Source organism: Macaca nemestrina, chromosome X, assembly GCF_043159975.1.
Source record: "Macaca nemestrina isolate mMacNem1 chromosome X, mMacNem.hap1, whole genome shotgun sequence".
Taxonomy (NCBI): domain Eukaryota; kingdom Metazoa; phylum Chordata; class Mammalia; order Primates; family Cercopithecidae; genus Macaca; species Macaca nemestrina.
The window spans coordinates 143,615,892-143,890,633 of record NC_092145.1 but is presented as its reverse complement, the minus strand read 5'-3'; the positions used below and the strand labels follow the sequence as shown (position 1 = coordinate 143,890,633).

General features: G+C 40.7%; 1 protein-coding gene, 1 non-coding gene and 2 pseudogenes across 10 annotated transcripts; 1 reads left to right on the top strand and 3 right to left on the bottom strand.

The window, feature by feature from the left end:
* Positions 1-19,124: 19,124 nt before the first annotated feature.
* Positions 19,125-21,434, bottom strand: LOC105478281 (solute carrier family 35 member C2 pseudogene; annotated as a pseudogene).
* A 47,936-nt stretch (positions 21,435-69,370) lies between these two features.
* On the top strand, positions 69,371-264,898 carry LOC105478175 (RALBP1 associated Eps domain containing 2). Of its 9 annotated transcripts, none has more exons than XM_011735231.3 (19): positions 69,371-69,685; positions 126,327-126,450; positions 141,446-141,594; positions 144,681-144,804; positions 148,882-148,979; positions 167,392-167,527; positions 172,367-172,430; positions 174,788-174,930; positions 181,475-181,569; positions 187,531-187,600; positions 189,072-189,125; positions 193,255-193,300; positions 196,410-196,546; positions 201,696-201,782; positions 223,450-223,511; positions 251,664-251,747; positions 252,785-252,930; positions 256,538-256,643; positions 264,691-264,898. In XM_011735231.3, the coding sequence occupies exons 1-19, from the start codon at positions 69,437-69,439 to the stop codon at positions 264,757-264,759; spliced, it is 2,043 nt and encodes a 680-aa protein (XP_011733533.2). In that variant the 5' UTR covers positions 69,371-69,436; the 3' UTR covers positions 264,760-264,898. The 9 variants fall into 9 exon arrangements, with proteins under 9 accessions (XP_011733533.2, XP_011733532.2, XP_011733538.2 ...); XM_011735230.3 differs by having other exon boundaries at positions 144,678-144,804; XM_011735240.3 differs by lacking the exon at positions 69,371-69,685 and adding an exon at positions 97,288-97,442 and having other exon boundaries at positions 144,678-144,804.
* LOC112426010 (small nucleolar RNA SNORA16B/SNORA16A family) lies at positions 164,237-164,368 on the bottom strand. Its single transcript, XR_003017256.2, has one exon. It is a non-coding gene; the product is annotated as a small nucleolar RNA SNORA16B/SNORA16A family (small nucleolar RNA).
* Positions 219,900-220,450, bottom strand: LOC105478174 (chromobox protein homolog 1 pseudogene; annotated as a pseudogene).
* Positions 264,899-274,742: the final 9,844 nt, after the last annotated feature.

The following is a 274,742-nucleotide window of genomic DNA, read 5'->3' as shown; positions in this document are numbered from 1 at the left end:
GGAATGATCTCACTGCAAACTCCGCCTCCCGGGTTCAAGTGATTCTCCTGTCTCAGCCTCCCGAGTAGCTGGGACTACAGGCGCGTGCCACCACACCCTGCTATTTTTTTTGTATGTTTAGTAGAGACGGGGATTCACCGTGTTAGCCAGGATGGTATTGATCTCCTGACCTCGTGATCCGCCCGCCTCAGCCTCCCAAAGTGCTGGGATTACAGGCGTAAGCCACCACGCCCGGCCTAATTTTTGTATTTTTGGTAGATACAGGATTTCACCATGTTGGCCAGGCTGGTCTCGAACTCCTGACCTCAAGTGATCCACCCGCTTCAGCCTCCCAAAGTGCTGGGATTACAGGCGTGAGCCATTACACCAGTCTGCATGTTATCATTTAATTCCTAAGGAGTCAGGGTAATTTGAGTTGATGGACCTTAAGTTTATATTAAATAGTATTTTGTTGTTCTGGGGGTAACTTAAATTTACATTAAATAGGTGTTGTTTTTCTGGGGGTAACTGTTAACACTAAGTATTTTTGCTTATGTTATATTAATTATTCTTTTCTAGTCAAGAAAGAAGAGACTTGTCCCATCCGCTACTTTACTAATATTATAGAAAGGAATGTTATATATATTTAGATTGCTTACAGCAGTGGCTTTTACATTTTTCTTGGCTGTAACCTATAGTTACGCATATATTTTTCATCTATCTGTCTATCTCATCTGTCTATCTGATACTGAAACAATTTTTTCAAAAAATAGTACTTATTTTTGTTATGTATAATATACTCTGATATGATCTGTTTTGTTCTATTTCATTTTAAAAAGTGCTGCTCGTGACCCTCTAATTTGATTCCATGAATGGGCCAAGACCAGCAGCTCGAAAAATGTGGCTTGGAGAGCTCCAGATAAAATGTGCAGTGAATAGACCAAATTATCACATGTAATGATCAAAATGCACTAAAAGAAGGTTTTTTACCACTTCACTTCTGAATAAATGTAAAAATTTAAAACTAACATACCATACACTATTTCTGGGGAGTAGGATTGAGAGATAAATCCTTTTAATTTTAGCTTCAAAATTGTTTGAAAAAATAATTTTCATGTAGAACTTTTATAGTAAAAAAAAAACTAACATGATATAGTTATTTACCCCAACGAGCTGATGTTGTACTTTCTAAAAGTAATGTTTTATAAAAAATAGTAAAAAATTGGGCGTAACAGGAACGTGGAATTATAGGGTATTAGTTGCATAAATTGTAGATTATTCATGGGATGTACTATGGAATCATCATAAATGATTATGTAAGGTCTAGCTCAGTGGTTCTCAACCAGGGGTAATTTTGCCTCCCAGGGGCCATTTGCCAATGTCTGGAGACATTTTTGGTTGTCATAACTGGGAGGGGGAATACTCCTGGAGTCTAGTGGGTAGAGGCCAGGAATGCTGCTAAACATCTTCCAATGTACAAGACAGTCCCCCCACGACAAAGAATAATCCCCAGATATCAATAATGCTGAGACCAAGAAACCCTAGTCTAGCTAAAAGCCTGTATCTATATTTACCTCATTTTGTAAAGCTGTAAAGTAATCTTTTTTTGTACATGTATCCCACCCAGAAAAAAAAGAAGCTTTCTACCTAGGAAACCAGACCACCTGGTTTCTTGTAATTATTTAATAAATATTTGTTGAATTATTACATAAGAAAGAAGATGAACTCTGTAATTACTGAAATGGAAAGATGTCCACAATATATTTAACTGAAAAGCAAGCAGGTTATAAACAGTATAAGTGATCTACAGATTTAACGCAATCCCTAACTCAGTTAAATTCTGTGCAGAAATTGATAAGCTGATCCTCAAATTCATATGAAAAGTCAGGGGATCTGGAAAAGCCAAAACAATCTCGAACAAAGTTGGAGGACTCACACTTCCCTAGTTCAAGACTTACTACAAGCTACAGTAATCAAGACAGTGTGGTACTGGTGTAAGGATACACATATATATTAATGGGATTCCATCAACTGGCAAATGGGTAAATAAAATGCATTATGTCTATACAATGAAATACTACTTGGCAATAAAAAGAAATGAAGTCCTGATACATGCTACAACATGGATAAACCTTGAAAACATCATACTAAGTGAAAGAAGCCAGACACAAAAAACACATATTCTATGGTTCCTTTATTTATTTATTTGTTTATTTATTTATGAGACGGAGTCTGGCTCTGTTGCCCAGGCTGGAGTGCAGTGGTACGATCTCGGCTCACTGCAACCTCTGCCTCCCAGGTTTAAGCAATTCCCCTGCCTCGGCCTCCCGTGCAGCTGGTTTTACAGGCGTGTGCCACCACACCCGGCTATTTTTTTTTTGTATTTTTAGTACAGTTTCACCATGTTGGTCAGGATGGTCTTGAACTCCTGGCCTCAAGTGATCTGCCCACCTCGGCCTCCCAAAGTACTGGGATAACAGGCGTGAGCCACCTCGCCCAACCATATGGTTCCATTTATATGAAATGGCCATAAAGACACAAAATAGATTAGTGATTACCTAACGTTGGAAGGTTTGGGGGAAAATGAGGAGTGATTGCTAATTTGTCTGCTTTCTTTTAGGAGGTATGGAAATGTTCTGTAATTAGTTTGTGAATGTACTAAAAACTAGTCACTTGTATGCTTTAATTGGGTGAATTGTATAGTATGTGATTTCATCTCAATAAAGCTAATTTTTTAAAAAAGAAGAGCCAACACGATGTGTCTCTGTGCCCCAGAATGTAGCGGGCTCAGATAAATGTGGAACATTAGCGGGTCAGTGTGTACCTGGTTTCCAAAAACATTCTTTGTGAAACTCTTGATTGATGAGTTGCAGCTGCACGAGAAGGGATGTGACTTGGCACTTGCTCCCAAACAGGGACAATGCACCGAACACAGTGTACACACGTAGGTGCCCATTTGAAGGGGTAGCTGTTCTGAGTTGAAGAACTGCACCGGGTTTAACCCAATTCTTGTACTGTGCATGTCCTGCGTGGGGGAGGGACCTGGAAACTGTGCCAGACCTCAGGAGGCAGCTGCTGTTTGGCCACGTGCATTGCTCACTGAATATCTCTTAAAAATAAGTAAACCAGTGTAGGGAGAAATGCCATTATGTGTAGTATAACCGTATATTTAGCTGTATTAGTGATTTTATCTGGGTGACAGGATTTTGAGTGATCTTTATTTTCTTTGTATTTCTCTGTGTTTACTATTTTGTGTGTGTGTGGAAATATTAATATACTAATGTCTTCAGAAAAAAATCTGTACAAAGACGTTTAGCTCTCCGCCCGCCCCGCCCCTCCCCAGCACCAGGGGTGTCACTGGTGAGGCTGAAATCCCAGGCAGAAGTCAGCGGCCGCCCAGGTCCCTCATGTTTTTTGCATCCTGTGGCGAGGGTGCTTGGGGACCCGCAGAACTCAGGCGGGGACTGCTTCACGGGAAGCCCCACCCCGCCGCCACGGTTTTTCATTTCTAATGCGCAAGCGTGAGAACAGCCTTGCATGGGTGGTAGGTCGGGCATAAACTCTTGGGCTCAGGCTCCAGGCAGGCTAAGCTCTGGTGCCAGCTGTGTGGGGGAGTGCCCGGAAGGGCCAGGTGCCCGGCACCCAGAAACAGGAGTCCCCTTCATCCAGTGGGAAGTGGAGTCTCAGTCTAGTCCTCCCAGTCCCCACAGGGGGAGCCACAGGTTCCAGCTTGTTTGTTGCCAGGTGCCACTGAGAGAGCGCCTGGGATCATTCATCGAATAATCCTGCCTGTCTCTCCTCACTTTTAAACAACCATATAGTACCATTCTTTGTTTAAACAGAGAATGTCTTTATCCCACAAGGGTAGGTAGTCCAGGAAATACTGAGATACAGGAATAATAGGATTACGTGATCAAACCTTCTCAAACATATTTTTCTTAGTAGTCTCTAGAGCATTCAAAATACATATTCTATTTTATGTCGCTTTTCTTTCTAGTGGTCAGATTAATGAAGATTTCTAAGCTATCCCTTTTATAAATGTGCCGCTTCATCTGCTAAACACATACTAGTTTCCACCTCTAGCCACGGGAGGGCGCACGAATCAAGTGACGTTTGGTATAACATGTTTTGGGACCTCCTTGCTTGGGTTGAGGAAAAAAACAGGGGCATCGTGGTCCTCTCATGAATGTAGAGCAGCGCTATCCAATGGAACTTTCTGCAATGATGGAAATGTCCAATATCTGTGTTGTCCAGCACGGCAGCCACTAGCCACAAGTGGATATGTAGCTAAAATGACTGAAGAAATGAAAATTTAATTTTAGTTCGTTTAACTATACATTTATTTTTATTTTTACTTTATTTTATTTTATTTTATTTTATTTTGTTTTTTTGAGACCGGGTCTTGCTCCGTCATCCAGGCTGGAGTGCAGTGGCGAAAACACGGCTCACTGCAACCTCAACCTCCTCGGCTCAAGTAATTCTCCCACCTCAGCCTCCCAAGTAACTGGGACTACAGGCCTGAGCCACTGTGCATGGACAATTTTAAATATTTTTATAGAGACAGAGTCTCCCTTGTGTTTCTCAGGCTGATCTCGCACTCCCACCTCGGCCTCCCAAAGCACTGGGATTACAAGCGTGAGCCAACACACCTGGCTAATTAAACATTTAAATAGTCACACTTGGCTACTGGCTACCACTATATTGGAGAAGAGTATTAGACTGTATAGGAATATTGATTTTTCTGAATGACTTTACAAAGTTGGCATTTAAACGATTTTGAATCTAACAACAATACCTTAAGGGTGAAGAAAACTAACATTGGTGTTCCCACCATTGACCAGCTTCTGTGTCAGGCAGACTTACATTTCCATCTCATTTAACCTTTGCTATGCCCCTCAGTGAAGGATATTAGTATGCCCATTTGATGAAGATGCAGCAGACCCAGAGAGATGAAGTAACTGGTTCAAAGTCATCAAGAAAGTCACTGAGCTAGATAAATGCATCTAACATTCATTGAGAACTTACAATATGCCAATAAATATTTCAGCAAGACACTGTTACAGACACTGGAAATTTATAATAGAAACCAATGTTAGGCTGGGCACAGTGGCTCACGCCTGTAATCCCAGCACTCTGGGAGGCCGAGGTGGGCGGATCACCTGAGGTCAGGAGTTCAAGACCAGCCTGGCCAACATAATGAAATCCTGTCTCTACTAAAAAAAAACCAAAAAACAAACAAACAAAAAAAAACAGAAATTAGCCGGGCATGGTGGCGGGTGCCTGTAATCCCAGCTTCTAGGGAGGCTGAGGCAGGAGAATCACTTGAACTCGGGAGGCAGAGGTTGCAGTGAGCAGAGATCACACCACTGCACTCCAGCCTGGTAGGCAGAGTGAGACTCCGTCTCAAAAAAAAAAAACAAAACAAAAACAACAAAAAAAAAAAACCAGAAATAAAGAAACCAATGCTAGATATGGGGACCTTTTTAGCAGATGCTGTCATTTTGTCCTATACAGCATTTTCTGATTTATCAGAGGACAATCCATACATTTTAGCACATTGTATTCTCAGAGGTAAAAGGTACTTCCACACTAGCCCCTTATCGCTGTCTCTGATGTATGAAATTCTCTAATCACTGTGAGCTCTGATCAAGGCAGGGAGATAATTGCATTTCATTTCCAACTCTGTCACTAACTAGGCCTATCCCCTTAAGTAGATGGTTTGCTCTTCCGGATCTACAATTTCCTCGTTTCTCAAACAATATTTTTAGCCCAGGAGAGATCCAAAGGTTATTTCATATTTCACTGATTATGAGACTCATTCTCTTTTTCTCCCACATTTTAACATCTCTGAATTCACATTTCATCTGAAACATGTCATAGTATAGTTGGCAACATTTTTTTCTTAGTTTTATATATAAAATAATAGTGTGTCTTATAATCATGACACCTTAAACTAGATGAAATATGATCTGTATAATTTAATAACGTCATTGAAAATATGTATCTTCATATTTATTTTAATGTATCTTCAAAGTCCCCCAGAAACAAAGACAATGACCTTTTATTGTGATTCTAAATCCAATTTAGAATATTAAATTACATATGCTATAATCAGAGCTTCCCCAAGTAATCATGCAACACACAAACTCAAAAATCTCCACTGCAGGCCGGGTGTGGTGGCTCACATTTGTAATCCCAGCACTGTGGGAGGCCAAGGTGGGCAGACCATTTGAGGCCAGGAGTTCCAGACCAGGCGGGCCCACATGGAGAAACCCATATCTACTAAAAATACAGAAATTTGCTAGGCGTGGTAGCGTGCACCTGTGATCCCAGCTATTCGGGAGGCTGAGACAGGAGAATCACCCAAACCTGGGAAGCAGAGGTTATAGTGAGCCAAGATTGCACCACTGCTCTCCAGCCTGGGCGACAGAGGAAGACTCTGTCTCAAAACAACAACAACAACAACAACAAAAAACTTCACTGCAGTGTGCTCCCATGTAGAATGGAAGATCAGCAGGATTCATCTTAGGCAAAGTTGGGGGATGGGTACAATTTTGTTTCTCTTGAGTTTCCCATCCTTTTCCTTTATTTTTCTCCTTCAGGTACTCAAAGCTTTTAAGCAACTTCTCTGTGATGCCTTCTACCTTTTCTTCCCTCCCTAACCCCCATCTCTATCAGCTACACTTGAGAGTAAATTCATTCCAGGGATATTTTCTCATGAAGATTTATGACCAAGGGAATCACCTGGTATTATACCAGTGATGTGTTGTTATATGTTTAACAACTGGCTCTCTGGTGGCGGGGGAAGGCCTGATTTGCAGCACTTGCCAATTTCTGTGGTATAAATACTCCTGCAGTGGCTGATTTCAAGCTACCGACCTGACGTTAGTCACCTCGTAAAATTCCTGAAAACTTCACAATGAGCTCTCATGAGCCAATATGATCCTTCTCCAACACATCACTGCTTGGTACAGATCTGATTATTCCATTCTTCTGCCAGAATCCTGTGATGGTTGCTGATTGGCTCCAGAGTGGATTCCAGTTTCTCCAGCTTGATATTTAAGAGGAGAAGATGATCTCATGGGTGCTGAAGCTTATGCAGTTTGGGGGCCCTCTTTAAGAGCAGTAATACAAACTTCATAGTATAACATTAGATACAAAAGTGAATAATTATTTGGAATGAGAAATCACGACACATTACAAATGTTAAAGAGCTGACAAATACCAGAAACATCACAAAATCTGGAAAAATCACATAATATGCTTGGAAGAACTTTCCCCAGACTTGCTTCTGGCTTTGTGTGTTTGAAGCCTTATTATTATTATTATTATTTTTTTGAGACAGAGTCTTGCTCTGCCGCTCAGACTGGAGTGCAGAGGCACGATCTCAGCTCACTGCAACCTCCGCCTCCCAGGTTCAAGTGGTTCCTCTGCCTCAGCCTCTTGAATAGCTGGGATTACGGAAGCACGCCACCAAGCCTGGCTAATTTTTGTAGTTTTAGTAAAGACGGGGTTTCACCATGTTGGCTAGGCTGGTTTCAAACTCCTGACCTCAGGTGATCTGCCCGCCTCAGCCTTCCAAAGTGCTGGGATTACAGGCATGAGCCACTGCACCTGACCATAAGCCTTGTTTTTTGTCCACTACCCACATCTGGTGCCAGGTGCCCTCGGACATGATCATATTGTGATATGTCCTCTGGCAGTGGGGTGTAGGAGCATTCCTGAGAGCTATTCCTTATTTGGATGGCTAATGCATGACTTAACCATTCATGGAAATGACCGTCAAACATGTATGTTTCTCTAAACCCTAGCCAAATATATCTCCAACTCAACTTCCCCTAGCTAGATCCCCAAAATGCCTGTAGCCACTCTAATGTCACTGAGCATAGTGGGAAGTGTATCAGTCAGGGGTCGATCTGACAAGCAGAACTGCCAGAGATCTAAAATAAGGGATTCATTATAGGGATTCGATCCTATGCCACTGTGGGGTCCAGGGGAAGAATATGTGTAAGCTGTCACCTCCGTGTTTATTGTTGAGCCTGAAGTTGCTGTAGATCAGCCAGGCCGGCATTTAGGAAGGAGAACTGCATGTGGATAACAATTGGAATGCTTGGGGACAAACTGGAACACGTGTCCAACCTCTCACCACCTCTTGTCATGGTGTCGTGTGTGGCCTGCACGATAAGCTGGTACTCTTTGCCATGGAACTACACATGCATTTGACCCAGGCTTTGAAGTCGCTGAAGGAGCTGCCCAGTGTTGCCTAAGTGAGGGATCAGATCAGTGACACTGCCTGCAAGCTGCCACAGTGCCACACCCCCAGACTAACCTTCAGAGCTTCAAAAATATGGCCGCTGGTGTACATCTACCCTCTGCATCGCCTACAGAATGTCTCTAGTGGCCAGTGCTAACCTGGAATCACGTAGAGCTGAGAACTCTGGGAAAAAGCTCCAGCTTAGCACCATGCTCTGTGCATATATTGAGATGGAGGGGAAGTTGGAATGGAGACAGTGTTTCTAACTGATTGCAGCTTAAGCATTTTACTTTTACAAATTTATTTTATTTTATTTTTGAGACAGGGTCTCACTCTGTCTCCCAGGCTGGAATGCAGCGGTGCAAGCTCGCCTTACTGCAGCCTCAATCTCCTGAGCTCAAGCAATGCTCCCGCTTCAGCCTCCCAAGTAGGTGGGACTACAGGTGCGTGCCACCATGCCCAGCTAATTTTTGTATTATTTATAGTGATGGAGTTTCACTATGTTGCTCAGGCTGGTTTCGAACACCTAGGCTCAAGTGAGCCTCCAGCCTTGGCCTCCCATAGTGCTGGGATTACAGGCATGAGCTACCGAACCCAGCCTACTTTTGCAAATTTAAACACATGGCCATGTGTATGTGCACATTGCTAGGACCTTTCCTTAAGCTTCATTATCTTCATGGTAAATCCATTGTGTTAGACAACCAATAAAATCTAGTTCCAACCTACCTCTCAACCTTATCTGATCTCCCTTTCCTTCGTTTTCTCTCTCTATCTCTCTCTGTCTCAGTCTGTCTCTCTCTCTCACACACACACACACTCACACACACACACACAAAGACACACACATTTACTGAGCTCTTATGCACCAGGCATGTTCTAGGCGCTGGGAATCCAGAAGTGAGCAAGACACAAAACTTCCTCGCCTCGTGGAGTTTGCATTCTAGTGGGATGTCAAAGACGAAGCAAAGAACCCCATTTGTCTGTTGGCTGATTATAAGTGCCCTGGAGAAAAGTAAAGCAAAGAAGGGAGGTAGGGAGGTAGCAGGGAGGATTTTGTGGGGGTTGGTCAGAGAAGGTCTTGCTGAGAAGGTTGAGCAGAAATCTGAAGGAGGAGAGGGAGGGAGCCACGTAGCTATCTGGGGACACAATGTCCCAGGCCCAGGGAGATAGCGCAAAGTCCCCGAGGCAGGGGAGGCGAGGCGAGGTGGGTGGGCTTGTTCTATTCTTGCAGGACTGGAGCAGAGCAGGTCTGCACTGCAAGGTCATTGAGCTATGGCAATCAGTGGGCGAAGAGGTCCCCAACGTGGGTGTGGGTGGCTCAGGCAGGACCCTGTGAGCCATTAGCCTTTCTTTCCAAGTACAACTTCGAATTTTAAAGGATCACTTGGCTTTCTATGCTGAGAGAGACTGTAGGGAGACAAGGACGGACTTAGGGGCCCCAGTTACGAGGCCTTCACAGTCATCCCAACCACTACTCTCTGCTCCGAGTTTGCCCAGCAGATCCTGCCCTGTCCTGCTTGCTTTGCTTTTGTTATTTGATCCCCACCCACCTGGATTGCTCTTCCTGCTTTCTCTTTTCTTCTCATTTATGCCAAATTTGATGTCTTGATTTGATTTAAATTTCCTGTTAAAATTTTGATAGTATAATTTTATTTTTGCAAGATTTCCTCCTAAACCTGATAAGAGACGGTAGGTGAACTGATTATGTGACAAGGTGTCTTTAAAAAGGGAGACTAGGATCTCCCCATCAGGTCCTGGAGTACTGCTTACATCCCTAAGCCTCACTCACCTCAGCCTAGTCTGGACCCTGCAGGTAGATCCCCACAGATGACATCACAAAGGGAAATTAGTAACCTTATCATGATCACCTGACAGACACTAGACAGCGTCTTAGCCAAGTGATCAAAGCAAACATCACCAGCAATGGGGCAAGTTGACGTCATGAACCTTCTGATGTGGTTCCCCGAGAAGAACACATCATCTCTTATGTGGTATCCCCATCCAAAAATGTATAACTCGGCCGGGCGCAGTGGCTCATGCCTGTAATCCCAGCACTTTGGGAGGCCGAGGTGGGCAGATCACTTGAGGTCAGGAGTTCCAGACCAGACTGACCAACATGATGAAACCCTGTCTCTTCTAAAAATACAAAAAATTAGCCAGGTGTGGGTGTGGGTGCCTGTAATCCCAGCTACTGGAGAGGCTGAGGCACGAGAATTGCTTGAGCCCGGGAGCAGAGGTTGTATTCAGCCGTTATTGTGCCATTGCACTCCAGCCTGGGTGACAGAGGGAGGCGAGACTCTGCTTAAAAAAAAAAATGTGCCAGCCTGGCCAACATGGCGAAAACCTGTCTCTACTAAAAGTATAAACATTAGCTGGGCGTGGTGGCGGGTGCCTGTAATCCCAGCTACTCAGGAGGCTGAGGCAGGATAATCGCTTGAACCTGGGAGGCGGCGTTTGCAGTGAGCCAAAATCGTGCCACTGCACTCCAGCCTAAGTGACAGAGCGAGACTCTGTCTAAAAAAAAAAAAAAAAAAAAAAAAAAAAAAAAGAAGAAGGGGTAGGTCAATCTACTCTTGAGAAAACATCACACAAACCCAGGCTGAAGGATTTTCTGCAATATATTAACAGAACCTTTTCAGATGAAAGGAGATCAAAGAGCCATGACATGATATATGCCATGTGTATTTGTGGATTAGGTCCCGGACTGGGAGAAAGTGCTAGAAAGGACATTATGGATATAATTAAAAATTTTGAATATGAGCTGTAGATTGGATAATAGTGTTATCGCACCATTAAATTTCCAAATTCTTGTGATTGAACTGTGATTATGTCAGAGAATGTTCTTGTTTTTGGGACGTACACTCTGAAGTATTTAGGGGGTAAAGGGACGTGATAAACTTACTCTCTTATAAATCAAAACTGTAGCTATCTACATTCGTCTATCATCTGTCTATCTAGAGAATGGTAAAATGTTAACAATTGATAAGTTTGGGTGAAGGGGGTTTATGGAAATTCTTTGTACTATTCTTGCAACTTTTCTGCAAGTTTGAAATTATTTCACAATAAAAACTTTTTCCAAAAAGGGACTACAATTTTAAAATTCTAGATGAAGGGACTGGAGATTAGAATCTTTCTTTATAACAGGCATCTCCTATGGTTCTGAAATAACCATGAGTGTTATCAAATAATCATCTTTCTGCAACAACAGAAAGGTTCAATCATTAATTTTTTGATAGCTTTGAACTTGCAGTTTTCATTTGCATCTTAAGTCCATTAGTTCTGTTGAAGTGGGTAATTAATAAGGTTCAAAAAAATTTAAATGTCTAACCAACCTGTTCATCTTTAATTGTTTGAGAAGACTAAAATGCTCAAGGAAAAATTACTTTATGTAAAAATAGCATGTTATTAATAAGTGAAGTAACTCCGTATACAGGCGCACATTTTTTTTCTTTTAAAAAATATGTATTTATTTATTTATTTAAGCTATCTCCTACCAAAAGGAATATTTACTTTTAAAACTAGAGATGGCAGTCTCACTATGTTGCCCAGGTTGCTCTCAAACTCCTGGGCTCAAGTGATCTTCCCGCCTCGGCCTCCCAAAGTGCTGGGATTACAGTGGTGAACCACCACACCCAGCTGAGGCACACATTGCATGCTTTATTTATTTATTTTAACACCACTAGAATTTAGAATAGGACTTTGAATACAATAATAGTCTGTCAATTCTCAACCTTGGCTACCCATTGGAATTACCTGAGGAATTTTAAAAAATGCTGATGCTTGAGTCTTCCCCCCAAATTTTGACATAATTAGTCTGCTGTGCAGTGTGAGATGTTTAAAAGCACCCCGGATGAGCACACTGCAGTGGAGATCTATCTATCTTTCTTTCTTTCTTTCTTTCTTTCTTTCTTTCTTTCTTTCTTTCTTTCTTTCTTTCTTTCTTTCTTTCAGACAGAGTCTCAATCTGTCACCTAGGCTGGAGTGCAGTGGTGAGGTCTCGGCTCACTGCAACCTCTGCCTCCCAGACTCAAGTGATCCTCCTGCATCAGCCTCTTGAGTAGCTGGGACTACAGGTGCGTGTCACCACACCCGGCTAATTTTTGTATCTTTAGTAGAGACGGGGTTTCACTCTGTTGGCCAGGCTCGTCTCGAACTCCTGACCTCAAGCGATCTGCCCACCTTGGCCTCCCAAAGTGCTGGGATTACAGGTGTGAGCCACTGTGCCCAGCGTAGTACATGACTTTTGCACATGCTCTTCTCTTGTCTCTTTGCCTGAATAGCTATTTATGTGTCCTTCAAATACCTGTCCAAGTGTCACTTCTTCGGGGAAGTCTTCTCTGACCTTTGACCTTCCTGACCATGTCACATACCCTATTAAAAACTCTCATGGATTACCTGGGTGTGGTGGCATGTGCCTGTACTCCTAGCTGCTTGGGAGGCTTAGGTGAGAGGATCACTTGAGCCTGGGAGCTGGAGGCTGCAGTGGAGCCATGATCACATCACTGCACTCTAGCCTGGATGACAGAGCAAGACGCTGTCTAAAAACATTTTATATATATATATATATATATATATATATATATATATATATATATATATATATATATATAAAAATTGCCGAGCCTGGTGGCTCATGCCTGTAATCCCAGCACTTTGGGAGGCCAAGGCGGGCGGATCACCTGAGGTCAGGAGTTCAAGACTAGCCTGGCTGACATGGCGAAACCCCGTTTCTACTAAAAATACAAAAATTAGCCGGGCATGGTGGCACGTGTCTGTAATCCCAGCTCCTCGGGAGGTTGAGGCAGGAGAAGCGCTTGAACCCGGGAGGCAGAGGTTGCAGTGAGCCGAGATCGTGCCACTGCACTCCAGCCTGGGTGACAAAGGGAGACTCTACCTCAAAAAATATATATATAAAATAAATAAATAAATAAATAGCTCTCACAGAGCATGTGTTTTTGTGACTGTTCAAGAAATATCTGGCTTCCCTGAAGCTCCGTGAAGGACAGGACTTTAATTTAGGTCATAATTCTCTCCCCTGTTCCTGACTGTGTCTTGCATAATAATATGTTAAATTTCATTAATTTAACATATTAAATTAGGCCTGCTTCACCAGGATGATCCATGTCATGAGCCTCAACTGTTTTGCTGCTGAGTTTACTAAAATTGCATTTAGGATTTAGCGTTTGTATATAAGTGACACTGGCTGGGAATTTTCATTTTTTAGGCCTATATCTGCCATGGGTCAGTCAGGAAACAGAAACCACATCAGTCACTTAAACAAAAATTAATATAAAGGATCTTGATCTAGGAAAGACTCAAAACAGAACTCTAGGGTAGCAAAGGAAGGCTGAGTGAGCAAAGGAAGAGGCTGGAATTATTAAAACTTAGAAACATCGAGGACGGGACTGGGACCCAGACCTCAGGGGGAGAGCGCGCCATCCCCTGCTGCAAGGAACTGCTGCAGTCAAGATGTAGGAAGCAGATGGGGAGGAGCAAGTCTATTTTCCCTTCTCCCGACTTACAGTCTCTATCTAGCTCCCCCTACTGGCAGAGCCTAGCAGAGAGCAGCTGGCAAAGCAGAAATGTTATGCAGAGTCCCAGCCCTGGCAAGGACCAGTTTGGAACTGGGAGACTAACGTACTATCTGGCACAAGGTCTTAGAAAAATAATCTTTTCCTACATGTACCATAGATTGTTACAATTTATATAATCCCAGTTTCTCCCCTTATTAGGTGTGTATTTTTTGGATGAGTTTTTAAAATTTCTACTCTCTGTTTACTCATCTACAATAAAAGAGCAATAATCCTGTACCTATCTCATAGTGTTATTATTTGCAAGTTTCAAATAAATTCTCTGAGAAACACAGCAGTTTTGGGTGCTTTCACTTTTGGAAGGTCTTTTACAGATTGTTCTCCACTGTCATTAGTGCTTAATTTGTTGTTGCATCAACTTAAGTCACATTTATTATTTTTATAAAGAACCATCATGTGTTTACCTTATCCAGAGTCAAGAAGACTAAGCCCACCTCAAACTTAACATGTCTAGAGTTGAATTCTTAATCCCTGTGCACAACCTTTACCTTATTTCCCTGCACAGTTGTCCTTATCTCAGTAAAGGGCAATGTCAACCAACTCATTATTCAACCAGAAACCTTGGAGTCATGCTTGATTTTTTTAAAAAAGTTTATTTATGTATGTATTTATTTATTTTAATTTTTTTTTTTTTGAGATGAAGTCTCTTGCTTTTGTCACCCAAGCTGGAGTGCAATGGTGCAATCTCCGCTCACAGCAACCTCCATCTCCAGAGTTCAAGCGATTCTCCTGCCTCAGCCTCCTGAGTAGCTGGGATTACAGGTGTCCGCCACCACACCTGGATAATTTCTGTGTTTTTTTTTTTTTTTTTTTTTTTGAGATGGAGTCTCGCTCTGTAGCCCAGGCTGGAGTGCAGTGGCCGGATCTCAGCTCACTGCAAGCTCCACCTCCCGGGTTCACGCCATTCTCCTGCCTCAGCCTCCCGAGTAGCTGGGACTACAGGCGCTTGCCACCTCGCCTGGCTAGTTTTTTGTATTTTTTTTTTTTAGTAGAGACAGGGTTTCACTGTGTTAGCCAGGATGGTCTCGATCTCCTGACCTCGTGATCTACCCGTCTCGGCCTCCCAAAGTGCTGGGATTACAGGCTTGAGCCACCGCGCCCGGCCAATTTCTGTGTTTTTTTAGTAGAGACAAGGTTTCACCATGTTGGCCTGGCTGGTCTCGAACTCCTGACCTCAGGCCATCCACCCACCTCAGCCTCCCAAAGTGCTGGAATTACAGGTGTGAGCCACCAAGCCCGGCCAAAAAGTTTATTTTTTAATGATTATGCATGTTGTGAGTCATCAGCCATCCAATTATAAGTGCCTGTTTCATCGAAGTCCTTCAGAATGATTTCTTAAAATTTAAATCACAAATGGCAGTATAACTTTTCTTTCTTTTTCTTTTTTTTTTGAGAAAGAATCTTGCACTGTCGCCTGGGCTAGAATTCAGTGTCACCATCTCAGCTCACTGCAACCTCCACCTCCCAGGTTCAAGCGATTCTGCTTGCCTCAGCCTCCCAAGTAGGTGGGATTACAGGCACACACCACCATGCCCGGCTAATTTTTTTGTATTTTCAGTAGAGACAGGATTTCACTATTTTGGCCAGGCTGGTCTCGAACTCCTGACCTTGTGATCTGCCCACCTCAGTCTCCCAAAGTGCTAGGATTACAGGCATGAGTCACTGCGCCTGACCAATATTTCTTTCTAGAATAGTCTTTACATTTCTTTCTTTTTCTTTTTTTGCCATTTTGATCTAGAGGTGTTTAGTGATTTTTTAACTGTTAAAGACACAAACAAATCTATTAGTATTTGGTGAATGTGGGTTTTCCTTTTTAGCAATTTCTTTTGATTCTACCTCTAAAATGTATCTTGAGAGCCCTCCAATTCCTTCCATCTTCATGGCCACCAGCCCAGTCCCAGCCACCATTAACTTTCACCTGATCAGAGCCACAGGCTCCTACCTGGTCTTCCCACCACCACTCATGAATATTCCAATCAATTTCTCATAAAACATCAAGGGATAGTTGATTAATATTCTTCTCTTCATTAACTCTTCTTATGCCTTTCCATTGTACCTTGAATGAAGTCCAAACTCCTTATCATAGTCTCTAAGGCCTTACGTGATTGGACTCCTGCTTACATCTCAGGGACGTTTCATATCAAACTTCCCTTTGCTCACTGTGCACCAAGAACATTCTGATCTTTCAGATCACTGAGCTTGCCCATTTTTATTCCACCTCAGGGTCTTTGAACTTACTGTTCTCTTTCAGCCTCTCCACAACCCCAACCCCATCCCTCCTTCTCTTCCTTTGAGTCTCAGTTTAAATGTCATTTTCCCGGGGAGACCTTTGTCAACCACCCTATCTAAGTCAGTTGATGGCCTTCCCTATTACTTTCTAGGCTAATTTCATACTCCACTTTCTTCGTAGTACTTATCACACTGCATAAATTTTCTTTGTTTATTTACTTTTGTCAGTATTCCTTGCTAGAAAGTAAGTGCCAAAATTCTAGAATCTTTTGTGTCTTGTTCATGGTCTTTTTTTTTTTTTTTTTTTTTGAGACGGAGTCTCGCTCTGCCGTTCAGGCTGGAATGCAGTGGCCGGATCTCAGCTCACTGCAAGCTCCGCCTCCCGGGTTGACGCCATTCTCCTGCCTCAGCCTCCCGAGTAGCTGGGACTACAGGCGCCCGCCACCACGCCCGGCTAGTTTTTTGTATTTTTTAGTAGAGATGGGGTTTCACCGTGTTAGTCAGGATGGTCTCAATCTCCTGACCTCGTGATCCGCCCGTCTCGGCCTCCCAAAGTGCTGGGATTACAGGCTTGAGCCACCGCGCCCGGCCTTGTTCATGGTCTTGAACCTATTATCTGGCATGGTGTTTGTCCCATAGCAGGTACTCAACACCCCCCTCCATCTGGCAGGCTGGAAATTGAGCAGGGAGAATGAGGGAAGACTGTTTCAGGTGGCCGAGATGATGGTCTGGCTGCTCTTCCTACCCAGGCATGGGCAAAGCCCAAGTCCTACAGGTGGGGAATGCGTCAGCTTGGGCTCATGTACTTACGGTTCTTTTTTTCCACTGGGGGCGGGGAGGAACTACAAGATGTCAGAGGAAGCTGACCAGAGTCACCAGAGTGACCAGAGTCACCTATACAAGTTCCCTTTGCTGCCAAATGAATAAAAGGAAAAAGAAGATTGCAGCCGGGCACGGTGGTTTATGTCTGTAATCCCAGCACTTTGGGAGGCTGAGGTGGGTGGGTCACCTGAAGTCAGGAATTCGGGACCAGCCTGGCCAACACGGTGAAACCCTGTCTCTACCAAAAATACAAAAAAAAAAAAAAAAAAAAAAAAAAAAAAAAAGAGCCAGGCATGGTGGTACAAGCCTGTAGTCCTAGCTACTCAGAAGGCTGAGGCAGAAGAATTGATTGGGCCCAGGAGGCAGAGGTTGCAGTGAGCCGAGATTGCGCCAATGCACTCCAACCTAGGCCAGAGTGAGACTCCGTCTCAAAAAAAAAAAAAAAAAAAAAAAAAGATTACTAACATCTTTAGGAGACATGTAGAACGTAAGCTGTAGAGGATTATGGATGGACTTGGAAACTAGTTTGCAGACTACTGTGGTAATCCAGCGAGGATGTGCTTTGGGTGGGGTAGCAGCAGCAGAGATATAAGAAGTGGTTGAATTTGAGATGTACCAGAAAGATCTTGTAACGATGTTATGTCATTCTTAGTTTGATTTTTGTTCTGTGAACTGAGGACCCCCATCCACTCTGCCCTGATTGTCTATTTACATTCTCTGAGGTTTATATATCTATGGGACTCTTGAGTAAGTTTCTGTTTTCTTTTTTTTTTTCTTCCTTCTTCTTCTTCTTTTTTTTTTTTTTTTTTTTTTTGAGACAGGATCTCATTCTGTTGCCCAGGCTGGAGTGCATTGGTGTGATCATGGCTCACTGCAGCCTTGACCTCCTAGGCTCAGGGGATGGACCTGCCTCAGCCTCCCTAGTTAGTAGCTGGGACTACAGGTGCATGCACCACACCTGGCTAATTTTTGTATTTTTTTGTAGAGACAGAGTTTCGCCATGTTGCCCAGGTTGGTCTTGAACTCTTGGGCTCAAGTGATCCTCCCGCCTCTGCCTCCCAAAGTGCTGAGATTAAAATCGTTAGGCACCACGCCCAGCCGGGCAAGTTTCTTAAAACCTCCAAGGCTTAGGGTACTCATCTGTAAATTGCAGCAATATTGTGGTGTGGATTTCCTGGCAATACCAATGGGTAGCTTGGGAGTTTAGGTCTCCCCCGAATAATCTTCGCTGGATGTGCTTATTCTTAAATATAGACAACTGACATCTTCTCAATATTTTGAAATTGCTGTGCAAACACAAATTCAAACAGATAGCTATTTCTAGACACGACATGGAAATTTAGAAGCAGCTATTGTGTGGATATGAAGAAAGTTATTTTAACACAACTTAAATCAACTAGCCTAGTGCTCTGATAGGCACTGGAAAATGTGACTTTCTAACACTTTCACCTTATTAATTATTGAAGAAATAATTAAAATGAAAACCAGAATTAATTTCTCACCCAAATTAAAAAAGATAGAAAACAAAACAAAATGAACAACTACAGAAACCCATGGGACCTTTGAGGCTTTGGTGAAATGACCACTCAGACAATGTTGATGGGTGTGTAAACTGGTAGGAAAGCCTTTGTGTGGGTTGGTAATGTGTATTGGTCCTCAATTATATTCACACCTTTTGATCCAATTGCTCTGCTTCATGAGAATGTTATATGGAATAATCCTAAAGTTGGAGAGACCTTTATGCTTATGAAGGATTTTTTGTTCATTTTCTCTGGACTGTGAACCATTTATTTCCAAAGTATAAATAAATTTGCTATCTGAGAAAAGATGCTGCCCAGGTGATGAGGGCCCCAGCCTCTCCAGGTCCCCTTCCCAATTGCTCTGCAGTCCAAACCCAGTCCCCTTAGAAAGCTGCTAAGCCTCAGAAATGAGTCTTGGCTGTCAGAGTCTGGGAAATAGTTGAGAAGAACCAGCCCACTCCCGTCTGCTGCTGCGATTCTAGCACAGCTTGGGCCCAGTTCTGGCCAGGTCCCAAGCTGGCCTGGTGCTCACCCTCTCTGTTTGACCATGTTCCAAAGGGAGGGGCAGAAGCTACAAGTCCCTGACCTGGCCACACCACATGGCCATGCCCGGGTGACTCCCGGTCCACTGCTCCCAGCTGCCATGAAGAGCCAGCCACCCAGGTCCCCTGAGCTACTGCCAAGTGTTAGTTGAGAGTGGCCTGCTTTCAAGCTGCTCCCCTTGGCTGGTCACTGCTGCCTCTGGGCCAAAAAGTACTCCTCCTCGGCATTGTCATCTTACTCCTGCTGGCTGCTTCAGAGCAGTGGCTCCAGGTGGGAACTGGAGCCTAGCCTCTTCAAGGGTTCAGAGCTGTCATCACCTCTGGAGTGCAGGGCTTTGAGGATATTCCTGAGAGGCAGAGCAGGAATTCCAGCCAGTTCAGGTGGCTGATCTGATCACCCAGCAAAGTGCCGACTTCCTTCCAAATGCCAGCAATGGAGGCAGTGAGGCTGGAGGGTCTGGAGATCAGGAGGAACTCAGAGAAGTCCAAACTGAAGGTGAGAAGCCCACCAAGGAAGAGGCTCCCAAGTGCCCCAGGAGCAGCCCTGTGTCCTGGAAATGAAAGATTTCCCCCAACGTGGACAAATGGTGACTTTCACATACAGCAAAGAGAGGGAAGAGCCCCAGAAACATGAGTGGTTGCAGGTGGAACATGCTGTCGATGGAGTCCTGGAAGCCAAGATCAGCCTTCTGCTGGAATGTCTGGGTGAGGGTTCAGCGAATGCCACCAATGAACAAGGTCCCCAGCACCAAGGTGAAGCCCTCCACATTGGGCTGTGTGGACTTGAAGGTGAACATGAAGAGACCCCCGGCGATGAGGAGGATCACAAGGACCAGTGCCATTGCAACTCCTCCAGCTTGAAGATCAGAGAGAAGATTGAAGATGAAGAGGACAGCTAAAGATTTGGTTATTGTGAAGCTCCAGTTGGACAACCCCATGTCAAGTGCTGTTGCCAGTGCTGTGGGAGCCACTCTTCTGAGGTAGTAGGTCCATCTCAACACCACAAGGGTCTTGTGGCTGGATCATTCAACCAGCGCCCTTCATTGTGGAAGGCGATGCCTGCCAGTGCAGAAGCATAGTCAACACTGCCTTCCACACAAAGGTCACAAGAGGGCCCATCTCCCTATCCATGGAAGCTGCTACGCCCTAGCTCCTGGATCAGTGTGAGCAGGCACCTCTCTTAAAGACAGTTTGTAGGAAGAGCCGATTGAGGTAGCCTATGATTTTCAACAAGAACGTCACCTAGCTAGAGAAGTCTTCTTCACCTCCATGATTCAGAACCATCAGCAGAGCCCCAGGCAGAGTTCTCACCAAAGGGGCTGGTAGCCTGAGCCAACCCCTTCAGCAGTTAACTGGGTGCAGGGCGCACAGGTCCCCAGGTCTGCTCTGACTGGGATGCCTACTTTTAAAGGTTGATTACATCATATACCTAATTTTTCAACAACAGCAAAGGAATTATAGTTCATTTGCCAGATTAAATGGACTATTACCCAGCCATTAAACATGGTAACATATACGAAAATACACGTTTTTTTTTTTTTTTTTTTTTTTTTAAAAAGAGACAGAGTCTTGATCTGTCGTCCAGGCTAGAGTACAGTGGCACGATCTTGGCTCACTGCAACTTCCTGCTCCTGGATTCAAGCAATTCTCCTGCCTCAGCCTCCCGAGTAGCTGAGATTACAGGCACATGCCACAACACTTGGCTAGTTTTTGTATTTTTAGGAGACGGGGTTTCGCTATGTTGACCAGGCTGGTCTTGAACTCTTGACCTCAAGTGACCCGCCTGCCTCGGCCTCCCAAAATGCTGGGATTATAGGTGTGAGCCACTGTGCCTGGCCGAAAATATACTTGTTTAATACAAATTAAAAAGCGGGCTGCAAAACTGTCCATATGTATTAATTATAACCATATAGAGAAATCTGGGCAGATAAAAAGATTGGGAATAGACCAGGCACCGTGGCTTACACTTGTAATCCCAGCACTTTGGGAGGCTGAGGCGGGCAGATCACTTGAGGTCAGGAGTTCGAGACCAGCCTGGCCAACGTGGTGAAACCCTGTCTCTACTAAAAATACAAAAAATTAGCCGGGTATGGTGGTGGGCGCCTGTAATCCTGGCTAGTTGGGAGGCTGAGGTAGGAGAATCGCTTGAACCCAGGAGGCGGAGGTTGCAGTGAGCTGAGATTACACCATTGCATTCCAGGCTGAGCAACAAGAGTGAAACTTCGTCTCAAAAAACTTAAAAAAAAAATTGGAAATAAAAATACTAAAAAAGCTTATAGTAGTTATATTTAGGTAGTATAATTATGGGTGACATGTCTTCTTCTTTCTAACATTCTGAGTTTCCCTAATGATTTTGCATTAATAGAAATGATTGGTGTAGTATGCATCACTCACATATCCGGAGTGAGTGCTGGCTGTTGGCTAGAGTGATGAAGGTGACTGAGTTACATGTCTCTGGAAGGGCATCCTGGCCTTGTCCACAAGGTGATGACTGCATGGGTCCCAGGAAAGTGCAAGCACTTTCTTTTTTTTAAATTATAGTTTTTAGCCAGGTGCAGTGGCTCACGCTTGTAATCCCAGCACTTTGGGAGGCTGAGGCGGCCGGATCACTTGAGGTCAGGAGTTTGAGACCAGACTGGCCAACATGGCAAAACTCTGTCTCTACTAAAAATAAAAAAATTAGCCAGGCGTGGTGGCACACGCCTATAATCTCAGCTACTGGGGAGACTGAAGCAGGAGAATCGCTAGAACCCGGGAAGCGGAGGTTGCAGTAAACTAGGATTGCATCACTGCACTCCAGTGTGGGCGACAGTGAGACTTTGTCTCAAATAAATAAATAAATAAATAAATAAATAATAAATTATAATTTTAGTGCTTAAATCATTATTTATATATGTGTAATATATATATACACTTTTTTTTTTTTTTGAGACGCAGTTTTGCTCTTGTTGCCCAGGCTGGAATGCAATGGTGCGATCTTGGCTCACAGCAACCTCCGCCTTCCAGGTTCAAGCGATTCTCCTGCCTCAAGCCTCCCGAGTAGCTGGAATTGCAGACATGCGCCACCATGCCCGGCTAATTTTGTGTTTTTAGTAGACACAAGGTTTCTCCATGTTGGTCAGGCTGGTCTCAAACTTCTGACCTCAGGTGATCCACCTGCCTCGGCCTCCCAAAGTGTTGGGATTACAGGCGTGAGCCGCTGTGCCGGGCCTATATGTATAATAAATTATATCTTACTCAGAAAAATGCATAAAATGTTTTGTTTTACATTTAAATAAACATCATATAAAGTTCTTTAGACTGGAGGCTCACAGTAATGAACAGACATTGGGCATTTCATAGTTTCCCTGTGGTGCTCTACCCTGACTTAATTTGCCTTCTGTCATCAGAGGTGACCACTATCTATCATTCTGTGAATACTTTTTATGGCTTTACTATCCACTATTTATCACCAAGCAGTGTTTCACTTAATGTTGCCTCTTTTGCACTTTCCATGAAAGGAAGTAAATGGATTGGCATCTCTTTGTTTCTTTCCCCCTAGTATATTTCACACCCGCTGGTGTCTGAGTCTTGGACAACCCAATTTGCTCATCCATTCCATTTATTATAGTCTTTGGCTTCCTTTGATTTTATGTTCTTCTCTTATGAAAAATGTTGCTCGAATCATACTCAAGTTTGCAAGTGCCTATACATAACAATTTTTCTACATTAGAGAAAATTTGTTGGGTTGTAGGTTCTGGGAAACTTCAAGATTACCAGAAATTTCTAATACAGTGTATGAGTTGACCCTTCCACCATTCTTGCACATGTGTCTATTTATTCCATATAATTGGCAACATTGGAATGATCTAATGTTTTAATGAATTATTTTTGTCTATCTCATGTTTGTGAAATGGGATCATCTTGTGTTTTTATTTTGGTTTTTACTAATTAACTGTGAGGTTAATAAATTTTCATGTATAGTCTTTGAACTTCTGTGAAACAGTTTCCAGTCAACGTCTTACGTTTAGTTCATTTGTTTGTTAGTTTCTCCCAATTTCGTTATATACTCTTATTATTTCTGTGAAGGTTTGCTGTGGACCTGTTTTCAACTCATTAAATAAAAAGGAGTCCTATTGCTGGATCATAGTGTATAGTGTCTTTATTACTGTAGTGCAAGCACTTTCCAAGTGTCATGTTTGTTATTTCCCCATTGTCCAAAGCAAGTCACTTGGACAAGCTCAAGAATCAGAGTGAAGAGAACCCCCCAAGGCAGGGATATAGGGAGGGGAATGATGGCACCCATTTTGAAAACAATCTATTGCAGTTATCATAGACCATAGTAGCTGCTCAGAATCAGGATGATTTAGGCTAGGAAATAAATAAAAACGGCCAGCCCATGGCTTCTGCGTCCCTCTAAGAAAAAGTTCAAAGTCCTTAGCTCTAATACATGACTACCTGCTACGTGTTATCTCACTATATGCCTTCTCCCCACTTCAAAACTATACAGAATGGGCACACTGAGCTTTTTTTTTTACGGGGAATGCACCTTGCTATTTCACACCCTGTATCATTGCTCCTGCTGCTTCAACTGGAATATAATCCTCCACTCTGAGTCTCACAGACTAACCCACCATTGATCTTTGAAAATCTTTAGAGACACAACAGGATTTACCTCCTCAAAGAAGCCTACTCTCTGCTTTGGATAGAATTAAACATTCATTTCTTTGGAAGTTATAGAGCCACATGAAGTTATTTTTGTTTTAGTTTTTTGAGACAGAGTCTTGCTCTGTCACCCAGGCTGGAGTGCAGCGGCGTGATTGCAGCTCACTGCAGTCTCCACCTCTTAGGCTCAAGCGATCCTCCCTCCACAACCTCCCGAGTAGCTGGGACCACAGGCACGCGCCACCATGCCTGGCTAAATTTTTATTTTTAACATCTTGCTATGTTGCCCAGGCTGGTCTCGAACTCCTGGGCTCAAGTAATCCTCCCGCCTCGACCTCCCAAGGTTCTAGGCTTGCAGGTGTGAGCCTTAGTGCTGGCCCAGATTTTTGATTTTGCACCTAAATAACTTTAGTGCTCATTTGTTAACATGCCCATCTCCCTTTTGGTAGACTTTAAGATCCTCAAAGATAGGCACTATATCTTTCTTATATTCATATTTTCCTTCCTTCCTTTTCTCCTTCCTTCCTTCCTGCCTGCTTGCCTACCTGCCTGCCTGCCTGCCTTCCTAGATGGAATCTCGCTCTGTCATCCGGGCTAGAGTGCAGTAGCATGATCTTGGCTCACTGCAACCTCTGCCTCCCGGGTTCAAGCAATTCTCCTGCCTCAGCCTCCTGAGTAGCTGGGATTATAGGCGCCCACTACCACGCCTGGCTAATTTTTGTATTTTTCGTAGAGACGGGGTTTCACCATATTGGTCAGGTTGGTCTTGAACTTCTGACCTTAGGTGATCTGCCCACCTCAGCCTCCCAAAGTGCTGGGATTACAAGCGTGAGCCATTGTGCCCTGGCTTTCTCTTCTCTTTCTCTTTCTCTTTCTTTCTCTCTTCCTTCCTTCCTTCCTCTCTTTCTCCCTCCTTCCTTCCTTCCTTCCTTCCTTCCTTCCTTCCTTCCTTCCTTCCTTCCTTCCTTCCTTCCTTTCTTTCTTTCTTTCTTTCTTTCTTTCTTTCTTTCTTTCTTTCTTTCTTTCTTTCTTTCTTTCTTTCTTTCTTTCTTTCCTTTCTTCTTTCCTTCTTTCTCTTTCTTCTTTCCCTCTTTCTTTCTTTTCTTTCTTTCTTCTCTCTCTCTCTCTCTCTTTCTTTCGACAGTCTTGCTCTGTCACCCAGGCTACAGTGTGGTGGTACAATCTCGGTTCATTGCAGCCACGACTGCCCAGGCTCAAGCGATCCTCCTGCCTCAGCCTCCCGAGTAGCTGGAACTACAGGCATGCACCACCATACCTGGCTAATATTTTGTATTTTTAGTAGGGTTGGGGTTTCACCATGTTGCCCAAGTAGTCTGGAATACCTGGGCTCAAGTGATCCTCTCACCTCAGCCTTCTAAAGTGCTGGGATTACAGGCATGACCCACTGGGTGCAGACTTATGTTCATATTTCTAGAGTCTGGTAGCTGGCAATTGTTGGATGAATGTTGTGATAAATTGTTTAAATATACATATTTTAAGATATGGGGTCTTACCAAGTTGCCCAGACTGGTGACAAACTCTTGGGCTCAAGCGATTCTCCTGCCTTAGCCTCCTGAGTAGCTAGGATTACAGACACAAGCCAACACTCCTGAGTTTAACACACATTTTTCAGTCACTAGAAAAACCAAGCATTTTCATCTGTACATTTACTATTTAAACATTTTTCTCATGGGATAATTTAATCACTAGTGAAATTACGCATGTTTCCATATACATATTCATATTTGTATTTGTCTCATGGGATAAAAATTTACTTTTATTTCCATAAGTTATACATAATTGTAGGATCGTGTGTATGAAGAGAACAAAACATATCTTCAAATTGCATATACGTTTATTTACTTTGCTATAACCAGGTACTATGAACTCTCACCTGGTTTCCTTAGCTCTCGTGGAGGTCTTGTCTTTTCTTTTCCTTCCTTCCTTCCTTCCTTCCTTCCTTCCTTCCTTCCTTCCTTCCTTTCCTTCCTTTCTTTCTCTTTCCCCTTCCTTCCTTCCTTCCTTCCTTCCTTCCTTCCTTCCTTCCTTCCTTCCTTCCTTCTTTCCTTTCTCTCTCTCTCTCTCTCTCTCTCTCTCTCTCTCTCTCTCTCTCTCTCTCTTTTTGACAGGATCTTGCTCTCATCCAGGCTGGAGTGCAGTGGTGCGAGCTCTGCTCACTGCGATCTCCGCCTCCTGGGTTCAAATGATTCTCCTGCCTCAGCCTCCCAAGTAGCTGGGATTACAGGCACTTACCACCATGGCAGAGCTAATTTTTGTATTTTTAATAGAGACAGGGCTTCGCCATATTGGCCAGGCTGGTCTCGAACTCTGGACCTCAGGTGATCCACCGACCTCGACCTCCCAAAGTGCTGGGATTACAGGTGTGAGCCACTGCACCCGGCCCATATTTTCACTCGTGGATAGTTGTTCAAATTGATGTTTTGGCAGAGGTGGTGGTGGGGCAGTCATTGGAGAGTCCTATTCCACCATCTTGCTCCAACTTCCCCCATTTTATTTGCTTTGTGAAACAACAAGCTTGAAATACTGAAAATTTTATAGCAAACTTTGTGAGAAAGAAACCTACTACTACTTAACACTGAAAATAGAAATATATAGCTTTGGGTCAGGCGCAGTGGCTCACTCCTGTAATCCTAGCAATTTGGGAGGCTGAGGCGGGTGGATCAGCTGAGGTCAGGAGTTCAAGACCAGGCTGGCCAACATGGTGAAGCCCTGTCTCTACTAAAAATACAAAAATTAGCCAGGCATGGTGGCAGGTGCCTGTAATCCCAGCTACTCGGGAGGCTGAGTCAGGAAAATCGCTTGAGCCTGGGAGGCGGAGGTTGCAGTGAGCCAAGATCATGCCTCTGCACTCTAGCCTGGGCAACAGAGTGAGACTCTGTCTCAAAAAAAAAAAAAATATATATGTATATATGTGTGTGTGTATATATATATATATATATATATATATATATAGCTTTGCAGCCCTAACAGAAACAAAACTCAGCTTGACATATTAAATGTAGAAATCACTATGTAGGTAGAAAATTTTAAACTTTGTCAAGTTTCTTTAGAATGGGCACCCATTAAGAGTTATAACAACATTTAAATTCAGAAAATCAATCATCTCAAAAAATTTTAACAGTTCAAGTATTTTTCATAATTATGTTTGTGAAAGAAATGAAAATGTAAAGCCCAGGAAGCAGGGTGATACTATTGCTAGTTATAATTTCTATTTTTAACACCCTAAATTTCTTAGTTCTCATTTCTTCTTGCATTTCAGCTTGTGGTTGGCTTTGCAAAGCTAACATTTTCTTTGGTGACAGTTTTTAAAACATAAGCCAGAAGACTGGTCAGGAGCTTCTCCATTCCATAAAACATCTGAGAACTTTAAAAAAAAAAAAAGGTATTTCAATTGGACTAAGAAGATAAAGTAATGTGATATTTTGATAGGTGCTTATTTTTGTTTTGTTTGTTTTTAACTTCTAGACCTATCCCAATGTTTTCCAGGATCCTCAGAACATACGGGTGGCCTTTTCTTTTAAAAATATATATAAACCTGGTCGAGTGTGGTGGCCTATGCCTGTAATCAGACTGAGATGGGAGAATTGCTTGAGCCCAGGAATTTGAGACCATTCTGGGCAGCATAGTGGGACCCTGTCTCTACAAAAAATAAAAAATTAGCCCAACATGGTGGCACATGCCTGTGGTCCCAGCTACTTGAGAGGCTGTGGCAGGAGGATCACTTGAGCCTGGGAGTTTGAGACTGCAGTGAGCTATGATCACGCTACTGCACTCCAGCCTGGGTGACAGAGCAAGATACTGTCTCTAAGAAAAAAAAAAGTTGGGGGAGGGCAGTGTTTCTTTTATTACAGTCTCTTTCAGCAGGAAAACAAAAGCTTTCCCAGAAGCGTCCTAGGAGATTTCCTCCCTTCATCTTCTTGGCCAGTGTTGGGTAACGTGGCCATTATTAGATGCAGGGGGTCTGGGAAAGTGGATAAGAGGAGTAGAATAGCTAATGTCAGAGTGTTTCCCAAATAAAATGGGAGTTGTATCAATAAACAGAAGGTTTGTGGAGGAGGTGGGGATGAGATGGCAGTTAGGCAGGCAAAGTACATCACCTGCCATGATGCAATATTCGTGTAGCTAAAAACTTGTAATGCAGTTAGATAGAATGAATATGTTCTAGTGTTCCATAGCACAGCAGGGTGACTGTAGTTAATGATATAGTGTGGATATTTGTTCCCACACAAATCTCATGTGGAATTGTAATCCCCAATGCTGGAAGTGGGGCCAGTGGGAGGTGATTGGATCATGGGGGCAGAGTCCTCATGAATGGCTTAGGCCATCCCCTTCATGATCTGGTTGTTTTAAAGCATGTGACTGACCGGGTGCAGTGGCTCATGCCTGTAATCCCAGCACTTTGGGAGGCTGAGACAGGTGGATTGCCTGAGCTCAGGAGTTCAAGACCAGCCTGGGTAACATGGTGAAACCCCATCTCTATTAAAATCCAAAAAAATTAGCCAGGTGTACTGGTATGTGCCTGTATCTCAGCTACTCGGGAGGCTGAGGCAGGAGAATTGTTTGAACCTGGAAGATGGAGGTTGCAGTGAGGCAAGATCGTACCACTGCACTCCAGCCTGGGCGACAGAGTGAGACTCCTTCTCCAAGAAAATAAAAAAGCATGTGGCAACTCTCTCCCGATTCTCTCTTGCTTGCTCCTGCTTTTGCTATGTGACATGCTTGTTTCCCCTTCACCATCTGCCATGATTGAAAGCTCCCTGAGGCTTCACTGGAAGCCAAGTAGATGCCAGCACCATGCTTCCTGCAGAACTGTGAGCCAATAAAACCTTTTTCCTAGTCTCAGGTATTTCTTTATAGCAATGCAAGAACAGCCTAATGCAGTTAACAGTAATTTATTTTATACTTCAAAATAGCTAGAAGAGATTTGAAGTGTTCCCAATACAAAGAAATGATAAATATTTGAGGTGATTCACATCCTGATTTGATCATTACACGTTGTATGCATGTATCAAAATATCATGGACCTATCCCATAAATAAGTGCAATTATTGTGTATCAATAAAAATGTTTTGCTTGGGCTTGGTGGCTTATGCCTGTAATTTCAGCACTTTGGGAGGCTGGGGCTGGTGATTCACTTGAGTGCAGGAATTTGGGACCAGCTTGAGTAACATGGTGTAAAAGTCCCCACAAAAATTACAAAAATTAGCTGAGTGTGATAGCATGCACCCAGGTACTCAGGAGGCTGAGGTGGGAGGATCACTTGAGCCCAGGAGGTGGAGGATGCAGTGAGCAAAAATCTCACCACCGCACTCCAGCCTGGGTGACAGAGCAAGACCCTGTCTCAAAAAAGTTTTAATGGTAAATTACATTTGAATATCAGTCAAAATGGTGACAGCAATTTTTCTATAGTCCCTTACTACTAAAGTGGGATCCCTGGTGAGCAGAATGGGTGTACCCTGAAAGCATTAGAAATGCAGAATCAGGGTCCACCCTCAACCTACTGAATTAGAATTTGCAGTTTAACAAGAAGTCCAGGTGATTCCTATGCATATTAAGGTTTGAGATGCTCTAGCTGAGGTGACTCAGTACAATATGCCTAAAATACTCTAGATCAAGCAATTTGCTATTGTGAAATAGGAACAAATTGGCATCAGTACTCACAAACACAGAAAATAAAAGTCCAAATATAAGAACAGTGGACAAAAATCAGAAAACTTTGAAATGCTGTAAATGTGAGCATAATGCAATAGATGCAGGAGAAGAAAAGATATTTTTTTTCGGTCAAGTGGAATGAGACTTACCTGATGGCCATTGTATCACACCCTAATGTCATATTTATGATTACATTCAGTAATATTAAGTTTCTTACAGCATATAAAAGTGCCATTTAATAAGTCTTCACCAGCAAAGATGGAATAAGCAAGCATTCAAACTGATTAATCCTTAAGTACAAAGATGAAGCTGGTGTCACCAGTGATAGACAACATGAAAGTTAGATGAACTGCTGTAAACCTACCTCATAAGACCATGACTTCCTCTCTGTAAGATTTTAATTCTTTATTGAAACACTTTGTAGTGGATGAAAGTGAAGTTTTCTCATTTATCTCTTAATGAGCTCTTACAGTACAGTATATTTTATGCCAATCATTCTAAAGTCTTTTAAGACTCATTGATTATTAATTATTAATTATTGATTATGCTTGTTGCCTCAGCCTCATTTTGTGAGACTAGAAATACTAATGATTTTCAATGTTGCCCCAGGCTGGAGTTCATTTAAAAGCAAATACATTGTTTTTTTTTTTAAACATTATTTATTAATAGACCATAGTCTCTAGTGGTCATGCTTGTGGTGAAACTGCTTATAGTACATACATACCCCAAAGTTGGAAGTAAAAAGCTAGAGTCAACATTTTACTTTGGGAAGCTTGTACCAATTTATGTGAGCAAGCATATTTGCTTTTTAACAGTGAAATTGGACCAGCATAGAAAGCTATTTTGGCTAAATGTATTGCTTGAATTGATCTGTTTCATCACAGAACTCTTCCAGGCAGCAAACTTGGAGAAGTGCTTCTTTAAGGGAAATTAATTCAGGTCGTAAAAAAAAAAAAGGGCAGAGAGAAGGCATTAAAAACAGACACTTCATGAAAGAAGACACAGGAATGTCCAAGAAGTACATGTAACAGTGCTCATCACTGTTAGTCATTGAGGAAATGGAATTAAAACCCAGTTGAGATACCACTATGTGGCTAAAATTTTGAAAAGCTGACAATGCCAAGTAATGGCAAGAATGTGGAGCAACTGGAATTTTCTTGAACTGCTGGTAGGAGCTTAAAATGGTACAACATGGATCACCTGAGGTCAGGAGTTTGAGACTAGCCTGGTCAACATGGCAAAACCCCGTCTCCACTAAAAATACAAAAATTAGCCATGCGTGGTGGTGGGCACCTGTAATCCCAGCTACTTGGGAGGCTGAGGCAGGAGAATCACTTGAACCCAGGAGGTAGAGGTTGCAGTGAGCTGAGTTCTATGGTGCCACTGCACTCCAGCCTGGGTAACAGAGCAAGACTCTGTCTCAAAAAAAAAAAAAAAAAAAAAGTACAACAATTTTTTGTCAGTTTCTTATAAAGTTATACATACATCTACCCTAGGACCCATGAATTCCATGCCTAGGTATTTTCTCATGAGTCATGAAACCATTTGTTTAAAAAAACAAAAACAAAAACAAAAAAACAGAAAACAAACAAACAAACAACCCTGCACAAAAATGTTCAGTAGCAACTTTCTTCCTAAGAGCCCCAAACTGAAAACAACTCAAATATCCATCAGCAGGAGGATTAATAATCAAATAGCAGTATATTGATACAATGGAATACTACTGAGTAATGAAAAGCAAATCAATAGGACACATGCAGCAACATGAATGAGTCTCAGAAACATCATGTTGAATGAAAAAAGCCATTCTGTCAGAGTCCACGTAAGTGAAATTCTAGAACAAGCAAAACTAACCTATAGTGATAAAATCCAGAAAGTAATTGGAGGGATTTGCAGGGGTGGGGAAGGTAGGTACGTGGGGATTGACTGGAAAGAGGCAAAAGGGACCTCTAAGATGGAAGAAATAGTCTATGTCGGCCTGGCCCAGCGGTTCACGCCTGTAATCCCAGCACTTTGGGAGGCCAAGGCAGGTGGAACACTTGAGCCCAGGAGTTTGAGACCAGTCTGGGCAACATGGTGAAACTCGTTTCTACAAAAAATACAAAAAATTAGCCAGGCATGGTAGTATGCACATAGTCCCAGCTACTCTGGAGGCTGAGGTGGGAGGATCACTTAAGCCCAGGAGGCAGAGGTTGCAGTGAGCTATGGTGGTGCTGCTGCACTCCAGCTTGGGTGACAGAGCAAGACCCCGTCTCAGAAAACGAAAAATGAAATATTCTGCCTTGATTTTGGTATCGGTTACACAAGTACATAATTGCCAAGACCCATAGAACTGTATACTTAAGATCTATGTAGGCCAGGTGCAGTGGCTCATGCCTGTAATGCTAGCACTTTAGGAGGCTGAGGTGGGCGGATCACTTGAGGTCAAGAGTTTCAGACGAGCCTGGGCAACATGGGGAAACCCTGTCTCTACAAAAAATACAAAAATTATCTGGGTATGGTGGCATGCACCTGTGGTCCCACCTACTCAGGAGGCTGAGGTGGGAGGATCAATTGAGCTTGGGAGGTCAAGGCTGCATGAGCCGTGTTCACACCACTGCACTGAAGCCTGGGTGACAGAGTGAAACTCTGTTTCCAAACCAACCAACCAACCAACCAAAACAAAAACTATATGTTTTATATCAATTATATTTTAATTTTAAAAGTAAGATCCCCTCTTTTCTCCCCACCCTACTGAAGAGGATGTCTGCCCAGACAACCTAACTAGTGCAAAAAATTCTGTTTCAGGCTAAGTCCCTCTAGGTAAGACATAAGCTCTGCTGGACTTGAACTCCAGGTGGGAATTAACCAACATGCACTATGGCTCTATCCTATCTGAACCTGATGATCCTGTGGTTTAACTAACTTACTCTGGTGTTTTAGTAAAAGCTGCCTTTCCTACCTCAATTTTTATTATCCTTTTCTGTCTTAGCGTTTCTGGTCTTTTGACTACAAACATTTGTTGATAAGGCATGATATATATGAAAATTTGTTGTCTTTTTTGAGACTTATTCCATCTATTTTTTAAAAAATAAACCACAATGGTGTGTTTGACTTTTCTTTTCTTTTCTTCCTTCCTTCCTTCCTTCCTTCCTTCCTTCCTTCCTTCCTTCCTTCCTTCCTTCCTTCCTTCCTTCCTTCTTTCTTTCTTTCTTTCTTTCTTTCTTTCTTTCTTTCTCTTTCTTTCTTTCCTTCCTTCTTTCTTTCTTTCTTTTGAGACGGAGTTTCACACTTGTTGCTCAGGCTGGAGTGCAATGGCATGATCTTGGCTCACGACAACCTACACCTCCTGGGTTCAAGCGATTCTTCTGCCTCAGCCTCCCGAGTAGCTGGGATCGCAGACATGCGCCACCACATCCAGCTAATTTTGTATTTTTAGTAGAGACTGGGTTTCTCCACATTGGTCAGGCTGGTCTTGAACTCCCGACCTCAGGTGATCCGCCCGCCTTGGCCTCCCAAAGTGCTAGGATTACAGGCGTGAGCCACCGTGCCCAGCCCTTTTCTTTCTTTTTTTTTTAGAGACTGTGTCTCACTCTGTTGCCCTGGCTGGAGTGCATTGGTGCCATCATAGCTCACTGCAGCCTCAACCTCCCAGGGCTCAAGTGATCCTCCCACCTCAGCCTCCTGAGTAGCTGGGGAGGGGACCACAGGCATGCGCCACCACACCCAGTTAACTTTTTTTGTTTGTTTTAGTAGAGATGAGTTCTCTCTATGTTGCCCAGACTGGTCTCAAACTGCTAGGCTCAAGTGATCCTCCCTCCTTGGCCTCCCAAAATGCTGGGATTACAGGCATGAGCCATCGTGTTTGGCCATGTTTTACTTTTCTAACTGCCAAATTTGATTCAGTGCAGTTACTTAATTAGATTAGATTACTATTTATATTAAACTCAAATAACGATTAAATTGAAAAATTTCATGACAAGAGCTCACAAATGAAATCAGCCGAAGTCAACTAGTGCTTGCCTTAACCTATCCTTGGCTGTGTATGCTGCCTCATCATCAATGGGCATACCAGGCTGAGCTGACAGATGAATGACCCCTGTTAATGGAGTACAGATAGTTCACAGAAGCCAAATGTGATCAGCAGCACTTGCAAATGTCTCTTTTTCAATGCTGCCGCATGGCAAGAACACAGGTGGTGTCCTCGAGAGGTCTCCCTCTATGGTGTTTGACCACAGCACACTCTTCATCTGCAGCTTCAGAATCCAAGGTCTATCCAGATGACAGGATATTTTTAAAAAAAAAACTTTAAAAATAGAGATATAACATACATACAGTTGTGGCAGCTAGTCAGCAAAGATGGCTCCAATCTTCATGTTGTGGCAGTCCCCTCCCGCATTGAGTCAGGCTTGCCCATGACTTGAGTTAAACAAGAGAATGTGGCAGAAGTGACCCTGGGCCAGTTCTGGGCCGGGCTTTTAGAAGCATTGGTAGGTTCCACTTCCTTTCTCTTGCAACACTTGTTTTTGGGAGCCCTGTCAGTTTGGATCCTCCAAGAAACAAACACCAAGACTGAATTATATGTGCAAGAGATTTATTAGGGGAAATGCTACTGAAGGATAAAGGGCCCCCCAGCCAAATGCACCAATCATTAGGTTGGTGCAAAATTAATTGAGGTTTTTGCCATTACTTTCAATGGCAAGAGCCACAATTACTTTTGCATCAACCGAATACATACAGCTCAATGAATGGTTACATATACAAATCCATATATAACGATCACTCAGGGCTGAACGTGGTGGCTCACACCTGTAATCCTGGCACTTTGGGAGGCCAATGCAGGTGGATCACCTTAAGTCAGGAGTTCAAGACCAGCCTGGCCAACATGGTGAAACCCCGTCTCTATCAAAAATACAAAAATTAGCCAGGTGTGGTGGTGCATGCCTGTGGTCCCAGCTACTCAGGAGGCTGAGGCATGAGAATTGCTTGAATCTGGGAGACGGAGGTTGCAGTGAGCTGAGATCGTGCCACTGCACTCCAGTCGGGGGGACAGAGTGAGACTCCATTAAAAAAAAAATCAATCAGATCAAGATGTAGAATATTTACAACAACCTAGAATGCTCCCTCATGGCTCCCTCCCCAGTCAATGCCACTCCCTGACATAGAGGTAGCCACTCTCCTGAGTTCTATTGCCATACATTAGTTTTACACATTCTTGAACTTCACTTAAATGGAATGATACAGTACATACTTTTTAGTGTCTGTCTTCTTTCACTTATTGTTATGTCTGTGACTCATCCACATGGTTGGGTGCAACAGGAATTTGTTCTTTTTTTTTTTTTTTTTTAACAAATAGGCACCACATACACTGTACTACATGAAGAAGATAGGTGGGTCGGAGTGCAGTGGTGTTTACAACGACGTGATCACAATCAGTTATGGATGTCTTTGCGCCACCACGCCCAGCTAATTTTTGTATTTGTAGTAGAGACGGAGTTTCACCATGTTGGTCAGGATGGTCTCTATCTCTTAACCTCGTGATCTGCCTGCCTCAGCCTCCAAAAGTGCTGGGATTACAGGTGTGAGCCACCTGTTGTGGGATGGCATATGTTTAGCTTCGTCAAACTGATTGAGTATTTTGTAAACAGATTTCTATTTAGTTTAATAAATGATAACGACAACTCAGGGGCATTTAAGTAAGAGCCCCCCTGCTTACTTGTGCTTCTCACCCACTTGACTTAATACTCCATGGTGGCATGAATCACATCTATCTTCTTTTAAAAACTTTTTATTTTTATTTGTTTATTTTTAATTTTTTTTCAGCTAGTCAAAATGAAGCAGTGGGAGTGGAGAAAGAACAAAGACATCCATAGCTGATCTTCTTCATGTAGTGCAGGGTATGTGGTGCCTATTTGTTGGAAAAACAAAGAGTATAGGCCAGGTATGGTGGCTCATGACTGTAATTCCAGCACTTTGAGAGGAAAAAGTGGGAGGATTGCTTGAGCCTAGGAGTTTGAGACAAGCCTGGGCAGCAAAGTGAGATCTTGTCTCTACAAAAATATTTTAAAATAAGCAGGATGGTGGTGTGTGCTCTTAGTCCCATCCACCAGGGAGGCTGAGGTAGGAGACTTGCTCAAGCCTGGGAGGTCGAGGTTGCAGTGAACGTGATTGTGCCACTGACCTCCAGCCTAAGCGACAGAGTGAGACCATGTCTCAAAAAAAAAAAAAAAAAAAAAAAAGTATAAATAAGGTGTCATTGTTTAACACTGAGAAATATATACTTCTGACTGGATTTTAGGTACTATGGTGAGCAAATGGAGGAAAAGACTGATTTTTTTTTTCCTGGACCTTCCAAAGGTATTATTTATAATCATTTTTTTCCCAGAAGTGACAGTATTTATAACCATTTGACTATACGTGTATGAATAGGGATTTTATAAACTTTCTACTGGATTTCCTTATTGTGGAGACACGTCCAGAGTAAAATGATTAAGTCCTTAGAGTAGGGCTGTTTAATAATTAAGTCCTTAGAGTAGGGCTGTTTAATAGTTAAGTCTTTAGAGTAGGGCTGTTTAATCTGAAGTTTGTGGATGGATTTTGTGAGGGCCTGAAATTGCATGCAAGATTTTATGTGCAAATAGATATGTCACTCAGGATCCTTGACTGCAAGTGGCAGAAGCTCAGCTAGGATTCACTTATGTAACAAAGGGGTTTCATGGCAGGGTCTTGGTTTGGCTCATGTAGTTCAAGGAAGACAGGCACAGCCACGCCTAGGCCACAAACTTGGGGTTAAGCCCAGAACTTGGACTAAAAACAGAAACCAAAAAACAAAGACGAAGACAAAAACAAAACAAAATGAAATCTGGGGGTGCCTCATGCCCTGCTGGCTTGGGGACATCTGGTTGGCAGAATCCAAAGCACATCTGAAACCCAAGTTTCAGGAGAACCTAGAAAATGTAGTTTTTAGCTTTCCAATTTCTGCAGGACAGGAAGCACCCTAAAATAATGTAATAGATCATAGGATTCTTTCTTTCTCTCTCTCTCTCCTTCCTTCCTTCCTTCCTTCCTTCCTTCCTTCCTTCCTTCCTTCCTTCCTTCCTTCCTTCCTTCCTTCCTTCTTTCCTTCCTTCCTTCCTCTCTCTCTCTCTCTCTCCTTTTTGACAGAGTTTCACTCTTGTTGCCCAGGCTGGAATGCAATGGCACGATCTTGGCTCACTGCAACTTCTGCCTCCCGGGTTCAAGCAATTCTCCTGCCTCAACCTCTCGAGGAGCTGGGATTATAGGCACGCACCACCATGCCCTATTAATTTTTTGTATTTTTAGTAAAGATAGGGTTTCACCAAGTTGGCCAGGCTGGTCTCGAACTCCTGACCTCAGATAATTTGCCCGCCTCGGCCTCTCAAAGTGCTGGGATTACAGGTGTGAGCCACTGCACCCGGCCATGGGATTCTTTCTTTAAGACCCCAAAAAGGTCCTCAAAAATCCTTCTCAACCTAACACCGTACCACCAATGGTGCAAAGTTGGATCTATCAGTGAAATCTATATGTCATCCCTGTGCCATTTCATGTTGCTCCCAGATCTCTTACTTTTTTTAAAGAAAAATATATGCAAAACTTAGAAATAGGCAAAATGCTTGCCACATCTCCTTTCAATGTCATATTAGAACACCGTTTATAGCATACTTTTCTATAATGGATAACATAACGGTCTGTCCTAGAAAGGCAGGCCATAAACTTACAACAAAAATTGCTTCAGCCCAAATTGTTTTAGTACCAACCCATCCAACTCATGTGTTCCAAGATTCAGCAACTTGTGTGGTTTACAAAATCTGACATATGTTCATTCTCTACCCAGCCCAGCCTTAGAACCATCTGAGCCCAGTCATCTAACTTCCTTCTTTTGAGTTGCTACTGAGATGTTGTAAACTCAGGGCTCTCCCTTACTCAGCAAGTTGAATAAATTTAGCTTTGTGTCATCAAAGGGTGGCTCTGGTGGTCTTTGTGAGGTGCTTTGTAAAAGTCAATGGGTGCATTGCTATATAGAAAATGAAGAGTGAGGTAGGGCGTTGGTGGCTCATGTCTGTAATCCCAACACTTTGGGTGGCCAAGGCAGGAGGACTGCTGGAGTCGAGGAGTTGGAGACCAGCCTGAGCAATATAGTGAGACCTCGTCTCTACAGAAAGTTAAAAAATTAGCTGAGTGTGGTGATGTGTACCTGTAGTCCTAGCTACTTGGGAGACTGAGGTGGGAGGATTGCTTGAACCCAGGAGACAGAGGCTGCAGTGAGCTGAGATTGCATCGTTTCTATCTAACCACAGCCTGGGCAATAGAGCAAGGCCCTGTTAAAAAAAAAAAAAAAAAAAAAGAAGAAGAAGAAGAAGAAGAAAGAAAGAAAGAAAAGTGAAGAGTGGGCAAAAAAGACAAAACAGGAACAACCCTAAATACAACTTGAAGCAAGGTTTTATTGGGTATAAACTTCTTGGAATTAGCAATCAACCAATCAACCAATAAAATTAGCCATCATCCTTGATTTGAGGAGAGCAGGCCTCTGCATTTGCAGACAGTGACAAACCATGGTTGAATGGTGAAAAACTACTGTAGAAGAACATTAGGGAAGTGTTGAATACCAAGTGGCTACATTCTCTTTTCAGACAAATGACCCCCTACCTGCCAAAAACTATGGGATGATTTTTAGTCCTTACCTCTCTACAATATTTGATGATGTTTATCACTTCTTTCTCAAAATTCTTCTGTAGACTTTCATGACACTGTGCTTTTCAGATTATCTTTCATCCTCTCTAATAATTCCTTCTCTTTTTTTTTTTTTTTTTTTTTTTTTTTTGAGACGGAGTCTCGCTCTGTCGCCCAGGCTGGAGTGCAGTGGCCAGATCTCAGCTCACTGCAAGCTCCGCCTCCCGGGTTCCCGCCATTCTCCTGCCTCAGCCTCCCAAGTAGCTGGGACCACAGGCGCCACCACCTCGCCTGGCTAATTTTTTGTGTTTTTTTTTTTTAGTAGAGACGGGGTTTCGCTGTGTTAGCCAGGATGGTCTCGATCTCCTGACCTTGTGATCCGCCCGTCTCGGCCTCCCAAAGTGCTGGGATTACAGGCTTGAGCCACCGCGCCCGGCCATAATTCCTTCTCAATTCTAAATGGGCAGAGAGAGATCAAACAGGATAAAAAATAAGAAGTGACCATTGAGTTAATGGTTATGATGCCATCCATGCTGTTAGCAAAGGTCATAGAGCAGAGTAGACAGTAGACAGATTGTAAGGGATAGAAGGAAGGGTAGCAACAGCGCCTGTGGGCCTCTGTTTCTAAAATTTGGAGATTGTTGTTGCTTTTGTTTACTTTGGGTTTTTCTTTCTTTGATTTTTGCTCTTCCCTGTCTGCTTTATTGGTGCTAGTTTTCAAGCAGTTAGTGTGTATCTGCCATGCACAGGAGCTCTTCCTGGGGCTGCTGGGATGCAGAGATGGCAAGGCTCCTTCCCGTCCTCCAGGAACAGATATCTGAGGATGAAGAAAAAGAGAAGTCAAGCGCAATGGGCATCACTGAAGATGATGAATGCCCCATGAGCCCTGCTGTAGACTGAATATATGTATCCCTCCCAAATTCCTAACTTGAAATCCTAACTCTCAAGGTGATGGTATTAGGAGGTGGGGCCTTTGGGAGGTGATGAGATCATAGAGGTGGAACCCTCATGAACAGGATTAGTGTCTTTATCAAAGGGACCCCAGAGAGCTCACTTGCCCCTTCCATTATGTGAGGACACAGTGAGAAGGCATCATCTATGAATCAGGAAGGAGGCCCTCACCAGACACAAAATCTGCCTGTCTTGATCTTGGACTTCCAGCCTCCAGAACTGTAAGAAATAAATGTTGTTTGCAAGCCACCCGGTCTATACTGTTTTGTAATAGTCACTGGAATGGACTGAGACAAGCCCCCAGGTTACCTGGAGAGACTTGTTTTTAAAAATTGAAGAGACTTGACCATATTTAGGTAGGAAGATAAAATCTAGAGGATTGTTAATGTGAATTCATGTTGGTACTTTCTAAAAGTGAACTTTACCACATTAAGCCAGAGGCATTCACTGTCTTGAAGATTTTAAAGACTATTACAGCAGGAATGCAAAAACAAAGTAAATATCTAACTTTTAATCACCAAAATAGGCTCTGAAACCCATTTCAGGGGCTGTGGTTGAGAGTGAAAACTATTTCCACACAGCTTACTGCTTGTATCAACATGCCTTTACTATCCCAATTCACGATTAGAAAGAGCCTAAATCAATCCCTCATTGTGGTGGGAATTGTACGATTTGAAACTCAGGAGCTCTCTCAGTAGCCAAGTTCCCTGCGACAAAGAGGGCTTATTAGTTGTGATTGTGTTCAGCTGCAAGCTAAAAAAAACGCTAAGTAAGAACGGCTTTTCAAAGAGATGTTTATTTCTCTTATCAAGAAAAAATAATGTGAAACCTATAACAAGGCGAAAGGGTGACTGAAAGTCTTCCAAGTGTCATATGACAGCACTATCCAACAGGCCTGCCCAAGGTTTATTTAATTCTCTAGGAGAATGTATCTTTGTTTGACACTTTTAATTAGGGTTCATACTCTGTAAACTTACAAGTAAACGTGTAGATTTTTGACCAAGAGTAGTAGAAAGGATAACTCCAAAGGTTATGGCTTTATTGCCCTGTAGGGTATTAAGGGTTTTGATGCTAACATGCTTATATCAGCACGTTTTTCTTGTTTGAATATATAAATTTCAGTTTCTCAGATGATCTTTGAAACAGCTTTACTATGCTGCAGGTTTCTTCATTAATAAGTCAAGTAAATTTTTTACACGCATTCACCTGTGTTTAGGACTATGTAGTGGTGGGACGAAGATTTGAGGTCTAGCTGTTCTTTTAAAGAATTTCCACCACTTCTGTTTTTGGCTCCACCCTGCAACCCACCTTCAGCAGGCTCTCTCCTTTTAATTCCTAAGCTTTTCTGGGGTTCTGTGACACGAATCACCTTGCTTCTTCTTGGCTTCCCACCTTGCAGGCACTTAGCTTTTTTCTGCTTTATTGTGTTATTTGCCACTTGGCCATCTACTTTCCAGCTTTCAAAATTTTGTTGTCATATCTCATCTGCTGTCATTTTGATGGGTTTTTTTTTGCTTCCTTGTGAGTTTATGCCTTAAAAAATTTCCTTTCAGTCTTTCTAGTGGGGTTTGAAGAGGTGCCTAAGATGTATACATATATGAGATCAATCTGCCTTGCTTAACTAGAACCGAACGTGATTTCAAAATGTAGCCCCAAAATACAGCAGTGATTTCTTTCTCCACAAATGAAGAAATTCATCAAAGGTTGAAAGAGGGCCAAACTCCTTGTGATTGAGCTGTTTGGATCTTGGTCTGATTTCTTTAAAAATATTTTTAGAAATATTTATGTCCAATATTGTATGCTGAACATTATAAACCACAGTATATTGGCTCTCAAGTGATAAATTCAGACTATTCAATGTGTTAAACACAAGACCACTATTGGGTATTTTTCCAAAGGAAAAGAAATCAGGCTGGGTGCAGTAATTCACACCTGTAATCCCAGCACTTTGGGAGGCCGAGGCAGGAGGATCGCTTGAGGACAGGAGTTCAAGACCAATCTGGGCAACATACTGAAGTCCTGTCTCTACAAAAATATTTAAAAATTGGCCAAGTGTGGTGGCATGTGCCTGTAGTCCCAGCTATTCAGGAGGCTGATGTGGGAAGACTGCTTGAGGCCAGGAGTTGGAGACTGCAACTGCTATGATTTTGCCTCTGCACTCTAGCCTGGGCAACAGAGTGAAACCCTTTCTCTAAAATAAATAAATAAGAAAATAAATAAAATAAGAAATCAATATATCAAAGGGATACCTGCACCCCCATGTTTATTGAAGCACTATTCACAATAGCCAAGATATGAAATCAACCTAATTGTTCATCAACAGATGAATGGATGAAAAAATGTGATATATATAAAAATGGGATACTATTCAGTTATGAAAAAGAATGAAATCCTGTCATTTGCAGCAACATGCATGGAACTGGAGGTCCTTATGTTGAGTGAAATAGGCACAGAAAGATAAATATCGCATGTTGTCACTCATATGTGGGAGCTGAAAAAGTTGATCTCATGGAGATAGAGAGTTGAATGATAGAAACCAGAGAGTAGGAAGGGTGTATGGGATGGGGGCTGATGAAGAAAGATTAGTTAATAGGTACAACTATACAGTTAGATAGAAGGAATAACTTCTAATGCTGGATAGCAGAGTAGGGTGACTGTGGTTAACAGCAATGTATTGGATAGCTCAAGATAACTTGAAGAGAAGACTTGAAATGTACCCAACACACAGAAATAATAAATACTCAGGTGATGGATACCCTAAATGTCCTGACTTGATCAGTATACATTCTATGGATGTAACAAAATATCACATGTGCCTCAGAAATATGTACATATATAGTGTATCAAATACATTAATAAATGCACCACTGAATTGCACTTTGGAAAGTAGCAAGCACTGCGACATGCGGAAATGGTCCTTGCTGGCATTATCAGTGTCACGCTTGTACGCAGTGTCAGCATCTTTTTCTTGATAGTTAATGCACTCTGGTGTGGAAAAGCCATCTTATGCATGCTCCTATGACTTTTCACAGTATGTTGAAGAAACATACTCTGAGTAGTGGCAATTTAGTCAGATTACTTCCATACTGATTCAAGAAGCATATTGCTAACATCCAGCTGTCCTAAGTGAATAAAGGAATGTGAAAAAACTGTCATTTTACTAAGACACTATAGTTGACATCTATTATTGGCCCTTCTCCATCATCCATTCAATTTTTTCTTGGTATAATTCTTTGATCTTCCTTTGGGATACCAGCCCTCCCTGCATGTCAGACTCTGTTTTGGGGAGAGTTGAATTCAACCTCTTCTCCTGGGGTGGATGATGACTCAGGTGTGACCAGTCAAAGCATTGCCTTTCCTTGGCCATAGAAACTGATTCATGGATGGGCATGTGACCCAATTGGACTTAGCCAATAAATTCTCATAAACTTTAGTTGGGGCTATTGGAAATGTGGCACTTTGGACTTCAACATGAGAGCATATGTGACTGGAACAGCTGGAAGACACTCTGCAGAGCCTGAAATTGAAGCTAACATGGCAGAAGGTAGAGAGGAAAGGTGGAGACAAAACCAATGTGATGATATTGCTTGAGTATCTGAATTCAATTGTGTGAGCGAATAAACACTCGATGGCTTAAGGCAGTTGCAATTATTTTTCTATCACTTCCCATCAATCTGACTCACCTAGCAAAGCTTGGCATTGCTGCTTGCGTAGCGGGTGCTACCCCAGTACTGGCTCCCAGAATAATTTTTACCTAAATAAAAAATCACTTTTGTAACCTGGGTATTCAGAGATCAACAGAAGAAAACACTGAGCACATCTCACTCATGTATGCTCATTACATATGCCAAAAGCAAACATATTTTAGCTGTAATGTAAAATATCTGCTCACATAAACACCATAATAAGTACTTGTTTTTGCAGAATGCCATTGATATTAGATGATGTACAACACCATCATTTGGTAGGAGAGTTTTGCCAACAGACCATTCAATTTTCCTTCTTGCACAACATTTCTATTAACTTTGTGAGTGGTTTTACAAAGTTCTTGGCAGCAGTACAACTTGAACCTTTAGCATCCTGGAAAGCACAATTTTTAGCTTATTCTGGAAAATCTCAGTGGGTTCACCAGAGAGGTCATTGTGCATTGTTTTTGAAAAGTATAAAAAGGCTGTGGTGGCTTCCTGCCATTATTTGACAGTTTCATAATAAGTGAAGCACAGGCATCTATAGATAGCATCTGATTCTCATATAATTATTGTATTTCTCATTCCTATTCCTTTTTTCTCTGCTATCACTATTACATATTCTTTTGTCCCAGTAAGAGAGTCATACTCTATATTCACACTGACTTCTTATGTATTATTTATATTTATGAATTATCCCACACTGCAGTATTTAGATAACTTTTTCTTAACCGCTTTTATACTACAATGAACTGTTGATCCATTTTTAAAAACTGGGAATATAATGGGGCACTATGGTTACAACAAAAAATCCAAATTGGGCGAATGTAAGTAATAGTATGTAAACGATAAAAATATATTAGCTGACATCAAATGTACTCTAGAAACTGAATATTAGCAAAAGGAACTGACTAATAGAGTCTTTATAGTGAATGCATAAACTTTAGGATTGTGATGATAATTGAAAACATAATGAAGTTTCTGTGAAAATCATAATTTAGGCCAGATGTGTTGCCTTACGCCTGTAATCCCAGCACTCTAAGAGGCTATGGTAGGCAGATCACTTGACATCAGGAGTTCGAGACCGGCCTGGCCAACATAGTGAAACCCCATCTCTAGTAAAAATATGAAAATTAGTCAGGTGTGGTGGCATGTGCTTGGGGACCCAGCTATTCAAGAGGTGGAGGCAGGAGAATCATTTGAACCCAGCAGGCGGAGGTTGCAGTGAAATGAGATCATGCAACTGCACCCCAGCCTGGACAACAGAGCAAGACTCTGTCTCAAAAAGACAAAAAACAAACAACAAACAAACAAAAAACACATTAAGGCATCCCATGCTCATGGATTGGAAGAATTAATATTGTTAAAATGCCCATACTACCTTAAGCAATCTATAGATTCAATGTAATCTCTATCAAAATACCAATGACATTCTTCACAGAAATAGAAAAAAATAGCTCTAAAATTTGTATAGAATCACAAAAGACCCCAAATAGCCAAAACAATTCTGAGCAAAAAGAACAAAACTGGAGTCATCACACTACCTGACTTCAAAATATTCTACAAAGTTATAGTAATCGAAACAGTTTGGTAGGGGCACACAAACAGACACATAGACCAAAGGAATCGAATAAAAAAGTCCAGAAATAAATCTACACATTTACATCAAGGCATCAAGAACATACAGTGGGGAAAGGACAGTCTCTTGAATAAATGGTGCTGGGAAAATTGAATATCCAAATGCAGAAGAAAAAAACTAAACCCACTCCCATCATATGCAAAAATCAACTCAAAATGGATTAATCATCTGGAAAATGCAAATCAAAACCACAATGAGATATTGTCTTACCCAGGTTAAAATGGCTATTATCAAAAAGACAAAAAGTAACAAACACTAACAAGAGTGTGGAAAAAAGAAAACTCTCATACTGTTGGTGGGAATGTAAATTAGTATAGCCATTATGGAAAACAGTGTGGTGGTTCCTCAAAAAACTACAAATAGAAATATACAATACAACAATCCCACTGCTGGATATATACTTACAAGAAAGGAAATCAGTATGTCACAGAGATATCTGCACTCCCATATTTATTGCAGCAGTATTCACAATAGCCAAGATACAAAATCAACGTTACTGTCCATCAATGGATAAATGGATAAAGAAAATATGGTACATATAATACAATGCTATTCAGCCTTAAAAAAGAGTGAAATCCTGTCATTGCAGCAACATGGATGAGCCTGGAGGTCATTATGTTAGGTGAAATAATCCAGACACAGAAAGATAAACATCGCATGTTCTCACTCATATGTGGGAGCTAAAAAAAAAGATGGTTGCATGGAGGTAGAGAGTAGAATGGTGGTTACCAGAGGCTGGGAAGGGAAGAGGGTAGTAGGGGATGAAGAGACATCAGTTAATGGGTACACAACATACAGTTACATAGAAGGAATAAGTTCTAGTGCTTGATGGCACAGTAGGATGACTATAGTTAACAATAATATGTTGTATATTTCAAAATAGCCAGAAGAGAAGAATTGCAATATTCCTAACAAAGAAATGATAAGTGTTTGAGGTGATGGATATCCTAAATACCCTGATTTGATCATTACACATTGTATACAGCTGTCAAAATATTATGTGTCCCATAAATGTGTACAACTATTATGTATCAATTTTAAAAAGTGATTGGGGACAGGAAAGCCTTGACAATAGGAGGAAGAACCATTGCCATCAACATTATGATTTGCCAAAATCATAATCCCACAAGTTGGGTAGGAAGTATGTTTTTGAAAAGATTTTATTAAGTAAGAATTGGTGTGTTTCGAGACATTTATTTTTTAATTAAAAATGTTTTAATTGTGGTAAAATATACATAACATAAAATTTACTATCTTAACTATTTTTAAGTGTAGTTCAGTAGTGTTAAGTATATTTACTAAAAAAAGTTCTCGGCCGGGCGCGGTGGCTCAAGCCTGTAATCCCAGCACTTTGGGAGGCCGAGACGGGTGGATCACGAGGTCAGGAGATCGAGACCATCCTGGCTAACACGGTGAAACCCCGTCTCTACTAAAAAATACAAAAAACTAGCCGGGCGAGGTGGCGGGCGCCTGTACTCCCAGCTACTCGGGAGGCTGAGGCAGGAGAATGGCGTGAACCCGGGAGGCGGAGCTTGCAGTGAGCTGAGATCCGGCCACTGCACTCCAGCCTGGGCAACAGAGCGAGACTCCGTCTCAAAAAAAAAAAAAAAAAAAAAAAAAAAGTTCTCCAGAACTTTTTCATTTTGCAAAATTAAAACTCTGTACCCATTAAACAGTAACTTCCCATTTCCTCCCAGCCCCTGGCAACCGTCATTCTACTTTCTGTGTCTATGAATTTGACTACTCTAGGTACTTCATAAGTGGAATCATACAGTGTTTGTCTTTTTGTGATGGGCTTTTTTCACTTAGCAGAATGTCCTCAAGGCTCATCCATGTTGCAGCATGTGTCAGAATTTTCTCTTTTTTCTAGGCTGAATATTCTTCCACTGTACATGTATATCACATTTATTTACCCATTTCTGTTGATGGTATTTGTGCAACACAATTATTATTTTTTTAAATGTAGTTATTATTTTACATGTATATATACCCTGCTTAATTCTTATATAAGCTGATATGAGACAGAAGTTTCATTTAGTTAAAAAATATAAATAAATAAATAAATAAATAAAACCTACCTAGACTTAGCCGTACTAAGATTTGGATGTGTGGTTTTGAAACTTGCTAAAAAGAAAGCTTTACGTTAATTTCACTGTTTAAGATCTGAACCTAACTATTTTCTGGGCTCAGGAAGCTTTTCTCTAATGAATTATATATATATAAAATATATATACACACATATATTTATATAATATATAATATATAAATATATTATACATATTAATATATTATACAGTTATATAAATATATATTAATATAATACAGTTATATAAATATATATTTATATATTTATATATAATATATATTATACAGTTATATAAATATATATTTATATATTTATATATAATATATATTATACAGTTATATAAATATATATTATACATAGACACACACACTTATATATGTATCTGTAATATAGAATGTCTCCTGTTCTTTAAGTAAACTAGATATACGACCCAACAAAGAAATAGAAGTGATTAGTCATTTGCTAAAATGATTCATAATAAGATTTATTTTAAATCTTGTCCTGAATTTGTTTAAATTTCACTTATTTTTATAAAAATCAGGTTTATACAGAAAATTTTAGAGATGTATCTGAAACATATCCCACCATAGGGGTTATCAAGTGAAACACAACTCCCAACACAGGGTGGGAAAGAGAAATGGCTGTCAGGAAGGCTGGGAAAAGGCTGGAGAACTGCCCTCCCCAACTGGATATTCAGATGAAGATGCCTCATATGGGTCTACTCTCTGGAGACAAGGAATTCTTTTGGGGGCCCTGATCCAGGCTAAGAGAGAGGCAGAGAAAGACAAGATTTAGAAAGGGCACCATTTGAGAAGGTTTACTCCTACTGCTCTCACTGCAGAGTCTTCATGTTTGCTTTTAATTGACAAAGTCCAATACGATCATGGCATTTTCACAATGCAATGAAGTGACGAAAGGATGGCAACACCTCGTGTGAAGTGTCACCTCTTTGGATCAGTGTAGATTGATATGTCTGGAGAGTTAAATTCCAAGCATGACTTCGGCAAAAGAGAGAAACTAGATTGTTCTCTTACCCACTACACAGTGCTCTTCATTTGCTTATACAAGGAAATAAATAGGGATGTGGTAGTGGCATGCTTTGTATTTAAAAACACTTTTAAAAAAATTGAGGCGTAATTCACATCCCATACAATTCACCATTGTAAAGTGTAAAATTCAGTAGTTTTTAGTATATTTACAAAGTTGTGCAGCCATCACTAATAATTCTAGAACACTTTCATCACCTCAAAAAGAAGCCCCCATTTTTCCTCAACCTACCCCCACCCAGCCCCAGGCAATCATTCTGTCTCTCTAGATTGGCCTATTCTGGACAGTTCATAAACAAGTCTATTTATATTAATATGGATTCATGCAATATGTGTCCTTTGTGTCTGGCTTCTTTTGCTTGGTATGTTTTCAACGCTTATCTGTGTTGTAGCATGTGTGAGAACTTCACTGAATAATATTCCATTATGTGCCTATATCGCATTTTGTTTATCTACTCATCAGTTGTTGAACATCTGGGTTTTTCTACTTTATGGTTATTATGAGTCATGCTGCTATGAACATCTGTGGACAAGTTTTATGTGGATGCATGTTTTCATTTCTCTTGGGTATATACCTAGAAGTGGAACTGCGGGGTGATACAGTAACTCTACGTTTAAATTTTTGAGGAACTGCCAGACTGTTTTTCAAAGTGGTTGCACCATTTTATATTCCCACCAGCAGTGTATGAGAGTTCCAGTTTCCCTGCATCATCACCAACACTTGTTATTGTCCCTCTTTTTGATTATAACTGTCTCAGTAAATCATGCTATATATTTGATGAACTCTTATATACTTGGCTAAATATGCAGTTTAAGCCAATTCTTTAAAACAATCCTTGGAGACATAACATGCTTGTAAAATATTTCTAATAGTGATTTCCTAAAGGATCAGAAGTCTGTTGAGGTATTGCTATGTGGGATCTGGCTCCAGAAACCATAGTTGTTTTTTTTAAAAAAACTCTGTTGGCTTAAATGAAACAGCTGGTTTCAGTCAAAATTTAGGATGAGTTTTATGAACTACAAAATATTTCCAAGTTTTCTGTTGCACAGGCCTTGGATTAAAGCCTCATTGTGCATTTAAGCCTTTTTCTGTCAATGCAAGTACAGTACTCTAGTTCTAAAATGGAAATAATTACAGAGGTGATCAACTTTTTAGTGTTTTAATCCAGTGTTACTATTTTCATAGTTACCTGACTGGCATGTGTAATAATACAGAAACTGTTTACAAACACATATTCTTCCAAGAGGTTCTGAAGCTTAAAAAAAATCCAGTTTATTTGCAGTTCTCTTGTTCGTAACTCCCATTTTAGTTAAAGGGTGGAGTCTCACGAAGATAATACATCACATGTGAAATAAACATCCTCTTCAAAATGAACATACACTTTTATTTCTTCCCGTGCGAAAGGAAAGCAGCCATTGTCATCCAGATGTGCTGAACTTTCTCATGAAGCTTCATTCTAAAATAACAAAAAAATTGGACTAGTTGCCAGGTATTTCACTATTTTTAAAGAGAAAGGCATGCCTTAATATTATTCTTTTGTTTTAAATTTCTGTTTAATGTTAACATTCAAAAGCACTTAGATACCAGAGTTGCATTGAGGGCTTACATATTGGAATGAACAAATGGGGATGCAAAGGGATTGCTGATAAAAGTTTATATATTTCATACTTTAAGTTCTGGGATACATGTGCAGAACGTGCAGGTGCATGTGCATAGCTATACACGTGCCATGGTGGTTTGCTGCACCCAACAACCCGTCATCTACATTAGGTATTTCTCCTAATGCTATCCCTCCCCTAGCCCCCCATCCCCCAAAAGGCCCTGGTGTGTGATGTTCCCCTCCCTGTGTCCATGTGTTCTCATTGTTCAACTCCCACTTATGAGTGAGAACATGCAGTGTTTGATCTTCTGTTCTTGTGTCCTGAGAATGATGGTTTCCAGCATCATCCATGTCCCTGAAAAGGACATGAACTCATCGTTTTTTATGGCTGCATAGTATTCCATGGTGTATATGTGCCACATTTTCTTTATCCAGTCTGTCATTGATGGGCATTTGGGTTGGTTCCACGTCTTTGCTATTGTGAAGAAGGGGTTGATATATTTTTAAAATATTTTGTTACAAAAAATTTCAAACAGAAAAAAATTGAGAGATTGATATAATACTCCTCCTTGTACCTATCACTCAGCTAAAACAGTGGTCAGTACTCTCAAAATTGTCTTTCAAACTATCCCCTTTCTGCTTTTTTCTTTTGTGCTTGAGTATTTTAATGCAAATTCAAGATATCATGTCATTTCACCCATAAATAATACAGAATGCATTGGCAAATGGTAAGGGTTTCTTTTTCTTTTTTTGAGACAGAGCCTTGCTCTGTCACCCAGGCTGGAGTGCAGTGGCACGATCTTGGCTCACTGCAGCCTCTGTCTCCCAGGTTCAAGCAATTCTCCTGCCTCAGCTTCCCAAGTAGCTGGGACTACAGGCGTGCCGCCACCACGCCTGGCTAATTTTTTTGTATTTTTAGTAGAGACGGGGTGTCACCATGTTGGCCAGGATGGTCTTGATCTCCTGACCTCGTGATCAGCCCGCCTCAGCCTCCCACAGTGCTGGGATTACAGGCGTGAGCCAAGAGGCCCGGCCAAGGGTTTCTTTTTCATAAACACTATGACATTATTACACTTTAAAAATAAACAATGTTCTTTAACATAATTGAATACTCAGTTCATATTCAAGTGTCCCTCATGGTTAACAGATTTTATTTTTAATTTTTTTACTATTGGAAATTTTAGATATATACAGAAATGAAGAGAATAGTAGAATGAACCCCCAGGTACCTATCACCCACCTTCAACAATTATCAGCTCAAACTCAATGTTTCGTCCATAACCCACATGTTCTTCTCCCCTGCCCCTTATAGTTTTTATCTTTCAATCATATCATTTAAACAATTTTCTATTGTGGTGACATTCACCTAACGTAAAATTAACCATTTTCAACATTTCACCAGTGTACATTAAGTGACATTTAGTAATTCACAATCTTGTGCAACCATCACCACTATCTAATTCTAGAATATTTTCATTACTCTGAAAGGAAACTACATACCTACTGAGAAGTCACTCCCCATTCCCCACTCCTCCTAGACCTGGTAACAATCTGCTTTCAGGCCCAGCATGCTGGCTTGCACCTGTAATCCCAGTACTTTGGGAGGCCAAGGCAGGAGGAGCACTTGAGACCCACCTGGGCAACATAGCAAGACCCTGTCTCTAAAAAAAAATTTTTTTTTACAAAAATTAAACAGGCATGCTGGTGCACGCCTATAGTCCCACCTACTTGGAAAGCTGAGGTGGGAGGATCACTTGAACCCAGGAGTTCGAGGCTGCAGTAAGCCATGATCTTACCAGTGCACTCCAGCCCAGGCATTAGAGTGAGATCCTGTCTTCAAACAAAGAAACACATCCAATCTGCTTTCTTTCCCTATGGATATGCCTCTTCTGGATATTTAATAGAAATGGAAAGCTCCTAATAATTTTGAAATGAATCTGAAACACTGTATAATTTCATCCATAATACTTCAGAACATATCTTTAAAAGATAAGAACTCATTTTTAAAAACCACAAGGCTATGATCACACCTGAATAATTAAATAATAATTACTTACTATCACAAAATATCCAGTCAGTGTTCACATTTCCATTTGTGTTATAAACGCCATACATTTGTTTAAGTTAGTTTGTTTGAATCCGGGTCCAAACAAGATCCACAGATCATGATTGGATTATATCCATCTTAAATCTCTTCTCACGTAGAATTTCCCCATCCATTTCCTTTTCCCCACTTGTGATTTATTTGTTAAATAAATAAAATTTTCTTGTAGAGAATCCCACAGTTTGCTTTGGCTGTTTACTTCTCTGTGGTGGTGTCTAACATGTTTCTCTGCCTTCTGTATTTCCTGCACTTTGATGGTTTTGTCTAGAGTTGCACTGTCTTATGCAGTGGCCACTGGCGCCATGTGTTTATTGAACACTTGAAATGTGACCAGTCCAAATTGAGATGACTGTAAGTGTAAAATACACATCAGGTTTCAACGGAATGTAAACTATCTAATTACTGATTAATTCATGTTGATTTCATGTTGATATGATGATATTTTGAGTTAGATAATTATCAAAGTTAATTTCACATATTTCTTTTTAGTTGCCTTAAATGGTTGCCACTAGAAGATTTAAAATTACATATGTGGCTTGCATCATATTTCTATTGGACAGTGCTGATTTAGAGAGACTCGTTAAAATTCAGATTTGCTTTTTTGGCAGTTGTACTTCATAAGTAGTTTTGGGTGTGTCTGGCCAGAAGCACATGTCTGACTCCTTTTGAGATGTTAGCAGCCATTGATGATCAATGTTTGGATCTATTTATTCATTAGGAATTGCAAAATGGTGATATTTTAATTCTGTCATTCCTTTGGTACTTAGTTGCTAAAACACATAAAGACAAACCCGCCTGTAATCGCAGTGCTTTGGGAGACCAATGTGGAAGAATTGCTTGAGGCCAGGAATTCGAGACCAATCTGGGCAACCTACGGAGCTTCTGTATCTATAAAAAAATTTAAATTAAAATAAAATTTAAAATTAAAATTAAAATTAGGGGCCAGGTGGCATCCACCCGGAGTCCCAGCTACATGGGCTAAGGCTGGAGGATGCTTGAGTCCAGGATTTTGGTTACAGGGAGCTATGATCGTGACTCTGCACTCCAGCCTGGGCAACAGAGCAAAACCTTGTCTCTAAAAAAAAAATAAAAAAAAAGAGAAACCCCACTCACCTACCTCATTTACATTTGGTTCTCCAGTGGTAAAGATTGATATGGAAGGCAAGGTCAGTGTTTGATTATTTCCTTTTATTTACTAATTCTCAAAATTATCAGTTCACAAGCCATTGATAGACGAAAATTATTTAGGCTGGGCGCAGTGGCACATGCCTGTAATCCCAGGACTTTGGGAGGCTGAGGTGGGAGGATCACTTGAGCTCAGCAGCCTGGGCAAGATGGTGAAACCCCATCTCTACCAAAAATAAAAAAATTAGCCAAGTGTGGTGGCACATGCCTGTAGTCCCAGCTACTAGGGAGGCTGAGGTGGGAGGATCACCTGAACCCGGGAGGTGGAGGTTGCAGTGAGCCAACGTTGTGCCACTGCACTCCAGCCTGGGTGATACAGTGAAATCCTGTCTCAAAAAACAATTCTTTTTTTTGAGACGGAGTCTCGCTCTGTCGCCCAGGCTGGAGTGCAGTGGCGCCATCTCTGCTCACTGCAAGCTCTGCCTCCCGGGTTGATGCCATTTTCCTGCCTCAGCCTCCGGAGTAGCTGGGACTGTATGTAGGCGCCCGGCTACCTCGCCTGGCTAATTTTTTGTATTTTTTTTTTTTTTGGTATAGACGGAGTTTCACTGTGTTAGCCAGGATGGTGTTGATCTCCTGACCTCGTGATCCACTCACCTCAGCCTCCCCAAGTGCTGGGATTATAGGTGTGAGCCGCTGCACCCAGCCAAAAGCAATTTTTAAAAAATATTTAGGACTGCTTATTTTTATGAGTCTCAGGAAGATTTACAAAGCTTACAGAGGAATGAAGATGCAGGTTTGTAAGCAAATTGAATACCATCTGCTCCCAAACTGTGATAAACTCTACATAATAAATGACTTGTAGACATCAAGAATGTCAAGGTCATGAAAGACAAAGAAAGACTGATGAACCGCTTCAGATTAAAGGAGGCATGACCATTAAGTGCAGTGTATCCTGGACTGGATCCTGATTGAGGAAAAAAAAGTTTTGTTTTTTTTTTCCCCCTTTTACTTGAAAGTACATTAGTGGGACAATTGGTAAAAATTGAATAAAATTTGTAGATTAGATGATAGTGACTTCTTTTATTTTGATAATCGTATTGTCATTATACAAGAGAATATCCTTGTGTTTAGGAAATGTACACTGAAGTACTCGGGGGTAAAAGGGTATTATGTCTGCAACTTATTCTCAAATGACTCAGAAAAAGAAAATAGATGGAAAGTGGAAAGGAAAATTTAAAAAATCTCAGGATCCTCCTTGTGCAACAGGAAAGGTCATTGCAACACCCTCTCCCAAATGAATAGCTGTTATTAACATTAATGCAGCAGTCAGATCCCCATGGAGAGATAAAAGGCCTCACGTATCTGTGAAGGATGGCCTCCACAGATTATTCATAAGTAAATTCTTTGCTGACTTCCCAGAAAGAAGGACATGCCAATGATAACTTTAGGTCTACCTCATAAAACTAGTCTGGTCCATTCTGCACTGATAATGTCATCACACGCTTATCTTCCCAGGTGCAGAACAAAGACAAGGCTCATTCCTCCGCCTACCCAGAGACGTCTGCATAATTGACTCTTCCTTTACTCCCTTTCTCTTTTCAGATATTCACTTCATCTTATATGAAATATAGTATTTGCCTAACTGCTTACCTGCCCCTGTTCCTACACACCTGTCCTCCCTTTAAGGAAATGTAAAAACACAAAACCTGAAAACTTCAGAAAAACAGCAGCCAATGTGTCTGTGGCTGGTGTTTTTCCCGGAAGCCCTCTAAAGTGGCTTAATATACCTAGATGATTGAGACTCATGCTTCAGTCACTCACTTCAATTGTCGAGAGAGAGTGAGAGAGAGAGAGAAAGAGAGAGAGAGAAATAATAAACGTTTGTTGATAAAACAAATGTGGTAACATTTGGAAATTCTGGGTTAGAGGTACACAGGGGTAATTTGTATTATTTTTGCAATTTTCTGTGAATCTCAAATTACTGCAAAAAGTTAATAAAATAAAAAATGCTCATGAATTTGTAAAAATCCTGTCTGTTCTAAGTTTATGAATAGATTGACATTAATTTGACCCCAAAATAATATTAAAAAGCACTTTGCAAATATGAGAGAAACTCTGTGAAGAGAGAAGTTAGGAATCAGTGTTATGGTTTAAAACGTACCCATAAAATTTCTTCGTGTGTCACTTCTGAGACTAGGTCGTAAAAGGCAATATGGTTGCAGAAGTATTTTCTCTTAGATCACTAGCTCTGGGTTTGGAAGCCAGCTGCCATGTCATGAGGCCACTCAGGCATCCTGTGGAGAGGCCCACATAAGAAGGAACTGAGGTCTCCTGCCAATAGCCATGTGAGTTAACTGTCTTGGAAATAGCTCCTTCAGCCTCAATCAGTACTTCAGATAACTACATCCCTGGTCAACAGCTTGATTGCAGACTCCTGAGAGACCCTGAGCCAAAGCTGTCAGAGGCATTTGAGCCAGAGAGACTCCATCTTGAATAGGGGCTGGGTAAAATAAGGTTGAGACCTGTTGGGCTGCATTCACAGGAGATTAGGCATTCTTAGTCACAGGATGAAATAGGAGGTTGGCACAAGATACAGGTCACAAAGACCCTGCTGATAAAACAGGATGCAGTAAAGAAGCCGTCAAAACCTGCCAAAACTAAGATGGTGATGAAAGTGACCTCTGGTCATCCTCACTGCTCATTATATGTTAATTATAATACATTAACATGCTAAAAGACACTCCCACCAGTTCCATGACAGTTCATAAATGCCATGGCAACATGTGGAAGCTACCCTATATGGTCTAAAAGGGGGAGGAACCCTTAGTTGCAGTGGTGGGGGAGGGGAGCAGGAGTGGGAACTCCCCACTCCTTTCTTGGAAAACTTATGAATAATCTACCCTTTATTTAGCATATATCAAGAAATAACCATAAGTATACTCAGTCAAGCGGCGCATGCCACTGCTCTGCGTATGAAGTAGCCATTCTTTTGTCTCTTTACTTCTCTAACAAACTTGCTTTCACTTTACTCTATAGATGTGCCCCAAATGCTTTTTTGCACAAGATCCAAGAACCCTCTCTTGGGGTCTGGTAGGGACCCCTTTCCAGTAACAGAGCCACCCAGCTAAGTCACTCCTGAATTTCTGACCCTCAGAAACAGATAATCAATGTTTGTTGTTCAAGCTGCTGTTATGCAGCAAGAGACAACTAATACAATTCCACATCTTGGGCACCTTGAACTCACACTGCTTGGACAGCTGCCTGAATATGAAATTAATCTTTTCCACCAGATTCTGCTATAATATGTAAATTAGAGTAGACGAAGAGGGACTTTTCCAAGACACAACCAAATCTACATTGTCACTTTGGAAACTGTTATTCATGAGATTATAGTATTTGCTCAGAAGTCACCAGGAAGCAGCTAAACTAAAATTTAAGTTTTCAGTGACTGGAACTCCTAGAGAAGAGAATTAAATAAATGAGAGTAAAAATGTGAAATAAGACATGAAATTGGGGCCGGGCTCGGTGGCTCAAGCCTGTAATCCCAGCACTTTGGGAGGCCGAGACGGGCGGATCACGAGGTCAGGAGATCGAGACCATCCTGGCTAACATGGTGAAACCCCGTCTCTACTAAAAAATACAAAAAACTAGCCGGGCGAGGTGGCGGGCGCCTGTACTCCCAGCTACTCGGGAGGCTGAGGCAGGAGAATGGTCTAAACCTGGGAGGCGGAGCTTGCAGTGAGCTGAGATCCGGCCACTGCACCCCAGCCTGGGCGACAGAGCAAGACTCTGTCTCAAAAAAAAAAAAAAAAAAAAAAAGACATGAAATTGGGAATGAAATTATGTCATGAAAGTAGGTTTAAACTAGGAGGGGATTTAGTTGCAAAGGAATACATAAACCTTTTATGAGGGGAAATCTCGGAAGGATACTTTACCACCGTGTTTTTAGTACTTTCCAGGTAATTCTGATTCCTCGTTTGATTTAAATCGACATCATTTAAAAAAATTTAAGTTTCTATTTTAATTTCAGGGGGTACATGTGCAGGTTTGTTGCAAGGGTATGTTGCATGAAGCTGAGGTTTGGGCTTCTATTGATCCTATCGCCCAGATAGTGAACATAGTACCCAATAGATAGTTTTTCAACCTCTGGTTTCCCCTCCTTTTGGAGTCCCTAGTGTCTATTGTTCCCATCTTTATGTTCACGTGTACCAAGATTTAGCTCCCACTTATAAGTGAGAACATGTGATATCTGATTTTCTGTTTCCGTGTTAATTCACTCAGGATGATGGCCTCCAGTTTCATCCATGTTGCTGCAAAGGACATGATTTCATCCTTTTTAATGGCTGCATAGTATTTCTTTCTTTTTTTTTTTTTTTGAGACGGAGTCTAGCTCTGTTGCCCAGGCTGGAGTGCAATGGCCGGATCTCAGCTCACTGCAAGCCCCACCTCCCGGGTTCACGCCATTCTCCTGCCTCAGCCTCCCGAGTAGCTGGGAGTACAGGCGCCCGCTACCTCGCCCGGCTAATTTTTTTTTTGTATTTTAGTAGAGACGGGGTTTCACCGTGTTAGCCAGGATGGTCTCGATCTCCTGAACTCGTGATCCGCCCGTCTCGGCCTCCCAAAGTGCTGGGATTACAGGCTTGAGCCACCGCGCCCGGCCTGGCTGCATAGTATTTCATGGTATATATGTACCACTTTTTCTTTTTCTTTTTTTTTTTTTTTTGAGACGGAGTCTTGCTGTGTCTCCCAGGCTGGAGTGCAGTGGCGTGATCTCGGCTCACTGCAAGCTCCACCTCTCGGGTTCACGCCATTCTCCTGCCTCAGCCTCCCAAGTAGCTGAGACTACACGTGCCCGCCACCACGCCCGGCTAGTTTTTTGTATTTTTAGTAGAGACGGGGTTTCACCATGTTAGCCAGGATAGTCTCGATCTCCTGACCTCGTGATCCACCCGCCTCGGCCTCCCAAAGTGCTGGGATTACAGGCTTGAGCCACCGCGCCCGGTCGTACCACTTTTTCTTTACCCAATCCACCATTGATGGGCACTGAGGTTGATTCCATGTCTTTGCTACTGTGAGTAGTGCTGCGATGAACATGTGAGTGCATACATCTTTTTGGTAGAAAGTAAATCAACAATTATTTATTACGTATCAGATGAGTAAGACATGCTCTTTGTCTTCAAAATGCTACTTGGAAATATTCTTAACCGTGAAAAAGGGTGTACTGGCCTCATCGTCCTCATTTAGTTCCTTTGTTTGTTTCTATGGCTCTGTATTAAGAAGCAGTTTTCTTTTTCTTTTTTCTTTACACCAGTGTCACTTGCCAAGGCAGTTTTCTTATTTAAAATTTATCTCCAGAGAGAACTTATGTAGCAAGAAGAGGAATGCTATGTATACAAGAGTTATAGTTCACAGAGCAGGCATCACTGTCGATGTAAATCAGTTAACTGGAATTGTGATTTATGTACCTGCACTGTTCTGTGGGTTGTGTCACCCCCAAGGAAGTGATAAATGCATTTGTGGCCTTGCAAGGCAGAGAATCGAATCCCAGATGACTCAGTAGCCACATCAACTTGGTCAAAGTAGAATAGGGTAGGAAAGAAAAATGAAGAATGAGACCACAATCTATATTCACCGTAAAAGGATCCTGTTTGCAGTGCTGGGGTAGCAGTCTTTGTTTATTAAGCATAATGTTATATAGACTGTACTGAAAGCACTTAAGTATTTACAGGTTGGCTTGTGCTGCACATGTTTTTTTTGTGAGATATGGATCATATTACTTTCTGATATAAAATCCTGGCTCAGGTTGGATTATTTGGGAACAGAAACTGAGATGGGGATTTTTTGTGTTGGTGCTTTGATGGGGAAGTGCTCTCAGAAGAAGAGGTGTGAGGGAAGCAGGACAGGGCTGGAGAGGGAGCTACGCAAGGAAGTGGTCTCTGCTGGAGACTTCCCTTAGCCTGAACCCACGGGCCACTCTGGAGCATGATCAGAACCAGAGTCGGTCCCACTTTGAGTCAAGGAGCTGGCCTTGTATGGGAGTCAGTCAGTCCTTGCCTGCGGGCTGTTTCATGGGAGGTGATGGAGGTGTAACCTCCCTGAAGTGACTAGTTTGGCTGAGGATAGTGTCCAAAGAAGGGAGCAGCTGTGAACCATTAGCAGACAGCACTCACTGGTATGTCCATCATCTGGTGAAGGGAATCTTGGCAGTAAAACAACAGTGCCTACCCTAGGTCTGAAATTTTCTCATGGTCATTATGGCAGAGTCTGGCCAGATATTCCCTAAACTTCTTACTTCTTCTTGGGTACACAGCTTGATGATATTTCCTAGCCTTATTTGCCATATGACTGGTTTCCAACCAATGGAAAGCAGAGAGGTGATTTGTGCCACCTCTGAGCCTGACCCCCCCATAAACCCTCATCTTTCCAGCTCGTCCGAGTTCCCACTTGCTTTCTTTTTCTAACCACTAGATGCAGAAGATCTAGCGGAGGACTTTGAGAACCTAGGGGATGGAGGAGCCAGCAGACGGTGTCGCTGAATGAAAATGACTAAAACTACCCTTTCTACAGGGGTGACATGAGCAGGAAATAAACCGGAATTATGTTAACCCACTGACATTTGGGGATTGTTACAGCAGTTAGCCTACCCTGACTCATTTGCTGGACATTCCATTTTTCAGAAACATAACCAGCTTTGGAAAATTTGATTTTCAGAATTCTATCAATTTCATCAATTATAATCCTTGCTTTCAACTCTATGATGACTAAAATGCTGAATAACTGAAAAATTCTTTCTTAGTCTTTTAAAAAATAAAAAAAGCTCTAAAAATAAAGCTCTAATGATACATTTGAGTATTATGGACAATTTTTTAAAGCACTATAAAAAGATGTGGTCGCGATAATAATTATCCAAAACCGTGTTCTGCGAAACAAAGCAGGAAGCTGCTTTCCCAAGGTTAACAAGTAGTGAGAACTCTTGGTTCCAGTTTGTCTCACTTAACTATTGGGCTTTACCAGTGCACAGAAAGTTTTTAACATTTCTGCTCAGCCATTCCCAGGGATACCAAAGCCTTAATTCCACGGAGAGGAGTGAACTGTCTGATACTTTACATAAGAGGGCAGCAGGGCTGCTGGGAACAATTCTTTGTTACTTGAGAGCAGCCACTTTCTCAGTTTGTTGGACTTCAGAGGATACAGTTGGTATAGGAAGAAAGAGGGCACATAATCACACATCTGCATGGGTGCACATGCACATACACACGCACACACACACATGCACACAAGGGTGGGTGTAAGATATAACTTTACCAAAATTCCAAACTAGTTTTATGGTAGGCAGTCATTTGTTTGTTTGTTTGTTTTAGACAGGGTCTTGCTCTGTCACCCAGGCTGGAGTGCAGTGGTGCCATCTCAGCTCACTGTAGCCTTGACCTCCCAGGCTCAAGTGATCTTCCCACCTCAGCCTCCCAAGTAGTTGGGACTACAGGAGCACACCACCATGCCTGGCTAATTTTTGTAGTTTTTGTAAAGATGAGAACTCGCTATGTTTCCCAGGCTGGTCTCGAACTCCTGGGCTCAAGCAATCCACCAACCTTGGCCTCCCAAATTGCTGGGATTACAGGCCACCATGCCTGGCTGAGACAGTAATTTGTAAGATTTAATTGTCGGCTGGGTGCGGTGGCTCACACCTGTAATCCCAGCACTTTGGGAGGCCGAGGCAGGTGGATCATGAGGTCAGGAGTTCAAGACCAGCCTGACGGGTCCGTTCTGAGAAATGCGTTGTTGGGTGTCTTCGTTGTTGTGTGAACATCACAGAGTGTACTTACACAAATCTAGATGGTACAGCCTACTACACACCTAGGCTACGTGAAAGTTGTCAGAATCAAAATGGAGTCACTTGCGTTAAAAAAAAAAATCTGATACATAGAGCTGAGGAAGGCTATGAAGAGAGGGTTCTCACACTTTTATGCCTGACAACAAAATTACAACAAAAGACTGCAAAAACTGCAAACTTGCACGAATATCATCACAACCTTCTGTAAAGGCATCTGCCCAGCAACTGCCTGTCTAACCTTGAACTGGTGCCACCCTTGTTATTGATCCTTGTCGCCAAAAATAACCATTTCAAAAAAATTATGTAACCTTCATTTTTCCTTGAAAAATGTTTGTCTTCCTTTACCTCCATGAATATGCACAAGTTTACTGTGGCATACATATTCCCATTGCAATGCCCTATTCCCAAATGAACAACATTTTCTTTTCTTTCTTTTTTCTTTTTTTTCTTTTTCTTTTTTTTTTTTTTTTTGAGACAGTCTCCCTCTGTTGCTCAGCCTGAGTGCAGTGGCACAACCACAGCTTACTGCAGCCTCAGCATCCTGGGCTCAAGCGATCCTCCCACCTCAGGTTCCCAAGTAGCTAGGACTACAGGTGCATGACACAATGCCCCACACCCAGCTAATTTTTCTATTTTTTTTTGTAGAGACAGGGTTTTGCCATGCTGCCCAGGCTGGTCTTCAACTCCTGGGCTCAAATGATCCACCCACCTTGGCCTCCCAAAGCACTAGCATTACAGGCATGAGCCACCGTGCCTGGCCATAAACATCATTTTCTTTTAGAGAGCCTCTCTTTGATATTTAAGTTGACAGCTATATGGTATAGCCTATTGATCCTAGACTACAAACCTGCAAGCACAGCATGATTGTATTAGTCCATTCTCACACTGCTATAAAGAAATGCCTGAGACTGGGTAATTTATAAAGAAAAGAGGTTTAATAGGCTCATGGTTTTGCAGGCTGTACAGGCAGCATCTGCTTCTGGGAAAGCCTCATGGAGCTTTTACTCATGGTGGAAGACAAAGTGGAGCAGCCATCTTATATGGCAGAAGCAGGACTGAGAGGTGTTGTGGGGAGGTGCCACACACTTTTAAACCACCAGATCTCATGAGAACTCACTCACCATCATGAGAACAGCAACGAGTGGAAGGGGCTAAACCATTCATGAAGGATCTATCCCCATGATTCAATCATCTCCCACCAGGCCCCACTTCCAACACTGAGGATTATAATTAAGCATGAGATTTGGATGGGGGCACACAGTCAAACCACATCATTTCGCCCCTAGCACCTCCCAAATCTGATGTCCTTCTCACCTTGCAAAATCCCATCATGCCTTCCCAATAGTCCCTGAAAAATCTTAATTCATTCCAGTATTAACTCAAAAGTCCAATGTTCAAAGTCTCATTTGAAGCAAGGCTAGTCCCTTCTACCTAAGAGCCTATAAAATAAAAAACAAGTTAGTTACTTCTGAGATACAAAGGAGAGATAGGTATTGGGAAAATACACCGATTCAAAAAAAGAGAAATTGGACAAAAGAAAGGGGCTACAGGCCCCCTGCAAGTCTGAAACCTAGCAGGGCAGTCATTAAATCTTAAAGCTCCAAACTAATCTCCTTTGACACCATGTCTTGTATCCAGGACACACTGGTGCAAGAGGTGGGCTCCTAAGGCTTTGGGCAGCTCCACCCCTGTGGCTTTGCAGGGTTCAGCCTCCATGGCTGCTTTCATGGGCTGGCATTGAGTGCTTGTGCTTCTTCCAGGTGCAGGGTATAAGCTGTTGGTGGATCTACCATTCTGGGGTCTGGAGGATGGTGACCCTCTTCTTATAGCTCCACTAAGCAGTGCCCCAGTGGGGATTCTGTGTGGGGGCTTCACCTCCACATTTCCCACTCTGCACTCCCCTAGTAGAGGTTCTCCATGAGGGCTCTGCCCCTGCAGCAGTCTTGTGCCTGGAGTCTAGGCTTTTCCATACGTCCTCTGAAATCTAGGTGGAGGCTCCCAAGCCTCAACTCTTGCACTCTGCACACCTGTAGGCTTAACACCACGTGGAAGCAGCCAAGGCTTGTGGCTTGCACCCTCTGAAGCAGCAGTCTGAGCTGTACCTGGACCCCTTTGAGCCAGGGCTGGAGCAAGAGCAGCTTGGATGCAGGGAGCAATGGCCCAAGGCTGCACAGGGTGGCAGGGCCTTGGGCCTGGCCCAGGAAACCTTTCTTCCCTCCTAGGCCTCTGGGTCTGTGATGGGAGAGGCTGTGATGAGGGTCTCTGAAATGCTTTTGAGGCCTTCTCCCCATTGTCTTAGGTATTAGCACTTGGCTCCTTTTTACTAATGCAAATTTCTGCAGTCTGCTTTAATTCCTCCCCTTAAAATAGGCTTTTCTTTTCTACCACATGGCCAGGCTGCAGATTTTTCAAACTTTTACACTCTGCTTCCCTTTTAAATGTAAGTTCCAGTTTCAGGTCATTTCTTTGCTCACATATATGAACATAGGCTGTTAGAAGCAGTCAGGCCATATCTTGAACCCTTCGTTGCTTAGAAATGCCTTCTGCCAGATACCCTAAATCATCTCTCTTAAGTTCAAAGTTCCACAGATCCCTAGGGCAGGGGCACAATCCAACCAAGCTCTTTGCTGAAATGTAACAAGAGTAGTTCCCAATAAGTTCCTTATTTCCATCTGAGACCTCATCAGCCTGGCCTTCACTGTCCATATCACTATCAGCATTTTAGTCATAACCATTCAATCAGTCTCCAGGAAGTTCCAAACTTTCCCACAGCTTCCTGTCTTCTTCTGAGCCTTTCACACTTTTCCAGTGTCTGCCCATTACTCAGTTCCAAGGTCACTTCCACATTTTCAGGTATCTTTATAGCAATGCTCCACTCCTCAGTACCAATTTTCGGGGGGGGGGGAACATAACGTAAAGAATAGCTCTGCAATGGGAGTAATTGGATTCCATGAGAAAGAATAAAAAAGGATATCTCTTGATATCTCTTGACTATTTCTGAAAATATGATCCCTCTGGCTTTTCCGGCCAACATGGAGCCAAAACAAGTGTGTAAGCTTTGAACCACAAAAAAGTATAAAGATATTCCCTTCTAAAAAGTTCTTGTTTACTGTCAACCTTAAGGGACATGAGTGCTTCTAGTTTCTAAATTCTTATCTGTGTTTATTTTGAAGTTTGATAACTATTTCTTCTACTGAAAAAACTTGTAGAAATAAAGAACAGTACTTGGCATTCCTTAGATATTAACACATTTTTACAAATGCCATTTTTTTTTCTTCCTGTGCCCTGGGTATTACTGCTGTTGGGTCCCGTTTGGCTGTGCCCCACATCTTTTGTTGAGCAGCTTCTCTCTTACATACTGGAGACTTTCAGAGCTGCCCTTTCTTCTGACCCAGCCTGCCATCCCTCACTCATTATTTCCTGGTTGCCAAGTCTCTGGGGCTCCTCCCTTTCTGTCATGTCCTTTTACCTCCCCAGTTCCACCCAGTCTCAGTCAACAGCCATCTCAGCCCCCCTCATCAAGCCTTCCTCGCTGAGCTCTGGCTCATGAATTTTCTCTCTTCTCTCAACTCCCACAGCGGTTAACCCAGAACACACTGTTTAGCACTTAATTATATATTGTCTTTCATTTGTTTTTATTTGTTGTGTTAGTTTTGTCTCTTCCAGTGAGGCTTCAAACTCCTTGAAAGAAACACATCTTGTATTAAAGAAAAATTCCTCTTAGTACTCTGGTAGGGTTACAGTAAATACTCTCTGTTCTATCAATAAATGTTGATTGTCTCGCTGATAGATTGATAGGCACAGATGTGAGACTTTCTACCTGTCTCTGTCATATCTGGTGCTTAATAAATATGTCAAATTTATTATACTTAGTTGAGTCATAAAGATCAGTTCTGAATCTGGTATTCAGTGAGACAAATCACGCCGTCTCTGCATCCATTTTCTCATCTGCAAAATGGAGATTAAAAATGTCTTCCCAACCTACCTCAGAAAGTTACTATGAGGCTTAAATGAGACAATAGGTATAAAAGTGCTTTAAAAAGCTTTGCAGCTTTTTTTCTCCACTGCATGAATATTAGGGATTATTATAGCTCACATTTCCTTTGACAGTAGTCACAGGGTAAAGGAGGGTTTCGTGTTTATCACACAGAGTTATGTCCCCTTCTAGCCTTTATTAGAATGGTGGGCCATTCTCAGGGAAACCGGAGTACAACCACAAAGGTAGGAAGAGAATAAACATCGGGCTTCCAGTTTTCCTGAGAAGGTATCACAGCTATGGAAACTACAAAGGTGGTGAAATTTCTTTTCTTCTTCTTCCTTCTTCTTCCTTCTTCTTCCTTCTTCCTCTTCCTCCTCCTCCTCCTCCTCTTCTTCTTCTCCTCCTCATCCTCCTCCTCCTCTTCCTCCTTCTTTTCAAGACAGTTTTGCTCTGTCATCCAGGCAGGAGTGCAGTGGCACAAACTCAGTTCACTGCAACTTCCGCCTCCCAGGTCCAAGAGATTCTTGTGCCTCAGCCTCCCGAGTAGCTGGGATTACAGGCGTGAGCCATCACACCCAGCTAATTTTTGTATTTTTAGTAGAGACAGGGTTTTGCCATGTTGGCCAGGCTGGTCTTGAACTCTTGGCCTCAAGTGATCTGCCCGTCTTGGCCTCCCAAAGTTCTGGGATTATAGGCATGTGCCACCGTGCCTGATCTTCTTTCCTTTTTTAAATTCTTTTTTTCTTTTTAAATTTTAAATAGAAGCAGGGTCTCATTAGGTTGCTCAGGCTGGTCTGGAATTCCTGGGCTCAAGTGATCCTCCTGCCTCAGCCTCCTAAAGTGCTAGGATTGCATGCATGAGCTACCACGCCCAGCCAGGTGGTGAGATTTTGAAATGGAAATTCCCAAGTGAAGTTAGTCTTTATTGCTCCTAATTTACCTATCCTTTCTGCACTCTCGTTCCCGTTCTGAAGCTTTCTGTTGTTTTAGTTCCCTCCTGGCAGGTTGGATGCAAGACGTAGTATAAAGAAAGCTTAATGAAGAGGTGAGAACTTCTTCCTTCTGGAGAAGATCCTCTTCTCTGTTCCATTTTTCTAGATTCCAAAAGGTAAATATTACTCTGGCTATCACTGAGGTTGACATCATTTTTCATTTTTCTTCTTCTTATGTATCTCTCTTCACTGTCTTCCCCTTTCCTTTCCTTCTTTTTGTATTTACAATTTCATGATTTTTTCCCCTTCGCTTCTCTTCCTGACCTTAGTTCTTTAGTTGACCATAATACCAAAGTATATTTGTTATCATCAGTGGTATTTCTTGAGATTTTTTTGTCTTCTGTTTTTAGTAAAAATAAAACTATTTGGGGTGAAAGTTTTATATATCTCTTTATTAAAGCAAATTCTAAAATGTATGAACATTTTTTATTGATACATATTAATTGTACATATTTATGGGATATATGTGATATTTTGATACATGTGTAATGATCAAACCAGAATAACTGGCATATCCATCATCTCAAACATTTATCATTTCTTTGTGTTGGGAACATTTCAAATCTTCTAGGTATTTTGAAATGTACAATAGGCTGGGCATGGTGGCTCATGCCTGTAATTCTAGCACTTTAGGAGGCTGAGGCAGGTGGATCACTTGAGCCCTAAGAGTGGGCTAGCCTGGGCAACATAGCGAGACCTTGTCTCTATAAAAAGTACAAAAATTAGCTGGGCATGGTGATGCACGCCTACAGTCCTAGTTACTCAGGAGACTGAGGTAGGAGAATTGCTAGAGCCCAGGAGGTCGAGGCTGCAGTGAGCCGTGATTGTACCACTGCACTCCAGCCTGGGTGACAGATTGAGACCCTGTCTCAGGAAAAAAGAAATATACAATAAATTGTTAATTATACTCACCCTACTATGCTATCAAACACTAGATTTTACTCCTTCTAACTGTATTTTTGTAACCATTAGCTAACCTCCCTTCATCCTCCAGCCCACCCTTCACAGGCTCTGATAGCTATCACTCTACTTCCATGAGATCAACTTTTTCAGCTCTCACATATGAGTAAGAACATGTGATGTTTGTCTTTCTGTGTCTGGCTTATTTCACTTAACACAATGACCTTCAGTTCCATCCATGTTGCTGCAAGTGACAGGATTTCATTCTTTTTTATGGCTGAATAGTATTCCATTGTGTATATATAACACATTTCCTTTATCCACGCACTGTTGATGGACACTTAGGTTGATCCATATCTTGGCTATTGTGAATAGTGCTGCAATAAACATGGGGGTGCAGGTATCTCTTTAATTACTGATTTCCTTTCCTTTGAATAAATGCCCAGTAGTGGGATTGCTGGATCATATAGTAGTTCTGTTTTTAGTTTTTTGAGAAACGTCCACACTGTTTTCTATAAGGGCAGTACTAATCTGTATTCTTAACAGTGTATAAGACTTTCCTTTTCTCTTATATATGGACTGAGATGATATCTCACTGTGGTTTTAATTTGCATTTTCCTGATGATAAATGATGTTGAGCATGTTTTCATATACCTGTTGGCTATCTGTATTATTTTGAGAAATGTTTATGCAGATCCTTTGCCCACTTTTTAATGGGATTATTATTATTTTTTGCTGTTGAGTTGAGTTCCTTCTATATTCTGGATATCAGTCTCTTGTTGGATGAATAGTTTGCAAATATTTTCTCCCATTCTGCAGGTTGTCTTTTCATTCTGTTGATATTTCCTTTGGTGTGCAGAAGCCTTTCAGTTTAATACATTCCCATTTGCTTATTTTTGTTTTTTTGGCCTGTGCTTTCAAGGTCTTAGCCATAAAATCCTTGTCCAGACCAATGTCCTGAAGCATTTCCCCAGTGTTTTCTTCCAGTAGTTTTACAGTTTTAGGTCTTATAATTAAGTTTTTAATACATCTTCAGTTGATTTTTGTATATGCTGAGAGAGAGAGAAAGGTCTTGTTTTATTCTTCTGCTTATGGATAGCTGGTTTTCCCAGCACCATTTATTGTAAAGACTGTCCTTTCCCAATGTATTTTCTTGGTGGTTTGTTGGAAGTCAGTTGGCTGTAAATGTGTGGGTTTATTTCTGGGTTCTCCAGTCTGTTCTATTGGTTTATGTATCTCTTTTTATGTCAGTACCATGCTGTTTTGGTTACCATAGCTTTGTAGTATATTTTGAAGTCAGGTAGTGTGATGCCTCCAGCTTTGTTCTTTTTGCTCAGGATTGCTTTGGCTATTCAGGTTGTTTTGTGGTTTTATACAATTTTTAGGATTTTTTTTTTCTATTTTTGTGAAGAATGTCATTGGTATTTTGATAGTGATCACAGTGAATATGTAGATTTCTTTGGGTAGTATGGTTATTTTAATAATATTAATTATTCCAATCCATGAGCATGGGATGCCTTTCCATGTTTTTATGTCCTCTTCAATTTTTTAAATCAATGTTTTGTAGCTTTCTTTGTAGTAAAATATATTTTTTATTAGTGCTTAACCCTAGACTGATGTTTTCTTTTGGGTTAGTGTTTCCCAGTGAGGCTTCATGCATATATTTCTGCAGGTCTTCCCAGGAAAAATGACATTTAAAAAGATAATTTTTGGAAAAGAGATGCAGATATGTGGACCTGATGCTGGAACTTCCAGTGCAATGGTGGGGCAGACTTTTTTTTTTTTTCCAGTGGCTTCTTTTCTGGTCTCTCTCTCTCTCTCTCTTTGAGACGGAGTCTCGCTCTGTTGCCCAGGCTGGAGTGCAGTGGTGTGATCTTGGCTCACTGCAACCTCCATCTCTCAGGTTCAAGTGATTCTCCTGCCTCAGCCTCCCAAGTAGCTGGGACTGCAGGCACTCACCACCATGGCCCAGCTAGTTTTTGTATTTTTAGTAGAGGTGAGATTCCACCATGTTGGCCAGGCTGATCTCGAACTCCTGGACTCAGGTGATCTGCCTGCCTTGGCCTTCCAAAGTGCTGGGATTACGGGCATGAGCCACCGCACCCGGCCTGGACTTTCTTTTAAAAGTGGCTAGAGGGCTCAAGTGGCTCAAGCCTGTAATCCCAGCACTTTGGGAGGCCGAGGTGGGGGGGGTGTGGATCACCTGAGGTCAGGAGTTCGAGACCAGCCTAACAAACATGGTGAAACCCCGTCTCTACTAAAAATACAAAAACTAGCCAGTCATGGTGGCAGGCACCTGTAATTCCAGCTACTCGGGAGGCTGAGACAGGATAATTGCTTGAACCCGGGAGGTGGAGGTTGCAGTGAGCCAAGACTGTGCCATTGAACTATAGCCTGGGCAACAAGACTGAAACTCCATCTCAAAAAAAAAAAAAAAAAAAAAAGGGGCTAGAGTACTAGCCAGGGGGAAGCAAGCACATTTGAAAAATACAGTGTGTATGCTTTAGGATAGGGAGGAATGGAGAGAGAGGAGGACATGGACAGGGATGGAAAGATGTGGGTTCTCGCATTGATTTTTGGCATGAGCTTGAAAAAGTTTTGTACTTAAAAAAAAATTCCTGTTTTACTACCAAAATAAGTGCTTCCTGTGGAGAGTGAGGATCCTCTGTTACTGAGGTTTGTATTTTCAGGCCCTAGCATATAAATCTGCTACATACGAGATATTCAACTAGTTTTGAAGGAATGAAGGTGAACATGGCAGTTTCCTCATATGTAAAAGCAGGATTTGGACAAAATGATCTGCAAAATGGGTCTTTTACTCCTCTAGTATTTACGAGTAACCGATGTTATTCCTTATGAAGTCTCAACTCCTGGTTTGAGCCATGTCTGAAGAGGTGGCCTAACTCCAATACCCACTGAACAGTTTGGCGTCAGTGGGACCCTGTTTGTACAGACGTCTGTGTCTTCCAGCTGTTTAGGACATAAGCACCACTGCTATGGAAGAAAGGAAACCTAATTTCCCATGCCTTGTCCGTTTTCTGGAAAGGGCATGGCGTGGTGTGGGCACCACACTTGCCCCAGCCTTCTGGCGAAAAAACACCACGACCTTCCCCGCTCCCCGAAAAGAGCTTTTCTCCATTTGGGTCTAGATGCGCCCTTCCCAACCAGGGCGGATGGCCAAAGACTCCGCTCCCTTGCAGGGTAGGCTTGGAAAGGCACGGGGCTCGCCTTCCTGGGCAGCGGAGCAGGTGACGCGCGGAGGGCAGGCAGCGCGCTGGGTTAGTTACCTGGCGCTGGGCGGGGCAGGCGGGAGGCGGGGGCGGGGCCGCGGTGAGATCTCAGGCTGTGATTGGGCAGCTCCGCGCCTGTCTCCATGTGCCGCGCAGCTGAGGCACAACATTCAAGCCCGGGGGCGGGGCCCGCGCGCGCCGGGAGGAAGCGGCCGCGCGGCAGCTGCGGGGCGTGGGGGTGGCGGCGGCGTCGGCTGAGGCCGAGGAGCCGGTGGCTGTGGCGGACGCAGCGGCACCCCAGCTAGGGACAGGGCTCCGCCGCGCCCCCTTGCTGGTCCCATGGAGGCGGCAGCGGCGGCGGCGGCGGGTGGGGGCTGTGGCTCCGGGCCGCCACCGCTGCTGCTGAGCGAGGGCGAGCAGCAGTGCTACTCCGAGCTCTTCGCGCGCTGTGCCGGCGCCGCGGGCGGGGGCCCCGGGTCTGGGCCTCCCGAGGCCGCCAGAGTCGCCCCTGGCACGGCCACTGCAGCCGCCGGCCCAGTGGCTGACCTGTTTCGGGCGTCGCAGCTGCCAGCCGAGACGCTGCACCAGGTGGGTCCCTCCGCCTCTTGTCCCTGCGGGTCTGTGGGGCAGTGTCTGCGGGGGCGGAGGTTGCGAGTGGGGCGACAGGGCTGCCCCCAGGGACCCGGAGGCCTCGGCCAGTTGTCAGAGAACTCTGCAGCCGGGGATGGCGGCGACGCCCTTGTACCCGGGGGACACCAGCCTCCTCCGCAGCTCAGCTCCTCGCCCAGTCAGTGCTGGGTGCGCGCTCCCCATCTTCCTTCCCTGAGACTGTCTGACATTCCCTCCCCTCCCCCGGCCATTTCTGGGGTTCTGCAGCCGCCCAGACCCAAAGTTTGCCCTGTTCTGGAAGTGGTGTTTGTTTTGGCTGCTGCCTGGTTTAACCTCTGCTCGCTGCTCGCTGCTCCTGCCCCTCCCTCTCCTGAGTGGGCTGTCAGGGTGCCTTGCTGGGATTTGAACCTGAGGGGTGTGTGTGTCTGTAGGGTTGGAGGCCCAGGGCTGAATGTTGTCCTCTGTATGTAGTTGTGATATATACGTATCTACAATATGTAATTGCCCATAACATATTTCTAAATATTAATATTAAATCAAAAACCTTAATGACAAGTTGCAGAACAGGGACACGGGACTGCAAGAGGACGTTTGTCAAGTCAAAACCAAATTTCCCATTTGAGGCTAGAGGTGGACTTCAGAAGTCCACCATGGGAAACAGCTGTAGTTTCCCATCTATCATTACTTGGACTTGAAATAGAATTGAAAGGTAAGGGGTGTCATAGCTACCACCTTTTGACTGTTCTATACTTGGAAAAGGACTAGGGGATGATACATACCAGACGCTGTGTTTGTTTTGTGCTTTCCTTGGAGCTTGGAGAAAGACTAATTGATAAGCCTTTGTCTGTCATTTCATGTCACCAGCACTTCATGGTGATAAGATTGTTAATATCAGGTTCAAAACGTCAAATGAAGCTTTCCCTAAAAGCAATAGTATGAATGTTATTAACACCAATGGAATATTTAGAGTGGTGAGTGGTATTTTAAAATCTAGTTTCAAAGGAGAACTGAGGGTTTTATGGTTCACTTGCAATGTCATTGTGTTCATACGTATTTTTAAAGAAATTACTTAAGACTGCGTTTTATATTGCTAGAGTGTTTGTACTGCTCTGTGTTTGTGAGCGTAACTTTAAACACTTTGTAATCTTTCACCCTTTTGAATTTGGGATTTCTGAAAATATAATTAGTATTCACAGAACTTAGCATGGCTGTTTGTCCCTAAAAAAGTCCTTGATATACGGACAGTTCTGCCATTGCTGACGAGTAGTTGAGCTGGATCAGGTAAAGAGAAAATCAGTGTCTTAAAACACAAACCATGACTATTACTTGAGGCCCTCAGAATACTCCCGAGCATAACACGTTTATTCAATGCTGTAACTGCTTCCCAGCTGAAAGAGGAATAATTGACTGAGGCTATGCAGCAAGTAAGTGACAGCTGGGTACCTATTAAGGCTTATTTTGTTGTCAGTAATGCATCGGATAAGAGGAGGTGGGCATAGTAAATCTGAATATGTTGGTCGATGCCTCCTTAGGAATTGGGAAGAAGGATTTCCTGATGTTAGAACCCATGCTTTCTTGAGGTACATATGGTTTTAAAAGGACCCAAGGCACAGTGCCTGTGCGTGAATGAGATTATATTTTTGATGTCCAGTTGAAATCTGCTTCAGATACTGGCCAAAGGGGACATCCCTACAGTATTGCTTGGAGTAAATCTCTCAGAGCTTGAAGCTCCCTTATTCAGCCTAGCAAAGCAAAACACATCATCCCCCTTCAATCCAACAAAATTACCATAACTCATTATTCTTGGTACAGGTGAAAATGAACACTGAAGGCATCCCGGACATGTAATCCTAAGAGAGTCAAACAAAGTCAGCAACCAGCAGACCCCTAATTTTCACCCATCACTTTGGTGGTGGTGGTGGTGTGTGTATGCTCCATCCACTTTAATTTGTATTACCCCATCGGTGTATTAGCCATTCTTTAAAACAAACATAGATGTTTTTATCCTTTCCCTGTTAAACAGGAACCTGTAAGTTGAGATTTAAGTGCCCCGACAGGTATAACTGCTCAAATCTTGGAGGCACTAACCAGCCCTGGTATTTTCTATGGTAACAACCAGGTTTTCCTCTTAATAAGCGTACAATTAAGATTACCATAATAATGTTCCAGGAAGAATGAGAATCTTGCAGTCTTACCACAAGTAAATGGTCTATAAAAATATTTATTATTTATTTATTTATTTTTTGAGATGGAGTCTCATTCTTTTGCCCAGGCTGGAGTGCGGTGATGTGATCTCAGCTCACTGCAACCTCCGCCTCCCCGGTTCAAGCGATTCTTCTGCCTCAGCCTCCCGAGTAGCTGGGACTACAGGCGCATGCCACCACGCCTGGCTAATTTTTACATTTTTGGTAGAGACAGCCGTTTGCCGTGTTGGCCAGGCTAGTTTCGAACTCCTGACTTCAGGTGATCCATCCACCTTGACCTCCCAAAGTATTGTGATTACAGGCGTGAGCCATTGTGTCCGGCCTTAACATATTTTTTAATAGGCTATTTTTTTTTTTCAGAGCAGTTTTAGGTTCACAGCAAAATTTAGCAGAGTACCCATATATCCCCTGCCCTGACACACCAGTAGCTTTCCCCACTCTCAACATCCGGCACCAGAATAATAGAGTTTTTACAATCAGTGAACCTACATTGACACATCATTATTCCCCAAAGTCTATATATTAGGGCTCACTCTTGGTGTTGTACATTCTGTGGGTTTGGACAAATGTATAATGACATGGATCTACCATTGTAGTATCATACAGAATAGTTTCACTGCTCTAAAAATCTGTGCTCTATCGATTCATCCCTCCCTCTCCACTAACATGTGGCAATCACTGATTTTTTTTTAACTGTCTCCATAGTTTTGCCTTTTTTTTTTTTTTTTTTTTTTTTTTTTTGAGACAGAGTCTCAGACTCTGTCGCCCAGGCTGGAGTGCAGTGGCGGATCTCAGCTCACTGCAAGCTCCGCCTCCTGGGTTCACGCCATTCTCCTGCCTCAGCCTCCCGAGTAGCTGGGACTACAGGCGCCCGCCACCTCACCCGGCTAGTTTTTTGTATTTTTTTTTAGTAGAGACGGGGTTTCACCGTGTTAGCCAGGATGGTCTTGATCTTGTGACCTCGTGATCCGCCCGTCTCGGCCTCCCAAAGTGCTGGGATTACAGGCTTGAGCCACCGCGCCCGGCCAGTTTTGCTTTTTTAAGAATGTCATATAGTTGGAGTCATACAGTATGTAGACTTTTCACATTGGCTTCTTTCATGTAGTAATATGCACTTAAGATTCCTCCATGTCTTTTTATGGTTTGGTGGCTCATTTCTTTATAGTGCTGAATAATATTCCATTGTCTGGATGTACTACAGTTTCACCTACTGAAGGATATCTTGGTTGCTTCCAAGTCTGGGCAATTATGGATAGACCTGTTATAAACATCTGTATGTAGGCTTTTTTGTTACATGCAAGATATAAGCTTTTGACTCATTTGGGTAAATAGCAAGGGGGCTTGATTGCTAGATTGTGTGGTAAGAGTATATTTAGTTTTATAAGAAACTGCCAGACTGCCTTCCAAAGTGGTTGTACCATTTTGCATTCCCATCAGCAATGAATTGGTCTCTTTACAGAGTATTTATTTTCCTTTGCTGACTTATTTTAACAGCAGGATTCCAGCATTAGGTGGAAAACATATGAGTTTCTGATGTGTGTCAGGTACTATCCTAGGTGCTGAGGTTATAATAGTGAATCCAACATAATCTCTGTCTTCATGGAGCTTATGTTCCCATGCAAATGCTTTTACACTTCAGAGTTTTTATTTGGTTGAGAAAAGACTTGAAATATAATATCCAAAAATAAAATGTCAGCCTGGTGCTGTGGCACACGCCTGTAGTCCCAGTGCTTTGGGAGGCCAAGGATGGGAGGATTGCTTGAGGCCAGGACTTTGAGATCAGCCTGGGTAACATAGTGAGACCCTGTCTCTACACAAAATAAAATAGCCGGGCATGGTAGCATGCGCTGGTAGTCCTAGCTACTCTGGAGGCTGAGGCAGGAGAATTGCTTGAGCCTGGGAGTTCAAGGTTATAGGGAGCTATGATCGCACCATTGCTCTCCAGCCTAGGCAACAGAGCAAAACCCTGTATCAAAATAAAGTAAAATAAGCCTGTCAAACCCAAACCAAATACGTTGTCAAACCGCGACCTGATTCTCACCACGCACTATGCCTTCTAGTGAAATGCTGGCCTTTGAATACCAACAAAATACTTCATAACCTGGGAAACCAACTACTCTAACATTTGTTGCTCTGTCTTGAAATACTAAACAAAACCATTACCTGTTCATAGACATATTTTCTTTTTCTAATTTAAAAGTGTTCCATTCTGCCATTTTCCACCTAGTGCTAGAATACTGCTCTTAAAACAAGTCAGCACAGGGAAATAAATACTCTATAAAGAGACCAAAAGACCTTTTAAAATAGGCTATGGCCAGGTCCAGTGGCTCACACCTGTAAATCTCAGCACTTTGGGAGTCTGAGGCTGGAGGATTGCTTTAGTCCAGGAGTTCAGTACTAGCCTGGGCAAGATGGCAAAACCCCGTCTACACACACACACCCCCTCTACCTACCTCTCTCTGGGGCATGCCTGTAGTCCCAGCTATTCTGGAGGCTGAGGTGGGAGGATCCCTTGAGCCCAGGAGTCTGAGGCTGCAATGAGCCATTATGACACTACAGCACCCCAGCCTGGGTGAGAGAGTCAGACCCTGTCTCATTAAATAAATAAATAAATAAAATATCTACCTTAAAGCAGCAAGTTTTGTATTTGATGTAATGAATTAACAGACCACTTTATAATATCTATCTTTTAGGATAGTGTCAGTCTCTTGGAATGCTGTGTATATTCGAAGTCATCATTAAAATTGGTTTTCGTTTAAAATATTTTTAACATATACACATCTTATTGGAGTTTTCTTTTAAAATTCAAAAATGAGAACATTATTTTTTCAAAGCCAAGTAACAGAAGAATATATAAAAAAGTCAATTTTGTGCATATCTTTTTACATTTTTTTGTATGCTCATGTAAAACATACATGACTTATGTAATTATACACATATGCTCCAGATCTCATCTGTATTAATTTTTTTATTATACTTTAGTTCTGGGATACACTTGGAGAATGTGCAGTTTTGTTACATAGGTACACATGTGCCTTAGTGATTGCTTCACCCATCAACGCATCATCTACATTAGGTATTTCTCCTAATGCTATCCCTCCCCTAGCCCTGCACCCCCCAATAGGCCCTGGCGTGTGATGTTCCCCTCCCTGTGTCCATGTGTTCTCATTGTTCAACTCCCACTTATGAGTGAGAACATGCGGTGTTTGGTTTTCTGTTCCTGTGTTATTTTGCTGAGAATGATGGTTTCCAGCTTCATCCATGTTGGTTTTCATTTTTATGGTAGTTAATTCTTGGACATTAAGGGGAATAATTATAAAACACTATTGCTTCCATATCAAGGGAAATCAGTGAATGGTTAAAAAAAAAAACCTGATAAGTGTTGTCTGATTGTTTAAGCAGCTTTGATTGAGGTAAATAAGTAAAACAAAGCTGTGGGAAGTAGGAAATATTTTAAAAATCTGTGCGCATGCCCTCACCTTTGGGAGAAGTCTTTTCTGAAGGCTGTCTTCTGATTTTTTGAAGCAACTGTTTAATCATTAAAGAAAATTATAGGTAAAAGACAAATTCTTGTGAACTTTCGCTCATTGCTAGATTATTAGCTAGAACTATTTTTAAAAAATGTAAATGAAACAACTTTATATTTTTACATCTTTAGATCGTATAATTTTATAACTATACTTTAGGGAAATAGAGGCCAGCATATTAAAACAGTAACTAGGGGCTGGGCACGGTGGCTCATGCCTGTAATTCTAGCACTTTGGGAGGCCGAGGTAGGCAGATCAACTGAGGTCAGGAGTTTGAAACCAGCCTGGCCAACATAGCGAAACCCCATCTCTACTAAAAATACAAAAATTAGTTGGGTGTGGTGGCGCATGCCTGTAATACCAGCTACTCAGGAGGCTGAGGCAGGAGAATTTTTTGAACCAGAGAGGCGAAGGTTGCAGTGAGCCGAGATCACGCCATTGCACTCCAGCCTGGGGGACAAGAGTGAAACTCCATCTCAAAAACAAACAAACAGACCAAAACAAACACACACACACATAACTAGGATTAACTATATGCTGTTTTAGATTGACAGTGTTACTTTTTTCTAAAAGAGAATGAATGCCAGCAGATGTAGGAAGTACCAGAGCTAAACCATTGCCAGGTTAAAAGGAGTACCTCTGCATAATAGTTACTTGTTGACTCTTTTGTAATAAAATATTTCAGGCATGTAAAACTAGAGAGTTACCCAAGAAATAACTGTATATCCACCACTCCGTATAAGTAAAACAGCCCAGCTAGAGTGAAAGCTTCCTATGTCCCCTTCTCTGGTCCCATTCCCTTCCCTCCCTACCCTGGAGGTTACCAGAGTCCTGAACTTGGTGTGAATGACTTGAAGATTTCTTTCTACTTTTATTGTATGTATATGTGGATATATATATTTGTGTATATATAAATCACTAAAAAATATATTATTTTGGATGTCTTTTTAACTTAAGGAATATTGTATTCTGTGTAACCTTCTGCAACTTGCTTTTCCTCCCATTGTTATGTTTTTGGAATTCATCTTGTTGACACATGTAACTTCAGTTCATTTATGTTTCCTTTTAAAAAATCTTTACTACTTACGTTTATAATGACTCATTGTTACAGTGCAGTAGAGACCCTTATGCCAAAGGGAAGTAGGTGGCATGTTTCCTTATTTATATAGAATGTCACATGACTGGGGGACTGTTCGAAACGTGTATGAAAATTTGGAACACCTTCATAGATAGCAGAATGCACACTTACATTCTTGAGTGTGCTAGGGGATGTTTGAGCTAATTAATTAACTTTCATGGGCTTTCTTTTTTCTTCTTCTTTTTTTTTTCTTTTTCTTTTTTTTTGAGACAGGGTCTTGCTCTATCACCCAGACTGGAATGCAGCAATCTGATCATGACTCACTGTAGCCTCAACCTCCTGGGCTCAAGCAATCTTCCTGCCTCAGGTCCCGAGTAGCTGGGAATACAGGTGTGCAGCACCAAGCCTGGCTAATTTTCTTTTTAAAAATTTGTTGTGGAGATGGTGTCTCATTATATTGCCCAGCCTGGTATCAAACTCTTGGGCTCAAGTGATCTCCCGCCTCAGCCTCCCAGAGTGTTGAGATTACAGGTGTGAGCCACCACACCCTGCCATTTTTCATCTTTTTAAAAATGGAACATCTTAAATAAGCAAGTAGATAGAATAATGCATTAAACCCTGCTGCACTTGCCACTCAGGCTCAACAGCTGTCAATGTGTGGTTAATTCTATTCCATCTACATTTCTATCTTTGTTCCCTCTCCCCTTTGTCATCCTGAAGCAAGTCTCAAACATCATATGGTTCATAGGACTTATCTTTAAGGAAGGAACCAGGGTGGGAAGAAGGGAATGGAAACATGCAGGGGTTTAGGTTGGCCAGAAAAGGTACCTGTGGCCTATGGTCAAATGGCAAGACTGATAATGGTTCAATACTGTCAAGCCTTTGGCTGTCCTGGAGATAGACATGCTTGAGAACTGATTTAGAATAGTTGGGAAACCTGTAGGGAGATTGAAAAAGTAACCAACTGAAGACCAGGAATACAAGATGGATTTGAACATTGTTCTGGTTTCACACCCCTAAGTAGGGGCTGTCTATTTTAAGGGTGTAGATAATTGGTTTTGAGGAAATCTTGGGTTGTTTTGCTAATTATTTATAACTTTTTTTTTTTTTTTGAGACAGAGTCTTACTCTGTCACCCAGGCTGGAGTACAGTGGCACAAGCTCGGCTCACTGCAACCTCTGTCTCCCAGATTCAAGCAATTCTCCCTGCCTCAGCCTCCCGAGTAGCTGGGACTACAGGCGCCCGCCACCATGCCTGGCTAATTTTTATATTTTTTAGTAGAGACGGGGTTTTGCTATGTTGGCTAGGCTGGTCTTGAACTCCTGACCTCAGCTGATCTGCCCACCGTGGCCTCCCAAAGTGCTGGGATTACAGGTGTGAGCCACCGCGCCTGGCCTATTTATAACTTTAAAAAGAGGGTTTGGTTCCTTTCCAGGGTTTTTCAAACTTTCTATTTGTTTCGTATAGGCAAGTTTCTCATGTTTTGTATTTATGGCATTCTATTATTCATACTTATCTATTGGTGGGCAACTAACCAACCTGGGGTGCTCAGGACTGAAGGATTTCCTGGGGCATGGAACTTCAGTCTTCAGACAGTCCTAGGCAAACTGGGATGGTCACCCCCTCTCTTGGTTGCTGCATTCATTATCTATTGCTCTTTAATGAATTACCACAAACTTAGCAGCTTAAAGCAGCACACAGTTATTATCTCCCAGTTTCTGTGGCTCGGGAGTCTGGACATGGCTCAGCTGGGTCCTCAGCTCAGAGTTTCATAAAGCCACAGTCAAGGTGTTTGGAGCTTGGAGACCTCTGTGGAGGTCCAACTCTTGGTTGCAGAATTCAGTTCCTTGTGATTTTAGAACTGAGGCTCTCAACTTTGAGGCCTCCTGCAGTTCCCTCCACATGGCTTTCTCCATAGTCAATTCACAACATGGCTGTTGGCTTCTTCAAGGCCAGCAGGAGAGTGTCTCTCTCCAGTCAGCTCAGACAAGTGGCATCCCATCACCTTTGTCATAGTCCATTAGTTAGAAGCAAGTCACAAGTTCTGTCTCCTCTCAAGGGGAGAGGATTATACAAAAGAACAGATACCAGGAGGTGAGAATTTTGCGGGGGACACCTTGGGATCTTTTCACCACACTTGCTTTCCAGGATTTGTCTGAAGTAGAAAATTATTCTGTTGAGCCTTTTTGTGGCCAGAATATACATATGTTTTGCTCAGCCACTAATTTAGAATTCCTTTATCTTTTTAAGAAACATTTTCATGCATAATTCATCCTAAGTAGAACTGGCAAATATGTAACTTCTTAGGTATTTTCAATTTTAGTCTTTAGGCAATTGTTTTTCCTCTTAACTAGTAGGAGGCAGGGGAAAAAAAAGTGGAAAAGCAGATGTGAATGCCCTGCCTGGCTACTCCTGCACGCAGTGCTCTAAAGCAGGCCTTCTCAGCCTGGGTCAGTTCAGGGGTCTGTGAATTTAGATGTGGAAAAGAACTACATCTTTTTTTTTTTTTTTTTTACTAACTGCCCTTCCCCCAACTGAGATTGAGCACTTCCTTCTATTATGCATGTAAGCAAAAAACCACAGCAGTTTTTTTTTTTTTTTTTTTTTTTTTTTTGAGACAGGGTCTTGCTCTGTCACCCAGGCTGTAGTGCAATTTCACAATCTTGGTTCACTGCAGCCTCTGCCTCCTGGGCCCAAATGATCCTCCCATCTCAGCCTCCCAAGTAGCTGGGACTACAGGTGCATGCCACCACACCCAGCTAATTTTTGTATTTTTTATAGAAATGGGGTTTTGCCATGTTGCCTAGGCAACAGGGTTCACTGTTTTCGGTCAAATGACAGCAGTGCTGCTGGCAAGTCCATGGTCAGGAGTGAGAGTCCCTCAGGCTGCTGTAGTCCCTCCTCCTCCAGTCTGTCCTGCAGGAAGCTCAGAGTGAATGGATGCTCAGCTGTTTCCTCTGAGACCTCACCAGGGACAGTTCCTATAGTCCCCGCTCTGAGCTCTGCTCCTGACCATTTTATCTGGCCCTCTCAGCTGTGCTTCACTGCAAAGGAGGAAGGACAAGCCCCTCTGGGGCCAGTGCCAGCTGCTTGTTTGGCCTGTTTTATTTACTACTGCTATCTCTACTTCAGAGACTTGGACTAGAACATAGACCTGAAGAAAAAAGTCATTTTAACAGACTTGAGAAACTCAGCCATCCTCATAATATCATTCAGAACCAGGAAAGGACATTATTAACACTAGGCTAGTAGGAAATGTTCACTTTGACTGAATTCATTTGTAACACTTTGCCACTGGTTTACAAGAAAAATACTTTGATTCCGTCTCCTGGAGGTAGGTAATTATATGTTTCACCTGTGTTAATTTTCCAGCTAATTAAAGTGAATCCCATAAATGCCAGCAATTAAGAATTGTTGTTTTTGGCCAAGTGCATGTCTCATGCCTGTAATTACAGCACTTTGGGAGGCTGAGGTAGGCCAATCACTTGAGGCCATGAGTTTGAGGCCAACCTGGGTAAAATAGGGAGACCTTGTCTCTGCAACAAATACAAAAATTAGCCGGGCTTGGTGGCATGTGCTTGTAGTCCCAGCTACTTGGTAGGCTGAGGCAGGAGAATTGCTTGAATCTGGGAGGTAGAAGTTGCAGTGAGCCAAGATTGTGCCACTGTACCCCAGTCTAGGCGACAGAGGCGAGAGTCTGTCTCAAAAAAAAAAAAAAAAAAAAAAGGTTGTTTCTTAAGTGCAGACCTTCTGAGATGTGTAATGCTTGCCCCATGCCTTCAAAAGAACATATTTAATACGGTAATCTCTTTGTCTCTCCCTTACTTCAGAGTCAGCCTTGTAAAAAACAGATGATGATACAGCAACAGTTTTTTGCCCTTGGAGGTGTTTGGTGTGCTCTGCTTTTTGAGTTTTTTTTTTTTTTTGGCTTTCTTTAAAATTATTTTAAAATGTTTTAACTCCTCTCCTTTGCGTACTCTCTGGTACCCTTATAGTCCCAATACTGAGTAAAGCATGTAAAATTTAGCATGCGGATGTTTGAGTCTCTTTTATTCTTTGTTCTGGATCAAGATGTTTTAGTCTCAGCATGACTGACACTTTGGGGCTGTATCATTCTTTGTTGTGGAGGACTGTCCTGTGCATTGTAGGTTGTCAAGTAACATCCCTGGTCTCTACCCACAAGATGCCAGTAGCTATTGTTGTGATTGTGACAACAAAAAATGTTTCCAGACATTGTCAGATGTCTCCTGGGGGCACAATTTAGTTCTACATATATGATGATAACAACCATGGTAGCAACCGACATTTATTCACTGAATACCATGTATTTGGTTTTATCATATACTTTGTAAAATGTTTGTAATTTAATTCTCACAACTAAACCATAAGATAGTTATTGTATCATCCCCATTTTGAAGAAAGCAAAAGCTGAGGCACTGAGGTTCACTTACTTGCGCAGGGTCACATAGATAAAAGTGACTTCTTGAAATACTTTTCATAATATATATGGGTTGAATCTCAGTCTTAATTGAGGAGACAGACTGAAAAAGGATGTAAAAACAGGAGTTTCCTGATGATATCTCAATTGAGAGGCTATTGCTTTCATAGCGATTCTGTGTAAATGCTGGAATTCTTGCTTAAACGAGGTGATTCCATGGGCATGTGTCTGAGTAAAGGACTTGGATCATTTCTAAGAAGCTTCTGTGGCATGGTGAAGCAGAACATAGACAGTCTAGGGCCAAGGATAACTGATAAAACTTTGAAACCAAGGAAGCCATCGGAAATTGGGGTAAGGCTGTGTATCACTCAGGGGCCCACAGGAAATGGCATACTCAAAGGGTTTTGGTGAAAACAGGAATGTTGAGGCATGAAGGAACTAGCAGCAGGAAGCTATTGCCATCCCTAGACCTAGAGGGGCAAAGGGAGGGAATGTCGTTGCTGGAGCTGTGAAAAGTACTCCCTCTACAGGAACAATAGTCATGAAAGAATACAGCCTTTGCTAGAACTATGGTCAGAGAGGGGCTAATGGGATGAGGGGATGGGGGAGAAGTAACCAATTTCTGTTTCCTGCCCTCTGATTTGCTGCAGTGCCTTTCATTGTTCTAGCCCAACTAGAAGCCAGAGGCAACAGAGCCTGGGTGTTGAAGCTTATCGAGATTAGCCTCTTGGGCTGAGTGGATGAAAAGGACTGAGAGTGGTTCTAGGGGGAAAATAGAGCAACAACCAGCACAGGCTATGAGCAGGAGTGGGAAACACTACCCTGGATCCTAGGGAGGATGGGCCATGGCCAGTGATAGGAGCAATGAAAGTCTTTTTGTGCCAGAAAGAGCCTGGGAATACAGACCTCCATGCAGAGAGGGTTGAATAGGAGTGACTGGTTAATCTGAGATTCTTCCTATTTCTCCAAGGAAGCCTTGAGGAATGTGGGGTTGTCTGTTTGCATTTGGATATGGAAGTATATGTGTGTGTGTATACTTTTATTTATTTTGAGACGGGATCTTGTTCTGTCACCCAGGCTGGAGCACAGTGGCACCATCACAGCTCACTGCAGCCTCTACCTCCTGGGCTTAAGTGGTCCTCCCACCCAGGCCCCCCCAGGTAGCTGGGACCACAGGCATGTACCACCATGCTCGGCTGATTTTTAAGTTTTTTGTAGAGACAGGGTCTCACTATATTCCCCTGGTTGGCCTCACTCCTAGGCTCAAGTGATCCTCCCACTTTGGCCTCCAGAAGTGCTAGGAATAGAGATGTGAGCCACTACACCCAGCCTGTATGTATGCTTTTTGGTCAGAGTGAGGCTTTCCACGAGTTGGAGTGTTTGTCCTTATTCATGACACTGGAAAACATACAACAATGGAGTGACCCTCTTACAGATTCTGCTAGGAGTAGCTACATATGGTGGGAAAGGTTGCTCTGGGAATGGAGATAAATTCAAGGCAGTAGAGAGTGTTTTATAATGTTTGGGGGTATGGCTAAGCATTAGTTTTGCTTTTTCCTTCCCAATAGGATACGATTTCTGTAGCAATTCTTCCTTACCCAAAAATAGCTATATGTGCTCCTGAAAAGTAAAAGCCTGGGACCAGATGGCTTCATGGCTGAATTCTACCAAACATTCAAAGAAGAGATAATACTAATCTTTCTTAAACTCTTCGAAAAAACAGAATTAGAGAGAATACTTCCAAACTCATTTTTTTGAGGCCAGCATCACCCTGATTTCAAAGCCAGACAAAAGATACCAAGATACCATAAGAGGAGAAAACCACAGGTCAGTATGTCTGATGAACATATATGCAAAAATCCTAAATAAAATACTAGCAGACCAAATTTAACAACACCTCACAAAGATTATACACCATGACCAAAGTGACACTTATCCCTGAGATGCAAGATTGGTTTAACATATATAAAACAATCACTGTGGCCGGGCGCGGTGGCTCAAGCCTGTAATCCCAGCACTTTGGGAGGCCGAGACGGGCGGATCACGAGGTCAGGAGATCGAGACCATCCTGGCTAACACGGTGAAACCCCGTCTCTACTAAAAAATACAAAAAACTAGCCGGGCGAGGTGGCGGGCGCCTGTAGTCCCAGCTACTCGGGAGGCTGAGGCAGGAGAATGGTCTAAACCCGGGAGGCGGAGCTTGCAGTGAGCTGAGATCCGGCCACTGCACCCCAGCCTGGGCGACAGAGCAAGACTCTGTCTCAAAAACAAACAAACAAACAAACAAAAAAAAACAATCACTGTAATACGCCACATTACCAAAATAAGAGATAAAAAACAAGCCAGGTGTGGTGGCTCACACCTATAATCCCAACACTTTGAGAAGCTGAGGTGGGAGGATTGCTTGAGGCCAGGAGTTTAAGACCAGCCTGGGCAACATAGTGAGACACTGTCTCTACAAAAAATTTAAAAAAATGAGGTGGGTATAGTGGCATGTACCTGTAGTCTCTACTACTTGGGAGGCTGAGGCAGGAGGATCACTGGAGCCAAGGAGTTTGAGGCTGCAGTGAGCACTGATTGTGCCACTGCACTCCAGCCTTGTCAGCACAGCGAGACCCTGTCTCTAAAGAAAAAAGAAAAAAAAAAAGAGAACAACCCATGATCATTTCAATACATGTAGAAATAGCATTTGACAAAGTTCAACAGCCTTTTGTGATAAACATTTTCGACAACATAGGTTTAAAAGGGAATTTCCTCAACACATTAAAGACCATTTATGTAGAGTCCACAGCTAATATCATAATCAGTGGGGGAAAACTGAAAACTTTTTTTGTACGATCCGGTGCAAAGCAAGGATGCCCACTCTTGCCACTTTTATTCAACACAGCACTGGAAGTACTAACATGAGCTACCAGACAATAAAAAGAGATAAAAGGCATCTAAATTGGAAAAGAAGTAGTAAAATTATCCCTTTGTAAATGTTATGATCCTATATGTAGAAAACCCTGGACTCCACAAAAGTCCTCTTAAAACTAAAAAATGAGTTCGGTAAACTTGCAGGATACAAAATCAGCATACAAAAATCAGTTACATTTCTTTGCACCAGTAATAGTCTATCTGAAAAAGAAATCAAGAAAGCTGTCCCATTTATGATAGCATAAAAATAATAAAATATTTAGGAATACATGTAATGAAGGAAGTGAAAGATCTGTACATTCAACATTATAAAATATTGATGAAAGAAATTGAAGACACAAAAAATTGGAAAGATATCTCATGTTTATGCATTGGAAAAATTAATAGTGTTAAATTGTCCACACTACCCAAAACAATATACAGGTTTAATGCAATCCCTCTCAAAATACCAATGGCATTTTTCATAGAAATAGAAAAAACAGTTCTAAAATTCATATGGTATGACAAAAGACCTGGAATAGCTAAAACAATCTTTTTTTTTTTTTTTTTTGTGATGGAGTCTCACTCTGTCGCCCAGGCTGGAGTGCAGTGGTGCAATCTTGGCTTACTGCAAGCTCTGCCTCCTGGGTTGATGCCATTCTCCTGCCTCAGCCTCCTGAGTAGCTGGGACTACAGGTGACCGCCACCATGCCCGGCTAATTTTTTGTATTTTTAGTAGAGACAGGGTTTCACCATGTTAGCCAGGATGGTCTCGATCTCCTGACCTCGTGATGCACCTGCCTCGGCCTCCCAAAGTGCTGGGATTACAGGCGTGAGCCACTGCGCCCGGCCAGCCAAAACAATCTTGAGAAAGAAAAACAAGTTTGGAGGCATCACACTTCCTTATTTCAGATTATAATACATTATAAAGCAGTAGAAATCAAGATAGTATATCCTGGCATAAAAACAGACATATAGATGAATAGAATAGAACAGAGATCCGAGAAATAAACCCAAGTATATACAGTCAACTAATTTTTGACAAGGCCACCAAGGAGACACAGTGGGGAAAGGATAGTCTCTTCAATAAATGATATCGGAAAAACTGGATATTCACAGGCAAAAGAATGAAGCTGGATGCTTATATACAAAAATCAACTCAAAATATGTTTTTAAAATATACAACAAAATCTCACAATGGAAAAGAAGACCTAAATGTTAATAACTCAAACCATTGAACTCCTAGAAGAAAACATAGGGGAAAAGCTCCTTGATATTGGCCTTGGCAGTGATTTTTTGGATATCACACCAAAAGCACAGGCAACAAAAGCAAAAATAAACAAGTGGTACTACATCAAACTAAAAGACTTCTGCATGACAAAGGGAACAATCCGCAAATAAAAGGACAGCCTATGGATTAGGAGAAAATATTTGTGACACACAGATATATATATCTATATATCTATATATATGTTAATATCAAAGGATATTAACATATATAAGGAGTTAATGTCAAAAATATATAAGGAACTCCCAGAACTCAATGGTAAGAAAACGAATAACCCGATTAAAAAATAGGCAAAGGACTTGATTATTCATTTTCCCAAAGAAGCCATACAGGTTATGAAAAGATACTCAATATCGCTAATCATCAGGGAAATGGAAATCAGAACCACTATGAGATATCAGCTCACACCTTTTAGAATGGCTATTAGAAAGACAACAGATAACAAATGTTAGGGTGTGAAGAAAAGAGAACCCTTTTATACTTTCGTAGATTGGTACAGCCATTATGGAAAACGGTATAGAAGTTCCTGAAAAAATTAAAGGTAGAACTACCATATGATCCAGCAGTTCCTCTGCTGGGTATGTACCTAAAGGAAATGAAGTCAGTGTGTCAAAGAGATGTCTACACTCCTGTGTTCATTGCAGCATTATTCACAATAGCCAAGATATGGAAACAACTTAAGTGACTGTTGATGGATGAGTGGCTAAAAATATCATGGCATACACACGCACATGCACAGATGACAGAATATTATTTAACCTTAAAAAAGGATATCCTGCTATTTGTGACAACATGGATGAACTTATGCTAAGTAAAATAAGTGAGACACAGAAGGAAAAATACTGCATAATCTTTTTTATCTAGAACCTGAAAGAAAGAGTCAAATATATAGAAACAGAATAGAACCGTGGTTATCAAGGGTGGGAATGGGGAGGAAATGGGGCGATGTAGGTCAAAGTGAACAAACTTGCAGTGATGTAGGCCCAGTAAGTGTAGAGATGTAATGTACAGCAGGAGGACTGTAGTTAATAATATTGTATTGTATATGGAAAATGTGCTAGGAGTAGATTTTAGGTGCTCTTACCTCTTCTCCCCACAAAGGTAACTATGGAAGATGATGAGTATGTCAGATTGCTTGCTGGTAGTAATCATTTCACTATGGATATGTATATCAAAGCATCATGTCATACACGTTAAAGTTATGCCATAAAAATAGCTATATGTGGGCCAGGCCAGACATGGTGGTTCATGCCTGTAATCCCAGCATTTTGGGAGACTGAGGTAGGAGGGTTGCTTGAGGACAGGAGTTTAAGACCAGCTTGGGCAACATAGTGAGAAACCCGCCTCTCCAAAAATGTGTTTGAAAATTAGCGGTGTGTGGTGGTGCATGACTGTGATTCCAGCTACTCGGGAGGCTGAGGCAAGAGATTTGCTTGAGCCTGGGAGGTCGAGGCTGCAGTGAGCTGCAGTTGCACCACTGCACTCCAGCCTGGGTGACAGAGTGAGACCCTATCTCTTAAATAAAAAAAGATTAAAAAATAGCTGTATGTGTATAGGTATACATTCAGGATTTGTTCCATTTGTTTTCTTTTTCTTTTTTTCTTTTTTCATAGGCAGTGGTCAATGGCATAAGGTTTTTTTTTTTTTTTTTTTTTTTTTTGAGACAGAGTCTCGCTCTGTCGCCCAGGCTGGAGTGCAGTGGCGCCATCTCGGCTCACTGCAAACTCCGCCTCCCGGGTTTACACCATTCTCCTGCCTCAGCCTCCCGAGTAGCTGGGACTATAGGCACCCGCCACCTCACCTGGCTAGTTTTTCATATTTTTTAGTAGAGATGGGGTTTCACCGTGTTAGCCAGGATGGTCTGGATCTCCTGACCTCGTGATCCACCCGTCTTGGCCTCCCAAAGTGCTGGGATTACAGGCTTGAGCCACCGTGCCCGGCCTGGGATTTCTTTATACATTGCTCAAATCCACTAAGGCTCTATTGAGCAAACCATGCCTTAAAAATCTTACAATCCTCTTCATATATTTTAAAGGCAAATGCAAAGAAATAGCTTTGTTCTGTTTTGCATTCTTCATGGGTTAACATATCTTCTGGAAAACTTGTTGCTATGGCAATGGGATATTATCTACCTCGGTAATGTACTACATAAAAATAGCTCTTTGTGTTTGAGAATGATGTTAGTGACAGGTGGTTGGGTGAATGTATAGTAGGCTGCCTTGTCAAGAATAGTTTCCCAACATTCCTTTGTTTAAAGTTGTGAAATCAAAATGAGTATTAATTTTTTTCTCTCTCAAAATGTAATTTTATCTGGAAAAGGCAGGCAGTGGTGTTCTGTTTAATTATGAATTACAAGCCTTCCTTTGCAGGTCAGGTCAATATGATGATTGAAGCCACCTCTCACTGTAATAAGTAAACGACTTCTCTACTCTTTGTGTCAGGGTGTGCAGCACAAGGTTGTGCTGGGGGGCTGGTAGGGATAATTTTCCCATTCTTGAACACATGGTTCTTCCTAAGCACCTCTTACTTATAAACCAAGAAGTAGAAAGCGGTCAGGTGGAAGAGATGAGCTCTGAGCTGTTAATCAAATCTGAATTTCTTGTAGGTTCTTAGGTGGAACAGTTCCTTGGGAAAGGTCAGATTTCCATGTTGCTTTTAGTATTGACTTCACACATGTAGCCAAGGATAGAATCTGACGCAAATCTTAATTTTTCCTTTGAAAAATCCTTTGGGCAATTTCTTAGAGCAGTAACTCTCAAACATTTTGTCATCATCGTCTCACCTTTCTTCTACTTATCAAAATGAGTATTGATTTAATTGTAATGAGTAAATAACAGCTTCCTGCTACTGAAATGAAATTTATTCTAGCTTTGAGAATTTGAGAGACCCTCTTAAGAAAATACCACAGCTGGAAATTTGAGACCTAAAAGTAATACAGTTTCAGTATCCCATATCTGAAATGCTTGGTATCAGAAGTGTTTTGGATTTTGGATTTTTTCAGACTTTGGAATATTTGCATTTACATAATGAGATATCTTGGGGATGGGACCCAAGTCTAAACACGAAATTCATTAGTGTTTTATATATACCTTATACACATAGCCTAAAGGTAATTTTATACAATATTTTAAATAAGTTTGTGCATGAAACAAAGTTTCGACTGTGTTTTGACTATGACCTGTCACATGAGGTCAGGTATGGATTTTTTCTTTTGTGACCTCATGTCAGCACTCAAAAACTTTCACATTTTGGAGCATTTTGGATTTCAGATTAGGGATGCTTAATCTGCAGCTCTAATTCTGATATGCATGGTACTACTGCAGAAATGGAACCATTGCCTTTGTCTTTTCTGTTGGAGTCAGTATGGATATCTTGCTACTAATAATATCAGAATAAAGTGTTGAGTGGTTTGCTGGGTGTCCAATACTACTTTTAGAACATTTTATGTATTAACTCATTTATTCCTATAAACATTCTTGACAGTTTTTGTGACTATTTCCCAGATGAGGCGTACTTGTTAGCATGCCTTTCTGTTTCTGGTGAGTAAATATTCTTCTGTATTGGAAGACTTGCTTAGTGGTATGTTGAAGTGTTCTTCATATTGAAAGCATTCTTCTATCAGGAGTTGACACAATTCAGCCTGTGGGCCAAATTCATCCTGCCACCCATTTTTTGTATGTTTTATAATCTAAGAATGGTTTCTGCAGTTTTAAATGGTTGGGAAAAAATAAAAAGAATAATTTGTGATGTGAAAATTACATGAAATTTAAATTTCGGTTTCCATAAACAGTTTTATTGGAACACAGCCACATTCATTTGTTTACATATTGGTATGGCTGCTTTTGAACTACAGTGGCGGAGTTGAGTCGTTGTAGTAGAGACCATATAGCCCCCAGACCCTAAGAAAAAGTTTGCCAATCCGTTCTCTATATTCTTCTATATCTAGAATGGCAGATGGTCGTCAATAGTAATAGCAGATTGGTCAGGTGTCGTAGCTTATGCCTGTAATCCCAGCATTTTGAGAGGCCAAGGTGGGATGATCAGTTGAGCCGGAGTTCAAGATCAGCTTGGGCAACACAGTGAGACCTAGCTCTACAAAGATTAGCCAGGTGTGATGGTGCACACTGGTGTCTCAGCTACTTGGGAGGCTAAAGTGGGAGGATTGCTTGAGCCTGGGAGGTAAAGACTGGAGGGAGATGTGATCACACCATTGTGCTCCAGCCTGGGTGACAGAGTGAGACCCTGTCTCAAAAAATATATAAACAGATTGGATTTATGTGCAGGTTCATATGTATATGAATTTTCTTTTGGTATGCAATATATTTTTCTTTTTTCCACTAAACGTTTGTCTTGTCATAAGCTTGGTTTCATGTACTATGTCATGTCGCAAATATACTTGATTTCAGCTCTTCCCATACCCATATTGGTTTTCATAATAATCATAACCCTTTCCAAATGAGGGAGAGTAATGAATTTTATCATTTTGTTAGTTAGTGTGCTTCCTTTGCTAGATCAGGAATTATATTTCCTAGTAATTATAACCCTCTTTATTTTTAACTATATTACTTTCTACTTTTGGACTTTCAGCCAACATATAAATATTGACAGTTTAATAATCTGAACTAAGCCACCTGGACTGATTGTAATATTTTAATTTAATAAATCTTGCATATGGTTAAGATTACATCTTCTACATTCATCAGGTTGGATTTAATACACTCACCATAATCAAATCTAGAACATTCTTGCGATTATTATTATTTTTAAAAAGGTTTTCTCCTTTGTCTCTTGTTTTCCCACTTTTTTTTTTTCTGGGACAGAATCTCCCTCTGTCCCCCAGGCTGGAGTGCAGTGGCGTGATCTAGTCTCACCGCAACCTCTGCCCCCTGGGTTCAAGCGATTCTCCTGTCTCAGCCTCCTGAGTAGCTGGAACTACAGGCATGTGCCACCACGCCCAGCTAATTTTTTGTATTTTTAGTAGAGATGGGGTTTCACCATGTTGGCCAGGCTGGTCTCAAACTCCTGACCTCAGGTGATCCACCTGCCTCGGCCTCCCAAAATGCTGGGATTACAGGCATGAGCCACCGTGCCTGGCCTGTTTTCTCACTTTTTAAAGTAACGGTCTTACTGAGATGTAATTCACATACCATATAGTCACCTATTTAAAGTGTACAATTCAATGGGTTTGGTATATTCACAGAATTGTGCAACCATCACCACTATTTCCAGAATATTTTTGTCACCTGAAAAGGAAACCCCATATTCACTAGCAATCACCTCCAGTTCCACCATTCCTAGGCAGCCATGGATCTACTTTTTGTCTATGGATTTGTCTATTCCAGACATTTCATAGAAATGAAATCATATAGTGTGTGGTCATTTGTGATTGTCTTCTTTCACTTAGCATGTTTTAAATGTAGCATGTATCAGCACTTCTTATTGCCAGTTCTATTGTATGGCTATACTACATTTTATTTATCAATTCATCAGTTGACAGACATTTGGGTAATTTCCACTTTTTGCCTATTATGTATAATGCTACTCTGAACATTTGTATATAGGTTTTTGTGTGGACATATGTTTTTATTTCTGTTGAATATGTACCTAGAGGTGGAATTGTTGTGTCATATGGTAACTCTATGTTTAACCTTTTGAGGAACTGCCAAGCTCTTTTGCAAAGCTGCTGTACTATTTGACATTCTCATGAGCAATATATGAGGGTTCCAATTTCTCCACGTCCTTACCAACATTTGTTATTGTCTGTCTTTTTGATTATGACTATCCTAGTGGGTGTGTAATGGTATCTCATTGTTGTTTTAAGTGGAATTGCCCTGACGACTAATAATGTTGCATGTCTTTTCATATGCTTATTGGCCATTTGTATATGTTCTTTAGAGAAATGTGTATTTAGATCCTTTGTCCATTTTAAATTGGGTTATTTATCTTTATAAAATATTGAATTGTAAGAGTTCTTTATATGTTCTCGATTCAATACATATGATACAATACATATAATACATATTTTAGTCCTCTGTCAGATAAATGATTTGCAAAAATTTTCTTCCATTTTGTGGGTTGTCTTTTTTTTCTTTTTTTTGAGATGGAGTCTCACTCTGTCGCCCAGGCTGGAGTGCAGTGGCCGGATCTCAGCTCACTGCAAGCTCCGCCTCCCGGGTTTACGCCATTCTCCTGCCTCAGCCTCCCGCCACCTCGCTCGGCTAGTTTTTTGTATTTTTTAGTAGAGATGGGGTTTCACCGGGTTAGCCAGGATGGTCTCGATTTCCTGACCTCGTGATCCACCCATCTCGGCCTCCCAAAGTGCTGGGATTACAGGCTTGAGCCACCGCGCCCGGCCGTGGGTTGTCTTTTTACTTTCTTGATGGTGTCCTTTGAAAGATGAAAGCTTTTAATTTTGATGAAGTTCAGTTTATTTATTGTTTTCTATTGTCACTTGTGTTTTTGGTGTCATATTTAAGGAACCGTTGCCTAATCCAAGATCAGAGATTTCACTTGTGTTTTCTTCTAAGAGTTTTATAGTTTTAGCTCCTATATGTCAGTCTTTGATTCATTTTGAGTTAATTTTTGTATGTGGTGTGAAGTAGGAGTTCAACTTCATACTTTTGTCTGTGGATATCCACTTTTCTTAGCATCATTTTTTGAACAAACTATTCTTTTCCTAATGACTTGTTTTGGAACCCTTGTGCAAAATCAATTGACCTTATGTATTTAAATGTAAGGAATGTAAGGGTTTATGTCTAGACTGTGTCAGTACCACACTGTCTTGATTTGTTTAATCTATTTTTGAGGCAGACTTTTGCTCCCTGATCTAAGATTAAAATGTTTCACAATTGATTATGTCTTATATGCATCAAAACTTGCAGACTGGGTATAAGTGGCTTGAGAAAATATATTGGAGACTAAAGTGGGGCTGTTGGAGACTCATAGGAACCAAATAGTTAGAAGGTGGGGAAGTGAGAGAGGCAGTAAGTTGGATGTTTCCCAAGTGTTTAGCAGCCATCCCAAAGTGGCAGTCAAAAATAGGCTAGCTTTACATAATTTCAAAGTTGAGTACTGATGGTTCCAGTTTCTTTTTATGGATTCTTTTAAGAAGTGCTGTATCACCAAATGCTGTTGATGGCATAGAAGACAACACTGTGGAAAAATATGGACATTGACCAGTCTGAGTAAAAAAGATGGACAAATACTCAATTCTAAATGTGAGGAATTTTTAGGAAAACCTTGAGCAGTTAATTTTTCTTGTTTCCCTTTCTATGTGTATATGAATGATAAATGAAAAGTCTAAAAGAACTCCTTTAATAAGCCTAAGATAAATGCTAAGTGGTAGACTACTGTGTCATATCTTATTTGGCATTTTTTTTAGTGCCACGTAAAGTACTGGTGTTTTAGCTTTGAAATGCTCTTATCCTCCTGCTTCCAGCTCTGTCTACACCTCAGAAGGAGCTGGGTCCTTTCCCAGAGTCTGTTGTATAAATTAACCTTCTTCCTGTAGTCACTCTATGTCCATCCGTTTTCCCAGCCACTTTAATTTTGTTCTCTTTTTCCTTTCCCTTGTGCTTGTAGGTTTAAGTCTTAAAAACAAGCCAGGTATTATTGTTTATAGTGGAATTTTCAGTAGGAGTGGAGGTTAACCTGTACATCAATCTAGTAGGAATATTCATTCAGTCACTCAAGGGATGAGCTTATGGAAAAGTTACAAAAGTAGTAGCATTCCCTTATATTCCTCACCCTGCTCCCTTTATGTTAGCATTTTATATAAGGGATCAAGAATAGGAAATTAATCTTGGTACAGTATTATTAACTAAACTACAGAGCTTATTTGAACTCCATCAGTTTTTCCACTGGTGGTCTATTTCTGTCCTAGGATCCTCTCCAGGATCCCATATTGCATTTAGTTATTATTTCTCCTTAGTCTCATCCAGTTTGTAATAGTTTCTTAATCTTTAATGATACCTTTGAAGAGTACAGATCAATATTTTGTAGAATGTTCCTCAATTTGTATTTGTCTGATGTTTTCTTATGGATAAGGTTGTGCATTTTTGGCAATAATATAATGATGCATATTTTTCAGTGCATCATATCAAGGAGTTAATGATGTTTATGTGTCTTGTTACTGGTGGCATTTACCTTGATTCCTTGTTTAAGTTGCTGTCTGCAGGGTTTTTCTACTGTAAAATTATTACTTTTTCTCTTTGAGGTTAAAATATCTTGGGGGATATGCTTTGAGACTACGCAGATATCCTGTTTATCCTCAGATTTTTGTCTATTGATTTTTTTCATTCTTTGGTGGAACACTATATCATAGAGTATTTGTGACAAATATTTGATTAACAGAAATAAAGCTATGGCCTACAAGAAGCAAATATCAATTACACTGAAATCCTATTGTATTGGTTAATACAACGCTAGTAGCTGTGTTCCTCAACTTTCAGGAGCTTAGCACAGCAGATGCTTTTCTTCCCAATATGGGCATTTCTGGTTGTGTAGGCAGTTTTCTGTCATGTTAATTCAAGGATCCAGACTAAACTTTTTATACTGAAGTAACTTTAAACTGACAGAAAATAGGGATGCAAGAATAGTACCAGGAAATCCTGTATACCCTTTACTAGATTTACTTAACATTTGCTACATGTGCCCTATTTTCTTTCTGTCTATTCATATATGTATATGTATTTTATATATCTGTATTTATATATTGATTGCCACATACTAAATCACTTGAGATTAGATCACATACATCATGTTCTTCTATGCCTTAATAGTTTAAACTTAATATATTTATTTGTTTAAATCTGGTATACACATAGTTTCAGAATTGCTAACCCATATCTGTTTGAGAAACACTTTCACTAACTAGATTACAGCATTTATATGTTCTTTTATTCTTTAGTTTTGCAATATCCAGTCAAGGTATGATTTTCCAGTTTCCCACTGAAGTATTAAGTTTGAAAACTGTGCATAAGCACACTGTTATTCAAATTTAGGAAATTTAATATCAGTACTTTAGTATGCAGTCCGTATTCCAGTTTCATTAATTATCCCCAATATGTTCTTCAGTGGAATATTTTTTTTCTCCTGATACAGTATCAAGTCCAGGATCACGTATTGAATTTATTTGTCATGACTTTTTAGTTTCCTTTGATCTGGAACAGATCTTAAAAGCTTTTCGTTGTCTGGAATACTGCATAAGTGACATGTCCTTCTCAGGTAATGCATCAGGAGGCACATGATGTCTCAACCCCTCATTGGTGATTGTAATTTTGATAATTTGGTTAAATTACTGTTTTCTTAAGTGTAAACTATTTTTAGATATGACGTATCAGAGTGATCAATACTGTGAAGCCTTTTACAACAGTGTTTAGATTGAAAAATTATGAGTGAAAAGGCTTTCACAGTCATTCGGATTGAATATGCCTAACATGAAATCCAAACTGTTTTAACCTTTCTTTCAACTTATTTTCCACCATGGAAATAGTAATGCATGATTTAGCCATTCATGAGTTTTATTTTCTCATGCAGGCATTTATTTCTTTAAAAAAATTTAAAGTTTACTGTAAAACTTAAGTTTTAACCATTTTAAGTGTACTCTTCAGTGGCATTAAGTACATTCGCAATGTTGTGCAACCATCACTACCGTCCATCTCCAGGACTTCTTCATCATCCCAAACATAAACCATATCTACTAAACAATAACTCCCCAATTCCTTCTCCACCCCCTGGTAACCTCATTTTATATGCCATCACAATATTTTAGAATAAACACCAACTTCCTGGGGTAAGATCATTTGACTTTTGCTCCCAGATCAGAACTATGATAAAAAAATATTATTTGCTATATACTAACAGGGCAATTTCTGGATTTTGGCATGAATTACTATATTACAACTCTAAATCCTGGTAAGGGAAGCATTTTTGTTCTGAAAGTAAACAAAAATAACCATTAGTTGGATAATCTTTACCTCTGGGGGTGGGGTATTTTGGAGGGGGTGAGTACAAAGAGAGGTGAAATTATTCCTCTAGGGTGGCAGACCAGAGTTTAAATTGTTTCTTATGTTTTTCACTTTGGTTGTCTACCAATTGGATATAGTCGCTCAGATCATCCATGTTTTCATACCTGGCTTGATAGGTATAAATACCTATAAATTGGAATAAATTCCAGCAGTTAGAGGCCCATGTTCCTTGGTCTGTAAAGTGAACATAACAAAACTGACTTCTCTCCAAAGGGTGCTTTGAGACAAAACTGTAAAACACTTTGCAGAGTAGAAGGGGGGTCCCTGTTTTTAGTAACATTCCTCAGTGTTCTTCAAGAATTCACCTACTGCCAATCATTCCTCTGAGTTAGGAATATATATTAGAACTAGTTTTAATAGCACTGTAAACTGTAGATAGCGTGCCTGGAGCTGAATAAATAACTACAGGTTCAAAAATACTCAAATAATAAAATTGCCTAGGTGGTAACCCACCTAGTTTATTGCTGTGTGGTGTTGGGTATCTCTTTTTTTTCCCTGATGAATTTGAAAAGGCCTTGAAACTGTGGGCAGATTCCTTGGTTCAGATGGGCTGTAATAGGAGACACCAGGATGAGCCTGAGTCTCTTGCTCTTGAAAGATTAGCATATGGATAGATTGCATACCCATTATCAGTTAGGTATCTGCCAGACCATTTGCGGGGTTTCTCTGTAGTTCATACAGTTGGGAAGAATTCCTAGAGGCAAGAGGTCTTTTACCTGAAGATTCAGCAGTTACTATAGGGGCCTTCTTTTGGCTTCTTGCTCTTGGGACACCTTTACTTGAATGAGGTAGTCTCTTGCCATTAGTGCCTGTAGGGCCTTAATGATTCCTATTGGGATGAGTTAGCCAGAAGTGAGGCTCTTCACTTCATGTTGAAACTAACTTTTGCCTGAGTATTAAGGATGGGTGATTCTGAGGTCCTGAGCCAGCTGGAAGGACCTTCATTCACTTTCTATTCTTGTCTGAAGAATGCTTAGGCTCCCTTACTGTTACTTCTCTGGTGGTATCAAAGGCCATGTAATGACAAGGCTGGATGCGGTTACTCACACCTATAATCCCAGCACTTTGGGAGGCCAAGGCAGGAGGATCACTTGAGTCCAGGAGTTCAAGACCAGCCTGGGTGACAATGGAAGACCCCTACCTCTAAAAAAATTTTAAAAATCTAGATGGGCATGTTGGTGCACTCCTGTAGTCCCAGCTACTCGGCAGGCTGAGGTGGGAGGATTGCTTGAGCCTAGGAGATTGAGGCTGCAGTGAGCCGTGATCACACTACTGCACTCCAGCCTGGGCAACAGAGCAAGACCCTGTCCCCCTCCCAAAAATAAAAAGATGTGATGATTGCCCCTTTTGGTTATATCCTGCTGCCTAAGAGCCCACCCCAGAACTTAGTGGCTTAGGATAACCGTTTTCATAGTTTTGTCAGTGAGGGATTAGGGAAGATGTCAGCTGAGCTCTTCATTTCTGCCCCAGGTGACATTGGTTGGGCACTGGGACTGGAGGTTCTACTTCTAAGATAGCTTCTTCACTCTTGTGAATAGTTCCTCAGTGTCTGTGGCCAGTCTCTCTCCATGTGGTATCTCATCCACCCTGGCCTTTCCACATGCCTTAGCTTCCCACATCATGGTGGTCCCTGGGTAGTTACTCTTCTTACAGAGTAGGGATGAACTGAAAGCCTCTATTCTAAGTTCAGTTAAATATTGCTACAAATATTTAGTACTGGGATTGTGGGGTCATTTTCTTACATCATAATTATAACCCAATCAGGGTAGAAAACTGAAAGAAAGAAGGACACTTCATTTTCTTTGCTCTTTGTGTGGATGATGGGTTGTACAAATAGCAGGAGGTTCAACTTTTGGCTTGTTTTGGATTACTGAGCACCATCCTTCAGAAATGATTTCCTAATACTTTCCCGGCCATCTGGCATGAGCACAGAAGACCTTTTACTCAATAAAAGTAAGCTAATAATAATAAGTTGAAACATCTTGATAATAAATATATTTGTACAGCTTTTCAAATCCCAGGTTATTGAAATTCTGTCAGTCTTGGCTGGTTTCCATGCTCCTTCTGTGCCCTTGTGTTTTCTTTTCTTCTTCTTCTTCTTCTTTTTTTTTTTGTTGAGCCACTCCTGCTGACTTCAAAAGGATGCTCTGAGCTCTAAAAGGAGGAGCAGTTTTGCTGGGATGCAGAAGTGGTGAACGTAAGGCTTGGATTCAATTACAGTAATCCTCAGAAGTTCTTGGTAGAAGAGGGGCACAGAATCCCAGCCTCCATTTTGCAGGTAAGGAAGAAGTATAAAAAGATAAAACGGCTTTTCTTAATGTCAGCATCTGATTCTTTACCCTCTTTCATCCTAGCAACGATTGTTAACATAAAACAGATGTTCCTTGCACAAGAGAAGAATAATAGAGCTGGATCTTTTCATGATCCTGCATTTATTATTTGTAGCACTGGATCTCTAAACTAGGAAAAGCGATGTTGATTCTAACTAGAAATTATGGGGCATTTAATAACACATGAGGCAAAATTATGAGGAAAGGTGAGAAACCAAGTGGCTCCTAGCTTCTAACACCTTATTTTCTGTGGTGTAAGTTAATGAATGATCCATTTTTAATTCAGTAAAAAAGGAAATTTCTGATAGGCTTTACCTTAACTTCACATTGCTGTTTATATTACAAACAAAATGCTAAAGTTAACAAGTGTTGTAAAATGCCCTAGGTCAGAGTTTTGAGTGCCCATAAGCAATTCTCTAGAATTATTTTGAGAGCTCAGATTATAGATTTGCCCCCATACCATACACTATATTACCTATCACTGCAAGATTCTTTATAGGGTGTCAAGTATGTAGGAGGATTTAAACTAATTGTCTTAAATGCTTCGTGGGATAGGAGATGATCCAATGGGAACTGAATGTTTTCAATTAGGATGTTTCCATGGATACTATTAAGTGTGCCAAGATTCATAGCCACAGGAGATTTTTACTTCAATATTGATTAAGAAATCTGAGAACAATCTCAAGAAGTGTAGGGTGTAGGTAGAGGATAAATTTTGAGGATAGTATAAAATTTGCTTTCTCTTCCATAGTTAAGGCCTAGTCCAGAAAAATTCTAGGCAGTCAGCCAAGTCTAACAGCAGGATTTATGTCAAGAGAATGTCCAGAATAAAAGTGAACATGGGTTGTTTCATTTACCCCAGGTATATTTATTTATTAACATTTAATGTTACTTATTATTTGTTTATTAACATTAGCTTTCTTATGTACTTGGTACAAAGCGTTAGAATTACAACCCTTTGTATTTTTGTTGTTTATGAGGAAAACATCCTAAATAATGTCTACAGACATCTTAAAATTCACATTCCTCTGAGAAAGGTTTATCCCTTAGGTTATTACTTTTTTTTTTTTTGGTACATGGATTTTTTACCTGGGTTCTCAGATCTCCAAGAAATCGGTGGATAGAATTCAAGGTGACTTCTTGGATGGAGAAAAAGTACATCTTTATTTTGACTAACCATGGATATTTAGCATTTTCATCAATTAATGAATGCAGGTGACAAATCATAGTACTATTGGCCCCACCTTTGAGTTTGTCCTCAATAACTCACAGATATTTTCATATTGTATCACAGCTGTTGCAGATATCTTGAAATATTGTTTATTCTAAACACTGCTTCAAAATTTGGGCAGTTATTGGCATTCCCACCAGTTTTTTTTTTTTTTGGAGACAGCCTTTCTCTGGCACCCCGAGGCTGGAGTGCAGTGGTGAGATCTTGGCTCACTGCGACCTCTGCCTCCCAGGTTCAAGCGATTCTCCTGCCTCAGCTTCCTAAGTAGCTGGGATTACAGGCGCACGCCACCATGGCCTGGCTAAATTTTTTTTTTTTTTTTTTTTTTTTAAGATGGAGTCTCACTCTGTCGCCAGGCTGGAATGCAGTGGTGTGATATTGGCTCACTGCAACCTCCACCTCCCAGGTTCAAGCGATTCTCCTGCCTTACCCTCCTGAGTAGCTGGGACTACAGGAGCATGCCACCACGCCCAGCTAATTTTTCTATTTTTAGTAGAGACGGGGTTTTACCATGTTGGCCAGGATGGTCTCGATCTCTTGATCTTGTGATCCACCCACCTCGGCCTCCCAAAATGCTGGGATTACAGGCGTGAGCCACCGTGCCTGGCCACATTACCACCAGTTCTTGATACTTAATGCCGTAACAAAAGGCACATGTATCACTATATCACGAATTAGCATTTTATAATATTTTAATAACTATTTCAGTATAAGTGGCTTCACTTGTAATCATATGTTTTATTTTTGCACTTAAAAATATAATTCCTGAAAGGGATCCATAAGGCTTCACCAGACTGCCAAAGCGTCCATGGCACAGGACATTAAGAACCCTGTGCCAAATGGAATGAAGATTAGAAGCACTATCATATGTTCATTTTCTGATCACAATTTAAGAAAGAGTTTCCTACTTAAGTGCTTTTCACAGAAAATCTAAACTTAAAGGTTAAAAGGGAATTCTTTTGTGCTGGCTCACGTGTGGGCCCTACAAAATACTTTGCAGTCATGTCCAACTTTCGTTTGAGAGTTTGTCTTCAGAAATGGAGGAACAAAAGGCATTCAGGTATATGATGGGTTGCATTCTGTAGAACATTGTTAAATCTATGGGAGCGGAGAAAAGTTCCATTCAGTGTCTTGTGGATTGTGGTAGGAGTCAGTCGTATTCTTGCAGAAATTTCCCTAGACAGTGCCTCTTGCTTCCTCCTTTCTTGTCCCACAGTACTCCATGGGGCAGATGTGGGAACTTGGATGCCCCATGGGAATTGTAACCCCATGCTTTGCCTTATCCTAGTGGGGACTGATCTGAGGTTTATCCATGAAACTGTGTCAATTCATGGCTGGGAGTAGGAATGCAGAAAACACAAGCAAAATGACTGCAGGAAGGTTTAAATAAAATCTCATATGTGGCTTTTCCTTAACACATTATTTTGCAAAAAGTGGCAGAGTGAATTTGCTGTGATATGAGAGCATCATTCTGGACTTTTACTTGATTAAGGGCAGCCACTTTATCTTTAAAGCAGTTTTCGTCACCTTTTAGTGTTCTCTAGCAGAATGCTGAAGGAGCACACTTAAGGAGTGGGGAGTTGGTATTTGGTTCTGTGACAGGTGCTATCTTATAACAGAAAAATACATATTTTTGTGAAACTTCAAATGCATTTTTATTCACCAGCAAGTCTGTGACTCTGGATCCACCACCTTGTTCCAAGTGTGATCAAGCACTGTACCTGACAGCATCGATTATCCTTACCTGTAGGCAAAAATTGTATTACATTTATTTTACAGTGATCTGGAAAAAAAAGCATGACAACAAAAAACAGACACACTTTATTTCTATTCTGGTAACATTTTTTGGTAATAATTTATTACCGTACAAGTCATACACCATATAAGTCACACATTTAAAGTGTCAAATTAAATGGTTTTTAGTATATTCATGGGATTGTGCCATCATCACAGTCAAATTTAGAACACTTGTTACCCCCAACAAGAAACCTCATACGCTTTAGCAGTCACCCCACTATGGCCCCCAGTTTTCTAACCCCAGGCCCTAACAACCACTAACCTACTTTCTGTCTCTATGAATTTGCCTCTTTTGGCCATTTCATGTAAATGGAATTATACAGTATGTTACCTTTTGTGACTGGCTTCTTTCACTTAGCATAATGTTTTAAGGTCTACCTATATAAGAGTATGTATCAGTACTTTATTCCTTTTTATGGCCAAATATTCCATTTTCTGGATATGTCAGATTTTATCTATTCATCTGTTGATGAACATTTGAGTTGTTTCCACTTTGTGCTATTATTATGAATAATGCTGCTATGAACATTCATGTATACATCATGTATACATTTTAATGTGGACATATGTTTTTAGTTATCTTGAGTATATACCTAGGAGTGGAATCATATATATATATATATTTTTTAAACCAAAATCAAATTTTAATGTTGCAGAATCCCTGAAGCACTTTTAGAAACTGTTCACTTCCATAGAACAGTTTGCAAATCAGTGTTAAAGTGGAGAGAGTGTTGATTTTTTTGTGCACGTATTTGGTAGACATCGTTTGAATCTTGATTTTATAGGCTGTGTGAATTTTGTCGAGTTACCTGTGAACATCTTTTTTTGAGTATCGAATGTTAGTACCTCTGGATGTTTTAGGAGTTGATAGACTGTATTATTGCTTAAAAAATTTACTGTCCATTTCTTACCATCAACTTTGGCCACGGATTTGCTTTGGCCAGTGGCCTGTGAGGGGAAGTGATGTGTGCCTTCTTCCAGGCAGAAGCTGGTGGTTTGCCTCATCTCTTTTCCTTTCTGCCATGATGACCATTGATGTTCCAGTTGGACACAGGCTTCATCAGCTTGTGTATCAGAATGAAAATGATGTGGGGCAGAGCCCTGATAGATTTTGTTGCATGGGTATGGAAAAAGCATCATTTTAAGCCATCGAGATTTGGTGACTATTTGATACTTTAGCACAGTGGTCCTCAAGCAATGGCAGTTTTGCAATTCTCACCCTGAGATATCTGGCAATGTCTGGAGACATTTTTTGGTTATCACATGTGGGGAAGTGCTCTTGGCATTTAGTGGGCAGATGCTGCTAAGCATCCAACACTGCACAGGACAGCTCCCACAACAAAGACTTATCCGATCCAAAATGTCAATAGTGCTGAAGTTTAGAAACCCTGCTTTAGTATAACCTAGTTTATCCTGATTACGGTAGGATGTTGAGAAGATTAAATGGAAAAAAATATATAAAATACAGCAAACAGGGTGATCTTTTTTTGGTAATTATGTGACAGAGCTTGGCAATGGCTCTGAGGTCTTCCCTTGCATTTGTGGGTCTTTTCCAACTTCCCTAGGGTTCAGTATTCAGTTTAACTGTAGTTGTGTTTGTAAATCAAGGCTCATTTTTAGCAGAATCATGTACCCTTTAAAAAAGGGAGAGAACTAACATTAAATGCTTGTTTGGCACCAGGCTCTTTGTGTTTTGAATTTTTACAAATACTCTCTGAAACGGATATTCCTTACCTCCATTTTGTTTTGTTTTGTTTTATTTTGCTTTGAGACAGGATCTCGCTGTGTTGCCCAGACTGGAGTGCAGTGGTGCGATCTTGTCTCACTGCAACCTCCACCTCCTGAATTCAAGCAATTCTCCTGCCTCAGCCTCCTGAGTAGCTGGGATTACAGGCGTGTGCTACCATGCCCAGCTAATGTTTTGTATTTTCAGTAGAGACGGGATTTTGCTATGTTGGCCAGGCTGGTCTCTTAACTCTTGGCCTCCTGTGATCCCCCAGCCTTGGCCTCCCAAAGTGCTGGGGTTACAGGCATGAGCCACCATGCCTGGCCCTACATTTTGTTTTTGATGAAGACATTGAAGCACTGAAGTTAAGTAATTTGACCAAGATCCCATGGCTTATAAGTGGTGGGCCTAGAATTCGAAGCACATCTGTTTGCCTCCAGAACCCTGTTCTTTCCGCACTGCTATACTACCTCTTTAGCAGTGGCTTTAACTTAGAGAAATGAAGGTAATCCTGATTTCTAACACTTATGTGTTGTATTAGTTATCTATTGCTGTATAACAGGTTACCTCAAAACTTAGCACTTTAACACAACACACAGTTATTGTCTGACATAGTTTTGAGAGTCAGTAATTTAGGAGAAGCTAAGCTGGGTGGTTCTGGCTCAGGATCTCTGTGGAGATTGCAAACAAGTTGTCTTCCAGGGCTGCAGCCATCTGAAGGCCTGATTGGAGCAGGAAGATCCACTTCCATGGTGGTGCACTCACTGGGCTGTTGGCGGGAGGCCTCAGTTCCTCACTATGTGGGTCTCTCTTTAGGGTTGCTTGATTGTCATACATGGCAGCTGGCCTCCTTCAGAGTGAGGGATCTGAGAGAGACAGCAAGGCAGAAGCCACATCTTTTGTGACCTAGCCTTAGAAGTCACAGATGATCACTTCTGCTCTTTTCTATTGGTCGCATACACAACCCTGATATAATGTGGGAGAGGATGATATAAGGGCATCAAGAATACTAAGAGATGGAAATCATTGGAGGCCATTGTGGAGGCTGGTTACTACATGTTAATGATCCTCATTTGCCATAGTTACAAAATTATGAATTATATTTCCTTTTCATATTCTAATATTCCAAACACCTGTTTTGTACTTTAAGATACTCAAATCGTTTCGAATGTGAGTGAAAATACAAAGTGGCTTTTGTAAGCACTTAGTGAATGGGTAAAATGAAGGCCGTGGTGCAGATACTTCATTGGGGGATTTTTTTTTTTTTAAATGGGTTTGACTAGCAGAGGCTTCTTGAATCCTGAAAAGTTGGTTGGATGTACTTTTTTTTTTTTTTTTTTTTCCTGGAAAATCTCCTTGTACCAAACACTGAATTCTTCATTTGCCAAAGTCCACCCAACTTTCTGATGTTTTTATTGCTGGTTTGATGTGCTTGAATGCCAGCCAAAGTATAAGGTGAATCGTAGATGCAAGGACTGTGCAGTTTCCATGGAGACTTCTTTCAGGAGCCCTTCATTTTTTCATTCAGCTATTGCTAGGAGGCATCCTCTTCCAGTTAATGTGTGGTACACTATCAATTTGAGTGGCTCTTAGAAAGGGGCTCAGTTTGTACCAATTTAGAATTGAGGTGTTTTTTTTTTTTTTCCTGTGTATCTTCAACGTTAAATTAGGTTTTCATGAAACTTGAAGATGCTAAGTGGAAATCTTCCTGAAGCAGTTTAACTATACTTTTGTTTATTACACTTGATTTTGAGCTTTTGGGAATAAAAGAAGGGCCCTGGCTAGGTACAGAGGTATATGAATTTACTGTGTCTAATCGTGCAACCATGAAATAAACGTTTCCACTTCAGGAATCAGCCCATCACTTTTAACCACTGTTGTTTGCATTGGCTTAGAGCTTTGTGCTTCCTTCAAGTATTTTCCTTTTTTCTTTCAAAATTGTGTTCAGTTGGTTGTGACCAATTTTACACAGACTGGCACACTCACTTATGTTCTTGACTCCTGCTGTCCCAATGTCATGCTTCATTTACCAGGGATAGCTTTTCCTGGCTTTTTCTGTTGACTTGACATCCTGTGCATCATATTTCTTTTCTTAGATATAGAGAAGACTGAAAAAAATCCATGATTTGAAGAAAACTTGCAAAAGTGCAAAGCACTGTGAAAGAGGCAGCTTTAATTTTAATTTTCACTGTAGTCAGAATAGGTGGCCTCCTGATGGGCAGGCTTGCTTTGCTTTCTCATTTTACTCTGTCCAGTGTAGGTACCCAGATCAATCAAGGTCAAGCTGGTCTGGTCATTAATACAACTTTTGGTTTTAAACACAGCTGTGTATGGGAGTTCTTAGCATTATTAATAGAGGTTATAATGAAAACAAGGTATAGTCATACAGTTGTCTCTGTGGGTAGTGACATGGAGGTGGAGTTGTTGCCTAAGATCTGAAAGTCAGGAAGCTGGAGGTTTTTGTAATTTTATTCATTATCAATCTTAAGAATTTATTTTGGTCATTATAAATGCATTACTGGTGCTATTTTCCAGTCCTGAGGTTTTGTGGGAAATCTTTTTGAAAAGAGGCCAGGATGAGGATAAAAATTAATTTTGAAAATCCATTTCAAAGACTCATTATGCTATGCTCTATCGCTGAAATTTTAATGCAACTTATATATTGTGCTGTTACCTTTGGGACTAGCATTCTTAAAAGCTGACTTTTATTTTGGACTTTCTAATATGTGTCAGCTATGTCATCTCATGAGTGTGTTTTTATCTGTGCATCATGTTATATTGGGACCAGGGTGGAATGTAAATCTTTTACTGGCCTAAATCTGAGTCTAATCCTCTGCATGGCTTTGGTAGAAAATCAGTTTCCTCTGCTCTGTCAAGATTTTTCAGGTCAGTGCTCTTTGGAAGTTTCCCAATTCTCTTAGATTAAAATAGATTTTGTTTCTGTGCTATATACTGGTATTAGTTAGTAGGACACTGGGATCTAGAAAGCAAGAAAACAGAGGCAGACAAGATATCCATGAGTTCTATTTCAGTTAACTTGTTGACATACTGCACCTTTGAGGAACCAAGGAGTTTGTGTGCTTTCAGGCATCATTTGGGGGAGCAAATATAAATAACTCCTGTAGGTGAGGCTGTGTACTTAATTTTAATGAGTTCAAGTTCATTAAGTGACCTGCTCACTGGGTCATTAGAATTGACCTCACTAGAAGTGAATGGAAAAGAGAAGAACTACCTAAGTTCCACTCAGTTTGTTTCACTATTGTGGGATATTGGAAGTAGAGTGACAACTTGGACTTTTCTCAGTTTTAGCACTGAAAAGTCCCACATCCCAGGAACTTACTCAGTCCCCAGCAAACTGGGGGGAGGGGGGATGGTTAGTCACCCTAGCAGTGAAAAGTAAGGGGATGGATGGTTTGGAACTGGTTAGTACCCTTATGGATTTTTTTTTTTTTTTTTTTTTCTGAGACAGGGTCTTGCTCTGTCACCCAGGCTAGAATACAGTGGCATGATCATGGCTCACTGCAGCCGCAACCTCACGGGTCTAAACGATACTCCCACTTCAGCCTCCCCAGTAGGTGGAACTATAGGGACAAGCCACCACACCCAGCTATTATATATGTATGTATGTATGTATGTAGGGACAGGGTCTTGCTTTGTTGCCGAGGCTGGTCTTGAACTCCTGGGCTCAAGTGATCCTCCTGCCTTAGCCTCTCAAAGCACTGGGATTACAGGTGTGAGCCACCATGCCTAGCCATTTTATAAATATTTTAAGGAGGGATTTATTAGAGACATGGAGCACCTTGCTGCCCAGTGATGCTAGTGAATGAGTGACTCTACTTTGATTTGACAGAAGAAACAATGGAAAGAGAAGAGATGGAAGTTTTTCTACCTAAACTTTCTAAGAGGACGTGTTTAGGGGATGTTTTGGTAAAAAGTTATTAGCATTAATGTTTACCTTTATCTTTCTCATAGATAATGCAAAGACCTTTAACTCCACTTATCCCTCCTTTTAACCTATGTTGTTATTGCCTTGTATTTTAATACTATATATTAAACTCTACGAGACATCATTATTTTATGCAGGCATTGTTTATTTAATCAGAGTTCAGCAAACTTTTCCTGTAAACGCCAGATGGTAACTATTTTAACCCCTGCAGGCCTTATAGTCGCTGTCACAACTACTCAGCTCCACTCTTATAGTGCCAAAATGGCTATAGACAATATGGAAATGATTGTGTGTACCCATGTTCCAATAAAATTTATTTACAGAAACAGACAGTAGGCCAGATTTGGCCTGCAGGTGTTACTTTGACAACGCCTAATTTAGATTTATCTAGATATGTATTTATCTAGATATGTATTTATTTTCCCTTCATTTCTTGCTATATCTTTGAGGTTCTTCCTGGGGTCATTTTCAAGGCAGGGATGTCTATTCTCATCACTGTTTTTCAACATTGTGCTAGAAATTCCAACTAGTGCAATAAGGCAAGAAAAAGGGAAAAAAAGGCATACAGAGCAGAAAGGAAAAAAAATGAAACTGGCCAGGTACAGCTACTCATACTTTGAGAGGCAAGGCAGGAGGATTGCTTGAGCTCAGGAGTTCCAGACTAGCTTGGGCAATGTAGGGTGACCCCCATCTCTACAAAAGTAAAAAAAAAAAAAAAAAAATTAGCCGGGTGTTTTGGTGCATGCCTGTGGTCTCAGCTACTTGGGAGGCTGAGGTGGGAGGATCACTTGGGCCTGGGAGGTCAAGTGAACCATGGTGATTGTATCACTGCATTCCAGCCTGGGCAGCAGAGTGACACCCCCGTCTCAGAAAACAAAACAAAAACAAAAACCTGTCTCTATTTGCAGATGACATGATTGTCTACATGGAAGACCCTGAGAAATCTACAAAATAGCTCCTAGACCTAACTAAGTGAGTTCAGCAAGGTTTCAGGATATAAGATAACATACAAAAATGAGTTGCATTTCTACATACTAGCCATAAACAAATGGACACTGAAATTAAAAATACAGTACCATTTATATTCACTCAAAAAATACTTGGGTATAAATCTAACAAAGCATGCACAGGACTTCTGTGCTGAAAACTACACAATGCTGATGAAAGAAATCAAAGTCTAAATGGATGGGGAAACATACCATGTTCTGGGATTGGAAGACTCAACATAATAAAGATATAATTTCTCCCCCAGCTTGATATACAGGTTTAATGTAATTCCTGTCAAAATCTTAGTAAGATTTTTTTTGTAGATATAAAATTTATATGGAAAGGGAAAAGAACTAGACTAGCTGAAACAATTTCAAAAAAGAATAATAAAGCAGGAGGAATCAGTCTGTAAGATTTTAAGACATATAACTACAGTAATCAAGACTGTGTGATATTGGTGGAGGGATACATGTATAGATCAACAGAACACAACAAAGAACCTAGAAAGAGACCAACAGAAATATGCCCAATTGATCTTTGACAAAATTGCAAAGCAATTAAACGGAGAAGGAAAGATAGCCTTTTTAACAAATGGTGCTAGGTCAATGAAACATCAGTATGTCAAAGAAAACAAAAACAACAAAAAACCCTTGCCGTAAATAGTACACGTTTTATAGAAAATAGCTCCAAATGTATCACAAACTTAAATGTAAAACATAAAACTATAAAAATAATTAGATAAAATATTCAGGATCTAAGGCTAGGCAAAGAGTTCTTAGACCTGACACCAAAGCCATAAAGGAATCGATAAATTGGATTTCATCAAAATAAAAAATACTTACTCTGAGAAAGACCTCGTAAGAGGATGAAAAGACTACAGAGTGGGGGGGAAATACTTGCAAACTACGTATCTGACAAAAGACTGGCATCTAGAATATGTAAAGAACTTTCAAAACTTATCAGTAGAAAACAACCCAGTTAGAAAGTGGACAAAATACAAGAAAGGACATTTCACTGAAGAGCATATACAGATGACAAATAAGCACATGAAAAGATGTTCAACATAATTAGCCACTAGGGAAATGTAAATTCCGACCAAAGTAAGCTATCACTACATTCCTATAAGAATGGCTAAAATAAAAAATAGTGACAGCATCAAATGATGGAATCATTCATACTTTGCTGATGGGATGTAAAATGATACAGCCCTTCTGAAAAACAGTTTGGCAGTTTCTTAAAGACACTAAACATGCAACTACCATATGACCCAGCAATTGCACTCCTGGGCATTTATCCCAGAGAAGTGAAGATTTATGTTCATATAAATGCCAGTATGTGAATGTTTTATAGGAGTTTTATTCATAATAGCCCATAACTGGAAACAGTACAGATGTTCTTCAATGGATGATTGGTTAGACAAACTGGTATATCCATAGCATGGAATACTACCCAGCAGTAAAAAGGAGTGAAGTACTGATACATGCAACGATCTGGATGGATCTCCAGAGAATTATGCTGAGTGAGAAAAGCCAATCCTGAATGATTCCATTTATATAACATTCTTGAAGTGACAAAATTGTAGAAATGGAGAACAGATTAGTGCATGCCAGGGGTTGAGGGGGCAAGGGCGGGAGTAAAATGGATGGCTATAAAAGGCATGATGAGGCTGGGCATGGTGACTCACGCCTGTAATCCCAGCACTTTAGGAGGCTGAGGCAGGTGAATTGCTTGAGGTCAGGAGTTTGAGATCAGCCTGACCAACATGGTGAAACCCTGTTTTAACTAAAAATACAAAAATTAGCTGGGCGTAGCAGCGGGCGCCTGTAATCCCAGCTACTCAGGAGGCTGAGGCAGGAGAATTGCTTGAACCTGGGAGACAGAGGTTATAGTAAGCTGAGATTGCACCACTGCACTCCAGCCTGGGCAACAGAGCGAGACTCTGTCTTAGGAAAAAAAAAAAAAAAAAAAAAAAAAGGCATCATGGGGGGGGTCCTTGTGGGCATGGAAATGTTCTCTATTGACTGTATTAATGTTGAGATTATGGTTGTGATATTGCACTATAGTTTTACAAGATGTTACCATTGGGAGGAAGTGGGCAAAGGGTACATAGGATCTCTGTGTATCATTTCTTCTGCATATAAAACTACAATTGTCTCAAAAAGTTTAATTAAAAAAGTATTTAAGAAAAAGAACCCCAGGATCTAAAAAGATCAGGGTCAGAGAATCACAAATGCTAAATAAGAAGCACTTTTGTATTTGGTGATGTTCTGAAATTCTGGTTCAGTTTTGTTATGAAATGGAGCCACGTGGGTCCATGTGAGTGAGTCCCTGTGCATAGGTGTATGATTGACTTTTTCCCTCAAGTGCTTCTAATTTGGGATGTTCTTCACTGTGTGCCCTTTGAGTGTCTCTTGCCTCTGGTTTTTTGTTAGACAAAAAAAAAAACACACAGTTTTTAAATGTCAGTTCCAAGGTCTTTTCTGAGCACGGTTAACTTTTATGATTTCATTTATGCAGTGGGTTTTCACCTAAGGGCCATGGTATCCAGACACTAGGCTTGTTTATCCCAAGTGATTCTTCTCTTTGCCTGCATGATGGAGATATTCATTCTCTTCTTCTCTTTTGAAGTAGAAACTCCAGTTTTGAGCTGGGCACCTGGATGCCCAGAGTAAAGGTTGTACTGCCCACATTTCATTGTAGCTAGGTATGCTTGTTTGACCAAGTGTGAATGTTCTATTTAGATTAAGCTACAAAATAAGTGGAGCTATCAATTCGCTTTAACCAATATTTAGTGAACAGGTAAAATAAAATACTTTATGTAAAAGCTGTGTGTTCTGGGTTGAATTGTGTCCCCCACAAAAAGATATATTAAAGTCTTAACCCCTAGTACCTCAGAATGTGACCTTATTTGGAAGGAGGGTCTTTGCAGATATAATTAAGTTAAGATGAGGTTATACCGGAGTAGAGTGGGCTCCTAATCCAATATGACAAGTGTCCTCAGAAGAAGGCAGTCAGGTGAAGACACAGACACACAGTGGGAACCCTCTATGAAGATGAAGATTGAAGCAGTGCATCTACAAGCCAGGGACCGCCTGAGGCTGCAAGAAGCCAGGTGAGACACATGGAGCTGATTCTCCCTCACAGCCCTTAAAAGGAACCCACCCTGCTGACACCTTGGTTTTGGACTTCCAGTCTCCAGAACTGTGGGATAATAAATACATTTCTGTTGTTTGAAGCCAACCAATTTGTGGTACTTTATTATAGCAGCCCTAGGAAACCAATATATTATGCCTTTGATTTATTTTTAGGATGTTGTGGTTTGAATATTTGTGTCTCCCCCAAATTCCTATGTTGAAACCTAGTCTCTGATGCAATAGTATTAAGAAGTGGGGCCTTTAGGAGGTACATGAGGGCAGAGCCCTCATGATGGGATTAGTGTTCCTGGAAAAGAGACTTGAGGGAGCTTGTTTGCCCCTTCCAGTAGGTGAGGATACAGCAAGAAAGTGCCATCTATGAGGCAGAGAGTGAGCCCTCACTATACACTGAATCTGCTGGCACCTTGATCTTATACTTTCCAGCCTCCAGAATGGAAAGAAATTTCTGTTGTTTGTAAATTACTGAGTCTAAGGTATTTTGTTGTAGCAGCCCCAACAAATTAAGACATGGGGTATTTTTAAAAATGGGTTGAACATTCAGAGGCTTCTTAATCTGAGTCCTTAGATATTTGGACTGACTCTGCCTTCTTTTTCCAGGGAAAAAAATCTCACTGTATGAAACAGGCATTCTTCATTGCCCCAGAGTCCTTCCAACTTCCTTATGTTTTTATTGCTGGTTTGATGTGCTTGAATGCCAGCCAAAGTATAAGGTGAATGGTAGATGCAAGGACTGGGCGGTTTCCATGGAGACTTCTTGCAGGAGCCTTTACTTTCTCAGTTCAACAGTTGTCAAGGAAACATCTAGTTTCAATTAAATAAATGTTTGTGGGGTCTGCCAATTTGAGTGTCTCTTGGAAGGGGGATTTGGTTAAACTTCTTAAAGATCGTGATATACAAATCCAGAGCAGAGCCTTTTTAGGTTCCCTTCCAGTTATATTAGGTTTTTCTGTAACTTAGGGATGTTAACTAGTCCTCTGTCTGAAGTGATCAGACTATTTATTCATATGCAGAAAATGTTATTTTTGAGTCTTGTGGGGAGGAAAACTGAGGCTCAGAAAGAGAGGCCAAAGCCAGGGAGCTGGTCTTACATGGCACATGACTATGGTCCATGCTCTTTAGTACGTCCTGCAGGATAAGAGATCCAAGGGGCCTAACCTGTACAAACCATTTACAGGCTATGGAGTTTGCTGGCTCAGCACTGTGTGTTTATTGCTTCTAGTTAGCTATTGTTGTATCAGTGGCTGGAGTTGGTAATGGTTCATGAAAATGGTGGTGAGAGTACAGATTCTAGGTATATGCAATTCTAATAAATGAGACTTTCCTAGTGTTATCTCTGTTGTGACAGCCTCCCCATTGTACTCTTTATCAAACAGTCAGGTATGGTATATTGCAAAATGCTCACAGTATTTTGCAACTCTTCCCATCAAGAGGTAGAGTCTGTTTCCCTATCCTTAGGATCTTGGCTGTCCTGTTGATTTGGTCTGACCCTGGAATATAGTAGAAAAGACCTTGTGTGGATTTTGATCCTAGGTGTGAGGTAGAGCTTCAGTTTCTTGCTGCTTTGGGAACCTTGTAAAAAAACCCTGGCTGGCCTCTTGGAGGAAGAGAGACTATGGGGAGGAAAATGAAGGTACCCAGCCAACCCAATAGTCGACTGCAGAAGCATAAGTGACCCTCATCTGAGATCAGTGGTGCCTGCCTCGGATCAGTATAATTGTCCAGCTGAACTCAGCCCAAATTACTGACCCCCAGAATTATGAATTAAATAAATGCTGTTGCTTTAAGGCACTTAAGTTTTGGGGAAGTGTGTTATGCAGCAGTAGATAATTGATACAGCCAAGTTTGAAAGCTCTGGAATGATCAGGGCTCACCTTTGACCTGTCCTCTATAAAACCCAAGATTCTTAGTAACACAGTCCTGTTAATAACAGAACTTGCCTATGGCTAATCTAAGTGGAAAAACAGTTTATTGGCAGGATATTGGGTAGCTACATCTTTCTTTAGGAAGACTGGGGATAAGGCTTGAAAACTGCACAACTAGGAGGCAGTACTGCCGGAACTACAGCCAGATAACCTCACAGAATTGGTAGCTACTGAATATTGGATGCCTCCACCTACACCACCACCATTGCCTGCATTGGATGTTGGGTGTGGGGCTGCTTCTGGAACTGGATGTTGCTCCTGTCACTAGAAAACAATCATCTACTGTTCTTGCTGTTTCACAGCACTCATTACTGATTCAGATGCCCGTGTGCCGCGTGTTTATAGCAGTACAATTCGTAATTGCAAAAGTATGGAACCAGCCCAAATGCCCATCAATCGAGTGGGTAAAGAAAATATATCAAAAATATATTTTATGTATGTGTGTGATGTATATGTGGGTATATATGTGTGCATATATACCCACATATACATATATATACACACACACACACACACACATATACACACATACGTACATACACCATGGAATACTACTCAGCCATAAAAAGGAATGAAATAATAGCATTTTCAGCAACGTGGATGGAGTTGGAGACCTTTATTCTAAGTGAAGTGACTCAGGAATGGAAAACCGAACATTGTATTTTCTCACTTACAAGTGGGAGCTAAGCTATGAGGATGCAAAGGCATAAGAATGAAACGATGGACTTTGGGGCCTCAGAGGGAAGGGTGGGAGGAGGTGAGGGATAAAAGACTACACATTGGGTACCGCATTGGGTACAGTGTACACTGCTCGGGTGATGGGCACATCAAAATCTCAGAAATCACCACCAAAGAACTTATCCATGTAACCAAATACCATCTGTTCCCCCAAAGCTATTGAAGTAATAATAAAAACATAAACAAATGCCTGTGTGGGTGGTGTCTGGCAGAGCATAGGTCTTGTGCCCATACCCTGATGGAAAAGAAATCAGGAAAGTGAGAATCTGACACTTTTAGCTTATTTAGCTGAAAGCAGGTGGAAAATTTCATAAACACTGGCAAGGGGTTCGGATAAAAGGCAGCCAAAAGAAAAATGGCAAATGTTCATTAGTTTCTATTGTATACTCTGGTTAGCTCAGTTGGTTACAGCACAGTTGTGATGAAGCCAGCATTGTGGTTTGTTCTTGTTTTATTGAAAGAAAATAGTTCTGAGGTTGTCCCCCTTACACCTGCTCCCTCTTTCACAGATGTGTGCTGATAGCCATTTGTAGGGCCAGGAAATAGTGGGACCTAACTTGCATCTGTCCCTGGCTGCTAAGGTACAAAGAGTATGTGTCTTTCAGTTGGTGGGCCCAGAGACTCCATTCACTGGCATAGTGTGCCACATAAGAGAACTGAATGAATGGTATCTGTGTGAATCTAAGGGGTTGGCTAATTGCTCGGTGAATATGGTTCATGTAACATTTATAATACAACTTGTTGGGCAGCAAGATCATTCAATCCAGATGGTTTCTAGTTTTTCAGAATTTCTCTGATAACTTCTCTGAACTTTGAAATTCTTATTTGCAAAACCATCCATATGGGATTCGTTTCATTATTAGAAATAATACTCATAAAGAGAAAAGCACAATTCCTAGAGGGTGTGTGATAGATGTTCAATAAATGATCATTTCCCTCAGACTTCTTCGATGCACACACCCCAACCAGATTAGAAACTCTTTGAGGACTCAGCTTGCCCTTTTTGTGTTGAATTTCTCTCAGTTGTTAAGTGAAGACCCAATCCAATTGTTAAAATAATAAATGTACCTCTTGCCTCCCTGACTTTCTGGCAAGCTCACTCTGAGGAGGCTGGCCTGGTTCAAAGCTGGCTGCTCCAGGGCACTAAAGCTGGAGAAGGGCCATTCCACCCTGTTCATAACTGTGAACAGTGAACTGTACTTGGGATAGAGCATCTTGGGAACAATAAGGACCTAGATCCAAGCTCATGCATTGTGGTGGGACTGTCAGTTTAGGGGGATGGGTAGATTTTATCAGATCTGTCAGTGGAAAGTTTAGGAAGATGGAATAGTATCTACAGGTAGGAGGAGGTAGTATCCAGTAGTAGGAGGAGGTATCCAGGAAGGAGGAGATCTACCTGGCTCCTAGGGATGTACGTCCTGGCAAGCATTGCTCAGTGGCAGGAGTTGTAAGAGTGGGAAAGGTTTAGGAATTTGAATATCAGGGAAGTGTCAGCAGGTAGCTGAGGATGAGGTGCAGGACAAAGATAGATGAGAGGAAGACCAAGCCTTAAAGTGATGAGTGTCTAGGTAGGGAAGAGGATGGATGGGCATAGCTTGGACACAGAAAGGGTATTCAGTCATGGAAAGAGGTCAGTCTGCAATATAATGTGGCTATCAGGTCACAGGAGGGCCAAGAGCAGGACAGGTTTGGGGCTTGGTTCTGGTTAGTTGAGGCAGAGCCCCTTAGAGCTGTTTGGATTTGCCATGGTGATGCAGGGGACCTGAGTGTGCTGGTTGTCATGAGATCTTGTTTTGGGGAGAACAGTCATGAACAGAGTAGAAAGGCCCTTCCCCAGCTTTAGTGTGCCTTGGAGCCGGCAGCTTTGAATAGGGCCAGCTTCCTCAGAGAGAGCTGCCAGAATATCAGAGAGGCGAGAGGTGCATTTGTTATTTTAACAATTGGATTGGGTCTTCACTAGGAGCTCTACAAAGAAACCAAATTAATGAAGTCAGATTGCCTATCCCGCCAACAGTGAATGTTTATGGTATGAGTTTAGCTCTATGCTAGAGAATCTCAATATATTTGGATTTGGGCTTGAGAGAGAGAACTTCAGTGTGATCTGAGACTGAACTTCCATTCACATTCATTCCCCGAGGAAGCATATCGAAGATCTGTGTGTAATATACTGGTGTTCCATTTACTTGAAATATCCTGGCTTGCTCAATTCCTCTCACTTAGTCACTCACTTCTCTAAAAAATAAATGTGTATATGTGTGTGTGCATGTGTGTGCACATGCACGTGTAAGTGTGCATAAAATATAGAATAGACTGAAATCAACAAACTTATAAAAATACCAAATAACCTCAATCTGTAATTTTATTTTTGAAAAGCACTAAAAATATCAATAAATGAATTGTCTGAAAAACTAATCCTTTGGCTGGTGAGATAAGTCTAAGTTGCCAGAACCAGTTAAAGCTTTATATAATTTGGCAGTACATTTGCGTTCACCTGAGATTTCTCTGCCTCCAGCTGTACAAAAATTCTGTGATATGCAGAGCCTCGAAACCTGGGCCAGAATGCTAAAACTAATTTTCTTTTGTAATCTGAGCCGTAATTGCATTTTAACTCGGTTCTAGTGTGAAGACTGCTTTTGTATGTGTGTGTGTTTACTTCATGTCATTAATTTCTGGCATTTAAGTTAGTGCCTGGCACATAGTCTACCCTCAGTAAATGTTAGTTCTTACTGCCGAGTCTGTTGTTCTTTTCTTCTAAACCAGTGGGGTATATGCTTCCTTTGTGCCTCAGTGGTTCATTCCCTTGCCCTCTTTCCCTCTCCTCACCCTTGAGTTGTTAGATCCTGGTTTTGCCCTAGGCAGGTGCCAACCCCGAGGAACTCCTGACCCTGTGGTGATGCATGCCTGCATGTGTGCAGCCAGCTGGGCAGCTTGGAAAGCCATAGTATTGACTTGCCAAAGAAGGGCTAGTTTACAAAAGTCATAAGAGATCATTGTCATCAACTGCTGTCACTACCTATTATCCTTTCTCTTTCCAAAAAACAATTTAGGTGCATAATAAAACAATCTGTAGAATTACTCTGTCAAGCCTATGTATGCCCATCAAAGTTGTGCAATCAGTTGTGCAAGAACCTCAGTTCCTACTTCTAATGAATTTTATACTGACTATCCCAGACCTTTCTGCTGGCCCCCTAATAGCAGAGGAGAGAATACACTGTGGGAGTCAGGAGCAACTAAAGCAGCTGGTCTGAGTATAGAATTTCTTTGAATTCTCATCTTTAAGAACCATACTCAGCTGGGCACAGTGGTTCATGATTGTAATCCTAGCACTTTGGGAGGCCAAGGTGGGAGGAACACTCAAGTCCAGGAGCCTGAGGCTAGCCTGGGCAACATAGTGAGACTCCATCTCTATTTTTTTTAAAAAAGAACCGTGCTAATTCTTATTTGATTTATTAACATATCTCTGGATTTTAATATAACACCCCCAACCAAGCTGAGTAAATTTCTGGGAGGATGTGTTGTATTTCTCTTTGGCTTTCCTTCGTGGAATCAGGTAATTACAAAATGACTTACCTGAGGTTCTGTTTCTTGATATCCTATGATTGGGTGGAGTCTCTGATCCTTTAAAACTTTAAACAATTGATTTATTTGAATAGATTGATAGAGTCACATAATTCAATATTCAAAGATACAGAACACCATATGTAGGGGTTCTCATCATGCCATGAAGAGTTAAAACACAGGATGCGTATGTATTTTATTTCATGAGCCGTCTTAGTTGGAAATCAATGGGGTGGGTGTTGTGAGGAATGCAAATATGATTTTTAAAATGCAGGACTTGCCCTCAAGAAACTTATAGTCTTATAGGAGAATGTAGCAGGTATACTGAGAGTCATAGTAAAAAGTAGAAGTGGTATATACCAAAAGGAGAGGTTGAAACCATAATTTTAGATTTCACCCATAGAATTCCTTTATATAGAATCTGTGCATCTCAAAAAAGCATTGTATTCTATCTAGTCTTGTTACTGAAACATCAGGGGTTTGGTCTAGGTCCTGCTGCTTGCCACACAGAAAGCCGATTACTGAGACAACAAGTATTGCCAAGAAAGAAGGCTTCAATCTGGTGCTGCAGCTGAGGAGATGGGAACTCAGTCTAAAATCCATCTCTCTGACTGATTAAAACTAGGGATTTATATAGCAGGAAAGAAATGTAACAATGTGTAAGAAAATATGAACTAAGGAGGGACAAGGAGGCATATGGTGCAGTGATCTGATGAGTTTCAGATCTTTGATACTTTTTTTTGAGAGGCCTGAAAGTCCTTTCCTGAGGAAGGAACTTAGATAAAACAAACAAGTTTCAAGCTTTAAGAGCAGAAGGGTCAGTTTCTATGTTTATCCAAAACAACTGTCTATGGGACTGTTGGGTTAGTTTCAGTCTGACTGCTAATTCCAGTACATGAGGTCAGGTGTCTTCTCCACAGTTACCCAGTCGCACCAGACAGTGCCACCTTCAGTAAAGATAGCTAGTTTTAATAAAGCAAACTACTGCTTTGTTCTGTTGCTTAGAAGAAAGAGTACTGCATTTGTGAGTTAAATCTGGGTTTGGTGAGTGGAGACTTTTGAAGCTTTGTTCAACTGTAACCCTGGGTTCCCCAGTGTTTTGGGTATGTACTGTGAAAAAAGACCTACCTTGTCTCTACAAAATTTTTTTAAAAAATTAACTGGGTGCAGTGGCACATGCCTCTTGTCCCACCTACTCAGGAGGCTGAGGCAGGAGGGTGGTTTAAGCCCAGGAGTTCAAGGCTGCAATGTGCTTAACTGTTGCACCTTGAGTTCTTGTTTCAAAAAGTTCCATGTAGAAGCACAGTCTTGGAAAAGCAAAAGCCCAGCTGGATCCAGAGATGCCTGAGTTGAAGATGAATTTTGGCTAACTCTCCTCATTACCATACTAAAAATCCCACCCAGGGAGGCGCTTATTTGCCATTTTCTATACGTGTATGTAGAAGCATGATTGGTGCCTGCACTCCCTTTACTCCACCTCTGTGTACAATGACTCAGCTAACCAGCCCAATAAAAGCCTTGTTTTCACCTTTGTTTGGGGGAGGCACCTTCCTTGTTGCAAGTAATAAAACCCTGTCATTATATCCTCCTTGGTTGGGGTCATTGGACTGTAACCTGCCAAGTGATCAAACCCACCTATTGTGTGGGTAACAAAATCCTGGTGACCCAAATGGGACTCAAACCCTCTTGGATACTTTGTTTTGAAATTATATCAGATGGAAGGGGAATGGTTCTGGGGTATGTTTATAGTATTTCTTGCTGACTTTCGGTTAGGTTGTATTCTTTACAACTTTTCTAATTTTATTTTTAATAGATAATAATGGCCAAGTGTGGTGGCTCATTTCCATAATCCCAGCACTTTGGGAGGCCAAGGTGGGCAGATTGCTTGAGTCCAGGAGTTCAAGACCAGCCTGGGCAACATAGGGAGACCCTCATCTCTACAAAAAATAAAAAAGTAGCCAGGTGTGATGGCACATGCCTGTAGTCCCAGCTATTTGCAGAGGGCTGAGGCGGAAGGATCACTTGAGCCTGGGAGGTTGAGGCTGCAGTGAGCTATGATTGTGCCACTGCTCTCTAGCCTGGATGACAGCATGAGACCCTGCCTACAAAAAAAAAAAATGGATAATATATCCACATGATCCAAAATTGAAGAGGTACAAAATAATATACAATAAACTCTTTCTTCCCACTGTGTCCTAGCCACCTTGTTTTCTTCCCTGGAGACATCCAGAAACCAATTTTGTTAGTTTCAACTTCTGGAGATGGCTTATGAAAATATAAATAAATGCATCTATATTCAACCCCCTTTTAGAAGAAATGATACCTGCTATACCAACTGCTTTTTGTGCACCTTGCTTTTTTTCTTTTTCACACTTTAGCATGATGATTTTTCTATATTGGCACATAAAGAGCTTCCTCTTGGTTAGTTGGTCGTTTTTATGGCAAACAACTGAGTCCACCCTAGATGGTTAAGCCAAAAAGGGATTAGGATTTTAGGTAACTCATGAAATCCTTTGGAGGGCTGGAGGAACAGGCTAGCATCTGGGTGCCCAGAAACAAAGCCCCAAGACATACATAGTACTAGCATTAAGTGGAAGCCACCTGTCTGCTGCCTCCACTGAACAGCAGATGCTAGGTATTTGGCTTGACTGCAACTGCTTCTACCTCCACTCTGCACCAGGAAGGCAACCTAGCAGTGACACCTGCAAAAGTAGCTCTGAGCAGAGCCTCTTTCCTTACATTTCTCACTTCTGAAGCAAAGTCTGGTGTGGATGTATCTGATTAGTGGTGACTGGGTGACACATTTGCATCTTAGCTTCAATAGAGTCTAGGAATTTTATTCTCAACTTTTAAACCTGGAGGTGGGACTTGTAATAGGTGAAATTTCAGCAAATAGAGAAATACTTTTCAAAATATGATGGACAGTCGCAGATATGGCAATGTCCACTAGAGCTGCCTAGAATTCCATTGTATGGATCAACCACAATTGATTAAACTAATATCTTAGATGGTATTCCTCTAAGTGTTTTCTAGTTTTCTAGTCTGTGACTTAGGCAATACTGTATTAATGACAATATACATGTGTCATTTTGCTAATGTAAAATGGAATATAAATTTCTAGCAGTGGAATTGCTAGATCAAAAGGTAAATTGTAATTCTTATGGATATTGCCAAATGGTTTCTGGATGCTATACTGATCCTTGTTTCCAGTAGTGATGTTCCTGATTTTTTATTTTTTATTTTTGCCTAGAGTCTTTTCCTTTTTTAGATTCCATCTGAGCCAGAGTAGCAGGCTGAGTCTTCCCTGCTACTGGGGTGAGTTTTGGGCCTTGGGCCAAGAATACTGACAAATCAGATCTGAGCCATAACCTGTGCCAATAGAGACTGTATTTAGCATCTGGACTGGATTTAGCTTATAGTTTATTGTAGTCCTGCTAGCCCTAAATTAAATGGCATCTTGGGGTATCTAAAAGATAACGTCGCTTCCAAAATTGATTTGCAATGTAGGAGTAGCTTACATCTTGGATTGTTATGTGTTCACAAATGCATAAAGATGTTTTCAAAGAATGGTTCTAAAGAATTATAACACCTTTTCTCTTTAAAAAAGCAAAATCTTATTTCTAGTGTGTGAATTATTGCATAGATTTTGCCAATATCCAATATCTGAACTATGGCATCCAATTGCTCTGGTTGGTTGCCATGAAAGTTTATAGTAACATAGGAAGCTCCTGTTTGAAAGCTCCTGAAAAACTTAAACAAATGTATATAAATGGGTGAAAAATGGGGGCTGAGGAAGAAGGTGAATACATGTGTTTTCTTCTCATGGAAGTGTTCACTATTTTTTATTAAAAAATTTTTTTAGAGACAGGGTCTCACTATGTTTCTCAGGCTGGCCCCTCGGACTCCTGGGCCCAAGTGATCCTCTTGTCTCAGCCTTCCAAGTAGCTGGGACTACAGGCACGGGCCTCCACATCTGGCTGTGTTTTCAGTATTTTAAGTTGGCATTTACCTAGTGCAGTTGATTATTTCAAGAAAATACACTTTCTGCATGGCTACTGAGGGTATCTGAAAGGATATAAAGTATAGCCCAGGGAAGTAGCACGTTGTTAGGCAGGGGTTAGTAATTCTTTCTGGAAAGGGTCAGTTGGTAGTTTAGGCTTTGCAGGCCAAGAAGCAGAATCAAAGATATTACATAGGTAATTCTATAACAAGAGAAAAAATAAATGTCCACAAGCTTTTTATTGACAAAATTCAAAATATAATAACTGAGTACATTTTTTTTTTTTGGTAATACAGGTCTACTTATAAGAAGAACAACATTCTTATTTTGGGGATAACATTTTGCTTAATGGGATTCAAAGAATAGTGTTCCCTTTCATCAAATCGATTGCAAATGTTCATCTGTAAATACCATTTTATTTTCTCCTTGTGGGCCATTCAAAACCAAGCAGTGGGCTGGATTTGACCCATGAGCAGTAGTTTTCCAGCCACTGATGTAATGGAAAGACCATGAGCTTTGGACCTGGATGCATGTAGGTTTGAGTACTGGCTCTGAATTTGTGACCTTGGACATATCACTTAACTTTCTGAGTTGGGAAGGTTTATTTGTGTATAAACTGGGTGTAATGACACCTATCTCATGGAATAAATATTACCCCCATCCTTGTGATTTTACATTAGTATTCTAGTTCTGTAGATGCTGATATAATTTAGCTAGACTTACCTAGAAAATTAGTATTTAACAGATTTTAAAACTGGCTTTTCAAGGGATAGAATGCTCACATGGTCTTAAAGTACAATGTAAAAACATAACTTTGCAATGAAGAGATCTGGCAGTCACCACCTTAATCAAATGGCCAAGCTTTGCAATCAGTACCAATGGTGGGATGTTCTGACATTGTGTGCCCCTCACTGCTGTGTACCTCTCACTATATCACAGTGTCACCTGTGTGGTGTTCTTGCCAGAAACGTTTGACTTTAATGTAATCACAAGAAAACAGACAAATCCAAAACATGGGACATTCTGAGGACAACTGGTCTGGATTCTTAAATGATTCAGTGTCATTAAGAACCAAGGGGGATTGTTCTAGATTAGGGGGAGACTAAGGGAAAATAAGATAAAAATGCAGTGCATGAACATTGATTAAATCCTGGATGTGGAAAAGAAAATTCAGCTCTGTAGGCATTTTCTGGATAATCGAGGAAATGTGAATGTGGACCATATGTCGTATGTTAGTCTGTTTTCACACTGCTGAAAAGGCATATCTGAGACTGGGAAGAAAAAGAGGTTTAATTGGACTTACAGTTCCACATGCCTGGGGAGGCCTCAGAATCATGGTGGGAGGCAAAAGGCACTTCTTACATGGTGGTGGCAAGAGAAAAATGAGGAAGAAGCAAAGGCAGAAATGCCTGATAAACCCACCAGATATCATGAGACTTGTTTACCATCACAAGAATAGCATGGGAAAGACCAATCCCCATGATTCAATTACCTCCCCCTGAGTCCCTCCCACAACACATGGGAATTCTGGGAGATACAATTCAAGTTGAGATTTGGGTGGGGACACAGCCAAACCGTATCATGTTGTATGATAATACTGTGTTAAAGTTGGTTTCCTTGGGTGTGGTGATGATGGTGCAGTGGTGTACGAAAATATCCCTGTTCTTAGAAGGTGAATAGTAAAGTACTTGGGGGTGTGTCATGAGGTGTGTCTGCAACTCACTTTTCAGATGGTTTGGCAAAATGGGAGGGAAGAAGGGAGGGAGAGAGAGAATGTGTGTGAGTGTGTGTGTATGTAGAATAGGTGATTCTGTGCATTGCTGCTCAGTTCTTAGCATAGCACTCAGCACATTGCTTTTGATGGGGAGGTGCCCAATCAAAACTTGTTAAACTAACAAGTACTTTAAGGTTTTATTAGGATTCTCTGAAAGCACACCTCAGCACTGCCTGTCTGCCCTCTCTTTAGCAGTGTCGTTTGGCTTAGGCATATACTATAATGCCTAATGTTGGGTAATCAGATATGGGGGTTCATGTTTTCTTGAGTAGCTCACCCATGTCCCTCTGGACTGAAAGTCTCTCTTGAATGTTAAAGTATAAATGAATGGGAAGGGAAAACCCAGCATAGAGGTTGACCTGTGTTTTCAGCTGTTCCCTGAGAGGCTGAGGTACAATTTGTAAGCATGTACTTCAGATTCTCTTCTGTATTTCTGTTGCTGAGTTTGCCCACTTGGGGAGGGTTGACACCCCCTGGGGCTGTGCTGAGTAGACGAAGGTGTATCTCTGGAGTTCTGACTGGCTGGGGCATCACTGAAGTATTCTCCTGGGCTATGAGGGCTAGGGCCAGGATAAAGAATGGCAGTTGCCTTTCCTTATGCCTTGACCCTAATCAGTATCTTCTTAGCTGAGCAGGAAGGGAACAGAGAAATTAATATTCTCTTATATTCCTGCAGGAACTCTTATGGCTATATAGTGTGAGATGACTAAAGCCCATTTAACAGCTACTTGTAAAAGTAATACAAGAAGAGGGGAAGAAGAAAGATTCTGCTGCAACAGGCTGTGAAGACTAATTCAACATTCATTTGTTGAGCTACTGAGCATACAGCAGGCATAGTAAAATATGAGTCCCCGGGAGATGTAAATAATAAGAATATACTCTTGTCTTCTGCTGAGCACTTGGGGCATAGGGAAAGGAGATGGGCTACAGTGGAGATAATTATCAAAATGCCAATTGTGCTGTGTTGCAAGGCTAGGGATGTGATAGAAAGCTAGTAAAAAGTGTTATGGGAATGCAGAGTACATGCCATGTGGAATTGACTACAAAGATAAGGTTGGTCTTGAGGTGACTTGAAGAATGAGCCTGGCAGGCAAAGAAATGGGCATCTGGTATGACTAAAGTCTTCATTAGCTGCAGGGTGGGGAGGAGAGAGACATGATGATGTTGGAAAGGTAGTTTGGGCCAGACAGGAGGACCTCAGAAGCCATGCTTGGTTTCACAGGAAAGGCATGAAGAGTCCTGGAAGCCCTTTGAAGTTGGAGGGTGATGTGGTTTTGATAAGAGGTCACGGAGGAAATATGGAAGCTGGTGTGTGAAGGTGTGCGTCTTGAGACAGGACTTGAAACAGTCGAGGCGAGAGCATAGAATCTGGATTTTGCTAGCTGCAGCAGAGGGAGAGTAGAAAATAGGGGTGCTCTTGGAGAATTCTTCCAGCCCCTCCCACTAAGAGTTTTTACATTTTAAAATCTTTCTAAGGAAACCTTTAATAATACTTGAGAGAAGCTTATTTAAACCCTTGAGCAGTTCTGAAAATGTATTACATTTCAGCCAGGAAAGAAAGTATTATTTCAGGCAAACTGGAACATGTGTGGACTGGTTACTCAGCACAGTCGCCTAATCTTATAGAATTGGGTAGGAGGGAAGCTATGTTAGTGGCCTTCAACCTTCTTCCAGAACTTTGTTCAGATTTCTCCCAAATGATCGGTGAATTTTTCTGATTTGTATCCAGCATCCCAGACGTTTAGTGTACATCTGTAAGCTGTAAGGAAGTTGATTTAATCTATTCCTTTTTTTCATCTCTTGCCTTCCACCTGAGAAAACACTGGTCCATAGGTTCTTACTCTGTATTAGGAATTTGCACAATGTGTAACCTAAGATGGATCCAGCTGCGAGTTGGATCCAGCTGGGAGTGTTACAGGTTTGGAGTTTAGACTAAAGAAGAGAAGTGGAATCTTTTCATTTTTTCCCCCTTTATTTTGAGGAAAGCCCAGCGATTTGGACTGTTTGAAGGAGCAATTATATAAAACATCTCCACTAATTGAGTATCTGGGATAAATTTTTTTTCACCTTATTTTCTTTAGATACCATTAAACATTTCTACCCACAACTTAGAGCTTTTCCGTGGAGATTTTAAACTTAGAAAACTTTGAACCTTGATGAATGAAAAAAACCTTTCAGAACTAACCTTTTTTGTTTTGATTCAGAAGTCCATGTGTAAGTTCCAAAGGCTTATAATTCTTTTCTCTTCCTTGAGGCTTGAATATTTCAGAATGTTCTTGGTATCTCTCTTGGAGGTTTGGTGTACAAAGAGCAAGGAAAGTAACCTATGGGCTTAACTCACTTATGTGTATATATTCTACTTTGGCTCCAAAGCAATGATTCTAGTGGTGATATGGGACCAAAGGACAGATTTCAGGTAAATAAGGCCGTTTACTAATGTCAGATTAAGGTATTAGTCTTCAAGTACCATAAATGTTTCACCAGCAATTTCAGTTACCTGTAGTAAAGAGCTTTCCAGTTTGATGTGGTAGTTATGGTAAAGGAGCAACTGAAAGTTAACCTGATAGTAGATTAACACTCAATGAAAATATAGTTGTTAATTTTTTCACATACCAAGGATTACAATTTCTTTTTTTCCTATTTTTAAAGTAGAGATGGGGTCTTGCTATATTGCCCAGGCTAGTCTTGAAATCCTGACCTCAAGCGATCTTCCTTGAGGCTTCCCAAAGTGCTGAGGTTATAGGCATGAGCCATTGTGCCCGGCCTACAATTTCTTAATAGTAGGAGTTATTCTGCAAGACAACTATCTCAATGTTGGAACTACACTAATGTTGTTGGTGTGTTTTTTTCCTTGTGTGGGATAGTCTGTATCTTAAGATACATAATGTATATATTCACAATAAGGGCTACATTATAAAATTCAGAGACATTTTATTTTTGAGGGTAGGTTTCATTCACTTGATTGAGAATTTGTTGACTGTATCTTGGGTGCCTATCCTTATGCTAAGAGATGAATGGAAGTTGCCCCCTGCCTTGAAGAGAAGACATTTTAATGGGAGGCAGAGATAAACAGATAATTAATTATAATGTGATACATTTGGAAATAGTCACAAAAAACTTGAATATGGAGATTTTCAAAAGTACGGAGAACAGGATATTGAACCCTCATGAACCCATTACCAAACTTCAACAATTACTAACTCTTGGTTATGTTTGTTTCACCCATGTGCCCCACCTCCTCACCTTCCCCCTTTTATTTTGAAGCAAGTCTAAGACAGTGTATCATGTGATGGACATTAATAGATACTTGGATAGAGTATTCTGAGAATACACTGGGAAAATATACTGTATCGGGGAGGTGGAAAGGAGCTACGGCAAAGTAACATTTGAGTTCAATCTAGGTGGGGAGGAGGATGTCATTGTTCCAGGTGATGGGATGGAAACCGACAATTATTGCAATGTCTTGAAAAATGTGTATATAGAACTTTTTTGTTCCTCTGAACTGAGCACCCAAGGTGTAATTTCCAATATTAGGAAATTGTTTTGCCTGAGGACTTTATAAAAATAATTAATTCACTTTTAATTTAGATAAACTAGAATAATCCATGAGTAGTGGTAATGACTAATCTGTTCTCTTTTCACCCCAGTGACTTTCTAGACTTTGAACATTAGAATTCACTCCTTGAAAAAGTCACTCTCCTTTGTAAGTAGAGCAACAGCTGTCCTTTATCACCTTTATTTTTCTCTTTGGAAGAGGAGGAATAATCAGTGGCTCACTTCTGAAACATCATGAGTAGGTAGAATTTAGTAGTCTGAATTTAAAACCTCCCTGTAAACTGAAGGAAGAAGAGGAAATTGACCAGCGGGCACACATAGGTTCTCAAGGGACTTTTTTGGTTAGCCACTAGGTGAAATCCTTGAGATTTCATCATTTATCTTGTCTCATTTTCCTGTTGTGAAATTGGGTGTTCAGCATTGTTTTTCTTGTCTGTTCTCAGATCACAGAACTGTGTGGTGCAAAGCGAGTTGGTTATTTTGGTGCAACACAGTTTTACATTGCCCTGAAATTAATTGCTGCAGCACAATCTGGCCTCCCGGTGCGGATAGAGAGTATTAAATGTGGTGAGTATCTCACATTTGTATGTTTTATTGTCCATGGCGAGTTGCTTATTTATGAGAACCATTTTTAATGGATTTAAACTTTTCTGGAATTTCTCGTTGCTTCCTCCAACTCTTCTGCAAAATGAAATAAGAAAACTTAGCAGGTAGGTAGCTTAGTTTCTTTCTTTTGTAAATGGGGAAAAATTCCGAGAGTAACCTGAGATTAGTTCATTTTAACTGATTTGCAGTTAAAATAGATTTTGTTCTTTAGCAGGATGGGATTGGGCCAGGAATTCTAGAGCCTGTGGCAAATAATCACATTGAGTTTAATTTTCCACTTGAGGTATCTATAATGTTATTGAAGGCTCTGTTAGGGATTAGGGGAGGAGTAATAAGGGAGTTTGAATGGAACTATGCCTTTTCTCTTTCCCATCCCTGCCAGTGCTCAGCCTTTAATTCTGTTTCCAAAGCACTATTCTGATGCTGGTAAGTACTTGGGTGCTACCAAAATTTTGGCAGAATGAATTTATCTTCTTAAGGTTCTGATTTAATATTTTCTCATCTTGCCATCCCTGCCCTCAGCCCACTATATGCTTGAGCACTTTCTACAATTTAAACAAAAAGCAAAGCCCCTGTTAGCAGTATTTCTACTGCCTCCGGATTGGTTTTAAAAATATGTATGAAAAAGGTGATTATTCAAGGGGTGTTCCAAGGTCCTCGATAATTCACTTTGATACAGATTACTTTCATATGTCCATACAGGTATGCAGGAACTTTTTTCTTTTTCTCATTCTGAGATTAAAAACCTCTTAACTGTTCACACCTGTCCTGAGAAGTCTCTGATAGACATACAAGTGGATCAGGATTTATGGTGAGCCCATGGAAACCTCGTAGGACAATCCAAATGGCTGAGAAGATTCCATAGATGGCTGGTTATGGAAGACCAAGCCCTTCACACTAACCATCAGGAGGTGGCACTCATCATGCTAATCTTTATCAGGGGGCTAGTGTGTGCCAGACACTGTTTCATTTAATTCTCATGACACCCTACTAAATTAGGTACTTGGGTCAGTTTGCATTGCTTAGGATAAGCTGCGATAACAAATGTCACAATCTCAGTGCCTCAACAAGATGGAGGTTCGTTTTCCACTTTGCAGTGGGTCAGGGTGACCCTCCAGGGCAGCTGCCCTCTATGTGGTGACCATGTGATCGTGGCTGCTTTATCTTGTGGCACCTCCGACACAACACCTGTTCCCATAATCGCCACACCAGGGAAAGAGTATCTCACCCTAGTGGTTAAATGCTTTGGCCCAGACATGACTGAAGTTATTGCTGCCCACACTGCGTTGGCCAGAACTTGTCACATTAATCCATTTCAACGCAGAGCAGATGGGAGAACACAATTCTCTCCTGTGCCTGCAAGGAGAGGACAACTGCGAGTCTCTACTATGGCTGCACACTGCGGGTCTCTACTATGGTGCTGCCGTTGTTCATATCTTACAAATATGGAAATTTGAACTTTAGGGAGGTTGAGTAACTTACCTAAGAACATAAGGTTAGTAGAATTTGGAGCCAGGATCTACTTCCAGTCCCCATGCTCTTAATTTCTATGCAAAATAACCTTGTCTCAATTTTTTCTATTTAGTAAGATGCTGATGGTAATCTGTTATGGAATATTTTCTGAATGGAAAAAATATCGGACTTGAAAGGCATCCCTTGGTATGACAGAATTTGGTTCTTTGAAATAAGTTTCTTGATGGAGTGTCATTTGACAGGCAGGCTTAGTATTCATTGTTGCAAGACATAGCGGTCATTTACTTTGATTAGTTGAAAGTTGCATCACATTGAATTTGGATTTGTGGTAGGCACTGATAGTTTTTATTCCATTGTAAATGATCATTAAGCTTTATTATAGTATCTTCCAATTTTATCTTCTGGGAAAGTTAGAGCTGCTTTATTATATACAGAATAAACTTTTGACACTTTTGTTACTGATTTTAAGTTAGACCTAAGTCTTTTACCTGATTTGTGCCCAGATTGACAGTTTAATTTCCTGAGGTCAGGGAGCGTGATTGTTGAAGTTATCACTTGTGTAAAGGATTAACAGTTTATCACAAATATAAGGCTTTCTCAGTTTTATTTTATAAACCCAGTTGCTGCCTTTTAACCTCTGAGGGTTTATATATACCCAGAGTTAATTCTGAATTATCTTCCTTTGTTTAAGGATTGATTGAATAAAAATTATTTGCATTTAGCATATGTTGAATAAGAATTAGGGCAAGATTGGGCCAAACTTTGAGCTGCCACTTAGAATTTTCCAGTTTGTTGCTTGAAATCTATTAGCTTAATGCTTGATGACACAAATCTTGAAGGCCAAAGAGATCACTCTGTGAGAACCTAATCTGAAAGACTGTGCTAGCCCTGTCACACCCAGGGCGTCATACCCAGGGAGTTGTGGATGGATACCCTTATGTCATGAATAACATGCACCTGTGTGTACGTGTGTGACCCTCTAATCCCTGGTCCTTCCCGTTTTGGTAAATGCTACCACCATCCGCAGCTGCATGAGCCAGAAACCCAGCAGTCATCCTGGATTCCTCCTTTTCCCTCACTCCTTAATAGAATCCATCAAAAGTCCTAGCAATGTGGCTCCAATCTCACTCCCTGTTGCCTTTATCTCTTTGCCCCTACTAGACCAAGTAACCTTCAACTACTTACCTGGACACCACAATGGATTGGCATCCTAGCCCCTCCTCTCTTCTCTACTGTGCTGTCTCTTTTCCCACTGGTTGGTTGTTTGCTTGTTTTTTGACAGACTCGCTCTGTCACCCAGGCTGGAGTGCAGTGGCACAATCACAGCTCACTGCAGCCTTGACCTCCTGGGTGCAAGGGATCCTCCCACCTCAGCCCCCCAAGTAGCTGGGACTACAGGCATGCGCCACCGCTCCCTACTAATTCTACTAATTTTTGTATTTTTTGTAGAGATGGGGTTTTGCCATGTTGCCCAGGCTGGTCTTGAACTCCTGAGCTCAAGTGATCGGCCCGCGTCAGCCTCCCAACTTTTTTTTTTTTTGAGACTGGGCCTCACTCTGTCACCCAGGCTGGAGTGCACTGGTATGATCACGGCTTATTACAGCCTCTGCTTCCCAGGCTCAAATGATCTTCCTGCCTTAGCCTCCTGAGTAGCTGAGACTGCAGGTGTACATTACTATGCCTGGCTAGTATATATGTCTTTTTGTAGAGATGGGGGTCTCGTTATGTTTCCCAGGCTGGTCTCGAACTGCTGAACTCAAGTGACTCTCCTGCGTCAGCCTCCCAAAGTGCTGGGATTATAGGCATGAGCCACCATACCCAGCCTCTTTTCCTACTTTTGAAAGTGTTATCTTTTCAAAATACACAGCAGATTATTCCATCTTCTTCCTTTAAACCCTCCAGTAGTTTGCTTGTTGTGCTTTGTAAAACATTCAAAGTCCCTACACTGATCTGTAACACCCTACACAATCTAGTTCTTCCCTGCTTTTCCATCCTCATCTCAAACCTCAACCCCTTGCTCACTACATGTTACCCAGTCTCAGTGGCCTTCTACCCATTTCTGGGTGACCTCTTTCCTGCTGCAGGCCATATGCCCATTTTATCTTGCGGTCTTGGGTTCCCAGGGATCTGTTTTTCCTTTCTGCTTCCCCTGGCTGGCTCCTTCCCAACCTTCAGGATTCAGAGTCTGTCCCTGTTATCCTACCTAAAATAGTTCTGTCAGTTTCATTAATTCATGAAGGAACCAGCATATGGTAAAACTGGCTCAAGAAAGTATAGTCAGATTTATTTATAGTCATAGAAAGAAAAGATGCTGGAACAGAATTGCTAAATTAGGTATAAAGCTAATTAATGCCCTATGGGGTAATATAAGTGCAACCTGGCTATTGTACTTTTTTCTAAGATGAAGGTATTTGCATTGCCATAAGACAAGAATTACTTGTTAGCTAACAGTTTTTTCCAAGTTAATATCTACCCGTTCAGGATTATCAAATGCCCAACCAAGAGTAAACAGTAAGTCAGAGCAGAAGTCCATATCCCTAGGAAGTGAGGTGATCCTTGGGTGGGCCTGCTGGGTAATGCTTCTGCAGGGCAATCTCCTCTCCACTTTGTTCTTTCCCAGCATCTGTTTCCTGATAGCACTTACCAGAGTTTGCAAATATTCCTTACAGGTTTCACTATTTTTTTTGTCTCTCTTCCTCACTTGTCCAGCTTGTGTAAGGGGGAGGGAAGAGGATCTGACACCCCTTGCATTGTGGGGCATTGTAGGCACTCAGTGTGTATTGGTTGAATGAATGAATGAAGAGATGCATGTCTACACGTGAGGAGGGTGTCTTAATCATCTACCACTCTTTAAACTAAAACGATTGGAATTCAGATTCTCCTGGAACTCCAGAGGAGTTTTTACAGAAGTCATCTCAGTTTGCATATCATCTTTCTTAGGCACTGATTCTCAACCTTGTCTGCACTTGAGAACCACCTGGAGAGCTTTAAATATAAAATAAAGAATACAGATGCCTGGGTCCATCTCCAGAAATTCTAATTTCATATATCTGTAGTCCAGTCTGAGCATCAGGATTTTTAACAGCTCTCCAGGTGATTCTTATATGGAGACAGGTTTAAGAACAAAAGCTGTATCAAGCATTTTCAAGAGCTTTGCTTAAACTCTCTCTCTCTCTCTCTGTGTGTGTGTGTGTGTGTGTAGTTATAGTAGCTGCATCTGAACTAGGGTGCTGCACGACACAGGGCACATGATTTAAGAGGGCACTTATTCTCAGGGCAGGTGCCGTCTCTGCATTTACACCACCCTGAGAGTGAGTGCCTCCTCAAATATTGGCACTAGGTATATGTCTAGCCCCACCCTAGTCTGAGTTGGGGTTAAACAGATGGCAAAACAGCTAGGGCAGAAGGAAAGAAGGTGAAAAGTAAGGAGTGGTAGAGAATTTCTGATGAGGAAAGCATGTGGTGAACATTTGCCCTGGGACCTGCTGTTACCTTTCTTTCCAGGGTCTGAACTTGAGCACGTGTGGGGACTGAGGGAAGATTAGGCAGAACCTAGAGTAGGGTTTCTCATCATTTTTGTGCCAGGAGCCCCTTTGGCAGTCTGAAGCCTGTGGGCCCCTTCTCAGAATTATGTTTTAAATGCCACAAAGACATAGGATTATAATGGAAACCAATTATACTGAAATAATCACTAAAATACTTAAAATAAATTGTTATATAACAACATACATGCTTCTAGGCCTGGCACGGTGACTCATGCCTGTAATCCCAGCACTTTGGGAGGCCGAGGTGGGCGGATCACTTGAGGCCAGGAGTTTGAGACCAGCCCGGCCAACATGGTGAAACCTTGTCTCTACTAAAAATGCAAAAATTAGCCAGGTGTAGTGGCACATGCCTTTAATCCCTGCTACTCAGGAGGCTGAGGCAGGAGACTAGCTTGAACCCAGGAGGTGGAGGTTGCAGTGAGTCAAGATTGTGCCACTGTACTCCACCCCGGGCAACGAGTGAGACTACATCTCAAAACAAAAACAAACAGACAAAAAACCCAACCCCCAAAGCATATATGCTTCTTTATTAATGCATTAAATAAAACATCTAACAGTGTTTGAAATAACCACTACTTTTTCAAAGTAGTGATATGCATAAACAGTACTTCAAGATGTCGGCCTGGCATGGTGGCTGTCGCCTGTAATCCCAGCACTTTGGGAGACCGAGGTGGGCGGATCACGTCGTCAAGAGATTGAGACCATCCTGGCCAACATGGTGAAACCCCGTCTCTACTAAAATAGAAAAAAATTAGCCGGGCGTGGTGACACACACCTGTAGTCCCAGCTACTTGGGAGGCTGAGCCAGGAGAATGGCATGAACCCGGGAGGCAGAGCTTTCAGTGAGCCAAGATCGCGCCATCGCACTCCAGCCTGGGCGACAGAGAGAGACTCTGTCTCAAAAAAACAAACAAACAAAAAACCCAAAACCCTAATCTGATAGGTGACAAAGTTATGGATATTGCTAGTGATGCTATAGTGGCTTGTTGCTTACGTTCATAATGGAAAGAAATGCTAAATTTCAGTTACAGTAGGGAAAATAAAGATGTAATTTCTTTTTCCTAGTCAAGGTGACAGAACCCATGATTTTTCACTAGTTCACTAGCTTGTGAACTCTGATGGTGCAATGACATGATTCATGTGGTCTTTGGGGCTGTGTTCCCCAAACTGGTTTATGGTCTGGTTGCAGTCTGGTACAGTTTGCAGTGGAAGGAGAGAGAATTAGGACAAAAGGATGAGTTATTTATAAAACTAAATGTATTCAAATCTAAGATTGGGGTTTTTTTTTTGGTTCCTCTTGTTAAATGTCCTTTGTGAAATTGATAATGGGTAATAGTTTGGGGTAAAATTCTTGACGAGATAGAATGTTGGTAACTCTGTGTTGGCTTTCTTCATTTCTTTTGTTGTTGTTGCTGGGGGAGAGATTTTTCCGATTTTGTGAAATCCCAAAATTTGTGAGCCACTATTGTGGTCACGATTCTACTGCCAAGAAGATACTGAGGCAAATCATTGAATTCCCTTTGACTCCTCCCTTATCTGCAAAACAGTTGTTCTCAACCTAGGTGATTTCGTCCCTTTAGGGACTTTTGGCAATGTGAGGAGACATTTTTGGTTGTCCCAGCTGCGGAGGGGGACTGCCTGGCATTTAGCCGGTAGAGGCCAGGGATGCTGCTCAACACCCTACACTGCAGAGGACAGGACCCCCTCTTCCAACAACAACAAACTTATCTAGTCTAAAATGCCAGTAATGTTGAGACTGAGAAAGCCTACTGTAAAATAAGTATCAAGACTTAGGAACTCTAATCCTGCTGTGCTCTAGTTTTTTTTTTTTTTTTTTTTTTTTTTTTTAATCATACAAGAAAGGTAGAAGGATTTTGTAGAATTGAGTCCTATTTCTGTGGCTTTTGTTTTCAAATGAGAATTATTTTATTCAAGGAAAAATAAAAGCAAATATTCTCTGGTTGAATTGAGGGTGGGGGTCCCTGTGCTTTGCCTATTTGACAAACCCTCCCTATCTCTTAGGGCTAGGAGAGAAATCTTTTGAGTGTGACAACCAGTTTGGTAATTCATAGAAAAGACAGGATAGGAAGCCCAAGCGTAAAGAAAGAAACCCAGGAGGTAAGGTTGTAGCTGGCTCTGTGTGTGTGTGTGTGTGTGTGTGTGTGATGTGTGTGTGGTGTGTGTGCGCGTCCACACAGTGTCTCTGTATTTTGAGCACTGAATACTATCTTGGGATGTCTCAAGCTAAGGTCAGCTCATCCTTTCTGACTAATGTCCAACCCAATCCCCCTTTGCTTTTTTTCCCTCAGTGTTCCTTTGTCGATTTCCTTTACACCCTCTCTCAGCCCTGCTACAGGGACACAGAGCTGCTTTGGACAAAGTTCACCTATGCAGGTTCACTGACTGTATGGCTGGGCACTTGTGTTTTCTAGGGGTCTGTCCCTCTACCCCATACCCCTGTCGTTAGCTCTATTGTTGCTCCTTCCCAAAGGTTCTCCCCAACCTTCTGAGCTGTGGATTCCCACCTTATTTGTAAAAATCTTTGTTGTGGGATTCTTTGACAATCTAGTAAAAGCTCTGGATCTTAGCAGGAAAATACACATTGACATTAAAATAAAACATTGTAAAAAATGTTGCCTTCAATGTCAACGGAGTTTCTGGACCCCTAGAGCTGGTTCATGGAGCCCAGTGAAGAGCCCTTCTTCTAGAGAAATGTAATGTATGGGATGGATATAGAGGATGTAAGTTGGAAGAGACATAGTGGAGAAATTGAAGCCCAAAGAGGCAAAATAAAGGGGATGCTGCTTGTTAGCAGCAGAGCCCAGTGGATTGTGGACCTCCTAACTCACTCCTGGGGTTCTACCCTTGGTATGGCCAGGAAATTTAACTTATCCACCATCCTCCGCTGCCACAAATTTACAGGATCACCCTTCCCATTGTAACCTCCACCCCACCATCTAGCTATTACCTACCCGTTTCCTAATTGACAAGAGGTATTTCAGATCAATGGGTAGATAGGAGGATAATAGGAGACTAGATGGCTTTGATTACTCAGGCCTGGGTTGATAAGACTGGCCTGATGTTTTTTTGTTTTTTGCTTTCCCCCAAAGTAACTTCAGGAAAATGTGTAGGGATGGTTTCACTTTGGAATTGTAGAACATTGTTGTCATAATTCTTTGTTAACCTATAAGTAGCTGGTATAAGTGAATAGGTAAGAAAATGTAGTGGGAGAGAAGGGAGCCAGGAGTCAGGAGTCAAGAATTTTTGTTATGGTCATAGCTCTGCCACTATATTGCTACATGACTAAGACAAGTCTTGCTCTCCCTTTCCTGGGCTTATTTCCTTAACTGCAAAATGCAGACATTTGAGCAGGTTTTCTCTAGATTATTTTCTGAAATGCCACAGTTTCATGCTAAATGTTCAAATCTGTACTAGAAAGAATTTTAATGTTCAGGATGGCAATATAGCCTTGTGTCTGGGAATGTAGGTCCTAGCAATAGGCTACCTCATTATGAATCTTTCCTTCATTACCTTTTATTTGTGTGGCCTCAGGCAAGTTTCTTAATTTCTCTGTTTCAAATGACTCACTGGAAGAAAAGATATACCAGTAACACCTGCCTTATAGAGTTGTTGTAAGCACAAAATCAGGGAATCCCTTATCAAACATTGTAGAAAAGCATCTACAACTATGTTATTTAATATGGTAGCCACTTGCCATGTGTGGCTATTGAGCATTTGAAGTGTGGCAGTGTGGCTAGTGTGACTGAGAAACTGAATTTTTAATTAAATGATTTAAATAAAAGGCTTCAAACACTAAAATATTTTCTGTTAAATGCAACCTTATTGATTTAGTAGGACCACATTTCACTTCAACCTTGAATTCTGTAAGACGAGGGTCAGCAACCTTTTTCTATAAAGGGTCAGATAGATTTTGTGGGCAGTATGATTTTGGTTACAACTACTCAACTCTGTTGTTGTAGTATGAAAGTAGCCATGGACAACGTGTAAACAGAGGAGCATGGCTGTGTGCTAATAAAACTTTATTTATAAACACAGAAATTTGAATTTTTAAAATTTTTTTATTTTTTATTTTTGAGACAGAGTCTCACTCTTGTCACCCAGGATGGAGTGCTGCAGAGGCATGATCTCAGCTCACTGCCACCTCCGCCTTCCATGTTCAAGCTATTCTCCTGCCTCAGCCTCCCAAAGTAGCTGGGACTACAGGCCTGTGCTACCATGCCTGGCTAGTTTTTGTATTTTAGTAGAGATGGGGTTTCACCATGTTGGTCAGGTTAGTCTCAAACTCCTGACCTCAAATGATCTGCCCGCCTTGGTCTCCCAAAGTGCTGGGATTACAGGGGTGAGCCACTGCGCCTGGACTGACATTTGAATTTCATATAATGTTTACATCATGAAATATTTTTCTTTTGTTTTTTGTTTTTTGGCAAATACTCAAACATTGTACTTGCGGGATGTACAGAAATAGGCAGCAGACTAGATTTGGTTCTTAGGTATACACCCAAGATAAATAAATTCATGTCCATCAAAAAACATTTATAAGAATTTCACAGCAGCTTTATTTACAATGGCCCCACACTGGAAACAACCCAAATGTTTATCACAGGATAATGGATTAAAATTTTCAATATATTCTTTTTTTTTTTTTTCTTGAAACAGGGTCTTGCTCTGTCACCTAGACTGGAGTGTAGTGGCACCATTTCGATTCACTGCAACCTCCACCTTCCAGGCTCAAACCATCCTCCCACCTCAGCCTCCTGAGTAGCTGGGACTATAGGTGTGCGCCACCACACCTGGCTAATTTTTGTATTTTTTGTAGAGATGGGGTTTCGCCATGTTGCCCACACTGGTCTTGAACTTCTGAGCTCAAACAATCTGCCTACCTCGGCCTCCCAAAGTGCTGGGATTACTGGTGTGAGCTACTGCTCCCGGCTCAATATATTCTTAAAAGTGGATTGCTCCATAGCAATGAAAAAGAATGAATTATGTGTGCAATGCATTGGGTGATTATCACAGATAAAAAGGTTGTAAAAGAAGCTAGTCACAGGAACAAATACAGTATGATTCAATTTATGAAGTTCCATAATGGCAAAGATAATCTGCAAGTATAGAAATTAGTACAGAGGTTGCTGGGTGGAGCAAAGGGAGGTGATTACTGGAAAGGAACATGAAGGAAAATTCTGTATCTTAATTTGGGAATTTGAGTGTTGGTTACAGGGAGATATATATATATATATATATATATATGTTTGTGTATATATATTTGTCAAAATTCTTCAAGTGGAACACTTACAGTTCCCTATAAATCATCCCACCATACAGAATATTCTTTACATAATTTAAAAAGAAATCAATTAGCTGCTTACATTTAACATTATAATAATAATAAAATACAGATTTCTGGCCACAATGGCTCACATTCTGATGTAGCAACTATCAACTAGAGCTGTGCTGTTTCAGTATGGTAGCCAGTAGCTGCATGTGGCTATTGAGCACATAAAATGTGACAAGTACGAATTGAGGTATGCAAGGAGGGTAAAATATACATGGGAGTTTGAAGGCTTAATATGAAAAAATAATGTAAAATATTTCATTAATAGTTTTTAATGTTGATTGCATGTTGAAATGATAATACTGGATTAAAATAGATTATTAAAATTTTGCCATTAAAAATGTTTTGACATAGAAATTTTTTAATTGTGATAAAATACAAATAAAATTTCCCATCTTAACCATTTTAAATGTATAATTCAGCAATATGTAAATATGGTCACATTGTTGTGTAACTAGTTTCTAGAACCTTTTCACTTCACCTTACAAAATGGAAACTCTGTATTCATTAATATTCATTAAACACCTTCCCATTTTCTTTTTCACTTCACCTTACAAAATGGAAACTCTGTATTCATTAATATTCATTAAACACCTTCCCATTTTCTTTTTCCTACCCAGTTCTTGGCAACTGACTATTTTTTTTTTTTTTTTTTTTTGTGAGTACAGTAACGCGATCATGGCTTACTGCTACCTCCGCCTCCCAGGCTCAAGAGATTCTTGTGCCTCAGCCTCCCGAGTAGCTGGGATTACAGGCACATGCACCACTACACCTAGCTAATTTTTGTATTTTTAGTAGAGATGGGGTTTTGTCATGTTGGCCAGGCTGGTCTTGAACTCCTGGCCTCAAGTGATCCGCCCACCTCAGCCTCCCAAAGTGCTGGGATTACAAGCATGAACCACTGCACCTGGCCTGCCCATCTACTTTCTGCTTCCATGAGTTTGACTACTCTTGATGCCTCATATAAGTGAAACCACACAGTACCTGTCTTTTCGTGACCAGCTTATTTCACTTCCTTTTTTAAAAAAAATGTGGCTCATTCTTTTTTGGCAGATAATGTTGAAACACTGTGAACAGCTGCTGCCATTTTGATGGAACATGAGTTCTCTTCCCAGTACCCTCCCCTCCGTATTGTCTAGCTAAAGAGGCTCAATGTCACTTGCCATTTATTATTGCATTTATGCTGTTTACATTTTTTCTAATGGATTGAGGAAATTGAGGTATTTCTTTTTTTCTTTTCTTTTTTGAGTGACAGGGTCACCCAGGCTGGAGTGCAGTGACATGATGCAGCCTTGAACTCTTGGACTCAAGTGATCTTCCTGCCTCAGGCTCCTGAGTAGCTGGGACTACAGGCATATGCCACCATGCCTAGCTGATTTTTTAATTTTTTTTTTTAACAGATGGTGTCTTACTGTGTTGTCCAGGCTGGTCTCAAACTGCTAGGCTCAAGCGATCCTCCCACCTCGGTCTCCCAAAGTGCTGGGATTACAGGCATGAGCCACCACTCTCAGCCTAAAGTATTCCTAATATATCTGTATCTCTATCAAATATGGGAAAACAAAGGATTTTTCTCTTTTGTAGAGGGTCAAGTGTTTAAAAAGGAGCAGGCATAATTTTCTTTATGGAAGGGAAAAATAGTCATTTATATTTAATATACAAAGCATTTCTATGTTCAAAGAATGTAACCTAAGATACCATTATGAAACAAATTGTCATCTTGGATGGCCACTCTCATTGTCTCTTCAGACCCTCTGAACATTTAGTTTGAACTCTTACTTTGTTTGCTGTGTGTTAATTCAATTCAGTTTGGGAGACAAGATTCTAACCAATGACTATAAATAGACCTTCTTCTTGACAGAATCATTGTATAGCAGATACTTTATTGATTAATTTTTTCAACGTTTCACTATCAAATTTTGTATACGTGTGACTAGGAAGAACACTAATCTGAGTATGGTGACTCATGCCTGTAATCCCAGCACTTTAGGAGGCCAAGGCGGGAGGATTGCTTGAGCTCAGGAATTTGAGACCTGTCTGGGCAATATAGCAAGACCCCATCTCTATGAAAAATAAAAAAAGAAATTAGCCAGCATGGTGGCAAGCACCTGTAGTCCCAGCTACTCGGGAGGCTGAGGCAGGAGGATCAGTTGAGTCTGGGAGTTCAAGGCTGCAATGAACTATGTTAGTGCCACTGCACTTTAGTCTGAGAGACAGACTTTGTCTCAAAAAAACAAAAACCAAAAACCAAAAAAAAAAAAATTCAGACTGAAAATTTACAAGCTACTTTTACCTTTCACTTCTTAAAAGCTTGCATCAGTTTAAGGGAAATGGCACCTTCATGAAAGTTTTCCATGATAAGAATATTATTATGTATGGTTACAATTCTGTTAAGTTAGAGTTGCTTAGAACCACATGACCAAATAAAGTATGAGATAAATTCAGCTGTATTTTGTCTTTTGCTGTTTGGTGGCTGTCTGGGGTAGAGAGGTGGTTTTCTAGGCACATAGTTCTAAATAAGTGTCATAGACAGGGTGGAAGAATGTGTGAAGTGATAGTGTCCTAGACGATATCTGAGAGCCCTACTTAAGTCCTATTAATTGATATTCATAATTCAGTTAGTGTATTCCATTGCTCCTTGGAGGTATCTGTTGAATTGCCAGTAAGACACTGGTCAGGGAGCTTATAAATACTGAGCATTTATTTCTTTTCTCCCTCAAGAAGTACTTGGAAGTAGAGTCATCCTCTTATGGGCAGATCAGGGTGCAAATTATTTTATGTGATCTTGTTTCATCTTTTTAGATCCTTTTTCCAGACCGAGCTGGAGCACATACCTGAGACCTAAACCATAGTATTAGCTTATATTTGATTTACTAAGAATCTAGATTTTCTTTTCTCTTGCTTTTTTGCTTTCGAAGCCCATTCCTGCTTTGAGTACTGGAGAGCTGCCTGAGATTGGGAAACATTAAGATTGGTTACTCTATTTATGTCTCTTGGGTCCTTGGCTGATTGATCACACAGGGGTTTGTCATATTGCCTGTTCCTTTTTTTTTTTTTTTTTCTCTGGGACAGAATTTTGCTCTTGTTGCCCAGGCTGGAGTGTAGTGGCATGATCTTGGCTCACTGCAACCTCTGCCTCCTGGGTTTAAGCAATTCTCCTGCCTCAGCCTCCCGAGTAGCTGGGATTACAGGCGCCTGCCGCCACACCTGGCTAATTTTTGGTATTTTTAGTAGAGACCGGGTTTTACCAGGTTGGCCAGGCTAGTTTCGAACTCCTGACCTCAGGAGATCCACCCGCCTTCGCCTCCCGAAGTGCTGGGATTATAGGCGTGAGTGAGCCACTGTGCCCGGCCACCTGCTTCTTTGAATCAAATGTGGACATAGCAACTAAAAATAAACATCATGTGGATGTTAGAGAACCAGGGGCCTTCTTTGCCTGGGGAGCTCTAGGATACTTGCTTGCTGTTGCTAAGATGTTTTCTGGCCTTAGCACAGCATCAATCATTGAAAGTACAGCTGTGTTTTTGGAATAGAGAGATGATGGAAGTGCAAAGGCACACTGATGAGTATTATCCTGAACAATGGATACAGATGCAAATCATTATGCATAATCCATAGTGTCCCCATTTTTGTAGGGTTTTGTGCTACGTGATTGTGTGTGATTTGATGTGCTGAGAACTAGAAGTGTGCCAAAGTATCATTTCCGCTTTCAGAATAGTTTTGTTAGAATTTTGAAAGATAAGTAAATATACCAGACCGTTGCATTTCAACTCTTTGTAGCATTTTGAGTGGCTAATGGTTTTGACAGTAGAATGTGGCTGAATGATAGATTGATTGCTCTGACTTGATATTGTGGCTGAATGATAGATTGATTGCTCTGTCTTGATATTGTTTTCCTTATTCCATTATGAAAAGACAACCAGAGATTGGATGTGAAAATTCCTTAAAGAATTACATAGTGTGAGAAACTGTTCTACCCACTACGTTTGCCCTAGAAACAAGGGACCTTTCTGTAGAGCACTGGTTAAGAACCAGCTTGCCTTCATTCAAACCTTGGCTCTGCCACAGATGAATTGTGTGATCTTGGGGACATTACTTAGCTCCTTTATGACTGTTTCCACTTTTGTAATGGTGGGGGTGGTAATGATAGTACAGAGTTCATCGTACAGAGTTGTTGCGAGGATTAAATGAGTTAATATTTGGAAATCTTTCATACTGTGCCTGGCATATTTAAGTACTATGTGAATTTTACCTGCCACCATTTGTCATTTATTATTGTATTATGCAATGTCATATCCTTTTTCTTGGTTGTTGAACTGAAGGATGAAATGGGAGATCAGTCCCAAATCTGAATTTATTCTGCGATTTGGCAACATTGAAAAATGTTAAACCAGAATACTTTGGTTAAACTATAGCATTTTAAAAATCATGACATTATTATAGGAGTACTCATTGTTTCTAAATCTAAATTTATATTTAGTGCTCTGGAATTTTTCCTCAAAAATGATTCATCTTTTGGCCATCGAGTTCCCCTTTTTTGCAGTTTTTAAATAAAGTCTGACTGGAGCTTCTCTGATTTCTGGTCCTAAAGAATTGCCTCTGCCTCGCTTTATGATGTCAAAGAATGATGGTGAGATACGATTTGGGAATCCAGCTGAGCTGCATGGAACTAAGGTTCAGATTCCATATTTAACTACAGAAAAAAATTCTTTCAAAAGAATGGACGATGAGGATAAACAGGTAAACAGTTTAATCAGACATGTTCATTTGATTCTGACCATGAAACCGCATGTAGCAGGGCCTCGTATCTACTGTTCAGCTTCCAGCAAATCTCATCATCTGGAACCCAATTACAGACTTGGAAGTGAGCCAGTAAAGTTTTCTCTTAGCAAGAAAGAGAGACTGACACATATGAATCACCACCAGCCACTTAAAGGCCCTTTAGAGCCTACTTTAAAGTAGAATTGTGTCTAAAATAAGGCTACCAATTTAATACATTTATTGATTTCACTAGGTCGGTGGTTTTCTAAATGGATTCTTGGAAATGTAACTTCCAGGAGTTTTTAATGGGTTCTCTTCTACAAAAAGAAGTCTGTGGAAAAGATTTCTCCTATTATAATAAATGTGTTTGGAGAATGCTGCTTCATATTCCCTTGTTGAGGGAAGAACTAAATCCTTAGTCTTGGAAATTTGTAGAGCACATTAGCACGGTAAAGGCCCTGAGAAGTTCTGTAGTGAAGATACCTGGAAATCTGTGTTTACTAAACTTTTTTCACCAGGAAATTCTTTCTTGCGGAACATATTTGGAATACTATCTTGGGAAATGCTGCCATTACCCATTTAGCAGGTTTGGAACCAGAATAGGGAGGATAGGCTGTTAAAATTAGACTACTAATTGCAATAGTCAGATGATGATTGGTGGAGACAACAGTATAAAATCTCAGAAGAGGCCGGGCGCGGTGGCTCAAGCCTGTAATCCCAGCACTTTGGGAGGCCGAGGCGGGCGGATCACAAGGTCAGGAGATCGAGACCACAGTGAAACCCCGTCTCTACTAAAAATACAAAAAAATTAGCCGGGCGCGGTGGCGGGCGCCTGTAGTCCCAGCTACTCAGGAGGCTGAGGCAGGAGAATGGCGGGAACCCGGGAGGCGGAGCTTGCAGTGAGCCGAGATCGCGCCACTGCACTCCAGCCTGGGCAACAGCGTGAGACTCCGTCTCAAAAAAAAAAAAAAAAAAATCTCAGAAGAGTGGGCCTATCCAGAAGAAGTAAATAGTCTACACATTAGTGTACCCTGCAGGCATCAAGCTACAAGATACTTCCAGCAAAGATACTGAATCATGCAGAGAAGTCAAATTATGTTCAACATAGTGTCTTCTATAAGGTAAATACATTTATTATATCATAGGAACACTTGAGGCTGGGCACGGTGGCTCACGCCTGTAATCCCAGCACTTAGGAGGCCAAGGTGGGTTTATCACAAGAGGTCAGGAGTTCAAGACCAGCCTGGCCAACATGGCGAAACCCTGTCTCTACTAAAAATACAAAAATTAGCCAGGCGTGGTGGCATGCACCTGTTGTCCCAGCTACTTGGAAGGCCGAGGCAGGAGAATGGCTTGAATCCGGGAGGCGGAGGTTGCAGTGAGCCGAGATCACATCACTGCACTCTAGCCTGGGCCACAGAGCAAGACTGTGTCTCAAAAAAAAAAAAAAAAAAAAAAAGGAAGACTAGAATGAAAATGTTTTTAAAATGCAATGAATATTAAACGATTATGTTGGAAAACTAACTTCTGTGACTTAACCTGTGATGTTGTATAGATGAGGTGTTGCTACAGAAGTTTTATGTGGATAGTTAGGGGAGGTGTAGCACATCCTGTTAAACAATTCCATGTACTGTCACTTTCATAATTCTGACACATTTTAAACCAGTTCTTCAGGGATATATTTAAAATGGAGGAGGTAGAGGAATTTTCAGTCAGTATTCTTTGGCATATTTTCCCACCAGCATTTGGAGAGGAATGAGGGTCCACTGTCCCACAGTGGTTGATGGCCTGCGAAATTTCCAGGCCCAGTCCCTGACTTTGTGAATGAGAATATATCCTTTCACTTCAGGCTGAGTTTATGCATGCCCCACCCAGTCTATGGGTGTGAGCTTATGCTTTAGAGCAAATATGTTGCTTTTGTTTTGAAGAAGAGTATTTGATCAGTATTTCAGATTACATGTTTTTCTTTAGACTAAGGGAGCCTATATATATATAGTCTGTGTGTTGATAAAAAGCATTGTTTTGGCTGGGTGCAGTGGCTCACGCCTGTAATCCCAGCACTTTGGGAGGCCGAAGCAGGAGGATTGCTTGAGCCCAGGAATTCAAGACCAGCTTGGACAACATAGCAAGATCTCATTTCTAAAAAAAAAAAAAAAAAAAAAAAAAATTAGCTGTGTGTGGTGGTGCATGCCTGTAGTCTCAGCTACTGGGGAGGCTGAAGTGGGAGGATTGCTTGAGCCCAGGAAGTCAAGGCTGCAGTGAGCTATGATCATGCCACTGTGCCGCAGCCTGGGTGACAGAACAAGACCCTGTCTCAAAAAGCACTGTTTTTTTGTTACTTGAATACTCCAAAGTTACCAGTCTACTAATAAAGTTTTTTTTTTTTTTAAAAAGAGGAAACCCAGCAGCAGATAAGGTTGCTTACTTTGCCTAGGGTTCTACATCAGGTTCATATTTGAATTGAGATTCAAATTGTAGCTTGTTAATATTTCATCTTAGTGTTTGGGAGTAAGCTGGTTGGAATGGTTTACCTATAATGAATTGTTTTGCAGTCTCTCGCTGTTAAAAAAAAAAAAGCTAGCATTTTACTTTGACATAGTAAGCTCCAAGAATATTAAGTATTAATCATTTAGAAATATATATTTTAATATTCACATTTGCTGGAAGACTTGATAAGTGTAAATCCAGGAAATAAATTTATTAATGAACGAAAATGAAGTCTATCCACAGAGAGATCATAGTTGGGAGTAGGTATGAGTGTTATTTCGTGTGATCAGTGTCTTTCATTTTCCAAAGGAAAATATTATTGGAATAACCAAAAGTGTTTCAGGCTGCTTTTAGTAATTTAGGTAACTCAGCACTGATGAGATTTTATTCTCTGGGAGACTTTTTGAATGCTCAGACACTGCTGTTTAACCATGCTGCATTTTTGAGAAAACATTTCCCCCCATTTGTTAAACCAGCTGGGTCACCAGCAGTAGAGTTGCGTTATGCTTCCTGACTGCAGCTCAGAACGCCAGGCTTGAGTGATCGCCTCTGAACTCTGATCTGGTTCTTTGAAGCAGGAAACACAGTCTCCCACGATGTCACCCCTCGCCTCCCCTCCTTCTTCCCCGCCTCATTACCAGAGGGTGCCCTTGAGCCATGGCTACAGCAAACTGCGGAGCAGCGCAGAACAGATGCATCCAGGTAAGAGGCGACCTGGGGGCCAGCTGTCCCAGGCAGTGTCTTAGAGACTCCTTAATTTACCAGTCAGTGATGCTTCAAGCTGCTTAATTTCCTGATTTAATTACCCCTGTCTTTGGAAACATGGCTCAATTTAATTTTATATTCTCAAGCAAGGTTTTTTTAAAAAATGGATTTAAATATATTTGAGTAATGTTTCGTCTCCTGTCCTAGAAATTAGTTCATCTTTAGACTTTTAAACAACAAGATGATTTAATCTTTCATACACAGATTTTATTGAGTAGAACATACCATGTTAAGGGCTTGTATTTTTTTGGAATTGTTATTCCTTTCTGCAAACACACTGAAGATATTTATATAGTAACTGCTTTAATGAAATTTCTTAAGAAATATAACCGCAAAAGCAAAAGAGTTGATCCAGTCTTTGAAGACTGAGCACATAAATGAAAATATGCTTTGGAATAAGGATAAAGGAAATGCTAGGGGTAGCATTTTGCTGAGGGGTATGTAGCATGCACAGTTGTGGGGTTGCCTCCTTGCTCACATTTATGCTCTGCTGGCCTCGTTAGGTAGTAAAATACGTTAGTTCTGAGGATGACTTGCAGAGTTCGCTGCTCAGGTTGCAGTACCTAAAGCACTGGAAATTCACTGCAGCATCTTGTCCTCCTGGGGTTCAGACTCCTAGTTTAAGATATGACCAATTTAAAGATATTCTAGAATTGGATATCTGAAACTGCCCCACCCCCCATTTTATTTTGTGGGCGGTGGCACCAAATGACCCAGTTTCTGCAGGTTTTTTACTGCATTAAAAATAGTGGTGACTTTTAGAGGGACACAGAAATAAAACTGCGTGCTAGGCTGAATAAAGAGAGGCTGTAATCTTGCAGAGAGAAGCAGGCGTGGCATAGTGGCAATAGCTTTTGATTGGAAGCAGAAGGTTTGTGGGTTTCTGTGACTAGCTGTAGGACTGGGCAGACCATTGAACATCTCTGAACCACGATTACCTTTTCTCTCTCATAATGGAGTAACAGTATTCTAGAGGGGTATTAGAGGATCAAGTGAGAATGTGAGTAAAGTCCTATGCACGTGCAAGATGATGTTGATAATGGATGGTAACAAAAAAATCACTGTCCTGTAACTTGAATATCGCAGTGGGGTTAGAAACTAAATGGAATTGAGAATTCTTCATTTTCCTCTTATAGTTTCCCCTGTCTGATTTCCCTATTTTCAGGAGTGGGTTTTTTTTTTTTTTTTTTTTTTTTCCTATTTCTAATCTTATTTGGGGTTTGGAAGTTGGTTTTCAATTCACAGGTCAAACTGTTTTTGTTCTACTGAGTCAGCCTGTCAGCAAGTTCTACTTTGGTATTCATTATAAAACGTTTCTGTACCTCCTACTTAATGTCCCATTCCCTCCTCATTCCATACAAATTGGGCTTCCATTCGCCCAGTGGTAATGAAGCAGCTTGCTTCTCTCCATCTTTCTTGACTCTCAGCAGCCTGTGCCAAAGCTGTCCATGCCTTCATTTCTTTTCATACTTTTTAAAAAGTGAGGTAAAGTATACATATGATAAAATGTACACATTTTACTTGTTTATTTTTGAGACAGAGTCTCACTTTGTCACTCAGGCTGGAGTGCACTGGTGCGATCACGGCACACTGTAGCCTTGATCTCCTAGGTTTGGGTGATCCTCCCTCCTCAGCCTCCTGAGTTGCTGGGATTACAGACATGTGCCACTACACCGGGCTAATTTTCTTTTTGTATTTTTTGTAGAGATAGTGTTTCGCCATGTTGCCCAGGCTAGTCTCGAACCCCTGGACTCAAGCGATCTGCTCTCCTTGTCCTCCCAAAGTACTGGGATTACAGGTGTGAGCCACAGTGCCTGGCCATGCACATGTTTTAAATCTTCAACTTGAGTTTTAGCAAATGGAGAGGCCCATGTAGCTACCACTTCGATCAATAATTGAACATATCCATTATGCCAGAGATGACCCTCTCCAGTCACTCCCTGCCCCCTAATGCAGTCACTGTTCTGATTTTCATCACTATCATTAGTTTTGCTTCTTCCAGAACTTCATACGAATGAAAACACACAGAATGACTGACTGTACTCATAAATGTTTGCCACCTTTCCTTCAGCGTAATGGTTGAAATTTATGTGTATTGTTGTATCAGTAGTTCATTCACTTCAGAGTGATGAAATCTTTAGGTTTTTTTTTTTTTTTTTTTTTTAACACCTCTCCTTGGAGAAAGATGGTACTTCCAGTTCTTATTAAACCTCTTGTAAGGGGATCAAAGAATTATTTGTTTTGCATTGTATTGCATGCTTGGGGTTTCATTTGGGAAGAAAGAGAGTTGAGTAATAGCTACTTTTTAACCTCCTGAATTCAGATCCAATTGAGGAAGGAGCCAGAAGTCAGACAATTGATGGCCTGAATATCGGCTTTATTACTGATATAGCTGATCAGAGCACATGTCTTAGATTTGTGACCAGATGGGCTTTAGACACTCACCTTTCCAGTCACAGGCAGGCTTGGCCATCCCAGGTTTCCCACACAAGTAGGAAGAGAAAATCTGCCTCTCCAAAAATGGCCCCCCCATGCAGCTGAGTCTTCATCCAAGCCCTACTGATGAGACAGTTTTGTCTCTGCCAAGAGAAGGCCCTTGTAGGTGAGGGATGGAAGCCAAGGGCCAGATGGTGGCTTGTTCCCCCATGTGTCTCCCCTGGAAGTAGAAGTAGAAGCTCTTATGGGAAGCAGAGGCACGTGGGATTCACTTCCTAAGGAAAGCTCATGACCGCTATCACCCTAACCATGCCACAGTTCACTGTGTTTCAAACCTTTTGGCAGAGCTCAATTGGTATTAGTGGTTTAATTCAGTGCTCCATCAACACGGAATGATTTTAAAAGTCCTACTTCTCAGAAGACAATGGCAGCCTATCCGCTGAGACTTACTTTTTAAGATTTGGATTATGTGCTCTCTATGTTTGTTTATTTTGCAGTTTTTATATTTGTATTCATTCGTAGCAGGTTCTTAAAATCTACTTAATGGGTTGCCAGGCAATTGTTTTGCTATTTTAATGTGTGTTAATACATTGTAACGTTTGTGTTCCGGTTACTAGGAAGAAATACAAAAAGCAGATGTGAGCCCAAGAGTGATGTATCATTCTTGATGTGCTATTGTTGTACCTTCTTTATTTTAAAAAGAGCAAACTGTGTTAAACATGAGGTCATAACAGGCTGCTCTGCTCTCTACCTAATTTTATTTGTAAGTAAGCTACAGAAATAAAACATTTTACTTATTTATATATTTTCAAAAACTTGAACTATTAACCTATAGAGATGAGAAATAATTTCAACTTGGGTGATCCTTTCTGCTTTCTGTTGGAGCTGCATACTACCTGGTTATGTTTAACTGTCTCCCTGCCATATTGGTAAGGTCATTATTAAGTCTTCTGGAAATAAAAGGAGGGAAAACATACATTTGTTTTTGTGGCTTAAAAAGTTATTTTAAAGGCAGCAAAATTGTTTTTTTAAAGTTTGGTTATTGAATAGTAGAATAATAAATATAAAATATATTCATTTTTGTAGTTTTCTCTACATGATTTTACATTCCGTTTGATTTATTTTTCAAAAATAATGTTGGTTCTTAGTGTTCAAAATGCACATTAGTTTTCTTCTTGGGGAAGTAGATGATCAGTGGAAGACATTTACATAGGGGGATATATAGAATTTACCTCATATTTAGAATTTGAACACTTATGACACTTTTCTAGCTATTGTTGCTTTCTATCCCAATTGAAGTTCTCACTGTTCCACCTTCACAATTTATTCCTAATCTTAACCCAATGTAAATATTTTTCTGCTTATCATGAATTGGTTGAATGTCTTTAGATTGTTTAATGAAATTGTGCCAAAGAGAATCAGGGGTTGTCAGTCCTAGATGGCCCTATGAGTATATACTCATGATTCTGTTACCAGTTCTTTCTTGAAAAGCAGAGGCTGTATCAGTTTGAATGTGAAGTCGTAATTTTTGGATGGAATCTTTGCATACCATGCTGACTTTCCTTTCTGCCTTTTCAGCTCTTTATGAAGCTAGGCAGCCGCTTGTCCAGCCCGAGGGATCCTCATCAGGGGGCCCAGGAACCAAGCCCCTTCGGCATCAGGCTTCCCTTATCCGGGTAAGTGATGATGCAGGGTTATGCCAATGGGACAGTACAGTCAAGCTTTGGACTTCGGGGACATGGCTTTTTGATGGACCCTTTTTTTCATTGAAAGGAAGATATGAAACTGCTCCTTCATGCAGATATTGCATGTCTAGTTTGGTTGCTTGTATAAATTCCTAATTCTTTTCTACTGTGTATGTTTCTGTGCCTTCTCAGTGTCTCTAGAATAAACTAGGCTGCTTCTTGATGTTTAGTATATCTAAAATGTCCCTCTGCCTTCACCTGTCTAGTCATTAGCCACCACCTTCAGGAGAGCTTCACTTTTTCTAAAGCAGCCCGTCTTGTCTCTGCCTTATTCTTTATTATTACTCATTTAATGCATGGTTAACTGTTTTCCATTTGCTTTGTGCCTCTAATTACATGGTAAACTTTTGGAAGGCAGAGGTAGTTCTGTATTCTCTCTCAGTGTCTAGACCAAGAGAACAGTTATTGTACAAGTGGCAGCAGCTACTGTTTCCTTATGTAATAAATACAAAAGAAATACGGCAAAAGCTTCTGGCTATACCACAGCTTAGACAATTTCGGCTTCCCTTTCTGCAGTGTTTTCCTTTGGATAAAGAGCTCTTATTTTGTCCTCTGTCTGCAGCTGTTGCCTTGTGTAGTGTCTCTGGGTCCTGTGCTGGGAAGTTATATTCTCAAAGAAGGCTGTGTGTGTGTGTGTGTGTGTGTGTGTGTGTGTGTACATGCACGCGGGTGTGCAGGTTTACTATTTGACACTAAAGACAAGAGGAAGTGGGGCGGTTTGTATAACATTTCAGTCATCTAACTCGGGAAGAAGGAACATTTTTGAACAGGCACTTCTACTCAGAATAGAAGGGTGGTGTCAGACACTCCCATAAAGACGTGGGCTGCTAGTTTGGAACAGAATAAACAAAGTCTTAAGAAGATCCTGAGGTTCATGGAATACCTTCTGGGGATGGGGCACTGTGTTAGACAGGGTGCAGAACTTGATCTTCTAAGGTGGGACTCTGTGTACAAATAATTTCTTAAAGATAATAATTTAGCCATAGGCTATTTTTTATATTTAATGCTTCCTACAACCATAAGATCTAGTTACTGCTGCTTCTAATAGTATAAGTGAGTTGACTGTGGTTGAGAGAGGTCAAATAGCTGGTCTAAGGTTTCATTCATAACTAGTCAGTGGCAGAGCCAGAATTTGAATCCAGGCCTGTCCAATGTCAAAACCTGCTCCTTTCATTACTTTGGCCTACATTAGAGTCCCATATTACAAGAAGGCTAGGTTCTAGAGTTGGTACATAAAGAAACGTTGGGTGTAGTGAAAAATACTCTTGAAAAATCCCTTATTGGTACCACATTGGAGAACCAATATGCCATTTGCTCCCAGGGCCAGTACAGCTCAGTTTTATCCCCAAGTTGGAAAAGACACTTGTTTCTTCAGCTGAGCTCCAGATGTAGTAGTTGGCTGTGTGTTTAGAGATCCTGTGGTACAAAAATATGTGCCTTTAAGCACGAGAATCACACCCACTGTGGAGTGAGGTTTACGTTAGAAAAGGTATCAGTAGGACTGGGATTTATCCCTAAGCTCTGCAAAATGTGGCTGTGCAGGTTCCTACAGAGTGTGTCCTGGTCTACAGAGGCCAGATCCTGAATGGTTAGGATGATAGTCAAACTACCAGTGCATACTGAGCTTCACAGCAGTGTGACTGGGCTAACCAGACCCTTTCTACTTAGCCCTCTGGATGGCATGGGCATGGATGCTCATTTGGATTGGCACCCTGTGGCTTGTCTTCTAATCTCCACGTTCCCTTTTCTGCTGACAAACATACTTTGGGAGCCCTTCACTCAACTGATATTTAGTGAACACTGTGTTGAGAATACAGAAATGAGGCATAACACTAACAGTTTCTGCCCTCATGGAGCTACTGGAGAGATGGTCATTAACCAAACCACCACAAAGTAAATATATAATTGTGATATGGGATATCAGTAGGAATTACACTATACTTTGAGGATGAAAATGGGCGTGGGGTATGACCTAGCCTTGAGGGGCAGGGGCTGATCAAAGAAGGCTTCTGGTGGGGGAGCAACATTCGAGTTATGAGAAGGGTACATAGGTGTTACCCAGGTGATGGGGTGGGAGTGCGGGAGCAGGTGAGAAGATGGAGGGAACCACATATACAAAGACATTTCCTATGGGTTTGGCATTTTATGGACATTATCTCTTTCAGTGCCCACAGCTAGCTTATGAAGTAATTAGTGTTGTTATCCCATTTTTCAGATGACAAAACCTGAGATTTAGAGACCTTATTTGATTTGCCCACATTCACAGCTAGGAAGTGGCAGGGCTGGAATTCAAACACTGGACATGATTCCTCAGTCCCTGGCTCAGGAACCAGATGGATGGTGGTGTCACCTGTTGAGTTAGGAAGCCCTAGGTGAAACACTGGCACTGGGGAAAGATCACAAGTTTAGTGTTTGATGTCAGGAACTGGGGTTTTGAGATAGTCCAGAGAAGTTGTTGAAGAACTGGTAGATTACATGGGTCTGGAGCTTGGGAGCAAGCTTAGGCTGGACATAGGTATTTGGCAGCAATTGGCTATCAGAAGGTCTCATGGTATAGTGCAGAAAAAACCAGGCAGGTGCTTGCCCAAGTCCAACAAAACTGTGTGACCTTGGGCAAGTTACTTCTCTTTTCTGTAATACAAATGACTTCGAATGGATTTAACAGCCCATTGTAACAATCAGCAACAGACCGATTCTCTTAATGTGTCTGTGGTTTTCATGGCTGATGTGTTTTTCTTTCCTCTGTTCTTAGGTTTCCTTCTTATGCCTGTTAACTTGGTTTGGCTGGACTCCATGTTCCAGAAAGCAAAATGCCAACCTGAATTAGTCATGTAGATGAGGGGATTTGAAGTGAAGGTTCTTGGTGATAAGGGATTAGTGTTTACTGGGCATGGTGGTAGGCCTAGGCTGGGGTGACTAATTCCCCTCATGTTGCCACGTTAATGTGCCGATGGCAACCTTCTTTCTCTTCTAACTAGTTCTCTGGCCTTGTATTCCAGTTCTTCCTGCCTGGTTACAAGGGGGCATGTCCTCTGGGTCCTGGGGGAAGCCTTTAGGGACTCCCAGCCAATGCTGTTGCAACCCACGATGTTGGCATTTTAGAGGTGCTTATGCCAATCCAGTGCCTAAACATTGGAATGATTTGTCTTTTTGCTTACTATTTTTAGGAATTTCACTTTTGTTTGGGTGTTGGATTTTTTTCCCTTTGAAATTTCAGACAGTAAGCATATTCTATGTTGGTGGATGGTTGATAGTACTTTGTAAAGAAATTATAAGACTTATTTTCTGCTTCGTCTATTATCACATGTTTAGAGGTTGTTTTGTGGTTTGTTTTTCACAAATTACCCTCAACATCTAGATGGTGTAGTCGTTTGTAATTTTGCTGGCAAAAGATTTAGAATTGCACCCTTTACTCCTTCTGTTCTCGACTGCCTCTGTTTCTGCAAGGGTTGTGAGAAACTTTATGTTAAGCCCTTGTCTTTATTGTTTCCTTGGCAGCTGTGGACATTGACCACCTTCTCGATATGCTCTCATCATTTGGTGTCCATTATGCCTGCTCTCCTGGTTTTCCTCCTGCTTCTATTGCTGCCCCTGCCTCATTTTTTTCAATCCTCCTTCCTCTGCCCTCTGCTTGTTATGCGGGAGACCCCTAGGCCCACTTCTCACTCTACTTACTCTTTAGCTATGTGGATGCTGTTGACCACATAGCACCATCTGCCAGACATCTTCATTCTAATGTTCCACTGTCACTTTCAGCTGACATGTCTTTCTCATAAAATCAGCTTTCACCCTTCCACTCCTAGCTCTACCCACCCATCACCACAGGCCAGAATGCTGGTCATTGTCTTTGACTTCTCTCTTTCCTTATGCCTGCTCAGTCCCCAAGTCCTGACCATACCACTTTTCAAATAGCTCGTGTCTGTCCATCCCTCTGTGCTTCTTCGTTCAGGTCATTATCCTTTTCACTGACTGTATTGTATCAGCCTCTCTCTCTTCTTACTTCCACTCTTGCCTTCTCCCAATTCATTATTCTCATTGCACACATAAACAATCTTAAAAACACAAATCTGATCATCCTGATGACTTGATTGAAGCCTGTCCCTCTCTGCCCATGGCTCTTAACATGTCATCCATGTTGCTGTCTGGCCCTCACCTACCTCTTCAGCCACAGCAGCTCACTGCCACTCTCCCTCCACTCTCTGGCCATTTCCAGGATGGTCAGTGTTCTCTGCATGGGAGCCTTACTCTTCACCCTCACTTTTGCCTTCTTTGTTTTTTCTTTTGTCTCAATTCATCTATACTTTTTTCTCCATTGAGAATGTGAAACGTGTTTTCTGATATTTTGTTGTATATGCGATGTTTCCTTTTTTTTTTTTCATTCTTAAAAAGAAAAAGGTCCATTGCTTGTCAGCTCATTTATGTGTGAAACTCAGCCAGAGGGATGGGTGTCTGATCATTATTGGTTTCCCATCTCAGAGGCAACCAGGGTTGCCTGTTTCTTTTGTATCATTCTAGGAACATTTTACACATGTACATGCAAATATGGGTATTCGTATATATTAATGTGTGTGTGTGTGTGTGTGTGTGTGTGCATGCACTGTCTGTCTGTCTGTCTGTCTGTCTATCTATCTATCTATCTATCTATCTATCTATCTATCTATCTATCTATATTTTTTGAGATGGAGTCTTGCTCTGTTGCCCAGGCTGGGGTGCAGTGGCACAATCTCGGCTCACTGCAAGCTCCACCTCCCAGGTTCATGCCATTCTCCTGCCTTAGCCTCCTGAGTAACTGGGACTACAGGCGCCTGCCACCACCCCCAGCTAATTTTTTGTATTTTTAGTAGAGACGGGGTTTCACCTTGTTAGCCAGGATGGTCTCGATCTCCTGACCTTGTGATCCACCCGCCTCGGCCTCTCAAAGTGCTGGGATTACAGGCATGAGCCACCATGCCCGGCTACATATATATATTTTTTAGACGGAGTTTCGTTCTTGTTGCCCAGGCTGGAGTGCAATGGCACCATCTCGGCTCACGGCAACCTCCACCTCCCGGGTTCAAGTGATTCTCCTGCCTCAGCCTCCCAAGTAGCTGGGATTACAGGCATTCTCCACCACTCCTGGCTAATTTTGTATTTTTAGTAGAGATGGGGTTTCTCCATGTTGGTCAGGCTGGTCTGGAACTCCTGACCTCAGGTGATCTGCCCGCCTCAGCCTCCCAAAGTGGTGCAATATATTTTTACCTGACTTTAGGGAGACAGGTTTGGCAAATGAAATATCCTTCCAGCTAGATCGCACTAGAAAAAATTATCTTTTATTTAAAACCAAAACACACTCAATTTTCAAACCCTCAGGATACTGTTGTGATATTTTCTTTGCTTTTTGGAGGGATGAAAAGTAACAGTTTTCTAGAACATATTCTCAACACTCACTACTCTTCTTCAGAGATGAAAAAATGACCAATAGAGTTTAGAGACCTCTGTTACTCTGCCATTCCTCAGGGGGCTTATCTATGTTTTTGGTGTAAGTTTTCTAATGATCAGGTAGGGGAGGGGATGTTAGGCATTGTTAGCCAGCGCCATATTCATCTCAAAGTGCATAACTTGAAACATGTTTATTTAACTTAGTTATCTCCTTTCCTCCCTCACTTTCTCTTCATCTCAGTTTCTTGCTGTACCTCCTCCCCTAGATGTAACTGCAGGTACTTATGGCTAGAAGCAGGTGATCTCCACTCCTTGGGTCCTCTTGGAACCCAAGAGAAAAGGCAAGTATGTGAAAGATGATTAAAGAAATGAATATTCCTGAGGCTCTGTTGGAGTGGTGTTGGCCTGAGTCAAAAGATAATTGATAGTCACCACAAATAAATTGTTCATTCTGAGAGCTTTAATGAAAACAGCAGGAAATAGCCTTTTGGAGAGGCTGACATCGCACCGAGAGATCTTCTTGTGGCATGAAAGATATTTTATGGGTAGACCGAACCTGGATGCAAGGAGGATAAGGAGAGCGGAGGAGTGAGAATGACTGATGGGTTGGGATGGGCTTGAATGAGATGGGTTAGAGTCGAGTCATAAGAGAGTTGGTCATCTGAGTTTGGAAGAAGAATGAAGCAGGTAAACAAGTGGGGCATACTGGGTAAGGTCTTGGCCACTCTGGTTGTCTAACCTAATACTCAGTCCAGGGAATTGACCCATGAAGCAGGTCAGGACCACCCGGGTTCTTTTGGGGTTGAAGAATTATTTACCAAGGCATTACTTGGTAAGTAAGTGTTCATATGAATGTGTGTGAGCTCTCAAACAAACTTGTTCTTCAGAGCAATTACAGATTTTAAAAATCTGTCAAACATTCAACAGATACAAAAGAGCACAGTGAAAAGTGTCCCTACCATTTCCCCCCTCAGCCACTCATCCCAGGGGCAACTGATATGACCCATTTATTTTGAATAGTCCTATACAAAACATTTATATAATATTGTATATGAATATCTTATTTATATACAAGTGAAAATAGGTATTATATATATAATTATGTAATATATGCAAAACACAGTTATACTTTTTTACACATATGGTGGCACACTATACGTCTAACATGCATTTAGCACTAACAATAAGCTTTATTAACGTTCTATAGCAGCACATAAAGTACTTCCTCATCTTTTTGTTTTTTACAAATGCATAGTATTTCCTTGCCTGCTCTTTCGTAAATCATTTAGCCAGCCCCTTTTTCTTGACATCTCATACTTGCAATCACTGCATTATTTGCAGATATATGGGGGACCAATTCCTAGAAATTGAAATATTGGGTGAAAATTCCTACATATTTGTAATTTTTGATAACGACTTTCAAATTGGAAGTATAGCAGCTAATGTACTTGCCAACAATATATGAAAACGTCTATTTTCCTGTACCTTTGTGAACACAATGTGCTAACACATTTATGGGTCTTTGCCAATCTGATAGGTGAAAAATGATAGCTCACTGTAGTTTAATTAGCATATCTCTTTATTAGTGAAGTGAAATATCTTAAGTTTATGAGTCGCTTGTATTTCCTTTTCTGTGAACTATTGATTCATATCCAGTGCCCCTTTTTCTTTTGAGTATTGGTTTGTCATTCTTAATGGCATGAAACCAGAAGCTGATCTGTCTTTTCCTTTGGATCAGAGATATACTGGAGTGTGTGTGGAAGATTGCTCCCTGTGTGGTGAGAGGAGATGCTGGCACCTGAGGCTCTTGAAGGAGTTATGGACCCCAGCTGCTTCCCAGTTCTGGAGAACCCCAGGCCTGCCTGCAATGGGGATTTCTTGTTTATAAGGTCATGACAATAAAGTTGAATTACTTAGTTTATGGGTAGAGATTAGGACTAAAAAAAGTCCTCTGTTGTTAGAGATGGTAAATGTCAACACTGTGTGTGTGTGTGTGTTGACCTCTCAGCATTGCTTAGACAGCTAAATTCTGTTCCTTTCACTGAAATGGGAGGGAGGAGGAGATAGAGGTAGAGATAAAGATAGACAGAGGGAGAGAATGTGAGTGTGTGTTAGAAAGAGTGAGTTTGATGCATTTTCTAGGTATGTATGTGCCTTATTCTTGAGATCTTCTTTCACCAAATTCATTCCCCATTTTATTTGAGACCCCAGCTGGACTTTTACACCATCTCCTAAGGGGTCAAAGGTTAACATGTCCTCCAGGTGTCCTACTTCACTGAGTCTCCTGTAGAACCCACATATACCTGAAAGGACACTATTGCCATGAGGAGGTCCTATTTTTTCATAGCCTTCAGTCTCCTGCTTACTTATTTTCTTCACCTGCTTGTAGTTCTCCTTCTGATTTTCTAGCCCTTAACTTTCAAGGAAGGATTTCTAGCCCTTAACTCTTGAGGAAGGAAACATTTAATCTTAACTGATACTGAAGTTTATTTTCTCAGTGCAGATCTTTTCTACTTGTTTCTTTTTTCCTTTTCTATTTATTTATTTATTTATTTATTTATTTATTTATTTATTGAGATGGAGTCTTGCTCTGTCACCCAGGCTGCAGTGCAGTGGTGCGATCTCGGCTGACTACAACCTCTGCGTCCCAGGTTCAAGCAATTCTTCTGCCTCAGCTTCCTGAGTAGCTGGGACTACAGGCGTGCGCCACTGCACCTGGCTATTTTTTTGTATATATTTCTTTTAGTAGAGACGGGGTTTCACCATGTTGGCCAGGGTGGTCTTGAACTCTTGACCTCAGGTGATTCACCCACCTCAGCCTCCCAAAGTACTAGGATTACAGACATGAGCCACCATGCTCGGCCTCAACCTGTTTCTTAGTGTATTCCTCAGGTGCTCACTGTGTACCCACACTTCTTGACAATAAAAGAGATGTTTAGTTAATTTAGCCTCCCAGATGTAGCTGAAAACACTGGGTTGAACCCCTGGTTCCAGGCAGTACTTTGTAAATCTGGAAAGGATAGTAGCTTATTCCCCAGGACCTTTTGGTCTCAGTTATATGCCAAGCTATGGATATGGAAGACTTCTTTACAACTGGCACCATTTTAGCCCCTGGGCCCATCAGTCTTTCCCTTGATCTCAGGTGAGCAGGGGGTGTCATGCCCCCAGTTGCCTATCCCAACAATAATCACTACTGACTGAGATGCTTCTTTGGTCCCAGTGCTGTGCTGGCCCTTTCCAGTCCTCCCAACAATCTCACAAGGTAGGTATTACATCTTCCATTTGTCCATTTGGAAATATTTAAGTGGCTTCCATGAGTCGGCCACCATGCCAGGGGTACATTGAGAACTACACATACAGCCTCTTGCTCTCTAGGTGCTTGCAGTCAAAAAGGGGAGGTAGATTTGAGTCAAACGATCCCACCTATGCATGTGGAATTAAAAACTGACAATTGCCCTAAAGGCCTTGAAGCATGGTACCATGTAGCAAAGGAATCCAGCCTATAGCTAGAAAGTGAGATAAGGCTCCTTTAACAAAGTATCTGTTGAACTGAGCTGTGAAGGATGAATAGGAGTTAACCAGGCAAAGGAAGGATGGTACTGGGAGGTGAGGAGAGGAGTGGAGCATTTCCTGTAGAGGTAAGAGCCTGGACAAAGGGCACACCTTGATCAAGGTTCTTAATTATGGACACCAGAATCTCCTTTGGCTAGTTGAAGCAAATAGTGATTTTTAATAAGGGATTTGGACAGCCTGCTAACTCTTTGGAAGGGCTGAAGATACAGACCCTATTCTGAGTTTGCAAGAACAATCTCCAAAACCTCATAGCAGAGCTGGGCTGCTGAGAGAGCTTTGCCTCTGCCACAATCAGAAAGCAACAGCATTGGGAAACTGCTGCCCTAGTGTCAGCTCCAACAAGATCCACACTACACACAACCTTGGCAGCCAAATGAAAGCTTTGTTCCCTGCCTGTAACTTGGGTCTGCATCAGTCTTCTGTGGGTGTATTTGTTGAGTGGAACCTAAGTCCTATTTGGAATTGTAGCAGCAAAGGTGTTTCAACAGTGGAGTTTTTAGCTAGCCAGCTTGTGCAGTGCTGGGACTTATGCTGAGGGGTGGAATGGACGTTGAGTGACCCAGTTTCTACCATATTTCTCATGGAGAGCAGATACATTTGAAGAACTGAAAGAACGCAACTATGGCTAGAGCCTGGAGTGGGAGGGAGATGAAGTCGGAGAGGGAGGCAGGGCCCTGTGGGCTATGTGACTGCCTTGCAGGTGGGAGCTGATGGCTCAGAAGTTAATTTACTGGTTAGTATGTGACCATGCCAGATTGGAACCCAAGTCTATCTGCCTCTGGAACCTGTACTCTTTTTGTACCTCCAGTCAGTAGCCTCATTCTCCAAAGCATTCTTGAATTCTGTCCAAGTTGTGGATGCGTCTGTTTCCCATCTGAACTCAGGCTGCCTTGAGTGTGAAGGGGAGAACGTAGTGAAGAGACAGGTAGCCTTGGCCTGACCAGCAAGCACGAGGGTGGGAACGTCATTGCTTCGTTAATGGAAGTCTGCAGCCTTGTCAGAGTCTCCTCTTACTGCTGATTTCTCATTTTTCTTGGCTTTCTCCTCTAAGCAGAGCACAAAATCCTGATAACAGTGAAGGAAAAATGCCCTTCTGGAACAGCAGATCTTGGCCCCTGAGGGAAGAATTGGAGGCAGTGGTTACTAATGAGCATTTCTTATGTTAATCAAAATACTATTAGTGCCACATACTGCAATCACAGTAAAATGATTAAATACCTGGATTGTATGGCTATCTCTAGGATTCTTCTGTGATGACGTGCCAGATGCTTACATGCAAAAATTATGTGAGAAATAAAATGGTGCTCTGTCAGTATGATTTAATAGTTCGCCAGCCAAAATCTAAACTAGATGATGGGGAGGAGGGTGTAATACAGCATAGTCATAGCTCAAGCACAGATCCTCAATCTGCAAAATTGCAGCAATGATTTAGGCATTGCAGTGAGGTTCTTTTTGTAAAAAATGTTCTATTTTTACAGGATGGATGAACAGATAGAGATAACTATAGAGCTTGATGATCAAGAGTACATACTTTGGACTCAGTTTGTATTCTGGCTCTGCCATTTGCCATAGGTGTGTGGTCTTGGTAAATTACTTCCCTTACCTAATCCTCAGTTTCCTATTCTGCAAAATGGGAATTACCAGATTTACCTCTCAGGGTTGTGAAGATGAAAATTGATTGTGTGCATTTAGGTACTTACAGTGCCTGGCACTTAGCAAAGCAATGAATACTTGTTACCTGACATTCTTCTATGTCTAAGTGATAGTTTTAAAAAGTATAGCTTATTGTAATAAGCAGCAACTGTGTGTTGCACATTAGGCTCAGAGAGATTCCTACAGTTTGGCAGTCAACCTTCTGAACTATTGAAATTAGATCCCTAAGTAAGTTTGGTAATATGTGATTAAAGGCATCTTTGTGGGTTTATTTCCCTGAAGAAACAGATAAGGTTAAATTTTTCTGTTGGGACTTAATTTTAACTAACTTCTCTACAGACAAAACCAAATTATTTATCGCAACTTCCTGTGAATCTATAATTATTTTGAAATAAAGACTAGAAAGAAGGAATTTTTTTTAAAAAGTTCTCTGACTTCAGAAGTAAGGGAGAGGGCTCAGTCTTTATAATGTTGGATGACATTATGTGATAAATGCATATAAAGTTCAGCTTCAGTCAGTTTAAGATAACTCAGGTTAACTGTTCTCTGTCTCTAGACTGGGATTGAGAATTTTTTCGAATGTTTGTTTACTCATTCAGCAAATACTTATTGAGTGTTTTGTATGTGCTGGTCACTTTTCCAGACATTTGGGATATAGCAATGATCAGGATAGACAAAATTTTCTGTCCTCATGGGCTTTATGGGATAGTATGGGGTAGGGTGAGAGGCAGAGCATAAATAAGATTGATCAAGCATAATATGGAATGGTTTCATGTTAAAACAAAATTGCTGAGCTCTGTCTCCTTTTCTAGGTCCTTTTCTTCATTCCTCATTGAATACTTTCCCCACAATTTTACTTGAGCTCTCTTTTCTTTTTAACTGGGAATCTCCTTCAAATCCATGGAAGATTAACCTATATTACTCAAACACATAAAGACTGTTGTAAAAATGAATCAGCATTCTGGTCCTATAGATAGTCTGCATAGATAATCAAATTAGAATTAGAAAGTTGTTTGGGCTCATAATGGTCTAATGTCATTGGTCAGATTGCAAAACCATGATAGCCTCAGGCTTCCATCTTCAGGATGGGCTGTGTGGTTGTAAAGGGCAGATCTTCCTTTCCTTTGGGCCTTGCTTGAAGGATACATTCATTGGGGGAACAGCTGCTATAACAAATAGGCCCCACATTTTAATGACTTTGCACAGTAGGTATATTTCTCACTAATATAACAGTTTGGCAGGCCGCTGTCCTCAGCATGGTGATTCATGTACCAGAGCTCCTTCTGTCCTATCACTCTGCCATCATCTGTTCAGTGGGCACATAGGAAAGAGAGTAGAGGAGTGCCACAGGGTACTAGTCCTGCCTGGAAGTAGGGCAGGCCACTGGTGCTCACATTGCAATGGCTACAACTCAGTCACATGGCTGCATGTAACTTCAAGGGAGGCTGGAAAAAAGTCATTTCTGGTTGGACAGCCACTTAGTGACACCTCTACACCAGGCATAGTAGAGCATGAATTATTGGAGGAGTCTGCTGTCATCCCACCTATCAGCACTGCCACCACTTGCCTCTGTGACTTTTTTTTTCTCAGCCCCATGACTGACTAATTCCCATAATCTTTCTTTAGGCAAATTAATATTCACTTGGGCTATAGTGTAGTCTCACCAGCCCATTAGCTATCCTTTTGTTTACAGTAATCGAGTCTTCTCACATTGCTATGAGATTATGTTTTGATCAGTGATTGCCTTATGGTAATCTTATTTCCAAAATATTTTTGGCAGAGGAGGCATCCTCAGATATTCACTGTGGGCTTAGTATGAGTTTTTGCTACTCTAGTTTGTTTGTTTACTAAGGCACTAACAGGACACTGTTAGAAGATCGTTACCCTCTCATAGGTGAAATGGCTGGACTCTAAAACATCATTTATAGGATGCCTTCAGGGTGGGCTTATATTTTAAACAGAAATGTTCTATGACTGAAACAGTACACACACCCTAAGTTCTCTCCAACAGTGCTTCCTTGCAATTCATGTTATTTAGCTTTGTTTGATTTTTAAGATAGTTTGATAGTTAGTAGGGGTAAATGTCACCTTTTGGGATTTTATTAATGGTATTACTTTTTAATGTGTCTTTTGAAGTCTTTCATTATAAACAACCTGCTTTCCCCAGAGATAATAACTTGCCGTGCCAAATATTTGCATTTCACTTGAAACAAAACCAAGGAGTTGAATGTTTTAAATACAAGCAAATCTAATTCTCCTATGTCTAGAGAAACTGTATAATGAACCATATGTATGTGGCTTAAGCAGACAGATGTGAAAGATTTCTCAGTCTCTCCTTTTATTTAAAAAACAGAACACTGGCAGAGCTCAAAATTGGCACCAAGTAGCAAATATCTCTGCTCAGCCAACAAAACCAGTGGAGCTGGAGTTGACCGGGGGAGGCCTCTTTAGGGTGCATGCAGAAGTGGAGCTTTTCCTGGTCCTCGCTTCTACTTGGAAAGCTAAGGCTCCACAGCTTATTCACCCTCATTTCTCAGTGCCTTCAGGCTTCACAATGAACCATTCTTAGGTGACTGACTTTTCAGATCTTTGAGAAGATTGTTGTGGTTGATTGTTGGGTTGGTTCAGAAGAGATGGGTTCACGCATCTGGGTCCTGCGGTGAGATGGCCCCTAGCTGCTGACAAAGAGGTGCTGAGCTACCAAACAGACTCATAGGTTTTCTTTCACAAAGAACATCATAGGGCAGTGTTTCCACATCTCTTGCAGTACAAGACATACTTCTGAACTTCCTCAAGCCTGTCAATAAGTAGAGCTCACACTACCTTTTAGTATCTGTGATGTACCTGCCAGGGACTATAGATGGGATAAAGGAGTATCTGATATGGCTCTTGTCCTTCAGATTGAAACCTGGGTGAAGATGTTTAGGAACACTTTAAATGTTCAAACTGTGGTACTTACCATGACTATCATAAAGATTCATATATATTTTTTTGAGACAGAGTCTTGCTCTGTTGCCCAGGCTGGGGTTCAGTGGTACGATCATGGCTCACTGCAGCCTTGACCTTCTAGGCTCAGGTGACTCTCCCACCTCAGCTTCCTGAGTAGCTGGAACTACAAGTGCATGCCACCATGCCTGGCGGTTTTTAAATATTTTTTGTAGAGATGGGGATTCGCTATGTTGCCCAGGCTGGTCTCAAACTCCTAGAGTCAAGTGGTCTGCCTGCCTTGGCCTCCCAAAGTGCTGGGATTTGAGCCAACATGCCCAGCCAAGATTCATATTTTTTAAGATGCTCAAATAACTTGGTTTATTAAATCAGTTTCAAGCATACAGCAAGAAGCAAGGGGAAAGAGATGGGGGGTAGGTTAGCACACTTGGTGCAAACCAGTAGAAAGGCCACTCTATGGGTTACACAGAGCTCGTGTGCCCTCTCCCTTTGTCCTAAGGCCTTTTTAGGTTTAGGGAGTAGGAATTATCCTTGCCCACTTAAGTTTTCTTGAAAAGGAGGAGGGATTGAGGTTCTCATGGGAATCTAAGAAATGAGAGCCAAGGAGTGGCCCACAGGTCTGTAGGAGTGGGAATTATTGACTGTTCATGCTTGTTCTGCTAACAGGCCTTGCCCTGGTTGCGTTAAGTTTGCTCCGCTGTCCACTTATCTTTAGGCTTCCGCAGCCTTTCTTGCCCTGCTGGCTTTGTGTCCTTTGTGTACCTACCTCCCAACTTCTGCTGATGCTTGGTTCTGGTGCCCTCATAACTTTAAGCCCCACCTACCCTTTCTCTATACCACGACCCCGCTGAGCATCTGTTTAGGATCTACTTTCTTTGCTCATTGGCCTTGATATTTCTCATCCACATTCCCAAGAATGAGCATCTGACCTAAGCCCTTGTCAGAGCATCCCAAAGGCCAGTATACTGTGTGCCCACCAACCCTTACTCCCACTCAGGTGACACCAGGTGTGAGGTGGGTCATGGTGCCCACACAAGGCTGCCAGGCCCACCTTTGCAGCAGAGCATGGGAATGGGCGGTGCCCTCTGTCATGGCTGTGGGTATGGCAGGTACATTGGAGGATCTGAGCAGGGAAAAATGTTCTGGGAAGAAGACACACATCTTACCCCTGAGGAGTGAGCATGTGCAGTCGGAAAGCCTGCTGAGAGGAAGCTGGGGTGCGAGGCTTCTGAAGGCCAGGTGGAGAAGGTGGACTTTTTTTGTTAGGCAGCAGGTCATCTCTGCAGGCTTTTAAGCAGAGGAGTTAATCACCCCCTTCTGTTCATTCCTGATTTCTGTTGTCAGAGTAGACCTGAGACCTGCTAAGAGGCCACTAACACCACACTGGAGTGAGGTGATGTAGGAGAGGAGCTAGAAAGCAGATGGTTATGGTATTGAGGAAAGAGCACACGTGGGCCGACAGGGACAGCTACACAGCAGCTTTCTGAGCAGGAGGGAAAGGGCGTGTTCTAGGGGAGCAGCAGCTTCCATGTCAGACCCAGGAATGCAGCAGACCCAACATCCAGCTTGGAGATTTTTTCTCTTTTTCTTTTCAATGGAACTGTATTCTCCCAAAATGTTACAGATCAGTTATAGCAAACAGAATGGTGATGGTCAAGGGAACTGACTCTGGGCTTCTTTTTGACCACAGCAGCTATGTGGAAGCAGCTGCAGCTGCGATGAGAGCCGCCCAGCATGGAGATTTCTGTGTCTTCATTCACTGGGAAGTGGTGGGACAGAGCTTCCAACCCACATCCCACCTTCTTCACGAATCATCTTTGCCACCAAATCGTTGACTCATAGGTCTGTTCTTGTCTCTCCTGCCCATGCCTAGCTTTTAGTTTCCTTTGCTCTGGCTATTTCTGTCAGGGCTGACCTGGGGGGCAGTGCTCCTATGAGTTCTCCACATTATATCATGGCCAGTAATCTAATGCAATTCAAGCTGACATCCTCCACCTTGTGTTCTACCAACGGAACCTGATCAGACATCTGGGCTCATTCAGTAAGTGCTGCTAGGGCATGGCTTTGGAATTTGGTGGGAGCATTTTGGAAGGTTGTGTGGTCTGTTTGGTTGTTTGGTGCTCGGACTGGATTTTCTTTTTTTTTTTTTTTTTTGACTTTAAAATTTATTTGCAAATGCTAAGAATAGCTAAACTCTTCTTTTTTTTTAAATTTATTTATTATTATTATACTTTAAGTTGTAGGGTACATGTGCATAACGTGCAGGTTTGTTACATATGTATACTTGTGCCATGTTGGTGTGCTGCACCCATCAACTCGTCATTTACATCAGGTATAACTTTTCATCTTTTTTGCTTTACTTATTTTTATTGAGATGGAGTTTCACTCTTGTTGCCCAGGCTGGAGTGCAATGGTACAATCTTGGCTCACTGCAACCTCCGCCTCCAGGTTCAAGTGATTCTCCTGCCTCAGCCTCCCGAGTAGCTGGGATTGCAGGCACCTGCCACCACACCTGACTAATTTTTTGTATTTTTTTTTTTTTTTGTAGAGATGGGGTTTTACCACGTTGGCCAGGTTGGTCTCAAACTCCTGACCTCAGGTGATCCACCCACCTCAGCCTCCCAAAGATCTGGGATTACACGTGTGAGCCACTGCTCTGGGCCTGTTTATTTTTATAATAATAAGAGGTTTTTGAAAAAAATTCAGGTAGCTGCAACCCAGTTAAAAAAAAATCCTGATATGCAAAATCCTGCCTTTGAACAAGAATTGAAAAAAAGGATGGTCATTATTTGCTGCCTGCAGGGGTTCACTAAGGGATATGGGTAAGTTCCCTGAGCTCAGAAAAAGGATAATAATTAATACCCGCTTACATCTCCAAAGTCTTGAGGTGCTAAAAAAGTAGGAGTGTGTGAAATGCTTTGTAAATTTCAAAGCACTCTGTGAAATTTAAGGTATTAACTAATGGGTAATGACTTCTTGAACATTTAAGAGTGGTTTGATTTACATTTAGTAGAAACTAATCTAGTATGAAAATGATATATTTATTACAAACGACTAACAACCCTACAGCTCTCCATCTCTTTATGTAACCTTCCTTCTGACTAAAGGCCCCAGATGACTTTGAGGAATAGCCTGTTTGCTGGGTGAATTCTCACTTAGCACTTCTGGAAATATCCATTCTACAGGTAGTATTTCATCCATTGTCCTTGCCTTCCCAAAGCACCCTTAACCCGAGGTGTGAGATATCAAAGTAATACATATTTTACTTCAGAGATGACATCTCAAGGTTCTGTAGTAGCTCGACATTTTCTAGTCTCCTTTCTTCTCTGAACATTGTCAGAGGGGAGACAGGCGTTCCTGGGAAGAATTAATTCCTGGAATGGTGTGTGTGTGGGTGTGGGGAAGGGGAGGAGATGGCCGGCTGTCTTTTCTAAGGTTAGTGGGTGGAATCGCCCACCCAGTGATTAATTCCCTCCTTGATAGTGTGTTCAGAAGCAGGCACTTTGATGGCTCTTTAGCAACAGTACCCCTCCCCTTCTTTCCTAGCCTCCTTTTATCATAAAGCCCTATCTTTTTTTTTTTTTTTTTTTTTTTTTTTTTTGAGACAGAGTCTCACTCTGTTGCCCAGACTGGAGTGCAATGGTGCGACCTCTGCTCCCAGGTTCAACCTCCGCCTCCCAGGTTCAAGTGATTGTCTTGCCTTAGCCTCCTGAGTAGCTGAGATTACAGGCATGTACCACCATGCCTGGCTAATTTTTATACTTTTAGTAGAGACAGGGTTTCATCATGTTGGCCAGGCTGGTCTTGAACTCCTGACCTCATGATCTGCCTGCCTGGGCCTCCCAAAGTGCTGGGATTACTTGTGTGAGCCACTGCGCCCGGCCAAGCCTCATTCTTCTTGTGTTCACCTCTTGGTCCCATGAAGGTGGCCCTTGGCAAGTATCACTTTAGTCTTAGGGTTCGTGGGAGGGATAGAACGAAGGCTCACGCCTCCTCCTAGCATCGACATTTCCCTTCTTCACCCAATGCCTACCCTAGCTTTGTTTTCTCCTGCACTACTTTGGTTTTCTAGGCTCTTAAATCCTCAAATTTGACTTGCATGCCCTCTAGTGGCAGGTGTGATGCACCCCTTGTTACCCTGTTTATTGTGGTACCATAACAGCTGTTCTCACCACCCAGCTGTTACTAAATATTTTCTGTAATTCACAAATGCCGAATGAGAGGTTCAGTGGTCCTGACTTGCCACTCAAGTAGGAGCTGGAAATGTGGGATTTGAATTGGAGCTTTTAATTCCTGGATTTATACAGAGTTTCGGTGTAACTGCAACAGTAAAAAAGATGTGGTTATAGCTGTTCTAGTTTCTTTTTCATTGTTTAAAAAGAATCCAGATTATTTTACTATCTACTCAGCTAATCTTAAAGGATAAAAATGTGAGGAATAGTGGAAAATAAGAATGATCATCTTTTTTTAACCCTTCCTTCATTACAATTAGAAATTTTTTGTCACTTACTGAGTATTCAGTATTTTATCCCTCGGTGCTGTTAACTTTGAAGAATACAAAAAATATATAAAGCATGATGTCTGCCCTTAAGTTTGTGTTCTAGTTAGATTCTAGTTATGAGGCAGTTAAATTTCTTCACCTGAGGAAAAAAAATTAAGCATAACACATAATAACTTTTATTGGTGCTTAATTTTTCTACTTCTCACTAAAGACAGGTTCTCTGAGCATTTACTTTTAAATTTATTCTTAAAGTCCTTTTCAGTGGAGAGAGAACTACAGGATAACAGCAGTTACCCCGATGAACCCTGGAGGATAACAGAAGAACAGCGCGAGTACTATGTCAATCAGTTCCGATCCCTTCAGCCAGACCCAAGCTCTTTCATTTCAGGTAAGAATGTGGGCTCCCCAGGCATCACTCTCACCAGAATCACAGCCACCATCTTGAGAAATCATTCACACAAAATGAGTATGGCAGCCTTCTGTGATTTCAGTTTGGTTTTCCTCTAAAGTCGAATTTCTTATCAGATGTAAACCATGCAGAAAAAAAGTTGGCAATGACGTTTGGAAAATTATATTTCCATTTCAGTGGGCTTAAATGGGAATTTGGGGGAAACTTGGCCGAGACCCCGCACCTTATCAGCTGAGGCAGTTCTTGAAATGCTAACGTGTCGCTCCAAGGGGTCACCTCTCATTGCTTCCTCATTATATTAGAGCTCGGGCAAGGACAGAATGTGGCCTCCTAAGGAGTTGGTGTCACAAGTCTTTTTATGTTATATGTGCCTTCAAACTCCAAACTCAGGCTCGTTTTCTTTGGCTCAAATGTTTCTCCTCCAGTTTTTCTGAGAGAAATTAAAATGGGGGAGGAAAAGTGGCCAGCGCTTTCCCACTTGTCAGTTCTTCTGGGTTGTCTTCAGATATATAGATTCCTGTTGAGTTCTCATGTAAAATTCAAGCTGAGAGGAATTGGTTTAATGCCAGTGTGGCTACATTTTACTAGGCTGAAGGACTAAACTAACAGTGAAATAGTAGAGTCTAGAAGAAAAATTCATAAAGCTTTCTTTTTAGATGTTGAAATTTGAAGAATAATAGTATGTCCTTAATAATCATAACCTGCCATATTGACATGTGGGTAAAGATTAGTTTTATCTTGTGAAATGAGGCACATAATTGAAATATACTTGTATAAGTAATTGCAAACATCATTTACTGATTGGTGGTGATGGCTTTATTGACAGCAGAATAGTACAGATACAACAAATTAATGTTGACGTCATGATTAAGGAAAATAAACAGAAACCCATATTGCACGATTTGACCACTTGCTAACCTTACCCCGCGCTCAAGTGAGTTTCTTCACGACATATGCAGATATTTAGCCAAATTCAAACAGATACCTGTTAGAAATGTTTTTGTTTTCTTTTAACTTTTGTATCTTGCAGAGTTTCAGATGTAGACACAACTAGACTGGCTGGTATAACAAACCTCTGTGTACCTATCACATAGTCCCAATGATTTTCTCTTACCTACAGTTACCACATAAGGATGTTTCAGTCAGTCAATGATGGCGGTCCCGTAACAGTATCACGGAGCTGAAAAATTCCAGCTCCATTCATCACCTAGTGATGCTGTAGCCATCATGATGTTGTAGCACAAGGCAGTGCTCACGTTTTTGTGATGATGCTGGTAAAAAAATCTGTGCTACCAGTTGTATAAAAGCCTAGCACATATGATTATGTATGGTATATAATACTTAATAATAAATGGCTATTATTAGCCTATTATGTATTATGCTATACTTTTCTTTCTTTTCTTTTTCTTTTTTTGAGATGGAGTCTCGCTGTGTTGCCCAGGCTGGCGTGCAATGGCGCGATCTCGGCTCACTGCAGCCTCCGCCTCCCAGGTTCAAGTGATTCCTCTGCCTCAGCCTTCCAAGTAGCCGGGACTACAGGCACGTGCCCCACACCTGGCTAATTTTTGTATTTTTAGTAGAGATGGGGTTTCACCATGTTGGCCAGGCTGGTCTCAAACCGCTGACCTCGTGATCCGCCCGCCTCAGCCTCCTAAAGTGCTGGGATTGCAGGCGTGAGCCACCGCACCTGGCCTTTTATTATGCTATACTTTTATTGTTATTTTAGGGTATACTTTTACTTATAAAAAAAAGTTAACTGTAAAACAGCCTCAGGCAGGAACTTCAGGAGGTGTTCCAGAAGAAGGCATTGTCATACTAGGAGATGGCCGCTCCCTATGAGTTATTGTCCCCTTCTAGTCACCTCCACAGTATAAAGGTGGAAGACAGTGTTATTGATGATTCTGACCTCGTGAAGTTCTAGGCTGATAAGTGTTTGTGTTTCAGTTTTTAACAAAAAAGTTTAAAAGGTAAAAACATTAAAAATTTAAAAAATAGAATAATAGAATAAAGATATAAAGAAAGAAAATATTTTTGTACAGCTGTGCAAATTTTTTAAATTTTTAACTTTTTGTGGGTATATAAGTGTATATATTTATGGGGTACATGAGATGTTTTGATACAGGCACACAATGTGAAATAAGCACATCATGAAGAATGGGGTATCCATTTCCTCAAGCATTTATCTATTAAGTTGCAAACAATTTGACTACACTCTTTAAGTTATTTTAAAATTGTACAGTGTGTTTTTGTTTTAAGCCAAGTGTTGTTACAAAGGAGTCAAGAAGGTTAAAATAAATTTTAAAGTTTATAAAGTAAAAAACTTGCACTCTAAGGTTAATTTATTATTGATGAAAGGAATTTTTACTTGGTAAATTTAATGTAGTCTCAGTGTGCAGTATTTATAAAGTCTACAGTAGTGTACTGTAATGTCCTGGGCCTTCACATTCACTCACCACTTACTCTCTGACTTACCCAGAGCAACTTCCAGTCCTGCAAGCTCCATTCATGGTAAGGGCCCTATAAAGGTGAACCATTTTTCATCTTTTATACCATATTTTTACTCTTCCTTTTCCATGTTTTTTTCTTTTCTCTTCTTTTTTCTTTTCTTTTTTTTTGAGACAGGTCTTACTCTGTTGCCTAGGCTGGAGTGCAGTGATGTGATCTTGGCTCACTGCAACCTTGACCTCCTGGGCTCAAGTGATCCTCCCACCTCAGCCTCCCTAGTAGCTGGGACTACAGGTGCACATCACTATGCCTGGCTAATTTTTTTTGTAGTTTTTTTTTTTTTTTTTTGGTAGAGAGGAGGTCTCACTATGTTGCCCAGGCTGTTTTCTATATTTAGTTGTGTTTAGATACACAAATAGTTACTATTGTGTCCCAACTGCCTATAGTATTCAGTGCAGGAACATGCTGTACAGGTTTGTAGCCTAGGAGCAATAGGTTCTACCATCTAGCCTAGGTGTGTAGTAGGCTATACCATCTAGGTTTGTGTAAGTACACCCTGTGCTGTTCACACAATGAGAAAATTACCTAATGATGCATTTCTCAGAATGTATCCTTTTTTTCTAGAAATGGAATCTCGTAATATGTGGCCTTTTGTATCTCTTTCATTTAGCATAATGTTTTAGTTTTTTTTAAATTAAAACATTTTTGTGGCTACATAGTAGGTGTATATATTTATGGGGTATGTGACATGTTTTGATACAGGCATCCAATGCATAATAATCACATCATGTTGAATGGGGTATCCATCCCCTCAAGCATTTATCCTTTGAGTTACAAACAATCCAATTACATTCCTTAAGTTATTTAAAATATACAATTAAGTTATTGACTATAGTCACCCTATTGTGCTATCAAGTAGTAGGTCTTATTCATTCTTTCTAACTAGTTTTTGTACCCATTAACAGTCCCCACCTCCCCCCTACTCGCTCCCCACCACTACCCCTCACAGCCTCTGGTAACCTTCATTCTACTCGCTATGTCCATGAGTTCAATTGTTTTGATTTTTAGATCCCACAAATAGGTGAGAACATGCGATGTTTGTCTTTCTGTGACTGGTTTATTTCACTTAACGTAATGATCTCCAGTTCCATCCACGTTGTTGCAAATGATTCGATCTCATTATTTTTTTATGGCTGAATAGTACTCCACTGTGTATACATACCACATTTTCTTTATTCATCTGTTGATGGACACATAGGTTGCCTCCAAATCTCAGCTATTGTAAGCAGTGCTGCAACAAACATGGGAGCGCACATATTTCTTTGATATACTGATTTCCTTTCTTTTAGGTATATACCCAGTAGTGGGATTGCTGGGTCATATGTCAGCTCTAATTGTAGTTTTCTGAGGAACTTCCAAACTGTTCTCCATAGTGGTTGTACTAATTCACATTCCCACCAACAGTTAGCATAATGTTTTAAAGGCTCATTCATGTTGTATGTACCAGAATTTCATTCCTTTTTGTGGCTGAATAATTCCATTATATCAGTACATCCCATTTTATTTATCTATTCATCAGTTGATAGGCATATGGGGTTCTTCTACTTTTGGAGTATTAAGTATAATGCTGATTTGAATATTTGTGTACCAGTTTTTATGTGAACATATATTTTTATTTCTCTTAAATAAATACCTAGGAGTAGAATTGCTAGATCAAACTGTATTGGGAGCTGAAAGCATTCAGATTCAATCTCAGCAAGGTCTAACATTTCAAGTACAGCTGGGTCTTGCAGTTATGTTAACATGTAAAGTAGAATGATTGCCTGATTTCAATTGATACAGGTAAATCAAAAATGAAGGAAGAAAGATTCCCGGATAAGTTTCTCAAAACGCCACTAGGAGTTCTTAAATCTCACCAAAAATCTTTCACAAGATGTCTGTCTTATCTCTGTGTGGTGGGATCAATGGTATTAATTTTCTTCTTTTTGGTCAGTTTTCTATTACTTTTCTATTTGAAATTTCTATTTGAAATGTGCCAAATTTGTTCAAAGTTTTGAAATTCGTCTTTTAAATTTGTGGCAAAATTTTGCAAATTTTGGTAAAAATGAAGCAGAAATTAATTTATGTGATTTGCATCTTTCATGAGCATTATGTTATTGCTTCTTTTGCCCTATTGTAATTTACATATTTTTAAAAAAGCTAATCATGTGTTGCTTTTGGTTCCATGATTCATAATTGCTTTGAGGAATAAATATGTTTGTGGTTATACAGAAGAGATTGCTGAATGAAAAAATTGTGATTCATTTGTATATAAATGTAAAAGCTACTCTAGCTGAGTAATTAATGGTTTATTTAAACAATGGCACTTGACAGGTTCTGTGGCCAAGAACTTCTTCACCAAATCAAAGCTTTCCATTCCAGAACTCTCCTATATATGGTAAGTACAATTAATGCCATATGGCATTCATACCATCATCCATAACCCATCTTTTAGTTCCTACCTTTGCATTTTTAAAAGTCTTATGTTTTGAATGATGTTTTTAACAGACTACAAGAGTGAATACAACTCAGATTTTTGTTGCTGTGAAAATTAAATGTTATATGAAAAGTACAATGAACAATGTGTGGCACATATTAAGCACTATAAGTGTTAACTATTATTTTAAAGTAATTTCCTAATTATTATCCCCATCTCAATCCCTTTTCAGTCTAGGCAATTGTGGGCATATGAAACTTACCATCCTGTAGATTTCATTTTCAGACTTTTCTACTAGATGGGATACAAGTAACCAGAGGAGATTGACAAACTAGTTTTTATATTTTATAAGGCTGAGTGAACAGGTTGAGGAATATTTTGGAGTTAGGTTAGGTTTGACTATTCTAGCTGCCTCTGAGCTTTGTAAATTTGGCTGGTGTTTATCAGCTGGGCCCTAATTCAGACTTGCAGCTGTGGTATCCACTGCACCTTTATGCACTCTGGCTCCAGAAGGGCTGTGCTGGGATGGTCCAGATGGCTCTATTTGCATTCATGAAAATGCTCGGTGCTGCTGTAAACTCTCGGCTGTGTGTGGGCTAGTTCTTTCCCAAAACTGGGCAGGCGATCACACTGCTATAAATATATAATTAAAAACACTGGAATGTTTATATAAAGCCTTTTGCATGAGGATTTACAGAATTATGTTGGGATTTAAAATTGCTTGTCATGTTTTGTGCATCTTATTGGAAAACTACTCCAATAATACTCATGCATGCCAATGCATCTGGGATTCTGAGCTGGATTTAGGTTCTTCAACAATATATACTCTGGCATAATTTTTTTGTTTTTACAAGTCTTATATTAGTTTTTTGTTGTTGTTTGTTTGTTTGTTTGTTTTTTTGGAGACGAGGGCTCACTCTGTCACCCAGGCTGGAGGGCAGTGACATGGTTATAGCTCATTGCAGCCTCTGACTCCTAAGTTCAAGAGATCCTCCTACCTCAGCCTCCCAGCTAGCTTTTCAGTTTTTTCTAGAGACAGAATCTTGCTATGTTGACCAGGCTGGTCTTGAACTCTTTGCCTCAGGCAATCCTCCTGCCTTGGCTTCTGAAAGCGCTGGGATTACAGGCATAAGCCACCATGCCCGGCCCTTATATTAGATTTTTCTGGCTAGGGAAGAAAAAAGAAATTATCATTTTGAAAAGAATACCATTTGTTTTGGCAGAATTCCCAGTCTAAACGTTATTGGCATGAGGCTTCCTATCTTTTTGTTGAGACATGCCCATGAAAGCTGAGTGGTATTCTCTCTATCCAGCATATGAAGCAGTTTCCTGACCCCTCACTCTGGGAACAGCTATTTCAGGGCCCCAGTGCATTCAAAACTGGAGGAGGAGGATGTGAATGGTCTAAAGGAAAGTTATGGAGCTTACCTTAGAAATATATTTTCTTTCAAATAGTAATACCTTTCTAGAATAATTTTGTTTATGTCTTATCTCTATGCTTGTCCTAACACAAGTATACTTGTCTCTGTCTACCTTAGAGATGGTTAAGCTTATGGGGTCTTAGATATAATTCTTTGGCAAATCAGTCTCTTTTGTGCTCAGTAAATAGGTCTGTGCCTTCGCCTTCTAGTGGGAAATAATGACTGAAGTTAAGCCTGTTTAAGACTCCCCTTTCTTCATTTTTGTCTTATCTGGTTCCAGTCTTCTTTAGTTACTAGTTTTATCCTAAAACATCATTCATTCCTTTTTTTATTGAGCTTACTTGTATTTTCCCAGTAGGGAGTTCTCAGGCAAAGAACAGTTTGGTACAAAGATTTACGTGACTTGAAAAGTTCAAGGTTTTCCCTTAAAGCTGAAAAACAAAGAGCTTATTTCTGTGCTCCAGGTAAACTGCATAGTGGCTGGGACAACTATAAAATGGCTGGGGCCACCCTTCCTCTGCCTGTTTTGAACACCATGTCCAGGGCTTTTCACCCCATGCAGCCTGCATTTACTGAATGACTGTGGACTTCTGGGTATCATTTTTATTTCTGTGCCATAGTTTCTTGTGCTGTGTCCTCAGCGTTGTAAGACACACCAACAATGGAACCTGAAGAACTTAAATTTTTATTTATAAAATGCTACTGATGCTGATCCCATCAGTCAACATTTTTCTTCCTTGGAGTGGCCCCCAGAGATTTCAAATGGATTTGGCTAGGAGGGTTTGGGTACTGGTAGGGCCATCACCATAGAGTCTGGGAGTTTTATTGGCACATTTATGCCAAGTAACTTGTTCTGTAAGCCCCATGGTAGGTACTCATGACATTTGTTTCATCTAGGGAGCTTAGTGATGCTGACTGTGATGGAGCCCTGACCCTGCCTGAGTTCTGTGCTGCGTTTCATCTCATTGTGGCTCGGAAGAACGGCTACCCATTGCCTGAGGGCCTGCCTCCAACTCTGCAGCCAGAGTACCTGCAGGCGGGTAAGGCCTCACCATCAATTGTAAACCTTAAGTACTTTTCCTCCAGGCTGTGTAAAAAACTTTTGTTTCTTAAAATGATGTCCAGATACTTTGGGGAGTCCTTAGTATTTACAGTTATTCTTCTTTAACTGCTATTAGACTTTTACATCTCATAATGTGAGGAATAGGGCTGGTCTGGGTAAGTGTGTATTACCTGTTTTTCTCATTCTATACCCTCTGGATGGATTTGAACCAAAGTCACTTACCCTTTCATGACAGTTGTGAAATAGGCAAGTACTGAAATTCCCAGCTGGTATAAAATGAAGAGGAGGATCCTGTAGAGCCAAGTGTTAACTTGGCATTTTTAGGCACACCCCAGTGTCTCCAGGTGGCCCTGGGCAATGGAGTGGAATAGAGCTCTTATACCTAATTTAAAAGTCAAAAAATTACATGCAGTGAAGTGTGCAAAGTGTTGTCACCTTAAATGTATGCTTGATTAATTTTTATATATGTATACACCCATGTAACTGCAATCAGATATAGAATATTCTAGCATATCAGAAGGTTAGAATAGAACTGTTATGTTTCTCCTTAATAAAACAGTCTCATTCAAATTATTGTTTTGGACCCTTTAGATAGGAAAGAGTCATGGTGAGTATAACATATGTATTAATTCCTTTGGGAGAGTGGAAAAATTAATAGTGTGTCTTGCCCTATTCAAAGGCAAGTGGGCACTGGTCTGATTTCCATTATTCATGGAAGTATAGTGCTCATTGAGAGGCCCCAGAAATAGCTGGTGCTTTCAACAACCTTTCTCAATTTTTAGGGAATGGCTGTTAAAGAAATGAGAGCTTAGTCATGGGTGATTATTAGCAAGAGAGAGCAGTGTCTAAAGAAACTTTAATTACTTATTAGTAGAGTATAAATTTTGTGATTAGATCTGCAAAAGGCCTTGGATTATCTTGTCTAGTCCCTTCCTCATGATGATACCAGATTCAAAGTGGCAAATGTCTTATCTAAGTCAGTCTTGGTGCCTCTGACTCTCTTAAATAAAGAATCTGTCATTTTCTGTGTTAAATAGTGAGAGGATAGGAACTCAACCAAAGGGAAGAGGCCAAGTTTGTGGCTGCTGCTAAGTGACAGGTAAACATGTTGGGGGAAGAGTGACCCATTCTGGGATCTTCTTCAAATATCCCCATAAAATATATGAAGGGGAGAGATCAGAGATCAAAATCTACTAATTTGTGGACTTGGATTTTGCTAACAATACCTGCTTTCTCCCTACTGCAGGCTGTAACTCCAGCCTGCTGCCCTTCCTTAGATGCTTGGAAGATCCTCATGGGTCCCAGGAATTAGCTTGCAATTGAGGAGCATGGGAAACTCCTCTTTTCTCTTTGGTGTCTTTCTCTCTCCATCTCATTCTCTCCCTCTTCTTGTCCCCTCCCTTCCCCTCCCCTCCCTTCCTCTCCCCTCCCCTCCTCTCCTTTCTGTTTCTCCTGAATGAGGGCAAAGAAGCACTGGCATTCTGGGGGCTATCTTGACACCTACATGGCTCTCATTGCCAAGGCAGTGCAGGGCCATAGAAGAACCTCTTTTCTTGGGATTGGAGACACATGGGACTTTTGTCTCTCTCTCAAGGGAATTAACAGCTGGCAAAGGGCCAAGTTCTGTTCTAGGGTTAGTTATATTTAATACCTTCACTGTGTCCTCTTTCAAGCCCTGGAGAGAGTCCTGGGTAACCTCATCTCCCATACCCCCACTGAGTTTTCTGTTTGGGGGTCATAACTAGTGCTGTTTCATTATTTTGATGCCATATGGCCATGGAACCTGTGGGACATGCCATGACTCCTTATTTGAGAAGTCACTTTTGTAGGTGTCCAAGTGTTTCACAGACTATTTCAAAAGTCACTGACATAATAGCTGGGTGTGGTGGCTCACGCTTGTAATATCAGCACTTTTGGAGGCCAAGGCAGGTGGATCACTGGAGGTCAGGAGTTTGAGACCAGCCTGGCCAACATGGTGAAACCCCATGTACTAAAAATACAAAAATTAGACAGGTGTGGTGGCACACACTTGTAGTACCAGCTATTAGGGAGGCCAAGGCAGGAGAATCACTTGAACCTGGGAGGCAGAGGTTGCAGTGAGCCAAGATTACACCACTGCACTCCAGCCTGGGTGATAGAGCTAGACTCCATCTCAAAAAAAAAAAAAAAAAAAAAAAATCACTGACATAATTTTTAGATATCTGAAATGTTAACAGGAAAGAAGTAATCTCTTGATTCCTTTCCTACTGCCAATGGCTTCTTTTGACCTGCTTATTCAGTAAAGGGGAATCTATAAAAAAGCACACCAATGAGCCTCATGTTTCTTCCTGGTCTTTTATGGAGACTGTCAGAATGCATTTATACAGGAACAAGGCAAGAATCTGTCATATACACTTCAATTAAACAAAAATTGCACATCATTTCCAGGGCTTGTGGGATTAATCTTAAATAATAATTATATGGTTCTAACAGAAAACATGAAAATAACCCATAAAACTCTATCAAACTCAGTGACGGTATGTTTTAAAATGCTTTATCACTCATGTTTATCATTGTATGAAGCTTAAGAAAATGGCCAGAACCACCTAGGTCTCCTCTGTGCTTTTTTTTTTTTTTGCTTTTCTTTGCAAAATATGAGTGATCCTATTCATTTTTTTGTTCATTTTAATGGCATCTCATTTAGTTTTTTTTTTTTTTTTTTTGAGACGGAGTCTCGCTCTGTTGCCCAGGCTGGAGTGCAGTGGTGCAATCTCGGCTCACTGCAAGTTCTGCCTCCCGGGTTCACACCATTCTCCTGCCTCAGCCTCCCGAGTAGCTGGGACTACAGGCACACGCCACCACACCCGGCTAATTTTTTGTATTTTTAGTAGAGATGGGGCTTCACCATGTTAGCCAAGATGGTCTCGATCTCCTGACCTCGTGATCTGCCTGCCTTGGCCTCCCAAAGTGCTGGGATTACAGGCGTGAGCCACCATGCCTGGCCTAGTGCTTTTTTTCTTTTCTTTTCTTTTTTTTTTTTAAAGCTTAACTCTCACCTTTTTCCAACTTTTTTCTAATTGATCTATATTCAGTCTTTAAAAAATCTAATCCAGTTTTTGATAAGATTGGTGAAGAGGATAAATTTGGTTAATATCTTCATGCATTCATAACTAGACAGGCTTGTTTTCTAAAATAATATATATTTTTTTGAGATGGAGTCTTGCTCTGTTACCCAGGCTTGAGTGCAGTGGCATGATCTTGGCTCACTGCAATCTCTGCCTCCTGGGTTCAAGCAATTCTCCTGCCTCAGCCTCTTGAGTAGCTGAAGCTACAGGTACCTGCCACCATGCCTGACAGATTTTACAGATTTTTGTATTTTTAGTAGAGACGGGGTTTTACCATGTTGACCAGGCTGGTCCCGAACTCCTAGCCTCAAGTGATCCACCCACCTTGGCCTCCCAAAGTGCTGGGATTACAGGCGTGAGCCACCCACCACACCTGGCCTGTTTTGTAAAATAATGGAAGAGGAATTCTATCTGATGCCATTTTACTTGCAATTATGGAAATAGTCTCTTTTCCCTAATAGTAAAACTTCAATGACAGAGTTGTATTAGTTGGTGGCTTACCCTCTAGCCTTTTGATAGTTTCAGCTGGGTGAGGTGACTGACACCTGTAATCCCAGCACTCCGGGAGGCTGAAGCAGGAGGATCAGTTGAGGTCAGGATTTCAAGACCAGCCTGGGCAGCGTGGTGAAACCCCATCTCCACCAAAAAATACAAAAATTAGCGAGGTGTGGTGGTGCGCACCTGTGGTCCCCAGCTACTTGGACGGCTGAGGCAGGAGAATCGCTTGAAGCTGGGAGGCAGAGGTTACAGTGAGCCGAGATAGCGTCACTGCACTCCAGCCTGGGTGACAGAGTGAGACTCCGTCTCAAAAAAAATAAAAATAAAAATAAATAAATAAAATAAAATAAAAATGAAAAAAAAAAAGTCACCTTTTGATAGGTGATTGGGTGGGTTCTGGTAGAAATTTTTGCCATAGAGTTTGTTAAAAAATATCTGTGAAGTACTTACTGTGTGAGAGGTACCACATCGTTCACTGTGGTCAGAATGCTGTATGAAACAGAGCTCCTACTCCCATGAACTAGTGGGCAGTTAATACGTGCCATCAAGGGGAAGCACAGATGCAGCAAGAGGGTGCATGACCTTAGGGAAGATTTCCTTAAATGTTTGGGCTGAGATGTGAAGACTGAGCTAGGGACTACATAGGTGAAGAAGGGAGAAGCTTAGGTTCTGAGAAGGGGGAACAGCAGGTTTGCTGGGGAGGCTCTGAGAGGGGACTTGGAACATAGGAGGAGTGAGAATTTCAGGCCACAGTGACTGGCGTGCACGGAACCAGGGTAGAGGGGCTGGGTTGAAGCTGAGGAAGAAGGTGGGGAACATATGACGGGCAATAATGTTACCTTAGTTTAGGCTGATAAGAGACACAATCAGATTTGCTATGTGAAATGATCATGCAGATCATGCAGGATTATGCAGGTCCAGAGAACAGGTTTTGAGGGGCACAGGTAGAAACCAGAAGACTAAGTTGTGGCAGCTGGCCAGTCAGGAGCAGCAGGGCGCTTGCACTGGGGAGGCGACAGTGAGATGGAGAGATGTGGACACCTTGGAGAGAGATTTAGCAGGTAATTGACAACATTTATAGTTTTGGAAAGTGTTAGCTTTCTTCACAGGAAGATCCCCTCATGATAAAGCATCAGTCATATAATACTAGTCAGAGCCTTGATTGATAGACCAGAAAGAGAAATCTTAATAATGGTTCACACCACTCTTGGGGCTGGACTGAGGAATGGTGCTTTTACTGAGTTTTTACCAAGGAAACAGACTATGAGGTATGGTCAGAAAAATCACCAGGGCCCACAGTTTGCCCCATCTGATACTGGTGAAATTCAGACCAGAGTAAGCAAATGAACAAATTAAGGTGCTTGTTCTTTTTTTTTTTTTTTTTTTGAGACGGAGTCTGGCACTGTCGCCCAGGGTAGAGTGCAGTGGCCGGATCTCAGCTCACTGCAAGCTTCGCCTCCCGGGTTTATGCCATTCTCCTGCCTCAGCCTCCCGAGTAGCTGGGACTACAGGCACCCGCCACCTTGCCCGGCTAGTTTTTTGTATTTTTTAGTAGAGACCGGGTTTCACTGCGTTAGCCAGGATGGTCTCGATCTCCTGACCTCGTGATCCGCCCGTCTCGGCCTCCCAAAGTGCTGAGATTACAGGCTTGAGCCACCGCGCCCCGCCAAGGTGCTTGTTCTTAACTCCATGTGGTGCTGATACTCAGACCAGTAGTTACTTCCTTACTTACTGTATATATGTATGCATGTATGTATTTATTTAAATTAGACACGTAGGTAGGAAGGTAGGTAGATACATAGACAGATGAGACAGGGTCTCACTATGTTGCCCAGGCTGGTCTCAAACTCCTAGACTCAAGCAGTCCTCCTGCCTTGGCCTCCCAAAGTGCTGGCATTACAGGTGTGAGCCACCATGCCTGGCCAATGGTCAGTACTTTACTGCAGAAGGATATTGGCATTTCAGTCCCTGATGGGAGTGGGAGGGTGGGGAAGGATTTAAAACAATGCCAATCCACTTTTCACATTTGATTCAAGTTTTTTTAAACCTTGCATTACAATTTTATTTCCTAATAGCTTGTCTTGACTTGTAGCTTCTGTTTATTATCTGGCACAGTCTGCTTTTCCTCTTTGGAATATTGACAAATTTTCTAGCTGTTGAGATATTTCTTTCCTAATTACTTTGTGACAAAGTAGTGCAGCAGAATCTGCTTCTAAGACATAGCCTGGTGTGAAGTAATTAGCTTACCAAGTAGACTGATCTTTCCTCATGTGAATTCACTTAACTACTGAAATAACAGCCAGTGTCACTATTGCATATTGAAAGAAACCCTTAATGAGATTCTTTTTTCTTTGTTGTAAATCAGCAAGAATTTATGCTCTTATTTTATCATTCCTGACAACCAAGGAGGTAAATATTTCATAAAATTACCTTGGGTGCACGTCATTATAAGATCTTGCCTATATCCAACAATAGTTAAATGATGTATTTCCTTAGTTAATGTCCCTATACATTAGAAACTACACTAGTAACATGGTTAAGACTTACATATTGTGATAGTGATGGTTAATGTGGAAAATTACTATGCTATAAAATGAAGTGTTCAGAGCACATACTCTTCAGCCAGACTGCTGAGAGTTAAAGTCCCTGCTCTTCTATTTATCAGCTGTATGACCTTGAGTAAGTTGCTTAACTTCCCTGTTCTCAGTTTCATCACATGTGAAATGGGGATAATAGAAGTACTGGGTTGTCCATGTAAAGAACTGAAAATACTACCCTAGCATGATGAATGCCGTAAGTGGTCTATCAGAGCTAGCTGATTTTGTTGTTATATTTAACGAGCACAGAAAAGCTGATGGGAAACACTGATTACTATGGCTCTAGGAAATATTCTTATATATTCTTTTTGTTTCTTCCTAGCTTTTCCTAAGCCCAAGTGGGACTGTCAATTATTTGATTCTTATTCTGAGTCACTGCCGGCAAATCAACAACCTCGTGACTTGAATCGGATGGAGGTAAAGATTTTCGTATGCTGATAAATAAGGATGTGTATGGAGTTAAATCCATTAGCCTATGTTCTTTATGAACTCTGGAAAATGAACTTTTTTTTTTTTTGCTTGAAAATGAGCTTTTATAACATTTCCTTTTTGTACTTGGTAATTATTAATACTTTGATGCTCAGCCTTTCAGATCTAGACACCAGATGTATCTATAATTTTTCCCCTTTTCTCCCTAAAACTGGATGTGCTAAAGTAAGTGACATAATCTCTAGACCTTCTAGATGCGAAAAGTAGATATAGCCAAACTAAGCCAGAAAATTCTAGCCAAGTTATTTACTTTAACCAAGCTTTAATTCCCTAGTAAATAATTTTAATTGTATTTTTATCAGTTGGGCATTAATAAGCTATACTGAACCAGAACTGCTTTGAGAAGAGGTTTGAGGACTTTATATGAGGGCCCCAAATCACATTCGGAATTCCTTCAGGGTTTTTAGCTTTTGGACCAAAGGAGGACTGATTTGGATGATCCCCAAAAGGAACTTGGAGAATTCCCCCAGTGTTGGGCCATAGATGGAAGGACTTAGCCAAGTGCTTAGGGAGCCTTAGCTATGGATCAATAAATAGGAGTTGTTATTGTTGTCATCACCACTGTCATTATCATCATTATCACCATTATGATTACTATGATGACAACTTAGGATACCTGCTGTTCCCTTCCTTAAAAAATTTGGAAATGTTTAATAAATGGAGCTTTATTCACAGACTCCTGTTAGAGTCCTCTGACCCTAGTTGAAACCATTGCAAGATGATAGAAGTCAAAGGCAGGGAACAGGGACATTTCTTTAATTTCTTGTGACTGTGCATGATGATTTATTCTCTCACATGAGGCCCTCATGCCTGTAGCGTGTATTATGGATGGCATCGTCCGCTCCCCTGTGAACCAGTCAAGCCTGCCTTTCCAGTGCTCCTCTGACTAACATCTCTGTTTGCCACTTTGCTTTTCTTTCTTTGAGTTGCATCCTCCATGATACTTTCCTCAGATTTCTACTCATGGGAAAAAGACATAAAGAAAAGTCACTTCAGGAGGATTGACAGATGTGCATTTGAAGAATTTTGGTTAAATTTTTTTTTTTTTCTGCAGAATGCATATGACAGAGACAGATAAAATAGTTTGCCACTTTTCATGGCCCTTGGTTTACTTTGGAGATTCTAGCAGTGTTTAAAGAGCTTTGTTTATCAAACCAGGATGGATACTTCTATGGCTCTCTGACTCTGTGTGTGTATATATGTGTATGATGGCCCCCCTGCTTGCATAAAATGATGAAGTTATTAGTTGATCTTCTTTTAAAATGGCCATAAAATCTGTTACACACACACACACACACACACCGATGTCTTTTATACTCTTACACACACACACACACCCTGATGTCTTTTATACTCTGTTACACACACACACACACACACACACACACACACACACACACACACACACACACAGAGTCTCTCTCGCTGTCTCTTTGTCTCTCTCTCTCTCTCTAATGTCCTGGATGACGTTACATATATTCACCTTTGTGGATGTTATATGCAGCTAGCTTTATATACTTTTGTATACTTTAAGTGACCTTCTTGGGGAGGGGAGATTAAAAACTACCTAGTCTTTTTTTTTTTTTTTTTGGCCCTATCCAAAGAAGAAAGCAAAACAACAACAAAAAAATCCCTCTTTTCCAACCAAATTGTTATTTTTGACGATGCTATGGTTTTAGACAATGCAGTAAACAGAATTCAAGGACAAAGTAATAGGGTTAATTGATGGTTTGTTCATTTAAGAAGTATGGGTCAGATTGCAATAATGATTCAGTATTTCATGTTCTTCTAAACTATTACTGATTTTTCTTTCTACCAATCTTTTAATATATCATGAATGCATGGAGTTTAATTAGATTTTGGAACTAGCGCTGTGATTGATGGCTCCAGTATAGGTGGTTGTGTTCTGAACAAAGCTGCAGCTGATTTAGGTCCCAGGTCATGAGAAATTGGCTTAGTGATACATCTTTTTCTAAAGACAGCAGAGCTGTAGCCATGCACTTATTTCCATTAAGAATTACAGATGATAATTTCAGGTATATTTCTCTTTATGAGTGTCTCTTAGATTACTGGATTTCTTTCTTTTTCTAAACAGCTTTACTGATAGAGACTTTACATACCATACCCATTAAAGTATATAATTCAGTGATTTTTATTATATTAACAGTTGTTCCACCATCACTACAGTTTAATTTTAGAACATCATCAGCCCAAAGAGAAACCCAATACTCATGAGCAGTCACTTCCTATTCCTCTGTCTCTGCCAGCCTCTGATAATCACTAATCTATTTTCTGTCTCTAGATTTGCCTATTCTGGACATTTCATATAAATGGAAGCATATAGTATGTAATGTTTTGTGACCGTATTCTTTCACTTAGTATAATGTTTTCAAGGTTCACTCAGATCATAACATGTATCAGTGCTTCATTCCTTTTTAATGCTGAATAATATTGCATCGTATGGATATGCTACATTTTGTTTGTCCATTCATCAGTTGATGGACATTTGCATTGCTTCCACTTTTAGCTATTATAAATAATGCTACTATGAACATAGATGTACAGGTTTTTGTGTGGATGTGTGTTTTCGGTTCTCTTGAGTATATACCTAGGAGTGGAGTTGTTGGATTGTATCATAACTTTTTGAGGAATCACCAAACTGGTTTCCAAAGCAACTATACTATTTTACATTCTTCCACTAGCAGTGTATGAGGGTTCCAATTTTCCCACATCCTTGTTAACACTTATTGTCTGACTTTTTGATTTTAGACACCCTAGTGGAATTAAGTGGTGTCTCATTGTGGTTTTGATTTGAGTTTCCTAATGATTAATGACATTGAGCATCTTTTTGTGTGCTTATTAGCCATTTGTATATCTTTTTTGGTGAAGTGTCTAAGTCCTTTGTCCATTTTAAAATTGAATTACTTGTCTACTATTGAATTGTAAGTGTTCTTGTGCTTTTGGCATCATATCTAAGAAACCATTGCCTAATATTAAATCACGAAGATTTACTCCCGTGTTTTCTTCTAAGAGATTTTTGTTTTTGTCTTTTTTTGTTTTGTTTTTTGAGATGCAATCTCACTCTATTGCCAGGCTGGAGTGCAGTGGCATGATCTCAGCTCATTTGCAACCTCTGCCTCCCGGGTTCAAACGATTCTCCTGCCTCAGCCTCCTGAGTAGCTGGGACTACAGGTGTGCGCCACCAAGCCCAGATAATTTTCTATTTTTAGTAGAGATGGGATTTCACCATGTTGGCCAGGATGGTCTCGATCTCTTGACCTTGTGATCCGCCCACCTCGGCCTCCCATAGTGCTGGGATTACAGGCATGAACCACTGAGTCTGGCCTCTTCTAAGAGTTTTATAGTTTTAGACCTTTACATTTAGGCGTGTGATTAATTTTGAGTTAATTTTTGTGTATGTTCTGAGGAAGAGGTCCAACTTTATTTTTTTGTATGTGGATTTCTAGTCATCCCAGCACCATTTATTGAAAAGACACTTTTTTCCCCTTTGAATTGTCTTGCACCCTTTTTGGAAATCAACTGACCGTAAATGTAAGGGTTTATTTCTGGGTTTTCAGTTCTATTCTATTGATCTGTATGTTTATGATTATGCCAGTACCACAGTGTCTTGATAATTTTAGATTTGTAGTAAGTTTTGAAATCAGGAAGTGTGAATTCTTTAACTTTGTTCCTCTTTTTCAAGAATATTTTGCTATTCTGACTTCCTTGCATTTCCATATGAAATTTAGGACAAGCTTGCCAAATTCTGACAAAAAAAGATTGCATTGAATTTGTAGATCAGTTTGGAGAGTATGGCCACCTTACCAATATTAAGTCTTCTAACTCATCAGCATGAGATGTCTTTCCATTTATTTAATTTCTTTCAACAGTTTTTTGAGATTTCTTTTTATCTACATTGCCTACTTCTAAATTATGTTATTCTCCAAAGGGGTCTGATTTGTAATGCAGGTGGCAAAAGACAATGAAGGAAATGCACTGTTATGGTACATTGTTCTATTGGAGATAGTAGACTTCGGATAGGAAATTATATCTAGATACTTCATTTTAATGAGTAAATCTCAGCACTATATGAGGCCGAGGTGGGCGGATCACGAGGTTAGGAGATCGAGACCATCCTGGCTAACACAGTGAAACCCTGTCTCTGCTAAAAATACAAAAAATTAGCCGGACGTGGTGGCACGTGCCTGTAGTCCCAGATACTCAGGAGGCTGAGGCAGGAGAATCGCTTGAACCTGGGAGGCGGAGGTTGCAGTGAACCAAGACTGTGCCACTGCACTCCAGCCTGGGGGACAGAGCAGGATTCCATCTCAAAAACAAACAAACAAACAAACAAACAAACAAACAATTACTTGAGTGAAGACTGTTAAATCCTAGACCAGTTTTCTACTAAGTAATACTTCGGTCTCTTTCTTGGGAATAGTTTAAAACAACAGTTTAAAACAAAAGTGTTGCTTATCTCTCTGGGGTTGTTTAGGTTCTGAGAGGTAAACCAATTAACTTTTTGGAACACCAGATGGCTCCAGGAATTTGCTCTCTTTCCTTCAAGATAAATGTTACAATTTATCTTTATTTGATTTGTGACTATGTTTTAAATATAAACAGTATCAAAAGGCATATGATGACAAGTCTTCCATCTACCAAGTCACCTTTCAATTCTTACATATCTTTCCAGAGTTTGTGTATATAAATAAAGCAAATGTGAATATATATTATTCTTTAATCTTATAGGCCTTAGAGTGCATATTCTTTTCCAGCTTTGAGGTATAATTGACAAAAATATATATTTACGGTGTTTTGATCTGTGTATATGAAATGATTACTGCAATCAAACTAATGAACATATCTGTCACCTCTCACATAGTTACCTTTTTTTTTTGGTGTGGTGAGAACATTTAAGATCAATTCCCTTAGCAGTTTTCAAATATACCATACATTGTTATTAACTATAGTTAGAATGTGTGTTAAATTGAGAATTTATAAGAAATAAATTTACAGTAAGTAGATTTTAAACGGTTTAAAACTAATTCATACTTAATAGATTTGGGTATTCACATTAGTGTAAGTGAGGACTTCCCCCCGTTTGCATTAGGAGAAAATGTTAATCTGCTTATCGTAAAATTCTTTTATCCCATAACAAGAAGGCTGTTTTAATCAGGTTTAGACACCATCTGCATGACAGATTTTGGCAAACACCCACATTGTGGGGCCACTTGTCAGAACTTCTTTGTGTTTATGAAAAAATACATAAAGGACAGGTTTGTTCTTGGCCAAATGGACAAGAGTTGCTATGCAATTCTGTGGCTGAATCCCAGTCTGAATTCAGATTTAATACATGTCCCTTAATCTGAATCATATTTTTCCTCTGTGTATGTAAAATTTCAATACAAATTAACATACACCTCACTAGGAACCTAAAAAAAATAAGATAGTATTAAATGCAGGGTTTACTGCAGACGGAAATGTTGGCAAGAAATAATAGCTTTTAAGATATTTTCGACTGGGCACGGTGGCTCACGCCTGTAATCTAGCACTTTGGGAGGCTGAGGCGGGCGGATCACAAGGTCAGGAAATCGAGACCATCCTGGCTAACACAGTGAAAGCCTATCGCTACTAAAAATACAAAAAATTAGCCGGGCGTGGTGGTGGGTGCCTATAGTCCCAGCTACTCGGGAGGCTGAGGCAGGAGAATGGCGTGAACCCGGGAGGTGGAGGTTGCAGTGAGTCGAGATCAAGCCACTGCACTCCAGCCTGAGCAACAGTGCGAGACTTCGTCTCAAAAAAAAAACCAAAATTTTTTTTTCATCATATGTGTGCATCACTTAATTTCTGTTCCAACCAGTTTAATTCATTTACTTTTCTTTTTCAAAGAAGACATCTGTTAAAGACATGGCTGACCTTCCTGTCCCTACCCAGGATGTGACTAGTGATGACAAACAAGGTAGGAAAAGAATCAGTTTTCTTCCTTAACCAACGTTCTACCTCTGTTATCTTATCTACTCCTCTTGGAATGGTGGCTTCTAGAGCATATGAGGGTGGTTCTCAGCATGTAAACACATTTGGATAGATTAAGTAGTTCAAATCATTGTCATAAAACAGTAGTTCACAAAGTGGTAGCAAGAGCTTGAGTGTCCAGAGTCTTCCAACTCATTGGCCCTTTAGTCTTTGCTGACCCTCAGGCTACTCTTAACACCTTACACTGGAATCTGATCATGGCAATTAGGAAATGACTGGAAGCTGAACGAATTGAGTGCTTAACATGTGTTTGCAGATGTGATCCCAGACATCAGTGTAAATGCACATTTGCACACCGTTCTAATCCGTGAGGAAGTTCTCTTCTGGACAGAGCTTTTGTCCTTAGCGTTTATCTGTTCTTGTCTTTGTGAGTGTGGGAGTGTGACATGGAACCCAGCTATAATTTTCCTATCTTACTGGGCAGCTGAGAAGCAGTGCTGCACAGCATTCCGTGTTAGAGCTACTGCCAGGGATGAGTTGGCCTGGGAATATCTAGAAGTGTGGGAGGGACCCTCTCCCCCACCTCCTACACTTTGTATAGTGCTTTATAATCTACCAGGTCCTTCCTCATATACTGTCTTATTCAGTCCTCACAAAACTGAATGGAGGCTGGTCAGTTTTATCACCTGAAATTTAGAGATGAGTAAACTAAAATTCAGACACTATGAATCATTTGCCTAGTTATTAAGAAAAAGATTTGGGACAAAAACCAAGATTTTTTCTAAGCCTCAAGCCAGTATTCTGCCTGTTATTTGGTATTGATTTACTACCCATGAATAAGAGGCTTATTTGAAGGGACTAAAAAATCAGTGAAGCTATTTCAGGTTTTATTGTTGAGGCCTGCCATTGATTAGGCATTGTATGGGGGCTAAACATGAAAAATAAGTTTTCCATTAAGCGACAGTAATTGCATGTTCTCTATTTAAATACTTGTTTGGGAAAGACAGGTAGAAGTGGACATTGTCTGCGGTAGCATGTACTCTGACCATTCTCCTAACTACAGTGGAATAACTGGGCAAACTATAAAAATATTGAAACCTGGATTGCACAACCAGGGGTTCTCACGTCATCAGTCTGGGTGTCAGAAATGAAAAAGGGAGAAACTCCCAATACTTCCTGGTAATACTCCTCCTATCTGCTTGAGGTGCTGTCTCTGGGAAGTTGAAAATACATCTTTGCTCTTTGTAGAAGGAGAACCTATTTCCATACTCCAGGAGGTCTTTATTGTTTTAGTAAATGCTATAGCAACTTTTAGAGGTTTGTGAGACCTGTTTTTGTAAGTGATGACTAGCAATTCTTTGTTTTAATCCAATTTGCCTCAGAAATGACATTTTATAGTTTCAATTTTTTTTCCTCTTTTCCCTTTCTTGTTGCTTAAAAAAACAAAACACCACTAGCTTTGAAAAGTACTATCAATGAAGCCTTATCAAAGGACGTGTCTGAGGATCCAGGTAGGAGAAAACCATTTTTGTATATTCTATATAATTATTTTTAAATAAAAAGCAGCAAGTCAGTGAGTAGAAGATTGATACCTCTGTGATAGTGTGTCTGTTTCTCTCTATTTATTTGTCTTGTATTTTATTACAAGGAAACCTTTTGGCTTTTTACCCTTTCTCTCTTTTCAGGTATGAGAACAGGGTGATATCTTTTCAAGTTTTTAAGTTTCACTGAAAGGATCACTCCGTGTGAATATAGGGTCATGTTACTAAGTGCAAACTTGAGAAGGCTTGAGGCTGAGATGATTTCAACAAGGCATTTTGGGTTTTGTGTAGAGTAAGAAACTTATGGGGTAGATCAATTGGAGGCCCAGAGTTGGTATTTTCCATTTCCAAAGCAGAAATCTCAAATATTTTTATTATACTTCACCACCAGGAAGGCAACTATATGTGCTTATATATGGAGTGAATTCCAAGAAGAAAAATAAAAGTTGTACAGTTTTTTGGAGAGTCAGACCTGTATCTGTGGAGTCATGGAGAATGGCTGCCCCTGTGTCCTCAGCTCTCTGTTGATGGAGCCATCATTGAACCAAGTTGAATCTAGTTAAAAACAAAGTGACTACAGAAGACATTACTATTTGGAGCTCTAGTTATAAGGACATGAAAGAAGTTGTTGCTTTCTCTTTTGCTGTTATCTTTCTTGCATATTTTAAATAAGTCAATCATGTTTGTTGTGATAAGCTAGCTATCATCCTGGGCTTATTTGTTGAACGCTGGAACAGAGGAATCAATGTAATGTTGAGGCTTATGCTGTGGTACAATATTTCCCAAATGTCAAGTTCATTCAGAGTTTCAAAGAGAGATGGGTGGAGGGAGAGGAAGGAATTGGAGGAGTGGGAGAAAAATACGGTAGGGGGAAGGAGAAAGAGAGAATATGAGAATGAGAATAAATATGAATGAATATGGATGATGGATTTCAATTATGGAGGCCTGAGAAACTGTATTTTTTGGCAGCGCCCCAGTTGGTTCTGGTACATAGCCTGTTTTGGGAACCACCAGCTGTGGAAGGTGATGCTACAAAATAGAAAATTAAGGTTATAGATCAACCATGACTCCAAAAGTGATGGGAATTCCGAAGCTTAATTTTGACTTTTGAAACAGATTTGAATTCATTCCTTATTGGGTGAAATGTTCTGTTAATGTAGGCCAACACCTGGGGCAGTTCTTTCTAGCTCTTATTTCTGGAGCTAAAGTGGATGCATTCCAGTTTCGTAAACTTCATGTTGTCGTATTAGTAAAAGCTGTTTAAATTTGGAGTGTTAAATTGGTGCTTCTCCAACAGCCTTTAAGTATCATAACTCTTCCTACTTTTTTTTTTTTTAAGGGATTTTAGCACAAGATCAAGTGTCATCTGGGGCATGAGCTTTAGATCTCATTTTAAACATTCCTTCATTGACTAGGACATGGCATCACCAAATAAAACTCAACAGGTGTGCCACAGCATGGGAAGTATGTGGGAATTGATTTCACATTGTGCCTGGGAGCATGCTATGTGTTTTCTGATTTGTTTTTCCCACTACTGCCCCTCTCTGGGTATGAGGGAGTTCCTCATCTTAAACATAGTTAATCCCCCCTTTTCTGGGAAATGTTTGGATTCCCAGTGGGAGACACAAGAGTTTCAAGGTGGTGATTTAGAATTCTGGATGGCTCTCCTTCCATGTGTACCTCAGTTCAGTTGCTGCCTTTTGGAGGGTTAATCTCTAGGCCTGCTCCTCTTTCCGTTCCCATTTCCTGGAAAGATGACATGCCTTGAGTGTTCTAGGAAGTTGGCATTCCTCTTTCCAGCTACACGAGAAGCTATGATCCATTTGTTGTAATTGCTGAGAGTGTCTATATTAGCGGAGTCTTAAGAGATTTTTTTAACCAATATCCCATTCCAACCTAATTCAGCGGAGCACCATGCACAATGATGGTCTTTTTCTTGATGTCTCTGGCCCATGTTGAGGTGTTTTCAGCTGGTTCACCCTCACAGTGCTGTCTTTAGACTGCTGTTGGTGATTCTAACAGCTGCTCCATTGCCAACTATCACCCCATGTTTTTATTGGGGTAGAGCAGTTCTGTCCTTCTGTTACCTGCTCCCACCTGAACCTCCTTTGCTGTCCTAGAAGGAACTAAATTTAGAAACCACATTTCCAGTCTTGAAAAATTAGGAACCTTTATTTATGCACTCTACAATAGTAGTATTTTGCAATTCTAAAGTACATTCAGTTTTTAAAGTACTTTCACCATATCTGTCCCTGTGAGAAAGAGACTGCATTTTTATTGCCTTTGTTTTCTAGGTGAGGAGACTGAGGTTCAGGGAAGTAACAGCTAGTTAGTGTCATGGCCAGGAGGAGGGCCTTAGTTTCAGGACTCCTGGCCTGGTCTCTAGTCCTGTCTCTCCACTACTCATCCACACCCTCACCCCATCTGTCTGTCTGTCTGTCTATCTCTCACCAGCAGGGCTCACCCCTCCTTCCACACCCATCCCTACCAGCAAAAAGACAAAGATAATGGCAGTTGACAAAGGAATTAACAGTCACCATGGTCTGGTTTGGGGAACAGTATTTTATCATGTCCGGGACCTCTCCTACCCACGTATTTCTTGAAAGCAGTGGGGCCTGAGGGAGAAGAGGGCCACGGAGCCAGCTGCAGGCAGCCTGCGCAGAGGGCTTCCCCAGCTCTGCGGTGAGTCTGGTCCACTCTGTCCACCCAGCCCCAAGGCAGCCTCCTGGGCTGGGAGAGAGGCTTCCTGAGGCCGCTTTCTTTGCTGCCTGGGGTTTGTAGGAGGGAGGGAGATCTTTTTCTGTCCATATCCAGGTGCAGGTGCACGATAATGGGCAAAAGAGGACTCAAACTTCTTGGGTTTTCCAGGCTTTCCTGCACTCTGGCAGCATTTCAGCTGTTTGAAGCTGGAAGACCCCTGTGTTCTCACTACAACAAGCCAAAATGCTTGGGTTGGGAGAAGTGCATCTCTTGTGCAGCTGACCAGTAGTTTGCTTTGTGCCTTGTTAGCATTTATGAGGATTTTCGCCTCCTCTCTCTGCCCTGTTACCTAACCCAAGGATTTTAATGATCATCATAAATTCAGGCTGCTTCATACCAAGGAGGGTTTTTATCTTTGGAGCAATGTAAAAGAGGATGAGATAATGCAGTGAGACATTTTCTTTTTGGAAGAATTCATGCAAACAAAGAAATTACATTCTTCTTGTTCTGTGTTACTAGCACCTTTTCTATGATTTTTAATGACATTTTATGATGAAAAATTTGCAATGTTTGCAACACCTGAGCATAGCTACTGGTTCCTAAAGTTGTCTTCCATAGAGGATTGAAAGCATAAAAAGAGGATTAGCATTTTTGTAAATGTTTCTAATTACGCCTCACAACTTGTGATGGGGAAGAAGGCTCTATGGGTGTTGGCAGTGAGCAAGTTAGTTTATGATTTAAATTTGATGAGGAAAAGTCATATGGCTGGGAAAAGATTCAGCAATTTTTTTTCATAATTCTCTGTATGATTTGGTCACAGAGATGTGGGACACAAGGATATTTTCTTACAGGAGAAGCTGTATAGCTCATTTCCACTTACTTGTGAGAGCTTTGTTTTTTTGTGGCCATGCTGCTCTGGTAGTGTTTTTTTGTTTTTTGTTTTGTTTTGTTTTGTTTTGTTTTTTAATGTAGTTAGATAGACTTCTTCCTATCCTTCAGGGTAGACTGTTTCAAAATCTATTACTAGACTATCATGATAGACCAAGAAACCCTCAAGTGTGAATCCATCGTTATATAAAAAAGACAACCCCCTTGAAAGGGGTTGTCTTTTTATACTGGAATGTCTTCATTAATCAACTTGAATTTGAGAATGGCCTCTCAAATAGTGCTCTGGCCAAAGGAAAAATATGCTGGGTTTTCTTTCTTTTTAATCGTTCCTTTAGATTTTGAAATAAAACAAGGAAATCATGAAAATGTGGGAGATGTCCAGTTCTCCACATGGGCATTTTTACCTCACGTTTGCCTGTTGATGTGTTCTGTACTAGCCCAGGTGCTGCATATAAACTTGTTTAACTGCAGAAATGAAACCCAAGCAAACAACAAATAATCTTTGTTTCAGCAACTTCCAAGGATTCCAACAGTCTCAAAGCAAGACCAAGATCCAGGTAGTGTTCATTTAATTTCTGCTTTAATGCCCTTTGTGCCCTGCCCCCTGCCTAGAAATAAGAACCACAAACCAAAAACCCAACCCATGATTTCCTCTTCCTTTAGATGTAAAGCTTAGGGTATGATCCATTTCACTCATGCGTGGCCTGATGGGAACATGCAGTAATGCTGGGAGCCTTGGTTTCTGTGGTCACTAGTGCTAGAAGGTGGTCACTAGTGCCCTATGGCCCCTCAACATGAAGTGGATTGTGTGAGATGACCCAGTTGTTGCAAGATGATAACTAATAGGGGGAAGTAGCTTTGGAAAGAGGAAAATATGGGTAAGGTAACAAACACGAAAATTTGCTATCATGACAAGGTGAACACCAAAAAGTAAAAAGTCTGGGTAATAAAATCTAGAGTAGGGAAAGAAAATGCTTGTGATAACTTCAGTGAAGCTTGCAGCTTCAGGTAAGCAATGTTTATGGTCTGTTTGAGCCTATCTTAGTGCCCCTCTCGGCTTCACATTTTTAAAGAGGCTATTAAAAGAGAGAAAGCCAGTAAGGCAGAGCTGCGGTTGATGTGAGACTCAGAAAAGAGGCGCAGAGGGGAAATACAGAGACACTAATAGAATTAATCCATTAAGGAAGGGAAATGGTATTGGTACTGTATTTCACTGGTAGAACTGCAGTGTAAGATAGGATACCAAGGATACCATGTGTGTGCTTTCTGTTTTGCTTTGGCTCTTAGAGACATTTTCCCCTCCTTTGCCTACTAGACACAATCCTGAAAAAGTAAATTTAAGTCTGATCATATTTAATATGCTTGAAATACTGATATTTAAGGAACCTCATCTCTTTGTAAGTCAAAGAGTTATCCTTTAGTTTCTATCTGCATTTTCCAAATTGGGTTTTTGTTTCCTTGTTTATGTAAGATACAGATATCTATATTTTTATATTTGTCTATATTTAAAAACAATAGAGTAATTCTGTTAGGTAGGAAGAAAAGGTATAGGCATTCTTTCTGTGGTCAACACATTTACTCATCCTTTTTAAAAGGATGAATGGATCTTTTACAAACTAGTCTGTACTAGTTTTGGGATATACTTTCATAGTAGGAATTGCCATTGAATTGCAGAAATCTGTTATGTGTACTATGTTAACCATAAATCGAACCTCAAAGTTTTAGCTTCTGCTGACTTCCTCTCTCCCTGAAAGCCAGTGAAATTATAAAATCTCATAGCCACATATTCTATTATTAATGTGTCTGGCTAAATTTTACATATTATCCTTTCAGAGATTGTGCTTTTGGTCTAATTTGGAGGATTTTATTTTCATTACTTCTCACTGGGAAGAAGAGAATTGAATTATTTTTATCCTCTTTTTTGAAATATTAAAGTTTTGTAGAAATATAAGGAAAAGAGGGAAAATCACCATTTTAACACCACTGCATTCATCATTTTGTTAACTCCCTACACATTTATGTTTTAATTGGTTGCAGCAGTCATGGTTATACAATCTCACTTATTTTATGTTCAGTAACTTTCCATATGAAGATATAAACATACAGGTTATATATGAAAATAAAATGAAAACGAGGAATGTGCGCTATGGGATTGTGTGCTTAACTATGTGCATGCATACACATTATTTGCACACACATTATTTCTTTTTTGAGTGAAAGATGTCACAAAAGCTATATGTGGCATAGAAAGTTCTTTTCATTTCTAGCTAGAGTCTCTAATTGTCTTTTTTAAGTGAAGCGTTCCCATGTAAGAACCTTGTCCGTCCGTATCAGTTCCCTTTGATTCTTGTTGAAAGAGTCAGAGCATTCTTCCCTGCTAGTTTCTGCCTGCCGTTGCCTTGTCTCTCTTGCTAGTTATGTTACAGGGCCCACCCCAGAACACGTCACATGCCATTATGGTGGCTTTATTAAAGTTGCAATCTTTAAGACAGACAGAACCCTCAACTACCAGAAAGAATCCTTGAGAAACTTATTCAGGAAAATTAAAACTCATGATGTCAAAAACAGCTCTGTCAAGAACTGAAGGGGTTTAATAGTAACTGATATATTCTAATTTCCTAAATGCCACTCTAATAGCTAAGTATGAAGAATGGTTTTCAGAGGTTAATTTGTCTCTAGGATGTACCTCTGACTCAAAGGTCGTTTTCTGCTTTGACATGAAGCTAGTTGAGAAGCTAAATACAATAGATGTATACATCTACATTTTAGGGCCTTTTCGCAATCATCATATTGGGAACCCATCCTTAAACCTATTTCTAAGCAGTGTATGGAGTTGAATTTTATTTGGAAAGTAAGTAGGTCTTCAATAAATATTCTAGTTGCTATCACCAAAGTATTTCCCCCCTGACTCATAGGCAGTATGAAAACGTTTTTAAAATGGGATATAGAAACAGAGATTGGAGTTTGAAACGAACTGTGTAACTTTCTGTCTGACCTTTTGCAAGTTATTTAGTTCCTTTTTAAAAAGATGATATTACTGGAGTTACAATCTCAGAAGTTGCCTAGTTAATTATGCCTTGCTGTAGATTGAGGAAGAAGGTTAAAAATGAGACTTTTGCTTTCTCAGGGAAAGACAAGCTAGACCCCTCAATCTGATTGATGTGTATTTTCCTTTCCTAGCTTCGTTTGTGGCATATTCCCCTGAACATTGGATTCTTACCCTCAGCTTATCTGTCCCAATTCCACTTGAACCTGTCATCACATTTGCAAGTGAACAGGAGAAAAGTTCTCTAATCAGTTTATACCATGAAGCCCTTCTGTTAGAACATGGAAATGCCTAAGCTGAAGGGCTCCGTTTTTTTATTAACAATTCCCATAGAAATGGATTTGAATTTACACAAAGTTTTTTTTTTTTTTTTGGGGGGGGGTCGATTTAGACCTAAGGTATAATAAGAACAAAGAGGTTAAAAAGATCCCAATTCATAGTTGGATTTGGACAATTATTGTACATAGTGACATTTAATGGGTAATAGAATTTATGGCTGCTTTGGTAGCTGATCAGTTCTCTGTAGTCACTTTGACTTTGTGGTTATTTTCCATTTCACCCCAACTTCAGAGAGTAAAGCTTTGCTATTTCCCTTCTGACCTTCCCTTATTTTGCTACAGATCTTATTCTAGCACCTCCATAGAAGAGGCCATGAAAAGGGGCGAGGACCCTCCCACCCCGCCACCTCGGCCACAGAAAACCCATTCCAGAGCCTCCTCCTTGGATCTGAATAAAGTCTTCCAGCCCAGTGTGCCAGGTGAAGTGCCCCTTGCCCCCAAACCCTTCTGTTTCCTGTTGGAGCCAGCGGATGTGTGTCTGCCACAGAGGCCTCTGTGAGTCCGGAGAAAGAACAGACCTGGCAGTTTCGCATCCCGTGAAGGTCTTCACGTGGCTATGGTATTCTTGGGAGAGAAAACAGTTGTAGACACATATGTAGCACATGTGTCTGGAGCCTTGCCCACACTTGTTATGGATCAAGAATTAGGAAATTCTCTACCAAGAGGATAAAAATGCTTCACTTCCATGCAGCCTGCTGAGTGTGTGGCTGGGGTCTTACTCTCTGCATGGTTGGTAATTTGTGAACAAGATAGATCGCTGTCTGTCATTTCCTCAGATGCCTGTGTGGTCTTCTATGAAAGATCTTAGAGATTAAGGCCTAGCCAGAACCTTCTCCTGCATTTTACACTTGTGGGAAGATCCTGTGTCCTGTAGGATTTAATGCTGTGGGGACTCTGAATCTGACTGTTGGTTGGGTGGTTGGTGGAGGGTCCTAGGGCACGGGCTCCTTCAGGTGGGCTGCCCTGGGCTTCTGGGGATGGGATGTTCTTGAGCCAGCTGTTGTGTAGCTGGGCTGGAGGTGGGGGAGGCCCAGAGGGGTCCTATCTGCTCCCCTGGCTTCTTGTGAGGTAGGAGATATCCTCCTAAGGAACCTAAGGAATAGAAGATGAGAGGCATGCCTTTGCTTTAGTGAAGGTGATAGGGTACAGTGCTGTCCCAAGTATTATTTTGGGAGCAGCAAGGGCCTTTCCACTGACTCATGCAGGCAAGCTATAAATACAATGATTTCCTGGAACTTTTTCTCCATCTGTGTGCATTTTAAATCAGGCCAGCCTCAGATGCTAGTGATTTGCAGATTATTTTTTCTACTAAAGCAAGAAAAGACTTTCCTTGGCTCACACATTAGCATGACCTCTGTGTCTGGGCAGAGCTCAGCATGTTTTATTTGTTCTAATAAAGTGTTCTCCTCACAGTAAAGTTATAGATTGTTTTTTAATATACTAGAACCTGGAACTCTCTATCAAATTTAATTCTCTGCCATGAGTTCATCAGACAAAAATTTGCCTTGAATTTCCTGTCATACTTTGATCTGAATTCTGGCATAAATTTCATAGTGACTGGTATTTAGGGTAGGAGTAACCACGGGTGATGATGCTATAAAAATTTCACATGGCTGGCAGATTATGACCTGGAAGATTTTCCTATGGATGCAAGAAGATTCAGACAATCTGGGAAGCTATTTCAATACCGTTACCTTGCAAGGAGGGAGGCTGGAAATGCTCACATGTCTCTCTCAGGTTATGTGACCCAGTAAGGAGATGCCAGCTGTACTGGAGAATTCACATGCTGTGGTTTTTATGACACTGTATCACATAGTGGAAGAGACAAAACTGGGTTTGGACCTCAGCTCAGCTGCTTATTCACTGATTTTCAGCAAGTGGCTTAATGTTTGTGCATCTCAGATTCCTAATCTGTACAGTAGAGCCAATACTCCATGGAGTTGTAAGGTTTTGGTGAGATAATAAACATAATCCAAATACAGGTTGAGTATTCCTTATCCAAAATGCTTGGGATCAGAAGTGTTTCAGGCTTTGGATGTTTTTGGATTTTGGAATATTTGTATTATGTGCTTACCAATTGAGCGTATAATTAAAAAATCTGAAATGCTTCAATGACCATTTCCTTTGAGTGTCATGTCGACACTAAAAAGTTTAGGGTTTTACAGCATTTCGGATTTTGGATTTTGGGATTAAGGATACTCAACCTGTAGTACTGTGTTTGACCCACAGGCCTTAGTAAGCGTGTAAGGCCCATATTCCCATGGCCTGCAAGTATCAATAATTTAATGCCTGAAATGCAAGCCTCCACCAATGAGGATAACACCCCGACTTCCTTGACGGCTAGTGGACAATTCTGTGATTCCTCCTACCCAGTTTCTCAGAAGGCTCACAAAAGGACTGAACCCCAGTTGCCTGCCGTAGTACCCCATTCATTGATTTACTTTTTCTTGTTTTGCTTCCCTCCTGCCCTGTCTCACTTTCCCCTCACTCGACTAATATACCTGTTCTCAAGTTCATATGTCAGGGGCTTAATTAGGGAAAACCTGAATTAAGACAGCTTTCTTTGATATCTCTGTGTGATGTGACTTCAAAATGAAAAGTACTTTGGTTTGATAATGTCCTGGCGAGGTCCCTTGTGGTAGGGCCTGATAAATGTAATATTTAGACAAAGAATAGCTAGGTGGGTGATGTCTGTGTTCATAGCCTAATTCCATTGTCTTTTCAGTACAAATTTATACAGATGAAATTTTAATGAGCAGTTTAAATTTATCACATGAAGAGTAGAACATTTCTGCAGTATGAAAAGCAGCTGGTATAATTGCATCTACTTTATTTTCATGTTGGTTAATTCTCACAGGAAAGTATAAGGGTCTGTCTAAATTATATAGAATTTTAGTGTATTGCATATTGCTAGAAATTAATTATCGAAATGCTGACAAACTAGAAATGCATGAAGTAGAACTTAAATCCACCAGAAGAGTCTACTCACTGAGAATCATGGTGTACATGTAGGCATCCCTTTGCTGCACTTATCTTTATGTATCACTTTAGATAAATGGGATCACACTATGCTTGCTGTTCTGTATCCTGATCTTTCCAATTAACCATCTTTCTATTTCATATAGAGGATTGCACCATTCCCTGTAAGGTCTGCATGATATGGATATACCATGGTAGACTGTGCTTTGATGGAGAGATCTCTCTCCCTCCTTCTCTCTGCCTTTTCTCTTCCCCATACTTTCCTCTTAAGCTCACCCACCACCCCATGACCCCAGCCTCCGTTCCTTTCTCACCCTTGCAAACCTTTCTCTCCACCCTGACCCCCGTGTCCTCTTTATACCCCTCTGTTTCTCTTTTTGTCTTTCTCCCCCTTCACTCTTCCACAGGTATGAGCCTCCCCTCAGCCTCCCCTTGCCAAGCTCCCCCATACCACCACCTTGTTCTTATGATATAAACAAGGCAGAGGTTATTAATAATTTCATGTCCATATCTTTGTTTCATCATCTAATTATTTTCTTAGGTTAAATCCTGCTGGTTGGAGTTGCAGGGTCAAAGGCTGTAGATGTTTAAAGTGTAGCTATATGTTGCCAAAGGGTGAGGTGGAAAAGCTGTCAACTTGCTCCATCATTAACACTGTCTGAAAGTGTTTCCTCATAATCTCGCCAACACTACTTAATGTTCATCTTTTTAATCATTACCTATATAATAGGCAGTTTCATGTCTCTGATTCCTAGTGAGGCTGAGAATCTTTTTGTATTGTTATTGGCCATGAATATTTCTTCTCTTATGATTTGCCTGCTCAGAAGGCTCGGCCAGCTTCTGTTGCTACATCTCTCTTTGCCTAACCACGGGGACCACTTGTTTCTTCTTCATTTTGCCTAAGTTCTGGACCTCCCTCCTGTCAGGCACTTGGGAATGTGAGGGTGGTCATGGGGAAGCCTACCTCACCTGCTGCTCTGCTCTTCCTTGTCCCTCCAGCCCCTGCACCCCCATGTCTCCTCCTTCTGCCAACTTTATCACTTAAGACAGACTGCCTGGGCCACCCTGTTTATGACAATAGAAGAATAAGGAAAGGTAAAGAAAAGAGGGGAAAATAATGTGAGATGAAGCAAGATGTGGACTTGAGTTGAAAGGGAAAGATAAAATTAAGCCCTTGTTTAATAAAATGAGACTTGCAGGATTGTGAAAACAGAGTGATTGAAGCTAAGGTGCTGAGACAGAGTGGCTTAAAGTGGAGTGATAGTGTGGAGAGGAAATAGGATGCAGAGAAGATGCAAAGAAAAATGAAAGAGGAAAATGAAGAGAAAGATGGGATGGTTGTTACGTAGGAGTGATGATGTTTATCCAAAGGAAAAAGCAGGAAATAGAATAAAAAATTGTAGGACCAATGGAAGGAGAGTCCACAGACTCTTGGTATAGGATTCAAATAGCATTTAAAGGAATAGCTTAGAAGTAGGTGGCATTAATGCCTTTACATTTATGAGAATAGGTAACATGATATGGGGAAAAAGAACAAAGGGCTGATTTAGAATGTAAGTCTATAAAAATGAACAAAGCCAACTTTGGAAATATAGAACAGTTGGCTTCAACTTTGGTATCTGTAAAGAGAGTGTGAATGTGTGATTTATAGTAGCCTAGATGATTCCAGGGCTCTAGGTACTGGCGTCAAACCCAAGGCATGTGTTTTCATAAGGAGAAGTGGATACACTATGATTGCTGTGTGTAACAGGGAGATAACCATTTGTAATAGCTGACCCAGTTCTTGGAGCCATTGCCTCACAGTCCCACACAACTGCTGTGTTTGAGAGATAGCAAAAATGTGCAGGAAAGTCTAAGTCAGTGACAATGCAAGTATGCAAAACGTAGAGGCAGCCAGACCTGGAATTTGCTTAGTGATGTTTGGATTTTATAGCTCTGTATTTATAGCTATGAAACATCTTTTATTACTGAGATTCCTGTAAGAAAAATCACACTAAGCTGGTACCTAATCTCCTTTTCCTCAATGAAACAGTTACTTTCATGAGGTGATTTTTTTTTTCATAAAAAAGGGTTTCTTCTGTCCACAGAGACAGTAAGAACTACCCCTCTCTTCCACTCTTGATTCAGACCTGCCTCTTCTCAAAGCCATGCCTGAGGTTTGTAGCCTGAGGTTTCCATGGTGACAGTAAAAAGCCTTAGCTCTGCCTTGTTCCAGTCATTGAGAATCTGCCTGGCAGAAGGGGCAGATATGGTGTGGAGGAGACATAGCCTTCCTTTAAAGTTTCAGACTGGGCATTTTCATCATTTCCACTCAAATCTAGCTGGGGAGACGTAGGCCCATGGATAGACCTAGTTGCCAGGCAGCTGGGAAATGTAGTCCTTGGCAGGGCAGCCATTTCCCAGAAATACCCTTCTTACTGCAAAAAAGGAGAAGGGGATGTTGATGGTCAGTTTTTTTTTTTTTTTAACCACACCCCATATGGCCAAATACATTGAGATCCACACATTAAAACCATTGTGATGGCTGAACAGAACACATCCGGGGCTAGTGTCTGTCCGTGGGTAGCTAATTTCCTGTCTCTGCTTTAGATATACTGATAATAACAACTCATTCCATGGTTAAGAAACTATGGTACATCATCCTATGGAATTGTATGAAGCTGTTAAAAAGAACAGGTACGTATACTACATGGAGAGCTACCTCAGATAAATTAAGTGACAAAAGCATGGTGCAGAATGTGTATGTTTATAAATGTATAGACAATTTCAGGATGATGCTAAAGAAACTGGCAATGATAGTTGCCTCTGGGGAAGGGGAACAGTATGACTGAGGACAGGACTGGGAAACAAGCTGACTTTCTGTTGAATGCCTATTTGTATCTTTTTAATTTTGGCTCATGTACAGATGTCACCTATTATAAGAAATTTGCTTTTCACTCTTTAGCTGCAATGATGGTATCTGAGAGTACCAGAGATGTCTTTCCTGCCTGAGTTTACCTATCTCAGACTTCCCTACGACTCTGTATTCAGGGTGTCTTTATGACCATCTGCTACCACCTCCTGGAATGCAGCTGAAATGACAAAAGTGTTCTGAGTCTTTTTTTTTTTTTTTTTTTTTTTGAGATGAAGTCTCGCTCTGTCACCCAGGCTGGAGTGCAGTGGCATGATCTCAGCTCACTGCAAGCTCTGCCTCCCGAGTTCATGCCATTCTCCTGCCTCGGCCTCCCGAGTAGCTGGGGACTACAGGCACCTGCCACCATGCCTGGCTAATTTTTTGTATTTTTAGTAGAGATGGGGTTTCACCGTGTTAGCCAGGGTGGTCTCGATCTCCTGACCTCATGATCCACCCACCTCGGCCTCCCAAAGTGCTGGGATTACAGGCATGAGCCACTGCACCCGGCTCTGAGCAGCCTTTTAAGCTCTCATGTGTTCTTCAGATTCCATTTCAGTGCCCTTCCAACACTGAGGAGTAGTTCTGGACGACCTCCCAAAGGTTACATTGTGAGATGTATAGTTGGGTAAAACATCGTGGTAAGGGCTCTTAACTTGGAAGTGGCTGTGTTTATTGAGTGGCGAATTGAGAAGTCTTTCCTGGGTTTTCTATAAATGAATATTTGTTTCTGTAACTTAAGAAGTAGGTAAACTGCTTGGGTAAGTTTGAGTAAGAGATATTTTTTTAAGTAAGAGATGTTCCTAATACCAAACTTACCTTTCAGGTTCTCTAAAAGATGAATTTGGCCACACAAGCAGCTCTGACCTTATAGATTTCCTTATTGTGTTTTTCCTGTGAGTGCTACTTGTTTCTTTTAAAATCTAGTAGGACTATGGGATTTCTGACCCATCCCAAACTTTTGGGTCCACAGTGCACAGCTAGCCAAGGGTTCAATTTGGCAGTCTGGGCAGGTTTTTTTTAAATGAAAGCTTTATTGAGATGTAACCCATATACTATAAAATTCACCTTTTTAAAGTGCACAATTCAGTGATATTTAGTATATTCATAGTGTTATATAACCATCAGCACTATGTAATTTCAGAATATTTTCATCGCCCCCAAAAGAAACCCCATACCTATGAGCAATCATTCCCATTCCTCCCTTTTCTTCCCCTATCCCTTGGCAACCACTAACTTACTTTCTGTTTCTATGGATTTGCCCATTCCGGAATTCTGTATTAATGGAATCATACAATATGTAGTCTTTTGTGACTGGCTTCTTTCACTTAGTATAATGTTCTCAAGGTTCATTCATGTTGTAGCATGAATCAATACTTCATTCCTTTTATGGCTGAATAATCTTTCATTGTATGGATAAACCACATTTTTTGATATTTGGGTTGTTTCCACTTTTTGACTATTGTGAATAATTCTACTATAGACATTCATGTCTAAGTTTTTGTGTAAACATATTTTTTCTTTCTCTTGAGTATATAGGTAGGGCTGGAATTTCTGGTTCATATGGTGACTCTATGTTGAACATTTTGAGGATCTACTGAAGTATTTTCCAAAGCAGCGGAAGCAATTTACTATTTCATTAGCAATTTATGAGGATTCCAATTGTGTTTCTTCACATCCTCAAAACACTTGTTATTGCCTTTTTAATTTTGGCCATCCTAGTGCGCATGAAGTGGTGTTGTGATTTTGATTTGCATTTTCTAATGGCTAATGATGTTATACATCTTTTCATGTACTTATTGGTCATATTTATGTTGTCTTTGGAGAATATTCAGAATCTTTGCTCATTTAAAAATTGAGTTGTCTTTTTATTGTTGATTTGTAAATGTTCTTTATATATTTTGCATAAAATTTCCTTTACAGATACTTGATTTACAAATATTTTCCTTCATTCTGTGGGTTGTCCTTTCATGTTTTTGATGGTGTCCTTTGAATCATAAAAGTTTTTAATTTTGATGAGGTCTAATTTATGTATTTTTCTTTTGTTGCTCGTGCTTTTGCTGTCATATCTAAAAAATGACTGCTTAACTCTAGGTCACAAACACTCCTCTTTTCTTCTCAAAGTCTTACAGTTTTGGATCTTACATTTAGGTCTTTGTTCTGTTTTGAGTTAATTTTTTTATATGGCATGAGATAGGAGTCCAAATTCATTTTTCTGCATGTGGACATACAGTTGTCCCAGTACCATTTGTTGAAAAGACTATTAATTCTCCATTTAATTTTCCTGGCACCTTTGTTGAAAATCAATTAACCATAAACATAAGGATTTATTTCTGGACTCTCATTTCTGTTCCGTTGGTCTATAGGTCTATCCTTATGCCAGTACCACAGTGTCTTGATAATTGTAGATTTATAGTAAGTTTTGAAATTGGGAAGTGTGAGTCCTCCTGCTTTATTCTTTTTCAAGATTGTTTTGGTTATTCTGAGTCCCTTGCATTTCCACATGAAATTTATGATCAGCTTGTCAATTTCTGCAAAAACAAAAAGTCAGTTGGGATTTTGGTAGGGCTTGCATTGAATTTGTCTATCAGTTTGGTTAGTATTGCTGTTTTAATAACATTAAGTTGTCCAATGCATGAATACAGTATGTTTTAGCATTTATTTAGGTCTTTAAGTGTCTTTCAACAATGTTTCAGTATATAAGTCTTGCACTTCTTTTGTTACATGTATTCCTAAAAGTTTTATTCTTTTTGATACAATTCTAAATTGTCTTTAAAATAATTTTCATCACATTATGCATGTTTTCTTCATGCCTTTTTTATATACATTATACATTATTTCTTGGAGATAACCATGTCAGTACTGATAATTTTATGTTTCTTTTATATATCATCTATATGCTGGCTACTCTATTAAAAACTGTTATGAAAAATTTCAAATTTATGTAAAAGTTGAGAACCTCCACCCCAGATTATTTTGAAGCAAATTCCAAATATCATATGATTTTATATATAAACTCTTTATATATCTTTCTAGGAGATAAGGTCTTAAAATACTTGAGCACAATACCTTTATCATACGTAACAAAATTAACAATTCTTTAATATCATTTAATATTTGGCCAGTGTTCATATTTCCTGAATTGTCTCAAGTATGTCTTTTTATACTAGCTTGTTCCAATCAGAATTCAAACAAGGGCTACATGCACATTGCACTTGTTTTGGTATATCTTAAGTCTCTTAACCGATAGGTTCTTCTCTCAGTCTTTTTTTTTCTCTTTGCTATTCATTTATTCATAAAAAATCATCTACCCTGTAGACTTTTTCCACATTCTGTATTTTGCTGATTGTTCTTCCATCCCCTGTATTTCCTAGAAAATGATAGGTAGGTCTAGGCTTGATTAGAGTTAGTTTAGATTTTTGACAAGAATACTACCTAGAGATGCTGTGTACTTCTTACTGCACCACATTAAGAGATCTCTAGTGTCTAATGCCTTTATTTTTGTGATGTTTGATTGATTAGTGCATTTACCTAGTATTAGCCTGATCCATGTGTTATGATAAAGATCCCAGCGACCTTTCAAATAATGGTTTTATCAGCTATTGATCATCATTGCCTACATCCAGTGGTGTGTCAGCAGATGCTTAACAACCGGCCACTTGCCAATTTTTATGGTGTAAACACTCCTGCCATGGCTAATTTCATTCCTACTGATGTGTTACTGAATGTGGAGGTTGGAACAGATGCACACAGTTGGCTCTCACAAGCTGGCATGAGTTTTTTCCAGCAAACCACTGCTTAGATCCATTATTTTATCGGTAGTTGCAAAATGGCGATACTCTATTTTATTTTTTCTACCTTTATTGATTGGGACTATGTTTTATTTAAGCATTTTCCTATTGTTGGACATTTAGTTTGTGACTATCATGAAGCTTGTGAGCTGAAGGAGATCATAAAACAATATAATTCTCAGTACATCAGTAAATTCTTTATATGCATCTGAATTTATAGAATTATATGAAAACTGAAATAGACCTCAGTAATGGTGACCAGAATAGTGTCTTATTCAACCAGTATTTAATGAGCATTTACTGGGTACTTGGCACTTTGGAGAATCTCAAGAGGAATATGGATATGCCCCCAAACTCTGCCAATCAGTGTCACAGTTGTGTGTGATTGTTAGAAGGGTTTTGAGTTTGAGTGGTTGCTAACTAGAGTGATCAGTGGATTTGTGGGCAGGGGGTGCACAGGGCTGGTGAGCTAAACTTTGAAGGATATGACTTTTCAGTCAAATCCTATTGATTCTTTTTGGACATCTGTCTTGATTTACTTCTTATTACTAGCTTCCTGGGAGTCTACTATAGTAGCCTCAAATCTGGCTTGCTTGCTTTGTTCTTTCCTTCATGAGGCAACAGGATTAATTTTCTGCGAGCACAGCTGTGATCACCTCCCTACTCAAAACTCTTCAGGACCTGCTATGTAAACACCAAATTTCTGGTGGAACTGAACTCGAAGCCATGTGATTATATTAGCTCAGTAAGGGACACAGTACCGTGGCCTGGAGTGCCTGGGGAGGAGTGTGTTACAGGAAGGAAGTAGAGACTGGAAGATTCAAGTTGGCTGGCTGGCCAAGAAAAATGGAGACTGGTGGAGAAGGAGTTTGTAGACAGTGTCTTTGGGAAATCTTAGGAGAACAGTCCCATTAGAGTGGTAGGGTTAAGCCAGATTGCAAAAGGTTGTGGCATAAGCAAGGAACTTTGGTGTGGAGAAGTTGTCATCACAAAGTCATTTTGAAATGTCAAAGGCTTAGCAGTTGGTCTGACAGTATGTCACATTTTAAAAAATAATGGTAGTGGCCAGGTGCAGTGGCTCATGCCTGTAATCTCAGTACCCTGGGAGGCCAAGGCGGGTGGATCACCTGAGGTCAGGAGTTCAAAACCAGCGTGGCCAACATGGAGAAACCCCGTCTCGACTAAAAATACACAAATTAGCCAGACGTGGTGATGCGTGCCTCTAATCCCAGCTACTTGGGAGGCTGAGGCTTGAGCCTGGGAGGTGGAAGTTTCAGTGAGCCGAGATCATGCCAATGCACTGCAGCCTGGGCAACGACAGAGTGAGACTCTGTCAATAGATAGATAGATAGATAGATAGATAGATAGATAGATAGATAGATAGATAGATAAGATAGATAGATGTAGGAAAGAGCCATTTCCAAGATGATAGACTCTTTTTGTAGATTGCCTTCCTCCTAACACACATTCATATTCTCTCTCTCTCCCCCACACCACATTATTCAACTCTAATGAAAGTGTGATGGAAACAGCTGCTAGTGAATGAGTACTAACTAATCCTGAAAAAAAGCTGTGTACTTCTTGAAATTTTAGTTTGATTTACCTGAAAACTTATACAGACACACAACTAGTGATTTCAACCAACCTAAGAGTTTTAATAGTAAAATGCTTAGGAGGATTGCATTTATGTAAATGTAATATGAGAGAAGAAACCAGAGACCCATCTTTGACCAAGATTGAATCTCATGCATTTTTGTCACTTAAGTCTGCCCATGTGTCCATCCAGGACCTAGTTAACCCTTATTGCGTATCCTATGGTGCAGGAAAAAGGAGTTATTAGTAAACATGGATAAATTTTAGAGTCATAAAGTGTCAATGCTAAAAGAGAACTTGAATGTCATCTTGGCCAACTCTCACATATTACCAATGAGGAGACTAAGAGCCAGGCAATATAATAGCTTTGTTTTTCATCAGAATCTTTTTTTTTTTTTTTTTTTGAGACGGAGTCTCGCTCTGTCTCCTAGGCTGGAGTGTAGTGGCACGATCTCTACTCACGGCAAGCTCTGCCTTCCAGGTTCACACCATTCTCCTGCCTCAGCCTCCCGAGCTGGGACTACAGGCACCCACCACCACGCCCGGCTAATATTTTTTGTATTTTTTTTAATTTAATTTTTTATTATTATTATACTTTAAGTTCTAGGGTACATGTGCATAACGTGCAGGTTTGTTACATATGTATACTTGTGCCATGTTGCTGTGCTGCACCCATCAACTCGTCAGCACCCATCAACTCGTCATTTACATCAGGTATAACTCCAATGCAATGCCTCCCCCCTCCCCCCTCCCCATGATAGGCCCCGGTGTGTGATGTTCCCCTTCCCGAGTCCAAGTGATCTCATTGTTCAGTTCCCACCTATGAGTGAGAACATGCGGTGTTTGGTTTTCTGTTCTTGTGACAGTTTGCTAAGAATGATGGTTTCCAGCTGCATCCATGTCCCTACAAAGGACACAAACTCATCCTTTTTGATGGCTGCATAGTATTCCATGGTGTATATGTGCCACATTTTCTTAATCCAGTCTGTCACTGATGGACATTTGGGTTGATTCCAAGTCTTTGCTATTGTGAATAGTGCCGCAATAAACATACGTGTGCATGTATCTTTATAGCAGCATGATTTATAATCCTTTGGGTATATACCCAGTAATGGGATGGCTGGGTCATATGGTACATCTAGTTCTAGATCCTTGAGGAATCGCTATACTGTTTTCCATAATGGTTGAACTAGTTTACAATCCCACCAACAGTGTAAAAGTGTTCCTATTTCTCCACATCCTCTCCAGCACCTGTTGTTTCCTGACTTTTTAAATGATCGCCATTCTAACTGGTGTGAGATGGTATCTCATTGTGGTTTTGATTTGCATTTCTCTGATGGCCATTGATGATGAGCATTTTTTCATGTGTCTGTTGGCTGTATGATGGCAACCTACAGAATGGGAGAAAATTTTTGCAATCAACTCATCTGACAAAGGGCTAATATCCAGAACCTACAAAGAACTCAAACAAATTTACAAGAAACAAACAAACAACCCCATCAAAAAGTGGGCAAAGGATATGAACAGACATTTCTCAAAAGAAGACATTTTTTTTGGTATTTTTAGTAGAGACGGGATTTCACTGTGTTAGCCAGGATGGTCTCAATCTCTTGACCTCGTGATCCACCTGCCTCAGCCTCCCAAAGTGCTGGGATTACAGGTGTGAGCCCCCGCATCCTGCCCAGAATCTTTCGAATATGGGAAATCTTTGTTCAAATCTTTGTTGCAGCAGATTTGGTATCAAAGAAAGCAATCTACATTAAATTAATTTGGGGGGCACACCCTACTACTTTTCTATGGGCAGAAACACTAAATATCTAAAGTTAAAGGATGTATTAAATAATGAATATGGTAACCTTTGCAAGGCACTCTAATGTGTTTTTTTTTCCTGTGTTTCCTTTTATGTGATTTAAAATGTTAGTAGATTTCTCTGAGGTACTTCAGGGAGATTGGAAAGGAGGTTTTGCCTTCATAGATACTTGGAAATCCTAGGAATATATCTATTTGCTTTTTTACATTTCAAAAATGAAGTTATTATTAAAAACTCTAAATATAGCAAGAATATAAGACAAATAGTATACTGAACATCTGACTTCAACAGTTATCGACTGTGTCCCATCTTGTTTCATATCTATCTTCCTCCACATTATTAATTATACTTTTTTCTACCCTTAGCTCAACAAAAACTTTATTGAGGTATGTAGATCATAAAGTTTATCCATTTTCAGTGTAAAATTTAATGATTTCTAGTAAATTTATCAAATAGTGCAACTTTCACCATAACCCAGTTTTAGATCATTTTCAGCACCCCAGTAATACTCCACATACGTATTTACTGTTAGTCCCCATGCCCAGCGCCAGGCAACCACTAACCTATTTTGTGTTTCTGCAGATTTTCCTTTTCTGAACACTTTATATAAACCCAATCTACAATATGGGGTCTTTTGTGTCTGACTTTGTTTACTTGGCATGATGTTTTTGAGGTTCATTCATGTTGTATCATGTATCAGTACTTAATTCCTTTTTATTGCTGAATAGTATTCCATTGTATAGCTATATCACATTTTGTTTATCCAGTCTTCAGTTTGACAGACATTTGAATTGTTTCTGCTTTTTGCCTGTTATGAATAATGCTGCCATTAATATTTGAATACAAGTCTTTGTGTGAACATATGTTTTCATTTCTCTTAGCTAGATATGTAAGGGTGGAATTGCTGGGTATGTGGTAAATTTATGTTTAACTTTTTAAGAAATGGACAAAGTGTTTTCTAAAGTATCTGCACCATTTTACCTTCACATCAGAAATGTATGAGGGTTACTCTTTATATCCTCACCCATACTTATTATCTTTTTGGTTATCCTACATCCTAGTGTGTGTGAAGTGACATCTCCTTGTGGTTTTGATTTGTATTCCCCTGATGATTAATGATGATGAGCATCTTTTCATGTGCTTATTAGTTATTCCTGTATTTTATTTGATGAGATGTTGTATTAGTCCGTTTTCACGCTGCTGATAAAAGACATACCCAAAACTGGGCAATTTACAAAAGAAAGATTTAGTTGGACTTACAGTTCCACATGGCTGGGGAAGCCTCACAATCATGGCGGAAGGCTAAAGGCGCGTCTCACATGGTGGCAGACAGGAGAAGAGAGCTTGTACAGGGAAATTCCCATTTTTAAAATCATCAGATCTCGTGAGACCCATTCACTATCATGAGAACAGCATGGGAAAGACCTGCCCCCATGATTCAGTCGTCTCCCACCGGCTCCTTCCCACAACACATAGGAATTATGGGAGATACAAGATGAGATTTGGGTGGGGACGCAGAGCCAAACCATATCAGATGTCTACTCAAATCATGCTCATTAAAAAATTGAGTGTTTGTCTTATTGTTGAGTTGTATATTCTGTAATTCTTTATATATTCTGGATACAAATCCTTTATCAGATAGATGATTTGCAAATATTTTCCCAGTCTGTGACTTGTCTTTTTGTTTTCTTAATGATATGTTTTGAAGTGCAGAAGTTTTGAGTTTTGACAAAGTGTAATGTTAAATTTTTTCCTTTTTGGATTGTGCTTTTGGTGTCATATCTAAGAAGTCTGCCTAACCTAAGGTCTTGAAGATTTTCTGTTGTTTTCTTCTAAAATTTTTATAGTTTTAGCTCTTACATTAAGATCTTGAATCGATTTTGATTTAAGTTTTGTATAAGGTGTGAGGTAAGGATCTAAGTTCATCTCTTCATATATGAATATCCAGTTGTCCCAGCACTATTTGTCAAAAAATAGTCTCCTTTTCCTGTTGCCTTGGCACCTTTGCTGAGAATCACTTGTCTGTTAAATATAAGGTCTTATTTTTGGATGCTGCATTCTGTTCTGTTGGTTTATGTTTATTTTTATGCTAGTACTATACTGGATGTTTTTAAACACAGGAGAGTCATACATAATCTTGCAAAGAGGTAATCCCATGACTCAGAAGTCTAAGTATTTGCTACAATGGCATATTTTTTAGATAGTATATATTATCTTATTTACTTCATTTGTGGTTTGTAGCATGTTCAGTAGGATCCTTTGAGCTCCTTGAGGTTGCAATACTTTTTTGCTTTGAAGCCTTCTGTCATGCTTACTCCCTGAATATAGAATACCCTCTGTCTAGCTGTTTATCCTCCATCTCTGCATTTTTCTGCTCTGCCTGCCCTGTAGGTTCAAAATGTGATCCTGATTACTGCTCGATAGTAGCCTTGTGTCCTTGGCAAGGTCATTTATTTCTTCAGGTCTTAATTTTCTCATCTGTAAAGTGAAAGAATCAGATTTGATCTCACTACTTTTCTAAATTCAGTCATTAATATTTTCCTTGTTGAACAGTTACAAGGCATGTGTAAGTTAATCTCTTTTAACTGGTGAAAAAGTATATTCTGTTCCATAGAGAATTAAATGAGCTTATATTTCAGGGGGTGGTGTGTGGTCATCAGGGGATAGAGGCAGGTATTTCTGGAAAGGTGTTCTTGGCAAACATTTTGTTACATACACAGGTGTATATGACATACATGCCCATCACTGTGTATGCTGGGTGATCAAGAGATATGTATAAGGTCATACATGCTTTTATGATTAGAAAGGAGAGAAAGAATGAACAATTTCTGTTACAAAGAAACAGCTATTTTTATGAACTTGCCAAGAAGAGGAATGGTCCTTACTGATGAAATCCTTAAAGCTTTGCATGTGGCTCTTTACTTGATTGATATTTAAAAGTATAGGTCCCACTGGGAGGCTCCTTTCAACGTTTTCCATTCCTTGAGTGTTTTTCCCCCCTTTGGTATTCGAATGCTTTTATTTTCTTCACATAAAATATTCTTAGTTAGGGGGGATGGGAGCCCCTTTCCACAGCTGAAGTTATTCCAAGTTTTGTTCCCCTGAAGAATCGACTTTCTGTTCCTGAAGCTTTCAGTGGCCACATCTGCTGCTTTATTTCCACTCAATAAGTTGGAATGTATTTTCAGTTAGTTATCGATTAGGGGCTATGTAAAAATCTGAAGGAAATTAGTAAATAGTAATGTTTATGAATAATGTTTTACCTAGAAATTTCTAAGCATAATTAAATAACAGGATAAAAATTGTTAGAGGTTGGAGTTTTGGATGAAGATACCAGGAAGGAGAGATCCAATAGATCAGTATCAGAATCTGCATGTCTTTCAATAAACTTAAGAAATTGTTTTAAACACTAGAAATTATTAGTCTGTCTTCTGAATTTAGGATTAAATGACAGTTTCTTTTCCTGAAGTTTTTAATGTGGTTTTCAGGATTGGGGTATTTATTATTTTCTTTTGGATTACACTTATAAAAACTTTTGGCTGGACAAAGCCTTGCTGATAACTAGTATCCCACTTTATTAACTGTAACACTTCATGAATAAACCTGGAATTGCTTGACAAGTATGGTCACTTTTTAAAGTATGTGGGAACAACATTCTCCTCCCGTCTTCTTGCCCTCTTTTCCCTCCCAGGAAGGCAACTGTTTACTATTAATGAGTACATTGTCATCTTTTGCAAATGTACACTATTCAGCTTTTTTTTTTCTTTTTTTCCTTTGCCTTCCACCATGTGATCAAAATATTTTTAAAATTTCACTTTGCATGAAGGTGTACTTTTTCTTTTGACTGATTGGGGCATACTGGATAAAATATTTGGATCCAATTTTAAGTCAAGAGTGGACTGAAAATATTGTAAGAAGATTTTTAAATTAAATTTAATTCCAATTTTCAACCACTGTGCGAGTGCCTACTAAACATAAGGTAGTGTGTTTAGGTGCTGTGGGAGACAAAAAGGTGAATTAGACAAAATTGATAGAATGTAGCTAGATTAATATATCCCACCATTAAAGGAAAGGAACACAAAATTATAAATACAAGGAAGAGATTTCTCAGCAGTGACTGAACAAGGAAAAATGCATGAGCTAATGCTTTTTTTTTTTTTTTTTTTTTTTTTTTTTTTTTGGAAAAAGTGGCAACTGAGGGAAATCCTAAGGCTTTGGGTGCACTTCCGACTCTGCCTGCTTCCCTGCAGAAGCCGTGTGTGTGAGTAGGCAAATCTTGAGATTTCTCATCGAGACCCTAGATCTAGAGCAAAGTGAAATGAATGAGTACTCTTAATTTTCCTTTTTCTTGACTGAGGGTCAGTGGAAATGACTTCAGGAAAGAGAGCTGGAAAAGTAAATAATCATAGCTGATATCCTGATATTGTAGAGGGGGAAGGCCCAGGGCTCCATGCTGAACTGAGGGGACAAACTGAAGTCTGAGAAGTTCCTCCAAGGCCATTGATAGAACTCCAAGAGTTAGGAGAATGCACTCTGCTGCAGGGTTTTAAAATGTTGATTATTTTGGTATTTCCTTCGTAGTTCTAAATAACACATTTGTGTAACTTCTTGTAGACTTCAATTTCTGCCATCATCTTCCCTCCCCCAGTATCTTTCTCCACCCTTCTGATAGTTGTATTATAATTTTGGTTAGATTAATATTTAGTGTTCATATTATTGTTATGGCCATGTAAGCCATATAGTAAATTAGTTACCTTTTTTACTTGCACAGGTTTTTGTTTGCCTTGGAGTGAATATCAACTTGTTTCTTTTCAATGTACTTGCCCTTGATTCAACCACAGACTTCTTCAATTTTCCAGAGTTCCTCTTATGAAATTCTCACACCTCAGGTGTTCTGCCAGTTTCAGCTTTTTGAAGAAATATAAACTGATTGTCTTCAATGCCTGGTACATAGTTTTCATCATGGGATCTCCCTACACTGTCATCCAAGGATTCCCTTCCTCTTTTTCCCATGTTGGATTTCTTTTATACTGTATCCTGTGTCTTTCTCTTTCTTGGTTTACTCTCTTGTTTTGGTGAAACACATCCTTTAGTAGCTGCCTTAGAAAGGGTGCATGGAGCTCAATTTGAGACCCTGAATGTCTAAAAATGTATTTAATTGTATCATCATGCAGGCTGCTAGTTTTGGATATACAGTCATCAGTTGGAAATAAGTTTTCTTTAGAATTTTGATGGAATTGTGCCAATGGATTCTAGCTTCTAATGATATATGAAGAAGTCTAAAACCATTTGGACATCTGATCCTTTGTATATGACTTGCTCTCTTCTCCCATGCCCTGCTGAAAACTTGTAAATTATTTTGACTCTAGTACTTTGAAATTTCATGATATACCTTGTCATGAGTCTGTTTTCTTCCATTGTCCTGGATATTCAGTGGGTCCTTTAAATTTAGAAACTCATATTCTTCATTTCTGGGAAATTTTATTGAACTATTTAATTGATTATTTTTCCTGCCGTTTTCTCTGTTTCTCTTTGTGGATCTTTTATTTGGCTACTACCCTACTTTCTGGAAGATTTCCTCAGATTATTTTTGACCTTTCTATTCTCTTTCTGCTATCTTACTTTTAATTTCCAAGTATTCTTTTTTTGTTTTGTTTTCTGAATGTTCTTTTTAAATACCATCCCATTATTTCATCTTAGCAAATAGCATATCTTGTGTCTTATTGAGACTGTCTCTGATGACCCTAGTTAAAATTTTATCTGTCACTCCCTACCCCATTGTCTCTTTTCTCAGTAGAATATGAGCTTCATAAGGGTGTAGCTTTTTTCCCCTGTTTTTCCCATGGATATTTTCCCAATACCTTGAACAATACCTCCCACATAGTGTTTAAGTGTTTCTGGAATAAACTTAATGATCATTCTGATGATATTAATAATATATATTTTAACATTTTCTCCTAGTAAAGGTCTAGTCTGTTTCTTTGGGGTCACTTCTTCCTGTTTTTATTGATCACTACCTTAGGTTAGAACATTTTCTGCAGATGTCTGGTAATACTTAGTCATCCACTTATATTTAATAATGAAGGATAAAAAGTTGGTTGGAATATATGAGCAAATTGATGGAAGTTGCCAGCTATTGGCTTCATGGTAGAATGGTCTGGCCAGGCCATCCTGTTGGAGATCCCTTGATATCAATTCTTTAGATGTCTCTTCCTGGCTGATCTGATTCTCTGGAACACATTCTGCTAATCTCTGGAAGGACGCAGCAGTCTGGGAGCAGAAGGGAAGAAGAAGGCTGGAAGAATCTCAGCATCCAAAGTGCATATTTTTACTGAATCTGTCTGTTTTCAGCACGGCCCTCATGCCTTCATCTGGGCCTGGTGCCTTCCCTGAAAAGAAAACTATATCTAGCATTTTGCTGGAGTGAGAAACATGCTGAAACTGTGCAGAATGTGGGAGAAAATCTCGGGATCTAACTGCTCCTAAACTGCTTTGATCAGTCATTTTTTTTTCTTTTTTCTTTTTTGTGAGGATGGAACATAATCCTATAGATCTTAAGATAGTTTAAAGAAATATTTGTTGATCGCTTATACTGTATTTTGAGTTATCAGGTGAGACAGATATAAGGCATAGATACTACAGCAGAGGGGACTGTAAGAGTAGGGCCCCTGAAGCCAAAAACATCATGAAGAATAGCTAGAACCAGATCCTGAAGGGTCTTGTCAAAGTATACCCTTTTCCTGAAGGATAGGAAATAAATCCACTATTAGTTCATGGCTTTAGGTTTTTATTGCTTTCCTCATTTTAACCCTACATTCAAAGGAGTTTGATGCCCCCAATTCCTGAGAACTGGGGTCTTCTGTGGTACAAATTGGTTGCTCCCTGCTTTCTCAGATCTGTCTAGTCAGCTATCACTTGCTCATCTGTTTTCCCAGTTCCAAATTTAAACAAGAGCGCTTAAACAGTTCTCTTCATTTTTGTGTTAATGAGTTAAGAGTGAGGTTAGTTGCGTGTATTTGAACTGCTATCTATACTCAAAAGTCTTTGGATAGGACATTTAATAAAACGTTGGGTCATATAGCAGAAACGAGGAATTTTACACAGTATCAAGCCAAGATTTTAGTTTAAAGTGGTCCCTGGTTGATAGTACCCTCAGGTTTCTGGCAGAAGCAATAGAGGGAAGAGGAATTCACTTTCCACATGCCTCAAAGTTTTCCTATAAAGTTCCAAGGAATATGAGTTCAGAGTCACAGGTTGCTAAACACAATAGGAAATGAAGCACAATGAGCAAGAACAAACAGGAAATACAAAGCCCTAAGATATTGAAATTATATAAATATGTTGAAAGAAAAGAGGAAGAAAATGAGTGGCTAAGAAATTATAAAAATGAAAAAGCATTTTCAAAAAAGACCAAATAGAACTTCTAGAAAAGAACAATTCCGTAAAATAAACTTGAAGACTGGATTTTGTTAGACATTAAGGACAGCTAAAGAGGGAAGTGGTTACTTGGACAGTAGATCATAGAAAATTATCTAGAACGCAGTACAGTTAGAAAGCTCTTGAAGGAGAGAGGAGGGAAAAATGGTAAAAAGACAACATTTAAAGAATCACTGAGAGTTGACCAAAATTAATGGGTTGCTACATGGTTCAGAAATTCCAGTAAAGCTCAAGCAAAGTGATAAAATAAAATGATGATAGAGAAATACATGTGCAGACATAGGATAAAGTTTGATATTTCGGTGTACCAAAAACAAAGAGGAGATCTTAAAAGCAACCAGAGAGAAGATGGTCTATCTAACAAAAGAGTGATTCGACTGAAGGCTGGCTTCTTTTTTTTTTTTTTTAAATTATTTTTTATTATTATACTTTTAAGTTCTAGGGTACATGTGCATAACGTGCAGGTTTGTTACATATGTATACTTGTGCCATGTTGCTGTGCTGCACCCATCAACTTGTCAGCACCCATCAACTCGTCATTTACATCAGGTATAACTCCCAATGCAATCCCTCCCCCCTCCCCCCTCCCCATGATAGGCCCCGGTGTGTGATGTTCCCCTTCCCGGGTCCAAGTGATCTCATTGTTCAGTTCCCACCTTAATAGCAATAGTGGAAACCAGAAGGCAGTGGAATGTTGCCATCAATGTGCTGGGAAAAAATAGCTGTCAATTTAGAATTCTATACCCAATTAAATCCTCTTTCAAGAGGGGAAAAATGACTTTTCAGTCAAATAAACTAAGTTTGCTGCTAATAGACTTCTCAATTAAGGAAATTCTAAAAGATGTACTTTAGACATCATAAAATAAACTGTAATGGAAATTAGGAAGCTTTTAGCACTGAGTGATTAATATCACAAATAAAAACCTATGATATTCTACTAAGGAGGTACTTGGAAAAAAATCTATAACCCTAAATGCTTACATTAGAAAATAAAAGCTACAAATTTGTGAACTAAGCAACCAATTTAAGGTGGAAAAAGAACAAGATATGCCCAAAGAAAGTAAATGGAAGAAGATAAGCAGCATTAATAAGACAGAAAGCAAGCATACAATACAGAGGCTCAAAAAAGTTAAAAGTTGGTTTTTTGAAAAGAGTAACAAAACTGACAAAATGCCAGCTGAGATTAGTGAAGGAAAACTTGAGTATGAGGAACGGGAAAAGACAATTACACATGCAGAGATTAAAATAAATAATAAGAGGGGGGTATGGACACCTTTATGCTAATAAATTTGAAATTTTAGACAATGAATAAATGCCTAGAAAAATATCATTTATCAGAATCGACTTAAGAATTAGAAGGTCTGAAGAGTCCTATAACAATTCAAGAAGTAGAATCATTAGTTTAAAATCTTGTTTAAAGAAAACTCCAGGCTCAGGTGGCTCTCCTGGGAAAATTTTTACTTGATATTCAAGAAAAAATTTCCAATCTTATACAACCTATTTAAGAGTATAAACAGGGCATGGTAGGGGGTGGGGGCTGGTGCTGTCCACCTGAATGAAGCATAATAGAGGACCATATGAGAAAGGACATCACTTGCCAGTCTCACTCATGAAGATAGTTGCAAAAATCCTAAACAAAATATCAGCTAACCAAATCTAGCAGATACAAAAACCTGACCAAGTTGAGATTATCCAGGTCTGCAAGGGTGTTTTAATATTAGACAATCCAGAATGTAATTTACCACATTAACAAATTATAAGGAAAAAATCATACCATCATCTCAGTGGCTGGAGTTATAGCTCCGATTAAAATCCAACAACAAATTATCCTGAAAAGAAGTCTCAAAATAAGGATAGGAATTTTCATAATAATCTATTTCTTTTCAGGGATTATAAATCTATAGTTTTATTAAGATAAAAACTGACAGTGTGGTATGACGTTTACATTCAAACAAAGTTTTCAAAGAAATCTAACACATGCCTAAAAAGATTTTACAATGTAGCTCTAGATCCAAGTCTAGATGATATCAAGAACTGATGAATCTCACGACTCAAGACAGAGCATTTTGGGTATCAGTTACTTCTTAGGATTTCTTAAAAAGTGGTTTTATTTGTTTTTTTTGTGTGTGTGTGTTTTAAAGTGAATCACTGCCCAGTATGAAAGTTTAATCTTCTCCTGAGACCAAGAGTTTTGAAATCATTCAACTCTTGAATCAATTCAGTGAAACTTGTGCTATCAGTGACTGAACCCTGCCACCAATGGTTTCAGTGTTCAAAGCTCAAAAAAGAGAATGGCTGCAAAAGTTCTCCCAACTAAGAGCGTGGGCCCTTTACTTTCCCTCCTGTCTTACCATCTCCTCTACCACCCCAACACCTCAGCCAGTGGCTAGGGTGAACAAGCTGATATTTATAACTTCATTATTGGAAAAGAAAGTGTCTTCTAATTTCAGGAATTAGTACCTCTGAGGCAGAATGATCTGCTTGTACTATACACTCTCCAATAAAAGACCTTCCTTCCTCAGTCAATTTCCATCTCCAAAATGGCAACTCTGGTAACTTATTAACTGGCTTAGTCCTTTGTGGGACTAAGTGCATTAAGTTTAGGCAGGAAACACTTTGGCTTATAGATTTCAGACATTCACAGCTTTTAAACAGTCTCTCACAGTCCGTATTTATGGTGCCAGTGACATTTTTTTCAAAGGTAAAATATTCTGGACATAGAAGCAAATCATTAGTTTTCTGTTCTTTGCATTGCTTCACATTTCCCCTATCAGGCCCCAAATTTTAATCAAAATGATGCTACCCATCTTCCTTTCCCCCCTTCCCATTACTCCCTCTCCCACATAATACACCAGTAATAGCCAAAAACTACACATGTGCTACGCTGTAAAAATGCAGAGTTAACACTATTGGGAAGAAAGTTGTGCATTGCGGAGATGCTCTTTGATTATCTACAGTATGTTTTTGCTCTCCCACACACCCAGTTCTACAAGTTTTGTCCTTCATAGAGGGTCCTTTGCTTTTTCTCAGCAAAGCGCAGAAAAGGTTGCTTTGAAGCACTTATCCCCCTCCCCTCCACTGAGATGGATGTGCAAACTATACAGCTTGGAATGGCTTTAAAACACTTGGGCTGCTGCAGGGCACAGAAACAATACTGGCTCTTCAAAGGGCATCTTCTCAAGCCACCTCTGTGGTGTTAAGACAAGTAGAACTTCTTTCCTTCCCACTTGAAACCCACAGTCAGATGTGACAGGGACTGGTACTCAGGAGAGTTAATTCTTGTCATCTTTTTTGTCATCATCCTCTTTGGGGTAGGAATGCCATGTCAGCCTTTCCTCATAGAAGGGTATGACAACCCGTGGGCATTTGACATTGACTTCCTTGGCAGGGACCAGGTCAGCCTCATCAGAGTTTTTCCCTTTCATCAGGAACATGAACTCTCCAGTGGAGTCTGTAGCTCCAATAATCTGCTCCGGCTCCAAACCCCAAGCAAAGACTCGTGACTTTTCTGACTCTTCTTTCTTCTTCTTTGGTTTGCTCTCCTCTCCCTTATCTTCAGAATCATAATCAGCTTTGTGCTCACCTCCCTATGATTTATCTGTCTCATGTGCTGTTTTCTGTGACGGCAGAAACTCATGAGGTCGGGGCAATCTAGGTTCTCTTCTGGCTCCCATGTGTTGTCCTCATCTGAGAACCCCTTCCACTTTAGAAGGTACTCCACTTTGCCCTTTACCACTGGGTGGAGAACTTTTTCCACCACATATTCCTGTTCCTCCTCTTCTAGCACCTCCTCCACTTTCTTCTTGTTTTGTTTTTTCCCCATAGCATGCGCCAGCTTTCTGGTGTAAAGGGTGATGCTGCTCAGAGCAGCACCCAAGAGCCAGAGAGGAATCGGTGCTGCACTACTGGCGCATCAGGTCAGCCGCGGGAGTGGCGCTCAGAAAAGCAGCAAGGGTAGCCGCAGTGGAGCCCCTCACTGAAATGGCGTACCACAGGCCTCAGCCAACGGCACTCCCCTCAGCCGAACAAAAGAGACTTGCACTCTGTGCTGCCCACTACCCGCTGGCCACACCGCCTTCATAATCTGTTAAAGGGTATCTACAACATACCTACAGCAAACACCAACACCATACCCTGTGGTGAGCTAGTAAATGCTCCCCTTTGAGATCAAGAAAAGACAAGAATGCCCATTATCGCCATTGAAATTCAACTTTTACAGTAGATAATTCTAACTAGGTAAGACTGGAAAAATAAAAAACATGGCAAAGGTACTGAAAAGATGAAACAAAGCTGCTCTTAATATTTAATATGGTTGGGCACAGTAGCTGATACCTGTAATCCCAACACTTTAGGAGGCCAAGGTGGGAGGACTTCTTGAGCCCAGGAGTTTGAGACTGCAGTGTTAATGATCATGCCACTGCACTCCAGCCCGGGCAACAGAGTGATATCCTGTCAAGTATAATATTTTTTATAGAAGTGTGGGAGCTTCCTCCCCAAAAATGCTCTCAGAATTTAATGAGGAAAATAACCTATGCCAACTCTTACAATGAGAGATTCACAGTGAACAACGGACACATACTTGTGATACCATTTTGTTGCTTGAAGCTCAATTGTGAGAAACTAAAACAGGATTCCATATTAAATGGCTTCAGTCTTTTACCCCATTTCTTCTTCTTATTTGGGGCAGTTTCTGATAAACCCCAATAAATGGTGTTGTAGGTGACATGCTTTTATCTAAAAGTGTATTCAGAAATAGATGCACACATCATCTTTTAGAAGAGCAGGGTATTTGTCTTTTAAAAAAATTAAATCATACAAAAGAACTTAATGAGATTCGAATCAGGATCTAAATACTGTTTCTAATAACTCTCAAGGCAGTGAGTAGGGACAGTCAGCCACAGGGCTTACCTGGTTGGTTTCTCTCTCTCAGGGGTCACTGTCTTTTGTTGTCTGGTTTTCTAGTGCCTTGAAAACTGTTGTTTCATATATATTTTTTTCTATGTGTCTTTGGTTGTTTTAAATGGGTGGGTAAATCTGCTTTCTGTTACTTCATCTTGGCTGGAAGCAGAAGTCAATTTAATTAAATGGCTCATCATATCTTGTATAGTCCTCTTTTTTGTTAATAAAGAGTTGTTTTAACACACATTAATACAATTGCTTCGCCTTTCCCTTAGAAGCTTGCATAGATTTATTTTATTTTATTTTATTTATTTATGAATGAGACAGGTTCTCACTCTGTTGCCCAGGCTGGAGTGCAGTGGCACAATCATGGCTCACTGAAGCTTCGACTCCTGGGTTCAAGTGATCCTCCCGTCTCAACCTCCCAAGTAGCTGGGACTACAGGCGTGCATTACCAAGCCTGGCTAATTTTTGTATTTTTTGTAGATAAGGGGTTTCTCCACATTGCCCATGCCAGTCTCAAACTCCTGAGCTCAAGGGATCCGCCTACCTTGGCCTCCCAAAGTGCTAGGACTACAGCATGAGCCACCATGCCTGGCCTGTTTCATTTATTTTGAAAGTAAATTAATTTTAAAGGTCCAATCTGTGAGGATCTAAAGACTAGGAACCCTGAGATGAATAATTCCTGAAGACTTTCAGCATTCTCTCCTGCTGTGTGCTTTGTTATTGACAGCTGTTCAAGGTCTCACCACCTCTGGAGTTTTGACCCACCAATGTGTTTCATAAATTTTAATGAAAGACAGATTGAGAGAAATCATAGATAGGCACACATGATTGTACAGTATCCATGCACTGGCTCAAAATGAAAATCTCTGTGATATTACCCTGAGTTACATTTGTGGAACACACTAAACTCCGTCTTCTAGCTTGTCTGATCCAGCTAGCTAAGGGAAATCAACAGTAATTTGCAAAATCTTTTATATTCTTGGTACATTGCTCTGATTTATTTTTTAAGGCACAGAAGATTGTCCAAATGCATAGTACAAATTTGCAAATAAACTACATATAGTTATTTGGATGATGGTGTTTTTCTAAGGAGTTTGTAAAGAATGTGGTTTAACTTGCCAGTGTGTAATGCTAAACTTATTTCTTGTGTGTTATTATGAACTTTATTTATAATTTCATAGCAGCTGTTTATTTTCACTGCTAAGGTACAATTCAGATGTTCTTGGCTTAACCCAGTATTCTCTGTATCTCACAAAATTTCAAGTTAGACTGGTACTTTGTAAAGACTCTTCAGATGTGGCCAGATTATTTTGGAAACAGCTTTAGATATCCCTGATAATAAATATTAGGGAGAGAAAAAGAAAATGAGGTCTTTGAGGAATACCTAAATATCATTTCAGTCCATCACTGTCAGCCTCCCTCACTGCTTTCAGATCCATTCCCAGGAGCATTTACAGGGTAGCCAAGCTTCCTCATTTGGGTTCCAGCTCCCTTAGTTTCTGTAGCCTACTCGTTGAGCTAATGAGCAGTGTAGTGGCTGAGAGCTGGGGAGAAATATGAGAGAAATCAAAGAAGACCCTTTCTGACTTTTGTCCTAGATTGTTTGAAACTAAATAACATTAGAATAATGAGGAATTGACCACCTTTCCCATGCTGTGTTTTAGGTGTCTTTTCTGTAGTTTTATTATGTCATCTTAATCATAACAGCCTACATAAATACTTGAGTTTGGGTTAGGATGAAAATGAAAAAGGGATTAGAAATAACATGTACTCTTTTTTCTTAAGCCTTCAGAAGGATTGTAAAAACTTAAAGATGTTAAGTGCAAATGCCATTGCCATTCCAAGTTAACAAGCGTAAGAGTTTTTTGTTGTTTGTTTTTGGGGGTGATCCTTAACAGTATGTGTTTTTCTTTTTAGCTACCAAGTCAGGATTGTTACCCCCACCACCTGCGCTCCCTCCGAGACCTTGTCCATCACAGGTAGGAGACATATTTGATTTATGTAAACTGTTCGGTGATAGGGAAGTTGTCCTATCGCTGTGCTTCTTTGCAAGGGTTGATCGCCATAGATCAGGTCCATGAGATTCCCAAGCTGTTACCCTGTGAAGAGAGCAGAGAGTGGTTTAATTTATTCTCATCCAGCCAGCTCCCCAGCCTCACGTGGAAAAAGGAAGTTTCCTCAATAAGCCACCAAGCATACATATAGTAGTTCACTCTTGGTTGTCCAGGGGTACATCTGTTTTCATCCCCAGAGAAGAGTAGAAGAAGGGGCCTCTCTCTGATTGGAGGTAGGACATGGGTTTTCTGTATAGTATGTGCAATCTGAGTGCCTATATTTTCGTCAGCACTTTAGGAGCTGTGTTAATTCTACATAAACGAAAAATAACTGGTTATCAACATGGGGTTAGTGCCATGGTTTTGGACTATGGTGCTTTCTTTAGGATGGTACTTTTCCTCAGAACAAAAAGCTGAAATAGCAGGAGTGGGAGAGCATGTCATCAAGATCTGTTTTACCCCTAAATTAATTCTGCCTTATTTACATGTGCCACTATGGCCTTACTCATCAATACTTTGCAGAGCTGAAAATGAGAAGGAAACAGTAAATCCATGGAGTGTGGTATATGGTGCTACAGATCTTTCCTTTTATTAATTGCTGCTGAAGAAACTTTCTATCTTTAAAGACCCTTTCTGATTTTTGGCAGAAAATGTTGGGAAATTTCTCAGTAGACAGTCTCTGTTTCTACTTCATTGTTCTGGGTGGTTCAGAGCTATCCTTCCATATGGGGACATCTCAGGACTCATGAGTCACTGAAACCACTTTTAACACATGCTTGTCCTTCTTTCAGTGAATGAAATGGTTTTTAGCATCCACTCAACCTTGAGATGCAAATACTATGAGGTATTGGCTTCCTGCTTTAGTGTGAAGGGTAATAAAAAGCCCATTTCTTCCTGACCTGCATATAAACCAGCGAGAACTCCTTTCCAGGATCTAACATTGGCCTTAAGAGATATTGGTTGAACCGTCAACAAGTATTTATTGAGTCCCTGCTGTATATCTAATGCCAAACCTTAGTTTTGCCCTAAGCCTTTCCTTGGCTGTAATTTCTTCTCATTCAAATTATTAGCTATGTCTATTGAGCATCTCCAATAATTCAGGCTTTGTGCTAAGTGCTTTCAGTGCATTATTTAATCCTCACAAAAGCCCTCTGAGGTAGATACAGGTACTAATACTATCCCTTTTTTACAGATAAGGAAGTTGAAGTATACAGGAGCTAAGCAAGTTACCCAAGGTGGCATAGCTAGTAAATGGTAGAGCCAGCTCCCAAATTGCTGTCTGTCTCCTAAAGGCCCCTCCTGTTACCATCACTGGAGTCTAAGGGTCTATGTATACAGCCAGACAGCAGATCCATTGCACTTGCAATGGAGGCTTTCATCACAGGCCCCTAAGGAGGACCTTGATGAGATGAGGCTCCTGCTCCACACCAACAGCAAACCTGGACTTTGTCACAACAAAATGAGCAGGCATTTGCTAGCTGCTAGTTCACGCCTGGGGCTTGAGAGTCACTTGGTTGAATGCATGGAAGACCTGTCTGAAAGGGCTTTTGTAACCAACCTCCTAGCTTTCTCTTGCTGTACAAATGCCAGTAGTTACTTCCTGGTCCCAAAATATGCTGCTGCTATTGGCAGTCTTCATCTGAGGTGCTTGAGGTGGGCTTCTTGCCTGCTTTTGGAGCTTAGTCACCAAAGATCTGAGTGGGGGAACTGGGAATTCTCTAGTCACTGTTAATGAATGAGTCTGCTTCTTTGTCTACTAGATTTCCCATCACAATATAAACAGTGAGCCCACTACTCAGCCTAAGCCTCCGGCTCAGCTGCCTAACTATGGAGATTTCAGATTTTAGGAACAGGTGTGTAAGAAACAGAGGCAGAAGATCCACATTCCATTTCTCTCCCCTATTCCCTCCTTTCACCCACTGTAAGTGGGACACACATATTCAAATATATGAAGTCCTGGGCAATAAACACATGGTTATATCTAGTTTTTATGCCATGTCAAGTTGATATTGACCCTAGGAGAGTCTTAACTAACCACTTGTATGGGATACCTATATATTCTAGTCTTTCCCAAACTGCTTGTGATAAAACAGTCTCTGGGAGATATTAATAGGGCTCTGTGGTACAGATTTGCAGACTGCTGCCCCTCTACCCCTCTGGGAGAGTCGCTGTGCAAGTGAGCTCACTAAAGGCTTTGGAGGCCCACAGTTAAGTAAAGCTGGTAAATTTTGTTAAAGCCAGCGATTTCCTAGCTTCTTTGACCATTGATATCTTTATTTATAAAATACCTGTTAGGATACAAAATCAGTGTGCAAAAAGCACAAGCATTCCTTTACACCAAGAACAGGCAAGCAGAGAGCCAAATTATGAATGAACTCCCATTCACAATCACTACAAAGAGATTAAAATACCTAGGAATACAGCTAACAAGGGATGTGAAGGACCTCTTCAGGGAGAACTACAAACCACTGCTCAAGAAAATTAGAGAGGACATGAACAAATGGAAAAACATTCCATCCTTATGGATAGGAAGAATCAATATCGTGAAAATGGCCTTATTGCCCGAAGTAATTTTTTTTTTTGAGACGGAGTCTCACATTGTCACCCAGGCTGGAGTGCAGTGGTGTGATCTCGGCTTACTGCAAGCTCCACCTCCTGGGTTCATGCCATTCTCCTGCCTCAGCCTCCCAAATAGCTGGGACTACAGGTGCCCGCCACCACGCCCAGCTAATTTTTTGTATTTTTTAGTAGAGACGGGATTTAACTGTGTTAGCCAGGATGATCTCGATCTCCTGACCTCATGATCCACCCACCTCGGCCTCCCAAAGTGCTGAGATTACAGGTGTGAGCCACTGCGCCTGGCTGCCCAAAGTAATTTATAGATTCAATGATATTCCCATCAAACTACCATTGACATTCTTCACAGAGTTAGAAAAAACTATTTCAAATTTCATATGGAATCAAAGAAGACCCCATATAGCCAAGACAATCCTAAGCAAAAAGAACAAAGCTAGAGGCATCATGCTACCTGACTTCAAACTATTCTACAAGGCTACAGTAACCAAAAGAGCATGGTACTAGTATCAAAACAGACATATAGACCAATGGAGCAGAACAGAGACCTCAGAAATAACACCACACATCTACAACCATTTGATCTTTGACAAACCTGACAAAAACAAGCAATGGGGAAAGGATCAAAGGTCAAAATAAAGGGCTCTATTTTAAAGTCAAATCAGGTTCTGATAAATTTATCATTTGGCCTAGATAACATTGTTTTAAATTTGTCAAGGTTGAATATTCAAGTGGAATGCTTGTTTTGTGTAATATATTTTTCCTTTGTTAGCTTTGGCAGTACCTTTTACTATAGGTTCCCTAGTTGTAGAATTGGTTCATAAATTGCTCAGAGCTACTCGTATCTCTGGATTCACGTATCATGAAGAAACAATTCTGTTTCAGACCAACTTGTGTTGGTTGAATCTCAAGAGTTTTGGAAGTTCTCTTATGAGGATTTCTTAAATTTGAAAACTACTATTCTCAAGTAGTTAGGGATCATAGACAGACAGACCAAACCTGGCTTTCCAGGTTTTAAGTAGATAAGAAAAATGAGTTTGTACATTTGCAATATGCATACAGAGATATATAAAGATCGTTTCTACATACACCAAAAGCATATTATTCTTTTATCAAGTGAGAGAGATGGAGTATAGGTTTTCAGCATAACATGCAGTTTAGCTGGCTCGTACTTATTCAAGCCAGTGATATGAACATCTGGATTAAGTTATACAGATGGGGCCCTGGAGTTAGGAAAAGGAATAAATTAAAAGAAACATCTTTTTATTTTTCATACTATAGGTAAGATCAAGAAGAACCTAGTGACTATATACACAATTAAGTAGTTTGTGTTTCACATTTTCCTGTGGCAAGACTAGAGACTAGGGCATGGTCTTTTGGCTCAGCTCTGAAGAGGTGACATTTTTTTTTTAAAGACTTATTTATAGCATAAATAACCAAAAAGCAATTAAAGTAAACTATTTCATATAGAGCAGTGCGTTCTTTTGTGTTTTTGTTTGTTTGTTTGTTTTTGTTTTCTTAAGACGAGGTCTCGCTGTGTCACCCAGGCTGGAGTGCGGTGGCATGTTCAGGGCTTACTGCAGCCTTGACCTCCCAGGCTCAAGTGATCTTCCCACCTCAGCCTAAAGTATTGGGGATTACAGGCATATGCTACTGTGTCCAGCCTAGAGCAGTGTTAAAGTGAGAGTTAAATGTATTAGTCCACTGTTTGTGTCATTTTAATAAATCCAGTAAATTGCCATCTATAGAGTTTGTGTTTATTCTTTTTTTTTTTTTGAGACAGAGTTTCGCTCTGTCGCCCAGGCTGGAGTGCAGTGGTGCGATCTCGGCTCACTGCAAGCTCCGCCTCCCGGGTTCACGCCATTCTCCTGCTTCAGCCTCCCGAGTAGCTGGGACTACAGGCGCCCGCCACCACGCCCGGCTAATTTTTTGTATTTTGTTTAGTAGAGATGGGGTTTCACCATGTTAGCCAGCCTGGTCTCGAACTCCTGACCTCGTGATCCCCCCGCCTCGGCCTCCCAAAGTGCTGGGATTACAGGTGTGAGCCACTACGCCCAGCCTAATTCTGTATTTTTAGTAGAGATGGGGGTTTCACCATGTTGGCCAGGCTGGCCTCGAACTCCTGACCTCGTGATCTGCCCGCTTCAGCGTCTCAAAGTGCTGGGATTACTGGCATAAGCCACTGTGCCCCATGAGTTTGTGTTTATTCAGTAGGTCCGTTATCTGCTAAGGGACTATTTGGTACTTCAGTAGCTAAGTCCTTTTAATTGTGTTGATCTCATGACAGTTTTCTTTTTTTTTTTTTTTGAGACAGAGTCTCGCTTAGTCGCCCAGGCTGGAGTGCAGTGGCGCGATCTCGGCTCACTGCAAGCTCCGCCTCCCGGGTTCACGCCATTCTCCTGCCTCAGCCTCCCGAGTAGCTGGGACTACAGGCGCCCGCCGCCTCGCCCGGCTAATTTTTTGCATTTTTAGTAGAGACGGGGTTTCACAGTGTTAGCCAGGATGGTCTCGATCTCCTGACCTTGTGATCCACCCGCCTCGGCCTCCCAAAGTGCTGGGATTACAGGCGTGAGCCACCGCGCCCGGCCATGACAGTTTTCTTACGGCAATTGTGATAGAGCCACAGCTTCAGTGTAACTATCTTTAATAAAGAAAAGATTTTGGGGGTGTAAAACATTATCTTTTAAGTTTTCTATTAGCACCACATTTGATGAATTGGGGTTCCCTGCAGACTAACGTGCTCAGAGTTTTCCTATTTCTGCCACTAATTTCTCACCTTATATGTAACAAAGTATTCCTCACTAGCAATGTAATGAGTACTAAAAATAGCACTGGAAGGTGAAAGCGCTGTGGGAGAAGCATTTGATGAATACCTTTAAGCTTAGAGAGACCAAGAAGACTCATGGAAGGGGTGAGATGACCAATAAAATTAGTTTTAAAGAAACAAGAGAACTTTTATTTTTAGCTGGCTAAAAGATGCAGAGCTTTACTGCAGGAAAAAAACAAAACAAAACAAAAAAAACAAAAAAACCCCAAATGCAGAGAAACAGGCATGCAAGAGGTCCTGGCATGTTTGAGAAGCTGCCTGAGATTTAGAAAGCCAGATTGTAGGGAAAATGGCTGTAGTGTTCTGGAAGTGGCCACGGGGAGCAAGCCTCCTACTCACTTCTAGTTCCATTTCCGGTAGGGCTGTGGGAGAGAAACAGCCCCTTCCAACGGAGTTCCGTCTGGGGAGCAGAAACTGACGGAAGGACAGGGTTTTAGTTAGCCCAGTGGTTCTCACCCGTGGCTGCACAGTGGAATCATCTGGGGGAGCTTTAAACCTGCTGAGGCCTGGAGCCCCTCCCAGAGATTTTGGTATGGAGTGCTGAGGTCCGGCCACTGGGAGTTTTAAAAACCTCCCCAGGTGATTCTGAAGTGCAGCCAGAGTTGAGAAGCACTGAATTAGGGCAAGAGGAAGGAATAGAGAAGAGGTTGAGAATATAGGGAATTTTATTGATGAGTTCTTATAGGGCACAATGAAAGGGGTTCTGGAGTTGGGGAGGCATGAGGTCAGCTTAGGGGATGTACTCAGACCCTATGGGGACAAGAACTCAGATCACAGGGGATGGCCTGGGAGTCAAGGGATTCTTGTGGTGACTCTTGTGAACAGGGCTAGAGGATGTGACAGGAAGGTCCTGCTGGAAGAACTAGTCACTGTGTGCCTCAGGTCCTGTGTATACTGCTGTGAGAGGCTAGCCATGAACACAGATGGCCTCGAGAGGAAACCAGAACAACTGTGGTCCATTCAGTTAATTCCTCATCTAACTTCGTCGTCTGGCTAAAATCAGTTCCTGAAAGTGATATCGAACCCAATAGGAATATGGTAATCATGCTACTTTTTTCAAAGACAAATTTTTAAGATACAACTTTTTATAAAATACTACATTTGTTTTATTTGGAAGTAAAAACTGCAGCTCACTTAAACTCAAATGGCAGTTGGTAGGCCCTGAATTTGTGAAATATTCAATACCATTTTTAATACTGTATCCTTTGAATTAATATCCTGTCATTTAAATTATTCTTTCCACAAGTTAATACACAGTTGATGATTCAAAATAGTAAATTCTTCTGGGAGAAATTAAGAGTTTTAGACCACACACACTCTTTTTGGTGGGGCGGGGGGAATTTCTGCTGATTATGTAAGTCTCTTACAGGGCTATCTAATCCATTTTTAAATGTAAGTGTTATTAAAGCATAACATATATACTGAATCTATTTTTAACACATACTAAATCAGTTTTTAAGATAGTAAAGTGAAGTACAGGTTGAGTACTCCTTGTCTGAAATGCTTGGGACCAGAAGTGGCTTAGATTTCAGATTTTTTTTTTTATTTTGGAATATCTGCATTACACTTACCTAGTTGACCATCTCAGATCTGAAAATCCAAAATCCTAAATGCTCCAGTGAGTGTTTCCTTTGAGTGTCATGTTGGTATTCAAAAAGTTTTGGGAGGCTGAGGCAGGTGGATCACCTGAGGTCAGGAGTTCGAGACCAGCCTGGCCAACATGGTTAAACCCTGTCTCTACTAAAAAAAAAAAATACAAAAATTAGCCAGGCAGGGTGGCAGGCACCTGTAGTCCCAGCTACTCAGGAGGCTGAGGCAGGAGAATCTCTTGAACCTGCAAGGCGGAGGTTGCAGTGAGCCAAGACCACGACATTGCACTCCAGCCTAGGCAACAAGAGCAAAACATTGTCTCAAAAAAAAAAAAAAAAAAAAAAAAAAAAAAGGCCACTTTCAGTGGCTCATGCCTCATCCCAGTACTTTGGGAGGCTAAAGCGGGCAGATCACCTAAGGTCAGGAGTTCAAGACCAGCTGACCAACATGGTGAAACCCCATCTCTACTAAAAATACAAAAATTAGCCTGGCATGATGGTACATGCCTGGCGTGATGGTACATGCCCAGCTACTCGGGAGGCTGAGGCAGGAGAATTGCTTGAACCCAGGAGGTGGAGGTTGCAGTGAGCTGAGATCGAGCCACTGCACTCCAGCCTAGGTGACATAGCGAGACTCTGTCTCAACAACAACAACAACAACAAAAGTTTTGGGTTTTGGATCATTTTGGATTTTGCATTTTCGAATTTTGGATACTTAACCTGTATCATATTGTCAACTTTCAAATATCTATAAGAAAATAGCAAGAAACATTAATGTAAACAATAGAGAAATGTCACTGCTTTTAAAACTGCATGTTTGTTTTTTCTTTATCAAATTAAAATTCCATGAATAAACACCAAACATCATGAAATCTCTTGCTATAATATATTCAAATGACCTCATGTAATGTATAAAAGTCATTGAATCACCTTAATGTACTGCCTGTTAAAGCATATTTATGAACTTCCAAAGGTATATACAACATCCTAATTTTTACTCATCAAAATATGAATTTAATATGTATCAAGATAGTTTCTATTTATGCATGTATTAGAAAATCAGAAATTATTCCAAAGTGAATTTATAAACATATATCACCTAAGATGCCACCTTCATTTTCTTCCAAAGTGTTACTTTGTTCTGTCCTATGCTGTAGATTAGCTGAAAATCACAACATGTTAATGAGTATTTCAGTGATTAAGGAAAGAAGATATAAACCAAGAATGTACCTTCAGCTGTGATGATGAAAGAACATACAGAAAGCTGTACTACACTGTGCTGAATGTAGTAATATGAATGTGTCTGTCTGTGGTCTTGTCCTTAGACCTGCTACTGTGTAGCTCTATGGCTTTGTGGGAATTAAGTTAGTCTCATGGACCTATTGCCCCTTCTATAAAATAAGATTGGACTAGAGGGATCCTACTAGTGCTAAGATGTCTGATTCTATTTTGTATTCTCTGTTCAAGAATTTTTTTTGTAATATAGATAAAACGTCATGAAACACAGTTGAGGGACAAGATAGGTTGGACTAATTTTCCCTGCTCCTCCCTGCTGAGTACAACTAAAACCCCCAGACATACTATAATGGAAAGAGGATTTTTTTTTTTTTTTTTTTTTTTTTGAGACAGGGTCTTGCTCTGTTATCCAGGCTGGAGTGCAGTGGTGCGATCATAGCCCACTGCACCCTCGACCTCCTGGGCTGAAGGGATTCAGCCTCCTGAGTAGCTGGGACTACAGGTCCATGCCACCACACCAAGCTAATGTTTTTATTTTTTGTAGAGACAGGGTCTTCCTGTATTGCCTAGGCTGGTCTCAAATTCCTGACCTCAAGCAATCCTCCCACCTCAGTCTCCCAAAGTCTTGGGATTACAGGTGTGAGCCACCATGCCTGGCTAGAACAAAGACTTTGAAAGGTTTAAAGAGGAAAGAGGACTGGCGTGACAGTGAACTAGAGACTTCAAGTAGACAGAAGACCAGTAAGGAAATAGAAAGCTTGAACAATACCATGCTTCAACTTGATGTAACAGGTAACTATAGAACACCTAGCATCAGCACAATAGACATTTTTCTCAAGTGCACTTGGAATATTCTTCAGGATAGACCATGTGTTAGGCCACAAAACAAGTCTCAATAAATTTAAAAAGATTGAAATTATATTAAACATCTCCTCTGATGTCAGTGGAATGAAACTAGAAATCAATAATAGAAGTAAAATGGAAGATTCACTAATATGTAGAAATTAACGTACTCTTAAAAACACAAAGAAGGAATTATAAGTGAAATTAGAAAATACCTTGAGATGAGTGAAAACAAAATCATACCAAAACCTATGGGATGCAGTGAGAGCAGTACTTGGAGGGAAAGTTTTAGCTATAAACACTTAACATTAAAAAAGAAGAGATCCAAAATCAACAGTTAACTTTACACCTTAAAAAACTGGAAGAAAAAGAGCACACTAAATCTAAAGCTAGCAGGACAGAAATAATAAAGAGTAGAGTGGAGATAAACAAGATAGAGAACAGAAAAACAACAGAGAAAATAGTTGAAAAGTTGATTTTTTGCAAAGATCAACGAAATTGGCAAACCTTTAGCTAGACTGACCAAGAGTATAATTAAGCATGTGTTAACCTCTGGTCAAAATAAAGGGCTCTATTTTAAAGTCAAATCAGGTTCTGATAAATTTGTCATTTGGCCTAGATAACATTGTTTTAAATTTATCAAGGTTGAATATTCAAGTAGAATGCTTGCTTTGTGTAATGTATTTTTCCTTTGTTAACTTTGGCAGTACCTTTTACTATATGTTCCCTAGTTGTAGAATTGGTTCATAGATTGCTCAGAGCTACTCATATCTCCGGATTTATGTATCATGAAGAAACAATTCTGTTTCAGACCAACCTGTGTTGATTGAATCTCAAGAGTTTTGGAAGTTCTCTTATGAGGATTTCTTAAATTTGAAAACTATTCTCAGTTGGCACTGAATGACAAATTCAAAAGGCAAAGGAAATGGCCATAGTGATAAGTGCAAGGAGAAGAGAGGGTGAGAATTAGTAATGAAATACCAGCATTGGAATGGAGGAGAAAGGTATAAGCCTGACCCCCTTCCTTCTTTTTAAAAGAAGCACTCAGCATTTTGTTCTTTATCAACACATGTCTTTAAAATTAATCCTAGTAACTAATTCAAAAGAAAGGAAGAGTTCTATGATGACTTTTATTTTAGTATTATAAATAAAAATAAAAACAATACAGACAACCTTAATGTCTAGGAAGAAGGCACTGGTCAAGGGTAATGTATATCTGCCTAATTCGAATATTAGGCATCTATTAAAATGATTACATGACAAACAGTAGAAAAGAGGGGTAACAGCTGAATACAGAAGTGTTTCCTGATTGTACCGCATAAGTATATGGTACACCTTTGATGGTAAGTTTTTCTCATCTCTGAGGGGTGACCTTGAAGGTTCATGGTGCATGGTAATTGGCCCCTTTCCAGCGGTCAGATTTTAAATTACTTTAGATTAGCCACTGTTCCCTTCCCAGTAGGGTTTTGAGATTCTTAGCTCCTTAGTAAGTTTCTACTAACTCTTTTTTAGGGGTCTAAAGGGATCGCTTAGATAACTCATTTATAATTTACCTATTTTGTCTTGTAACTTGTTTTTATAAGTTTCTGTATTTTGCGAGATTCTGTATGTGTAGTTTTTATTTGAATTGGGGTATCTGTGAAGGTCTCCAGACAGTTCAATACTAAATGTGAAGTGCCTAATGCTAAAATACTTGGAGAAGACTGCTGAGTAAGTGGTAGAAATTTAAATGGCTGTTTTGGTGGGGAAGTTACACAGTTTTTCTTTTAAAAATTTTGTCTTACAATTAAGGATTGGGGAAAAGAAAAAAAAGTCCTCTGATGTGACAACTAGAATAAAACATCATTTGAAGATTTACCAGAATAAAATGACCTTTGGAAACTACTTTTAGAGACCAGCTGTCAGAAATAGTGATAAGACATATTGCATAATTATATTGTTATGATGACTCTAGCAATTGTGAGGTTCAAAGAAATAGTGTACTGAAGTATTATCATCTATTCATTTTTTAAAAATCTATGTTCTTTGGATAGTAAACTCTTATTGCCCTCACTCTTAAATAGTAATTTTGCTGTGTACTGAATTTTAGACTGAAAGTAATTTTTCCTCAGTATTTTGAATGCATTACCTCCTCGTCTACCATTTATTGCTGCCACTGCTCCGGATTGTACTGTCAATCTATTTTTTATTCCTTTGGTGCAGCTTTGTCTTTCCTCTGGGGTGGCTTTTAAAAGTTTATTTTTATTTTCAGCGTTCTGTTTTGATGGCGCTGTGATGGGTCTAAGCATAGATTTAAATTTGTTTATTCCAGGTGACACTTGGCGTGCATGTTCCTTCTGGAAAATCATCTTTAATTTTAGAACATTTAGTGATATCTCTGTGGGTTTTGCTTTTCTACTTATTTCTTCTGTTTTCTTCTTGAACTCAAACTAACTATATTTCTGTCAACACATTTTAAAAAAAATTCTAGTAATGAGTCTTTCATCTTTTTTTTTTTTTCTTTTTTGAGACAGGGTCTTGCTCTGTCACCCAGGCTGTGTGATGGGACAATCCATGGCTCACTGCAGCCTCAACCTCCGGGGCTGAAGCCGTCCTCCCATTTCAGCCTCCCAAGTAGCTGGGACTACAGGTGCATGCCACTACACCTGGCTAGTTTTTTTGTATTTTTTGTAGAGATGGGGTTTTTTCATGTTGCCCAAGCTGGTCTTGAACTCCTGGGCTCAAGCAGTCTTCCCATCTCGACCTCCCAAAGTGGTGGGGTGTACAGATGTGAGCACTGCACCTTGTCACTTTCATCTATTTATGTTGTGATCTTTCTGGGCTTGCTCTGGATGAAATCTTCATCTTCCAAATTAAAAATCCTGTGCATAACTATATAGCCTAGAATTTTTCCTATTCTGTTATTAAGCCTCTATCACTATTCTTTGATTCTAGGTTTTATAATCCATTCTTTTTTATAACAACCTGTTCTTGTTTTACTTTTCCCTATTTTTGTTTTATACCCATCTATGCTTTTTAAAGATCTATTCTCCACTTTTAACTTTGAGGATTCTAAAATACTTATTTTATTTTTAACTTGTTCTATTTTCGTTTTTGTCAGGAGCAAATTTGCCTTTTTTATTTGGCTGTTCTATCATGCTTTTTGGAATTTTGTTTTGTAGGCTTATTTTGAATTGGAGTTCAATTTCATCCTCAGTTCTCTGAGCTCCTCCCTTTCTACCCGTTCAGTGGCTGTCTCTACCAACTATTCCTGGCATCCATGGCCTCCAGTCAAGAGCTGATTCTTATACTTGAAATACAGCACTTCCACTGGTGCAGGTGTCAGGGGTCTTATGGATGGCACCCAATGGTGCTTAGCCCAGAACCAGGCTTCAGTGTTATATCTGCTTCAGTTCCTTTCCTAAGTAGGCAACCCGGAGCATCTCCACAGGCTTCATCTTGGTTTTGCAGCTTCACAGGTAGCAAAGTGATACTTTAGCCTCTGGCATCAGGGAATGAGCTTGGTACCAGTCCCCTGCCTCATGTGGGACATTTAAATCCCTGTTATTAGGAGCTCTCAGCTGCCTCTGTCTGCTTCTGCACCCTCTGCCTGACCTACCACTTTGTGATTTGGCCCCACAGGGACCTGTATCTTGCTTCTGAGTGGGACTGAGTCTTTTAAATTTTAACTCTTCACGCTGACACTCTCACATCTGTCATTGCATATCATTTTATGGAAGGGGAAGTTGAGATTCAGAGAGCAGAAGTTAACTACTTGGACCTCGCAGTTGGTAAGTAAGCCAGCCTACTATAGAAGAAAAGGGCTGGAAAAGGTTTCTGGGGAAGTGCTAGAAATTTAATAAGCATGTAGAGAGAGAGAGAAAAATCATTCACTGTACATCACAAAAATTAACTGTAGATCTGCTAAGTAAAAGTTGATTAAATTTCTACACTCTGTGCCTGCCAATAATCTTCTAAATGTGAACTCTTTCCTACATTAATCTCAAATGCTTATTTTTTTAAAGTGCCTTCCCCAGTGCAGACTTACATTCATCTTAACCAAAATGGCCTTCACATTTGGTGTGTGGGCCATATTTGATGTAGCAAAAGGCCAAGGGTAACCCTTATTCTACCCCCTAAAAGGGAACAGAAAGAGAACTTTTGCATAATAAATAATTATTTATGCATTTCAAAATTGATTTTAAGAGTACACAAACCATAGAGGCTTTGCGATTCGTCATGTATTTTATTAATTTATCAAGCACTTCAACAGAGTGCCCGATGCTCTTCTAGATGCTTTACAAATATTAACTCATTTAAGCCTCACAGCAACCATGTGTAGTGGGTTCTGTTGCTGTCCTCACATTGCAGATAAGTAAAGAAGGCACAGAGAACCTCAGCAACTTGCTCGAGGTCACTGACAGCAAGAAAGAGTTAAGGCTATGGTTCCTACCTTGGCTATTTAGCCCCAGTGTGCCAGCTCCTACTATAATACTATGCTGTGCTGTGAAACCAAGTCTCACAATTACTTTCTTAACAATCAAACTGACACACTATATTTGTCAGGGATACACTTTATTTTATGGAACTAGTTAAAAATTAGCTTTACCTCACTTCTGGTGACTTGTTTTGTTTCTTAGGTTCTTCCTCATTATATTATGCCAATGATATTGTTGTATTATATAAAGCTCACTCTGCTGGTATCATTTTTCTGGAAGATGCCATAAGTTCATCTAATCATTTCATCAGATGTTAATGGAATATGCTCACTGTAGGCCCACACTTTGCTGAGAACTATGGGAGCACAAAGATTGTGATGTGATCTTTATCCTGTAGCTCCTTTATCCTGCGTCACCCTCTCACAGCAGTCGTGCCCAACACTATCTATTCTATAGTCTCTCATGGTTCTTATAACTGAGTCATTTTCTGTGTGTCTCATTTAAACCCATTTCTTCATGCTTTATTGACACAGGTTGTAGACAATAAACTGGTCACCATGTTTCTAATAACTAACAATATAGCCCAGTTTTCCCCTAGGGGGCTCAGTTATGGTTGTTTTCTGGGTTTCTGAGCAATGGAATCCTCATTTCTCTTCTCTGCTGCCCCCTATCGCACTGTGACTTTTTTTTTTTTTTTTTTTTGAGAAAGAGTCTTGCTCTGTCGCCCAGGCTGGAGTGCAGTGGCATGATCTTGGCTCACTGCAACCTCTGCCTCCCGGGTTCAAGCAATTCTCCTGCCTCAGCCTCCTGAGTAGCTGGGATTACAGGCACATACCACCACATCTGGCTAATTTTTGTATTTTTAGTAGAGATGGGGTTTCATCATGTTCGCCAGGCTGACCTTGTGATCCCCCTGCCTCGGCCTCCCAAAGTGCTGGGATTACAGGCGTGAGCCAATGTGCATGGCCTACACTGTGACTTTAAGGAAGCACTCCTGAGGGGATCAGGGGAGGAGCAGATGTGGATTGGGAGGATGCCCAAATGTGCTACCATGCTAATGGGAAAGGACAGTGGAGGACAACCAGGGGTTGGGCTCAGGGAGGCAGCCTGACAGAGGATTTAAGAGCATGGGCTTGGGGTTTCAAATCCTCTCTCTGCCTCTTACTGGCTTTGTGACTTGGGCAAGTTCATCTTTCTGTGCCTCAATTTCATCATCTGTAAAATGGGGATCATGGTAGTATCCATTTTCATAGGGGTCTGGTGATTAAATGAGTGAAGATCTCTAAAGCACTTAGAATGATGCCTGGTGCCACGGTCAACCCTCAACAACATTTAGCTGTTATAATTATCACCACAGGCCTAGTGAAACAGAGGTGGGGTCTAGTTGGCAGACACAGAACAGACTCCAGATAGCTAGAAATTAGTTGCCACCAGCCCAGAATGAGTGCTGAACTGGCTCGCTAAAGCACTTGTAGTCGAAGCACATTGTTACCCTCATCTGTGACCTTTCATGGGCTGTCTCTCTGACTACGTCAGGGGTTGGCAAACTATAGCCTACAGGCCAAATCCACATGGTCACCTGTTTCTATAAATAATGGAAATGTGAAGGAGAATCAGTTGGCAAGAGGCATGCATAGGGCATCTTCAACCTTTTCCATTGGGAAACATGAGTCTCGAGAATCCTGCCATAGATCAAAAGAATGGCAATGAGAAGAACCAGTGGACAGATGGATAGGCCTACCCATCAGCCTTTAACCCTCCTGCTCTTATCTCAAGGATCACATGCCTGTGTTTATAGTTTCTGATTTTTCCTTGAGGACATTTGACCGAGATGATCTGTCTTTCGGACTTTACTCGCAAAACTCTGAGCAGTATCTTTGATACAACTGGCAGCTTCAAAGGCTTGCAGTGGATAGGCCTCCCCAACTCTGTTTCACAAGCATAATTAAAAGAAGCCAGACTAGGCCTCATCACAGTATTGTATCTTGAAGGAGAGGAAGAAGGAAACAAGCCTGTCCAGAGAAAACAGGGTAAAGGAATTTTTCTTCCTACCTTCTTCCTAAATACCCTGCTCTGCCCAGCAAATTTTGTAGGTGTCACCCAGTGGTATATTGGTAAACCTTCTCCCCCGAGGGGTGGGGGAAAGCCCCAGTTTGCAGCCATTGTTGCTGTCTGTGTTGTGAATGCTCCCACCATGCTGACTGCAAATGGAACTGGGAAGAGATGTGTATCATTGGCTCACTAACACTAGCATGCTCTGTGGTAGACAGCTTCCCTTGCCTCTGAATCCTTGTGTCAGGATTCTACATGCCAGGCAACAAGAGCTTTTTTCTTTATGTATCATGCCAGTGATTTTGGTCTAGGGCACTGTTTCAGCCCAATCCCAGAATGTGCTATTAGAAATGGGGCCATATTTTTGAAATTGCTAGAGGCAAAACTTCCCTCTTGTTTATGTTTAACTTGTGCCACTAGGTGGCACTTTAAGGACATTACAGGAAATTGGCTCTACTGGATTTTTAAAACTTTTTTTTTTTTTTTGAGACGGAGTCTCACTCTGTCGCCTAGGCTGGAGTGCAGTGGTGCGATCTCAGCTCACTGCAACCTCCGCCTCCCGGGTTCAAGCAATTTTCCTGCCTCAGTCTCCCAAGTAGCTGGGACTACAGGCATGTGCCACCACACCCAGATAATTTTTGTATTTTTAGTAGAGATGGGGTTTTGCCATGTTGGCCAGGCTGGTCTCAAACCCATGACCTGAGATGATCCGCCCACCTCGGCCTCCCAAAGTGCTAGGATTACAGGCATGAGCCACCGTGCCCGGCCCAAAACACTTTTTATTGATGTATAATATGCATGTAGAAAAGCAAATTGCACATTTAATGCGCAACTCAATTTTCACAAGCAAAGCACATGCATATAATCAGCATCCAAATCAAGAAACAGGATATTACTAGCACCCCAGAAGCCCTCCTTGTGCTGTTTTCCAGTTGCTATCTCTTATTCTTAGGGTTACCACTGTTCTGACTTCTAACAGCATAAATTAGTTTGACCTGTGTTCTACTTTATGTAAGTGGAATCATGCAGTGTATACTCTGTGTCTGGCTTTTTATTAAATGATGTTTGTGTGATTTATTCATACTGTTGTGTGTAATTGAGATCATTGCTGTATAGTATTCCATTGTATGTGCAAATATAACACTGTTTTCTACTATTGATGGACATTTTTGTACTTTTCAGATTTGGGAAATTATGAATAGCGCTGCTGTGAACACTCGTATCCAAGTTGTTGAGTGGATGAGTGTTTTCATTTCTCTTGGATATATACCTAAGAGTAGGATTTCTGGGTCATAGTGTAGGCATATGTTCAGCTTTAATAGGTACTGCCAAACAGTTTTACGAAGTGTTTGTACTGATTTACACTCCATTAATGGTGTTCCCACTCCAGTTCCACGTCCTCATCAATGCTGAATTTATTTTATGGCTGGTTCCTAACTCTTAACATAATTTTTATAGCTCCCTTTCTGGCCAGCTATTTCTAATTGAAAATTTTTAAAGCCACATTATTCTGATGGACATGGCTCATGCAGGAAGGGCTATGTCAACCCAAAAGGGGACATTTATCACAGCCTAAGTGTGAACTATCAGTAAATCGGAAAGGGTGTTACTCTAACACTGCATCACACCAATACACAGAGCAAAGGAACCAGGAAAGTAATTCAGATTGTAAGTGTGATAAAATATCAGTTCATAGGCCAGGGCTCTGAGGCATTTTGAAATTTGTATATACATTTGTTATTATTGCCAGGCCTATATATGTCAGGGATTGGGGCCCAACAGAAAGGATTTCTAAAGGCCTTATAATGAGGTGCCTTTCAATTGTGCTGCTGGTGGGTGCCTGTTTAGTAAGGGTCTCTTTGGTTTGGCAAGAGGCATGCATGGGGCATCTTTCTTCAACCTCATCCCTGGGGAGCGTGAGTCTCTGGAGAATCCTGCTTTAGATCACCTTACCTGTGAGGCTCATGTTGTTGTCTCTGCAGGTGGAGTTTTAATATGGCTTTAGGTATGTGATATAGAGAGTGCAGTTCAGACTTGACTCAGATTTCTGTTCCATTACTAGAAATTGGACATAGAAGAACAAAACCCAGGTCATGGTCAAAATATTTGTCTTTAGACCAAAATAAAGTGCTCATAGTCCTTTAGTTGTAACAGTAAGTCTGTCTCATGGATGTTGTCCATAATCTAATGGGTTCCAGGAATCCCCAAGGCATTCTGCCATGTGACTGCTGAATCCAGCAACTAGTTGCCCATTATAGTCACTGGTACCCATTCTCAGCAAAGTTGTTCCTGAACCTCTCTGTCAGTGTTTGCCTGAGTGTCTCCAATGTTGGATTGGTCTACTGAGGGGGGTGCCCACCAGAGATGTTCACTGTACACTGCCTGAGATATCTATGCTAAAGCAGCAGTGAAACATGAAAGTCTGAAAGGGCTTTTATTTTCAAATTTTTCTCCCCTCCAATATTAGTAGCAGTAATATCCAGTGGCACAGATTTAGACTGTGGATAGCCTGCTTTGTGGGGTCTGCTTATATTCTAAATTGGAGCCAGCATTTTCTCAGCCTAGGTTTTCATCTGTTTGGCAAGGAGGAAAATGCTCTTATGTTGGATTGGCTGCTGCTTGCAATAGGAGGAACTATGCCTGGGAAACCCATCATAATTTTAATCCTAATGATGATAGTAGCTGCTATTGTCGAACAGTTACTATGTAATTGTGCTTAGCACACTAGACAGATATTTTGCTTAATCTTCACAATATTGTGAGTTAGGTGAATTATTCCACTTTGCAGATGAAGAAATTGCAGCTCAGAGAGACTAAGCATGTGACCAGCTCACACAACGAGCAAGTGCAAAGCCTGGGTTTGACTCCAGAGCCTATACCCTGTAACTGTTCTGTGCTCTGGGGGTGCAGTTACCAAGGGATGAATTACTGACTTCTTCTCCAGTGGAACACGAAACAGTATTGGGTTCATTGCTGGGTTATTCCACACATTGATTAGAGGACCTGTTGTTTACGGGCATTCAGCTTAGGTATCAGGAAAATGATAGGGAAACAAGACAGATCCTGCCCTCCAGGTGCTTACCATTCATTTATCATGTTCTGTCTCTCACAGGTGACTTGAGTCATGGATTTTGGTAATCATTCTTGCTGAGAATTCAGTCTTTTGGACCTTCTTGAGGCTCTATTTACCCCTCTCTCTGAGCCTGGTTGGGGAATGATAGGGTGGAACAGTGGTGTGCTAGGCCATTGGTTCTACATCTTCTATGACTGGGGTTAGCAAATGGCTTTCTGTTGTGTTCTTGCCCAGCAGAGATGGGGGACAGGTGAAAACTAGGCACCAAATGACATTTAGAATACTGACAGAATGCTGGAAAGGCCCTGGAGGCAGGAGCAGGATTGTCTTCTCATCTGCCTAGAATTTAGCTGCTGCCTTTGTGATCCCCATTCTTGGAATCCACCTGGATCCTTGGATGATAAAGCCTGAGTTTCTTTTTCTGACCTGCCAATATTGCAAACCTAAAAAAGAAGTTACCTATTATCCACACCTTGGCAAAGTTCTACAGATATACTTTTTTTTTTTTTTTTTTTTTGAGACAGAGTCTTGCTCTGTCACCCAGGCTGGAACGTGGAGTGCAGTAGCGAGATTTCGGCTCACTGCAACCGCCGCCTCCTGGGTTCAAGTGATTCTCATGCCTCAGCCTCCTGAGTAGCTGGGATTACAGGAGTGGGTCACCACACCCAGCTAATTTTTGTATCTTTAGTAGAGATGGGGTTTTGTCATGTTGACCAGGCTGGTCTGAAACTCCTGGTGTCAAGTGATCCACCTCCCAAAGTGCTGGGATTACAGGCATGAGCCACCATGCCTGGCCAGACCATTTATTTTTTAAGTGGGATTTGACTTTTTGTTGTTGTTGCAAATTTGACTTTTAAACAAAATTTTACTGCTGAAGATTTTGCCCAGCTGCAAATATTTATCTATAGAACCATGTGGCATATGCCCCCATTCCCTCCATGATGAATGGATGAGAAAACAATTAAGAAGCCTAGTTAGTATTGCAAGAGCACCTGTGGCCTTGCCCAGACTAGGGCCTTGGAGACTAGGTTTTCTCATCTCTTAAATGAAGAGTTTGCACCATCAGTGGTTCCCGGTTGATCTGGGCTGGCTACATAAAAATCACCTAGGGAGCTTGTTAAAATATGAGTTTCTAATGCCCCATCCCTAAGGGATTCTGATGAGAGAAGTCTGGAATAGCATCTACAAGTCTGAATTTATAAAAAGTTCCCCAGATAATTATCCTGCTCCAGTTATATTTGGGAGCCACTGGGCTAGCGGGTCTAGAACAAACATAATTGAGTTGGGGAGAAACTTCTGATGTGCTTGAATATTTGGGGAATACCTATATGCCTGGAGCAGGTTCCATATGGGCAAACTAACCCAATTATGATACAGAGGTAAATTGGAGCCAGAGGATGGAAGAGCTTTAACTGGCCGAGGGATTGTGTTGTGTGCCATAGGCCTTGGGGAGCCAGTGAAAGACTGAGAAAAAGCCTTTTGATTAGATGGTGCTTTACAAGATTAATTTCTCAGTGGTGTGCAGGGTGGATCAGACTGGGCTAGAACGGAAGGCTGGAAAAAGACCTATTGAAGTCTTTGCAGTGGCCCAGATGACAAGTGTGACAAGTGCGTGGACTCAGATGGGACCAGTGGGACCTTTGTAAAGCTAACCTGCCTCAGTGGAACTGGAATCTGAGACATACTGTTTTAAACTCCTTAAAAATGCATAATTTATTAATGTCATGTTCATCTGCCTAAACTATTATAATTAACTATTTTTATTGTGTTTTTGTCCAGGAGGTTTTAAAGGAGCCCTGTAAATAAATTCATGCAGAGAAGTAGTTGGCAGCAGCAACAGCTGCTACTGCAGGGAGAAGGGACACCCTTCTGGCGAGGCAGCAACCTCATTCTAACCCTACCTTCATCATACTCTTAAGCCAAAGCAAGAAGGGAGAGGAGTGCAACAGGGGCCAACTGTTGGATCTGCCAACCACAGTGGAGAATGCACCTCCCCAAGGGTTAGGTGTGGAACATGGCATTTGACATTCAAGTCAAATAGAATGTTCTTCCTTTGTTCCTCTAAAATCCAGTCTGTAGTCAGTGTTTCTGAAAGTATGTTCCACAGAACATTAGTTCTTCAGGATGTTAATAGAAGTTACATGAGAATAAGGAGATGAAACCAAATAATTTTGGGAACTGATGGGCTATGCAAAGGCAAGTGACTTCCTTTCAGAATTTCAGAGTGTGTAATGTGCTATGTGCTCAGTGACTCTCCAAGGGAGAGATAGACCAGGCAGTGTTTCCTAAGCTTATCTGTAGATTCTTCTTCCCCCTAGGCCAGGGGCTGACAAATTATGGCTCATAGGCCTCATCTATCCCACCACTTTTTTTTGTAAATAAAGTTTATTGGAACACAGTTGTGCCCATTCATCATATTGTCTGTAGCTGCTTTAGCACAACAGCAGAGTTGCAGAGTGGCTACAGAGGTAGTCTGGCCCTCAAAGCCTAAGATATTTACTGTCTGCCCATTACAGAAAGGTTTGCTAATCCCTCTTCTAGACAATTCATGGAACTGGTGCTTCCTGGTACCCCCTTTCAGAGATGCTACTAGAAGATACACATTCTTCTAGTTGTTGTTCCAGTACTGCTTTATGATAAATCTGCCTAATTTTATTCCATTTCCATACTGCCATCATTCCTGCCTCTTGCTTTAAACTACTTTGTCCCTCAACCATTTACCCATTATCCAGGATCCAAACCTGGGTTCCATGTGTCCTTATCTTTTCTTTCACTTACAACATTCCAAAAATGGCCAAGGGTGTCTTCAGTTTCCAGTCTGAGTAGCTCTTAAGTCAGCCCGAACCCATTCCTACCAACCTGGCCTAGATAACTATCATCTTTTCTTTTTCAGCATTCGAATTGGGTTCCTTTTACCCAGGTACGAGTTGCCTCTAGTCTTGGATCTAGAATAACCTTTGTAAAATACAAATCTAGTCAGATTGATTCCTTACTTAAAATCCTTCAGTGGACCCTGTGGCCCTCAGGATAAGCTCTGATCCTTAGGATGGATGTATGTCAGTCTGGTTGGGCAAACAGAAACCACTCTTGGTATTTCCTACTGGAAGAGATTTAATTTAAGGAATTAGTTACTTAAGAAACTAAGAAACTTAAGAAACTAAGAAAAGGAGTAAATATTTCCAGGCTTCTGCCTGCTGCAGCGTAGAGAAGGGCATGGAAATGAGGGGTGGTGTTGAGTGTCTAGCAAATGACCCAGAACAAATGAGGTCTGGGAGACCATGTGTCACCCCCTGCTGTCCTTCTCCAGCTTCAGCTCTCCCATTTTTCTCCTGACTCCTCACCCTTCCTCCACCCTGCAAGTCCCCAAATTCTAGATACATCAGGATGCCTTTTTGTCCCCCTAGAAACTTAAAACAACTGACATTTACGAGCTCACAGTCTCTTTAGGTCAGTAACTTGGGAGTGACTTAGCTGGGTGATTCTGGGTCACATTCTCTCATGAGGCTTCTGTCAAGATGTCTTCCAGGGCTGCAGTCATCTGAAGACTTTACTGGAGCTGATGATCCACCTCTAAGATGGCTCACTCATAAGGCTGTTGGCAGGAGGCCTCACTTCTTTGCTCTGTGGACCCCTTGCTAGGACTGCTTGGGTGTCCTCACAATGTGGCAGCTGACTGTCTCCAGAACAAGCGATGAGAGTGAGAGATAGAGATAGAAACAGAGACAACAAGGAGGAGCATACTAGAGTGCTTTCAGTCCCCTCTCCTGGGAGTACATTGCATGGTATCTCAGGTCAGCTTCCCTAGAAGCAGAACCTGAGATGAGGATTCTTGAAAAGTGATTTGTTGAAGGAGTGCTCTTTAGGAAAAAACCTAGGAGGAGGAGAGGAAAGAAAAGTAGGGAAGGGGAAGGAGCCAAGCAATGATGTAGTCTCAGATAAAATCTGATCTTGACCTGATCCACATGGGCAGGATTCTGGTACATAGTTGCATAATAGAGTTAACCCTGTTTGAGACAGGGGACTGGCCTTTTATATCCTTCTCTAAGTCAGTCATTATAGGCTGCTGGAGGTTGGGGTGGGAGGTAGACTCCCATTGGTTGAGAATAAGTCTCTATAGAAGAGGGCAGCTGTGAGTCCTCAGTAGCTAACACTCAGAGCAACTGGGGGATGGTGTGCCAGCCAGGGAAAGGTGACCCAGGTGGGGCCAACACAGCACCTACTACAGTGGGCCTCCCCCTACCCATGTCCCAAGCACCTACCATGGTCCCTGACATACCAGAGGTACAAAAGAAATATCTATGTAATTGAATAAATGAATGCATAGAAATGCTTAGCCTCTCTGGACCTGTGTCCATTTCTGGGAAGCCAGCTCAGCAGGAATCATATTGTCCCATCAACCATGGGAATGGTCAAAGACCCAGGACAGTTTGCCACATCGTGAGTGGCAGCACTGTCTTTAAGTCCAGGAGTTTCATTGCAAAATTAGAATGAAAGTATATTTACCATTTGTAAATAAGGAAGTATTAATATTACAATATTAGATATATATTTTTAAAAAGAACTTTAGCTCACATTTCAGTGAGCTGTTTGCTAAAAGTACATTTTCCTGGTTTGTCACATCCTGACTGGGTACATGTTGTTACACATGGAACCATGAGGGCAGAACTGCCATTTGTAATATTAATTGTAATCCATATATCTGGTTTTTTCCCACAAGAATCAGTCACTGGATTTCAGTTCAGAAAACCAAAACTTTTGGACAAAGCCATATTATCGTGTTGGCAGAGTTGTTACCCCGACCCCAAATACACAGAGGAGGAAGAGAACCACTGAGGCCCCCTGTTTTCTTGGATTATCATTCTTCCAAAGTTGGTAACTTAGAAAAGTCTCAAGAAATAGCAAAGAAATCTCCCCACCTTATTCTGCTTTCCACATCCCAAGCTTAACATAAGCCTCAAACTATTTTTATGAAGGAAGGCTTATTGTGAAGAAGGTCTTTTGCATGCCTAAATCTCATCTTTAGTTTTTCTTATCACAAAGCTGATTATCTTTGCCCATCTCTTTTCCTGGGATAATGTCTGACTCTGTCAAGGCTGTGCCTTATTCTGGAACCTTCCTGATGCCTGTGTTCCAGGTCCCTCCCGAGATTTGCTCCTCCGAATGCTTGATAGATGGATCAATTTAGGGGATTGATGGTCAGATTTAGCCTGACGTAACACCATGCAGTGGTCTGTTACCAGACATAGAGCTGGAAAACCCAGGCCCTTGCATACAAGTTCAGGAAGGTAAATTTGCAAATGAAAAACATTTTAAGACACATCTCACAGCTGCTTCCTCATCCCCCACCCCATTGTTTGTGTTTTTAGAGATGTTTAAGAGAAAAGGAGGCAATAACAAAGACACTGTGCTGTGCTTTGGAATCCTCATTTATGTTGAAAAAGGGTCCATTTATCATCTCCTTCAATATTTCCATGAAGAGACTTTGCTCATCTCACCAGGGAATGGAGTGGTAGAGCAAACACTTCTCTGTCCACCTGATGATGGAGGAGAACCAACTAACTGAAAGGCAGAGAGCCTGAAACTATTATCGTCTCTCTGCCTGCCTGCTGCAAGATATTGCTGCATACCTGTGGTCCCTGCAGGAGGCTGCATGCGTAGACTTGGGCCAGAACATATGTTATCTTCCAAGCAATAGATTTCCAGATAAAAGGCAAGAAGGGGCCTCAGGTTCAAGTTTCATTCTTCAGCGTGGTTCATAGGAGGCCCTGCATTCAGGTGGTTACTGGGCCCTCACTCAGCTGTTAATAAAACTGACTTTTGGCTCATAGAGCTTGGAGTATGCCTCCATTTGTATGAACCTCCAGGGAAAGCAGGGTGAGGGCTTGTGTTCCCTAGACTCCTGACAGTGAATGGCTCCTGGACAGCTTTGCTTGGTTGTTTCCCAGGTACTTCTAACTCAGTCTGCCTAAAGATGAATTCGCCCTCACTTCTGTTTCTCCTGTGTTTCCCATCTTGGGGATTGACCTTAGTGTTCTTGTGGTAGCTCCAGCTGAAATTATGGATGTTGGAGCATGAGAGGCCCTTTGTGAGCTTACTTTTGGGTCTTTCTCACCATTCCCACACATTGCTCTTTTAGCCCAGGCCTCAGCTGAGACATCACCTGCTCCTCAGTCTTTGCTGACCCATGGGACTGGGTACTTCTGTAGTCCCCATACTTGCCCTCCACAGTCCACTGAAGCAAGTTGGCTTTATCACTTCCCTGTTGCTCCCACTAGATTTTAAGCTTCTCTTAAGCAGAATCTGTATCTTGTTCATCCTTGAGTGCCAGTGCTAGCACAGAGCCTGCCTGTAGTGACTGCTTAATAAATATGTCTTGAATGAGTAACACTCAGGCCTGAGAGTACCTGAGATTGTATAGCATAGTGGTTATAAGCTCAGCTTTGGAAATCAAGGCCTGTGTTCACACTCTGCTATTTGTGTGATTTTGGGTGAGTTCCTTAACTTCTTGATCTTCAGTTTCTTCACCAATAAGATGGGGATAATAACTACTTCCTAGAGCTGTGATGATGAATTGCAATGATACATGCAAAGCCCTTTAATCAATGTATGACACATAGTAAGTGTTGTGTGCATCATAGTACCTGTTGGTAACAACAACAACAACAACAACAACAACAACAACAACAGTATAGTTATCTTTAATGGAAGGGAGAAAGCTATAAGAACTGGTTGGAGCTAGAAATCAGGAATGTTGAGTGCTTGCATAGTGGATTTAGAGGAGATGGGGAATTGCTTGGGATAAAATATAGGAACAGATGGGATTACCCTGGGAGAGAATGAACAGGGAGGGAAAAATGGGTGGGGGAACTAAAGACAGAACCTTAAGAAATCCTACATTTGAGGGATAAAAGGAGTCAAAACAGGAAAAAGAGCGAATGACTACAGTTAGGAGATTGCAGCTTCTCAGATGCGAGGGGCAGGAGTTTTAAAAAGATAGTCAAAGGCGCTATACTGGGCAGAAGATCAATGAGGAGAAGATGAGAAGAGGCAGCCATAACGTGTTAAATGGGAGTATGTTAGCGCCCTTGGGAACTAGCCATTTCAGTGGAGTCAGAGGAAGAAGCCATGCTCTGAAGGAGGTTAGAGAAGGCCAGGTTAGGGATGAAGTCAGTTTGTTGTGCTACAATGTGTGTTTCTGTAATGAGTATTATCTGTGGGTCAATAGATGACTGGTGTCAGTATGATGTAGAAGTCACATTGGTTCATATGTAGGGTTTGTTCTCAGCACATGAATGTTTTGGCATCACTGGCTACTAGTGGCTGAAAGCAGACTAACATAGCTGAAGGCAGAAGACTGGGGGAAATGGGGGACATAGAGAGCTGCTCATGAGGCCCAGTCACCCTGTGTTCTTCCACTTGACTGATTCACACCCACTCTGTCTTGAAGTGCTTTGGGGACATTCCTTGCCAATCTTGGTGAGTTTAGTCACTGATTCCATCCCGCTCAGCACCCTCGACCCTTGTGATAACTCCTTCGACCACAGTCCCCCTTCCTTTTTTGAGGTAAAGGGCCATAATTACTAGAGTGTTTTTTTTTTCCCCCCAAACTGTGTCCAGCTTTATTAAAGATACTTTTTGTGAACAATCATGGTATTTCAGGCAGGACATGAGCGACAATCATTAACAGTATACAACTTTAAGACTCCCTCCTTCAATGGACTTCCAAAATCAGAAAGCCGTGGTAAAACCCAGTGAAGTCTTCATTTGGTGCCCCGAAGAGGGAAAGTTCAGAGTGAGGGTTGACATTTCACATTCAACGTGCTGTTTAACAACTTTTCATGAGCTGACCCTGACTTTCAGGAAATGAAATGAAAATGGCAGAATTTATCTGAAGATCCACAATCTAGAAACAGAGCACAGGTCTTTCAAGGGTTCTCTCTGGAAAGTCCAGATTGCCAGCCTGACTGGTAACCAGTTATTGGGGGCCAGACCCCCACAGGTATCTGGGTTTGAGGGAGTTAAGTGTATACTGAAGGCAGAGAGGGAGAGGGGGACATAAAAAGGAATTTGTTTCTCCACACCACAAGGCCTTTGTGCCAAGGTGACTGTGTGTGTCAACGTCAGACGGTCCTTCTTTCTGGGAGCCAAGAAGCTGTCTTTCAAAACTAGAAGGGAAAGGTGTTTTCTCCACATCAGTCCAGCTTCAGAGACATTTTTTTTTTCTTTCCTGAGATGAAGTCTTGCTCTTGTCGCCCAGGCTGCAGTGCAGTGGCACCATCTCAGCTCACTGCAACCTCTGCCTCCCGGGTTCAAGTGATTCTCCTGTCTCAGACTCCTGAGTAGCTGGGATTACAGGAACCCACCATCACGCCCGGCTAATTTTTGTATTTTTATTAGAGATGGGGTTTCGCCATGTTGGCCAGGCTGGTCTGGAACTCCTCAGGTGATCCACCAGCCTTGGCCTCCCAAAGTGCTGGGATTACAGGCGTGAGCCACCACGCCTGGCCTCAGAGACATTCTATTAGTGACGTATGCCCCTTCTCCATAAAACAACAATGATGTGTTCGGCGTGCTAACAACATGGCTTAAAAAAAAATTTCTGCATTTTTATAAAACTTAATAAAAAATAATACTTCAAACTGCACAGTCAGCAGAAATACACAGTTATCAAAAATGCACACACTTCCCTTGGTATCCCCAGCGCCTTCAGCTTTCTGTGCCTGCTCTGTTTTGGCCTCTGCATTTTCTGCAGAGTTATTCCCCTCCTTGCCAGCATGGGCTTTTCCCTTTTTCCCCTTTACCTTCTGCAGGGGCCTCTTTAGGCTTGGGCTTTGGAGGAGCAGGTTTGGCAGACAACCTTGCAGATCTTCTCTGGTTTGTCCTCACTTTGGTTTTATTTCCGTTAGCGTCCCCTTCAGCCTTTGTCTTGGGCATGGTGGCGGCCACTGCAGTGGAATGTAGGTGCTGGATCTGGGGATGCAGCAGCACGTGGGCTTTGGTTGGCCTGGGGGATAGTTCTTACTTCTTCTTCACACTGCTCATAGAGTATTTCTTTATTAGAAATTTAACATTTAAAAAAATCAGAGTTTTTAATGATGATGATTGTTTTTGTTGGTGCTCAAGTTAAAATCTTTTTTTCAACCCTGTTTTTCTGATAAGCCTTGTTATTTTTAGAGTTTGTTGTTGTGAAGCATTAGGTTTTTAGCAATACATACGTTCAATTACAGAAGAAATTCCCATGATTCCTTTTCCTAAGGTTGAACAATCTGGGAAGGAGGGTTAGTTAATAGCAGCATCTATGGGAGGTTTTACCCAAGGATCAGCAGACGTAAGCATTCTTGGCTGCAACTTGGCCTAAATCAGTTTTCCCTTGGTGACTATCTTCCTAAGTGCTCTTTATTATATATTTATAATATAGTGATTGTGTTTTTGCATTTTTGTCCTCTCTCTGATCTCTTTCTACAGTCTGAACAAGTGTCAGAGGCCGAGTTACTCCCACAGCTGAGCAGAGCCCCATCCCAGGCTGTAGAAAGTAGTCCAGCAAAGAAGGTAAGGTCAGCCTGAGGATGCTGTCAGATGGCATTGCGAGTCCCACCCATGGGCTTCTTATCTCTATTAGCTGATCTATTGTTTTAAGGTTTCTGTGTCCTGAAATGAATGTCAGTGATCCAGATTTCCTAGACTGTGGGTTCTTTGTGAAGATTGGGGTCCTGAAGATTCCTGGGCTTGACCCTTGATGTCATTTTGTACATGACAGTACATACTCAACCTCCTTAGCCCTGCAGCTAAGCATGGTGGCCTTCTTTATGGCAAGATCAAAAAGGGCTGTGGAGGGGGACAGATGTCTTTAGCAAAACTCCATCCACCTGCTAAGCCTCTTTGAGTGCCTCTTGGAGTGGGGTAGTCTCTCCTTCTTCGTCTTTGTACCATGGTTTCCTCTTGCATTGTGGCATTTTCACCTGGCATCTGCCCAGCCATGCCATTGGGTCACCTGTCATTTGCTCAGTAAGTACCCCTCACTCATCATGCTCTCCATTCATCTCCTCACCCTCTTCTTGTCCTCCATGGCTCTTCTCCCTTCAGAGAGAGTGGGCCTTGGACTCAGGAGCACAGATGAGGTAGAGTCCTCCAAGGAAGCAGGCCAACTGTGTCCTTCCATAATACACTGTGGCTCTTTTTCTTGACTTTATGTAGGAATTGGGGATAGGAGAATGATGAGCATATGATTAAGACCTTTAAAAACTTCCAAAGCTTAGGTTTTAAAAGGCTTCAGAGTGAGGCAGGAGCCTATCTTGTCTTCAGTTAGATAAGGCCCCATGGTGTGAGATGCACACAGGGTCTGTGTGAGTTTCAGGTGACAAGAAGTAATAGACTTCTTGAAACATTTAAAAATAAAAAGAAAAAAGGGAAGACCACTGGACTCTGCTGCCTGTGTCCCCCCAGTTCTTGCTGAGCCATGGGTCAGTAAATAGAGTACCCTCCTGATCTTGGGGTTGGGGCTAAAGGAATGTGGGACACTGGCAGGAAGAGTGGAGGGAATATTTAAATGTTTAACTTTTAATTTGTATTTTGTTTTAAATCCACAGGATGTACCGTATTCTCAGCCACCATCAAAGCCCATTCGTAGGAAATTCAGACCAGAAAATCAAGCTACAGAAAACCAAGAGCCTTCAACCGCTGCAAGTGGGCCAGCTTCTGCAGCAACCATGAAACCGCACCCAACAGTCCAAAAGTAAGTAGACCACATAAACAAGAGCAAGGTAGGAATCTCACTCTGAGATGTACACAGATATGTAAATGTGTTGACATTTACATGCACACTAACAGAAGGATTTCATGGTTTTAAGGTTTTTTTTTTTTTTTTTTTTCATGCTTGTAGGTTTTATCTTGCTCGTCTCTGTGATGGGATTCAAGCCTCCCAGTCACACAGAAGGCTTTATAAGCTATAGGACTTAACCTGACCTAAAGGGGCAGACGAGTCCTAGGCTGTGGTGTTTGGTTTGGTTTGATTTCTTTCCCTTCCTCTCACCTTCTGTTGTTTCCTACCCCTCTTCCTTGTGAGGGCCCAGATTTTCCTGGCAAGACGACAGTATTGTAAATGGCAGTTTTGCCTCTCTGCCCATGTTATCTCCTTTTCCCTCAGGGCAAATGGTTAGCTCCTTCACCCACAGACACACTTTCAGTAGGTGTGGTATGTGATGGTTTCTGTTGTTGGTCGCCTCAGCACAGAATGGATACATACAGAACTTCCATTATATTTATCCAACCAGCTGGAACAGGTGTTGGAGGGAGGGTGGAGACATCTGTGGACATGGCCAGGGACTGAGACAATGATGCTCTGGACAAACTATTCTTCTCTGTAAAACTTTGGCTTTGAGAAGAGCCATCACTTGCTTCAATTTCTTTGTAGTGAAATTGAGGTAGGTGTTGAGGACAGAAACCTGCTCCTGTCACTTGACTGCAAGTGAGCCTGACTGGTCACTAACATAATGCTCAAGACCCATCATGACCCTGCTTTTGGGGTCTTGCAGGTCTCAGATGCTGCTGCAGATTTTCTTCTGCTTACACTGTTGTAGAACAGTTCTGCAGGTTCTGTGGGAGATTAGCAACTTGTCTTTGAAGCCAAAGTCCCGTTCTGAATCTCTGCAGCCCTCTCCTTCAGGTGATTTTCTTTTTTTCAAATGGACAGGCCCCTGGTGGTATAAGTCCATAGAGGAAGTATATTTTGTTCATCACATTCACCGAGAGCTTTGACCATCTTCCAGCCCCTGTTAAGCCTGGAAGGTGAATCCCTATCAGGAACAGAGATGGCTCAATTTTCTTCCATGTTCTTTTTTTTTTTTTTTTTTCTTTTTTTTTTTTTTTTCTCGATTTCCTGACCTCGTGATCCGCCCATCTCGGCCTCCCAAAGTGCTGGGATTACAGGCTTGAGCCACCGCGCCCGGCTCAATTTTGTTCCACGTTCTACCCCAGCACTCCACTTCAATTTCAGCTTCATGTTAATTTTAGTCATCAGTGGCTTAACATTCTCCAGAGTAGTTGTCAGGGCATCTGGTGGAGTTCATACAGAGATCTTTTCTTTTTCTCTTTTTTATAACAGCTTTATTGCAATATAATTCACATAGCATACAGTTCATGTTTTTAAATGTACAATTCAGTTGTTCTTAGTTTATTCACAAAGTCATGCAACCATCACCACAATCTAACTTTTGTCATGCCTAAAATAATATCAATGCCCATTAGCAATCACTCCCCATTCTCTCCTTCCCCCTCAGCCCCTGGCAACTACGAATCTCCTTTCTGTCTCCATGGCTTTGCATATTCTTGTCATTTCACATAAATGGAATAATGAAAGGTGGTCTTTTGTGACTGGCTTCTTTCACTTAGCATAATGTTTTCAAGGTTCATCTAAGTTGTAGCATAAATCTGGACTTATTTTTTTATGGCTGAATAATATTCCATTGTATTGATAGACCACATTTTATTCATCCATTCATCAGTTGATGGACATTTTGGTTATTTCTGCTTTTTGGCTCTTAAGAGTAATGCCACTATACTATTTGTGTACATGTTTTTGTGTGGACTTACGTTTTCATTTCTCTTGGGTCTGTACCTGGAAGTGGAATTGCTAGGTCATGTGGTAACTCTATCTTTAATATTTCGAAGAACTACCACACTTTTTCATAGTGGCTGCACCATTTTATGTTCCTGTTGGCAATGTATGCGGGTTCCAATTTCTCCATTTTGTCAACACTTACCTTTTTTTTTTTTTTTTATTAGAGCCATCCTAGTGAGTGTGAAGTGTTATCTCATGGTTTTGATTTGCATTTCTTTCGTGGCTAATGACATTGATCATCTTTTCATGTGCCTATTGGCCATTTGTTTATCTTCTTTGTGAATAGACATAGAAATGTCTATTCACACCCTTTGCCCACTTTTACTTGGATTATTAATCTTTTTATTTTTGAGTTATGAGTTCTTTATATATTGTGGATACAACTCCCTTGTCAGATATATGAGAAAATTGAGCCATCTTTGTAAATATTTTCTCTCATTCTGTGGGCTGTCTTTTCAATTTCTATTTATTTTTATTTTTTAGAGACAAAGTCTCACTCTGTCACCCAGGCTGGGGTGCAGTAACATGATCATGGCTCATTGAAGCCTCGAATTCCTGGGCTCAAGTGATCCTTTCCCCCTCAGCCTCCTGAGTAGCTGGAACTACAGGCATGAGCCACCATATCCAGCCAATTTCATTTTATTTTTTGTAGTGATGGAGTCTTACTATGTTGCCCAGTCTGGTCCCAAACTCCTGGCTTCAAGGGACCATCCTGCTTCGACCTCTCAAAGTGCTGGGATTACAGGCCTGAGCCACTGCACTCAGCCAATTGTCAATATCAGTCAGATCTGTAAAGTGGTCACAGTCCATTCTAGTTCAGTTGCCCTTGTCTAGAACCCATCTCCCAGGGATGGCACATATGGCTGTTTTTCTAGGAGAACATCAGTTGCTCTTTTGCTCTAAGAATTCGGTGTTTCCTGCTGTGGGATGAAAGGTTGTAGATTATCCCTGTGGTAACCACACTGATTTATCATCCCAACCATGGACGGTTTTGAAAAGTAAAGAGAGTGTTAATGTACTTATGCTGGACAGACAGTTCAAATGGAGATTGTAATGGGCACAGTAGGATGCATGGTCACTCTGGTTATGCCTGTTCTGTGAATTTGCTGTTAATTGGGAGATACTGATATTAAAACATTCTGTATTTTTCTCAAGTGCCACAGATATATGCTGGTCTATGCACATACACGAGTGCACATTTATGCGCACACACACACACACACACATATAGTTAGGCATTCATGCCTAATAATAAATAAGGTAGAGGTAGGTAGTCTGGCTAAGTTAATGTAGAATTTTTGGGAAAAAGAATGTTCTTCTATTATTTTCCTTCAGACTTGTCCACAGGGGACACCTGCAGGTCTTTTAAGTGCTATTAGTTCTTACACAAAAAGGGCATTCCAGTTAATATGGTTTGTCAGGAAGAAATACTTACTAAAATGTCTTGGAATAAATGGAACACAAATGTTTGAAAAGGCCCACTTCACAACTTTTATTCAAGTTATAAAATGGGAATTACTTCAGGTGTAAATAATTCATCCCAACAAATTTGTTTCATTTGGTGTCTATCTGCCTGACCGCCTGTGAGTATGAGATTTTATTTTTGGAGCCCTGTGTTGTTAACCACTTGTTAATTTAACACACCTCATGAACCAGAGTTCTGACCCTCAAGGGTTCAGACCTCTAAGTCCTTTTTCACTGAAGTGTTTGTGCTTTTCTGTAGGCAGTCTTCCAAACAGAAGAAGGCCATTCAAACTGCTATCCGCAAAAATAAAGAGGCAAACGCAGTGCTGGCTCGGCTGAACAGTGAGCTCCAGCAGCAGCTCAAGGTAAGGAATGAGTCCCAGATTTGGATGACCAGGCTTTTCCTTGGCTTTTAAAAAGTTTTTTTTTAATTTAATAGACATATAATAATTGTACATATTTATAGGGTGGGGTGCATAGTGATGTCTCCATACCTATCATGTACAGTGATCTGATGTGACCATTGGCTGACCATTTAGTTCCATCCCTGTTGATAAGACTTGCCTCTTTGTTCTCAAACCCTTTTTGGAAGGTGGAGAATTACTATATTTAAGTTTCATGGGTTGGTTCTTGCATAGCCAGAGGAAGACTAGTGACTTTAGTATGTAGGCTTCATATTGTGTGTGAGTTAAAAGGAAAGACAATCTATTACAAAGGCTGTTTGAAGCATTCTCTGTTATCCAAAGCTTCTGGGTAAACCCTTAATTATTTATGTCCTCTCTGAAAGAGAGGACGTAAATTCTTATTTCAGTAGAAGGAAGTGGCCCTGGTACTATCAAAGGCCGGCTCCTCCTCTGGTACCTTGCAAATGGTTCTATTTCACCTTCTCAAGGACATCACCCCTGTTTCTCTTCATCATTACTCTCCCCTGTATTAGTTTCTCAGGGCTGCTATAACAAAATACTACAAATATGGTGGCTTAAGATAACCAAAAATGATTTTCTCACAGCTCTGGAGGCTAGAACTCTGAAATCAAGATATTGGCAGAGCCACGCTCTCTTCAAAGGCTCTAGAAGATAATCCTTCCTTACCTCTTCCCAGCTTCTGGTGTTGCTGGCAGTCCTGGGCGTTCCTTGGCTTATAGCTGCATCACTCCAATCTCTGCCTCTGTTGTCACATGGCCTTCTTCCTGTATCTCTCTGTGTCTGTGTCCGAATTTCTCTTCTTATTGTATCTTCTTCTAAGGACACCAATCATTGGATTAGGACCCACCCTAATCTAGCATGACCTCATCTTAATTTGATTACATCTGCAAAGAACCTATTTGCATATAAGGTCACATTTACAGGTACTGGGGTTAGGACTTGAACGTATATTTTGAGGGGACATGATTCTACCCACTATATCCCCCAGTTCTCTACTGGATCATTCGCCATCCACACGTAAATGTGCTCCAGTATTGTCCATTACACTTGGCCAATTACTGCCCCATTTCTTTGGTTCCCTTTACAGCAAAGTTTCTTAGGAGTGGTTTTTATTCATTGTCTTTACTTTCGAACCAGTGATTTTTCTCCTCCTTCCATTTCAGTTGGCTTTGTCCTCCTCCACTCACACCCGTCTTGGGGCTAAATCCAATGGGGCTGTTTTAATATTATTAATTTTTTCAGAAGAATTCTACACAATTGATCATTTCCTCCTCTGAAATTGCTTTTATAACTGGTTTTTGATATACCATACTCTCCTGGTTTTCCTTATGCTTCACTGGTGCTTCCCGTTTTCATTTTCTGCTGGTCTTCCTTCCCTGACCTCACTTTTATACCCCAACCCCATTTGCCCCAATACTTTAGTATGAAACTTTTCAAACACACAGGAAAGTTGAAAGAATAAGTGACTGCTTGTATAGACATCACTTCAGTTCTACAATAACATTTTGCTATAGTTGTTTTTAATCACATATCTACCCATTTATCCTTGTGTCCATCAGTTCATCTTATTTTTGACATATTTTCAAGTAAATTGCAAATATCTGTATACTTTCCCTACATATTTTAGCATGCGTATAATTAGCTGGAGTTCAATATATTTTTACAGTTTTTTCTTATGATGTAAAATGTTTACACAAAGTGCATGCACAAATATTATTATTATTATTATTATTGTTATTGTTATTATTATTTTTGAGATGGAGTCTCACTCTGTCACCCAGGCTGGAGTGCAGTGGCGTGATCTCAGCTCACTGCAAGCTCCGTCTCCCGGGTTCACACCATTCTCCTGCCTCAGCCTCCCGAGTAGCTGGGACTACAGGCGCCTGCCACCACGCCCGGCCAATTTTTTGTATTTTTAGTAGAGACGGAGTTTCACCATGTTAGCCAGGATGGTCTCGATCTCCTGACCTCGTGATCTGCCTGCCTTGGCCTCCCAAAGTGCTGGGATCACAGGTGTGAGCCACCACGCTCAGTGCACGCAAAAATCCTAAGTGTACATTTGCTGAGTTGGTAACAAGTACATGTACTTTCTGAATCCAAACACCCATAAAGATAGAGAGTATTAGCATCACCCCAGGAAGCTCCCTCATGCTCTTTCCTAGTCAATTCCTGCCCTACCCACACAGAGGCAATCAGTATTCTAATTTTTATACCATAGTTTTGCCTGCTCTATAACTTTATATAAGCGATGTCTTACAACTTATACTTTCATATAAAGCTTCTTTCACTTAGTATTATGTTTTTGAGATTCATTTATATTGTTGTGTGTATCAGTAATTCATCCATTTTTATTGATGAGTAGTATTCCATTGGTTGAATATGTTACAGTTTGGTTATCAGTTCTATTGACAGACACCTGAGCTGTTTCCAGTTTTTGGCAATTTGGAATAAAACTGCATTTTTGAATAAGTCTCTGTATGGACATATGTTTTCATTTCTCTTGGATAAATACCTAGGATTGGAATGTTAGTTTCTGAGAAACTGCTAGATTGTTTTCCAAAGTGGTTGTAGCAATTTGTATTCCTACCACTAATGTATGAGAGTTCCAGTTGTTCCACATCTTTGCCAACATTTGGTGTTATGATTATTAATTTTAGGCAGCCCTGTAGTGATATAGTTTTTATCACCTCCTTGCTGACTAATTATGTTGACCGCTTTTCTTTGTGATTATTTACCTTTCATATCTTACTTTATGAAATATCTTTTCAAATGGTATTTTTCTCCAAAGTAGTCTATAGATTTATTATAAAACCAATAAAAATCCCAGCAGTATTTTTTGTGATTAGACAAGCTAATCCCAAAACTTACATGTAAGGGCCAAGGAGCTGGAATTGCTTAAACAAATTTGAAAAGGAAGAACAAAGTTGGAGGAATAACTTTACTATCAAGCTCCAGTAATCAATATGCTGATGCGTAGATCAATGGAATAGGATACAGAGTCCTGAAATAGACCACATGAAAACAGCCATTGATCTTTGACAAAGGTGCAAAATCAATTCAGTGAGAAAGAACAGTTTTCAACGAATTGTTTTATAACAATTTGTCATTTGCATTTAAAAAAAGAGCCTTGATCTAAGCTTCACATCTATACAGAGATTAACTTGAAATGAGTCATAGATGTAAATGTAAAACATAAAGCTATAGAATTTTCAGAAGAAAACAGAAAAATCTTCATGATCTGAGTTTAGAAATAACACCAAAAGCACGATCTATAACAGAAAAACTAAAAAAATTGGACTTCATCAAAATTAAAACCTTTTATTTTGCCAAGCATAGTTAAGAAAATTAAGAGACAAGCTGCTGAGTGGGAGAAAGTATTTGCAAACCACATATTTGATAAAAGACTTATGTCTCAATTATATAAAGAGCTCTTAAAATTCAATAATAAGAACTCTCCAAAACATCTCAATTTAAAGATGGGCAAAGGATTTGAACAGACACTTCACTAAATAATATATAAAGATGGCAAATAAGTACACGAGAAGATATTCAACATCATTAGCCATTCGGGAAATGCAAATTTAAACCACAATTACATACCACTATACACATACTAGAATTGCTAAAACAAAAAAATGTGGCATCACCAAGTACTGGCAATTAGAACTCTCATTTTTTGGTGGTGGGAATCCAGAATGGTACCACCACTCTGAAAAATCACAGTTTCCTATGAAGTTATACATACACTAACCGTGTGACCCAGCAGTCTCTCTACTTTAGTGAAATGAAAATTTATGTTCACTCAAAAATCTATATATGAATGTACATAGCAGTTTTATTCATGATAGCCCAAACCTGGAAACAACACAAATGTTCTTCAAAAGATGAATGAATAAATTGGGATACATTCATACAATGGAATAGTACTCAACAGAGAAAAGAAATGATACACAACTTGGATGAAACTCAGACATTATGCAGAGTGGGACAAGCCAGTATCAAGAGGTTGTGTACTGTATGATTCCTTTTATTTGACATTCTTGAAAAGGTAAAACTATAGTGATGTGAAACAAACCAGTGGCTATCAGGGGTTATGCATGAGATGAGAGTTTGTATGAGTAATCCCAGGGAACTTTTGGGGTTGGTAGAACTGTAATGTATCTTCTTTGTGGTGGTGGTTACACAAATCTGTACACTAAAAGAAAAAAATTGTTTTACCCTATGATAATTTAAAAAAAATGTTTTTTAAATGTCAAAGTTCATTCTGTTTTATAAAACTTTGTATGTGAACTTGTTTTGTTTTATCATTTTGTTTGGTTTTGGTTTTTCTCCTCTCTCCCTCTGCTTTGGGGTAGGCCAGTTTCATCCATTGTTCTCTATATTTGGTGGGCCCTTTTAATTTGGAAACCGATATTCTCCAGTTCTGGAGGGTTTTTTATTTTTATTTTTGTTGTCGTTGATTATTTCCTCCCCCCTGCCTTCACCCCCATTTTTTCCTCATTCTCCCTTACTGATATTCAGACATTGGACTTCTTAGCTTAGTTCTCTAATTTTCTCATATTTTCTCTTCTGTTTTCTTTTTCTCTTTCTTCCTACCTTTTCTTCTTTATTTTTGTCTATTTCCAGAAACTTAATTATATATTCTAAATCTTCTGTTGTTTAATAACCAATGATTTTTTGTTTTCTGTTTATTTTTTATGATATCCTATTCTTGTTTCATTGTCGTGATCTTTTTTTTTTTTAATTTAAGTTCTGGGATACATGTGCAGAACTCGTTGTGATCTTTTTTTATGGTCATTTTTCTTTCTTCTTCCTGAATAGTTTGTTTGTGTGTGTTGTGTTGTGTTGCATGTACTTTATCTTAGATGCTTTCCTTCGATATCTGATGACCCTTTCTTTGCTCATATTTAAAAGGAAGACGAAAACACTGATTGGAAGTTCATTGCACATTGTGAGGCTTGTCAACTTTGAGCTTCACTGTCTGGCAGTTTGGCTCGGCTCTATAGTTGGGGAACCCCTAAAGGGAGTATGATTAGCTCTTTCCTCTTGGTCTGGTTGAAGTCTCCAGAGTGGAGACTGTTTTGGTCATCTGCATGTAGGGAAAGAGTTGGTTCAGTGGAGCAAGAGGGCTGTAGGTCTCAGCATTCCAGGATATTCATTCACTCTCCCTATTTCTGACCCAGTATCTTGTCCTCAACTGTGCTTGTTTCTTGCTAATTCAGATGCTCTCTGTTGTACCTTTTCAAGAAATAAACCTTCAGCATTCTGCCCTGGTGGCAGGAATGATCTGGGGATTTAATTGCTTCTGAAACAGATTTTCAGCCAGCGCTTGTTTTCGCCAGCCCCCATCTCCCCTTATGTACTCCCACTTTCATAGGTATCTGGTGTTGCCAATTTGAGTCTTTCAGGAATTCTATGTAAAATCAAATTGGTTCTTATTTTTCTTCATGTTAGCTTGGGACTCAGCTTTCTTTACTTGATCTGTATGAGTGGAAAAGTTCTAAGTCTAGTGAACAGAAGTCTGAAGAATCATTGAAACAGAACTATAGTCATAGCCTCTCAATTAATTCCCAGGCTAAGCCAGTTTATAGATCCAGAGCCTCTTGAATGATGAAGGGGCATCTGTGTCTCCTTATGGAAGGACCCCACTGTGTAGCCAAAAATTTATACTGTAAATCTTTCTCCTAACCTTTCCCAAAGGGACCCTGCTGCCATTTACCAGGGTGACTGTGCATTAGAGGAAGGGAAATAATTAGACTTTTGGGGAATTACTAGGCACTGGCTCTGAACTGACACTAATTCCAGGAGATGCAAAGTGTGGGGCTTAGGGAGATCAGGTGATCAATGGAGTTTTAGCTTACGTTCATCTCACAGTGGACCCAGTGGACTCCCAAACTCACCCTGTGGTTATTTCCCTAGCTCTGGAATGCATGCTTGGAATAGACATACTCAGAAGCTGGCAGAATGCACACATTTGTTTTCCTGGATTTCCTAAGTCATTTATCATTCACCAGTTTGCCACTCAGCTTTCGAATTTTATTGCTATCATCTTGTCCCTTTTGTTTTCCCTGTCTTGTGGGTCCGTGACTTTGAAAAGTTGCTGTATTGTTTTAGTGGTGCTCCAGGAGGGAGAGAGTGTGGTACCCCTGGTCAGTCTTCCATCTTTACCTGAAACCTCTATCTATACTGTTTTGCTGGATGATGTTGTATGGTCTCATGGCTTTGAAGACCTAATTTATGTCTCAAGCCCTGCTTCCCTTTTCCTCTGTGCTCTAGACTTGCATATATAACTTCTTACTCAATGTTTTCTCCTTAGATATCCAATACACATCTCAGATAATTAATTGTCAACCCTATCCTTGAAATACTCATTTCTTATCTAATCTTCTCATTCTCAATATCACTACCAGCCAGCTACTTTATTCATACAAAATTCCCAGGAGTCATCCTCAGATTTTCCTTCTCTCCTCCATCAACTTCATCAGCAAGTCCTACCAGTTCTAGATTCAAGATTTATCTAGAATTCATCCACTTCTCATCTTTATGGCTTCTACCCTGATGGAAGCCATTTTCGTTTCTCACCTGAGTCCCTGCAGTAACCTCCCAGTTGCTCCCCTGCTTCCACTCTCACCCTGCTATAATCCACTGTCTACACAGTAGCCAGAGTGAAAATTTTGAATTTTAAGTTGGGTCGTGTTCCTGCCCTGATTAGAAACCCTCAATACCACCCCGCCTACACTTCCATACTCTTTCCTCTGCCCACAAGGCCCTGTATGATCTGACTCCTTGGTTAAATCTCTGACTTCATTTCCTGCCAATGTCTTCCTTGTTCCCTCTACTCTGGTCACACAGGCTTTTTGTTCATCAAATTCACCAAACTCACTCGTTCCTCAGGGCCTTTGCAGTTGCCATTTTGTCTCTAAATATTCTTCCCCCCATATCTTCATATGGCTCACTCCTCATTTCATTCAAGTCTTTGCTCAAGTAGTGCTAACTCTGAGAAGGCTTCCCAGGCCACTCTCTCTCCTTTCTCCCAGATCCCCCTCTGTTACTCTCTATTATGTTATCTTATTTCCTTCTGGGAGTATCTTGTTCATTAACTTTATTATCTTTCTCAAGTCATTTGAATGTAAGCCCTATTGCTCTGATCTGGCATATTCTTTGCTGATACCATCACAGCTAGAGCATTACCTCACCTGTAGGAGATAGAAACCAAAAGACTTCTGACTGGGTGGCTAGGAGAGCATGTGAATAAATACTTGTGAAGTTGTATACTGACTATTAGTATGCTGATTCTTCTGAATCTCACAATTCAGCCTTTATACAGAATTCTTTCCCACCTTGGCGATTCTACTTGAATACTTTTGTGTGTCCCCTCTCTTCCTGCCAAAATACCCCTTTTAGGCCCGAAAGTTTGAATTCCAAAATAACAGATTGCTCAGCCTCTTTTCTGCCTTTCACCCAGATGTCGTACCTTACACCATACGTTGTGCAGAAACCTGGATGAGACTTTGGTGGAGGGGCCACTAGCATACCTTTTTGGCCCTCAGACCTGACTGAGTATGGTGCTGAATTACAAGCCAGAGATTGCAACTAGAAATTTAAGTCCTGTTGGCTCACTGCTCAGTATTAGGAGTCTGTTTTTGCTTTCTGCTCTCTCCTAGTCTTTTAATTTTTAATGACACTCTCTACCAGCTACTGATCTTGTTAAAACAAGCTAAAACTAGGGCAGGGTGGTAGAGGGGAGTAGGTCAGTTTCATTTCATCGTCTTCAGAAAGGAGTTGAGAGATTACAAATTGTGAAGCCCCTTTTTTCTGGTCACCAGTATTAAATCTGGTACCTCCCAGTCTTCCTGTTCTTGAGTTATACAGCACTTGTATTTGTGGGTCCAGTTATAAGTTTCCTTTTAATATCTGATGAAGTAGGAATGAATTCAATAAATGACCCCTTTGCTTTTTTGTTTTTCTTCTGTTTTGTATAACTCAGGAGGTTCATCAAGAACGAATTGCATTGGAAAACCAATTGGAACAACTTCGTCCAGTCACTGTGTTGTGACCCCCCATGGTTCAAGTGACAGTGGGTGACCTTGTCTGCCAAGATCTTTGTTTTGAATGTTTTGAACCCAACTACTTTTCATAGATGTTTGACCGTGTCAAAAGCTGTGAGCAGCAAAATATAATCCATATGACCTTTTCTCTTGCACTTCACTTGTATGTTTTACTGTGGTGGAAAAAATACTTCAACTGATTATCACACTTGAAATGGTAATTATCAGTGGAATTTGTCTCCTATTCTTAAGTACTTCTGCAAGGTATTAGATGCTGCTCCTTACCAAAAATCAGTCTTCTAGCAAATAAAAATAACTTAGAGCATTATTTATTTAAAGAATTTATGTTTTCTATAAAACCTTATAACCAAGTACCTTCAGGATGCTTGTAACCAAGTACTTTCAGGATGCTTTTTGTATGTATATCACATACAGTAGGTTGGTTTCCTGAGTAATTGGGAATTCCAACTAGATAATCATTGGTGTGACCATAATAAAACAAAAATAAAAGCATCAGATTTAGACTGGCGCTGTGCCCTCTACCACTATATGCCAAAAAAATTGCTTCTCTAGTGCCATTTTGATATTCTATCTAGCTATAAATAATACATGACTATTGTTTTCTATTGAATGTCAAAGACTTACTGGGTCTTTACACCTCTGTAAAGTGGAGGTTTTGGCAATGAGCTATTTAACTTGGCCTAGCTAGGCTGTCAACCCAGACAACTCAGTCCTTTCATGTAAATTTTTGGGCAAGAGAAGTCTGCTTTGACTGCCTTGCCTGACCAAATTAAATAAATAGTTACCAGATCTCTACTTTTATCCTGCATGGGATAATATATCTGTAAATGCATGAGTTTGGAAACCACCCATCAAATATGAAAGGCTGATGAGACTGTTAGGATTGATAAACATTTGTTGTTTGAACCCAGGTATCCAAACTGGGGAAGAAGGGGAAATGGTTGTTACCAACAATCTCTAGTAGTTATTTTATTCTTTATTTTAACCTGGATTGCAAATGTATTGGGTATGAAGAGATAATGAAAGAAAGTGGTCCTCATGCTGGATGTGTGACTGTTTTGTTCTCTGTAAAGTGTATTCTTGGGAAGTGATTGGTTTATATCAGATTCAGAGGAGCCCAGTTAACTCCAGTGTAGGTGACATAAAACAGGAAGCTCAAATTGCAGAAGCAAGTATCCTACAGAAATTTAAGTAGCTGCTGCTTCTCCTGAAAGCCCAGGTTGAAAATGGGACTACAGGGGCACAGGGCTACTGACCCTTACAGGGCGTGCCAGCATTAACACCACTTTGAGAGACTAATGGCAAGAAATGCTGTCTCCTGTGCATTTTACTAATTTCCCCATTCTTAGGGTAGTTGGGGGGGTGGGGGGTGGTCTTTTTGAAGCAGTTTTGGATAGGTGTGCAATATGTGGGATTCAGCCTTTGATTTCAATAGAGCTGAGAGCTTTTAGAACAAGTAGGCATTTATTTAATGTTTCCTTAGTCCATTGGCAAGCTTTATCAATAGCTTAATGGCAGAGGATAAAGGCTCAAACAGATGATGTTTTTCCACAGAAAAACAAATTGTTGAATCTATTCCATGCATATTTAAGGATTTTGAATGGATTTTGAAAATCAGGAAACTTGAACTATTTCTCTATTCCCTTTTTTTCTTCCCCATTTGCTGCCTTTTTTGTTTTTGTGGGGGAAGGATGGGGAGTAAGTTTAAACTCTTCCGAAGATTATGAATGGATCAGCGTAAATTTTTAGGCAACTGCTTTTTCCATGTTCTGAGATCTAGGGGCTACAACAGATTTTATCAACAGTGTTCTTTTATTTTTTTATTTTATTTTATTTTTTTTTTTTGAGATGGAGACTTGCTCTGTCGCCCAGGCTGGAGCAGAGTGGTGCAATCTCGGCTCACTGCAACCTCCGCCTCCCGGGTTCAAGCAATTCTTGTGCCTCAGCCTCCTGAGTAGCTGGGATTACAGGTGCCCACCACCACGCCTGGCTAATTTTTGTATTTTTAGTAGAGACGGGGTTTTGCCATGTTGGCCAGGCTGTTCTCGAACTCCTGACCTCAAGTGATCTGCCAGTCTTGGCCTCTCAAAGTGCTGGGATTACAGGTGTGAGCCACCCGCCCGGCTATCAGCACTGTTCTTATTGCAGACATTTCACAGCATGTTTGGCTTTTGGTAAATTCAATCCAGGAAAGACTAGCATGTGCACTTTATCTCATAAGCTTCCAGTACATATGCTCTCAGTTGGGATAGCACTTCATTTCTATTAGGCAGACGTATAAACTAAGGAATGTTAGTCTGCAGTATTCATTTTAAAAATATTGACATGCTTTTGCCCTTCCCTCCATGAAATCAGTGCCAGAGTGAGTCAAATTAGGAGGTTTGTTGGGGTTTTGTCTAGTTGGCTTGGTTTTCATTAAGGGAAAAAGCTTGCATTGGACAATCAAATTCCTCCGAGTTTCATAATGTCATCATTATTTTAAGATAGGCAAGCACACACTAATAATATGTATGCCTACCTTCTTGGGTGGACTTAATTGTAACCACAGTTTATTAGTTGCTTAGAAGTGGATTTTTTAAAAAAACAGTTAAATGTGCATAACACACAAGTAATGACACACTACTTTTATTGTTACCTAAGTAGTGCTCATCCTCTGTGTGTTTTCTTAGGATGTGTACTTTAATTTAGGATTATAACACCTGATAAATATTTCTGTGAGCCTTTAATGTGATTTATAGGATGGCTGAGTTACTGAAATCACCATTATACCTCTTCTATAAAACGACTCCAAAATTAGACCTGCCTATTGGGGAGAATTCTATAGACAGAAGGTCAATGTTGCCCCCATCTATAGGGGTTGAATTACCTTGCTGTTAAGTGGTCTTCCCCCATTGGGATCCTACAGTCCCACAGATGAAAGCACAGTAGTAGCTGACAGCTGGTTTATTGGGTCCCTCGGCATCTCTTGTATGTGGCATATTGCTTTCGCCACTTTCCTATGAAGCAGACATCAAAGCAAAACTAAAAGGTACATATCTGGAATGAATGTTTATGTTGTAATTGGGCAGATATTTACCTTAATTGGAAGGATCTAACTGCTTTGCAAATATTAAATAAGTGCTTGGGCATGATTGGGAGAGGAGGCAGCTTAGCTGGAAGCTGTGCCCATTTTACTGTCACTGGAGAATAGGATGTCAGAGCTGGGCAGGACTGGTACCCATCACTTGCAGTTTGCATGTGGGGAAACCAAAGTCCTAAGAAACAACAGTACCTGGCTCAAAAAATCCATAGAAAGAGGTAACTAGTGGCAGATTTGGGATGCCAACCTGATTTTATGGATTTTGAGTTAGATTCTCTACCCTCTACCAATACTAAAAATAGATTAGGAGGGTTTTTTTTTTTTTCTGTTTATCATGTTGAATTTCATTGACTTGGTTAGTCTTTAAATTTGAAAACATGTTTTAGGGAGTTTAGTTCTAGAAATTTCTCTTGGATTGAAGTGACAAAATCTGAAAGAAAAGAATATGATTGAGCTATTTGTTTTCCTGAACACCTCACCTTTTATGATGCAATAAGTTACTCTGAGTTTCTTGGCAGAGTTTTTGACAGCTGTTGCTTTCAATGGATTCCATTCCTGTATTCCTTATGGGAGTTTGTTTTTAAAATAGACTACTGTGATTGAAATGAACTCAATATGTAGTTAAGTTACAGCTTTCTTCAGTGTATTTTTAGTTACTTGAGTCACAAATACTCAATTTCAGCATATTTTAGGGTGAGTAATCAAAAATGTGAATTTGCCTTTGATTTCTTACCACTGTCTGAGCTATCATAAAGCATTCTCTTTAGTTGTGATTTGATTCTATAGTCTGTTTCTAAATGACATTTGTCTGTTTCTTAAATGATCTCACAGCCATGGTAATAATAGATGTGTACTCAGAAGATCAATAAGGTAATATTGGAATTCACGTGTTTTTTGCAGTTAAGGCAGCCATTTGCCAATGTCTTCTTTTAAGCAGTAGTTGGAAAGATCTCAATTACAGTATAACACCTTAGAGCTAAAAACATTTGTTCAACACAAACTAGAATCACACCTTCTCACTAGATATCACCAAGGGAATGTGGTTTTAAAAAGAAAAAGAAAAGAATATCACATATCATAGCAACCAGATCTTCCCATATTATTGACAAGTAGGGATCATTAGGTTCTGGTTTGAACATTCTGAATGTGAACAAAATGTAGTAGTTAAGAGGTGTTTTCCCCCTCTATTTAAAGAGAACACTAGTAATTTTGGTTTTTCTTTCTAACTGCTTTACTGTTTCAAGTGTATTCTTTTAAAACTCTGATTTCAAAGGATCAGTTGAATTTATATTTTAGTTATGGGTGTTTTGTTACCTTTTTTTTGTATCATGACTCAGTATGGTTCAGTTTCCTAGTAAGAAGTGGGGATTTGTGTTTTTGGAGTCCTCAGCTCACATATTTCGCTCCTCCTTCAGCACAAGCTAAGGGAGATCCCACCCACACGGATAGATCAGTCATTGATGGCAATTTGAATGTGGGTATTACTCTGTGGTACCCTGCTTCGCTTGTTTGTAAGGAGAAATGCATCTGGTTATGCGAATTTCCCAAGAGCAGCAGACATGGAGGGCCAGACTTTAAAAGCAATGCAAGCAGATTCAAAGAGCTGTTGCCCTCCCCTAAAAGAGGCTTTTGGAGGCTGCGTTACATGCATACCCTAAAGCAGTCAGTCTGTTAGTATGAGCAAGACATCCGAAGTACACAGTTGCTTTTAGGCTTGTATAGTTATTTTCTATACATGCTAACACACATGATGATAAAGGAACCTTTTCTAGGAGGCATTGCAGGGTTTCAATACACAGGACATGTTCTAGTTATAGAAGCCTTGCTCTGCTGTCAACAATTGGGGAATGCTTATTTTTTCATGTTTTGTGAATACTCTGGTCTTGCTGTAAGCTAATGTCATGGCTGTGGGAGATTAGAGAAGTGGGTTTATGACTCTGAAGACCAGAAGACACCAGACTTTAAAAGGGCTTAAATTGGAATTTGGGAACTACAGTAAAGGAACCTTCAGGTACCAATTCCATCCTGAAGCACTCTGTTGAACAACAGGGCTAGGTCCTAAAGCTCTTTCAGGGAACTCTTCCCTGGGGCTGGAACAGTTGATGCAGCAACCCTATTGTGTGGAGATTGGATCAACTGAGTTGTGTTATTTTTGTTTTAAGTCACCTTGTGCGAGAACCTCAACTGCACCTATCTTGGGAACCGGGTATACCCTTTTCTTTGGCACTGCCATCCTTTTTGTCTTTAGCACAAATAAGATGTTCAAGTGAGCCAGAAGCCAGAAGAGCCATTTTAGTCTTCATATCTGTTGGCTAAGAGAGATAATGAGCTGATGGTCTATTTTAACCTTGAAAGTAAAAATGTATATTTTTTCACTACAGGTACATTGAACAGTAAAAAGTGTAACAGCAAAGTATATATTTGATGCCTTCTGTCTTTTCATGATAATGTGCTAACAAGTCGTGTTAATATTTTACTCAGCCAGAGTCTTATTCATTTGCTAAGCATTTGGGAACATTATGTATATTGACCTTAAACATAGGTGTCCTATATTTGGATTGTGACTTGTAGACTCAAGCTAACCTTACTGCCTCTTTTTCACACTTGTTGAAAAGTCTGTGAAGAACATAAAGATCTCTAACTTTGGAAAATATACATGATGTGAAACTGGGGTGCTGTGTTAAAAATAAATGTATGATAACTAAGTGTGGGTTTTATGAAGTCTTGGTGTCAGTATATTGTGGTTTGCATTTGGTCTAATGCATTTAATGAAAGTAATGGGAAAAGGAGTTGGGAATCTTTCCAGTTAAGTCAAAGTCTGAGATTTGGTTATTTTTACCTCCTGGTGATCTGAGACAGGTTCTTAAATACCTGCACACAGTAAACACTTGGCAGTCATGGGATATCATGGCTGACTCACAGTGCATTTTAAAGATCTGCTAAATTGAAAACTTGGCTTAATGTGTGGCCAGGTTATTTGCTTTATCTTTTGTTCAAAATCAGTGTTCTTTTGTTCAAAAATATTCCCATCATGATGTCCTTAGCTGGAGTTGAGGTGATCGGGAAGGATCAGGAATAGTTGGCTTGAAATCTCAACCAAGTAATCTGGCACCCTAGTTATAGTTTCTTACTTTTAAAATTTGAATAATTTGGGGAGGCACCTCTCCTATTGGGTGAGGGGTTTTATTCCATATTGTGAATGCAGATGGTGGGCTACACATAGGATATTTCCAATCTACTAGTCCCAAAGGACAAACTAACTCTGGAAGAATCATCTATCATTTGGCCCATAAGCTAGGATGCTGGAGGTCACCAGGACCATTCCTAAGCATTGATGTGGATGACTGGGTCATTTACTTTAGAGATAAAAGGGATCTGAGATAATCTATGCAAGCAGTTCTCAAAGTGTGGTCCCCAGGCCAGCAATATCAGCATCATCAGGGACTTATTAGAAATGCAAATTCTTGCCACTCCTCCCCTGCACCAACTGAATCAGGAACTCTGGTAGTGGAACCCAGCAATCTGTGTGTTAATAAGCCCTCTAGGCGATGCTGATGTACACTAAAGCTTGAACTACTGACTAGCCAATCTGATTTTACAGTCAAAGAAACTGTGGTGCAGAAAGGCAAAACTGACTCATCCAGAGTCTCAGCTGATTCAGAGCAAAGGCTAATTGTGTTTCCAGGGCATAGTTTTTGCTGTGCTACATTTTCTATCCATGAGTTTGTTCCTTCCCATGACCCTCCTTCCATCGATATTTATTTTGTGTGTTCCTCCTGTTTAACTGAGCACTACATTAGGGGCTGGAGATGAGACTAACAAGACACACCTCCTTCCCCCAAGGAGCCCACAGTCCAGTGGGACAGAGACCTACAAATGAATTGCAGTGCAGAGTGGGATAGGTGCTATGTTGTATAAGGGTAGGACAACTGCTGTAACAAAGAACCCTGGGAGTTCAATGAATCTCATTTACCTCACCATCCAGGGTGGATGCTTACAGTTGTCCTGTTTTCCTTGTGGTTGTTCAGGGACCCAGACTCCTTACATGTGTGGTGCCATTGTTCCCTAGGGCTGGGGAGTTTCCTCCCATTAGCCAATAGTTTGAGAAAAGAGAGATGGTGGAGAACATACAATTACCTTTCACAGAAGTAACACACATCACTTTTCTTCATTTCCTGGAATTCAGTCATCTGACAAAAGTTAACCACAAGGGAGACCAGGAAATTTAGTCTAGCTGCGAGCTCCAGAGGAAAAAGTTTTGGTGAACACAGTATGTACCAGAAGACACAAGACCAGGTTGCTCTGAAAACACATAGGAGGGATATTTAACTCAGATTATGAGGATTCAGGAAGGCTTCATGGAATAGTCTCAAAAGAGGGATAGGCATTTACTAGGAAGAAGAGGATATTCCAGGCAGAGAGAGCTGCATGTGCTAAGGTGGGATAGGACAAGAACATGATATATTCTGGAACTACAAAGAAATTCTCCTGTGGATGGAATAGATGGTGTCATAATTTGTTTTCTATTGCTTATAACAGAATACCCAAAACTGGATAATTATAAAGAAATGCAATTTATTTCTTACAATTATAGAGGTTAAGAAGTCCAAGGTCGAGGGGTCATATCTGGTGAGGGCATTCTTGCTGGTGGGACTCTCTGTAGAGTCTCAAGGTGGTGGGTGATATCACATGGTGAGGGGGCTGAGTATGCTAGCTCAGGTCTCTCAGTTGCTGCTGCTTATAAAGCCACAGTCCCAATCCCATGATAACCCATTAATTCATGAATGGATTAATTCATTCATGAGGGCAGCCATCATGACCTAATTAACTCTCAAAGGCCCCACCTCTCAACACTGCCACTTTGGGGATTAAGTTTCACTGTGAGTTTTGCTGGGGACAAACATTCAAATTATAGCAGATGGATATGGAATATGGAGCAGAGAAGGACGCAAAGGTAGGGCACAAGGCCAAATGGGAAGGCCTTGCATGAGAAGGCATAAACCACCCTGAGATTACAGCTCTTTTCAAGATTTAAGAAGTGCATGAAGTTGCCTACTTCATGAGTATTCAAGGAATGATGTGTGTTCTCCCAAAATTTTTCTACTCCCTAGAAAGAAAATGCTTTACTGGAAGACTGTAAACTAATGTTTTAACATGGACCAAACCTGCTAGTTTAATTTGTTATGTATCTTCTGGCATGTGTTTGGGCAAAGGACCAAAGCCCAGAACACAAGTGACTAAACCCTGGTAAGCAGGAGTCCTAGTGAATGATGTGAGACTTTTTCCATCTTCAGCTCTTTTTGGGGGAGATGTCAGGGGCCCTGAGATGACTGAGAGGTGCAGGACTCCCTTTTTATCAAGCAGTCTATCAAAGGGCAGAAATAGAGTGTGGAAATGAAGCTGAAATATACAATTCCTTTTGAACAAGAGTGCTCTATGAGTTTATTTAACACTTTTGAAAAATTACCAAGCCTGCAGGAGAAAATGCTTCAAATAAAGCATCTCCATGGCAAACTGTAACTTCAAAGAACCCTGCCGTATTGTTTTTCAAATGTGAAGTGTTCTGGAAGTGTGAACAAAAGTATTTCCAGGCTCTGAGTGGTGTTTACCTCATTGCATTTTTCTTTCAAACAGAGGGAAAAGGATCTTTATCTTTGGGTATTAAATTATAACCCAGATATATTTTCCTTTATTTGCCCTGAAATCCTCTTAGCAGATTTGGCAGAAAGAAGGAATTGACACAGAAACTGTAAAAATTTCAAGATTCACCTGTGAAAATCCTCTAGCATCATCAGCAGAAGACATTATATATGTGTGTGTGTGTATATATATATACACACACACGTGTGTATGTGTGTATATACCCATATACACATATATGTGTGTGTATATATATATATACACACACGTGTGTCTATGTGTGTATATACCCATATACACGTATGTATGTGTGTGTATATATATATACACACACCCATATGCATATATATATGTGTGTGTGTGTGTATTTTAAACTCAACAATAGCCACAGTAATTGTTTAGAATGTAGACCACAAAATATTTTTTAGGAGGATGAGTATTTTATCATTGACATTGTTTAGACTTAATGGGTTCATGATGATGATAAAAGCCAAGTAACTTTTAGTCAATTTTATTGTTTTAACATTTTCTACAGAGAATACACCCCTTATTCTTGTACCTGGGGTGGACCATTTCTATTCTGGGCATAGCACTACAGAAAAAAGTGAGTGCCTCCATCCCTGTGTTAGAGTTAATCTACAAGGCTGAAGGAAAGCCAGGGGGAAGAAAGATAATACATAGGGAACAGAATAAAGGAAACCAAAGCAAATTAAACACAGATACAGAGAATTGTGATGCAGGTCCTTTGAAATTCCAATGAAATTGGCTTGAACTTCAACCCATGTGTGCTGGGAGCCTGCATCCCAATCTTTCTGTAAGTTCTGAGAGGCAGAGGTAATGGTGGAGGGACTGATGTTTTTATCCTAGTCACTTCTGGCTCTGGTATGCTTCCTAGGAATTAGTTTGATAGATTGGCCGTCTATTTTCCCCCAAAATATCATTTGCATGAGGCATTTGTGTGTATGTGTATGGAGGATGGGGTGGAATGGATATGGGGCAGAATTTGTAGAATATTTAGAGAGATGAGAGCTTTTAAATAGTTTATATCCAGAACCATCACATTGCACAGCTCCAGGGGACATTGTTCATGTTGTATTTTTAAATTTATTATTATTTTTTAAATTTCTGACCATGGCAAGGACATCACCTTGTATTTTATATGAGAGGACACCCCTTGGAGTTTGTGATGCAGCTGTGCTCTTTACGGCTCCATGCTGCGTAGGCCACTCTCTCTCAAAGTGTTCCTCCTTT

What these genes read in the sequence shown, in the direction of transcription:
- LOC105478175 (XM_011735230.3), top strand. Translation starts at nt 69,437, where the DNA reads ATGGAGGCGGCAGCGGCGGCGGCGGCGGGTGGGGGCTGTGGCTCCGGG. An exon ending in GATAGAGAGTATTAAATGTG is followed by an intron (nt 126,451 to 141,445) that starts GTGAGTATCTCA and finishes CTGGTCCTAAAG; the next exon opens with AATTGCCTCTGCCTCGCTTT. An exon ending in GAAGCTGTTAAAAAGAACAG is followed by an intron (nt 201,783 to 223,449) that starts GTACGTATACTA and finishes TTTTCTTTTTAG; the next exon opens with CTACCAAGTCAGGATTGTTA.